This window comes from Aricia agestis, chromosome 13, assembly GCF_905147365.1.
Source record: "Aricia agestis chromosome 13, ilAriAges1.1, whole genome shotgun sequence".
NCBI lineage: Eukaryota > Metazoa > Arthropoda > Insecta > Lepidoptera > Lycaenidae > Aricia > Aricia agestis.
Window position 1 is genome coordinate 7010548 of NC_056418.1, and position 208032 is coordinate 7218579.

A 208032-nucleotide genomic window follows, 5' to 3' on the forward strand; every position below is an offset into this window, starting at 1 on the left:
AGCTCGGTCATCCAGGTACTAATATTCTAAACGAGTATAATATTTACATTTCCATGATCGCGATGGCAGCCGACGAAACGGTCACGATGGATGGACGGATAAGATAGTGTCAACAGCCGAGCTTTATTTGGTACTCCACTGGAATTGTTATTTGTCTAGCCACTTGAAGAAAGCGGCCGGGTTACGCTTGAAACAAATGCCGTTATGCACTTTACTACAAGTAGAAAGATGGACGAGTTTAAAGGTTGAACATTTTTTAAAAACAAAAGCTATTACAATGACATAGTTTTCTCAGATTTTTTCAGCGGTATTTGATGCCCTATAATGTTTGTTATACAATTAATATACACAACATAACCAATTATATTCGAGATATCTAGATGTTATCTTTAAACATTTAATAGGTATAATACATTATCCAGTTACGATCGTACGTACGTACGTCGCTACGTTAAAGGGACGTACTTAGGTTAGGCTTTTGATATTTTCTTTCGTTTTAAGAGTGTACGAAGAACTATCTTTCGCCACTGCTCCTACCGCGTATACTCTTATATTTTGAAGCGCATCTTTAAATGTAAATACAGTATCTTCGACTACCAACTTTACATAAAGCACCATACATGGAAGCATGCCCAGGAATCGCTTAATTAAAATCTGTATTGTTGTGCGCGGAATTCCTATCCAATTTCAAAGCAATAAAGGTCGCTTCCATAAAACAACTCCATTCTTGGCGTTTGACTTCTTTTACTCTTTTATATGCAAATTCACAACAATTTATCAGATTGGACGTTTGAATAGGGCACTTTCTAGCACAGTGGCTGCAGTTCGCACATGATTGTTGCCCGACACGATACACTGGAGATAACACTTTACGCCAGATATGTTTTTATTCACACTTCCGAAGTGAGATGTTCTGAACTTACTTTCTTAGTGTTGGTATATTTATAGTAGTAACTTGTTCCTTCTGGTATAATAACGTTAGAGTAGGTTTATAGTCTATTACTTTAAGTGAACGGGCAGGGCAATGATCAATTATTATTTATGAAGCCTATCTTAATATTCACCGATTGCTTTTAACTATGAAATTATATTCCATGGTCATACTTATAAGTTGTAACTTATAGAGTTTCATAAGGAAGTAATTAGCCTAGGACCTAGGTACTAAACTTTAATTAAAATAACGAAGCATAGAACCTTAATTTGCCATTTGGAAGTCTGGTACTCATCTATTCCCATAGGAGTTAAGGCTGCTTAAGAGTTTGCGATGGATTTCGACCCATGCAAATTAAATGATCTTGTTTGATCTGTAGGCTTCTTATATGTTAGTATATTTTCTTTCTAAGAGATAAGTATAAACTTCATTTACGATGAATCCGAGCATATGATTACAAAGTCGCCAGCCCATAAGGCTCAGCTTATAAAGAAGCTCGAACGTGTGTGGTCAGCATAAAGGAGGTAAAATGATAATGATAAAGTATATGAAGATTTAACGCAATCAATTAAGATTGCGAACACAAGTGAGATAGGTATCTGCGGGACGCGGCAGCGGTGGTCCGGCCGCTATCACCGTGATCGACGCCCTAAGGCCCGCGCCTTATTGTTCGAGGTTGTGGGTACTTCTACCGCACTAATGGAATATGGTGATCATAGCTTTGGGACCATCTATAAAGTGCGTCACATGATTTTCATGATTTTTAGACCTATCCTTGTTAAATCGTGCCGCACTTCGTTGACCACACGGCACACCCTTAGGTGTAACTTACTTTATGGATGAACCCTCGTGAGCTCAAAAACGCATGAGTACTTTAAGTTGGTTTCTAGTTTGGATCGAACTTAAATTATAGTTTGGATCGAACTTAAATTATATTATCGAGCTTTTCTTCTTAGACATTAACAACTATGGACTTTCCTCCCAACTCTGTAGATATCTGCCAGCCAAGTCTTGTTAGGAGTAGGGTCTTGTCGAGGATTCTATAAAGTTTTCATTTATATGGAGATGTAGAATGTAGTGTGTATAAGCAGTGCCGTAAACAGTCTTTTTTGCGCCCTGTGCGAGCTTCTACAACTGCGCCCTTGCTTTTTTAGATATTATAATATTACCCAAAGCAATGTATAGGTCTATTTTACTGTTGGAATCGTGCTCTAGGGGCGCAGCGGGAACTGTTATCGGGACTACAACCGAAAAAATAAAACTCCTGCCTGGTTTGGCCATTTTTGCGCCCCCCTAGAGTCTACGTCCTGTGCCTGGGCACCGGTGGCACCGCCCTATTTACGGCACTGTACATAAGTAGCTTTATTTATTCACATACTATAAATTTAATAACTGAATTTGGTTATGAGACTAATGTTTTATACATTGTATTAAACAAAGAACTAACTTTTCAAACCGAGAAATATTCACAATAGAATTGAAATGTTACAAAGACATATTCTAAACTAAAAAACAACCTCACATTCAATGCAGTCAATGAAAAAATATCGCCAGCGAAACGTGTCTCAATAAGATTAGACTTACCAGAGGTAAAAACGCGTGCGCCAACTAGTTAGACCAGCTCAGATGTTCCGATAAGACCTAGGTTCCCTTTCCGGTTCTAGGGCTATTGAACTTCCTAGCATAAGGGAGTAAAAACCTGCACAATTATACTTGCATAATACCAGCTTTTGAGGGGAATGATGATGTGAGGAATGTCAGCTATTTAAACAGTCCCGTCACGCCAGCGGCCAGGGCATAAAGGTCGAATTATGTAGATCTCCGAGAAGGTACAAACTAGTTTTTACTTAGGGTTGCGTTTGAAATAATAAGAAGAGTTCTGTATATTCGAAGTTGTTTACAGTTTTCGCTTTACGCGAATTTTTTCCGGAACGAATACGTTCCGGAAAAAAATCGCGTATATCGGGGCTTATGATTAAACTAGTCAAAAGTTAATAAAAAAAAGTACGAATCACTTTAATTAATCTTTATAGTTCTAAAGGCACTTTATGCAATACATACAATTAATGATTTTTAGGAAAAATATATGTACTTACATTGTCTTTTGGGAAGCGCTTTTTTACGGTCCTGTAAAATACGACCATATGTAAAATACACCCAACACTGTTTTTATCATCATTGTCTTGTGTCTACACTCTATACAGATGACTACATTTATGTTTATACGCACTTTTTCGAGTAGCGCCATGATATGAGCGGGAAATTTAAATTTCTCGTTATAGTGCCGCGTAAAGCGGGGTATTCTGTACTTACGAAGTTAATTTTAATAAAAGTTATCATTTATGCTACTGCAGCTATCTATTTGCTATCTATTTCATGTGCTGTCGAGTGTCGACATACGTTCGCAGCGCTGTCTGCAATCGTCGCAGTTTCTTTTTTTAAATAATTAGCTTTGCTTAGCCAATATTTTGAAACTGAGCCTATTTTACTCTATATTGTAGTATATTGTACCAAGCAATTCGTTTTGAAGCAGCATCCTGTATAACCAGTAAACATAATGCCTCTACCCAGCAGTAGGCTACGTTCCAGTGTAAGCAGTAAACATTAATGCCTCTATCCAGCAGTAAGTACGCTATAAATCGGTTTTCACAGTCGTGTATACTCGAGTGCGCTTTACGGTTAAAATTAATATTTATAAAGCTTAATGTGAGGTCCACAATACGGCCGAATAATAAGCGCAGCGCTTTGGGCAGACGCACGATTTGAAATACGCTGCCATTGTAAGGCGTATGCTGAATAAATATTTAACTAAGGACACCTATACACTTTTGTCTAGTTTATTCTTACGACTAAAGTTTAAGGTTCGCAGGGGTTTAAATAGTATCCTGGTAATCCTACATTTTCCGGCTATAAAATGTATGCTATGCCTTGTGGTCCTCTCAGTTTGTATGCCAAATTAATTTCATGAAAATCGGTCAAGTAGCTTCGGAGCCTATTTAATGAAAACAAATAAACAAAATTTTTCTCTTTATAAAGAGATAGAGAGAGAGAGAGTGAGTAAGAGAGAGTGAGGGAGAGAGAGAGAGATATCCTGTTAAAGTGTATAAAACAGGATATTCAAATGCAGCTTAACGTATTGACTCATGATGGACTATTACAAGAGATTGCAAGCGTGCAAAAATGGTTCATGTTAATAATTATTGTGATCCATAATATTGATTTACAGACACAATTAGTCGTAAAAATACATGTTAAAATATATTTAATCGAAATTATAATAACTTATTATAATATTATTGTAGAGTACAATATGATTTAAGTCACGTTAGAAGTGTTCTAAGAAATTTTTGGTATAGGTTCATTGTCAATACAGGAGAGTAGTGTGTGCGGACCCTTATCGCCCACCGCGGCTCACACAAAGCTCCGTGATTGATGCTTGAGGAGCACTTATGCACTTATTGCGTTTTATAATTTGAATAATCGATTTAATGGCCAGCCAATTAAACTGAAGCGTATTCGATACTTGTTTGTCTTTATAATTTAATGCCCCCGACTTGGAACCGAATACGTCAAACTTGAAAGCTGGACCGCGGCTTTTTCAGGGTTCAGTGGCTTTTAGTTTGTGAGTCCTTAAGAATTAGCTTAGACCTTCGGTGTAGGCGACTGCAATGTCTGGTTTAATATGATTTTGTTCATGTGTGAAAAAAAGGTAATTAAATGTAAAATAAAATAAAATAAAAATAAAATACTTATAGGAATTCGGATTTCGGAATGTCACTTCTATATTTTTGTTACCTTCAGATTGTATGGCTTATGGTTTTTAGCTAACTACAGCCACAATAGACATAACTACTATTTTGTCTACTCTGCTATTGTGGCTACAGCGTACCCACACAATATATTTTATTCTAAATTCGGTTCCAAGTCGGTGGCATTAAATTATAAAGACAAACAAGTATCGAATACGCTTCAGTTTAATTGGCTGGCCTTTAAATCGATTATTCAAATTATAAAACGCAATAAGACGTGTTCAACATCTGAATCGTCGAATTTAATAAAAAATAGATAGCGCCACCTAGGTTTTTACAAGTGAAACTGATTCATCCTTGAACTTTCCCATCAGCTCGTAACTTACTCTCTCTCTGCATCACAGTCCACAGAGTTACGGACTAAGATAATGATACAACATGGTAATAGATGGCGCTGAGCGAACTTTTAAAATTAAGACGGATTCTACGAGGTACACCTTGAGCAGCTGCTAGATGCTTAGTAAAACTATAAATGCTGATGCTAAGTTGAATATATTGATTGCTAGGAAATGCTAATGCTACGCTAGAGTTACACAGGAACTTAAACCTAAATAATAATATCTATAAAATGAGCGCGCATTTGAAATGGATAAATTGATGACTATTTTGGACTTTGTACGGTTGCTTGCACCGTACACGTTTTAAAAAAAATACTAAAGAAATCTAGAAAAATTACTAAAGATATCTATCTTAAAACCAGGTAGCCCAATCGACCCAAAATTAATAATATACATTTATGCCAACCACATGAGGAGCAACCACATAAGGAGGTAAAACATTACCTCGGATAGGTAAGAGAGTAGAGGAGACTACTCTCAAGTCTCATAGAGGGAGCTTCCGTGGGAGAGCCATGCTTTCCGTGGGAGAGCCATGCTTTCCGTGGGAGAGCCATGCTTTCCGTGGGAGAGCCATGCTTTCCGTGGGAGAGCCATGCTTTCCGTGGGAGAGCCATGCTTCGGCACGAATGGGCCGGCTCGACCGGAAAAATACCACGGGCTCACAGAAAACCGGCGTGAAACAGCGCTTGCGCTGTGTTTCGCCGAGTGAGTGACTTTACCGGAGGCCCAATCCCCTACCCTTTTCCCTTCCCTACCCTCTCCTATTCCTTTCATACCCTCCCCTATTCCCTTTCCTACCACCCCTATTACCCTATTCCCTCTTAAAAGGCCGGCAACGCACCTGCAGCTCTTCTGATGCTGCGAGTGTCCATGGGCGACGGAAGTTGCTTTCCATCAGGTGACCCGTTTGCTCGTTTGCCCCCTTAAAATATAAAAAAAAAACACTCCGAGAAAAACAGCTCTCAAATGTAAGCGAAGCCGCATTGCTTTGTAGCGTTGCGTCGCCGCGGCGCGCCGTTTCGACTTTTACATACATTTTATTGAAATTCAAATTCATTTATTTTTAGCGTATACATGTTACAATAATAGGTCTTATTTTATATCAGGTTCAACATATAGGCCTCTGTGGGCATGCAAAATTAACAATAAAAAAATTATTACGGTCTAAAACAATAATTAATAGGAGAAACAATATAATATTAAGTCATAAGAATTAAAGTCATGAGAATTAAAATTATAAAGCATTAGGATTAAGTATTTGAGTCATAACATTAATAATTAAATTCACCAAGTCATTCATTACACAGTAGTGTGGCCTTAATCTATATAATATTGTGTTAGCGATGCCCGGGCAGCAATCTACACCGTGAATGGGAACGAACGAAGATCGGTTTTACGGTTCGTCATTTTTGTATTCATTCCGTCGAATTCTGTGCCGGCCTGGCATTCATCAGCTTTTGACGTAGGTATATTGAAAAGGAATACTTTGTGTGTTTGACTATTTTTGTTTCCAATGTATCAAAATAATCGTTCAAACTTCAAAGTAAAACGTTAGTTTATCAAGTTCACATAATAATAGCTATTTGAAGTATTTTTGCGGTCTTTTCCTAAAGAAGTGTGGCCAACCACTTGCGTTGGTTGTCTCCAGTTCGAATCTCGGTCAAACAAAGGGTTTTGTTTTTACAGCAAATTCGTCAAGTTTAGGTAGGTACTATCAGAGAATTTGATTCATATAGGCTACGTAAGTTGGTCGGATTATGTAAAGCCCAGCCGACTGGTTATGTTTAACATTGATACGACTTAATCCGACTAAATAACGTAGGCCATCTGCCCATGAATCAATTATTTATCTGTCTTATTATACACCATACCTATAATAAAGTCACCTATACCTATTTCAGGTACATAAACATTAACCATTCGTCCCTCGGACGCGCAGTTTCTCAGCTCACGGTCATTAAAGTCGTGTAAAGCTATTATAGTGAGATATGCCGGGCGGTTCACATCATAATCCATTATATTGATACAAAACGATTAAGGTCCGAAATGGTGAGGATTCATGGGACCGACGGATATTATGCTTTGCACTCTAAAGTTTAAAGTTTTCTTATACTAAGGGAATATCTCTTATGCTAAGTACCTACTCACATATTACGGTTTTGCTGGATCGAGCAATCACGTAGAGTAAAACCACGGCTTTCATCCACATATTCAGCATTGCTCAATAGTTTTACTCCAAATCGAAGGAAATTGGATATATATTTTAATTCCATCGCGCCGGCTCGATGCGAGCCTTCGAGCTCTGAGTTTTGCGATCCACACTATGGTTTTTGCTCGATTTGGAGTAAAACTATCGAGTAAAACCGTATGTGAGTACTTAGCATTATTGAGTTTTGTGATTCGTCTCCTGGTTTGGACTATGCACCAATAGACAATGGACAAAATAAATTCACGATCAGAACTCAATTGCTTAAGGGGCCTTAAATATCTTTTAGTAGCGTAAATCAATCGGAATGTAAGGGAAATAAAAATGAATATGGCTGGTTGTGTTAGTCAGCGCTTTATGGGACCCTAGCACTGCTTGGTTGAAATGTTCTGTAAATCGTTTATGTACTTAATTTTTTATTTTATGATCCAGGAGAAACACAGCAATTAAGGTTTAAATAATGTCTTTAAAGATACTCATTGTGTATTTTCAATTAACTAACTAGAAAACTTCCATTGTTTAACTCTTTAATATTTATTTATTTATATATCATGCCGTAAGAAAGCAAAGTGATAATTTGCTTTCGCGGGATTTAAAGTGTCTCAATTACCTTCATCAAAATTGGTTCAGCATCACATTCTAAATACAAAAGTGCAATATTTATACAAAAGTTGGAAGACATTGTAACAGCTGATGATCATCGTATTTCTACTAATTATTGACATTTTCATACAATGTTTGTGTAATTCTGATAACGCGTGCCGTCGCGCGGAAAATCGTTTGAAGCTCCGCCGGGCTGAGTCAACACAATCACAAACGTCTTGACTCTTGTTATATACTGTGTCTAGATAATATTATATACTTTTTACCCGACTACGTCAAAAGGAGGGATAACAATTTTGACAGTCTATGTTTAATAAAAGCAGTTTTATTTGTAGCTCCGTTATTAATACCTAGTTTTTGCGGTATCCCAAGAGAACGCTACTTTTTCGGGATAAAAAGAAGCCCGTGTGTAATTTACAGCCTAAGCAATAAGCCATGTTAAATTTGATCAAAATCCGTATAGAGGTTGTTGCACGAAGAAGATACCAATATTATTAATTAAGGCGGGGATCAATCTCAATCAAAAACAATAACCTTGCACACAACCAAAGACCAAGCGTATACGCATCGCAATAAGATTCATTTTAGCTTAGCATAAAATTGTAACAACAAGGGCGGATCTTCTCTATTTTTCATGTTTTTTTTAAATATCTTTGGAAATAAATATTAAGAAACAAAATTGTTCAGTTAAAGAAATTTTAATATACATTTACTAACAATTTATTCAAATAAAATGTATAATTATCCTAGTTAATACTTATATTTCGATGAAATATAGTTTTTTCGGAGGTGAGTTTGTAAATTAATTACAGCCAAAGTATTACGTTTTATTAAAATGTTTACGGTTTAAGGTATTTTAAACATTGTGCTTTATATCTCATATTTTTTAACACTTCGTTATTATATTGGAACTAGGTAAACCGGGAGTCACGGAATAACAAATTGGGGTTTATCCTCGCCTTAAGATTTGTATTAAAAATAATAATGAAATTAATAAAATAATTAGATCACTGAGCAATACTTGAAATATTTTTTTAAAATGGTGCAGGTAACATCTAAGGCCTTATAATTGCATTATTATTGCCTAGACGCACTTAAAAAATACCTATAATACCTACCTACCTATACCTGCAATGAAAAAAAATTTATAATGATTTTTAGTTGTCTCTGCAGCTGTAGACTTGAGAACCTTTTCAGAACAAAGGATAACAAAAACATTGAGAAAACTACTCTGGCTACCAAAATCCGTGCATGTGCCCGCAAATATGAATTTAAAGCAGCTCGGTTCAAAAGTGCAATTAATCCTAAAAAATTTGGTACAAGCCAAGTGAAGAAGTATGGTAGAGCTTTAAAGGGCTTACGACAATATCTTTCTGTAGTAATCCTGGCATGTCTGTCGTTATTTTTGAACTTATCTCTTATTAACTAATAGATAATAATTAAAAAGGTTCATAGAATAATATCTTCATTTACTAAATCTAATCATTCGAGATTTCTTCAAAAGCTAAAAAATACAATGAAATAAAAATATACTTCATGTACTACTTCACTTTGATTAGTGCGAGTGCAGGTTATTAGTGCAGGTGATTAGTGATTAGGAGAAAATAAAGGACTTGAACTAATCAGTAGCTGTCCACAGTCCACACCATGAAGTTAATATACCTAGCGGAATATACTTTATGTTCCACACGTACTTTCTCCTGATTACTAATCACCTGCATTTATCACTAATCAAAATGAATATAGGCCTTTAGTTTCGATGGCTGGGTGGATGGGTGTGAAGGAGGTACTCCAAAAAGAAACATTTTTCGTGACTTTATTTTAGTACTTTGTTGGCTACGCTTGCATCCTAATATCACTCTAGCACTAAACGTAACATAGACCGACGGACAAACAAACATAAATGAAGTTATAAAGGATCCAATACAACTGAACCCTAAAATGCCTCGTGTTGTCTAGAGCAAGTTGTCTCCTCAATATTCCACAACTTCCACGAACTTATGAATTATTTAAAGGAGCATCGTCCTTTGTCAGATCTGTATTACCTGCACCTAATTAGTTGGAACCGGGAATACCCCGGAGCATTCCTACGTGGCCACGTATTACGGTGTTGTTCTCCGTACTAGGGATTGTGGCATCCATACTTTCGTACTATTTCGAAAATTATAAATTCGAAAGTGTATTTGTCTGTCTGTCTGTCTGTTACCTCTTCACGTTTAAACCGCTGAACCAATTTTGGTGAACCGTCGCGTTGTGCAGATAATAGATATATTGAGAGACGGCAGAGCTCATAAGATTTTTGTCCCCAAAAATAAAAAATAAATGCGGTTTACGCCACCGCTCCTTTATAATGGCGTAGAGCAAGCAAAACCTCTATATAGCCTAGGTCATAAAGTGTCATTTTATTTGAATTTTTGTCAGTCTTATGCTAAGTACTCACATACGGTTTTGCTCGATCGCGACGGGCGGCCCGCCGCGCCGTCATTCGCGCCTTGGAGAGCGACTGGACTACTGGAGTGCACTTAAAATATTATCGTAAAAAATACAAACACTAAACTTACTGAATGAAGGAACAAAAACAATTTTGACATTCGTTTATTTTCATTTACCTGTCTACCGTATCCTTGTTTGTAGAAAGTTAAAAGCAAGGATTACATGAACACCGATCTACCTAATGCCGCAAATACAGCGAACTTATTGAAAAATCCAAAGAAATCAATGCCGATGCTGATCTATCATTTGTTACAAAGAAGATTGAGTCCATGAGTCCACGACCGAGCTGCAGCCCTCTATCTATTCGACTGACTTGCCTGTTCTGTGTGTGTTCAATAGGGGCAAGCGGCAGACTTGTGCCAGACCGGGCGGCCCGTGGGCAGCCCGGTAGTGAATTCCCTCCGAATCGAAGGAAATTACATATTTGTCATATTTAATTCCATCGAGCCGGCTGGAAGCGAGCCTTCGAGCTGTCAGTTTTGCGGTCCACACGGTGGTTATTGCTCGATTTGGAGTAAAACTATCGAGCAAAACCGTATGTGACTACTTAGCATTAGTCGATTACGGCCAACCATCGAAAATCTACCTTTTGGTCTTATTTCGGGTACGAAAAATAGATATTTTAATACGTGGGAGAGCCATGCTTCGGCACGAATGGGCCGGCTCGACCGGAGAAATACCACGTTCTCACAGAAAACCGGCGTGAAACAGTGCTTGCGCTGTGTTTCGCCGAGTGAGTGAGTTTACCGGAGGCCCAATTCCCTTCCCTATCCTCCCCTTTTCCCTACCCTTCCCATCCCTACCCTCCCCTATTATCCTATTCCCTCTTAAAAGGCCGGCAACGCACCTGCAGCTCTTCTGATGCTGCGAGTGTCCATGGGCGACGGAAGTTGCTTTCCATCAGGTGACCCGTGTGCTCGTTTGCCCCCTTATTTCATTAAAAAAAATATATATATAGGCCATTCTCAAATCTACCGTTTATACAGTATCCGGCACACAATTATTCAAAAGGTTTTAACAAAATCGGTCCAGCCAAGATTTCAATGGAGTTTGGCAAACGATGGAACTGCGTCGTTTTGTATAATATATTTGATACCAATTGTACATATTATGTAGATATACACCGCAAGCAAAACGAGGTTTAATATGAAACATCGTTGCTTTCTTGTTTTATTATTATATCTACTTGATACTGAGTAATTCAGGCCTTCAAAGTATACTAGACGGCTGGGATCACTTATTTCCAGGAATATATCTCAACCGTGCAAACTCATGCCTGATTCGACTTCTAGGAATTTAATCAATTTGTTTTCGTGTTTCGAGTCATTAGGCTACATATTTATTGGGTCATTATCAGCTGTACGGTCCATGACAGATCTGTTGGAGTAGTTTTTTATCTTATTATAATAGCAGTAAGGTCCAAAAGTGCTTAAATGTTTGTGTCCGTATGTACGTAGCTCCAAGCAGTTACAATAGCTCTAACGATCGAGCTGGCGAGCTGCCAGACTTTCCTAGTATATGACTAATAATTGCCATACTCAAAAGACCTTAATCTATTACTTTTGAAACTATTAAATATGTGAAAAATGTAATTTAATCGTAGTTCAGTGTTTTTGGGACAATTTTTAATACTGGGCACTTTAATGTAATGTAATAATAATACTTTAACAATATTCCCGCGGTAACCATGCATTTCATCGCAATAAAAAGAGATTATGTTCTTCTCTGTGTTCGTCTTTTCAAATGTTAATAATTTTCTACGATATGATAAATTGAGAATGTTTTGGATTGTATCGTCATTTATTATCATGTTGGGTCGATACCAAACAGCTGTCTTTCAAGTAACTTTTTAAGATGGTTGCGTTAGTTCAAACCTGGAGCAGGCGCCAAACCATCCTCGCAGCACAACTCACAAGCATAAGGTGGCCCATGATCAGTTGGGAGTCGCATTAGAGCACTCGTAAATAGTTCGCTTAAACATCTAGAGCTATTAGTTCCACGTGTGAAACGTACTTGGAAGCTTAGAAAGCTCCGTATGTAAGCTTCGGATGTTTTATGGAGCTTTGGAATTATGCCTATTTCTTAAGCGAGGTTTCTGCTGTTTTAACACGAAATGAAAATTATTATTGGTAAAATAGCATATTATAGCCACAAACGTTTGCTTTAAATTCTTGCTAAGTTGTAGCATAATACGGCAAGTATTGAAATACAGTAAGGTAACGACTATGACTTCAGGAAGCTACCGTAAGCTAAAATTACCGGAATATCAAAATGCTAACAATACGGCATACACCAGTCTAGGTAAACGAAGGTATAATGTTTGGTTAAACATCAAGCCATTTCACTCGTTCATTCAAAACAAATGTTTTAAATAATATGATTTGTCAAAATTGTGCTGTTTACTAGTTACATGGATATATTAGTTTTGTCTGATTTCTTAGTACTCGCCCATATTATTACCTACGCTAGGCTTTCACCATGCACTTATATCCCTACACTTAATTTTCCGTGAGTTATTAATGTTATAGAAAGGAATAGTTATAAAAATGTTACAAAGTAGACAATTTAACATTTTTAAGAAATGCAGTTTGTAATATAAGTACCGAAACAAAACTTAAAAACTATTACCGACCAAGCAAAATGTAGGTAGACTAATCTAATGAGTAAGAACATTACGCATCCTGAAAGCATATTTTATTAAATTTAGATCAGTAGTACATGGTAGTACCGCGTTATTATAATCATTACCCACCCTTTTCGACTTTAGTGTAGTCGGCTAAAAATATATTGGTATTCATAAAATCAATGAGCAGAGCAGATAAGATGGTGATTAGTCCAGCTGAATATTCATGTATCGGCCATCGCGATACCGCCGGCTGCGGAATGACAGCTAGAATTGGATCTGCGATGTGCCAATTACGGAAAATGGAGCTCAGATATATTATATTTTAATATTTTACAGCCAAATGTGACAGGAATCGAAGAATTTTGAACATTGGAGCTGATAGAATTTTTATTAATAAAACCGGCGGTGATTTTTGCTATCTATTGTAAAAATAAGTCTAACGGCCACAATCAAAGATACATAATAATGATTGAACTTCAATTTAATGAAGAGTTTGACAGGTAGACTAATTAATATTCGTCTCTGAGTGCGTAATTAGAGACATGATTGAACCGAAAATCTATTCATAATCGAAAACAATAATACTTATTTAACAAAATATAATGTCTTACAGTATATTAAAAAGATCCAAAGTTTTTCGCTCGCGTATTAATATATAGATAAACGTACTAAAGACATGAATTTCTCCATTTCAACTATTTATCTTCCGATTGATATAATCGAGAAACGAGAAACGGAGCATCTACAAGTCAAATACTAAACACATTTTCATACAAATAAAACGAAGTCATACAAAAGCGAACAGTATTGTGCGATGTATATTGTTCCGCCTCAACAGCTGAAGTCCTGATAAATATCGCCAGGTCTTCATAGGGGACTGAGGAGTAAAGGCGAGGCCACACTGCTACGCTGCGTTGCGTCGTCGCGTCGTCGTCGGAGTGAAATAACGCAATGCGGCTGCGCTCGGTGGAAATTTCTACCATATCAAAGAGGCCTACAATAGAAAATTTCACATTCCCCTTCCATTATTCCCAAGCCATCTCTGCCCATATCTATGCAATAAGCTGCGTTGCGGCGACGCAAGACACAATACAGGACGGTGGCGTGACAGCGCAACGCGTCTTTTAATTCCTTCTATTTCATCGTCCGTCAAAACACCGCATGTAACGACGCAATGTAGCAATGGGACATGTCATAAAATATGTATGCAAAACGTCGGAGCGACGCTGCTGCGGCAACGCAACGTAACGGACAATATTATGGCTTCGTTTTAAACGAGAGGTATTCGGATCGCAGACAGTTAGTAAACTAAGTAATAACTTAGCGAGCTACATCTGTTTCGGCCGCGTAATCCTAGCACCTTTTAATTTTAAACTTCGAAGATGTGAAGACGAACTTCAACTTTAATGTAATAAAAATATCTTAACTTCTGTCAGTAAGAAGTATTTTTACTCGATGTTAAAATACAGAAAAAATATGTAATAAAAAGAAAATATTTTAACGTTTATTTAGTTTTCTCCTTTACGGAGAAAGCAAAATAAACTTTATATTTCTTTCTTTGGATGATTGCACACTTATTTTATGCAGCCTCTCCATATTTGCCTTTGATAGGCCAACACAAGTTATTACGAACAATCATGGTTATGCATCATGAGTCATGACCGAAAAATCCGTTATATGTGAAGTTTTTTTACACGAAATTAGGGGGCAAACAAGCAAACCGGTCCTGTGATGGAAATCAATACAGTCGTTCATAGGCACTCGCAACATCAGAAGAGTTGCAGGTGCAATGCCGGCCTTTTAAGGTTTGCAGGTCGTATTGGACCAGAAGTACTGCTGGCGGTAGTTAGTTACTGCAGAGTTTTACTGTGCGTGGCAGAAAGTTTCGCGAAAAACGCATGGTGGAAGACTTCCACTCATGAAGGTGATAACTGATAAGTGGGAGTTCAATCATGGAATATGATTGAACTGCCACTTATCAGTTATCCTACCCTAATACAAGTAGGCCAATAAGTCTGGCCAAAAACCAAAATTATATGAAAAAATACTAACAAAATCGTAAAGTATTCCGTCGCAAAGGTATTCACAGCTAATAGAAGTAATAAGGTAGCCATTACAAACTTTGTGTGATTTTCGCCTGGTGTAATTAATTCTGGGTCGCCGGCTCAGCTCGTAGGTTTAATTGACCGTGATCCTACTTAGTTCTGTGGCTTCAACTTTTGTGGGATGTTCTAGAACTAATAAATCGCATATCGAAACTAAAGGTCCCCGTTTTTGGGCTTTTAAATTGTAAAGGAAATCAATTAGAGCCTCCTCTTTATAATATACTAGCTTTTGCCCGCGGCTTCGCTCGCGTGGAATTCGAAAATCGTGTACATAACATACATACGAATATTCTTGCAAATCTCCTTTAGAAACATGATGTTTTTCCAAGACCAAAAGTAGCCTATGTTACTCTCCATCCTTTCAACTAAGTCGATGCCAAAAATCAAGTCAATTGGTTGCTTCGTTAGGCTGCGAAGAAAGGACAAACAAACAAATATACTTTCGCATTTATAATATTAGTATGGATAGCTGTTTCCCGCGACTTCGTAGGCGTTAGCATAGTATAATAACGGAAATGGATAATTCTCTCCTTTTTATGGTCCCTTACTCAAATGGTAAAAAACGGAACCCGATTACAAAGATATAATATCAGCCTGTCCGTCTTATATTATGATGTAAGTTTATTCAAGAAAAAAGTTGAATACAAAATCTGCCCCCTCTTTGATCAAAAGGTGGGGGGGGAAAAATTTTATATACCAGAAATGAATTTGGAAGAAGATAAATATATCTGCGAAAACCATATTCAAATCGGATCAGTAGTTTTCATGTTAAAAAAAAAGTTTGATACAATATTTGACCCCCTCTTCGGCCTCCTTAAAGGGGTGGGGGAAAAATTTTATACACCAGATGTTAAATTGGAAAATTCATTTAATTCCATTCATACAAAGGTAAAAAAAGAAAAAAGTTTGATACAAAATTTGACCCCCTCTTTGGTCCCCTTAGAGGGGTGAGGGGGGAAAATTTATACACCAGATGTTAAGTTGGAAGAAGATAAATATATCTGCGAAAACCGTATTCAAATCGGATCAGTAGTTTTAAAAACTAACCACAGTTTTGGCTTCTATAGCCATGTAGTAACAGCCCCCGCTTATTATTTTTTGGATATCTTTTATGTACAGAATTGTCATTTCTACAGTTTTATTATATGTATAGATATTTCCTCATTTGAGGAAAAATCTATTTATAGCTCTCGGGAAAATTATTCAAACTGTGCCTTAAATTTCGTGAAGTGATTTTTTTAAACGTGAGAAAGTTTGTTTAGGCTCGATTATATATGCGTCCGCCCGAACGCGCGGTTTGGCGGCTACAACGATAGATTACAAGCAATTATTGTTTGTAGTAGAGTATTGTAGACAGAGCGACCGTAAATTGTTATATTAACTTTATATGTTACCGTTAATGTGCGTAAACCAGTTAGACTGCAGATTAACAAGATATTCTGCAGATTACCTGAGTGAATCAGGTAAAGTGAAAATAGTTGATTCTATTCTTACATTAACGAGATAATCTGCAGAATACCTAGGTAATCTGCAGACTAACGACAATGCATACGGTAAATTGCATAAAACAGGTTCTTGTTTGAATAAAGCATGTTATTTAGTTATAGTTGTAATATAAACAAAGGAATAAATTATTAAATTTTAACTAAAATGTGACTCCACTGACATAATAGTTAAAATAAACTAGAAATAAAAGCAACAACAGTCTGACCGTTTACCAAGCTTAAGTCAAAGTTTTTCAGGACTTTTTACGAAGGAAGAGTTTTGCTGGGAATACCATTAAAGAGTGAAGTTATGTTTTATATTATTATGTTGTATTAATTTCCTAAAATTGTGTTATCTGGGTTTTTAATGAGTAATATTGGTAGTTTATTAACGATTATAAATTAGTTATCATACACAAGTGTAAGCAAGTTATACAACTTCCAGAAACATGCCTTTTGTATTCCCTCCTAAACTCCATCAAAAGTTTCGGTAAAACGTCTACCACTTTACTGAATCGACCGACTTACGTCTAGACTTTGACTAGACTTTGGACTTTACAATAACATTGTTTTCCCGCCATTTACTTGTCACTGGCCATGACACACCCTAAAGTATTATCACTTAGTTTTGTTACACGTTGCACACGATTCACTGTGAAATTAGCAGCGCTGAAAGAGCTATAAATTAATTCTGTGATTTGTATGGGCAAGCGTTCCTGCGTCACGAATTTATTCATACAAAGGTAAAAAAAGTTTCTTTTTTAGCGCTGTTACTTTTGCAGTCAACTCTATATAGAAGACTTATACACACCCTAAAGTAGTATCACTTAGTTTTGTTACACCCTCTATAGCCAATATACAGTGTGTAACAAAAATAAGTGATAATACTTTAGGGTGTGTACGTGTTCCTCGTAGAGAATTCACGGTGAAAGTGGCAGCGCTGAAAGACCAATTTTTTTTCACTTTTGTATGGGGAAACTCGTGACACTCGGGCCCTTGCCCATTGCCGAAAGTATTATCACTTATTTTTTTTACACCCTGTACAATGTTACTCCATTGATAAGATATCATAATAGATCAAATCAACGAAACGAGAACAAAGAGGCGCAGTCCTAGTGGAGGAGCGAAACAAAAGTGTTTCGATAACTGTCTTCCGCAATTTAACGATGTACCATTCGTTACTATGCAAACTAACTAGGTAAAGTGCAAATATAAGCTTTTTTGATTTAAATTTCACACTTTAATGGATGGTATCAGGAAATCTGCAGATTACCTAGGTAATGTGCACACTAACATTTCTGAATTCTCATGGTAACATAAACACTTCTTTGTGATTTCGCGGTGTTTGGGCGGATGCGTATTTTAAATCCTGCCTTATAGTTCAATGCCCACTCGAAACAAACGCTGATACAACCCACTTCCAATTATGAAATATCCCGTAATACTCGCCCGTATAAATTGGAATTGTTCAACGAAAAGTAATTTATCTTAAGAAATTCCTATCCCTCGAGTCTTACCTTTGAAAGCTTCAACGAATAGTTAAAGTTAATGAGCGCCAGCGAGAGTACTTTTCATATTGTTTCCGAGGTTAAGAAATGTTTTTTGATTGCTTATGTTTACTAGAATTGTTACTTGGAATAAAGTAATTGAAATAAAATAACTTTCTACGTAAATAACGTCCTTATCTTTGATCGTGAAAAACCTATTGAAGTAACTTTGCTTTTTTAAATAAATTGTGTTTCGTCGTACTTCATAATGTGGCCTTTGTGAAGTATCTTTTGGCTTTTATTCTGGCTCATCTTACGAAAATTGGTTTTTAGGGTTCCATAGTCAACAAGGAACCCTAAAAACCAATTTATAGTTTAGGTCTGTCCGTTCGTCTGTCCGTCTGTCCGTCCGTCTGTCTGTCCGCGGTTTGCTCAGAGACTATAAGACCTACAAAACTGTAATTCAGCATGAATGCACACCTTTATGATGCCGACAAAATGGTAAGTATACTTATAAAATCTTCGAAAAAAAATTTACGGTATACTCACTACGAATAATAAATTTATTATTCGTAGGTAAGGTACCTACACATCAACGCGGGTGTGATTTTTATTTCGCGTCCACTCCACCGTGTGGGGTGTCGTTGGATAGGTTTTTTAAAAATATTCCGAGAACCTATTCAAAGATCATTTTCCAATTTAAGGACCCATTTGTGAAATATGAAGTTTTAAGGCGGAAAAAGTCTTCTCCAGCTGTAAAGTATAAGCTAATGAACAACAGCATGCTCATTGCTCATCTAGAGGATCAGAGAAAATTTAAAGAAAATTATGAGGCTACATGCATGTTTTATGTCTAGTTTTTCACAGAGATCTATCTACTTAACAGCATTGTTGAATACTTATGTTTTGCCTAAACAAAGCTCGTGAAAAGAACCTGTCAAAAATCTTCTGAAAACGGTTTTTGTGACGGCGATGATCATACGATCGCATATTATCAGGGCGAATGCCCTGATAATATGCGATCGTATGATCATCGCCGTGAAGAATGCTCTTATCTGCACAATGGCGTTTGCAATGAATGCGGGCGCGATTGGCTTCCGGGTTTTCGCTGACTGGCGAGTTCTTTTGGTGCCCTTTTTTCGGGAATCTCGTAATTGTCAAGCCGAAGGTCCAATCGTGGAATAATAATTAAAGCTTTCGATATATTTCGGACGTCAAATATTCATGTAACGTTATGGTCTTATTTCTATTTTCCAAGATTTTGGATACTTACTATCAATTGCATAGTTTAAATATACTGTAGTATTTAACAAATTAAGCCATTAAGTTGACTCACGTAAGAAGCACTTTTATGAACCATTATTAAAGACAAGACGTACCTATTACATTAGGAATATTATGAATAGGTTTATGTAGTTTTTTTTCTATTTCAAAGTCATTAGATACAATTTATCGGTACAGCCAAATGAATGTATCGGATTAGGGGGATTCCAATCGGCAATTTAGAAGTGATTGCGGCTCAGCGCCGGCTCAGCGCCAGCTCAGTCGCGGATGTGGTGTAGCAAATTAAATTACTGGTAAGCCGGCGCCTTCATCAAGTAATACTTGTTTTATAGCCGCACTAAAATACTAGATTGGTGTACAACCTAAACTGGGGGTTGTTGGGAAGTAGAAGAGTTTTAAGTTTTTCCAGATTTCAAAATGCCTAACAGATATAATCACTTTATTATCTTACCTAATTTATATAAACATTAGAAACAATAAGCGCAGATTTCTAAGAATTGTATGTGAAGTTGATTTATAAGCAGATGATGGACCGACGTAATTTGGTCGCGTTATGTCAAACCCAAGGCAGATCATGACTAACAGAATTTAACTTGACCGAACCATGTAGCTTCGCCTATAAATCAACTTCTTCGAAGGCACAAAGACAACCTTAGCAAAACTGCAACGACGATGACCATCGAAATACCATTTAAAATGGATGGATGAATGTACCCTCAACGCACACCTTTATTTCTAATTTCGCTTGCGCTCCAAACGGCAAACCAGCCTTGTAGTTCTGTAACGAGTATTTCAATACACTGTCAAGGAATATGACGTGATTATATCGAAATTGCGATGTTTGGTACAATTAGGGCTGCCATCCGGTCCGGGTTTCTCCGGATTTGTCTTAGTTTGAAGGGCGTCCGGCCGGCTGCCCTCCCCCACTAGAAGACAGACTTTCGCATTTATAATGTTTCGTATGGATAAGCCAATTTTACCTAACCAGACCATAGAAACATGCAGCTTAGGTACTTATCTAACCGTCACAGCTTACTTATTACCGCCACTTCCAATTCCAAAACAAAATAAGGACGGAAAATTAAGAAAAAGAAAACGGGCATACAAAATCCCGCAATTCAGCTGGGGTTTTTGAATGAAACGACAGACGCTAAGTTTATTGCGGCTCGGCTAAAATATTTTGTGGCGAAATGACGCGACGCCACGCGCTCACGTGTCGTAAACTGACATTTATTACGTCTGACAGCGGCTAGGTACTATGTAGTGTGGACAGATAGTTGACAAAGTTTTCTGATACTATGTTACAGCAAATATGTAGCTTCAAGCAATTCTTGTATATATATATATATATATATATATATATATATATATATATATATATATATATATATATATATATATATATAATTGGAATCTCGGAATCGGCTCCAACGATTTTCATGAAATTTAGTATATAGGGGGTTTCGGGGGCGATAAATCGATCTAGCTAGGAATCATTTTTAGAAAATGTCATTTTATTCGTGTTTTATCGAATACCGAGCAAAGCTCGGTCAAATAGCTAGTTTAATTGATATGATAAAGATAAAAGAGGAGAAGAAGATATTCAGAAATCTGTCATCATCAAAGTTAATCAAATTTAAGTAGTGCATTATATTTTAGCCATAAAAATGGTTTCTGTGTTGCAACAAGTTGTAGCAATATTACAATATGAATGATATACAGTATACAACTACATACCATATATTATTGAAGTTACGCACATCATAATATCGTGACTTCAGAATTCAGATTACTTTATGTTCCTACTTGCTAATCATATGGTATTACGCGCGCTCGTAAATGTTGCCTGCGATAAGCGAGTTTTTTATAAGGAAACGGTCGAATTACTCTATTGTTTAATAATTATACTGTGGCTATATCATCGGTAGCAGGCGGTGCCGCTTAGTAAATATCCATTACTATCAACCTGGCTTAGTTGCCAAGTTTCAAAGTTGCAACTTACGCCCCCCGGAGTATGAATGCTTAGTTTGAGCACAGTTTAAGTATTAGGTATATACCTTGTGTGGTTTGAGTGACAGAATAACTTGTTGCTAGGCGGTAAGTTATAATTTGTCGCCTAGACTAATACATAATATTTAATAAACATTGAATAGAAAAAATATGTATCCGCATATTAGCAGATGCGGATACATATTTTTTCTTATTGGGGTACAAGGGGCGGTCTGCCAAAAAAATCAACAGTAACTAACTATAATATTAGAAATAAACTTTATTTTATTTAAATTACATTTAAATGTATGCCGGTAGAGTTATGATTTTTTTCCTGAATATCTATGGCCACTATTAGCATGTCCCTATGTTTTCTTTTTTTTTTCATAATGTTATTATTAAAAAAGATAAGAACGTCCAGAAACCCAAAAAAATGGCCAGATTTTCCTCTGTGTTCAAACACGCAGAAAACAAAACTGGCTAAAATATACAAAAAAAAAACAGCTCAAGCCTTGCTTTAATTCTTAATGATAAAAGTACATAAATCGGTTGAGTTTTGTTTTGTTTTCTTTTATTAGAACTTTTGTCGTGTTGTCTCTATCGCGCTCTGCGGTGGGAGACTTGAGATTGATGAGACAGCAAATACTTTTTCAAATACCTATTTTGAATTTCTCTCACCCTTGGTGGTGGTCTTAAGATGAATTATATTATACGCCTTAAAAAAACGCGGTATAAGATACTGAGAAACAGTTGTATTTAGCAGTTATATACTTGTATACTTATATACTACAATACAATATGTTGATGTTTTTATCATAGTATTGTGGTTTTCAATGAGTAGTTTTCGGCGTAAAATCAAAATTCATTCTTACAGAATCTGGCCAAAAGCCATATTACAGACTCGATAACGATTTCTCTTTTCAAGGGAAAGTCAATTTGTAATCTAAAACTCATTCGATCAGATATTGCGTAATATCTTTGATCTATTAAGCTTATCGGATTATAAGGAAGGTATAATATAAATAATTGTATAGAACATGTCTCGTGGGCGGATTATTGAATCGGCAAACGGCTGATTAGCTTTCAATACGTTTATATATTATATTTGTTGTTAGATGAGTGTCATTTAGTTCATAAGTTGATTAATATATTGATTGATCGATATCTTCTTATATATAAAATTCTCATGTTTGTGACATGAGAATTTTCACAATGTTAGGCCGCGTACTCCTCCGAAACGGCTTTACTGATTTTAACCAAATTTTATATGCATATTCAGTGGGTCTGAGAATCGGCTACTGGGTACTTTTTATATTGATAAGTGCATTTGTTGAATAAATAATAGTAAATTATTACTATTATTTATTCAACAAATGCACTTATCATCGAGGACAGCACACCTTGGGAATAGGGTGGCTCCATGCAGGTTACTTTTATTTTTGTTACATAGCTGTAAGCCATAACTTTGTAATTTTCCATTTTTTTAGTAAAAGATGGCCCCGTGCGAGTTTCTTACGCCGGTTCTTCTCGGCGGGTTAGTTCCCGAACCGGTGGTAGGCAACGTAGTTTCTTCGTTCGACTTTCAAAAAGTGTATCATGAATTCATGATACCCATTTTGTATAAAAATATATTTTATTTATTTTATTTTATTTATTTACAACTCGAGAGTCGAGACTGACGGCGACCATTGTTTGTGCAACGGGATAGCGATGGACGTTGCCATGGTGACATACTTATTTAGTCTCTTCAATAAAATACGGGCGAAATACTTTATATGGCAAAGAAACGTTTGCCGGGACAGCTAGTTATAATATATAAACACCTAACCCATGCTCATATTATAAATTCGATAGTGTGTCTGTCTGTCTGTTCACGTTTAAACTGCTGAACTTCGTTGCGCCAAATTCGTTTATCGTGCGGGAACCATAAATTTATCCGGGATAAAGTATCCTATATCCTTTTCCACGCAAAAAGAAAAAAAAACTCCATATCAAATTTCATCAAAATTGGTTCATCGGTTTTCAATCTCTGTCTGTCTACAGACAGACCGACACACAGACATGGGCGTACCGAGAGGGGGGCAGGGGAGGGCAGCTGCCCTTCTATCTAGTACTTTTATATATAAAAATTGCAAAAATTCGTTTTCTTAAAACAAATGTTTGCCATTTGTTTGCAATACAATATTTTTACAACTATAAATTATTAATTTTTTATTCTTTATAAACACCTAGCTTATAAAAAAATCTGATTTGCCCCCGCCCTGGCCCAGAACCTGGGTAATTTGCCTCCCCCGGCCCAGAACCTGGGTACGCCCATGCACACAGACACACGTTCTCATTTATAAATTATTATACTAGTATGGATATGGATGTTTATTTCTCTATTCAGAGTTTGAAAGACGTAATGATTTTAATGAATGAGGTTTCAATAGATTCGTTATAACCCCGGTAACGAAGGCCTTGTAATTCGTAGTCGGCTTTCAAGTTTGGATACTATTAATTACAGAAAACCGCAGCAATATTTTGCACCAAAATATCGTTCTACTGGAATAATGTGGGATGACAAAATAAACTAGACGTTTCAAAGTTTGCCCAACAATGCAGTAAAAAATTGTAAGAAAATTCAACATAATTATAATGAGAACTATGCAACTTGTTGCTGCTACATTAATATGCTTTCTATGCCTATCGATTAGGTCATGGCATGACGTACCATTAATAATATCTCTAAGTTCTGATTTCATAATATTATGATTATGCTCTTTGTTATTTGTTAATAGTAAATTAAGAGCTTCCTATATTTTGTAAAATATATAGTAATTAGGACATACAATATGATGGACAAAATCTAGATAGTAGATTTAAATTATATATTTTAATACTTTGGTTTTTTTTATATAAAATAAGGGGGCAAACGAGCAAGCGGGTCACCTGATGGAAATCAACTACCGTCGCCCACGGACACTCGCCACATTAGAAGAGCTGCAGGTGCATTGCCGGCCTATTGGTATTTTACAAATAATAAGGTCTCGTTTTTACCCTTTAGGAACTCTAAAAACGTTATAGGTGATGATGATGTCTATAAATAGTTTGCACACGGAATCTGTGCGATATTTCTCCGGCTGTACCGCGGGGAATACCCCGTTGTGAAGCGTAACGTCGTTTGTGCGGAGTGCCGCCGCAGGATCCCGCTATTTTCATCCTCCAGGGTCCAGAGGGTTTTAGTAGTCTTGCCGTAGTAAGTGGTCTCATTATTCTCCGTTCAGATCAATAGGATCAATCAAAGAAATGAATCAAGCTTAATGTTACTAAATTAATAATATAAATACTAGATTATGCCCGCAACTTTGTTGCACCAAAATTAATTTGTCGCAGGGACCCTACATTTTTCCGAAATAAAATATTCTATGTCCTTTATTGGGTCTCATGTTTGAGCGTGAAGAGGTAACAGGCAGACAGACTGACACACTTTCGCATTTATAATATTAGTGTGGATGGCATAATACACATACTGGCAAAATTAGCGGAACATAGGTAAAAAGGGCCAAAACTTGAACTCAAGTGGGTCGGGCTGTCTGAAAGCCTTTTTTATAGCTTCTAAGCTCATTCAAGAAATAAAATATTGAACAAAACTGGCAAGTTGACAGGTTTTTATAGCAATTATGCCCTAATAAGTGTTTTTCGATTATTGACGTTGTAAGTGTTCCTGATAAGAATGGCGTTTTAGCGGGGTGCAAGGTGTGCTCAGCTCATTTGATTGTTTGGTTTTTGGAAGAACACATTGCTTAGATACAAAACTAGTGATTTCCCAGCATCTGCGACAACTAGAGTTGTAACCACGATAGAGAAAGGTCACACCTACCGTTCGGTCAGTCAGGCCTTACGTGTGTCGGCTTCCGTGGTTCATCGTAACTTTCAACGCTTCAGAGAGACTGGATCTTACGTTCGGAGACGAGAATAAGGCAGATATCGGGTGACAATGGTTCAGGATGACCATTTTGTAAGGAAACAAAACTTAAGAAATCGACCTCAAACTGCTATGCAGACACGAAACCTGTCGGAACAGGTCCAAGATGAACGTGTAAGTGATTGTACAGTAAGAAGAAGATTCAAAGAAGTTAAATTAAACTCAAAAGTGCCAGCAAGGGCACCAAAACTTGAGACAGGACACCGAAGAGCCAGGCTAAGATTTGCGCGTGAACATCAAAATTAGACAAGCGAGTGAAATCTTGTGCTGTACAGTGATGGGAGCAAATTCTGTGTACATTGTATTGACAGGCGATAAAGAATGTGGATAAATCATAAGGAAAGCTACAGGCCATCAAACTTACCGGAAACAGTGGCCTATGATGCAGGCTTCGTAATGGTTTGGAGTTGCATATGATTTGGAGCCCGCATGGAGCTGATGATTATAGATGATGGTACTTTGACAGTACAGGGCTATAGCACCGACATCCTGGAACTGCATGGTGTGCCTTTTACACAGTTTTAGGTAGTAATTTCAATTTTATGTGCGTCCATAGAGTAAGAAAATCGGGCATTATTACCTAAACGATGCTGGCGTAGCCCAGGTGGAGAGGCCAGCGTGGTCTACGGATATGGATCCGATTGAAAACGTGTGGCACATCAATGGGTGAACGGTACGAGTTAAAACTCCAGCTCCAAAATGTGTCCAGGAGCTCGAGTTGGCGCTACTGGAGGAGTAGGAGAATATCCCACAGGAAATGATTGACAATTAAAATGCAAGCATGGAATGGCGTATCCAGGCCCTCTTGAGATCCATAGAAGGCATTACACGCTTTTAACATGGCATTTCTTTAATAAAAATGGATAATTTATCTTAAAAACTTACTACTGAAATTTCAAAGATTTTCTTAATTTTTTTATTTTTGCTGATTTTTTTCTATTTTTAACGTTTTTATGCCCTAAATTTATATAAAATTTCTTTTTAATAATCAATTAGTAAATAAATAAATAAATATATAAAAATCAGTGAACAATTTAAAAAAAATTAAAAATTTTGTTATGTTCCTCTAATTTTGCCGGTGTGTTTATATTTTATTGTACAGGAAATTCATTTTGTGTAGCATTCATTATTTGTTAAAAAAGCTGGCCACTTTTCTTGGTTCTTGTAAATACTGACAGGAACCAAGAAAAGTGGCCAGCTTTTCTTGGTTCTTGTCAGTATTAGAGTTGTCGTATGTATCAAGCATACGCTTGATACATACGACAGCTCTAAATTCTTTCCTCATTCCTAAAAACAAATCTTTCCAAGATTTCAATAGATTCAGGCAGTAGTATACAGTATACTAGTAATTTGCTCTGTGGATTCTCGCTACCAATTTCTAAGCAGTCTAAGCACACGGAGGCATGTTGACTATCTTAATAGGTAGTCAAACGTATTTCACGGCAGCGCTTAACCTATTAACCAAGATATCGCCTTACATCGGTATGCAGAGCCTGCCGCTGAGAGCTCCTAGACTATAGAATAGTAGGTTATAATATTATGTATTGTAATATAATATATAGGTAACTAGGTTGCTTGTAGGGTTTGGTATATTAACCAAGGATTTATTAGGTTCATCTTTTGCTTAAACCATTTCAATATCTGTAGCATCTATTGGGAAATATCTTGTTCGAAAAAACAATCACCGTATTTTTTTCTTATCTTCCCCATACTCACCATCACATCCCCGTATTCTTATCTTCCCCATACCATAGATAATAATGTTTTTTTCGACTATTATATTACGATTTTTCTACCAAATTGACTTTACAAACGGCAGCGCGGCGTAGTTTTGTAGTTTTTTTGCATTTTTGGCAACGTTTCTTATTGGTAAATAATCTCATTAGTAATTAACTTCAATTTTTTAATAATGTTAAGTTAAACTTTTTTTCTAATGTTACATTAAGGCCCTGTTTCACAACTTTCTGACAAGGCTATCCACCAATTAACTTGACAGATCAAGTATGAAGAATCTGTCAAAAAAGATGTGAGTAGCCTATTAAGCACTTTATCAGAAAGTGGTGAAACAGACCCTAAAAGTTTTTCCCTCTTCCTTGCTCCTGGAAAATTACAGTAAACTATATCAGGTGAAGCGGAAAATCTCTGCACTGATAGTCTGTACTATCTCCAGTAAGCTGGGGGAATCAATTTGGTGTTATTCAAAGTGCAGGCGGGCGGCGAGGGCGGGCGGGCGCTAAACAGATTGGCGCGCCCTCAGGTGTGGCGTATTATTACTCAAGTTTAAGCCATTTAAGCCACAGACGGCTATTCATACTAGCAACCATAGTGCACCGGTTGTTAGTCTCTTAGTTAGGTTAAACCTTTAAAATTTGTGATACGTCTACCGCTACATATAGCTAAAAATATCTCTGCTAAGGAGAGTTTCTAACGTTATTAATTTTATTAGAAAACACAGAATAATTTAAAACTACTTTCAAAACACAGTTTATTTTATTTTAATTTAATGGATAAAAAAAAAATTACCTTTCGAGAAAATAATTTTAAAAAGATAAAACCGACTTCAAAATTGTACGTTATTGAGAAATAAAACTCCTTGTCTCCAAAACCACTGAACCGATTTTGATGAAACTTCCACTATTCCCTAAGTTAAAAATACCTAGTAAAACAAAAAAAAAATACTGAAATCGGAATGCTACTTCCAGAGATATGCGGACACAAACATAAAAACATACATACCTACATACGTACACTTATGAAATTTGGCACTTTTGTTCTGACGCTGATATAGACCAACACATACGAAAATTGGGCAGTTCTGGAAATATTACATACACACGCGTCGAATTGATAACCTTTTTTTGAAGTCGGTTAAAAACGTAATTACAAAAATTTAATCTAGCCTCTCTAGCTTTACTCTCTGCGTAAAACTCTAACTACAAGTTACAACCTAAAGTAGATAACGCTATAAGCAAATATAAGATAAGTTACGGCTACAGGAGTTGAAAGCTTTAGAATAAGTGGGTGACGCGGACGGAGCTTATCGGCTTGCGTCAGAAGTTGCTCCACGCCAGCCGGCCACTAGCCCCAGCCCCCAGCCCCCAGCCAGCCAGCAACTAGTAAGCCCCGATCGACAATGCACTTTTTAATTACATCTGAACTATATATTAAAGGATATATTTTAAACTTAGATAGATAATAATAGACATTACAATTTTTAAATCATTACGTAGTGTAAATAAAAGTGACTTCCCGCTGTATTTTTTTATGTTTAGATCTTTAAGGGTGAAGCCAAAGAGCGTAATTTGTGAGTTGTGAGTAGCAGAATTTCGGCTGGCAGAAATTATGCTGTATTCAGTTTCATACAAAAGTCCTGTTTGATTCACACGAGCGTATTTTTGTAAGTCATGATTTGTATGAAAAGATATTTACGCGACCGAAATTCTGCGACTCACGACTCACAAAATTAGGCTTTACCCTAAGGAAACGCAGCGGTGATACGATTTTTTACTAGATTGAGCGATTTAAGAGTAACTACTCGTAGATGACGTCCGCAACTCCGTTGCGACAAAATTCGGTTATCGCGCGGGAACCGTAATTTTTTCCAGGCTAAAGCTCAGTGGTTTGGGCGTGAAGAGGTAACAGACAGACAGACACATTTTCGCATTTATAATATTAGTATGGATTTTAGAGATCGTAGAGGTCGATTGGGCGAAAGCTACAATATTATGCTAAGCAAGCGGGGATATGTTAACGCTGTGGGACTAAAAATATCAATTTTTTTTTCAAACCATAATAATATTAACTATCTTAAGCTATTGGAAATTATACCGTGCAGTCTTCTTTAACAGCAGTAAGTAAAAAGAAAAGTCGTTCAGTAGCGTTCGTTGTAAAAGAAATGAGAAACATTGTAAAGCTTAAATCGGTGATTAAAGTTTATATTCTGGTGCATGCGCCGCAGTAATTCTTTAGAGTTTTCCGCGGCAACATGTAATTACATTACGCTAGTTAGCCTTTCGTTGTTGCTTTAATTTTAGGATCTTCTCAAACGTAGTTACAGTTTTTACAGAGGACAATTACTAATCAGAAAGGTAACTAGATGACCCGGTTAACTATTAGTAGCCTGGTAAACTTTCTTCCTAATACAATCTCTCTTGAACTTCTGTCTTCCACGAACATTTCAAGACTAAAATTACCCAAATCGGTTCAGCCTTACTCGAGTTTTAGAGAGACTAACAAAATTTAAAATTAATTGTTATTTATATAAAAAGATAACTTGCCTTTATTTACATTCTTGATTCATCTTCATTCATATTTTTATGAAATTTAGGTACTTACTTACATGGTGAAACGCGCAAAAAAATAGAAAATGAAAACGATTCCCGTGGGACATGAGTGAGCACGCTATGCATTTTTCACACCTGTGCTTTTATGAAAAATCGTGATGAAACTAAGTTTTATTTTAGCAATGAATTAAAAAAAAAAAAACGCAAAAATGATGTTTTTAAAGATTAACAACATTTTATTTCTAAGAATCTGGAATAGTAATTTTATATTCGTTTTTTAAACTTATATTATGAGGTACGTACCTCATAATATAAGTTTAGTCGTACGAAATTTTTATATAATACTAGCTGTTGCCCGCGACTTCGTCCGCGTAAACTTTAGTTTATAGTTGTTCCCGTACATCGATTGAGTCGTTTACGCGCAAATCAGAAAAGTACTATATTGTGTGGGAACCGCACATTTTTCCGGGACAAAAAACATTCTTTGTCCCAGATTCAAATTAGTATCTCCAATCTCCATGCCAAATTTCATCAAAATAGATTGAATAGTTTACGCGCAAATCATTAAAGTATCCTATGTTCTTTTTCGGGACTCAAAGTATCTTTATACCAAATTTCAGCAAAATGGGTCCAGCCGTTTACGCGTGATGTCGTGACCACGCGAAATATAACGTTCCGCGCAGCTTCGCTCGCGTAAGTTAGATATTTCACAGACAAATTAGTCCACAAAAAATAGCCTATGATCCTTCACGTGGTCTACTTCTTATCTGTGCCAATTAACAGAAAATTGCTCCAGTAGTTCGTGAGATAAGCCCTTTTAAATAATTTCCCCGGGTTTTTTTCCACATTTTCCTCTATTTCTTCGCTTCTATTAGTCTTAGCGAGATAAGATATAGCCTATAGCCTTCCTCGATAAATGGGCTATCTAACACTGAAAGAATTTTTCAAATCGGACCAATAGTTCCTGAGATTAGCGCGTTCAAATAAGCCCTTTCAAATAATTTCCCCTATTTTTCCACATTTTCCTTTATTTATTCGCTCCCATTAGTTTTAGCGTAATAAAATATAGCCTATAGCCTTCCTCGATAAATGAGCTATCTAACAGTGAAAAAATTTTTCAAATCGGACCAGTGGTTCTTGAGATTAGCGCGTTCAAACAAACAAACAAACAAACTCTTCCCAATTATAATATTAGTATAGATAAATAGACACCATCCTTGCAAAACGAGCAGATATTTCTCTGCATTTGCATTACCAAGCCGCCAAGTGAAGGTGGCACACTTTATGCAGAATTGTCCTCGAATTTGGACACGAACGGGGAACACAATTCGTTTGTGAGTCGCGCGTGCCTAACGAACACACTCAAGGAGATTTTAACGCCTTTTACATCTCGACACTGAAATACTGTGTCAGTAATGTTATTTTAATTCATAGTAATAACTAGCTGGCCCGGCAAATCTTGTTTTGCCGTATAAATTGTTTCTAGGATTTGTAAAATTATTATTAAAGTAGATAAAAACCTATTCTCAGGCCTAACGAATTTACATGCAAAATTTCATTAAAATCGGTTGAGCCGTGTTGGAGGAATTCACGCACAAACACTGTTTTTGAATTTTGAGAATGAATTTTGAGAATTGCACAAACACGAGAATTTTATATATTATTAGAGGATTAGAAGATTATTATAAATGCGAAAGATTGTCTGTATGTTACCTCTTCATAACCAAACCCGTAAAATGATATAGGATACTTTTTATCCTAAAAAATGTACGGTTCCTGTGCGACAAATTAATTTTGGCGCAACGGAGTTGCGGGCGTCACCTAGTGTAACTAATAAATAGTTCTAACTTCCAGGGAGGATATGCAGTTGATTGCTTTCTATTAACCAGAGGTTAGAATAGTAAAGTTAATTGATAGAAGCCTCATTATCAAATAATATTTTCTACTTAAATTATTGCATCAAAGTATGTATCTAGGTCTACCAGGATCTGATGGCAATTTTTGACAGCAGATTTTCAAAAAATATCCTTGATCATTGGATAAATTTTTATACTTATTTGAATGTTTAACACACTTAATCAGCCGCTATATATAAGAATATTATATTTATAAGAAAAAAAAGGATTAAAATGTTTTATTCCAATTACCCCGGTATTGCTAGAGTCAATTTATTTTCTCACTTTCTGCCATCAGATTCTGGTAGAAATTGATTCCTAGGCAATGAGTTTCTAAAATACTAGAATATCATTGTTCCTAGGCAGTTGACAGACCAACGTAATTTGGTCAGATCATGTCAATTCAATGTCGGTTGGTTTTGATATAACGCGACCAAACTACGTAGGTCCCCACTCCCCCATCCGCCTAGGAATCAACTTCCCTGTTAGTACATAAAATATTTTAGCGTCAAATTTTATTATAGCTAAACAAGTAAAAGGATACAAAAACATAATAATATTCGTAGAAACATCTTTGCTAACCTTCGAATATCGTATGCTTCACCTTTAAAAAAAGAAACTATAAATGTTAGATAAATGTATTCTATATTTAAAATTCACTTGTGACTTGTGAGGGAAACCCTTGTCTCCTTCGTGGATATGGCGTATCAGCATTGGAATATTACGATATTATTTATTTGTTATTAGAGATGTAACTATAAGGAAAATGTGCGCGGAGAGGACAATGGAAATCAATATGATATATCATATTGATATACTTATTATGTCATTCAATAAAATACTAAGAAATGATTTTCGGTGAAGTTGGGCTTGCTTATAAAGACTTATACAAATATAATAATAATTAGCTTGATTTTGATATTTTAAATAGCATCTTATTCTTATGGTTTACTAAACAGGCAAGAGTATTTTTTTGGTGATTTGTATGGGCAAGCGCCCCGGCGCCGGCGTCACAAGTTTCCGCATACAAAAGTGAAAAAAATGTTGCTCAGCGCTGCTACTTTTACAGTGAACTCTATACAGTTGACGCATACACATCCTAAAGTATTATCACTTAGTTTTGTTACATTCTGTATAAAACTTTATTTTGACTAGCGAGATATTCTTTCCACCATCGCTCAGTCGGCGAACAGCTCGTACTTTGTAACTTGCATGAATATTATATTAAAGATGGCCGAGGGCTCTCGAGTGTGATGTGACGATGACCGTACGCTAGAACATGAATATATTACTCGTAGTTAGAGTCAGCATAATGTTTGTGTGGAACAACACAAAGTTTGCATTGTAACGCCTCCAGTCCAGTGGCTTAGAGCTCTTGAATTGAAAGCGGATTCGATTTCGCATAGGAAAAAAGTTATTACTTTTGGATAGGACCATGCAGGTTGATTTTCTGATTGTGCGACAAGAAAGATAGTCCGTGTCATGGATGGGTAATGGGTATGGAAAGGTCGGTTATGGTAAAAGGCCACCATCACCAAAACCGGCGTTGAAAGCAATGTTATTAAATATTAAAAAGTGTACAATTGAATTGCATACAGCGTAGATGAACGCGTAGATATATTGTTTTACGTAGCCGTAGAAACCCCGCAATATTTAATAACAGAATGAATTGAAAACTGTAGCGTAGTACCATAAAGTATTGCTTATTAAAAATGCAATTGAAAAAGGCGGCCATTTTCATTTACCAAGTAAAATCGGATTACGTTGGCGTGCGTCCGAGCCGTTTCATGAAAAATTATTGTCTTTTATTTCGGAAAATAAACACTCGAAATACGCCAAAGGAATTAATTATGCTGATAATGACATTGTCGTATATATTATAATAATTATTTTGAAATATATTATTCACAAACTCATTTCATTAAAATATGATAATGTAGTAAGGAGCAATTCTAAACCGTTGAAAGTAAATTCAAAGTCGTACGATAATAATAAAAAACGCAGAAAGTCGGTTTTAGTTGGATATTTCAAGTGTATCTAGGTAATATTCTTGGCTAACGTCTCTCATAACATTCGTCAGTGCTTGCACATGATCGACATCAATTGTGCATGCTGTAGCATGTAAATTGTAGGTACAAATTACAATCAACTGTCGATAGTATGTAGACAGCTTCGCAATAATTATCGTAGCAAAAGTAGGTTAACCATGAACTAATGTGGATATCACTACATAGTATAAAACAAAGTCGCTTTTTCTGTCCCTATGTCCCTATAATCCCTTTCCCTTTAATCTTTAAAACCGTAGTTTTATTAACCGTAGTTTTATCCGTTGCGTACAACGGATTTTCTTGCGGTTTTTTTTTAAATAGATAGAGTGATTAAGGAGGAAGTTTTATAAGTATAATAACATCCATTAAATAGTGGAGAAATACTGTTATTTATGGGTTTCTAATGTGATGTCGTAAATAATTATTTTTTCCGCTTACATCGCAAACGCAGGCCTACGTTTATCAAAATAATGTAATGTACTAAGTATTGTACACAATAAGAAGATCTACAGAAAATTCCGCGATGGTACATGCCTATCTCTTATGGATATCCCACAATAACAGTTTTTTGTCATCTTTTTACGACAATTAATAACAAATTTTCGAAGCAATTTAACCAATACAGCATTAATCCTTATCCAATTAAATATGTACTTTAAATACATTGTTGATTTAATATAGATCTATATAATAGGCCTTTACAGCATATATGATTTACATTAATATTTTCGAAGATATTACAGATTTAAAAATTGCGGGCCATAGCGTTTGCGGCGGTACCGACTACCGACCAATGCGGGCCGCCGGCAGGAATGAATATATAAATCAAAACTGCTGGATCGATTTTAATCATTTTTTCAGTGGCACATAGGCTATACATAATATTTTGTACCAGTGCGAAGCCCGGGGGGGGGGGGGGGGGGGGTCGCGTAGGTACGGTAGTGTAATATAAACATTAAACAGGATGCTGTTTGACCTGCCACGTTACTGTAGCGCCTCAATGTTTGCCGAGGCACATAATATTATAGACAATTTTCATACAATTATTCGTAAGCGATGTGCCTCGCTCTGGTGGCGTGCACGGGACAGGACCAACCAGACTCTTGAGTGTGTGGGGTAGAAGATGAGACCAGAGACTCCCAGTGCAGCCCCCTGCTCCGGTAGCGAGTTTTTTTTAATGACATAAGGGGGCAAACGAGCAAACGGGTCACCTTCCGTGACAACTTCCGTCGCCCATGGACACTCGCAGCATCAGAAGAGCTGTAGGTGCGTTGCCGGCCTTTTAAGAGGGAATAGGGTAATAGGGGAGGGTAGGGAAGGGAATAGGGTAGGGGATTGGGCCTCCGGTAAACTCACTCACTCGGTTTCCATACATATTTAAATTATAATACGTTATGTTGTTTAATAACTTTAATAATCACATTTTCTAGAAAAGGAACCACCGTTTAAGACTCAAATATGGATAGTCTGAATTCTTTGAAATAAATAAGTAATTGGAATTTGAATACATCAAAATGTAATTTGAAAAATTTACATCATTCCTTGAGTTTATTTTTGGAATAACATTTGAATTTGTCTCAGCGAGTCTCCCCATTCTCCGTACTCACGATTGAGATGGTAATGCCTCGCACATAGTAATTACGATGCAAATGTACTACGTTGGAATTCACTTACATATTTGACTTTGTTTATACAATATAGTAAGAACTTTGAAATCATGATACTAGTCATAGTTATCCATCTCTTCAACTCTTGTTAAAAGGCAACAAGAGTTGAAGAGATGGATAACTGTGACTAGTATCATGATTTCAAAGTTCTTGCTATTGATCTGTGGCAAAAATAGACGAATATGTTGACATTGCATAAATTTGTATACTTACCTAATTAAGGTGACGCCGCGTTAAAGTAAAAAACCGTGTTGGATATGTTTTAGATTGTTTGTTTTCTATGAGAGGCCGGCCCGGCCTCTGATAGAAAACAAGCAATGGAACTGCAAAAAATTGAAAGGGCATAAGCGACAAAATGGATTTTGTTGCGTAATTTAAAAACCATAAATACATTTCATATTATAAGCTATTGGCAAATTAAAGTGCATATGCTTGAACCAATTTATGTACAAATTTTGAAAGCTTAAATCACTCTCCTCTGTTGGCAAAATAGGAATCCCTTTTCTACAGAGGTATTTTTGATTGATTATTCTGTGTTATAAAAGTTGACCAATCGTGTTATGCTATGGGTAATTCAAAGACAAAGACACGATAAATACTGACAATGAATTTTAATTTCTTAGCTTTAGTCATTGCTGATTATCTCTACAGCCAAATTATCAAGGCGTCGCCTTAAACTTGAGGTCTTGACCACATAGAAATTCGTTGCACCGAAAATGGCCTATTGCGTGGAAACCGTTTCTCGACCGTTTTCCGTGGTAAAATCCTAAATAATGTCCTTTCCCAAAAATATATGTGTAGCAAATGTAAATATCAGTTAACAGACAAAAAGATAAAGTAACTTTCGCTTTTATAATAAGCATCGATGTATACCTATATATTAAATATTTCTTCTTTGCATAATCTACTAGTAGATTACTTCGCGAAAAAGGGTAATGTGAATAAAACGGACACCTATTCTCCGCGGATTCCATTACCCGGATACGTGATCCGGGACGATTGACAATACGAATATTGACACGATATTGCTACGTCGAGAAACTTCTCGAAATTGCCAATTCAACAACTTTATTCCCCAGTTTGCGAGATGTTCTTTGATATATTTCTGATATTGAAATCCGCAACATTGTTTCGGACAACTTTATAAACTGTGAACTGCAGATTCACCTGTTTAGTATTCCATTGTTTGTGTATATTTGGAGTATGACCTAAATATTAAATTAGAAACATACCTATACATACATTGGTTTTAACATTATAGTTAGGTATATTGCAGAATTTAGACTTTTTATCTCACCGCTTTGACCCAAAGAAGTTAAGGCGACGCGCGACGCCTTGATAATTTGGCTGTAGAGATATCGATTTTTCTCAGCAATGACTAAAGCTGAGAAATTAAAGTTCATTGTCAGTATTCATCATGTCTTTGTCTTTGAATTACCCATAGTGATTAATTAATTACTCTCAAATAAACTTCAAAAGAACTAAACATATTATATTTTTTATGAAAAAAAAACATTAAGCTGTTTTGCAACATGGATTAGTAAGTAGCTATATAAACCAAGAAAAAATAACAAAAATATTTAGGAACATCTTAAGAACTGGAGCTCAATTCAGCACATTTTTGCAAGAAAAAGTTGCATGCTCCATACATAATATCACCATTGTACAGCATGCATATGCATATTTTTTCTTCCAATCCTTTTTTTATAGCCAATCTCTACAGATAACATACGACCAGTAGTGCTAGCACGGCGACCAGCGGAAATGCGAAAGTATGGACAAACTGTGGAAATAAACCTAAGGTGCCGTTCCGATCTTTTTTCGTTCCGAAAAATTCAATTAAAATGCCACTTTATGACAGACTATAGTATATGTCATAATGTAGGATATTATTTGAATTTTTAGAACTATAGTCTGTCATAAAGTGGCTTTTTAATTGAATTATTCGGAACTAAAAAAGATCGGAACGGCACCTTAAGTTTATCTCCACAGTTTGTGACTATAGTCTGTCATAAAGTGGCATTTTAATTGAATTTTTCGGAACGAAAAAAGATCGGAACGGCACCTTAGGTTTATTTCCACAGTTTGTCCATACTTTCGCATTTCCGCTGGTCGCCGTGCTAGAACTACAGGAAGATTTTTACTGGAAGAAAGTGTACGTTGACCTGGGAAAAGATTTTCTGACCAAATGTATGACGAAATATTTTTTTGGTTTTTCCGCAACTTCAGATGTTTGTAAGTTAAAGTCAAGATTAAGTTATGGATGAAATCGGTTTGCTTAGAGTTTTATCCTGATTTTCACAAAAAATATATTTTTTACTAGTTCTTCCAGAATTGACCGAAGTCGGTTTTCGGAAATGTCGACGTCCATTTTTAATTTAAATCCGCAATGAAACAAAGAAAGTAAATTAGAATAGCAGAAAAAGCAATGGTAGTTTCTGTCGCGAAATATGTGCACCAACTATTTGGCAGGGTATCACATGCCCGAACGCAGTTTGCAGGCGTATAACTCAAATGCAGGGTGCCGCGATACTACGATCATGCCACAATCCCATCCCGCACTCCTTTACCTCCAGCTACTCAGAGCAACAACATGTTTCAAGGTCACAAATGAAAAATGCATGCAAATTAGTAACTTGGTGGGTATGGCATAACCTGCCACACTCTCGCCGGGTTAAGCTTCCAAAATTTGTACATAAATTGGTTCAAGCATAAACTTTAATTATTTTTTTCAATTCCAGTTTTTGCTGTTCCGTTGCTTTTTCTATGAGAGGCCAAAACAAGCAATCTAAAACATATCCAACACGGTTTTTTACTTTAACGCGGTGTCACCTTAAATACAAGATAGCCTGCATTTTTACACACTTTTAAGAATTATCTACTTCTTTGGTCAGTTTTACCCTCGTTCTCCAATACCAAGTGTTAGCACAGTTAAAATATTACAACCGTGGTGTTAGCCTGTGGTAAAACAGTCCGTCCAAACGATGAAACAAGTCATAAAACTTAAATTGAAAGCAAAAAAATTCAAAATAAAAATTTTGTGACCGGTTTTTTATCTTCTTTATTATATTAGTTTTCAATATAATAAAGAAGATAAAAAACCGGCCATAATAACTCAAAAATTTATTAAGTCCTATTAGCCGTGATACTTTTCCTATTTTAAATTCAGCATTATATTTCCTACTCCCGTTAATTTTTTCACATTTATATTTTTCCAGAAAGAACCGTTTAGCTGGTAGAAGGGGGGGACACTGGACTCTAACGATTTTTTCCTCTTTAGAACTTAATATTTCACAAATAGATCGCTCAATCAGAAAATGATCTATGAACACCCATAATATTTTAAAAAATCTATCCAACGACACCTCACACGATGGGGTGGGCGTGAAAAAAAAATTCATCCCCGCTTGATGTGTAGGGGAGGTACTTACCATAAAAAAATATTTTTTTTAGATTTTAAGTTCCATTTTGTCAGCATCATTAATATGTGTATTCATGCCAAATAACAGCTTTGTAGGTCCTATAGTCTGTGAGCAAAACCGCGGACAGACAGACAGACAGACGGATAGACGGACAGACTGAAACTATAAAGGTTCCTTGTTGACTACGGAACTGTTATATCGGAAGTCACATGTCAACGTATGTGTAGTAAAAACGCTTAGGTTTTCAGTTGCATTTCCATGAATTGCAATTGCAAACTTTTGCTGTTTCTGTTATTCCATTTTCCGTATTTTTTGATCAGATCGAATTGGACCTTCGTCGGGTGCAGGTTTTCTCTTAAGATAATTATTAAGTTTTTTAAATAAATATTCTAGTTTTAATAAAAGTGATTTTTTTTAAAAAGTCTCTCAAGACCCACCAAGTAACAGTGGTGTCAGAAGTGGGATACCAGCATTAAATCCGTCGTTTCGCTGGTATTCCTTAACGGTTCGCGAAAACTGAACTGAAAAGTGAAAAGAGAACTGAGTGAATAGAAAAACTATGAACCAATTCGTCTCCGGAGTGTGATTGTGTCCTTGTCCACTTCGTAAAACTCAAGTGCACTGTGTCTCGACAATAAGCCTTTCGTCGTAAGCCTGCAGACCAGTCCTGCACTCCTGCACCCCGACATCACGCGCGCGAATCGCGATAAATCCGTAACGCCGCCGTTCCTGCCATCGTTACTGTCATTGTTCCTGCTGCTGTTCTGCCGCCGTCCCGGTCGTCGTGCTGCCCTTCTGCTGTCGCTCTCGTTGTTCCTGACGTGGTTGCGTTTGGAAACGCGCCGCCGCTGCCTGCTGTCGCTCGCCGTGCTGCTATGCCGCTCAAGTTCCTAGTGTTCCTGTCCCTGTGAGTAAAGCATATTATTATTTGTTATTGCTACATTTCAGCTATATTTTTAATCAGTGTCGTTCAATATACTTACCAAATTCCTTACCAATCTCTTATCCATAAAGTAACAATATTATACCTAATTATTTAAAAATTAATCTAGAAAAAAATAATTCTTTAAATTAATTTAAAAATGTCGGTCGATAAAAAGGCAGAAGTCTCAGTAAGCGAACAATTCCCTATTAATGTATTATGTAATTTTATTAGTCCCTATAAAGGAGATCGTGAAACTCTAACTGCTTTTCTATCTAATTGTCAAAACGCCTTAGATTTAGCATCGCCGTCTCAAAAGAATTTATTAAATAAATATATATTATCGCGTCTAGAAGGCAAGGCTCAAATTGCCTGTTCACATAAAGTTTTTGAAGATTTTAATCAATTAAAAAGTTTCCTCAAACAAAATTTCGGCGAAAGAAAACACTATAACCATTTATTACTAGATCTACAGTCATGTAAGCAGCAATTAAATGAACCTGTTGCACAATTTGCTCTGCGTATTGAAAGTTGTCTTACTGATTTACAGTCCGAAATCTATAATTCTGATTCTCTTAAAAAAGATATCTCTGGTCGCATCGCTATGACAGAGGATTTAGCATTATTTTCATTTTCATTAGGGTTACATTCGCGCTCAAGTAATAACGTTAGATGTAGAAGTCCTAAAAATCTAAATGACGCCATCAATATCGCCCTAGAAGAAGAAAAAATACAAAATCTTTTATATAAAACTAATATTTCTAAATCTAGGTGTAAAACCTGTGGAAGGACAGGGCATACGGAATCTGAATGTAATTACAAAGATAGGCGATCTTATCCGCCTCGTGATTTTTCAAAATTTCAAGGTCAGAGATCATTTAATTTAAATAATAATAATCAATCCAGCTCTCAAGCTTTCTGTAGATATTGCAAGAAAGACGGTCATGATATTAAAGATTGTTATAGAAGGAAATTTAATAATGAAAATCGTAATTCTTATAAATACAATCATGAAAATCGTAATTCATATAATAATCATTCTAATAATTACAATAAGTCCGCGAACGCGCATCATATTACATACGAGCCGCCGTCGCCACCGTCACCAACACCTTATGAAATTTCTTGTGAAAATGTCGGCGACAATTCTTTAAACTAAATGATCGGATTACGAAAAAGTGCCGCCGTTTTCCGACTAATTTAGGCACATTGCGAATTCCAACTAAATCTAAAAATAAATTAACTTATTTTAATACAAAATCAATGGACCAAGACACGGGTAACCAGCCCCAAAGTAGTGTCCAAAATCATTTTCCAATGGACCAAGACACGGGTAACCAGCCCCAAAGTAGTGTCCAAAATCAATTTTCAATGGACCAAGACACGGGTAACCAGCCCCAAAGTAGTGTCCAAAATCATATTTTAATGGACAGAGCCACGGGTAACCAGTCCCAAATATGTGTCCAAAATCAAAAATCGATGGACAGAGCCACGGGTAACCAGTCCCAAATATGTGTCCAAAATAAAAAATCGATGGACAGAGCCACGGGTAACCAGTCCCAAATATGTGTCCAAAATCGAAAATCAACGGGCAGAGCCGCGGGTAACCAGTCCCAAATATGTGCCCAATCTCAAAACAAAAATCAAGTTCAATCTGAAACTCCAATTTATGAAATAAAATCATTTATAACTAAAATATCATTGCCTCATATCGAATTAAAAACTGAATTTTCTGTCCGTAATTTACGTTTTCTTATTGATACGGGCGTGTTAAATAATAATAATACGATAAATGCATTTATCTACTAAAACCATATTTTAAAGGTTAGCGGAAATAATATTTAGTTACAAATTTAAATGTAAATGTAAAGAATAATAATTTTAATTAGTTTAATTAAATTTAAATCTAAAGTGACATTATTTCACTAGGCTGGTCATTTTTCTACCAGGTTTTACAAATTGTTTTTTAAATACTTCCGGTATAAAATATTTCCGCTAGTCTGATTAATGTTTTATTAAAGTAAATTATTATTTTAATAATTTATTTTAATATACATAAAATCAGATTATTATTATAAAATATTTTTATATTTTACTGATATATTTACTAGTTTTTATAGTATTGTTAAAAATACTTCCGGAATAAAATATTTCCGGTAGTATACCGGAAATATTTTATTGATTCTGAAATTATTTAATATTAAGACTGTTAACTGTTAATATCCGTTTGGATAGTATAAAAACGAGAGTCAATAGTGAAAAAGTTTAGTTTGTGTCGAGAGACAGGAGCAACCATAGAAATAAGATAAGTATTGTACTTTACTGATATTTTCTATTAATTTAGATACTTGTTGCTGTGTTTTAAGTTTATATAATACTTATAACTTATAATTATAATATATAATATAAGTAAATAAGTAATCGATTTATTTAAATGTTTGATGTTTGATTGTTATATTATTTGTGTACAAAGTTGGAAAGAGTTTAAATTTAATAAAATAATAATTAGGGTAAATTATAAGACTCTTAATGAAATAAATAATGAATTTAAAAAAATAAAAATGTTTCATTTTACTATTTTTTTTTACATTTATATTTTTAATAATTTAATATCAGAAGTGGGATAAATCAAACTTAAAGTATGAAATTTTCGATAGCTAATATATATATTTTTTTTTTGCAGGATGGATGCTGAAACTGTCTCCAATCTCCTCAAAGCATTTCGCGATGTCGTGTCTGCCACACAGCAGAAAAATGATGATGTTGCTCTGCCACTAATCGATCCTGAAACAAGCGACAGTGGTGCAAAGCGTTGGTGTGACAGCATCGAGAGTCTTCGGGTGGATTTCAACTGAAGCAGGATCAAGACAGCAGCTAAAGCCGGTAAGGCCCTGAATGGATCTGGTCAGACGTACTTCGAGTTCTGGGCAGGACTTGGGAGAAATTTCGTACCAACATGAAAAGTGTGTGTGTGTGTGTAGTGAGGCAAAAGAAGACTTTAATTAATTCACTTATCCCCAGCAATACCAGGGAAGTACGGCAGTTTATCATATGGTCCTCACAAGTTATTTCAGAGAGTTTGTTCCAAATTTTGCGCCCCGAACGGCACCAATAACTAAATTCACAAAAAAAAAAAAATAATGGGAGTGGGCACCGAACAGGATTTAGCTAGAAATTACGTCGTAAAACATTTATCATCTAAGCCATTATTAACTATATATGACCCAAAATTATCTACAGAACTTTACACTGACGTAAGTCAGAATACGGAGCTATACTATATAATGTCAAAACTGTCGTTGCCTATTTCAGCAAAAGGACGTCTCCCGCTGAATCAAAGTACATAATATTGTTCTATGAATTACAAACTTTGGCGACATTTAATGCTTTAAAACGTTTTAGTGTATAAATCTAATAGGCACTAAATTACTACCGTTGTATAAAATAGATTTACAATTGTGTTAGTATCGCTATAACTCGATAACGGCTGGACCGATTTGGCTAATTTTAGTCTTAAAATGATCGTGGAAGTTTAGGGAAGGTTTATAAGTGACACGAAGTTCACCGGAACATCTATTCTAGTTATTTATAAAAAGGGTTAATACATAAGACATGTTGTTTTTCTCAGCCGTAATCCAGTAAATGATTCTAATACTGTTAGTGTTAACATAGAAATATCACCTCACGATTTCTCTGAACTGTCATATTCGACAAATCTTATTGAAGAACCTCAGTCTTGGTTAGAAATTGCCCAACAAAACGATTCAAAATTAAGAGTTGAATCCGACGAAATTGATAAAGATCAATGCTATTTACGCAATAAAATTCTCGTGTCACAATGTTAGTTAGGTACCGTCCTCCGAAAGCCTCCGAAACGGTTTTACCGATTTTTTTTTTTTTACCAAATTTTATATACATTTTTAGTAAGCCTGAGAATCGGCTACTGGCTACTTTTTATACTGATAAGTACATTTGTTGAATTAATAAAAGTAAATTATTACAACTTGAGACTGACGGCGACCATTGTTTGGGCGACGGGATAGCGATGGACGTTGCCATGGTGCCACACTTATTTTGTCACTTCAATAAAATATGGGTGAAATACAAGTACAACCTAATGAGCAAAAATTTTATGTACCAAAAGGGTCTAGAATCTAGATACAATCTGCTAAAAACTATTTCATGACGAAAACTGTAATGTGGGTTACAATAAAGTAATTAATGAACTTCGTGAACATTTCTGGTTTCCCCGGATGTCAGCTTTGGTCACAAAATATTTAAAACATTGCCTGATATGTATTGAACGGAAAGGGCATGCTGGTCCTAAAGTAAACAGGGATATTTACACCTAACTGATAACTCTAATACCCTTTCACACTATCTACTTAGATTTGTGATAGGTACATAATATACATTATATTGCTTTTAATTGATGGGCTTTACTAAATTTTCAAATCAATCAAATTGTTTATTCACCGAATGCAGTATATATACAACTGTGTTATCTCATCTAATTGATGCTTCCATTCTAGGATTAAAATAGTGTGTGAAACTTATTAATTGTACATTACTTTAAATTAAATTATCATTAATAATAAGTCAATAATAACATAATAAATCAAAGCAAATAATTCGTTAAAATAATATAATTCATCTATAATATAATAAAACCTTACAATACGTTATAACAATTCATCAACATTAAAATACAAGTTAAAATTCATCGATTCAATATTAATAATAAAAATGGTTAATAATTCAATCAGTCAAAGAATTCATTTAAATACTAAGGAGTCACAATTTAAGTGTATATTTAAATTCCTTTAAAGATAACTCTCGGATATTCTTTGGTACGCTATTATAAATTTTTATGGCCACAAAATTAAATTCGAGTCTGGTTGGATCCCTAGACATGTATTTTCTATCCTCGTTATTTGCCGGAAAGAGGTCTATATATATATTTTTTGGAACCCTATCAACGGTCATAACTGGTAAAGGAACTAATTTTAGTTCTGGCCAACTCCGTAACTTATTTAGAGAGCTAGCAACTGAACATCATAATATTGCCAGGTAGAAAAATACGTTTCCACAGTAATGGATATTATGCTAAATACTTGTTGTAATGGCTCGTCAGATTGGCCGAACGGATTGTGGAAGGTCCAACAATTAATAAATACCACAATAATTCAAAATTTTACAGAATTTACACCCGTCACGTTTACGTATTGGTCGTAATGCTAATTTTCCCCCAATCCAAGCCCAACTAAACGAGGTACGATTAGATTTACCCGAAAATAGATGTTAGATCTGATCGCGAATAGCTTACCAGCGTCTTTGTTAGCAAGCAAACAAATTTAAAACTAGATTCTCAGTGAGACGGGATACGAAGGTATTTGAAGTAGGCAATGTAGTATAATATAATATTATGTAAGGCAAGATCACAGACGACATGAAAAGCTTTATCCTAAGTATAGACTAGTTCCCTATTATTCTTCCTACTCCTCCTATTTTCTTCTGATTAATTTCGTTGCGGGTCCCAAGACAGCTTTAGCATGTCCCTCGGGCTCCCTGAGATCATAATATCAAAGGGTTTTTCGTGGTTGGATGCCGCTGTCGATCCTGGTGACACAGGAGATGCAGTGGTGGGAATGTGTGGTGGGCCAAAGCCCGTTTAAAAAAATATATAGGTCCTTATGAAATAACTGCTCTTCTTCCAAATGATATCTACGCCTTACGGGGAACAGGTAGATTAAGAGCGATAACTGCAGTAGCTAAAGATAAATTGAGATTATGGCCGGGAGAATGGACTGATCATGATAATATTGTGTGAAATAAAAATTATAACTTTTGTAAGAATTTTACGATTTCTTTTGTGTGTTCTTAATGATATAAGACACAGATTGTAAATAAAATGAATGTTATATTATGTGAACTATTTTGATGTAACAATTGAAAATAAGGGTTAATATGGTTAATAACATATAAAAGTGTTATACAATAATTGTTGGTAACTGCTGAAAGTCAGTGCTCTGCTTTAGGCTCGTCTCATGTGCAGCAGGTGTGGAGCCAGGAAATTGAAGTTAGATCACTGACCGTTGCTATGTCCACTTGATGTGAAAAGTAGGACAGTAGCAATGTATGATGTACATATTATACTTAAGTCTCTAGTTGAATCGGAGTTGAGTTGAGGAAATAGAAGTTAGATCACTGATCGTTGCTATGTCCACTTGATGTGAAAAGTAGGACAGTAGCAATGTATGATGTACATATTATACTTAAGTCTCTAGTTATAGAAGTTAGATCATTAGACTGATCGTTGCTATGTCCACTTAATGTGAAAAGTAGGATAGTAGCAATGTATGAAGTACAATGTACATATTATACTTAAGTCTTTAGTTGAATCTAAGTTTAGTAAAAGTTAACACAAAGAATGTACTTCAGAGAACGAAGTACAAGTCAGTATGGCCGTGTTAAATAATAATAATACGATAAATACATTTATCTACTAAAACCATATTTTAAAGGTTAGCGGAAATAATATTTAGTTACAAATTTAAATGTAAATGTAAAGAATAATAATTTTAATTAGTTTAATTAAATTTAAATCTAAAGTGACATTATTTCACTAGGCTGGTCATTTTTCTACCAGGTTTTACAAATTGTTTTTTAAATACTTCCGGTATAAAATATTTCCGCTAGTCTGATTAATGTTTTATTAAAGTAAATTATTATTTTAATAATTTATTTTAATATACATAAAATCAGATTATTATTATAAAATATTTTTATATTTTACTGATATATTTACTAGTTTTTATAGTATTGTTAAAAATACTTCCGGAATAAAATATTTCCGGTAGTATACCGGAAATATTTTATTGATTCTGAAATTATTTAATATTAAGACTGTTAACTGTTAATATCCGTTTGGATAGTATAAAAACGAGAGTCAATAGTGAAAAAGTTTAGTTTGTGTCGAGAGACAGGAGCAACCATAGAAATAAGATAAGTATTGTACTTTACTGATATTTTCTATTAATTTAGATACTTGTTGCTGTGTTTTAAGTTTATATAATACTTATAACTTATAATTATAATATATAATATAAGTAAATAAGTAATCGATTTATTTAAATGTTTGATGTTTGATTGTTATATTATTTGTGTACAAAGTTGGAAAGAGTTTAAATTTAATAAAATAATAATTAGGGTAAATTATAAGACTCTTAATGAAATAAATAATGAATTTAAAAAAATAAAAATGTTTCATTTTACTATTTTTTTTTACATTTATATTTTTAATAATTTAATAGGCGCAAGTATAAGTCTAATTAAAAAATCTAGTTTAAATAATAAATACACTTTGTCTCGCGAAATCATTAAAATAAAAGGAATAAATAATATCGAGCAATGCTCTGAGTCTCTAGGTACATCTCAAATTAATTTCTACTTATCTAATAATATTTATAATTATAAATTTCATATATTTAATGATGATGTAAGTTTAGAATATGACGGTATAATTGGTAGTGATTTTCTCGGTCATTTTAAAGCCAACATTAACTACGATTCTAAAACAATTAATATTTGCGGGAAAACCATGGATATGAACTATGTCCAACCAACTTATATAATTCCAGCTCGTTCCGAAGCCGTCATCGAGTGCGCGGTATCTAATTACACACCTGAGCGTTATCCGAATAATCAAGGTTTATTATTAGACCATACTTTAAAAGATGGTATTTATTTTGCTAATAGTATTGTCACTATAAAATCAAATAAAAGATTTAATGTCTCAATTTTAAATACTACCGACTCAGCTGTCGAAATAAAAGATTATTCCGTAGAATTAAGCCCTTTTGAACAAGAAAATTCTTCGTGTAATATTCCGTCTCAATCCGTAAATTCTATTTCTTATTCTAGTTCTGATAGAGTCCAAAAAGTCCTCGATCTTATTCGCTGCTCACATTTAAATCAAGAAGAAAAAGAAAGTCTTTTGGAATGTTGCTCACACTACACAGATATTTTTCATATGGAAGGTGAACCCCTAACATTTACAAGCGCGATCGAACATAACATAGATTCAGGAGACGCGCCTCCTATTCACGTAAAATCATATCGTTTCCCAGAATGTCATAAGGAAGAGGTAGATTCACAGATTCGTAAAATGCTTGACCAAAATATCATACGTCCTTCTGTTTCACCTTGGAGTGCTCCTGTATGGGTCGTTCCTAAGAAAATGGACGCTTCAGGTAAAAAGAAGTGGCGAATAGTAATAGATTATCGTAAGTTAAATGACGTCACTGTATCAGAAAGTTATCCGCTACCTCTCATCACAGATATTTTAGATCAATTAGGACATTGTAAATATTTCAGCACTCTCGATTTGTCTAGTGGGTTCCACCAGGTTAAAATGAGTTCGAAAGACGCCCCGAAAACAGGATTCACTATAAATACAAATTCGAGTGTCTCTGGACACTACGAATTCACTAGAATGCCTTTTGGGCTAAAAAACGCCCCGGCTACATTTCAGAGACTGATGAATACGGTTCTCTCAGGTCTCCAGGGGTTGCATGCATATATATATTTAGATGATACTATTATTTATAGTCACGACCTTCAGAGTCATATTTCAAAACTAAAATTAGTCTTTGATCGTTTAAGAAAATTTAACTTAACATTACAACCAGATAAGTGTGAGTTTCTCAGGCGCGAAGTTGCTTATTTAGGTCACATAATCATAGACAAAGGTGTCTGTCCAAATCCAGATAAAAATCAAGGCCGTAACTCAATTTCCAACTCCTAAAAATCCAAAGGATATAAAATCCTTCCTAGGCTTAGTCGGATACTATCGACGTTTTATAAATAACTTTTCACAACTCACAAAACCTTTGACATCTCTATTGAAAAAGGATGCAATATTTAATTGGTCTCATCAGCAAGAATTAGATTCTGGTAGACCTATAGTCTTTTTTTTATTAATTTATTTAAGGTCGCTTTTTCTATAGACGAAATACTTCGGGAAAAGGTAGGTAGTGCCGTTGCGCTTCGTTTGGCTCGTCTCGGCGGGTGCACTACTGTGCACCCATATTATGTTATGTAAATATATCATTACGATGTTGCCCGCAACTTCCTTGCGATTTTCTTTTTCGCGCTGTAACCATCAATTAAAAAAATATGTTTCTTGTGGTGCCTTTCCCTGAACTCAGTATCTTCGTACTTAATTGATCAATGGTTTAAGCTTGAAGAGATAATAAATGGCATTAAATAGACAGGCGAACAAGCACAATAATTTTGCTTATTATATAAAAGTATTGTTGGTAGGTGGCTAGTAAATATATATATATATATATATATATATATATATATATATATATATATATATATATATATATATATATATATATATATATATATATATATATATATATATATATATATATATATATATATATATATATATATATATATATATATATATATATATATATATATATACAGTGTGTAACAAAAATAAGTGATAATACTTTAGGGCCTATACGTGTTCCTTGTAGAGAGTTCACTGTGAAAGTTGCAGCTATGAAAGACGAAAAAAATTTTTCACTTTTGTATGGGCAAGGGCCCGAGCGTCACGAGTTTCCCCATACAAAAGTGAAAAAAAATTTTGGTCTTTCAGCTCTGCTACTTTCACAGTGAACTCTCTACAAGGAACACGTACACACCCTAAAGTATTATCACTTATTTTTGTTACACCCTGTATATATATACTTATATATATATTATTTCCTGCGACAGATTGAAACATGTTCTTAATACAAACACGATACGAGTTTTTCTGGAGACTGGAACGGAAATTAATATGATGTGATATAATAGAGGGTGTGATGAGCCTCACGTCACGTTGTGTTATACGTCACGTTGTTGGGACTATTTCATTAGGTACCTAAATTATATTGTTTATATGAATCGAAATAAACCTATTTACTAGCCACCTACCAACAATACTTTTATATAATAAGCAAAATTATTGTGCTTGTTCGCCTGTCTATTTAATGCCATTTATTATCTCTTCAAGCTTAAACCATTGATCAATTAAGTACGAAGATACTGAGTTCAGGGAAAGGCACCACAAGAAACATATTTTTTTAATTGATGGTTACAGCGCGAAAAAGAAAATCGCAAGGAAGTTGCGGGCAACATCGTAATGATATATTTACATAACATAATATGGGTGCACAGTAGTGCACCCGCCGAGACGAGCCAAACGAAGCGCAACGGCACTACCTACCTTTTCCCGAAGTATTTCGTCTATAGAAAAAGCGACCTTAAATAAATTAATAAAAAAAAGACTATAGGTCTACCAGAATCTGATGGCAAAAAGTGAGAAAAGAAATTGACTCTAGCAATACAGGGGTAGTTAGAATAAAACATTTTGATCCTTTTTTTTTCCTTATATAGCGCCTGATTCTGAGTGCGAAACATGTAAGTATAAAAAATTATCCAAAGATCAAGGATATTTTTTGAAAATCTGTCATCCAAATTTGCCACCTGGTAGACCTATAATTAAACATACAATGTCTCAATAGAATAGTTTAAATACTTTAGATTTTATTGATATCTAAAATGCACCAATTTTGTCACTGACACACTGATGATCATCAAAATGTTTGGCTACTTCCTGAAGTGCTAGAAAGCTGAAATTTGGTATGTAAATTGTAATCTAAGTTTAGTATACAACCAACAAAAAAATTTAGAAACTTTCGACCCCCATCCCCTAAAATCGGAGGGTGGAGGTTTATATGAGAATATTATATTTTACCAATTTTTTGAATTACGACATAAGAACTAAAAAACCTATTAATAAGTACTTACAAGAACCAACTCACGGTAAGGTTTAACCTTGTGAAAAAGATATTATGAGATCTCATGTAGAGTAAGCTTCTGAATCTACACAACCTAACTCTACTTACCCTAACTTAAACAAATTCTACATAACAGTAAATATTATGCGTGGCTCGACTGTTTCGATACTATAACTTCAGATCAGAAACTAAATATTCGCATCACCTCCGCGACTGTCATAGTGAAACGGCGAAGCCGTAATACAAGATGTTAGTGTAAACACCGTTATCCTTGAAACCATCAAATGAGCCCGTCAAAATGAACATCTTTTTCTATGAGAACAATGAGAATGAATTGCCGATCCGGGAATCCGTATAAAGTCGGCATTTTTTTTAGTACCCAGCATTGTTCTCATAGAAAAAGTTGTTCATTTTTACGGGCTCATTTGATGGTTTTAATGATAACGGTATTTACACAACACACTATATATTTTACTGGTATGTAATTTTTTTTAAGTAAGGGTCAGTAGAGCTAGGCCTTGTAGATTCCGAAGCTTGACTCTATCTTTTTCACAGCCTAAGCCTTGTGTAATCGTCTCGGCAACATTTTACAAGAAATGTTTTTGGCGTTATACTAATTATTATGCTTGAAAGATAATAATAATATAGTAATATAGTATTTTATCGTAACATATTTTTAGAATAGGATTTAGTGTAAGATTGTTCCTAGGTAATTAAGATGTATGATAAGCCTAATTTAATTTCTAGTTCTGTCTTATTCCAACTCAAGCTGCACTGTGTTGTAATTTGTCTCCATGCGCCAGAGGTTGCTTGGAAGAAATCGCTTTACAGCGATAAAGCCGCCTTTGTGCTCATGCCGTGTTATTGTGAATTTCCTTTATTTCATGTTTTGTATAATATTTTGAGCACAATAAAGCATATTCATTCATTCATTCAATAATTATTATCGTTATTATTATAATTACAACCAGATGGATGTTATTATTGGATTAATTGGATATTTTATGACTCGTTGCTTAGAAACTTCATGTTCAAAAACATAAATCCATTGTTTTGTTATACAATAATCATATAATATTATAGTTGAAATGCCATTTTAAAACATTAACAGCTCTAATAAACATGGGTTTTATGTTTATACTGCCATTAAACTATTCGAGTGAATGACACTTACTTGTTTAGGGTTGGCAAAGTTAACTATTTTCACAAGTTGTGGTATTTGTGGTTTACTAAAATTTAATTGAAATTCAAATTAGATAATCGTTTTGGAAGTCTGAGATTGTGGCGTTTTATAGAAACCACTCCAGACAGACCAAATGTACAGAGCTATTTTAAGAGAATCCACTGGGCGACCGACACGAGATCGGGACGGAACATCTTTTTATATGCCTATCCGACGCATAGATTTTTCTTTCAGTCAGACAATTAGGTTACAAGTGTGCCTAAGCTTTGTAGTTATGCTTTTCTAACAAAGGAATCGAACCCACAACTTCCGAATCAAACCACGCTCAAAACCACTGAACCACAGAGGCGTTTGAACTAATCATCACACATATTCTATCATACATTAGCTTTGTCCACACTGGGCCTTTTTTTGTTCATCAAGGGCATGCGTTATAGCGCAGTCACCAGCGAACGTGAGGCATGCCCGTGACGCGCGTTGAAATCGTAGCGCTTGCTATGACACTTTTCTTTCAACGCATTCTGGATTTTGACGCATTCAATTATTGAATATGCCAAACGAAAGTTGAATAAAAAGAAGATGACGAAAATTGAAGATGAAATTGCATAATGTGGACATAGCTATTAAGCTAATTAGACAACCCTACGAACGTTTATAAGAACAAGTTGGAGCTACATTTCATCCCCTCGTAGACCAGCTTAGCTCACGATTAGAAGGCCTAACGACATTAATTAAATCCTCTTTGAAAGCGAAATGTCTGTTCCTGTCTAGGTACCAACGTCTAGCTCGGAATAGTAAATGTAATATTCTAAGACGATTATATACAACTATTTGTTAGTATAATAGGTTAGAGTCTGTAACTTAGTAATGAATTATGAATATGATCAATGAATGTAGGTCTAACTTCTAAGTCCTAACTATTACTGAGAGGTATAGCTATTATAAAATACTCTGGGTAACGGTAAAAAGTATGTCACGATGAAGCCAAATGAAACACATTCATTTTTACATAAGTTTTATTTTATCAAGGTCAAAATATAAAATTTTTTGGTAACTCAAAATTATCACATTGAAACAAATTAAAGTATTTGGTCTAAACTAAAATTACGTAACGAAACAAATGAAAACTGAGAAAAACAAAGTAACATTGAATAGTGTCAAGCTCGTTCAATATTTTGCTAAGTTTTATATCAAAATCGTGTGAGTACATAATATCACAGTATCAGCATTGTACAGCGATGTTAAAAGTTACCATAATATTTCAAAAAACATTCAAAATATTATAAATTACCTGTAAAATATTTCAGCAATTAAAGGGAAGTATATTTTAGTAATATATCAGTCGGATTAATTTTTCTAATCGTTATAATCTTGATATGCTGTTGGATATTACGTAAATATATTGTAAAAATTGATAATTTAATGAACCAAAGGATAATATAGCGATTTGGGCTCTAATCGGAATTTTTATTCCGTCCTGCATGCTTGTGTAAGAGCATTTAAAAAAAAAGAGAAGAATAATAAAAATAGAGTTTTTAATTTCGTATCTATTACTGCCGAACTCGGAGACAAATAGTAATTACTTAACTGTTTAAAGGTGGCCATACACGGGATAATTATCGTACCGATTTATCTCCTCGATGTTAAAATCGAACGACAAATTGTACGTGTGTAGCAATATCGCAAACGATTTTACGTCAAAAGATCGATTGGACGATTTTCTTGACGATCAATCGAAACGACAAATTGTCCCGTGTATGGGCACCTTAAAAAAGAAGTTTTTGACGTAAGTCTTAGACATTATATCTGTCAAACAAACATTAAATTGAAGTTAAATCGTCAATAAATTTCTCTAAATGCGGCAGTTACAGTTAGTAAACATTATCATAAATAAGTTTTATTGATAGTTCAAATATTTCCTTGTCCGTACTTTTCTAGACTACAGCTGCTACTATTAACATTTTTGTTGCGTTTTCTGATTAGTGGGTATTTGAATGACTTATTATATGCCTACTAGAAACTTTAATCCATTTAACTTCATTAAATTATCAATATTAGATGATATTCTAAAATATAATGTATGTTTTCTAATTTTAAATGAGATACAACCTTCTTTAAGACAACTCGCTGATGCTGGTTAAAGAAGAAAGGCAAAGAGTTTATGTTCTAAGTTTTAGACACAGGAAAAATAATTCTAAAACTATCTAATATTGTGTGAAACCATAAAACCCAGTAGAAGGTATAATATTATTATTAAATATACTTAGCTACTGTATGGTCCAAGTGACGATCGACAAGCGATTCATTTCCTGTGGCGCGGGCGTCGTGAACTTTTAATCCCTTTGACTTTCAAATTTATCCGGCATAGGAAGAATTTTCAAATTACGAGGAATCTATTATATCATTATTGTGTTCCATTCCACACAGAATAATCTTATTTAGCTACATAAATAAAATAATTCCTTACGGCAAATTACAATATTATCTAATACATCGATTGGTCTGAAGTTAGCTGTACAACTTCAAATGTTCGAAATTCGAATAAGCTCCTTTTTACAGCTACCTTCTGACTACTAATAAAATACGATTCTGTATTTAATTCTCTTAGTTTACACATATTACAGACATTTAACTCTTAGTAAAAATATGGATTTTGGGAAACGTCTCATGCAGAAAGAATACATTCATATAAAATTATTGTAGTAGACATAATTCGATTAAGTTTGCGGGCTGCTCCATTTTAAAACAATAGTCGATTATGGTTTTCGATTAATGCTTTAGATAAAAGCCCTCAAAAGTAAAAAATATTGTATAACAAATTACTATACTAAGTTGTCTTCTTGAGAGTAATTAAAAGTGGAATGTAAAAAATGGGCGTATAAAATCGTAAGTTTCAAAACGGAACAGTAACGCTGTATCTTTACACTTGTCCCAGCCCCCAAACGTTATCTATAAAATACTCGCAGATAAATCTAAACAAAGCGGCTGTCACTCACAACCGTAATTCCAATTTCAGAGGCTCTCAAAGTGTCGTAATATTTCACAAGTGTCAAAACTGTGGCTGTCAAACTTTGTTCTCAGAGCACTGAAGAGATGACGACTGCCCTTAGTCCAAATACTGAATATGCTCACAGAATTTTCGTTTTCCTCATAACGATGGCATCGTTACGTCGAGGATATGCCAAGCTATTGAGCAATGCATTGGCACGCTCGTACTATCGAATGACTTGAATTTAATTGAATTGCAGATTTGAATACTATTCGTAATACGAATGTTAATCGCGGAATAAGTTAAAAATGAGCGTACACCAGCGCACGTTGTGCGTCAATTATATCTGTAATCTGACACATTGCAAATTAACCGGGCATCACCATCTTTATAGGCTATGTCTTTGGTGGGGTCACAATTTCCGACTTGAAAACTTACCACACATTATTTTATTGCTACGTGTTGAACAACTTCACTTTTACGTTACGTTGAAAGTTTCCGAATAAGAGTCGAACGGGAATTGTGAATACCCCACCTGCTCTAAGGCCTCTGCATCGAATCATGCGTACAGCGGGGACGATTTTATATACTCATGAACCCGTTGTAAATCGCGGCAGAGGAGTGGGACCTTGATGCCCCCGGATTAGGAGGCTTGTGACAGCAATACAACAGACTTTTTTTCGTAATACACTGACAGACAGCCGAAAAACGCCTACTGCGTTGCTTTCGGAAGATACGTAGCTGCCCCGCTCTCAGTGTCATTTAAGGCAGCAGTCTTACCCTATAGTTTGTGGTTTTAACCGAGCTCTTGGTGGAGACGTCAAACCCTCCGCTATCGCTCAGAGCAGAGTGTGAGCGGAGCGTTCGACGGATCGATGTAGCGGTTTTGAATGCAAAATATTTATTTATCTGTAGTTTATGCCGAGCTTTTAGCGGAGGCGTTTATCGCTCCGCTGTCCGCAAAATTCGAGGCAGCGGTCTTACAATCCCTAATGTTTATTTATCTGTGTTCTACACCGAGCTCTTGGCAGAGGCGTTGATGTCACCAATGCTCTTGACTCGTCGGTGTCGACGCCTGCCCACCGCCTCCTCTGTCTTGACCGGCAGCGGGGAACTCACGCGGTGCGCCTGGTCAGCCTTTTGACCGTATCTACAATAAAGTTAACTAATGTATATATACATTTAGGCTGTGATCCAATAAAATCGCTGCGCTTAGCGAGGCTAGGCAAACGAAGCGATTCTATTGGTTTTGAAAACATATTCCTCATATTTCATCTCAAAGGAGATCTGATGGAAACGCACCCTAACCTAACAGTTTATAATAAATATTTGTCCAGTGTTTATATTTCATGTATGTGTTTATTGTTATGTTTACAAGATATACTTATAAGTTATAAGAGAGTGCCGTTTGTAGGATCACAGACTGACAGGGGGCCACGGAAGATCAGGCACCACGGCTTGCCGCGGTCGATGCCTGAGTGGATTACCCCTTTAAACATGTGGTGTGTGCACTGTGCATTGCACAGCTATAACCGAGTTTAATTTTAAGTAGGTACTTAAATGTTGTATGCGTCATGTCAATTTACTTGAATTCCTTGTTTTATTGTTATTTAGCTCTGGCTGTGTTCTGTCCCTTTCACATGTTTAATAAAGTTATTTTTATTTATTTATTTATAGTGGTGTCTAATAAGACATTTTCATAACATATCAGACAAGCACAAAACATAATCTAATAACAATAATGTTTATAGAATTTTTTAATAGTAAAAAGTTAATCGTATGTCCTCTGTTTCTCTTCTTTTGTGGATAAAATTTGAGAAATTGAATAAATAAATTGAACCCAACTAGTGTTAGCACGTAAGTGCGTAAGTGCTTTATATTTTTAAGCTTAACATTTTATTTGATAAATTACTATCATTTTGTTTTGATAGTGCTTATTTCAAGTATAAAGTATATAGCTAATGCTAAAAGGAAACGAAGATATATGCGTAGTATTCTAGTATCGCAAACAGTGCAGGCTTCACGGTGTATTAACTCCAGACGGTTTGATCTCCGGCCTATCGGACGTTCCCTTTATGTAGGGACTAGAATAACGCAGACTAGACGGCAAAATGACCGAGTAAATTAACTTCGTATATCGATGTTTGTGTAGGTAGGAAAATTTGATTTTATAGGCCTTTTAGTACTCGTGTGCTTGCGATATTTTTCAAAATAACATAATAAATATCTGGTTTCTGAGGTAAATTTCATGGAAGGCTACCTATAAATTCAATAGTGCCTTTAATGCTGTTGCAAGTTTGAATTCGCGCTTTAGAACCACTATTGATACACTACCAAATAAATTAATGCTATTTTCCTATTAATTTCATTAAAATGCTAATTTTGATGTCACAGCATGGTACATGTTATTGCTTTGCTATTTGCTAAAAACGTGGCATCGTGAATTAGTGTCTAAACACACTAGGCCGAAGTTACGCGGCGGAAATTCCGCATGATTACGCCCGCAATGTATTTTAAATTACCGATGACACATTATTCTGTCGCGTTCCGTCCGTATATTGTATGTGTGACTTCGGCCTAGTGTGTTTATTTAGACACAACGGTCCGAATCGCACCGCTCGCGTCGAGTATTATTTCGAATCGAGTGAAAAATTGCAATTCCAGTAATAGCGCCGCGGTGTGTAACAGCGCGGACGTAATTTTTTTCATGATCGCAGACTATTGCTGCGCACCTACCTGTGCGTGATGCCCGTCTCGTGTATATCGTTGAGTCTCGTCCCGCTATCTCTCGTCGACTGCGTTGAGTGCGAGTACAGACTCAGTGGTGTGTATATCGGCTCGTACTCTACTGGCGGCGCGTACGTCACGCTCATGGCGGACAGCGTACGCGCACCAATGGGAGGTGAGTACGCGTAGTGCGAGTGAGTCGGGAAGCTCAGCACGCTCGAACTGTCGCTTGAGCTCGGGGAGGAGCGCTCGTGCTTCGACTTGAGAGCGCCCAGAGCGCGGCTTATCGAACCCTGTTGGAGAGAGTAGATTGTTACACTATGCAACGAAAAAGTTTGACAAATTTGTTCACTGGCTCTTCTCTATGTAGTAATTATATTTTAAAGCATATAATTTATAAGCCATGAGTAGTATTATAATTATAATAGGTAGATACACATTTGTGTCTATAAGATTTTCTATTGGAAATCTTACGTCAATCCTCTTATCTAGGGGTTGCCGAAAAATGAGGAGCTCGGAGCTCATTCGAAAATCATTCATATTCATACACCGGCACACAATAGCCTTTGAAGTTTCTTTAACATAATAAAAGTGCTCACCCTTAAGCTGTGCCGGCGAGAGTCCGCGCTAAAGTCGATGCCGGGCAGGCCTGTCGCCACAGATTTCGAAAATGGCCGACCCAACATCCTTATTTGGTGTCCGAACATATTCCTGAAAATTGATACTCGGATAACATTCGCCACTTTCCCTTCAATTTCAACATAGAGTTAGCAGACAGCCTCTTGTGAAGACCTAAACTATTAATCCACTAACACAAAAAGCACATGCATCGTCTATCGTCGTACACTGCTCAAAATCCGTTTTCTTTTTTTGTGGTACATTAAAAACTGAAGGAAAATAATTGGCATAGACACCAAAAGCATGATGCAAAATACCGATCATGCCTCGTGATGTGTCGGCGCATGTGTGAGGGCTCCACAGAAACAAAGACATAAAGTTATCGTTGCTAGCGTAAAATGAATCGAAATAAAATAGACAAGCATGTTTGAAAAACTTTCATATCGACGCTGGAAAGGCGATCCGATGGAACGGGGTATTTTCGTAGTAATGAAATTAGGGTGGTGTGTTTGTATTGAGTTATGTTAATTAAATTGTCCGAGATGGCCGTTATGTATGTAGGTACATTGTACAACAATCGATTGTCCGTAATTAATAGTAAATTAAGTTACGATGTATGTGATAGTATCACGTTACATTAGTTCAATAATAGTTATTTTACTGAGGATTTCCCCGAACAAATTGAGTAGGAGTCAAAATAAAACCTAAACTTTGCTCTCGTGTATGCAAAACTTCCTCTTTTGTCAAAAAATAGTCGACATTTTTGAAGAGGCGAGGTCGGTATTGAAATTGTGGTGTACCGAAACTGTGAAGTCTTTGCAGCGTCGCTATTAGTGAAAAATAATCACTGAATGGAAGAAAGAAAGGGATGGATAGAGTGGATAAAGCCCGAGTGGTGCGGTCTAATGATGATGACAGAGAGGCATTCATGACGAATCCAGAAAGTAATTTACCGTTCTCTCTCGCCGTGCGCCGTGTATGGGGGCAAAGGAAATACCTCGATTCGTTCGATTTAATTCTTTAAGGATTTATTCACATTTATAATTCAATCGATATTACATCTAGTAAACATAGTTCTCAACTTTACAATAAGAATGTATACAAGTCAAAAACATAGTTATTTTACAATATTACATCAATAAATGCTATTTATTGTTATTACCCTAAAGCTATTGTGAATGGTTCTTTTAATATAGAGACATTTAATAAAATCGTTTACCGATACTCGAGGAAATAAAAGTATTCGTTTTTAAAAATGGGATGCGAGTAAAATCTTACAATTATTATGACTTAAAGCATTTTATGCTTCCGCCGATATTATCTACTCGTACATTGACTAAGGTCGAATTGATCGATCGAATGACATAGTGACGACTACAACTCTACACACCGACTTGAGACTCGGGGGCCACAGCGTGGAGGGAATGTCGATATAAACCTACGCACCGACGGTCAAACACTACACTTTACAAAGTAGTTCAAAATTAAGAAAATAGTGCCAGTAGATAGTAAAAAAATTGAAAAAGTTACTCAGCGTCTGAAACAGTTGCATCTGATACATTTATAGTTAAACTTAGATGTTTAGGCCAATTTTGAGGCACAGCATAAGTAAAATTACGTTTAATTGACCGTCGGCGACAACTAGAATGGAAGAGGCGAATGTGGTACGCGAAATGGTAATGCCGATCGCTCGCTAACAACCCATGATTCCTACAACATATCAGTCTTCACCGCGTAATTAGAAGGAACGGATCCTAAGGATAAGCAAAAGAATCTCTCGTGTAAAAATAGCACTTTTACAATATCTATTTGGATAGGTCGACACCGAGGCTACTTTCCGAAGGAGAGCTTGTGTTTTTTGGATTTATCTCTGTTTCGACAACACGGATGCCCGGGCAGCCTCCACTTGCAGTTCTTCCACCTGGCAAAATATCGTATACCTGCAGGATTGTACCACCATTATAATCGTCTACAGGTTGCGCCTACGTGACACATGCGGTGCGTTCACTTCTAGAATATGAGTGAACCTATTTGAATTTTTAACCGACTTCAAAAAAGGAGGTTATCAATTCGACCCGTATGTATGTAAAATAAGTCCAGAACTGCCCAGTTTTCGTATAATATGTTAGTCTATATCAGCGCCTGAACATAATATGTGCCAAATTTCAAAAGTGCATGTATGAATGTGTGTCAATTGTCATATTGTATGTTTTTATATATTTTGTGTTCGCATATCTTCAGAGCTACAAGTCCGATTTAAGTGATTCTTGTGAGTTTTTGTGATAGGGATTTTTTATTCATATAATAACGTACAATTTTGAAGTCGGTTTTATATTTTTAATTTTCATTTCAATTAAGAGTGTGTGTGGTGTATTTACCTGGCGGGGATGATGAGGGCGTCGAATTCGGCGACGAGGTGCCTCCTGATGATGGTCTTAGAGGGCGGTATGCCGAGCGCGGTGGCCATCGTTTCCCCAGTGAACGATGGCTCCAGGACAACTAGGCCGCCGTGCACGCCGCTGTCTGTTACCACAATTACCGATTTAATTTAAAAAAAAGTGGGCCCGTCATTTTGATGGCCGCAAGGTCACCATACTCGTAGAATACCTTTAATCATACATCGGATAGAGGTCACTCTAATTTTGAAATTTTTATATTTCTTAATTCTTACAACGAAACTTAAATTAATCAAAATGTTTACGGCTGGAATATAAGAAGACATTCAGAAATTAATTTAAATTAATTAAATAAGCGCAGTCGAGTTAAGAAATTGTTGGCTTTTAAAAAAGCACCGGTTTTATAAACGACGGGCGATCGAACGACATTGGCTACAACCAACAATTTGCAATTAATTTCCATAATTTTTTTATAAATTCATAGAAGCCCAAGAAAATCGCATATAAAATATTATTTCAACAATTTAATTAAAAAGCAAGAATTAAATATGTCTCAATAATATGAAATATGTTTACTACTGTCTTGTAGAAGTTCTTATAAGTACCTACTCGTTCAACCACTGCAATTTATGAATTATGATAGAGCATTTTTTATATTGTCTAGAAAAAACCGCTTAAAGTTATAAAACTTTTAATATTATCAAATTTCTATTTCAATGATTTTGTTATGATAGTTTTCGTATTTTTGACGAACAAAGTAAATTATTATATACTTATCAAAATAAACAATCCGTAAAGAAAAACAAAGTTTATTTGATCTATAATTAATAGCAATAATTTATCAATCTATCCAATTCATCTAACTTACTAAATAAGGAACTTAATGGACGAGATTAAGGAACTCTTCAATTGATTAAAGAAAATTCTCAACTGTTGACAAAGTGCTGGAATGACACATATTTATACTTCCCAAAAGGCTTATCATACTTAACGAAAATCGCGAAAATTAATTCAGGTGTTCGTGGAAATTGTACGTTAAAATATTTCAGTAACAAATTATTCTACGAAATTAAGAGATGTATGCTGTTTGTATTTGTCTTCTTTAAAAACATAATTTAAACTGGAAATGTTAATATAAGTTTCTCATTAGTATTCCCTCTTTATTTATTTTAAACCAGTATTCGACATAATGTGATCAATAATGATTAATGACAAAGACAGGTAAATATAATTGTAATCTACCAGTCCTTTCAATAACGAAGATCTTGTGATTATCGCATTATGTGAACACGCTCTTACTCTCGACACACTAAGGCTTCTTACAGACGAACAGCACTTGTCGACGGCACGCATCGAATGCAGTCGACGGCAGCCGTCGCACTTGTCCAGCCGTTCGTCTGTAAGAGCGCTAAAGGAGTTTCACTCACCTTTGAGATTATCAGCGAACTCAGCGAGGTCGATGCTGTGGGCCCAGCGAATGAACCGCTGGTTGGTCCACACCAGCGGGTCCGCGTCCACGTTCTCGCACTGGTGTCGTCGCACTGATAGGGCCTACGAAAAAAAAAGTATCAGAAAAGACTGGCGTAAATAAAACTTGTTGCTGCTAATTTTAAGGTCCTTCCGTAAAAAGTACTTGGAATTTTCGAGGCGATCGCTAGATGATTGACGGACTGCAGGCTTCAAATTGTAGTGGAAATGCGAAAGAGAATTTATTAACTTTTTCAAAATTTAGTTTGTTATTATTTTTAGCAATATTCCGCGAAAACCACTTCCACCTTTAAGTAAATGAGTGAGTGTACGCATAGGCATGCGTACAGCACCTCCCTCCTCTATATTGCTAAAAATAATAACAAACTAAATTTTAAACTATGGATTTCCGCAAAGTAACGCCTGATTCCATTAACTATTAACTTTTTCATTATAAACCGAAGAAGATAATGTATAATTAATATAACTAAGTACATAATATTAATTACTAGCTTAAATCCGAGATTTGTGAGGGCTCGCGTCGTCACACCTTAACTGACTGATGATAATATATCTACATATAAATAAAAACTAGCTGTTAGACCGAGCTTTGCTCGGTATTCGATAAAACATGAATAAAATGACATTTTCTAAAAATGATTTCTAGCTAGATCGATTTATCGCCCTCGAAACCCCCTATATACTAAATTTCATGAAAATCGTTGGAGCCGATTCCGAGATTCCAATTATATATATATATATATATATATATATATATATATATATATATATATATATATATATATATATATATATATATATATATATATATATATATATACAAGAATTGCTCGTTTAAATATAGAAGATTACTATGTTAAAGCACAAATCAATTAGGCGTGATAGGTTTTCCATAAAGTACACCACAAAATGTACTGGTTATTATGTTGTCGGATTAACGAATAACGTAGAAAAAAACGTGAACGAACCCAATTACATTTTCAATTAAGGCGGTAATTCATTAGCTTTGTAGAGGAATTAATTAATTTTGTACGATCAAAAGAAATAATTAATCGATTGTATTTTTTGTTACTATTTAACGCATTTTAATATAACCGTGTTTACAGTCTATTGACCGAGAGGGGACTGTTAAATTACTTTTTTAATTTCGTACATGTTTACGGGAAAGGATAAAAACACAGTAGTATATTATCTTTGCCTTGTAAAAGATTTTTCCTATTTCGGAGTATAAAACGCCTGAAAAAAATCCTGATAAATAAAAAAACAACTAGTCTATAATGCGATAAAGTCCACATTAGAACGTCCTAAAATTGGACTCCAAATCGATGTATCTTAGCAAACAACAATCTTTTAGCATTTTTTTAGCGCTCTCTCAATGCTATGTTTTCTGAAATCTTGTTACACTTGTATAGGCAACAAAATTAAAATGTGTGTCTGTTTCACGCCACAACTACAGGCATTTCATACCACTTACATACAACCAATTCATTAAGACCGGTTTCCTAAAGACAAAGACGAATTCAGCAAACAATGTTTTATCGTCAAAATACTCTTGAGTTCGCCAAGGAGGCACATTGTCACCAGAATATTATATTTATAGTGTTTGTGGGCGTCGACAAATTCAATTCAGAATTCAGTATCTGCTTTGAGCCGAACCTTGTGTGGTTTACTCGAACCCAAATTCTATATTCAGCAGTGGTTTACGTAGGTATACCACAAAGAGAAAATAATTTTAGTGTATAATTTTACGAAAGCCCTGCTAAGTTACTTGTAAGAACACTTACTACGGTCTTGTTTTGTTACAACTTTAGACTTAACATTATACCTACCAAGACTAGTCTTTGTAGATGTGCGGATAGCTAGAGGTAGGTACTAAATTTCTGCTCCAAAACTTATGAATCTTATAATACCTTACTAACAAAAAAATCTCACATCATAGAGCTTCACTTCACATCATTCTTCAAATCGATAAGTATTTATTTACTCACGAAATAAACAAATACGTATTCGAAATTTTTTCCTCCAAACATAATATAAATCGTATTTACCGGTCTCTCAAGTAAACGTGTTGAGACTTGAGACGCCCGTTGCGAACTTTGTAATTGAATTACGAGTTTTTCCTTGATTCGTCCTTGTTTGATATGACATTATAAATTATTGTTTGTTTTGGGGACCGCGGGCTCTACGCGACAAACTGCGGAGCGTGAATAAGGGATGATTAATGGGTTTAGAAAAAAACATTTTATAATTCTGTACCGCTGAAAAGAGGTTGGCCTTGAAATTAAACAAGTACACTGAAAAAAATAATGGTTTTTTCCGCTTTCGTCACACTTATGGTATCTAGCAGACGTATGTTCAGCAAGTACGTAACTAACCAGTCAATCATGCACGATGGATTTCTCTAGCTACGCAGAAGTTGAGAAGGTTTGCACAAGCTTAGAAGGAGAAGGCGCATTATTGGATTTTTAACGGCCGTGTACATGCTACTGACAAATAGTAGCTATTGTTGGATCGCGATTAGACCGCCAAAAGTTATTGATTGATATTGTACGTTATAGGTAGATAATAAAAGATATGCACAAACGCGCCTACTGTCTCTTAAAGTAGGCTCTGTCTTAAAATTTTACGCGGCCTATACAAGTTACAACTTTCTGTTGTAACTTGTATCATAGCTTGTATACAGTCTGTTGTCCAACAGACGTATGTCCAGCATGTACGTGACTTACCTGTCTATCGTACTTCATTATCCTGAGCAGATGTATGCCGTGCACGATGGACGCCTGGTGAAACTTGCGCGTCACGCCCAGGTACTTCTCCAGCTCCTTCTTGCTGATGGTGTCCAGCATGCGTGCGTCCACCAGGTTCGACAGGAACGACTCCGCGTACTGGGGGAGAAATGCATGTTGTGACGTATGCAGGACGAATGGTCATCAAATACGAGATCTAGGATGTATGTATGATCGTATAAAAAACTTTGACGGTGATCATGGCACTTTACTTCAGAAGCGTGTCCAAATAATTTTATCAAAATTTTTAGTTAAAATACACAGACTAAAATTAATTTCATACAAAACATACTGTAATTATCTTCACCAGAAAACCTCTCTCGAACTCTCCATGCATTAATGTGGCTTTTAATAGACCTCACCTGGTCCTTTATACAAAATTTACAGTCTAATTAAAATTTTCGCAAAGGCTAAAACCCAAAAAGACGAAAAACAAACAGAGCTGAAATTAAAAATTCAAATGTTGAACCTCGGTCATAATTTTCTCGTCAGAAAGTCGAGAAACCCCAGAGATAAAAACACAGTTTTTTTTCACTTAATATTTCTGTTTTAATTATATTTCTATATTTGGTTTGAAATGAATATAAATAACATGAAATTAAAACTAGATACTTCTTATTTTATGTTTGTTACTCGGTACTTTAACCTCTGACTACCTGGTTTCTTCGTGTGCAAAACTTACAGTAGCATACGCTACGTGAATGGTATCCTTTACAACATCACAATTCACAGTAGTTATGATAAGAATTCTATTTTTATTATATTATTTGAACCTCGGTCATAATTTTCTCGTCAGAAAGTCGAGAAACCCCAGAGATAAAAACACAGTTTTTTTTCACTTAATATTTCTGTTTTAATTATATTTCTATCTTTGGTTTGAAATGAATATAAATAACATGAAATTAAAACTAGATACTTCTTATTTTATGTTTGTTACTCGGTACTTTAACCTCTGACTACCTGGTTTCTTCGTGTGCAAAACTTACAGTAGCATACGCTACGTGAATGGTATCCTTTACAACATCACAATTCACAGGAGTTATGATAAGAATTCTATTTTTATTATATTATTTGACTTTTTAACGTAGAGTTTCAAGTTATTGTCACAGTCTGTGGTTGTGGTGTGGTAATATTTTATGAAAATACAATGCTTATACAGTATATCGATAATGTATAAGTTTATTCAGCAGAACATCGATAGAAGAAGACAAATAACTACAAAATCAATTGAAAACTCACCTGCGACAGCCCTAGATCCGGCAGCCACTCAGCGGCCACCCACGCGTGCGTCAGCTGACCGATACTAGGGTTGCGCACGAGGTCCGGCCGCCGGCGCTCCTCGATGGCCAGCCGGAGCTTCTTGCGGTGCATCGGCTGCGAGATGCCCAGCCCTACCTCCAGGTCCGCGTCCGTCAGCTCGAGCAGAACCTGCCCATTCAAACGGATCTAGAAACAACCAGAACACAATATTTGACGCTTACATCGCGTCACTTACATATACTACATATAAGGCTAGGGTTGTACAAACGAAACAAAAAAATTATGCAGTACAAACAAAAAGTAATAAAGAAACAAACGCAAATTATATTATTATCACGTTATACCTATTAGCGAAATAATATAAGCAAAAACAAGCAAGATATATCTAAGCGAAAAATAAACTGTCTAAAACGAGGAAAATATAAATAACAAAGTAAAGGAAGATTGATTGTGATACAGTACAAGTTGTTCCTGTAACGATCCATCATCAAGTCATTATTCATTATCCTCCAAGAAATTAATAATACCATGAATACAAGGTGGTCAATATTATGCTAAGTGTTTTCCAGATTTATTTGTGAATAAAGTTATGAATAGAATATTAATATACGTTAATATACAGGTAGAATTAAAAAAGGGTTTGTTTATTTTTATCAAGACTTAGTAGGATTTGCACCTCATTTGCAACACAATGTGAAAAATGTGTACAAAATCTGCTAAATCGAATGATGTAGTCTAAAGTCTTAATCTTTAGAATAGAGAGCCATTTCCATTTCGTTCACGGTTTTAGACCGGAATAGATATCGTGCGCGAGTAAAAGATATAAGTATAATAATAATAAAATATAATATTATCTTTTTTACTCGCGTATAAGTGTATAATATAATATATAATACTAGTTGTCCCGGGCAAACGTTGTTTTTGTCAGTCAACTTGTTACAGACTTACTGTCAGCAACTACAAAGGTATGATCACTAAAATAATAATAATATAGAACTTCGTTGACTACAATGCTCAGTTTGCTACCGTCAAATAAGGCGGTGTGTACATTGTAAGGGTTCGATATCGCTATATCATTAGTTCATGTATGTGTGTATGAAAATGGCGCTGAACCAAGTGTTTACATTCATGAATCAGACGCAAAGTTTAGTACAACCAAACAAAATTCGCTATTAGTTTCGAGAAAAGCACCGATGGTATTTTGTTTTAAATAAAGGGATTCTATTTTAGTCTTGTTTAAAGGTTGAGAGAGTTTGATTTTAAGGCTGCTATAATATTTTATACTGTGATATACATAATATATCAGATTAGACGAACTATATTAGCGCGGTCTTATTCATGAGACTTATTTTTCAATATTGTATTTCGAAGGCTTATAGATTTTTATGTATGAACTCACCTTCCCACTTTTCACGTTTTCAGCGACAGCAGCAGCGTACTGCGGCATCCCGAGCGCCAGGTCCAGCCAGGCCATGATGGCGGGCGCGCGCCATCGCGACAGCGGCAGTGATGCTGCCTCGCGCAGTGCTGCCTGGCTGCCTAGCGGCGACCAGGCGCGACCGCCGCCCGTGCTCGCGTATACTGGCTCTGAGGGTTTATGATTATGTTAATTTTGATTATTAATAGAAAAAAGAATAGGAGAGAAATAAAAAATCCAACTCCTCTCTTAAGGGCGAGAATAGTTCTGAGTTAGGAGACAGTAATCATGATAGCTTTTTTTTTTTTTATGAAATAAGGGGGCAAACGAGCAACTTCCGTCGCCCATGGACACTTGCAGCATCAGAAGAGCTGCAAGTGCGTTGCCGGCCTTTTAAGAGGGAATAGGGTAATAGGGGAGGGTAGGGAAGGGAAGGGAATAGGGTAGGGGTTAGGGGATTGGGCCTCCGGTAATTTACTCACTCGGTGAAACACAGCGCAAGCGCTGTTTCACGCCGGTTTTCTGTGAGAACGTGGTATTTATCCGGTCGAGCCGGCCCATTCGTGCCGAAGCATGGCTCTCCCACGTATAAATATATAGCTATAATGTCAAATCCATATGGACTTATAATTTTATAAAAGCCCCGTTCATAACAGCATGAATACGCAAATGGCATTGTTTCCTGCAAGAATAAGCCCTAAAAGGATCAAGGGCGTACTAGAGACCACTGTTTCACTCTTACAGCCTCCTGTTAATTATCTAAGTAACATTAAACATGTTAAAAAAATAAGAAAAATAATGATAATAATGTAAATGACAGTTATGGCAAATCCCCTCTCTCTTGTAAGATCCTTGCAGCATTCTTGCAGCATCCACATGGCGATTCACGATTCCCGTTCGACACGGATTCGGAAACTTTACCGTGCGGTCATTGGTCGATGCCAAGCGCGGCGAGCGTTTATTGGCTGTCGCGCGATGAGGTTTCCGAATCCGAGTCGAATTGCGCATTGTGAATCAGAGGGCCCAGACTCACCGCTCTCGTGTCCGCTGGTAGCACTGCCGGACTTGGTGCGGTGTCGGCTGCGGGCGAACACGCGCGAGATGGAGCCCCACGCGGAGCCCCGGCCGCGGCCCTTCGCCCCCGAGCGGGGCCGCATGCCCAGCAGCGCCGTCTCGCACTCCCCGGGACTCGATAGCTGCTCCACGGATCTGGTGGAAGAGAGAGATTGGAAGAAGTGGAATCCCTCTTCGCTTAAGAAGTGGATCCATGGTAGCGACAAACGTTTAACGCAACCTTGTTGGAAGTCGAAAGAAATTGCACATAAATAATGCATTTTTTTGTTAATTTTTAAGAGTTGTAATTTTTTATAGCAGCGGTGGCCCCAACTTTATTAGACCTTAGATCTACTGTTTACTAACGAAACCCCGTGCGAATTGCGATCTACCAAGTTCATACTTCTTGAAATCTTAAATGAAACAACATTGCTTAGCTTATTGGTCTGGTAGTCTAATTATTTATATTTTTCGTCTGGCCACGATCGACTGAACTAACATTTGCGATTGACCGATTAGCCATCCCTGTTCTATAGCAACAAATGTATATTTAATGAATAAATTAAAACACATGCAAGGGCTGTTTTATTTCATTAACAATTAAATCTATAATATTATCTTTTGTAGCATTCAAAGGACCAATCTTTATGTCGAATTACCGACAAATAAATCGATTGAGTTTAAATACGCACTTTCATATTCTCAATAGTATGGATATGGATTCTGAACTTGTTTATTAATGTAGGTAGGCAACAATAATATTATGTGTGTCCACCTACGCTTTGATAAATTTTAGATCCCATCATATTATTATTATGCTTATGAATATACATTAATTCCATACTATCCATACTTCCACACTAATATTATAAACGAGAAAGTGTGTCTGTCTGTCTGTCTGTTACCTCTCCACGCCCAAACTTATACTTTGAGTCCCGGGAAAGGACACAGGCTACTTTTTATCCCGGAAAAATGTACGGTTCCCGCGCGATAAACGAGTTTTAGTGCAATGAAGTTGAATCATCTAGTAAAACATCTATATCTTCTTATATATAAAAATGGATTTTCAAATGTGTTAGTCGCGCTAAAACTCGGAAACGGCTGGACGGATTGGGCTGATTTTAGTCCTAACATATTCGTAGAAGTCCAGGGAAGGTTTTAAAGTGACACGAAGTTCACCGGGACAGCTAGTAAAGCTATAAAATTATAATCCAAAAGAGTACAATATTTTTGATCAGAGTGGTTGTTAAGGAAAAAAGTATACCATAATAGCAGTAGGTAGGCTGGAAAAGCTAAAAGCCAATGACCGAAGCCAAAAGTTTAACAATGCCGATTGATTGATGTAGTCCGCGCATTCAAACTTGTCCCCTCGATAGAGAATATTCGACTTGAGGTTTGGAGTATGTGGAAATTTGTGATGAAGTTACCAACAAATTCAGAGGTTTAATAAAGTCATTGTTATTTAAAAAGTTTCCCGATTGTTATAGATAATATATCTACTAATTAATACTAAAATATGTCAATCTGTTTTTTATACTCGGTACGTAAAATGTGCGGTTTTTGCGTGAAACGATTTAATTGCGAATAAAGTCGAGTGCATCATCTAGTATACTATATTCTGAAGCTTCGAAAATGAATTTTACCAATAAATCGTTCAACAATACTCTAACCGCCGTACTCAGGGATATTTAATTATAATTAACCTTCAATTAAATGAAGAATTTGACAGATAATGTATGGAGCTTTTGTCAAAATTTTATTAAATTTGAGTAATTAATATTACACTCTGAGCGCGGCAGTAAGGCCGTGTTCACACCAAACCGACTGTGAGCCGCCGAATGTAAGCGAACGTTACGCAGTTTATTATATTTCCATACATACTAGAGATCGCCCAATGGTCGAAATTCGACCTTAGTTTCAACGACATTAGGACTACTACCTATATTTTGTAAAAAATATTGACTTTATCTTTTTTTTTTTCAACTCTTGTCTCTGGGACTTAGCTGATCTCAGACTGGCCGTGTAAGCATTGTCTAATAGTATCTTAGATTCAATAAAAAAAAAAAACTATAATCCATTTTCAATTTGTCAACTTGTTGTCAACAGACTTCAACCATAAATAAAAGAGTATAATTCGTATGTATAGGCTTGTCACTCAAAAATCTGTCATTTCTCATCTGTGTGTGTTGTAGTGTGTGTAATGTTCTATTTGTTAAAAAAATGTATGATAAAAGCATAATTTCAAAATAATATTAGTTCGATGCACTCCTTCACCATATAAACTATAACTGTGCAAAATTTCATTCACCTACGTTTCCCCATTTTTCGTAAAAAGGGTTACAAAGTTTTTCGTTCACGTATTAATATTATGATGATGATTCACTTTTTCGTTCACACCTAACCGACAATACGCCATTACGCTAGGCGTAGGCGCGGACATTCGATACCGTATATTTTCACGTTCACACTGGGGCTCACAGTGAGCCTGCTCACATTCAGCGGCGTATAGTCAGTTTGGTCTGAACACGCGCTTGGGCCGGCTCGACCGGAGAAATACCACGTTGTCACAGAAAACCGGCGTGAAACAGCGCTTGCGCTGTGTTTCACCGAGTGAGTGAGTTTACCGGAGGCCTAATCCCCTACCCTATTCCCTTCCCTACCCTCCCCTATTCCCTTCCCTTCCCTACCCTCCCCTATTACCTTATTCCCTCTTAAAAGGCCGGCAACGCGCCTGCAGCTCTTCTGATGCTGCGAGTGTCCATGGGCGACGGAAGTTGCTTTGCTCGTTTGCCCCCTTATTTCATTTAAAAAAAAAGGCTATTAAAAACTGGAACAGAATAGTCAAATACGTAGCGTTGATTACGTAGCACCGCTACGCCCACGTATCGCTACGTGATACCGTAGCACGTAGGCGTAGCACCGACCACGTAGGCGGTACATCCAATACATTATGTTGTTCTAACACAATTTGATATTCTCTCCTTTGACTGTCATGAATTAATCTTTACGGAGATATGAAAAAAGATTTTCAGTTCAAAGGCATTTTATTTGCAATCTACCTTTTCATGTTCGTATTTGTATAAGCGAATTGTGTTTTATTTGATTGTTTTATTGTTACATATGCCAAGAAATGTATGTACAGACGGCGGATCTGATCTACGTTACTTGGTCTATTTTAGTCATGGTCGAATTGGGCTTGATATAACCCAACTAAAATACGAGCTAGATACCACGTATTTTAGTCAAGTTAGAGTATACCTACTCAGATACTTTTTACGTGGGAGAGCCATACTTCGGCACGAATGGGCCGGCTCGACCGGATAAATACCACGTTCTCACAGAAAACCGGCGTGAAACAGCGCTTGCGCTGTGTTTCGCCGAGTGAGTGAGTTTACCGGAGGCCCAATCCCCTAACCCCTACCCTATTCCCTTCCCTACCCTCAACTATTCCCTTCCCTACCCTCCCCTATTACCCTATTCCCTCTTAAAAGGCCGGCAACGCACTTGCAGCTCTTCTGATGCTGCGAGTGTCCATGGGCGACGGAAGTTGCTTTCCATCAGGTGACGCGTTTGCTCGTTTGCCCCCTTATAACATAAAAAAAAAAAACATAAGTATAAATTTTCCTGAAAAGAACGTTTGTTTTTATGTGTCCATAACTTATACTCGTACTCTACGAATAATAAAAACTAAGGAAAAGTAACTCCGTCAAAAAACATGCTCCACAATACTTGTCAAAAAAGTGTACCGGTACACATTTCAATACATTTGCAATATTTAGGTGACCTTGAGCGGTACTAGGCCGACGTTACATGACAGATCAAAAGGAACCTTTAAAACGGTAATAGTATGGGAGTTACGATTCCTTAGTTTTTATTATTCGTAGCTTATACCACAGTTCTTAAGTAGAAGTACTAACTTAGTACTAAGTGCAGTAAAATAATTATGGGTACTAACTGCGATAGTAATGGCAACTTTAAATCTGTAGTCTATATACTAAGAACCTAGATCGTACCTGGCACTACCTTGTGGCTTGTCACGACATCACTTTTGCAAAATATAGAACTTTCTAGACGCATATAAACATACAATAATGGCGAGAAATTAGGTGTACAGTAATAAAGACAATAATAATTGTTCTAGACTTATTAGGTTTAATTTTAGCACTCCAACTGCACTCAGAGACCAAATATTAATTACTTGACTATAATTATACGTGGGAGAGCCATGCTTCGGCACGAATGGGCCGGCTCGACCGGATAAATACCACATTCTCACAGAAAACCGGCGTGAAACAGCGCTTGCGCTGTGTTTCGCCGAGTGAGTGATTTTACCGGAGGCCTAATCCCCTAACCCCTACCCTATGCCCTTCCCTACCCTTAACTATTCCCTTCCCTTCCCTTCCTTTCCCTACCCTCCTCTATTACCCTATTCCCTCTTAAAAGGCCGGCAACGCACTTGCAGCTCTTCTGATGCTGCGAGTGTCCATGGGCGACGGAAGTTGCTTCCCATCAGGTGACCCGTTTGCTCGTTTGCCCCCTTATTTCATAAAAAAAAATCAAGATTATGTCATAAATTCTATTCATTAATTTATATCTGTCAAATTCTTCACTACATAAGTGCCTGTAAGTGCCACAGTAAGGCCCAAGTGTGATTGTGATTATACTTGAAAAGGCAATGCGATGTGTTGCATTTTTAAATGAGCCATTAAAACTGAATATTATTTACTAACTACATAATATGCAGTTAGTAAATAATATTCAGTTGTAATTTCATATTATGAAATTACATAATATTTATATTGAATAGACAGACATGCCGTCCGCGGAGTTGAGCTGCGTTTTCCAATTGAGAATTTTGTCGCGTCGCAATGTAAACTGCCCTTGACTCGCGTTGTAAAAATATGTTTTAAATAAAATATATTTTTATTCAAAATAGGTACCACCGAAGAAATTGATTTATAGGCAGATAAAGAACCTACGTCATTTGGTCGAATTATGTCAATTCAATGGTTCAATGGTGATCTGTCGGCTGGTTTTGACATAATCAGACCAAATTACGTTCGCCCACCGTCTGCCTAAGAATCTTCCCTGATACTATACACTTTGTGAACGTCAAAAAACGGGAACTAGTGAGATTATTTAAATTGATACAGTAGCCTATGCCAGAAGGCAGTATCACTAGATTCAGTTTTAGCTTCTAACATGCTAACATACGGTTCTTATCCAGTGTTGGCACCTCTATATCAATGTAAATTATATTATTTCGCTTAATAAGTTTATCGCGATATCCAAACACGATATTCAATAAATTAATATTACTGGCGGATATTTGTGTTATTAATTAAGCGTGATGCCCGATGGGAGGAGCCAGGGAGGGCGAACACAAATGAGGACATGAGTGGATGAATTGGGTAAGTAACAATTTGAAAACCGTCGTTTTATTGCATGAATGGAGGCTTTAGGACAAATGAATAATAATTGACTAATAATAATTGTCTTTAGGACAAATGAAAAATAATAATAAAAAGGACGGGAAAATGAATAATAATATCATAACAATATCTATAATAATAATATCTATGCGCGCTTCACCATGTCAGTCTGGCCCAGTGGTAAGTACCTGAAGGACTTGTGTTACGGGTACCAGACAACGGAAATATATTTAATACTTTTATACTATACATTTAGGTAAGATTTTTATTATATGATACACTTATTTAATACACATCCATGACCCAGGATCTTTGAAAACTTTTTGTTCCGTCGGCGGGATTCGAATTCGAACCCCTACCAACGCGCTCACCACCGAGGTCCACCACCACCACCACCACCACCAGCCACAGAGGTCGTCAAACGTATTACCTCCTCCTTTTCGGAAGTGGTTTTATTGTATAAATGGAGGCTTTAGGACTGGGAAAATCAATGTGGATGCTATGTAAATCTAGACAATGAAGGAGGTAAGTTACAAGGTTTGTTAAAATTATTAAAAAAGGGAAAAATGAGCAATTGCTTTAGTTGTAAAATGTTAGTTACCCAGTTTATCTATAAATGAGGGGCAATTAGTCGAGCCTTATCGCCAAATATTTGGTCTCAGCTAATCTTGAACCCGCCACAAATATTGTCTCCTACACTATTTACCTCGATTCATCGTTGACTATCTTCTATACCAATTTAGTGTAGATTGAGTAATTAATAGTTTAGTCGTGTTATTATGAAGCGCTAACGGCCGTTTACTTGATTCAATTGAATTTTGGTAAGGATTTCCGACTTTATTATAAAGCGCTAATTTTGGCTGTTCAGTTAATTCAATTATTTTCAGAAAATCTCATTTTATTCGTGTTTTATCGAATACCGAACAAAGCTCGGTCAAATAGCTAGTTATTACTCAGTCGTGATATGACTCGTGATCTGTTGGCTAAGTTTGACATAACGCAACCAAATTACATTGGCCCGCCATCTACATAATATGAATCAACTTCTCTGATAGTACATGGGATGATATTAAAAAGAAATAGCCCATATTTCTCTCCTTCAGTCTTTTTTTAGAGATTATAGAAGCTGTACGAGTTGTAAAAAGCCTTAAGCTTATTAATATTACTTTAATTAGTCCCTTAATTAAAATAGGCTGTAAAAGTGTAATTAAAAATATCCCCGCGGATTTTGAGGCCGACGCGAAATTATTTAAAGCCTTTAGAAACGTAATTAAGGCGGTCGAGTCTCCACAATCTAATCGTAATTCACAAACTCGTTAAAACGTATTCAATATAAATTATTTTGATGAAATATGTTTCAATAAGTTATTATGCGCATTCTCTACGTTGGTCCCTGATTACAAAATAATGAACGTGTAGAAGCGCATAATATTTTTGTCATTAATTACCCGTTATTAATTTTGCGAGAAACGCACGGTGGAAGACTGCCACAGCTCATTAAGGTGATGAGGATGGTATGTTTTTCGCGTGGGACGATGGCGAAAAGTTGCAGGTGGTATGATTCCGAACAATTCCTCAGAGCACTCCCCGTGATACAACCGATATACTAAGTACTCACATACGGTTTTACTCGATCGAGCAATAACATCAGGCAAAACCCGCGGCTCGGGATTTCGCCCACACATTCAAAATTGCTCGATAGTTTTATTCATAATCGATATATTTAATTCCATCGAGCCGGCTCGATGCGAGCCTTCGAGCTGTGAGTTTTGCGGTCCACACAGTATTACTCGATTTGGAGTAAAACTATCGAGCAAAACCGCAAGTGAGTACTGAGTAATAGAGGATACAGAGTGAAGCTACATCTCGGTGTAATTCCAAGGGGTCCAAGCTGTTTGAAACGTTTTGTGTGAAACGTAAGTAGGCTTCATTAGCTCAATAACATTTTGTAATAATGCATTGTCAATGCAATAGCATAGAACCAATGAACTGCGTACCTTTCCCTCGCGTTTGGCTGTTGGCAGTCACGTTCAGTGTTGCAAAAGTGATAATACAAAAATCGGCAAACTTCCATGTAATTATCGGTAGAAAACGGGAGATTTTTTTTCCAAATAAAACAACAATATTTTACGCTATTAATTAAAGTATATTATTAAAAACATGTAAGATAGGTACATTGAAAATAGCAAATCATTTATTTTCAACATACAATGTAAAAATCAGGAGATAGGACAGTTGAATCGCGATATCGGGAGGGAGACGCCAAAATCAGTAGATCTCCCGATTAATCGGGAACTTTTGCAACACTGGTCACGTTTAGTTGGTGAGAACACAGCTTTAGGTTATAGTGAAGTATATGGTTATAGTGAAGTAAGGTTACCTGGAGAGTGACCCAGCGTCGATAGACCGTGTGAAGGGTGAAGCGCTGTTGTGCGGCGACAGAGTGGGGCTGCAGTCCCGCGGTGTGCTCACTGAAACAGATTTTAAGTGATAATATGATGGTATCGTAGTAACATGTAAAACTTACAGACTCGCACGCGTGTGGGCTTAAGTTAACTGTGGATAAATATTTTTGTATTTAACAGCCTTTTTGATAAACGATCAGTAACAAGCTGAATCGAAAGTGGACGTATTACAATAAGATGCTTTTCCACATAATAGAAGTATTCCACAATTTTGTTTGCATTATCATCTGTTCTGAATGTGGGGGAATATGTAGGGGTCATATTGGACATTACCACTATAAAATAGTACATAATATTATTAAATAGTAAAAGTAACATTATAAAGCAAACCTTGCCTAAGACCTACTCTCCAATCATAGCTTAAATATTGCCAAATCATTACTTAAATATTCTCGTTGTAAAATTTTTAATCTACAGTTAATTATCGATGGAGTAGCGCGGAATTTAATATACATTTATTACGTGCTTAATACGGAGCGTGAGCTGCAGAGTTTAATATGAAACGACAGTCGCTAATGGCATCACCGACGTCGTAATTGTGGAGCGTTAATGCCGACGTCACTGTAACTTACTATCTGGAATCATTTGCAATCCGGCTACCTTATCACGTAAAAATAGCGATCAACAATCCACTAGCAATAATCGCGTGAGCGATTGCTGGTTGTCAAAAAGCAAAAACAATGGTGTCATGTAAGCGATCGATTGCGATCGTATTGTTTTGGCTGTTACGTGATACGAAATTGCAATTTTGGAGCAATTATCGCGCAATAATTTTGCAGCACACTACCTTAACTCCGCTTATTAACTGAATGCATACCAGAAAAACTAATGCTGATCAAAAAAAAAAAACAATTGATTAACTGAACATGTCCTTCAAAAAAACTTAAACATCATACAAAACGAGACGACCTTTATAACCGAATTCACACCAAAAATATGGTTCATTCATCGGATATATTATTTGTAAAACTAAAATTTAAATTGTTTATCAAAAATACTAACTTGCACTCTAAATAGGACAATCTTACAACGGAATTTCTAAAAACGATATCGAAATACACCACAATAAAATCAATTTCTATTATCAAAACAAGTCTACAAATTGACAAATCGTGCAACTAAAATATTTTTGGCCTAACTTTATTTTCTTTTTGTTTCTCTGTTTTACTGAAAAACATGTTTGCGCTCGCTCTTTACTCTTTAACGACCACAGGTATATCTTGATCTATTTCTGTGTTAGCGACAAAGATTTTTGGTAATTATGATGAGATATGGTGAAAGATTTTATCATTCCAAAACGATATAATTCAAGGTTTCTTGATAAAAATTAATAAAAATTATCAAAATTTACTACTGTATTGTAATTGTATGGGTTAATAAATCGATTAATGATTCTTAAATAATTAATAGCAATGTTGGCCCAATACGACTTGATTGCGTTAGGTTAGATGGCTTAGCCATCGTGGTTATTTTTTGTGAACCACCCAGAAGTAGGAGCCCCGCGTAGCGTTTTTTTCTTTAGTAGCTTGTCAGCCCCTAGTGTGCAATTTCTAAGCCGGAGGCTTAATTATTTTGCAATATATCGGCACAGAATATATATTAGTAGTACCAAATATCGGTAAGGAACCCTTTGTGCGCGAATCCGACTCGCTCTTTGCCGATTGTTTATTATTATTGTTTATAAACTGAGTTACCATTCACTGTGCCAAAGTTTAGTCCATGTTAAGTTAGCACTTGATGATTTTTATGTGTTCTTAATTATATGAACATAACACATTAAATTGGGTTTTATTTAGAATAAATGATGTTCCTAAAGTAATTTAGGTGATGGTTTTCCATTAAAAAGTTGTAGTATGTTTGTTGAACTAAGGAATTGTTAGATATACAATTTTAATAATAGTTATTCGTTCAGTAAAACAGTTTTGCAAATAACTTTAAAAAGTATGCTGAATTCGCATTATTTAGGGTGCATAATTAGTCTGCAAGTCAGTATTTTTGGTGAAACTTTCAAATATTTTGATCGAGAAAAGGGAATATACAGATATTGATTTAAATACATGCCTTTCTATAATAGCTGTGGCTGACTTTTTTCTTACAATTTGGCCAGATAAAAGTATTTTTATCACCTCCAGGCGGAGAACGTCAACTTTCTTCCCACTGCGCTTACCGATGTTGCCGTTTTCCGCCTCCGTCGATGAGAAAAATAGTTACATACGCACCATGGGCAGTAAATAAGAAAGCCTCAGATTACATGTTTGTTGACCTCGGCTTCGCCTCGGCCAACAGTTACATGATCTGAGACATTTCTTATTTTCCTGCCCTAGGTGCGTAATGTACTATTACAATATTTTTTCCTAGTAAAATAATTTTACTGGATCTAAAGACGTGGTAGACATGGTTTGAGTCTATGTTATAGTGTATGTTATAGTGTTATAGTAACAGGCAATTCACAACCGACAAGATGAGTTATTGTTACTGACAGTAATTCAACACCTGTTTCGTACCGTTGTAGTTTCCGCTTTGTAATTTTTATGTTAGAGTCAGTTTCTATTTGCGAGCTTGTCAGCACTTTGTTTTACTGTAATAGTTTTGTACTGTGTAGGGGCCAGGCCACAACAGTGTGTTGCGGCGTCGCATCACAAAAATCTACGACGTCGCAGAACGCATCGCGGACGATGCGTCAGCGACATTTCCGATGAATTTTTTGCGTTGTAACAACGCATCGCATTTCTGTGCGATGTTGTTTTTGCGATACAACGCACAGTGGAAAATTTGGGTCCGTATCGGATCAAAAATCTGTAACTTCAAGGTTTTTCATCGTATTGAATTGAGATTTGGCACATGTATACAGTGATATACAAAGATTTAAAAAATAATCAATTTTTGTATTTTTTCCGATGTATACATATTTATTTCAGGTTAAAAAAAAAAGAGAAAAAAAGTAATATGAGTAGTTATATTATATTTATTTTTTATAAATAAGTACTAATATGAGTAAAATTAAGAAAACTTAAACAATTACTTATCACACAAGCATAATAAAATACATAAAATTATAAAATCGTATAAATATATCTATACTTCACACCAAACTAATTGATCTCAGATTAGACAAATCTTATAATATTATTGGTTTTATGTAACTAGGTTTTAGTTACTTATAATGTTGTATCTAATTGTTACTATTCTCACTATTCCTAACTAAAATTACTTCCGGTGTAAATGTAGGATCACCTTCAGGTACCACCTTCAAAAGACTTTGTGCCTCTTCATCAAGATCCTTCACATTTCTCACATAAGGGTTTATTAAACTTGAAAGGTATAGATCTGTAGTATATAGAAGTGTTTTTAAATACGTCTTCATTTGTAGCTATACGGGAACATTTTCTGGCATGGTGCAGGCGCATATTTCTGTAGTCTTTATTGCGCGACTACTGTACACCTTCCGACATTTCTCCGTGTATAAGTATTTTGTGCACGGAGGATGGCATGTAGTACCAATCATAGTTACTAACATAAATTCGCGCAGTTTCTAAGGCATAAACTCCAAATTTTTCGGGATCGATCATCATTCCAGAAGATAGAGCTTGTAAAATAATATACAAGCGTTTAATCAATGTTTCATCAACACATGTTATGTTCGCCGAGCAAGTGTAATAATTGTAAAAGAACCTTCGTGCTGTATTTCTATCACTTGAGTTTCCACTTATCTTCTTCGTTCACCAGAAGTTGATGGCAGTGAATGTGCTTTAGACTCCGGAAACTGTACTGAATATCCCGACTCCAGTCAGCTTGTATTATTCCGAATAAATTTGTCCTTTTTCCGTGATGCTTGAGCCCAGCGCTTATTAAAAGAAGGCAGAATATGTCTTTGAATGTCACCAATTACAAAACACGAGTTGTTTTCAGAAACATTTAATGTTTGCTGTAGAACTATGGACAACGATTCCAAGGTTCTGCCACGCTCCATATAGGGAATGATGAAATCGCCCTTAGTACAGTTGAAAGTTGACATTTTAATGGAAATAACCAATTTAAATAAGTGTCACTTAATATGGAATACACGCTGAAGTGTGCAATTTGAAGATATTTGCTTCCCCTTATATACTGTTTTTTTAGATATGAAATACGCACTAATATCAATGTTATGCTTATTTACTCACGCAGGACGAGTGCAAAATAGAAAATAATAAGCTATTGCTATCAAAATATTGTGATTAATATTGATTTTGCAAACTATGTCAGCAGTAACCGCAAAAGATACCGAACTATCCACTCCGACCTCTATCACATTTTTCCCCATAACTTCCAGGACCGCAAACTTCCGCAGCTAATTTTTTTAATTTTTCATTTATGAATAGTTAGGCTATCAAATAACACATAAAGTTGCGCGTGGGGAGACGTGGGTAAATGTGAAAACCTTCGACGAAAAAAAAGAAAAGTGAAAAATAGGGTATGTCAATTTTTAAGTACTTACTGAAAAATAAAAAGCATATTAAAAAAAGTTAATAGCTCATTATTAAGAACATAAAATATCCTTTTTAAAAATGTATAAAACCGCATGCATGTACTAAATACTTTTTTCACAATATTCATTTGAATTATGTGTATGCAAACATTTGAATGAGCCATCCGCTACTTCAACTTACTTCAACCTATGAAAAAAATATATTTATGCAGTTTTAGTACAAAAAAATGTCTGATTAGGATTAATTTTTAGAGTATCGAATGCAATAAATATTTCGTTCAAATTGTGATATTTTTAAAAACCATTTATGATATGCTCTAGTTCTACCATTTTCCATAGTGCGACGCCGCAACGCAGTGTTGTGGCCTGGCCCTATCTCTTACACTATACTCAGTCAACATACAATCTGATACACTTACAAATAGTAAATGGTGATTTTTTTTTAATTCACATATCACAAACGTTCTTATTCTTATTCATGATTTTACGTTAATTATAAAAATCATCAATGTAGAAAAATAATATACAATCAAAAATAACTTTTTTAAAATAACGTACCGTAAAGAAACATTAATGCACCGAATATTATGTTAATCCCATCTCTGTCAGCTTATGTGCAATTTAAAAAGCAAAAATCAAATTTTATTTTCAACGAAATTCCCAGAAATGGAGCGTCGAAAGCATCATTGTTAATTTGCGAGTCGAATTTTAATTTTTTATTTAGTTGTTATTGAGTGAAAAATATTTAAGATACATTTTTTAAAAGCTTTTATTATGGAATTGTGCATATTAATTAGGCCGAAATATTTGATTGTTAACTTTTAATTTTAAAATAAAAAAAGACGGGTTGCACTCCGCGAGTGCCGGCAGAAGTGAAAACTTGATTTTTAACGTTGTGCATTATTTTTTTAACCCATTTTTTAAATTAATCGAAACCCTAACAATAAATTAAATTTTTAATCCATTTTTTATGAAAACCGATTTTTAAAAATCGATTTTTTAATTAATCGAAACCCTTAATCGATTAAAAAATATCGACAATCGAAAAAAAAACAATCGATTGTTCGATTAATCGATTTCGATGTTACAACACATCTCTCCAACCGTCTTACGGTTTTTCGATCAGCACGAGAATCTGACGCGAGTGTCACAGTTTTTACCCATCCCAAAAAAGTGCTCAACGCCGCTAAAGAAGATTTCACTTTAAAAAAATAACAACTACTCGTAGTGCTGTAACTTTTCTATAATTCAAAAACTAAGATGTCATAATATTTGAAAAGGCTGAGTGTAAACTGAAATACCATTTGTGGATTAAGTTTTCATTGACTGAAGTGAGTAAACAGCTTATTATTGGCACTTTAAAATCACTTACTTGCCCAAAGTTTCCGACTCAAGTGCCAATAAATGGCAAAGCGCCAGCGGGGTGTTTTGTCTTATAATAGGTACTAGGTGAAGTTACGAGTTTGCTAAGGATCAATACTATTGATATTATAACTGCAGACTACGTTATACCCACTATATTATAACATAATTATTACTACCTAATAAGTAGCAGAAATAAAATACAAACAATTGTAAATATCTGGCCCATTGTGGAGATGGCTAAAGATTAAAGAATTAAATCTATTAGCTAATTGGCTATGTCCGCACTCTGCACTTTCATCTTCAACTTTCGTCATCATCTTTCATATTGACACATTCAATAATTGAATGCGTCAAGGAACGTAACGCCAATATTGTCATTTTTGAAGTTTTGGATACGTCGCGGGCATGCCTCACGTTCGCTGTTCGCTGACTGCGCTATAACGCATGCCTTTGACGAACAGAAAAAGGCACAGTGTGGACAAAGCCATTGACATTGATATTGATGATAATAAGTATAGCAATGTTGATGATGCTAATGTTGATGGTGATGATGAAGATAATCATAATAATGTATATGATAGTGGTATTAATAATGATAGTACTATTAATGTCCGTGTCATAGCGGTCCATGTTGGCGGGCGCTGAGGTGGAGTTGGACAGGTTGCTAGCGCACTTGACTTAATTGATAATGACGAGGGTGATGAATTGATACAGTGATATAGCGGATGCGCAGAAGATACGAGGCTGGTGGCGACATAAGCCGTGTCATGAGGATCGATGTTGGCATGCTCTGTGGTTGAGTCGGACAGGTTGCCGACGCACATGATTTCATCCATAATGATGATGATAATGATAATGAGGATAATGATTTTGCTGACGATGATAACAATGATGAAAATCACAATGTACTTACAGTGATACAGCGGGTGCGCGGAGGAGACGAGGCTGGCAGCGTCCGTGTCATATGGGTCCAGGTTGGCGGGCTCCGTCGTTGAGTCTGACAGGTTGCCGCCGCACACCGACGTCGCGCCGCCGTCACTGCTACCTGTCACTGACAAGTGTCACTCAGTACCAACTAATCCTGGTTACTTCTACTAATGTTACCTATCATTGACAGCTCCCACTTAGTACCAACTAATCCTAAACAATTACCAAGCTATATGTACTCGTAGAAATCTGCACATTGACATTGCTCGCTTGTCTCTCACACGAAAATATTGCTACACAACACAACTGAGCTTCCGCAGAGTGCATACTTTTAGTCGACCCATAATTTCAACTTAAGGCCCAATTTGGTCAAACTGTTTGGCCGACTAAAATTTATAGTTTGTGGCGGCTCCAATGCACAAAAATATTGCCAGTGCTATCTTATGCCCGAGAAAACGCGATGACATGTTTAGTTGAACGAATTCATAGTACGAATTTCTACACTTCGCTGCTGCTCTACATGTTATTGCTGCCAAGCTACAGAATAGCTAGGTGGACCACTGCGCTAGTCTGTAGCGAAATTCCAGGCTGTTACTGGAATACCCATTAGAAGCGACTAAATACGAGCTACCTATTTTCTCCAAGTATGTTAGATTACTACCTATTACCTAAACCTAATACGACTTTGCTGCCTTAAGAGTTTTACATAATTTAAACATCTTTACACATTCAATCCCATGACGTGATTATTCTTTAGTATCAAGTAATCGATACAGCTTTTAAAAGCAGGTGGTTGTACACATGTAGAAATAATTTGTGGCGGCCCTAATAAAAATGATTTATAGCTTCTAGTAGCCGGTAATGGCGGTAGTTAAACATCGCATGTACTGTCCCACCTTAATAAATGTCCGGACACTCATTAAGACGTCCGCAATTAAGCTTCTTACATAGTTATCTGGCTTCAAATTAGCCTTTTTACGGCTAAAACATGCATAAAACCTTATGAAAATTATTTACAAGGCTGCGTAATAACCGTGTAGGCGGTGGAGCAGATATTTTATTGTTATATGGCTGTCAAATGTGTCCCTAGACCCTAAATGGCTCTTTGTTAAAATGTAGATATATGATGTATTTCTATAGTCGGCCTGATACCAATATAATACCTTTTCCTTTAGGAAAAAGCCAAACCTTTTACGGATAAATTACTGTATGCTATAAAGGTTTGCATTATTAAAAGTGAACAAGTAGATATTTATATTACAAATATAGTGTAGAAATATCATGATTGAATCAAAAGATTTGCAGTCTCAAGCACTGGTGAGGTTTGCACAAATATTGGTGATTTAATTATAAGCACAAAGAGAGGTACGCGGGCTCGAGAGCCCTCGGCAATCGCTACAGAGTACAGACCAATTACCTAAGTACTGACCAGATCCACTTCTAGTGCTTTGTAGATTTCAAAACATTCAAGCGATACTCGTTTAATAAAACTCTTAATCTACGTTAATTTTAATCTTAACATGCACAATACCACACCTAAAACCTTTACATTTATTTTAAAGCAGATTATGTATTAATAAGATCTGGATTGAGTCATCTCTTTAAATCAAGTTTTGAAAACTAATTGTGCATTTGTTGATAATTAATACAATTTTAGTAGGTACCATATTACGCTATCTATCAATAAAATTGCGGCAAATAGATATTATGTGTAAAGGTTGGACCGCAATAGTAACTACACTGCAGCGGAGCAATTTGAGTGCTTAAGAGTGTAGTACGATTTGGCTCTATTTCATAAGTGAATAGATATTTTCTCGCAACGTGACGCGTTACTCCGCTGCAGCGTAGTGGGATGCCACCCTAAAACTATAAATTATATATTCCATATTATATAATATTAACTGCAGTGGCGTATCTACCGCCGTATATGCCGTATCAATTATACGGGACCCCCGGGCCACAAAGGCCCCCAAAGTGCGTTAGCAAAAATTAATAGAAATTTTCCATTTCTTTCATTAAATTCACAAAATATGAGAAAAGTATAAAAGGCAACCTTTCCTAAGGGCCCCCAAACAAATTTTATGTGGGACCCCGCTAACGCTACGCTTCTGGTAATAAGCTAATAAGCTAGTAATAGCTGCGTACCTCTGACTCCGGAGTCGGCACTGCAGCTGCCGCGGTCGCCGAGCAGTCCCGTCGGCCCGCCTAGAATCATGGGAGGACCGATTCCAAGGGAAGCAACGCTCTCACCTTCAGACAGGCATCCGGCCGCTTGGAGTTGTCTTCGAGCCTGAAACGATGAGATAATAGAGAAAAAGCACTACGACTTACGGCCATGCCACACGAGGCGGTGCGGCACCGCTCCGGTGTCCGACTCACCGGACTACCGGCCACACGGTAAGTGCGGCACCGCAACGTTTTTGCAGTACTGTAGCAGCGACGGACTCGAGCTCTCCGCGTCTCCGCCTCATCTCGATCCCGGTGCGTGTGCGGTGAAGCGCCGGAGCGGCACCGGACGCGCCGTGTGCCATACCATCCGTTTTTATATTATGTAGGACACCGGAGCGGCACCGGTCAGGCGCCGTACCGCCGCCGCACCGCATCGTGTGGCATGGTCTTTACGAGGGACATATTCATAGGCATTCGTGGCTACGTATTAGTGGCATCAAGCGCAGGCGACTAACGACTGTTATATTGAATTGACATAGTCCGATCTTTACATTGCATTGGTCCGTGATATTTCTATAAATAAATTATTTTTAGTAGTAATTATTCTAAAAATTTGAAAAACGCAATAGTCGAGTTTTTATTTCAATTTGCAGCTTACAGCTTAAATATCAATAGGGTTTCAAAAGAATTATAACTTTACTAAATAGTGCCTATGTTAATAATAAACTGTTAAACTTATATTGAAGTCTATTAATAAAACTATTCTTTTGTGATTCAAATCTATTATACGTCTTGCTTCATTGATTGATGTCTTAATTTTTATATTCATCCTACCTTACTAACATTTTCTAGAAAATAGTCAAGCAACTTTACTATTTAATTGATCTACCCAATACCCATTTATATATAAGTATAATTCCGAGGTATATTAAATAAAGGAACTAACTCAAATGTCATAAAATATACAGTATTAACATTAAGATACCAGATTGCCTTTAAATATTCAGAGCTAGGCCGCGTTCATTTCAGTTTACAATGTTACCTCGACATTTTTACTTTTTTTCATTTTACTAGAATCTAGATACACGCATACAAAGCTGATCTGTAGATTCCAGATCTATAACACAGTTGATCTAGATTCTAGATCTGAATCTTCTAGAAATAAAATTAACACCATCAATTTCCAGAATCTTTCAGAACTATTAACCATAAAGCAAGTATTTAAATATTTCTTTCATTAAAAACTCTTCAAGTTATTAACAATTTTCGCTACATTTTTATTTGGTTTATTGCTTGCTGAAATAAACTATTGAAGTGGTTTCGATATTTAAATTACATCAAAACATTCAATGGAAATTATTGGATGAAGCGGCGTGGAAAACGTAATAAATAAACAGTTTTGATGAAAAGCCGCACTTGATAGACCATCATTTCGTAATTACCATTGCAAACTCTTTGGTAATTAAGTTGATAGCGGAATCATTTTTTTTTCAAATGATTAAAAAGTTCAATACATATTGAGGAAGTTAATGAGGTCGCAAGAGACTTGTTAAAAAGTTTGATACTACGAGATACATGGCTACGTAAAAGCCTGTCTACGTGGTCATGATGGATAACATGATTGCGAAGCTAATTAAAGCATGCACAATCGACGAAGATCATGGGCTATCATAGACGAATATACCCCTCTTCTCGTTTATGATCCCTTGTATTGGGTACCAAGTGGGCCAGGTTGAGAGGCCGCATATTATATTTACAAATTAAAAAACAATTTATTACAACACTTTTTAGGTTCTTTAAAATACATCGTCTACGTAAATTAATTACCAGTTCCAATCATGTTTTATTATACTAGCAATATAAATTCGAATAGCACTGAAAACAACTTTATTTTTCTACAACTCACTTGTAAAGGTTGAAATAAAATCGCGAGAACCGTGTGCCAGTTTACGCCACCTCATGTTTCATAAACTCCACCTAATTATACGGTGTTAAGTCGTACACGGTCAATACGAGCAGACAAAGGTCGCTGGATTTAGGTCAACTGCATTTGCACTGAGGCCCAGTTGCGCCAGACCGGGTTTAAGGTAATCCTTGTTAATGTTATCTCGCTCTTCGTATCATTGAAGGAAGGAGGCTTGCACAGGATTAGCAGTCGGAGATATCACGTTGCTCCCTTGCGTTTCACAGCGTTTTAACAACGTAACGAAATAATGTGTATTATGCCAAAATCTGCATTGAGGCGACGCGCGTCAACACAATACAGCATATCGCGTCTAATTTCATCTACTATTCGTCGTTCCGTCGAAACACCTAGTCCGATTGCACAACGCATCAATATGGCAATCATAATTATCAACAATAAAAAATCATTTGTGAATATATCTATAATAATTAAAACCTTATGGATGCTACAATGCCATGGACAAACACACACATACAGACAGATACGTCAAACTTGTAACGTCCATTCTCTTTGGTCGGGGGTTAAAAATATAAACGTAAAACGGCGGAGTCATGTCGCCGTGTCACGGCGTCATCGCACGGCAACGTAACGAAGCAAATGTCGCTTCGCACTAACCCAGATTGGCGGTAGTGAGCCTCGTTCACAACTCCGACTTCCTAGATGCTTCATTATGAAATATAGATACAGCTTCCCCAAACTTTTAAGTGGGTTAATTTTGTTTGTTCTCTGTTAGTTTACTAACAGTTTGTGTATTTTATTGTGCTCAAAATTTTGCGAGAATTTGCATGTTAATGAAACTCTAAATTAATTATTTATGCTAAAACACTATCTGTATAATACAGCTCATTATAATGGCCTAGGTACATTATAATACGTGTAACTAGTAACACTTTGCTGCCCTTCCTATAGTCTACTTGTAGAGGTCTACGGTGTAAATCTAGAGGTCTACGCCGTAGGGTTTCATATAACGTACAAATTGAAGGCTGGTCTATTCAAGTATTATGTGTGTGTGAATGAAAATTTTGTGGCAATATTGTAACACCGATATTTGCCACGACGTGGTTGTAGCAAGTGAGTCAGGAAGACATCTAGGGACTCAGGAAATGTAGTGACAGAGATGTGTGCCAATGTCCGATTAAGTTTACCTCAAACAGCTGTTCCCTTGCATGTCTCAGCTGCGTGTCCCTTGCGCTGAGCGCCGCCGCCAGCTGCAGCGAGCGTTCGGCCTCATCGCGCGCGTGACGCAGCAACGCCGCGCGTTCGCGTTCGCGCTCCGCCCGCTCGGCGCCGAGCGCGGACGACGCGCCGCCTCGGGAGCGCATCTAGAAATATATATCAATGGTTAAAAGGAGATCGGTCAGTTTGGACCCAATTGAAAAAATGCCCAACAAAAAAAAAAAACAATATTTTTTGTTATACCAACGTATGTCTCTTCTATAACACTTAAAACTCATGAGATAATATTATGTATTATGTATAAAGTGTAAAATAACTTTGTGGCCAATTTTTATGGCTCATTGAACATGCAATATTTGTCGATCTCAAGGGGCACGAAGATTTATCACCGCTCTTCAAATAATGCTCGGCTCGGTTGCCCATCTCACCGCTCCAGTTTAGTCCATTCCTCCTTCCACGTCCAGGCTATCTTACTTTGGAACGCTCTACCTCCGGAAATCAGGTTAAGCCCAACCAGAGATACGTTTAAACGTAGAGTCCGACTCCTATATTTTAAAAAATCGGCAGAATTATAAGTATTAAATTAAGTATTTTATTACAGTATTTTATATATGTCTGTATGAATGTACTTATATATAAGTATAAAAATATTAATATGTATATGTATAAGTTATATATTATATTATGACAATATATATTGTAGAATTATAGTATATGTAAGGTCTAGTATTTATTATCATATTTATAAGTGTATAAAGTATATTTTATCATGTTTTATCTGAATGTTTTCATTTTTTTTCTACACAGAAAGCACCTGTGATGTTGGTTTTGTCTCTGTTACCACCCAATGGTTGACTGGTAGAAAATGCCATATGGCATTAAGTCCGCCATTGTACAATGTGCAAGAAGTGTAATAAATAAAAAAAAAAAAAAAAATTATAATCATTGCTGTCTCATAAAGTATGCCTCATTTTTGTGGGTCACACGAAGGTGAAGAAGCTCAATCAATCTCATTGAAATGGTCCTCACCCCCCATTCCTGAATTATGTAAGAAACTCTATAAGTTGTACAGGCTTACTATTACATTATTATTTTTAATATAATTGTAAAATGTCATTTACGTCGAGTCAATTACGAGGGCTGCTATTTATGTATCCGGAATTAAAAAAAGAAGCAAACATATATCATTTAATATGGTTTTATTGCTTTTCAAAATATTCGCCGCGATGATCGACACACTTTTGCATACGCTGGAACCAATTTTCATAGCACTTTTTCCATTCTGATTGAGGTATCTCCAAAACGTGCATTTTGAACGCATCAACAGCCTCTTCGCGGCTCGAAAAACGTTGACCACGTAATTTGTTCTTCGCGTATGGAAATAAAAAGAAATCGTTAGGTGCCAAATCAGGGCTGTACGGCGGATGACCAGTCAATTCGATCTTTTGACCCTCCAAAAACTGAGTTGTTTCAGCTGAGGTGTGACAGCTAGCATTGTCGTGATGTAATATGATTCTGCGTTGTCGGTTGTCCTTTCTTATTTCTTCAAAGACTTCTGGTAAACAAATGGTCGTATACCATTCAGAATTAACCTTTTTACGATTCTCTAATGGCACTGTAGCCACATGTCCATTAATTCCAAAAAAACAGGCGACCATTTGCTTCAAAGTACTTTTTGCACGAGTAACTTTTGTTGGTTTCGGCTCATCTTGGAACACCCACACCGTTGACTGTTGTTTAGTTTCGGGGTCATATGCATAGATCCAAGATTCATCACCTGTGTAGATATTATTAACGGCTTTTGACGTACCACGGTTGTATTTTTTTATCATTTTTTTGCACCAATCGACACGAGCCCGTTTTTGATCGATTGTCAAGTTGTGCGGAATCCAACGCAAACATATTTTTTTTACAGCCAAATGTTCGTGTAATATCTTATGTATGCTCGTCATACTTATGCCGGACGCCTTTATCTCGCGATATGTAACATGACGATCACGCATTATTAGTTCCCGCACAGCATCTATATTTTGTGGGACAACAGCTGTTTTTGGGCGACCTTCTTTATTTTCATCCGTGAGCATAGACCGCCCACGATTAAACTCACTGTACCAGTGATAAACAGTGGTTTTTGATGGTGCTTCATCTCCAAAAGTTGCGGTGAGTTGAATAAAGCACTGTTGTTGATTTAGCCCACGCCGAAAATCGTAGTAAATCATTGCACGAAAATGTTCACGCGTTAAATCCATGGCAAATGAAGACACGCAATTTTCAAAATGACGCCACAATGGAAAAATAATTGACAGTCACATGAAACAAAATGTATTCTTCAACCAAAGAGTTCTATTTTCAAATGTTGTAATTACTTTTTAAATATTGTTCTTGTAAGTGGCCAGTTCCGGATACATAAATAGCAGCCCTCGTATAAAAAAAAAACATAAAAATCACATTTTATGCAATTTAATAAAATATGTATGTTTTTTGATTTGACTAACCGTTATTACTTTGACGAATGTTTGTTGCTTTTATTATAACATATTTTGTAACCATTTTTTCATTATTTTTATTATTTTACATTCCTATGTTATAAATTATAATGTCCTTACTTTTTTGTGACTGTATGACATATTATGTTATTTTTACGTTTTCTTGTTGTATTTAAATTGATTGGCCAAAACTGTTTACATATTAATTAATTATGACTGTAACATTTATTTATTTATTTAACATTGGCAGAAATGGGTGTGAAAATTACTCCAGTTAAAGTTATCCAAGTATCATTTTGCCTGTTGACGAATCATGAATTATTATTATGAAGTTTAGCATTCAAACATTACACATCCAAATAGGCAAAAAAAAAAAACAAATCTACTTGGCTCTTCATGTAATATGTTAAATAAGATAATTTTCATTTGAATGCGAGCACATTTCATATAACGTACATCCTCTACACATTTAACTTACTGTTAGCATAACAAAGGACACAACTACGAGTAGGTACATACCTTACATGTTACAACTTAAACAGAATATTATATTTTCACGATGATATGAAAATATGATTCCGCAATATTATGCGTTTCGTTACATCGTCGGAACATGACGTGTACACTGTACAGCCTGCGTTTTAGTGAATAAAATGTATGTAGTTGTAAACGCGCGTTGAACGCTCATTACAATTTACTAAAGTTCCTTCCCTCAAAACTCTATATTCGACGTGGAGTGGTATGTGGTCATAAAATATATTTGTCAGAACAATGAAGCGAGCACTGCATCACAATTTGGCTCCACCATAAGCATCATTAGCTATGCCCACACTATGTGCTTTCGTCTTCAATTTTCGTCATCTTCTTTCATTCAACTGTCATCTTTAATAGCAAAGCGAAAGTTTTGGATACGGTCAGAGAGCATGTGTCGCGGGCATGCTTCACGTTCGCTGTTGACTGCGCTATAACGCATGCCCTTGACGAACAGAAAAAGGCACAGTGTGGACAAAGCTATTGGACCATTTCGAAAGTCGCTGTTATGAGTACAATCTTAAGGCCCAATTTCACCAACGTCTGTTAGTGTTAACAAGAGCTTGTTAAAATGTCATAATGATATCTTCTCTTTTATTAATATGAAAAACGAAAGGGGTAACGTGGTACTAAATCGAGCATTAACTTTAATAGTCCTTGGTGAAATTGAGCCTAAAGGAAACATAATCTAAGAACACCAAGGAGCGTAATGAAAATTTGTACCTGCTCATAATTCCTTATGAAGTCCCTGAGCTCCTTCTCCTTGTCCTCGAGCGTGGCGTACAGCTGCTTCATTTGGTTCAGTAAATCAAATTTCTCCGCCTTCAGCCTTTTCTTGTCCGCCTTCAGAGCTGCGAAAAACAACGGCCTCATGAGATACACTCGTAAATTATACGAAAAGGATCTGTTTATAAATATACCGTAATATGAATGGCATTCAAGTTATGGAGGTCGAAAAGGGATGTAATTCAAAAGAATACTGTATGGAAGTATAAAAAGTGGTCACTTTTTCATACTTCCATCATATTATTGTCATAACAATATTATGTTGTTGAAACCATAGTTTCATATTTTTATTTCACAGACCCAACTGAGTTTTACATAGTACTTATTGGCCTGCTCATTATAAAATATTCTACTGGATTAGATTTTTTTCCATACCTAATAATGAACGAGGACCTATAAAAATTCGTATAAATAGGAATATTGCAGTAATCATATAAACATTAAACGTGCATAATTGACATTATTATTCGTAGTTGACACCATAAAAGACATTTGATACAATGCCTTGAATAAAATCAGCTAAACCATGCTAAATATACACTCTATTAGAAAGACAGATTTTCCAAATCCTATTTTAAATCCCGAGCGACTTGGCAAATTTAAAAGCTCGTTTTCGTGTCTTTTGCCGACCTCCGGAGTAATGCCTTTAGAGATACTTACTGCTTGAATAAACTCGTGTCCGATCTGACAACATTTTAAGAATTTCATACGATCTTCGAGATGTTCAAATACTTTTCCTCTAATCGAATCCTCCGTAACTCGAAGACGAAAATAAATTCCATTTTTATTTACTCTTCTTGCGCTCTCGATATTTTATACTTGAGTAATACTCATTCTACTGTAAACAGTTTAAAGAAGATATTTTATTGGAGAATTATTCTCACATAACTCTAAATAAGAGTAAGAAAAAAAAAAAAAGATTTTTGCGTCAATTTAAAAGATATACATGATGGAATAACATTTTAATGTCGTGAAAATTTACTATCTATATGTCTTCCTTTAATCAACATTTCCAATAAACTTTCCAAACGAGTCCCTACTAATCTTACAGGGCCTTATCCTTAGAATATAACATCTTGGATAATATAATTTTGACCCTACGTCACTTGGGCGTATGTGGGGAACATTTAGAGGATATGAGCGACTGGAGTAGTGTGATGGGGCTCACATCATAGCTGACAGGTAATAACGCCCTTACGATTTGGGTGTAGAGGGTAAAACTTGCCGAATTCAGGAAAATTATACTTATGTTACGATAAAAGACATGTTCGTAGAATATTGATGAAAAAGGAAATTATTTAGTGAAAATCATAATACCCATACGTATATCCAGAGTAAAGACTTAAAACATAGAGCGCTAAATAGGCTTGATGACTATTTTTTTTCTTATTGGTAATTGAAAGACCCTTAAAAAGAAACATCGCTGAAAGAATGACTCTGATAGCTTAAAAATTCACCAAGATATGACAATTCAAACATCTCATAAAATAGACCTGCCCGAAACGCTCCATACAAAGTGCTACGAAAAACTGACGTCACTCTTTCGTAGTTTGTACGCATCGGGAGAGAACTTTGTTCGATAGGTATATTAAATATTGCGTTTATGAAAGTGGTTTCATAACAAAAGTTGCTTTTATTTGCATAAGTTATCGATTGGTATACAAATATTAAGAAATTTAATTGAAAAGAAAAATCGATTTGATTATCTAACTTTGAAGGCGCATAACAAAAAAAAGATGCTATCGAGCTGTAACTTTGGGAACACTTATTTTTCATTATTTTATTAACAAAATTCGCTAATCTTTGACCTTGTCATCATCCCTATTGTATCGGCAGATATAATAATGTGGAGTTTAAAACTTTGGATTATGTATGACAATGCAGATCTTAAGTTATTGGTGGAATATAGCAAAAGTAATTTCGGACACAAAAATGGAACATAACCCTAAAGTCAAAATTGTCCAAACCATTTGTACACAGCCCGCTGTACACATTGCCAACGCATTGAGGCAGCACATTGTAGTTGACCAACGTGTAGAGTACGGAATGTCGCTCCTAACTTAAAGCCAAGGCTATAAGCAAGCTAATATTAGGCCAACGTGTAGGCCTCTACACGTTGGCCTAATGCGCTGGCTTTATACTCTGGTTAACAAGTGCCATTTTCGTCAAAACCAGATCTCACGCACCGAAAATTATGATTTTGGTCTCATTCGATTCGGAATACCATCTAGAACATTCTATCAAAATTACAAGAGGGGCTGAAAAAAATGCAAAAGTTATAAACATTTAAGTAAACATAAAAAGAAGGGTTTGGTTTTTTTAATATTTCGAAAACTATTTGAGATAATCAAAATTTGAAAATAGAATCCTATTTATGGTTTTTTTTAATATTTCGAAAACTGTTTGAGATAATCAAAATTTGAAAATAGGATCCTATTTATGGTTTTTCTACTACTACTAAACCCTTCTTTTTATGTTTACTTAATTGTTTATAACTTTTGCCTTTTTTTTCAGCCCCTCTTATCATTTTGATAAATGGTATTCCAAATCGAATGAGATCAAAATCATAGTTTTCGGTGCATGAGATCAGGTTTTGACGAAAATGGCACTTGTTAATCAGAGTATTATGCGTTGGCCCAATGTCTACTACGGGCTTAACATTTAACAAACTTTGTCGTATAACGATGGCAACGCCATTACTTCACCGCCACATAAGATATTGGTATCGATGTAAAACTCCAACGCCACATCAATACATTACAGTATTGGCATAAAATGCTACAGAAATCACCCAGCAAGTTGACACTATACAAGCAGGAATAGCAAACATGAAGCGTATTGTACAGACCATTCGCAGTGATTCTACCTCGGAGTTACACGAAAATGAGCCTTATGTGAATAGCATAAAAGAGGTTTTGAGTAGAGTGTGTCGTTATGTCTACAGGACTGGCCACGACGTTGTTCCGGCGACCTACTTCCTTCTAATGCAGTTTATCATTTTGTCAGCCTTTTTAAACTTAAAAGTTAAAAGCATCGTCAACATACAAGTATATTAGGTATGCTCTAAGCCGGGTAATGGATTTGTTATGCATATGCGGCAGATTGAAAACATAATTTATGCATGGTTTTTAGAGATTATCTTATTACTGTGATGATAACACAATGTTATTTTACACAGATAATATGTTAATAGAAGATCGGTTATTTGTTTTGAACAAATATTACGTGAGAGTGACAGATTATAGCAGCACAGCATTAAATTGGATTGACATTGGCAAAACCCATGAGAATGAAAGAGGATATACTTGGCTTTTTCTTTTTAGGGTTCCGGACCCAAAAGGTAAAAACAGGACCCTATTACTGAGACTTCGATGTCTGTCTGTCTGTCCGTCGCTATGCTAGTTTTAGAGACCCAAATTAATAAAGAGATAATTAATATAAAACTCAAAGGTGACTGACTGACATGGTGATCTATCAACGCACAGCCCAAACCACTGGACCGATCGGGCTGAAATTTGGCATGCAGGTAGATGATATGACGTAGGCATCCGCTAAAAAAGGATTTTGATCAATTCTACCTCCAAGTGGTTAAAATAGGGGATGAAAGTTTGTATATAATAATACTTTATAACGCGAGCGAAGCCGCCGGCAAATGCTCGTTATTATTATAAGACTTACTACGAGTATAATTCGATAAAATAATAATTCTAACGTCGTAAAACTAGACTTCAGGTTCATATTATTATATATTCCATATTATATATTATATAGTCCATAGTAATTATTATATCTGAGGATACAACGACATTTTAGCACGGTCTCTATCCTATAACACTTATTCTGAGATCAGTATACTCTTATGGTCGTCTTTCCAAATACCATGTTCTCAAACGTTCATTAACCTATCTCTGTACTATACCCGTTTTTAACCTAAAATTCAACCCAAAACGTTATTCAATATTTGATCCGTACTATCGCTCTCAATACGTCATTATGTGAGAGCTCGGGAGGTCGAATTTCAGCTAGGATTGGAACAATAGCCTTCGCCGACGAGGCCACATTCGGAATTGCCTGCCGGAGATACCGCCATATTGTTTTCAGCGTACACATTCAATACGGTCATTTTAGATTTCTATACACATTTTCAGTTATTTAATTGAAAAGCCTGACGAAATGTTCTTATTCAGTATTGTGCATTCTTCGAAATTTAAGACAGGGAAAAATATCATTAACAAAGTCCCTCTTGACTAGTTTTAACTTTACTTTTGCAACGACCGCTGATGTTATGGAACTACTTGTTTATAAAGTTTTAGTGTGAGGAAGCAAGCGAATTCGATACTTTGTAGTACCTACATAGTAATAATATCTATAAAGTATAAACTTTTGTCAGAGTAGACAGAATGATAGAGTATGCCGACTTAGAACTGATGTTGAAATTTTTAAATTTGACGTATTATGACGAAAATCGTCGCTAGGGTTGTTAGCTTGTTACCTACGAATTTAAAACTGTGACATATTCGCTGGACGTGTTCCTCTTTGGTCGTATTGTTGTTTGTGTTTTGGCACATGCGATTAAAATTGTCAGAATCCAATTTTGAAATCTTTATTTTAAATATTTAAAAATAAATTATATCAGCCAGCGCGAGGCACATTCCGTTCATAATCCTAGTGAAACCCGACGAATTTGACAGATATTGAAACATGTCCGTCTCTTTGCAGTCGAACTACTGGTCGTTATGTCTATTGCGCTTTTGTCGTCTAAAAAGTCGTTTAAATACTCTACTGTAAAATATAAATTAACCAATAATTACTATATTATTATATTAAGTGTACTTAATATTAACAGCTTCCTTCCGGGCGGGTAATGCAGTATACAATATAGCTAATGTGGCAACATATTAACGTGGTACACTCACGTCAATTTCCCTCAGGAATAAGACGCGGAGATGTTTAGTACCCGCGATCCTGGCACGACTCTATATTGACCTATATTTTATAATATTAATCTATATATTGTACGATTAAGTATAACAATAGATAACTCCCGCAACTCTGTTTATCGCGCGGAATCGTATTTTTTTTTCAGGATAGTTATGTTAGGCCGCGTACTCCTCCGAAACGGCTTTACTGATTTTAACCAAATTTTATATGCATATTCAGTGGGTCTGAGAAACGGCTACTGGGTACTTTTTATATTGATAAGTGCATTTGTTGAATAAATAATAGTAAATTATTACAACTCGAGACTGACTGTGACCATTGTTTGCGCGACGGGATAGCGACGTAGACGTTGCCATGGTGACATACTTATTTAGTCACTTCAATAAAATAATACGGGCGAAATACGTTATATGGCAAAGAAACGTTTGCCGGGACAGCTAGTAGTATTATATTTCCTTTTCCGGGACTCAAAGTATCTTCATGCCATTTATTTCAGCAAAAATCCGTTCAGTGGTTTGGGCGTGAAGAGACAGATAAACAGACAGACTGACACACTTTCGCATTTATAATATTAGTATGGTTGAATTTGACAATGCGTCAAATTCATGTCATTATACTTAACGAAGTGTCATGGCACGATGCCTTATCAAATCAAATATATATGGACAGTGCATTCCAGTGCCCATTTACACATAAGATTGGAATAATGTACATAATATCTCAGTTGAAAGTATCAAAAGCAGGTTGTAGAGTGTTTAAACACTTTGGTAGCGGAAACTTTATCTTACGTACGGGTAGCTTTAGAATTCACTGATACGGTAGAAACTTGCCATTTACTTAAAAAAAAGTTTCCTTTTTTTTTAAGTAAATGCGGGCGGGCTTAATGCCTTTAGGCATTTTCTTCCAGCCAACCTTTGGGTGATGTTGAGACAAGATAAGGTAGATGCAAAGTACAATTTTATCAACAGTAATAAATACATACTATAATAATTACTATTACATACTATACAGATATTATGAATGGGAAAATGTGTCTTAGGTCCACTTGCGCAGATCCAGGTTAAAGTTAATACCGGGTCAAATAGTGTGTTGTCTCTTACATTCTTCATATATTTTACGAAAGAGATAACGTTTAATCCGGGGTTAACTTTAACCCAGATCTGCGCAGGTGGGCCTAATGTCTTTAATGTCTGTCTGCCTATTACCTTTTCACGCTCAAAACGCTGAACCGATTTTGCTTAAATTTAGTATGGAAATACTCTGGTATGGAACTTGGAAGTCCCGGGAAGGAGATAGGATAATTTTTATCCCAACAATGTACGGTTCTTCGGGATAAATGAATTTTGGCGCAACGGAGCGAGCATCAACTAGTAGTAAATAAATACTTTTAGATGGATACTCTCCCTTGTGGCTTGTACCTAGAAACTTATCTCACCAGCATTACAATCTATAATTCTATACGGATTATACCGCAGGCTAGGTAATATCAATACCTAATCTCTTGCAGATTATACGCTTACACTGTTACCTAGTTCAGCCAATTATAGGTCTCTATCTAGTTAAATTATCTCCTATATCCGAAATTACCTATTCTATATTTGAAGTTCCGTCTTCATATCTATCTAAATTATACTAATTACAAAGAGAACAAGCTTTCGGCTAAGATCTCCTAAGTCCTAACAGTTTGCGAGTATATTGATTTAACTCAATTTTCCAAAATAAAAATGAGTATCTCAACTCGACAATTCCCCAAAAAAATCACTGTCACAAACTTCTTAAACATTGCCTCATTTAAACTTATATTTCCATCAACGTTTGTGTATTACTTTAGGCAGCATCTTCGTAAGTAGATTGGCGTTGTTCGGGAAATAAAAGGCGGGAGTATTTATAGGTAACAATTTTCTTTGGGCCTGGTGTTTAAGGAAGTGGAGTTGGGGAGAGGACGTGCCCGGCGAGCTAATTTTCACCGCCCCGTATACTTCGGTAAACATTATGGCGGTCACAGATCAAACAAACCTAGACGTGGCGAATTTGTTTTACAAAAACGCTTAAGAGGAGTCCACACCGCCCTTTTTTCCATACAAACGTTGTCTTCTGTTTCCTCCCTGGATAATGCTAGTAGAGTTATAATTTTTTTCCTGAATATCTACGGCCACTAATACAATGTCCCTGTATTTTCTTTTTTTTCATAATTTAATTATTAAATAAGATATGAACGTTCAAAAACCCAAAAAAATGGCCAGATTTTCCGCTGTGTTCAAACATCCAAAAAACAGATTTGGCTAGATTATACAAAAAAAAAGGAAAAAATAGGAACACAGCTCAAGTCTTTCTTTAATCTTTAATGAAAAAAGTACTTAAATCGGTTAAGTTTTGGAGAAGGAATCAGGGGACAACGAATCGTTGATTTTCTGCAGTTGTCTCTATCGCGTTCTGCAATATAGGCTTGAGGTAAGGGGGATAGCTATAGATATTACACGTACTTTTTTCTCATTTCTCTAGCCCCTGGTGTATCCTCTTAAGGGCCGCGCTACATCGGAATGGCAGCGGCGAGGTGGCCACGGGCGGCCGTAGATTTTTCAAGCGATACTATGTATTACAATAATGAAGATAAAGTTTAAAATCATATGACACTGAAAGTGCTCGCCTCGCCGCTGCCAATTCGGTGTAGCGCGGCCCTAAAGGCCTCAAGGACAAAGTTCCATGATGTATAAAATATAAACATGATTGCTGTCTTTGAATTGCATAACGTCGATCATATGAAGTCATACAATAATTGAAAACTTATGAAACAGTTAAAATTTCCGTTTCTTGGGCATAAATGGAGACTTTAGGGAAAAAAAATGGTTTTTTAATAAAACCTGAGGATTGATGGATGGATTGGATGTATAGCCAGAGAGATATTAGCTAGATGATGAAGTAGGTAAGTTATAAGGTTGTTTAAATTATTTGGGAAAAATTGAGTATATTACAAAATGTTATTTATCGTGTTCCTCCACTCACGTCTTTAATTATGTCCATCTATATTCTATACGTTCGTAATCGTTTTTATTGGATTATCATGAACCAACGGCGAGAGATCGCATCGGACTAATAAAAAAGACAGATTTAAAAAAAAACTGAAGCTACACACTACGTAAACTTGACTGACTCGATTAGGCGTAGTTTCGATGAATGTGTGTGCGTAATACTTTGTAATTTAACGCGGGTTCATACGAGTTTATTACGCCAGTACCGAGGCACTCCTAACCGATGGTAGATTCGGCGGAAAAATTGGTACAATACTAATGTATAAGTAACTAGATGACGCATGCAACTCCGTTGCACCAAAATTCGTTTATCGCGCGAGAATCGTACATTTTTTTGTCACGAAAAAGTATCATATGTCTTTTCCTAGGAAGTGGGACTCTAAGTATCTCCATACCAAATTTCAGCAAAATGGGTTCAGCGGTTTGGACGCGAAGAGGCAACAGACAGTCAGACATACTTTCACATTTATAATATTAGTATGGATAACGTATAGAGTTATTGTAAGGCGTAATTATTAGGAAATTTCTTCATGTTTCATTTGGTCTGTGGTCCTTACCTAAAGACATTATGACATTTATTTCAGTACATTCTTATTATATTAAAGTCGCCATGTCTCGTATTTCCCGAGCTGTGGCTGTATTTAATTTGGCTGTCGTGTCATATATCATTGGTGTTTTATGATTACTTTGCTCGCGTGCGGTTTTAGTGGCTTAATCATCCTCTAAATTGGCATTGTTCATAATCTTGCAATTTAGCGGCTATAATCTTTCATATTTTGAAAAGATTCGTTTTTTTCTTGTGGATTAGGTTCAATTTTTAAAAATGAGTTTTGTTCTATGCTCACACTACAGTTTCCTAAGCAAATTATTATACTATTCGTTACGATAGATTAATCGATGCTTTTTGATTGAATAAAATTCTTTGTCTTTAATTCTTCGATCGTGGAATCTTGGAAATCTATTGTTATTCTATTGTGTCTCGCTCACTAGTGAGCTTATGGGGCTTGATGGGTGTTTAGAACCAGTCCTAAAAGGAGTCTTAAAAGATTCTAAACAATGGGTTAATTACAAACGACAAATAAAAAATAAATTAGTTTACGAAGCCTAAAATATTGAATGTTTTTACAAACTTAAATGAAAGTTTCTAAAGCCCAGACGGAGGGCTCGGATCGAGTGACCTTTTTTGTTTGTCTTAGGATTAAGTAAATAAACTCCCTAAAACTCCTTACTTTAATACTGTCACAGAAATGTCTTCGAATCACCACTAATTACTCCGCTGAATTTAGTTCTATATCCAAAGTTTTTAAGTACAAGAAGAACGTATTATTCAATCAGATTATAAAAAATAATTCTATTGTATTATAAATACTTATAACAGAAACAAAATACGTCTCGGAAAATCCAATGTAACTTACTTAATAAATAATAACAAAGAAAAGAAAAGGAAAAAACACAAAGAGAAAATCAGATACTCATACAAATTAAATGAAGATTTCATGAAAAAAACTTCAGAAATCACTCTTTGGTCCCAATCCTTATCCTTTGTGCTATTCAAGTCGAAACTAAATGATAAACTGGAAGCAGAGAATAAACGTATTTTCTTAACAATTCACCGACCAGAGGAAACTGTGTCGGACTTGAAAAGGATGCCTCGTGTATCTATTTTAGATTATTTCTCACGACACGACAGAACTTCAACGGTTGTTACATAATATCGTTTTATAATGGAATTCTATTAAATAGCAGCATTTCTAAGCCAGCGACATAGATATGATATAGCTATTTCCTTTGTGAATAATAATATTGTATGTCTCCGAGTATGTGTGAATCTAAGGTTAACTTCGCTAACTAGCGTCCTGAATATTGCAAGTTACACCCCAAAAATATTACAAATCTGATATTCATTTAACATACGTCATATAGTCGCAACAATAACACATATTATTCTAAAAAAGACTTACTAATGTCTTATTATCACGGCTTTTGCCTTTCAAAAATGTAAAAATCAGCCAAGTACGAGTTGTACTCGCGCACGAAGGGTTTCGTACCACTGCTGAGCAAAAATAGGCTAAAAATTGTATTTTTTGTATGGGAGCTCCCTTAATTATATAATTTACTTAAATTTTATTCTTAATTATTAAAGTACAAATACAATTAAGTATTTGTTGCCATTATTGATTAAGAGCAAAAAATAACAAAAAAAATCACGTTGGTTGCATGGGAGCCCCCCTTAAATATTTAATTTATTTTGTTTTTAGTATTTGTTGTTATAGCGCTGTTGCCGCTATAACAACAAATACTAAAAACAAAATATATACTCAATCTGTAAAAATTTCAGAAGTCTAGCTATAGTGGTTCTTGAGTTACAGCCTGGTGACAGATAGACGGACCAACATCGAAGTCTTAGTAATAGGGTCCCGTTTTTACCCTTTGGGTACGAAACCCTAAAAACTAAGCGGAGCTTAATTTTGCAAAGGATAAGTCATAGACAATTAAAGAGATGAAGAGTGTTAAAAATTACTCTATATCTGACAGTAACCATATTATGCTAATGGCTTAAGGATATTCTAAGGGGACTGTTAGAATCTCCTTCTATTATAAGTATTCTACTCACAATTGACAGCTTCTCTGGCCAGCAGCAGCTCCCGTTCCATCTGTTGGGGGTCGAGCGCTGTCTCCTGCCCCTCCCCTTGGGCTCGTTCCAGCAGTGCGTTGCCGACTTCCCCCCGCTCAGCCGCCGCCACCAGCAGTCTTCGGACTCGGGTCAGCTCCGCCTGGGTAACAATGAAAAATTTGTGACTGCAGTGTAGAAGGGTTTATGTATGTGCGTAAGTTTGGGCTTGAGAGGTATTGGCACTGCTTAGCCATGAGAGCGACACAGGATACTTATCAGGCTAATACTATGGGGTTAATGCGTCGGATGGGCATGTAAAAAGTCGGCCCTGCGCCTGATCTCTCGCCAGTCGTGTCAGTCGTTTGTCCAACTGGGTTATGAGCGTGAAAGGAATAGAGAGTGCTCTTGTGTACTGCACATAAACTTGGGCACTATAAAATTACTCCTGCGTAACTGACCTGGTTTCAATAAAACCGGCCACCGTCACCGAAACCGGTGTGGGAGTTATTATTATTATTATAAGGTTTAGGTTTTATTATCTCTTCATAAGGATATACCCCATTTCAGCTAATTTGAGCATTAAATATGGCAACGATAACGCTATCAGCTAGCAAGATGTACTCTTAAGGCCTAGGCGTATACGTTTTTCTTACACAGTATAATTCTGACAAGTAGACATAATGTATAGGTTTCAATATTACACGTTAGACGTTAGATTGTAATTGCTATCTCCGTACATCAATAAAAGATAGGATAACCAGAAAAAGAGTGATATAAGCGATTACTCTGTTCGTGGAAATTCTACAGATCTCCTGGGAACCAACCGTTACCGGGATAAAAATGGCAGCGCTGTGAAACGTTTACAGCGTGTGGAATCACACTTGTTCGCTAGATATCGCTGTTTTTATACAATACCTGGAACGGAGACCTGTAAATAGCTGCAACACCTGAGGAATACGTGTGCGTTGCCTGATGCATGGAATAAGCGAACGTTAGATACCTACTTTTAGTTGGACTTTTAATTCTATTATTGTAAATCTATTAGCATTTATAATTTTTTGTAACTCTAAGGTGCCAATAATAGGTTCACAAACCAAAGATGGCTGGGTAGTTTGTCCTAATTCAAAAATATTAAATTTATCTTACTGTCACAAAACATTAATTGGATTATCATTATTATAATCACCAAAAATGTTAGAGCTAATAGTGTGTTGTATGAAATCGGCCTTATCATTATTATATGTAGCTGACCGCGTTTATCGGCGCTTTATAGCAATTCATTAGCTAATTAACTTGCCCGACGTATTTTTGTAGCGTTATCTTATCTGTTTGCGCCTGTTTTCAATTTCTAAACATAGTGGTGTGTGGGGGATAGAAATGAGCGTATGATACTTAAAAGTTGCGTAATCGCAATTTTTTTAATCTTAAATATTGGGAGCCACTAATATAATTTTGATAACACTACGATTGAACAGCGTATAATATTCACTTCACTGATTTTGTTTTGGAATGCAATTTTTTATAACTGTAAAAACATTTTTTTCGCACAACGGAAGGCATGTTAATAACTTTAAAAAGTAAAGTAAGACATTCTGCTACCTAATAGTGGCAACGAACGTATAATGTTACATAACTACGTGTAATCCATAAGCCCAGGTATAATCCGTATTATAAGTCCAACCACTTGGCCGTGCGCTCGACTGGAAACTGAGGCTATAGAATTACATAATTCTATAACGCGAACGCTTTTACAGTAATTTGTGTGAAAACAGTCTGTATACGATATTGTACAATATTATTTCGTTTTAAACACACCGATTTTTTCACGGAACAATTTTCTCATTTCTGACATTTTGGCTACTTTTCAACTGCCGCTAGCCGTGGTGACGGCTAGCGGCAGATGACGGACTGAGGTGACAGTTGTCGAAATCGCTAAAGTAATTTCGAACTACCCGAAAATTCATTTATTATATTTTGTGTTCCGATCTATGCAGAACGCATTTGCAGTATCTTGGGGTCGTGTTATTTATAAAATAATAAGTAATATATTTTTTTAGTTAATTTAAAATATGTAAGTAACGTTATGAATATTGGCGTAAACCTCACAACTCATTCTCCAATATAGTTTGATAGAGCTCTTATAGCACTTACTATTGTTTTTATTTTATTTATTTTATTAGGGCTGTCACTTCCTTGACGACAGTCAGCTTAAAAGTTAAAACGTTGTAATTTGATTTGTTTTGTTTGTGTCGTGCAACTTTAGGCTAGGTTCACACGGCACAATCCTGCACGTTTCCTGCACGTTGATTTTGCAGTATACGTCTTAACGAATAAACTTTAAAGAACCATTCACACGTCGATTGTACTGCACGATTTGCTGCAGTACAATCGATGTATGAATGTTAAGGCGAGGATAAACCCCAATTTGTTATTCCGCGACTTCCGGTTTACCTAGTTCCAATATAATAACGAAGTGTTAAAAAATATGAGATATAAAGCACAATATTTAAAATACCTTAAACCATAAACATTTTAATAAAACGTAATACTTTGGCTGTAATTAATTTACAAACTCACCTCTGAAAAAACTCTATTTCGTCGAAATATAAGTATTAACTAGGATAATTATACATTTTATTTGAATAAATTGTTAGTAAATCTATATTAAAACTTCTTTAACCGAACAATTTTGTTTCTTAATATTTATTTCCAAAGATATTTAAAAAAAAACATGAAAAATAGCGAAGATCCGCCAGAGTTGTTACAGTTTTATGCTAAGCTAAAATGAATCTTATTGCGATGCGTATACGCTTGGTCTTTGGTTGTGTGCAAGGTTATCGTTTTTGATTGAGATTAATCCCTGCCTTAAGACGTAATATGTACTGCAAAAAAACGTGCCGGTTTGTGCCGTGTGAACCAAGTCTTACGATTTCTGCGCGATAAACAAATTCCTGCACAAAGAAGTTACAGGCAACGTAATAAATTAGAAGACGAATTTTATACACAGTTTTTGGTAAATAAAATAGAGTGGAGGGTGTAAAGCGAGTCACGGCGCGGTGATAGATGGTAGCGTGACGCGTGACAGGTGAAATATTTATAATCGATAGTCCATAACGATTCGACACCTTTGTTTTAGCGGGACATTGAACAAACACGCACCTCGGTCACGTAGGGGAATATTTTAAGATTTTTGTTCTATACAAGAATTTAAGTATTATAATATTTAATATATGCTTTGTAATATCCTAAGATCCGACCGAAAAATTCTGCAGGAATCGTTTTTTTCGATCAAATATATTTTAAAATAATCTTTAGAACGTATAGAATGGATCAATGTTGGGTTGCCTTGTTAAAAGTAGCCGCTAGTACCTCTAATTGAGCAAAATGAAATTCAATAGAAAAGTAAGAACTAAGAAGGAATGACATTGAGGAATGGCAGGACACTACGCATAAAAATAAAAACGCCTGTTAAATAAAAATAGCAATCCTGCGGGTTCTCGAAGTCCTCAAATCCAGCTAGGCATAATAATTGTAGGCCTGAACATTTGTCATATACAAAAGTGATGACAACCACAGTTTGCGGCTATCGTGCAACTGACAACCATGGATATTCATGTACAAAATGCGTAAAACTTTAATTTTGTACCAAAATTATAAAAAAAATGATGCGATGCTTCAATTTTGATGAAGAACTATGTCTGTTTACGGGCAACCCTAGGTTGCGGCCGACTTAGAGCTGGAAACCATTTATACCTTATTTTGTCATTTTATTTTCTTTTAAATGATGTGAAATTTACTGAAAAAAAAGATAGATGCAAATTTATGCATTTATCTCATGAACATTAAACTTAATTAAAGGTACTTGCGGCTACTTTTGACAAGGCAACCCAATATGAATCTATTCTATACGTTCTAAAGATTATTTTAAAATATATTTGATCGAAAAAAACGATTTCTGCAGGATTTTACGGTCGGATCCAATACTATAAGCTTAGACTAGATTAATAAACTAAGTCTGTCTTTAAGTCGCTACAGCTATAATGAAAATAACATTTTTTTTTATTATTATTATCAGTCAGTGAAATGTGTTGGCCATATTTTGCCCGTAGCATTTCAACCATAATTGGAAATCCTGTGTAGCCAAAACCTATAGTGGTAAGTGGTAAGCAACCATAAAAACCTTTTAATCTTATCTCAGGGGATACCCGCAACGACATTTATCAGACGTGTGTAAATAGAAAATAAAACTGGAACCAAGGCACATCGCTCACAAGCTGCGTGGCGGACAACATGCCCGGCAAAGCCGGCAGCTCCTCCTGCCGCGACCCCCCCGACCGCCCGCTCGGAGACCCTGATCCTGGCACATCGCTCACCTGGAGCCGCTCGTTCTCTATGCGCAGGCGGCGCGCGAGCTGCGTGGCGGACAGCATGCCCGGCGACGCCGGCAGCTCCTCCTGCCGCGACCCCCCCGACCGCCCGCTCGGAGACCCTGATCCTGGCACATCGCTCACCTGGAGCCGCTCGTTCTCTATGCGCAGGCGGCGCGCGAGCTGCGTGGCGGACAGCATGCCCGGCGACGCCGGCAGCTCCTCCTGCCGCGACCCCCCCGACCGCCCGCTCGGAGACCCTGATCCTGGCACATCGCTCACCTGGAGCCGCTCGTTCTCTATGCGCAGGCGGCGCGCGAGCTGCGTGGCGGACAGCATGCCCGGCGACGCCGGCAGCTCCTCCTGCCGCGACCCCCCCGACCGCCCGCTCGGAGACCCTGACCCTGGCACATCGCTCACCTGGAGCCGCTCGTTCTCCATGCGCAGGCGGCGTGCGAGCTGCGTGGCGGACAGCATGCCCGGCGACGCCGGCAGCTCCTCCTGCCGCGACCCCCCCGACCGCCCGCTCGGAGACCCTGACCCTGGCACATCGCTCACCTGGAGCCGCTCGTTCTCCATGCGCAGGCGGCGTGCGAGCTGCGTGGCGGACAGCATGCCCGGCGACGCCGGCAGCTCCTCCTGCCGCGACACCCCCGACCCTGACCCTGGCACATCGCTCACCTGGAGCCGCTCGTTCTCCATGCGCAGGCGGCGTGCGAGCTGCGTGGCGGACAGCATGCCCGGCGACGCCGGCAGCTCCTCCTGCCGCGACACCCCCGACCGCCCGCTCGGAAACCCTGACCCTGGCACATCGCTCACCTGGAGCCGCTCGTTCTCCATGCGCAGGCGGCGTGCGAGCTGCGTGGCGGACAGCATGCCCGGCGACGCCGGCAGCTCCTCCTGCCGCGACACCCCCGACCGCCCGCTCGGAGACCCTGACCCTGGCACATCGCTCACCTGGAGCCGCTCGTTCTCCATGCGCAGGCGGCGCGCGAGCTGCGTGGCGGACAGCATGCCCGGCGACGCCGGCAGCTCCTCCTGCCGCGACCCCCCCGACCGCCCGCTCGGAGACCCCGACCCTGGGACAGATAACAATTACTGGATAACATTGCAAATAAGTGTGGTAAAACATGTCCGAAGTCAAATCTGTAAGGACAATGATCACTGTAGATTGTAGTCACAAAACCACCTGTCAGTAAGTCTGGTAGTCACCAAGTCTTTGTCCTTTTCAATACTCATACAGTCGTCTGCTATCAGTATGACTGATGGTAGGGGGAAAAATCAGAGAATTAATGTGTAGAGTACAATGCATGTGGACCACCACTAATTGCACAGTAACCACAGTGTCTACTGTCTACACAGTGACCACACTGGTCACAAAGTTCGTAGAATTTCGTGGACTGACTAGACCACTCTCTAATGTCACACAAATATAAATTATACTAGCTGTTACCCGCGACTTCGTCCGCGTCAACAAAATGTAAAATACATAGGTAAAAAATAAAAAAGTAAAAAAATATCCTCCTTCTTTTTGGAAGTCGGTTAAAAAGTAGCCTAAGTTACTCCTTATTACATCAGCTATCTGCCGTAGTAATAAAAGTCCCGTCAAAATCGGTCCAGCCATTTCGGAGATTAGCCGGAACAAACAGACAGACATACAGACAGACAAAAAATCTAAAAAATGTTATTTTGGTGTAAGTACCGTCTAAATATTCATATGCATGTAATAAAAAACGGTTATTTTAATATTACAAACAGACACTCCAATTTTATTTATATGTATAGATGTATAGATAATGTGATATACAGTGATTGAATGAGACCATGTCTCCACTAATATTATGTTTGCTATTACTCTTGTATCTTGTACCTGTGTAAACATGATATAGCTTTATTATCAATTTGTGAATTTGTGAAAGACACGTAGCAACCTTCTTTACAGTCTTTTTGATTAAGAACGGTACTTACATATAAATTAACTAGATGATGCCCGCAACTCCGTTGCGCCAAAATTAGTTTATCGTGCGAGAACCGTACATTTTCCCGATATAAAAAGTATCCTATGTCCTTTCCCGGGACTCAAGGTACCTCCATGCGAAATTCCAGCAAAAAAAAAATTGGTGTCAAAAGCTTTTATAAAAAAACCCCTTACCCCTTAAATCAAAACAGCTGTGCAGTGTGTACATAATATTTAATTTTTTTTAATTAAACTTTATATTTTATGCCAAATTTTAAAGCCTATTTAGCCCCCCAATCACACAACTTTACCCATAAACTATTTATATTATTGATAGGTTTAACTTTTAAGGTTACGTCACTGCATAGATAAAGTACTGAGTTATTTAATAACGTAAAAAAGAAACAACAATCGAAAAAAAATCGAAACCCGTATGTAAGATGATACCACCTCTTATAGAAAGACGTCTGAGCAAGCGTCAGCGCGATGTAGGAGACGCACGGCGCCATCTATTATGAATTTGTGGAACTAACTTAATTTGAACAAATTTACGCATTTTCACTCCCTTACAACCCTTTTTTCCAGTAAAAAAGTACCGTGTGTCTAGGTCTCAGGCTTTAGACTATCTGTATACAAAATTTCATTACAATCGGTTCGGTAGTTTTGGCGTGAAAGCGAGACAGACAGACATACAGACAGACAGAGATACATTCGCATTTATAATATTAGTATATATTATATATCATAGTATGGATATACATTGAGGTTAAAGAATTCAACATACTTTATTTAAAATGGTATTTCTTGTGTATTATCTTTGTATGAACCGAATGTTCCACGGACATATAAAAAATAAATATTCAATTTTACGTATTCCGCTTCGCTGGAAATTATTACAGAAAATTTACCGGCCTTTCACATGATTACTACGTGCCCACTGCCCGCTACTGTGAGCTGCCTCGTAGAATAAAATGTTATTTTATATTCTGAATTGCATATTCAAGTATATCCTCAATTTTCGTTTTTTTTGTTTCCATTCCGGTGAATTTTGGCATGATCATCATACCAATTTCACAGCAGTTAAGGTCTGTATGAATTCATGACTTACTTTCGGTCCAACGAATAATACAATTATAGTTCCCACGGTATTTAACCCTATATTTATACCCAACTACGTCAAAGCTAAATGAAAGAGTAAGGTTTTCAGGCTATGTATGTATCTATGTGCCTTCGTACTGTACTGGTCCAACTTCTACAAATAATGTGTCAATAGATTACTTAATAAATATGATATTTCGACGGTCCCTACGTATAAAAGGTCATGTCCAAAATAGCAAAAATTTTTATTGCATCATGCACTTCCATATAATGAGACGCATATTCCTACATTAATATTTTTTTTCTATCACAAGTAATTCCAAAGATAAAAAGACGTAAATGACGACAAGTTGGGAGTTTTATTAGATTTTACTGTGGTAGATGCGGACATCTATACAACTCGGGCGAGTTAACTTGACACCTGGCTTAAATTTTACCCCTCCCTCGCTTCCCCGCGCAGCACCCCGCTCTCGTCGTACGCGTCCAGTAGCGTTAGCATATTATATCTGTTAGCGTTACACGTGTGTTATTGAGTTTGCGTTTCGAAGTTATTTGTTAGTAGTTAATGGTTATTGTTTTTGGATTTTTGTTGAGTTTTGTTGTGTTATTTGTTAGTTGTTACATTTGAACGTTAAATTTGTTAAGTTTTTGTTATTCGTATTAACGTTTGAACATTGCCGTGCGTCTGTGGTATGAATTAGCTACTCACGGAATATATTAATATGAAGCTAGATACAAATTATCGGACGCATCTATAAACCTCGTATTCCTGCTGGGGAACCCTTGGGCGAGTCCAACTCGTACTTGGTTAATACTGTGGTTAGTGTAGCCCTATAAAAATAACTAGTTCCGGTAACGTAATTTTTTTTTTGAAATAACTTAAAATAAAAAACTTTTTTTGCACTCAGTACTTAAGAGAAACGTCAATTGAACCAGGTGTCATGTTAATTCGCCCGAGTTGTACTTACCGTCTTGTACCGCGTTGGAAATTACGCACCGTCCCGCGACATGTCGTACATGTCCGTTTCTACCTCTAAGGTAGAGAATTATTTATAGACTTGTTATCATTTACGTTCAGTTATTATGAGATTTTTGTTTGTTTTCAGTGGGACTAGTGCCACACATTCAATCAAATTTTAACCAATATGAATATTTAAGTGTTATAAATAATCAGTGACGTGAAATAATGGCTGCAACGGAGGCTGAGGCTTCTTTTCATGATGAACAACCGTCAGGGCCTTACCGGTATGGATATGGAGCAAAAAAATCTCGTTTGTTGTTCGAGGCCCCACAATAATCATTAATTTTATTTTGATTTTAATATATTTCTTAAAGCGCCAACAAAAAAACGTAATTTGGTGAACATTTCTACTATTGCGGTTCTTGAGATGAACCTCGGCGATAGACGGACGGACCACATATAGAAAGCGAATTCTGATAGGTTCTCATTTTTAATTATTAAGCACGGAAACCTAAAAGCTTAAAAATATTATATTAAGTTACTTTATTTAAAAAAATTAAATATCTTTATTTTTGCGGCTTTGCAAGAACATTGAGTATGAGTTTCGACTGCATATTTGTTTTGCGAACAAAAGGCGTTAAATTGTTTATGTATTGAATGAAATGTTATTTATTTTATTTAAAACAGTTAATATATAATGTAACATTAATTAAAAACTATAAAGAACACTCCTTGTTCGCTCGATAGACAAACTAACGACGGTAAATAAGCCCTTTTAAATAATCTTCCCCGTTTTTTCCATTTTCTTCTGTCTCTTTGCTCGTATTTATTTTAGCATGATAATTTATAGCCTTTAACCTTCCTTGATAAATGAGCTATCTAACACTAAAAGAATTTTCAAAATCGGACTAGTAATTCCTGCGATTAGGGCGTTCAAACAAACAAACTCTTTAGCTTAATTATAATATTAGAATAGATAAGATGTTCTGTGGTCAATTTGGTAGTCGAAAATTGGAATGAAACACTATTTTGTTCCTGTGAGGAACGTGTAAGATGGTTATATCGATGCAGCTCTGTATTCAATGGTAATGCTCAAAATTACGACCTTCATAATTATATTCTTAAGAGTCAGTAAAAGCTGAATATAATAATCGACTCAGAATTATATTTTACCGTCCAGACTTGTCCACTGTAGAAGTTATAACGAAGCCTCAAAGAATTTATTCATGTAAGATGCAATAAAAGTCTAAGGTCGTCAATGGTCACCTAGGGAAGGGAAAATGGAAAAGAAATTGACCTTGCTCAAGACGTATCCGAAAAGACCAAGAAGAAGAAATGATGTTTTTGTTTTACCCTTTAGTGAAAACAGAATTAGTTAATACATTAATACTAAAATTTGTAGACTTTTGAAATCTATACAGTTTAACTTATCAAATAGTAACATTTCATTAGAATTTTTCATTATAGACCTATAGTTATTGATGACATGTCCTTTTATTCGTTCATTATAACATAGAAAAAACTTCTTAAATTAGCAGCGTATAAAAAGATATGTCTGTATTTTTAGTTTTTCTTACTGAAGAGCCAGAATTTATATTACTCATACATTATAAACTTATAAATTATGACAATAAGAATCATTTTATAAAGTGCTGAATGAATTTAGGACCTAATATAATATTTTTAGTCTTTCAACGTAAAAACGGATATGTACGACTTAACCGTTTTTAAGCAGACAATTCAAGACTGAATTTGTCTTGAATTTTCAGCGTAAAAACGGTCATCTTGTAATTTTGGCGAAAATATTGAAAATATTTAAAATTCTGTTATATCATTAGAAACGGCCTATATTAAGCTTTACAAATCAACCAAAAACATTGTGTTAATGTTTTATGATAATCTACAGTAACAGTTTGAATCTTAAAAACGCTCTCCTGAAAACCACTACTTTTGACATGTCGCTTTATACGTAGGGACCGTCGATTTCGGTTGACGTATTCTGAGGACATTTTTTCAAAGTTTTGGGTTTTAGTTTTTAAAATTCACTTAATAGGTAGTATATTAGTCATTGTTGTTGTCATGACAGTGACAGTGACAGACACAGACAGTGGTAATGGTGCAATAAGTGGTGTTGTTTGAGGGACTATCGTGTGCACGACAGCACACGATAGTCCCTCGTCCAGACGAATCGATTATTCGTTATGTGGGCGGACGCAGGTGTGTTGCTGCCTGCTGGGCTTAGAGTGGCGACACATCTGAAACGCAATGAAAGCAATTTTCCCGCAATAAATTAAAAAAAATGTTTTTTTAGTAAAATTAAAAAAAAATGTGCCTTTCAATATTAGAGCGCATTTATAAGCCAAATAGGCTAAAGAAATGCGCATCTTTAAAGCTCTTTGCTATTCATTATAATTGCTTAGACGTGAAGTTTGCGCTTTACGCCGTAATTTATAGCTAGAGTTTATACCTTGATATTTTATTGTGCCATAAAGGTGGAAGCAGAAAATATAAGACGAGCCATGCAAAATATTATTTTATTTTCTACTTCCTACTTATCGGCTTTATAACTTTTTTAATCGTAAGTTCTGTATGCACATATTCAGTGATTTCAGAAGATCAAAAGAGTCAAATGATCAAAACGCGCGTTTTTGACGAATGTGAAGCCACCCTTATCGTCCCCGGCAAAGGCGATAAACAAAAAAGTCAACTCCAATTGCGAATAGCATTTAACGTGCATGCATTTACCGTATTGGATGGATGGATAAATGAAATAACGTGTGAAGGGACTTTTGTAAATAGTTAGGCACCTAATCCAGCAAATGTAAAATATTACCAACCTATTAAATGCGTCATAGGTTTTCCTTTTAAATTAAATGTATTTTTAATTGAGTAGATTTGATTACCTTTTTTTTTATAAATTTTATAATATTTTATTGAAAAATACGACAAACGAGCAAATTTATCGCCTCAGGGACACCGATTATTGTTGCTCATGAACCTTAATACTTATATTACCAGAGGAGCAGCAAGTGCGTCTTATGAAAACTCACAACTAATAAATCTATATATATATATAAAACTCAAAGGTGACTGACTGACATGGTGATCTATCAACGCACAGCTCAAACCACTGGCCGGATCGGGATGAAATTTTGCATGCAGGTAGATGTTATGACGAAGGCATCCGCTAAGAAAGGATTTTGATAAACTCCAACCCCAAGAGGTTAAAATAAGGGATGAAAGTTTGTATATAATAATACATCTTAACGCGAGCGAAGCCGCGGGCAAAAGCTTATAAAAACGTACCTAATTGTTTCTGAGCGTAAAAATGAAACCAACCCATTATAAGAAAGATTGGACGCGATCTAATTAAGACGTGATAATGAAAAAGATGGCGAAAATTAAATGACAAATTGCAATATCGGGGAGAAAGTTTTCTTGAAAAGTTCCGCTGCAAATGAGTCGGAGCCGGGGCAGCTCATTAGCAAAGGAAAACAACAAAATGTTCTACCTCTCTCTCCCCGCGTTCCATTTGATGTTAAAAACGATCAAAACGCTCAAAATAGGAGGCATTTTGAGCGTTTTGATCGTTTTTAACATCAAATGGAACGCGAGGTCTGTAATTCGATTCAGGTGTTGCCATTTTATAAGGATCTACTGCAAAAATGGCAAGTTTCAACCCGTGAGTAACTTGGTAGTTAGTTATTGTAGCAAGCTTTTTAGCTCATAAACTTTCGAGTAAAGTGACAAGTTTCGAGGCGCTACTTCTTTTAAGAGGACTCATATTTCATCGGTAAGTATTGAGTGGGAAATCAAATTTTATAGTATTAAGTATGCTAGTTGCTACAGTAACCTTTTTGTAGATTATTCAAGAACAAATAGTTTATTTCATTTTTACTTAAGAAACGGTTTTAATGAATCAACCAAACATTGAATCTAACATTTAAATCGATAAATTTGTAAGTCAGAAATAATAGTTACATTTACTTTGTTAAACCTTTGTTCTATTGTTTCGATTTGGCCAAACAACACAACGGAACGATTAATTTAACATCATTATTTACATTGCGTTGTTAATCTCAATTTATTAGTCGTTGTTAATTTGTCTTTTGATACAATATAAAGTAGAGTCAACAATGCTCGAACAACGAAGAATTTGTAACTAAGCTCAGAAGTTAGTTCATCAACACATGTCGTGCTCGCCAACTATTATCCGTAGGATATACGCCAACAAACACCATGTTAACTTTACTTACGTGCTGTTCAACTTCTATTATGTGTTGCTACATACTATACGAATTATAAATTCGTATATATAGTATGTTAAAGTAGGTATATTTTACTGTTGTTATGTCAAATAAACACGCGTTAACTGAAAACTATATCAATTAACCTTACAAGAAGCATGGAATATTTACTAATGAAACAAAATTAATATGCTACAAAGAATAATATTGTAGCAGACGAAAAGGTTAGCTAAAAAGCTAAAGGTTATAGATCAATTGAGATCGACAATATGTTACTATGATTGATGATTCCGTACAAGACAAGCCATCAATTTTGTCGATAAAAGACTCGTCCTTATCGACGACCTACCTCATATTATAATGGACATCATTTAACTACCTAAAGGTACAATTCCGTGCATCGCGATTGATCGCGCCGCGCGCGGCCTACGACTGTCGTCGGCCGCTCGCGACAATAGGTGTATGAAAATGTATGGCACCACTTCCGAGGCCCGCGACAGGCCGACTGTCGTGACTCGTGAGCCGCGCGTGGCCGTGTCTTGAACTATACAGACACGTACTTCAACACGGCCGCGCGCGATAGTCGTCAGCCGCGCGCATCTGTCGCGGGCCTCGGAAGCGGTGCCATACATATTTATCATACTCTGACTATTGTCGCGAGCGGCCGACGACAGTCGTAGGCCGCGCGCGGCCGCGATCGATCGCGATGCACGGAATTGTACCTTTAGCGAGTTGCTGAAATTATGTACAACTTACGGCCTAGTTCTGAAATGATTAATTATTAAAGTACGAGGTCCTCGCAGGCTAGTCTCTGCTTACCAGAAAAAAAAACACGTAACATATGAGTACCTCAAATTAATTAAGAAAAAGCTCCATTACTTTCCGTGCAATGTAATCATGACATTTAATTAACAAAATAGGCATATTTATTCCTTAAGGGACCACTGACGCACTGAATTAAAGTTCTAAAGTTAACTCTATAAATATTGTTATCACTTTATTTTTTCGTAATAATAGAAGAGATAAACAATCAGACCCATGCAAGTGGTGTAAAAATATCTTAATTCTTACCTCCATCCAAAGTAGCAGTGATGTCCGCTTTAGGCTCAGGTCCGTCACTACTCCTTCCAGGGGAGGTGGCCTCAGGCAGGGCCACCTCATCTTCGGAACTGTCTGCTGGATCCAGCACATTCCTGTCGCTGGCAGCATTGCCGATCTCAGCGTAGGTGCCGCTATCGCTGCCATTTTGTGCCCACTTGATGGGCGAGTCGAGTTTACCGTTCGTCTGATTCTCCTTATTGTCGTCATCTGGGGAGGACACTGTTTTGGAGTTATTAGGACATACGTTCTACTGACAACTGCTTTAACGTAGTCGTACTGGATGGATATCATATTGGATTTGAGTTATGAGTAGGATGGGTAATATATTATAACTTATAAGCATAATATCCAATACGGATGTTATAGGTGTAATATCTGTTGTTATGTGAATTCTATTGAGCATAAAAATATTAAATTCTAAAACATGAGTAAACTGTACAAACATAATACTATTCTTTCAAAAACACAATCCAACATAATGTTTATACGAGCTTACTGTACATGATAATATTATACCTAAATAGCCATTAATTATTATTAATTCAAGAAGCAATATCAGTATTCAATAGAATACTATCATTTTAGTGGTAAGCTTGTGGATGAATGAATGGATATGCGAGTTACTGTTCCCCGTATAATAACAGTAAACGGATTTGAATGGTCACTACGACAGATTTCAGTGGAATTTATGGTTCTAGCGGTTTAGATTTTCGTTTCACCCAAAGGCAACAAGTGCTGGTAATTTATGTGTCCGACTAAAGTTTGAATCAAAATATGTAAAAGTCTTTATAATTTATACATTTAAGGATAATTTTCGTTTCAAATTCGGCTTTAATATTACATGTAAACTGTACAATGTACTATCAGAGAAGTTGATTCCTAGGCAGATGGAGAAGCTAAGTAATTTAGTCGCGTTAATTCAAACTCATCCGACGGATCACCATTCACAGCTAACATTGAATTGACATAAGTCGACCACATGACGTAGGTCCGTCAACTGCCTAGGAATCAATTTCCTCGATGGTACATCTAAAATTTATAACTTTGAAATACAAATGTGTATTTGATATTATGTTAATTACAATTGCGCCGTCCGGCCCAAATTTATTCGTGTTCAGCAATATGTGGCAAATGGGAAATTACAAACGTCATCAAACGATATTCAAGAATATCAAATAAACATTTAGTTGCATAATATTAATACAGTTGCATGCTTATAGGTAGAAAATTAAATACAAATTTTAATATAACCTATATATAATATAATCAGCCTTTAAGTATATTATAATATAATGATAAAACTAAATTTGGTAGACACATTAGTTACATGTGAGTGGAAACAAGAGGTCATGTCCTCCTGGCCTGTTCTGTGACCTATGTTTCCATGCGCATGGGCAAGATTTCATCAGGAATATATAATGTTGATCAGGGTAATTTCATATGCAAGGTATAATTTAAGTATTTTGTCATCCGTGTCACATCACAGTGCGCATAACAAAATAGCATAACAAACAGTATTTACCCTGAAACTTAGATAAGTTTAGAATATACAGGGTAATTGTATTGCAACGTATCGCCCTTGTACCTGAACTTACCCAAGTTCAGTTACAGGGTAACCAGATTTACCCTAAGAAAATGTGATAACAACTAACCAATAAAAGGATTCTCCTTGCCGTTCCTAATTGACAGTCTCGTCCTGTTCAGCGTCGCCTCCTTGTCTACTCCGTTCCTCTTGTCCAGGGTGGTGATAAGGAGGCGGCGCTCCGGCGGCGGCGGCCGGAGGTCGGTGTCGGCCAGCGCAGAGCAGGCCGGGGTGATGAGGGGATCCGCCGGCTCCGGCTCATCTGACTCCACCCGCGTCGACACCTGCTCGTCTACCATCTTGCGGAGTTTCGCCTGCAGAAAGAGTAGGTTTTAGAATGATGGCGGATATGAGCAGACGTTAAAAAATTGATTTCAAATTCATTCAACACGATCTATTTAGTGTTTGTGATTTATAATCTAATATATAAAATTCTCGTGTCACAATGTTAGATAGCGTACTCCTCCGAAACGGCTTTACTGATTTTAACCAAATTTTATATGCATATTCAGTGGGTCTGAGAATCGACTACTAATTTAATACTTTTTATTTTGATAAGTGCATTTGTTGAATAAATAATAGTCAATTATTATAACTCGAGACTGACGGCGACCATTGTTTGTGCGACGGGATAGCGATGGACATTGCCATGGTGACATACTTATTTAGTCACTGCAATAAAATAATACGGGCGAAATACTTTATATGGCAAAGAAACGTTTGCCGGGAGTTATACCATTAGCTTATATTTATTCGCACCCGGCTGCCATACAATTTATCCGGAACCATCCGTCACCCTGACCGGAATCGTTGTGGGAGCTATTATTTAGACTTTGACTTATTCACGACTTTCGGGAGGATCGTTTAATTAATAAAATTATTTTACCATAGACCTATATTACTACGAACTAGCCTCCATAAATTAATTACAGTTTGAATGGGAAAACAGGACGATAAACTTTTTATGTAAGTATTTAAGTAAGCCTTTTTTATCAACGATATTATTTATTTATTCTCTTTATGTACAAAATTTAGACATATATTTTATAAAAGTGACAATATAACATTGCCGTATTCTTTATCTCTTTAAGAGATCTCTTCTAGCAAGTCATAAATAGTAGTAGATATAAAACGGTGAGAAAACAGGGCAATGTACACTAAAGAGACAACATTTAAACTATATATTATTAGATTTTAAATATTCTATTCTATAACATTTGTTGTCTGTCAATCGTAGTGTCTGTTATTAAACAAATGCTAATTAATAAAAATACAAAGGTCACACGTGTATGCATACATTCAAAATTATCTCACTGTATCTAGTTTTAATGATATCGTATTATTGCCATGTTGAGGTAAAATCGTAATTCCAACTTTACCCAACAAAACTAATTAGATTGCAGTTGGATTTAAAGCTTAATTATAATATTAGTGGTGAGGGTCTGATTGGATTGACGCTCGAAATCGGTTCTAACACTTCAATTAAATTTCGAGTCAAGTGCAATACAATTATTGTTTATTGCCAATTTGGACGTAGCCCTAACAGCCTCCCACTATTATTTCAATACCAATATTAATTTATACCTCCACTTAGGGTCTCTCTATTATATTGTAATACTGATATCTGAATAGATAATATGATAGAAGGTGTCCAAATGGATACCGTCATAATCATTATATCCATACTAATATTATAAAGCCGATAGTATGTGAGTTTGTTTGTTACTTCTTTACGCTTCCAATTCAAAATCAATCCAAGTATCTGGATCGATTTCGACAAATTTTATGAAACTCAATTATTATCTATACATTTTTACGTAAAGTCCATTTTTTCTGCTAATTCTACACTAGTGATTGAGTAATCAAAATTTATCACAGTTCAACACTGTAAGAAAAGAAGTAACGTTAAATAAAACGTAGCGACTAGTGCTACGTCGTAGCACCTGTAGCGTCTAACCTAGTACGGGCGTGCTACGACCGTACTACGTCGTAGAGCTACGTCTACGCGTTTGTTTTACTGAGCTGGGATACTTTATACTTTTACGTTGTCTAAGCCCTCATAGCTTTTACATTGTACGCTTTATTCCTTTGAAATTAAAAACAAACTTATGGAGTAACAACGGATTTAATACAAAATGTATGAAGTTTAGTTTTCTGCGACATCGTGTATGTGAATAAAATTACATGGGAACCGTATATTTTTGTGACAAAAAATTAGTATATTCTGTGAGAATTTTATCAAGATCTTCACTCACACTCACACTTTTCGATGTTATTCAATGAAAACGGACATATAAACTTATAGAAAGCTATTGATTTATAAAATGATAACTAGTGTTAGCGGATGTCAATGGACAAGCTACATGATATTATATTTATTTATTTAAATCAGTATATTATGTTAGTAACTATATATAATTTTAATAAGTGATTATTATATTTTAAATATTAATAAGTAAGGTACTTGATTTTGACAATTAGTTAGTTATAAATGGGCGGGAGCATTATTTACTTCCGTTATAACTTCCTCTTCTCATATTATCTAAAATATGAGAAGTACATTAATTAATATTTAGAATTATGTACTTAACTTATTCTTAGCCATTCTTAATTTTAATGTATTTCTTTATGATTTTGCTATATTTGAATTGTCAACGGAAGTTCGTTTCTTTTGTGTCAAATGGTATAAAAGCCAGCCATATTGCATTGATTGATTCATTCTGTAATTAACTTTGAGACATGTAAGGTAAAACTCTGCTCCAATAAATATCGCTCAATGTATAATTCAAGACTTTTACTATTCTCTAACACTAGATTTTCCTTCATCCCATACTTTTCTTAAACGCAATTTATAAGATGATAATATTATTATTTCATATCTTAATATTCATCTTTATTATAAAGTGCATTATAAAACTCATTTGTCAAAGGGCGATAAGGTAATGGAAGCTGATACGTCAAATATCCAGGGGCGTAGAAATCACAATTTATGAGATGGGCGCTTGCACTCTTGCCCCAATGTCGTTAAACATTATATCGATCACGATTGTCTATTTAAATAAATAAAGAAGTCTTTTTACATTTATGATTATTAATTTTCTATAAGAAAAATCCTTGGATAGCTCGTCAAATAATTGAACTGAAGATTTTACTAGTCAATTAGTCAATTTGAACTTTAAAACCTACTACTTGATAGGTATTTTTGATGATGTACTGCCAACGAATTTGTCTTTCTTAAATGTTATTATACTTTTTTGCGAATATTTTTATGTTGTTTTATTGTTTCCGTGAACTGTATCAAACATGGCACAAAGCTGCAATAATGCTGCATAATATGGTAGACTTGAGAAACTGCTCCCATTATAATAAAATGAAAAATATTATTACCTGGGCGTCGCCTAGTATCCGGCGCACTAGCGCCATCAGGCCGCCGTGGCTACTGTGATCATGCTATCCCCCGCCGCCCCGCATCGTGCCTGGGGCCCGCCACCTGACTACGCCACTGATGCCTGCTTGTTAGACCTGAAACAATGGACAAACATGTTAAAACAAACATTAATAACTTGTTATTTCGTATGGTATAATTGTGTTGATTCTTCGTTTTGGTCGCTTTCGGTAAATAATGTTATTTCCTGTTAGGTTAAATTAAACAAGGATGCTTTGGCGCTTGGACGAAACATTCTTTAAACTATGTACATCTTGTTTTCTTTGAGCGAGCAATGTTTAAAATGTAATGGAAATAACTTCACAGAAAGGAAATCTAAATGCACATGCACATGTTTCGCCTCGGGCTGCATGCGGGTCGTCTTTGACAGCGTTCAACGCGGTTATGAAATGAAAATTTAAAAAAAAAGCAGAAAATTCGTCTGGAAACGTTCTTGAACGTTTGGCCAAGCAAGGCCAAATTTGTAGCGGTGCGTTGCGGTAAATTTCGTCGTTGGAAAGGAATCAAACATTATGAAATAGCTCTAACAAAATATTATGGATGTCAACACACAAATCGTTATTGTGTAAGTGTCAAATCACGTGGGAACATTGCGAGGCGTTGCGTTGCACTCATTTTTGGAACAGACATCTGACGGGCTACAGGCAATTAAAATTTGACGACCTCTGTGGCTTAGTGGTGAGCGCGTTGGTAGCTCAAGCCGGGGGTCGCGGGTTCGAATCCCGCCGACGGAACAAAAAGTTTTCAATGTTCCCGGGTCTGGATGTGTATTAAATATGTACCTGTAACACAAGTCCTTTAGGTACTTAGCACGGGGCCAGACTGACGTGGTGTGAAGCGTCAAATAGATATTATTATTATTATTATTATTATTATTAAAATATGCGTCGCATTACGATTCGAAAGACTCTTTGTAGAATGACCATTACGCGTCATCTACTCTTATTCTCCTGGCCGTCGTTTTGACAAGCCACCGTTCCAATAACATATCAATGTGGGATAAAAAAAAATGAAACTCGGCGTTGCGACGTCGCACCGCAACGCAAAGTAGTAAGTGGCTTCTCCCTAAGTAGAACTGGCTGTTTGCTTAACGTACCCCAAGTAAAGCGGTCGAAACGTGCTTCGTAATTCAAGTGGGCTGTTATGCAAATCCGAAAACGGATTCTGCCTTTTTAATTTGAGACTTATCCTGACGACTGTACTGGAGACAATGTGGTTATTCGAAAAGTTCGCTTCGTCGGAAATGTCAAGCTGATTGAAACGTACAACGAATCAATCATGATCACTATTTGCGATTGGAAGTAAGTAACAAATGTTTTTTTTATATATTATTTTCATATATTTTTTTTTTTCATAGGCATGGCATGTCGAGGTAAAAAAATTGTTCAAATGAATGGCGACTTCTAGGTTATTTGGGTCCATATTAACATTTCTGTGGGTGGCATAACTTTTCTGCAAGAGGACTCGAAAACATAACCGCAGTTTATTGGTCGACGCTCTGCTCGGCGCGCGTTTATTGGCTGCTACATGGAAGTTGTCGAATCCGATTCGAATTGCGTGAATCAGACCCCAAATCCAATTCAAATTAATTCAAAGCCTGCCCTAAATCATTAATTTGAAAGATACGCCTTCGACTCGATAAGTAAATCATGTAGGTCACACATAAAAAAGGTTAGATAACATTGAAATGAATGCGAGTAAATTTTTACAGCCGGGTCAATTGAATCTGTACGTGATTTCATATTACGTACGTGACAGGCATCTCTGTGTTGATGACCATGTTGATACTAAAAAGGCTATTATTATAAGCCTACACAAAATTTCCCGGTGGAATTGTATCCTTTTAGACGTTTGGGGCCAATTCTTCGTCCATACTGTACTTAATCATATTTATTATAAGGTATATTATAATATAATATACCTTATAATAAATATGATTAAGTACAGTATTAATCATATTATGATTAATACTTCGATCACAGTTTCCAGGAAATGCTATTGTATTCTATTGTCTGCTCTAAAATCTGTTGACTGCTCTAATACTAACGGATGCGCGAACGCAGCAAGTGTTTTGGACAAGTGAGCGACGTACGTATTTAAATTTGAAAATAGGACAACAATATATGAGTTGCTTTCAATGTTTTAATTATGTGTATCAAATAAACCACTATATTTAGGTACTACTAATTACTGAATATTATATAAAACATTGTATTAACTTTTATTTTGATTGTTTTCGGTTGGTCAAAGAACAGGTGTATGCAAAAATTCGCCAAATTTGGTTGTAAATACCCGAAAAACTAGAGGAAATATGTAATCAGATTTGAACTTAACACTCGAAAATCAATTTGAATCACTTAATAAGCTTTTTGCTCCCGGACTTTTTTTTTGCCGACCAGTGTAACACTACGACCAGTGTACCTGTTACTTTAATAATAAAATATTGTTGTTGTGTTCATTATGTTTCTTAATCTAATCTGAGGTTTATTAGGGTGTAGTTTTATAAGCCATTTACAATCCGAAATATTATAACACTACTAGGAGAAAATATGCCCTTCTAAAATAAGGTCATAATATTATGGCTATAAATATCATATTACTTTAAGATTCGTCCGTTAAAGAATTAGTCAAATAGGGACTAAAATGGGCCTAAACAATGAACCAATTCATACAACCTGCAGGTAACAGCCGCAAAATATCAATGGTATGATAATTACGGCTTAAAAAGAGAATTTGATAAAATGTCGGAGCCGAAATTAGTTCAGCACGGCCTCGGCTCTGAAACCTTTTTATGTAAATTGGGAAGGATGTGTCCCGATTTTTAACGACACCCGGCTTTGATGAATACATCAGTAACATTGGGATCCGTGTCAACCGTATTGATCTTATACCACCGATCCCAAGCGAATACGTTTCATGATGGTTTTTTTATATTATTAGATTTTTATATATTTTAGATTAGATTAGTTTTTTTATAGAGAGGAAAAAATTGTAATTAAGTGAAATGAAATATTGAACTGTCTCGTTAAGAATATAGTGAATCATCCGCACTATCAATAATAATAATTATGTACTATCAGAGAAGGTGATTCCTAGGCATATGGGAGTACCTACGTACTGAATTGACATGATCCGACCAAATGACGTGGTGACAAACTACCTAGGAATCAATTTCCTCGATGGTACAAATATTACAGACTCTAAGCAGGCAATGTTAATAAATTGTAGAAAATACTGAGACCATCGCGGGAATAGTATTTTTTTACATTTTGTTTACAACATCACTATTTTCAAGGCCTCTGTGTTGGACCCATAAAGTAAATATACCTAGCGGAATAGAGAAACAAAGGCCTGAGCACTGCGTGGTAAAAAGAGACGTGTGATACATAACAGCAGCACTCTTTTTTTGACGTCCAGTCAAGTCAGTTGACAATTTAATCTCATAGAATTCATGTTCAATCATGCTTGTGTAAGTGTATACGTACACATATTTTTCACACAGATGAAAACCAATTTGGGTTTCGTTTGACAGCTCGAGAGTGTTCCTCTATTCCGCTAGGTATATTAACTTTATGGTTGGACCATGAAGGATAAACATGACTGTTAACAGTTGTCTACAACATGCAAAATCGACTTTCATCATAGGTAATCAAAGTCAAATATGCCTCTACATTCTACACGTTTGTATTTTATTAAAGATAGAAAATGATTTTAAGTAACAGAAAAGGAATTATGACGTAAGAATTGTGAGGTAAGGAATATAATAGAAGTTATAGAGTTAATCAACGGAATGTACGAGCCACGAGGAATTGTGTTATTTTGTGTCGTTTTACGATCGAATATCGGAAATGGTGTACATAAACCCACAAACACTTTTAGTTGATATGTTCGCCCACAGACCGAGTTACTTAGCAATAGATCCACTATGATGAAAGTAACGAAAATATACTAGACGTTCCGGGCGGCTTCGCCCGCGTAACTTAGGAATTTCACGGAAACCATATATTTTCCGCAAATAAATAGCTTGTCTTACGTGATCTACTTTACATCAATTCTGTGCCAAATAACCATGGAGTAAATATTCGTCTATGCAAATAATATAAAAATTGCTCCTCCAGTAGTTTGTGAGATATATTTTTCCCCATTTTTATATAGCATTCCTCGATAAATGCAGGGCTATCAAACACTGAAAGATTTTTTCAAATCGGACCAGTACTTTCTGAGTTAAGCGCGTTCAAGCAAACAAACAAACAAACTTTTCAGCTCTATAAAATTATATATAGAGAGATATATAGTATAGATATAGATTAACTTACTTCTGAATAGAAATGTGAGAAAGAATAATATCTTATACCTTTTGCTTTAAGAGTAATCCATTATTCTTTTATTGCCTGCTTTTGGATTTCTTACTACTACATGCTGAAACCGCTAAACATATATTTGTTTTTAATTTTTGCGGGATAAAAACAATTTTATGTCATTTCCTAAGTCTAAAAGTATCATAGGTACTTGAAAATATAACAGACACGCAAATTATTATCATTGATATAATTTATATTTACATGATACATAACATTAACCCTCTACTAATAAAATAGTGGTTACCTACAAAATGGTACGTCTTTACCTTACCTACGCCATACAATATTTTTTGATTGTCCACCAATTGCCATTCCCAATGCACCAGACAAGGACCAAACAATTAAATAATTTTATGAGAAAGGTGTTAAAAGTCTACATTATAATATTTAGTGCGTAAAATGTAAATTAACCGTAACAAACAAAGCACGAAAAGCCTTTCGCAACCAAAAACGCGTAAAGGGTATTAAAATTGCGGACAAAAGGTTTACGATGATCCGAAAGCCTTTATGATTCTACTCATAAAGATAAAACACATAAAGGGAATTCGTTCCGAATAATATTTGTTTTCCGTTAAACGCAATTAGGATTACGTTAACTCCAGTAAGCTGATTAAACTTAGTTTAACGCTTAGTTTATGGTGTATTGAAACTCGCGTGGAACTTTCGGAGCTGTTGACAGTTCGCCCCAGGAGAATATGGCACAACTTGCAGGTGCTTATGTTATGTTGCTATGCAATATCGGAAAGAAGATAATATGTAACATAATATTATTATCAGAACTACAAGCTATTTATTATATGTGGGAGAGCCATGCTTCGGCACGAATGGGCCGGATCGACCGGAGAAATACCACGTTCTCACAGAAAACCGGCGTGAAACAGCGCTTGCGCTGTGTTTCGTCGAGTGAGTGAGTTTACCGGAGGCCTAATCCCCTACCCTATTCCCTTTCCTACCCTCCCCTATTTCCTTCCCTTTCCATCCCTACTCTCCCCTATTACCCTATTCCCTCTTAAAAGGCCGGCAACGCACCTGAAGCTCTTCTGAAGCTGTCATGCATGTCCATGGGCGACGGAAGTTGCTTTCCATCAGGTGACCCGTTTGCTCGTTTGCCCCCTTATTTCATTAAAAAAAATTAACAAAACATTAAAAGCTAATAAGAGTGAAAGGTATATCTTTGTCTGAACGCTTTTTTCTAAGGTTGAAAAATTGAAAGAAATTTTTGACTGTTCACTTTATTCTAAGGTTGTCCCAGTTGTCAATAATGAGTGAATGTTAGAGTCCAATTTTAAAGTCCAGTAAAGACTCTTAGATAAGGACGGTCTTCATGCAACAATCCTTACTTTGAGCGACCTACATCAAAAAACTTTCTAGTAATGTATATTTCATATAGGCTGTAAATTCCAAATTCCATTTTGAAACTCGTTATGAAAGTGACGCTTGGGACGTGCTTCATTTTCATACGGGCAAATGAACGTGCAACCTACATTATTGGCGTTTTTGTTTTGTAGCGATGGATTTGTTGGTTTTTAATACTTTTTGATTGTGTAAATGTGTTTTTATGACGATTTTAATGTAGGTTGAACATGCACCAGCTACAATAAAAATTAAAGCGTCATAAAAAGTTTACAATTCCAGTTTACGTAATCTACGCTATGTAGATTAAAAAGACTGGCAAAATTATTATTAATACTTTTGTACTAATATACTACCTATTATAAATACATATAACATATAGGTAATATTATAGTCACTACTATAATAATAATATGTACTAGTATATAAAAGAAGGCGATTCTATATTTGCATGTAGATTTTTAGACTGTAGTCTTTTTTATGTTTTATCTTGTAAACTGTGGGTGGGAGGTAAAATAGGAGGTGGCACATGTCCTCACATGGGTGGCACACCGGAACGCTGACTTTGCGAACGGGAAGTATTTGATTGCATCGCGTCGTCGGTATTTTCGGTCAGTTTGGTCCGGCGGCCGCTGTAATCGGTTTGCGCGGCCTCTCGATCTACATACATGATTTCCGAATCGAAATGCAAAATACAATGTTACCCTTCATGCATTTACAAGAGAGTTCTCTAGGTGTCGTAAGTTTTATATTGATCCAAATTTACACAATTATAACACTTGATAAAATTAGTGTGCGATTAAATATATTATGTTAGTTAGGAGCTTTATAGACTGTACTACACATTCGTTTTGGTCAAAATTAATTGAAACGGAATTATAGTAGGCTTAATTAGGAAAAACACATTTCTCCCAGCTGCACCATCTACAATATTATATTAGGTCTGCTAAACTAGTCTGTACTAGTATTCCTAAATCCCACTACATTGTTTGAGGAAAAAACGGCTTATTATAAGTATTCAAAAGAACAGACGGTTTCGTAGTATTTGCGCAAAAGAATCACAAAATATATTATGTCTTATAATCTGTAAACGTATTATTAAAACGTGTGAGAAATAAAAAAAAATGTAAAATCAGTCTAAACAGCTTTGTGAGGTAAGGGACTAAAATATATTTAATTGCCAACAATCTGGAATAATATTCCAGAGAACTTTGTAGGTACTTAGGTATTCAATACGTGTTATATCCTTCGTTATACTGCGTATTTCCGTCATCCTCCACCGTAGAATTGCCCAGAGACTTAAATAAATAATTGGAAAGCTCGCAGTTGATTATTGCGTTGCAAATGAAACGGTCTTTCGTGCGAATATAAATACACGGGCTGAAAACGTAAACTGAAAATTTGTTTTACAAATTGAATTTCAAAATGGAAGGTATTTTACAGTTACATTCATTATGCACTTGGTGAGTGCTTTGACTTTCGCCGAAGGCTACCGTGTAACTTAAACGAGAAATAAGTTATTGCTTTAGTCCCTACCAAATACATACTTGGTAGTTACAGGCTTTTAATAGTTTTATTTTATTAACAAACTAGCTTTTGCCCGCGGCTTCGCTCGCGCGGATTCGAAAATCGTGTACAATACGAATATTCTTGCAAATCTCCATTAGAAACATGATGTTTTTCCAAGACCAAAAGTAGCCTATGTTACTCTCCATAAGGGGCATTCAAATCGGATCAGTAGTTTTTGTGTGATGCTGGAACAAACATACAGACAGACAGACAGACAGACAGACAAAAAACTAACCACAGTTTTGGCTTCTATAGCGATGTAGTAACAGCCCCCGCTTATTATTTTTTGGATATCTTTAATGTACAGAATTGTCATTTCTACAGTTTTTTTTATATGTATAGATTATATGTATAGATAGCAATCATAGACCATAGAATATGCCCCTCTACATGTCCATATTATAAGTCCATTATGGCTTGCGTGGTGTAGAGACTTTAGATTTATATCGTATCTGGAAAAGTATATATCGCTGCTTATTATATACTGCATATAAGCCAAACATTTCAAGGCGCGTCTATATATTTGTTTTGTTGTTTTCCTTTTTTTTTTCCAAAATAATATAGCTGCTGTCTTTAACTATTATAATAGACTATGAATATGGCCGGAGACAATAAGCCCGGGAGGTTTATATTCATTTCGTCGTCACAAAACACCGTCTAGTATGAATATTACCGGATCTCTCTGGTTTTAATTAAGGTATAAAGTATTCAAAGGCAAATTTTATATACACGCGGCTCCTACTACACTTGTACACAGAAAATTCCTTTGATATTATTGTTTGTACAAAGAAAATATGTTGTAGAAATGAAAATAATGTTTCCTTAGTTAACCTGAGCTCTCGATTTTCACGTTTTTCACATACCTTATTAAACAAGACGTATTCTTACTGTCTTTAACTTGCTATCTGTTCTGTAAAATTGCATTTATATCTCTTTTGAACAATATTATAAAATACTAGCTGTCCCGGCAAACGTTGTTTTGCCATATACAGGGTGTAACAAAAATAAGTGATAATACTTTAGGGTGTGTACGTGTTCCTTGTAGAGAGTTCACTGTGAAAGTAGCAGCTGAAAGACCAACATTTTTTTTTCACTTTTGTATGGGAAAACTCGTGACGCTCGGGCCCTTGCCTATACAAAAGTGAAAAAAATTATTCGTCTTTCAGCGCTGCTACTTTCACAGTGAACTCTCTACAAGGAACACGTACACACCCTAAAGTATTATAACTTATTGACGTACGTACGAGACCAAGAATTGAGTATTCTGGAATTAAGGATAGGAAGTAGTTCTATTATCCTTCCTCCTTCCCCCCTCTACTCTCTACCCACCTAAGAAGATAAGGTTACTTACTACGTGGCCTATTCTAAAATTGACAAAAAAATACTAATAAAAAAAAAAAAAAACAGGCGTTCAATATTAAAACTTTGTTAGGAAAGAAAATACAAAATGTTTGGTGTTTTAATTAAAATATCTTCATTAGATACTGCGAATATATCGCTGCACCTGAGCCCGTATATTATTCCTGTGTTGTACACTGCTGCATGGATTTAGCATCCCCTCGGCTCCACAGTCTTTGTCTGCCAAATAAACAAGCAATGGATTTGATAAATAGGCTTTAGTTCACCTTTTATGATTGTACATTGCCCATGTTACCTTAGCCGTTTTTTAAAACCAAAATACAGCACATAAAGATTATATTATGTTTACTAAGTGTAACATAATTTATCTTGTGAAAACTGTACAATTTTCCGTACTAAAAATTACCGGTTATTATTTCCTAGAATTTCAACTATCAACACATTTCTTTAAATAGTTTTAAGGTAACATACAAACTTATTCTGCATTAATTTAAGTATGCATTAGCTATTATATTATAATATAACTGGCTGTACCGGCAAACGTTTCTTTGCCATATAAAATATTTCGCCCGTATTATTTTATTGAAGTAGTCACTTAAAGTAGTAATTTAGTCAAATAAGCATGTCACCATGGCAACGTTCATCGCCATCCCGTTGCACAATGGTCGCCATCAGTCTCGAGTTGTAATAATTTACTATTATTTATTCAATAAATACACTTATCATTGATATAAAAAGTACCAGTAGCCGATTCTCAGACCCACTGAATATGCATATCTAACATTGTCACACGAGAATTTTATATATTAGATACTCTGACAATAAGCGAAACTTTACTAAAACTCAAATACTTTCTTGAAGAGGGCTGACTGCTGAGCAACATCTAACTTTAATAAAGCGTCGCTAGAGACGGATTGTTATTTGCTGACCTCTCCGCTCTACTCAAATTCACGACACAGAAAATCCTTTTCAATAAAGTCCAAAAACAATTAAACACATGAATGGCTGTAGCGGGTAACTACCAATTTGAAAACTGCCGTTTTTAGGGTTTCGTACCCAAAAGGTACGGGACCTTATTACTAAGGCTTCGTTGTCTATCTGTCTATCTCCAGACTATATACTATAATATAATATTATATATACATGATATCACACTTTTACAGTTTATATGGCGGTAGATATTTTCATTTCAATAACATGATGAAATTAATGACATTACTTAAATTCAATTTTATTTAACTTTGACTAATTTATTGACATTTTTTTACTTTACGCTATTATCATTATTATTAACTAGACTAATTTATTAAAAATTTTACTTTATGCTATTATTATTATTATATACCTTCATCAATTTTTTTCTCCTTTATGACATTACTTTCATTATATTGTGTACTTGACAATACTATTATTTCTGACAAATTATAAACTTTGACCTATGTGTTTTGTCGTCCCTCCAATGTATTTTATTTTTTATTCAGCTATAATAATGCCTAAGACTTGTATATTCATTAGTGTATAATGTATGTCATAATGAATTTAATTCAATATGTTAATTTATGTTTTTGACCTAAATATTTAATGTTAAGTACTATTTAGTTTACAGCTTTATATCTTATTTGACTTTGTATTAATAAATCATATTCCTGAAACTATTTTGCACGCCACTGACAAGGCAGAATGTTGGATCTGATAATATGTAAACCCTTAATGTTGTAAGACCTTTGTAAACCACAATTCATTCAATAAATGATATTCTATTTTATTCTATTCTATACTAGTATCTCAAGAACCGTTATGGCTAGACTTCTGATTTTTTACAGATGATGTATTTCTGTTGCCGCTATAACATATTATTATAAAATATGGATTTAATGAGTAGCTGGATTATGAAGTAGGCAAGGTTTGTTCTAATTTTATGGGAAAAAAATTAGTATTTGCTCTTATGTTGTAAAATCTTAGTTACCCACTTCATCCACTCACGATTTAAATTTGAAGCGGACGGTTTTATTAATTTCAACTGGGGCGATCCTTTTACCTTTTAATTGTGTTAAATCATTCCAAAAGGGCACATAAAATATAATTTACTTTCATTATTACCGGTTCGGCCGGACTTCCCTCCGAGGACCGTATTTATAACCCGATTCGTTATCGAACACACTAAACACCAATAAATAAAGAAAAACATAAAAAACCCATGCGAGGCAATCTGAAAAATTTGGTGTTTTTTAACCTTTTAAATATTATGTTTGTATACGTGCACAAAGGTTGTTAACTGTATGAACAGAAATTAATTCAATATTTAAAAGGTTTATAGGGAACGTGCTGATACTGTAGGTGGCAGCAGATTATGTCGAGTAAATATAGGATGTAGGGTGCTTACAAATTTTGGTTTGGTAACACCCATACGTAGTACTACCACAGTACTAAGTAGGTAGTCCGCACGTTCTATTATTATAAGTATTTAAGTTTTTTTTTTTATGAAATAAGGGGGCAAACGAGCAAACGGGTCACCTGATGGAAAGCAACTTCCGTCGCCCATGGACACTCGCAGCATCAGAAGAGCTGCAGGTGCGTTGCCGGCATGTTGCCGGCCTTTTAAGAATAAAAGAAAAAAAAAAAAGGGAATAGGGTAATAGGGGAGGGTAGGGATGGAAAGGGAAGGGAATAGGGGAGGATAGGGAAGGGAATTGGGCCTCCGGTAAACTCACTTACTTGGCGAAACACAGCGCAAGCGCTGTTTCACGCCGGTTTTCTGTGAGAACGTGGTATTTCTCCCACGCTCTCCCACGTATAATTCTTTTACTATCTAATATCTAAGTAGTACTTAACCTGAATCTGAGCCTGAATATTTAATCACCGTCATATTACGGACTGTACTTACGCAGGAACTTCCTTCCAATTACAAAAGTTTTAAGAATTTCCTGAGCATATAAGTTTTCCCGAGAAATTTTCAAGTTAATATGTTGACGAGAAATTCGCTCACGTACTACGTCTTTACGTTTAGTATGTAATAAATTATAACATAGTTATGTAGTTAAGTAAGACTTGCAATATTTTAAAGCGATTTGTATTTAATTTTGTTCCAAAATTTGCAGATGCAGGCTAAAATATACTTTGTATTATTAGCCTTGAGCATTATATCGTACAACATAATTTACTACATAATCTGCAATTCAATTTTAGTAATTTTCAAGTAACGTGCGAAAGTTTATCGTACGTCTGTTTGTAACCTCTCCGTGCTGACTAAATTGATTGAAAGGTAAGGAGATACTCTGGGCACCAGAATTGGACAAAGGTTGTGTTTAAGCTATTCCATAGCTTTTATGGCGGGATTGGAACGTGGCGACCGTTGATTCGGTCGCCACGTAAAGAAAAAAGCTAATACCCCCCAATCCGATCGGTCGGTGCGGCCTTGGTAAACTTCGGCACGGTGTTTGTGTGCGTAGACGAATTCAAATTCAAATTGCATAAGGTTATAAAAAATTGCATAAGGTTATAAAAAATGCTACGAAATAGCTTTACCGCGGCAGTCCCCGAGTGACACACGTTTTTTATTTATAACAAACAAAAAACGTTTGCGCGATAACGAATCTCATCACAACGATGTATCCGGCAGCTAGTGTTAAATATCTTGCACTGGCGCACCGAGAACGAAATTCCATTAAAGACTTTAAATCCGCCGGTGCCAAATAGCGCGCCCGAACTTTCTAGATACTTTCACAATTTGTTTAAAGTGGCGAACCGTCTCCGGCGTTAGATACAAACAGTCTCAACAGCTATCGACTGCCAGCGTCAGCCACTAAGCTGTTTAAACTCCGAGAGCTTCAGCGCTCGCCGATACTTGCTGCGTAATTGTTTTAGTTACTTTTATGTCGGCCATTTTGTTTTTGACGTTGTATACTCTTCATCGTCTTATCTGAGTGCAGGCAAGTCTTCTGGTAGAGCCAGCTAATATGCTTCTTGAACTGAACGTTTATGATACTTGCTGCGTAATTGTTTAGTTTCTTTTATGTCGGCCATTTTGTATTTGACGTTGCATACACTCTTCATCTTGTCTGAGTGCAGGCTAGTCTTCGAGTAGAGCTAGCAACCAAGCTTCTTAACTCGGCGCTCACCAATACTCGCTAATAATTGTTTTAGTTACTTAATGCCTGCGGCTGCCAATTTGTTTACACTCTTCATGGTCTTGTCTAAGTGCGGACTACAGTCTATCGAGCTCTAATCCTCTAGCTATTTAATTCCTTGGAGTGTAATTGTTTTTTGTTCAGTCTGCTTCTGACGTCATTTCATTCTTAAAAATCTAGTCACGACTGATGGAACTGTGAGAGATGACATGAAAAACAAATGTGACAAATGCATAATGTGACAAAGTTCAGAATAATTTTTACTCCGTGTTTGATATTGATTTGAATTGGCCCAAGAATGCAACAGTAGAGATAGTTAACATTACACAATTTCTCACTGTCTAGGATAAACTTTACAAATAGTAATAATAATTATAGAACTTTGCAAATAGCAATAATTATTATAGACCACGATAATCCCTAATGCGGGGTTTACACACGGGTGACTATCGCCGCACGATTTATCCCGCGCGGCGAAAATCGACTGTCTAAATGGCAATTCGGCTACGCCGCATGCAGCTCAAGCCAAATTATCCCTCATCCCAAAAGTAGACTGCCAACCGACTTTTGCCGCGCGGGCATTGGCCGCATACGGCTGGTGATTTAAAATCGACCGTGCAAACGCTCAGTCGCAAGCGATCGCTTGCTGCGAATACATAGTTTGTCTGCACTGTAGTCTCACCTTAGTACCTACCTTTTTCTTCATTTTTAATAATTTCTCAAATAAGGGATTGTCGAACGATTTCAATGCCCCTACGCAATGCGACTGTTTTACGCGATATTTTCACGCAGGATGAATTACTAGTCACAAGCGATTTTTGTAGAACTAAAATCGACCCGTGTAAATCCACCATAATATGCCGCAAGCGACCACGACTGACAAAAATTCAAATAAAATGCCGCTTTATGATTGGTCATAGGCTTCATTTTGCTCTACGCCACTACAAAGCAGCGGCGGCATGGTTGGTACCAATGTCGGTAGAAAATAAAACCTGTAGCGTAGGTCTGGAGGTACCTATTTTACTTGATTTTTTGTCGGTCGTGGTCGCTTGTCGTGTTGATCGGAACGGTATCTACCGCTATATGCCAGTTCCATAATATCTTACCCAAGGCAGTTGCATGCAATGCATATTTACGACCGGGCCCTGAAGCGAAACTCCAGTGTTTACTTCATGAAAATGTATTGGCCGCCTTAACACGTACCACCCATAATTACCATTTCGTATGAAGACCTCACTTTCATCATCAACAGGCAGGTGCATGCTATGTTTAATACATTAAGCTACTTTTGATGTCATCTGGTGTAAACACTTTGAGTCCTGGGAAAGGTAGTACGGAGTAATTTACGGTGTCGTATTTAAAATTAGTTCAGCAGTTTGAGCCTGAAGAGGTTACAGACACATTCACACTTATAATATTAGTAAAACTTATTTGATATTTCTACTACGGTCTTGGTAGGGTATCAAAATCAAAGTCAAAATTGTTTTATTTCTGAATAAATTTAAAATAAATATTTTCAAAAGGTCCATGGTACTACCACCGGCACCGGTCCGGGAGGCGGGAACTAACCAACCAAAAAAAAAGCGCTACTAAGATAAAATTGTTACTTTACTTTCTTATAATATTTTTAATTTTTCATTTCACTATATACCGTAATAATTACCGTTGGACAATAATATACATATTATTTTAAATGCAAATAACAATGTTCGATCATGTTATACATGAGTTAAAGGAAATGAACACAAAATAATATTTTACTAGCAAAAGATATTCTCGAATGATTTCGAATATCTATATTTCTTCTTAGTATGCCTATAACTTGCCTAGCCGCGTAATTCACTCAGGATCCATGATTCATTTATTTAAAGGGAAATTTGGTTAAAATTAAGTACCTAATTTTATTACATAATTATACTGAGAATCGAGTACCGAGTACACTCCTTAAGTATTGCAAATGTCTCACCAGTCACCACTCATGCAGTATAATAGTATGTACACCAGACGACGCTTGCAATTCCGTTGCGCCAAATTCCAATTACATATTATTCACTTACAATTTTTCGCAACGAAAACTATTCGATGTTATTTCGGGGGGCTCAAAGTGCCTGCATACCAAATCTCATCAAAATCGGTTCATCCGTTTAAGCGTGAAGAGGTAACAAACAGACAGACACACTTGCGCATTCATATTAATATTTTTACTTTATTTAACTAGATATTAGTAATTATAATAGGTCAGAGCACTAATTGGTTGTGTATGTAAATTGTAAATAAATATGTAACTATAATATCTGTTGATCCGTAGGTTGATCCGAATAACCTTAGTTGAATATTTTTTGTTACACTATAGTCTATTTTAAGGATATCAATCGAGTTGACCAAAAAAAATTGCAATTATAGTGATGGGCACAAAACTTCATATTCCATGATAAGACTGGTATAAAATTATCTCCCTTGTTATTTTGATCTCGGCGTCGCCTCGGCTGTGCCTTGGCCAACAATTACGGATTGTGTTTTTTTTTATGAAATAAGGGGGCAAACGAGCAAACGGGGCACCTGATGGAAAGCAACTTCCGTCGCCCATGGACACTCGCAGCATCAGGAGAGCTGCAGGTGCGTTGCCGACCTTTTAAGAGGGAATAGAGTAATAGGGGAGGGTAGGGAAGGGATAGGGAATTGGGCCTCCGGTAAACTCACTCACTCGGCGAAACACAGCGCAAGGACTGTTTCACACCGGTTTTCTGTGAGAACGTGCTATTTCTCCGGTCGAGCCGGCCCATTCGTGCCGAAGCATGGCTCTCCCACGTATAAATCCACGATCTGAGACATTTCTTATTTTCGTGCCGTAGGTGCGTAATTGAACCATTTATTTTTCGTTTTCTTTTCAAAATATTTCGCACAAAACTTGCAGATGACACCGTAGATTTATGTCAAAATGTTAACTCAAATATTAAGGAACATTTAAATCTGTCCTTCAAGTTAAAATCTTCCGATCGAATTTGATTACTATGTCTTGGTCCGGAACGGTTGGAAATGTCCAAATAACTTCGCTTTTGACAAATTAAACTTGGGACGTTTTGATTAACGACCTAAAAGGGTAGTTAGGTTATAAATGATTCCACCAAATCTTTTACACTTCGAATAAAATATACCTAAAGCAAACACGTTTTAGTATTTTATTTTCATGCTTTAATCTATAGTACCTGGATGACCGAGCTTTGCTCGGTATAGCAAACACTCATTGACTTCGTGTTACTTAATAACGCCATCTGCTGGTCGTTAAAACAATTAGTTGCTCACATAATAGTATTATTATTCGCCAATAGATAGAGGAAGAGTCATATTTTTCAGTTTATCGATAAAACACGAATTTTCTGAGAATTATTTAGGAATCATTCTCAGAAAATCGCTAAAAAAGAAAAGCTAGATCGATTTATCGCCCCCGAAACCCCCTATATACTAAATTTCACGAAAATCGTTGGAGCCGATTCCGAGATTCCAATTATATATATATACAAGAATTGCTCGTTTAAAGATATAAGATATATAAAACTCAAAGGTGACTGACTGACATAGTGATCTATCAACGCACAGCCCAAACCACTGGACGGATCGGGCTGAAATTTGGCATGCGGGTAGATGTTATGACGTAGGCATCCGCTAAGAAAGGATTTTGATAAATTCCAACTCTAAGGGGTTCAAATAGGGGATGAAAGTTTGTATATAATAATACTTATTAACGCGAGCGAAGCCGCGGGCAAAAGCTCGTTAAAATATAAAGGTCAAATGCTGTTTACAGCTGTAATTGCAAAATTGTAATGAACATTTTAGTTTTTGAAAAATTATAATACTATGCAAGTAAATGAAATATTAAACCATTTTCTATAAGATCCTTAATTCTACCAGAGTAGACAGAATAGAGTCTGCTATTGTGATTCTACCTGTCACCTCTGTCTATTTAGTAAATTAGATAATATTGTCTTTCATAATCACTACCATTTCATTCTTTTTTTATGTCAACAACTGCAATAAACCAGAAATAATATACCAGATACGAATACAAAACAATTAAAAAAATTAATTGCAATAACTCTCTCCCTTTTGGTACGTACTCGTAATTAAAGAGGCAACATAGGGCCAACTGTAACACTTACTGTGAGTGCCCTTCAGGGAGCCGCCCGGGGCCAGAGGGAAAACCCGTAGACGAAAAAAGGAGTATAATAAGAATAAACATGGCCGAAAATATGACTATTTTGTAATCAGACACTGTGAGAACCTAAATAACTCAAGATTTATTTAGTATTATTTCTAAAGAACAATCATTATACTATTAATAATATTATAGTCTCATTGATAACATTTTTGTATCATTAGACAATATTCTAAATGATATATTAGTTATGCAAATAACTTTGACACGGAATACAAAATCGTATAAAAGATTTATACACATTAAAAGCAATCACTATTTTATGCGGTGAATTGAATAAGTTAGTGTCGGAATTTTGATTAATGGTCTCGTAAAAACCATTACAGAGGGACATAAACATTATTGACTATAAAGATGCAATAATAAAACAAAGAAATAAAAACGCCATGACGTAGGTAATGCTCATTATTTCAGTAACAGCTTTCCGAACATCTAAGGCTTTATTTTATAATAGCACGAAAACGTTGAAGTTTTATTTACCTGTTAACAGATCAAAGGCTACTACAGTATTTAATACAGAATAGAAGTGGGACTTGAAATACGACATGGCTTTATGTCTCGCTTTTGTTAGAGCGATTATACCAATTTTTGTCTTTTTCTTTTTTATGTTACTTTAAAACAAACAACATGAGTCAGTTATCTGTTTCAGCTCGTAAAATATAAGCCAAATTCAAAGGGCGAACTAGAAATGTGGGTCCAGATCTCTCTTCCATAGATTTCCATATTTCTTACAAGGAACCCAAAAAATAAACATTCCAAAATTGAATTTTGATGTGTCCAGTGAACCGCTTCGTTGGGACGATGTTATGAGCTCAGCGGCTGACAGATATGATATTTCTTTGAGGAATGCGATCCCCGTCTTACCCTACTCCGACATAAACCAACAATCAATAGCTAACTCATATCAAGTTTATAATACAAAACATATTTTCTTAGGCAAAGAACAAACAAGCGTATTTGAAAACCGAACTTTACCTGGGGCTTCCCAAGGTTTTGATGCGTTTTGATGCCCTGTGAGAATAAGAATAAAAACATTTTTATTTTGTCACCACACAACACAATATGTAAAACACAATACATACGGCGGTACTGTGGCTTAAGGGTTATCGCTAAGCCTCCTAGGAGGTCTCTAAAGTGACTCTAACTTTAGTCCCAAACCCAATATTAGCACCCAAGGCTGGTTGCTTAAGCCCTTAAGGTAAGTATCGTATGTAAAAAAAAGCGTTCACTTGACAAGGATAATAATAAGAATTTACTTTTTTCTTTATTTCAAACCTCTTTCAGCTAAGAATAAACACCTCATCAAAATGCATATAAAACACATGAGGTCTTCGAATCTAGAAAACTGGCGCTCAGCGTTCGACCTGAAAAGAACACTTTGCATATAATCACGCATGATAAAATTTAGGTCGAAAGAGATGAGCTACGTAATAGGCCGATTAAGTAATACACCACGTCTCACATATCGTTTAAAATCCTAACTATTTTACGGGAAACTATAAAAATTCGTATGCGGTCTATATATTATTATGCGGTATTAAATATGCCTCCTGTAGTTTATATTCAAGCGTATCGTTTATCCGTAAAGGCTAAAATATGAAACAAAGATTTCTAATCATATTTTTTACTGCTCGAAGATAATTCTATAAGCAGCAAGAGCTGAAAAAGAGAAATAGAAAATTTCGATGAGGATTTTAATATTTAGAAAGCAATCGAAACATAGCTGTTAACTTAGCAGTTAGCACAAAATATGCAGTTAACAAAATAACCTATACCTTATGTGATCATGTGATGTATCATGCTAAAGTATTACCTATAAAATACTTAATCACGATCCCCACCAAATTTACATTTCAATGTTTGAGCGCGAAAATGTTGCCAACTGTGAAATATAAATTGAAAAATACCAACCTAACAAAAACGGTGGCGAATGGCGAATGGCGATTGTATCGGCCATTTTCATTTTGATAACGTTAAAGATTTAATTTGTTCATTATTCTCAATTACCTCATTTTAATACAAATTACTGTTGTTTTAAATAGGAGTTTAATTAATTTTGTAACCACAAATGGGTTTTGTTAACAGTATTTTTTGTACTGTTCTTTCGCTTCTTGAAAGACGAAACGAGTGGAAACTTTGATCTAGAGAAAGAATAAAAGAAAATATAAATATAGGAGCTGACCCGGGCAATGCCTAGCACATTATTTCGAGTATAAAATGACCGAAAGTGTTTCTAGCTATAGCTCATAATAGTCATTGGCCCGCCCAGAGTTATGAATATTTGGGTTTATCTACCTACTTCTGTACGCAACTTATTTAATATTATTAACCGACTTCAAAAAAAGGAAGTTATCAATTCGACGCGTGTGTATATAATATTTCCAGAACTGCCCAATTTTCGTATATGTTAGTCTATATCAGCGTCTGAACAAATGTGCCAAATTTCAAAAGTGTATATACCTATGTATGTATGTATGTTTTTATGTTTGTGTTCGGATATATCTGGAATTACCATTCCGATTTCAGTAATTCTTTTTTATTGTACTAGGTATTGTTTAACTTAGGGAATAGTACAAGTTTCATCAAAATCGGTCAGTAGTTTTGAAGATATGGAGTTTTAATTCTCAATAACGTACAATTTTGAAGTCGGTTTCATCATCTTAAAATACAGTTATTATTGGAATTTGGAATCGGAGGTTATTTTTAAATTTCTAATTAACCATTTAAATTATATTCCTAGGTTACACGTACTTCACCAAATGTATCTCGGTCTGACCTGATTCCCGCTGTGCAAACATTCTTACAGGAACAATTTAATTAAGATTTCACGTCACAATAATTGTTAGCGATTTAATTAAATTGTACACTAAATAACATCTTGTTTATTCGCCTCGTCAAATTGACAAATTACAACAATTTGTTGTTAATGAAAACCATTACTGTAACTAAATTATATTCGTTATTTCCCCGCTTTATAACCGAAGGATACAGAAATAAATGGCCAAGTGCGAGTTGGACTCGCGCACGAAGGGTTCCGTACCATTAAAGAGCAAAATAGTAAAAAAAAATGTATTTTGTATGGGATCCCTCTTAATTATTTATTATATTTAAATTTTAATATTAATTATTAAAGTATAAATACAGCTAAGTATTTTGTGTACATTTCAAGTACCTACCTATTGTCATCATTGATACCGAGCAAAAAATGTTTGAAAAATGACGTTTATTGTATGGGAGCCCCCCTTAAATATTTAATTTATTTTGTTTTTAGTATTTGTTGTTATAGCGGCAACAGAAATACATAATCTGTGAAAAATTTAATTCTCTAGCTATTACCGTTCTTAGTTACAGCCTGGAGACAGACGGACAGACATCGAAGTCTCAGCAATAGGGTCCCGTTTTTACCCTTTGGGTACGGAACCCTAAAAAAGTGCTTTCGGTTTTACCTTATTCATTATATTTCACTTTAATGTATGTACTATGCTAAGGACCTAGGCAGTAGTCACGTCATTGCAAACTTTTTAGGGTTTGTTTTTACAGACATTTTACTAAGGCATCATCATACTCTGCAAAAGTATGATGCATATTGTTTTATTTCGCCTTAAAAAGTAATATATCTTACTTAGCTGTTACTCGTTATGACCTAGAAGCTGAAAGCTGTTACCTTCAACTATACAAGGTCAGAGCTGAGCACAATGCCACGCTACAACGAGTCTAGTGCCTCTGAAAATATTTACGTTAAAAATCTCAGAAAAACGGTGGCAAATTTGCAGCTTATTTTTTTAATTTAGGTCGTTTTTAAGCCACGAATTATGGAATTAATAAAAATACTGATGTCGCATATAATTATACTTGTTTTGTACGTATGTATAGTTCCTATGGATTAATTTCTGTTCGTAGTTTTTACAAAGTTGGTAAGGCTATTATAATTGTAGTATATTGATAAATAAAGATGGCCGCTCTACCAGAGTGGGGACTTGGAGAAGATGGCCGCCAGACGTGAGAGCTGTCGCCCACTTCTTTACCAGCCACCACCGAGAGTAGAGCGTTCAGTGATATAGTATTCTGTGTTTAATTTATTCCTCTAACGACAATGTACAAATTGTACAATAATTATTGACATACAAATGGCAAAGGCCAGTAGTACTAGTGAGACAGCATTGGCTCTTTAGAAAAACCTAGATTATGTCATATGAGCTGTTGAGAGCACATCTTTGCTAAGGCAACATAATAATTATCTATATATATAAAAGAAAGTCGTGTTATAACTCGAGAACGGCTGGACCGATTGCCATGGTTTTTGATTTGTTGGATTTGTTTCCGTCCCGAATAGCAGAATACATCTTAAAAACAATGAAAACTCGATATGTGTAATGATTAATGAATACTTTATCATTTCAATAGATGCTGATTTGTTTATTACATGTCAAACATTTGTTGTCCAATCCTGTCAAATAGTGTAACAACTATTTTTTTTTGGAGCTTATGGCCTGGTTGCTGAGACCTTTAGCCCGGCCGCACATTGTCCGAAATTTCTGATACGAAACATTTGAACGTCGGCCGGACCGCCACACCGCACACTACGTCGGAAGCTGGCTGAACCGGCAAGACTAGACGATAAAGTACGAGACGTCATCTTGCAGGAGTCAAAGGGCGAAGAAGGTTATGACAAATTTACCGGCGAAAATTACCAGCAGAGTCACCGGGAATTTTTATAATTTTGTAATTTAGAAGACAAGACTTATTTTATTACTTATTGATTATGTTTATTTTTATGAAGCATTTTTAAAATAGGTTTTGATGATTATTGCGCACATGTTGCCTCCCCCGGGAGTGTATTTATTTTTTGTAAAATGTCTACAAAGTTCAGGTACTGTTATATTTGTTTGTTTTAGACATTAATTTTCGAAAATTTTTTATTAACCGAAAATAATACCTAAGATTGCCATTATTGGTTCCACCACCAGAGCCATTGTGCTCCCTGCTTTATGGCGAAACACTAGAATCACGACATTTTCCTTCGGTTTTCCTTCCTGGCACTATAACTCCAGAACGCACGAACCGATTTCCACGGTTTTGCATTCGTTGGAAAAGTCTCGGGCTCCGTGAGGTCTATAGAAAAAAAATAAGAAAAACCTTCAAGAGAAAAACAGGAAAATAGGGAAAATAATTTTATGGCAAAACAACGTTTGCCGGGACAGCTAGTTGTTTCATATAAAAATACCTACACAACTAAATTTTTACCTACACAAATAAATAATAAAGTACTTACTTTTTAATTTTTAAGTATAAGTACTTGTACTAATATACATTATTCTGTTGTCACGTAAGTGCAGAAGTACTATCAGAGAAGTTGATTCCTATGCAAATCGGGGACCTAAGTAGTTTGGTCGCATTACGTCAAACCCAGCTGACAGATCACAATTAACATCGATTTGACATATTCGACCAAATAACGTTGGTCTGTCAATTGTATAGGAATCAACTTCCTCGATGGTACATTATTATCAGAATTTTCTTAATGAAAAATTATTATTAGTAGGAAACTTTTGTTCGTCGCATTCTTCAGAAGTTTCTCGCTGCTTATAAAAGCTTATCGTTCATTACAAAAGTAATTGGAAAATCGTTTATAAAGTTGAAATTAAATAACGTAACAGTAAATCTAACTTTGATAATTTATTAGGTTATTGCTTACAAAGGACACATCTCGAATTATAATTAGAGAAAGTCGTAGAAAAGATCTAAAATGTATGGCGGTCACTCGGATCGAAACCTGTGGCCGTAAATAAAGTATGCTGTAAGCTGGTTTTATAAAAAGCAAAATATAACCTTTGAGAAACCAGCGGGGCTAAAATGGTCGCTTTGGAGAATCATAATATCGATGGTGGAAATGTCAAAGGGCTTAAAGGACAAATCATGATTTTTCAGGAGAGCCGAAAATTTTTTTTTATAGAAAAACTCATATAACTTTGTGGTTTTTTGAGCTACAGTTTTGGTTTAAAGACCATTTTTTATATTTTTTGCGCTGAACTGGATCCAATCGTTTAATTTGGTCTAGCTAGCGTAGTTAACGAGATGAGTGTCCTTTAAGTTCTGTGATTTTTGGTAAGTGTCCTTTAAATCCAAATCAGAAAATACAAAATAAAATCGTTAGAGCCTAAATAAATTTTTAACAATGACGTTAGGCCTTAAAAGACAACTACATTCTGGATATCCAAAAATTTGTCCTTTAAACTGTAATTGGCAACTGGTTATCTCATGTAATATTTTTGAAAATAAAGCTTAAAAAGCATTGGCTCATTAATATTATTAATCAATATTAATATTATTATATTAAAACAGAATGTAGGTACGTTAAAACTTAAATTGTTTTTAATTTTAAATTTTTTAACACTTTTGTCAATCAGATTTAGCCTGTCTCAGTGTTTATTATTTATATTGCTTCTCTTCCTTTAAGTTTCGGTGCTTAATTTTGATTGTTATGAAATAAATTGTATATAGGTATTACATTGCCCTTATAATATAGGTACTATTATCTAAAAAAACATTAAAATAACTAAAAATTACTTAGTCGCATCTAAATCAAAAATTAAGCTGAAATTAGACAGTGATTACAAGGCCAATTATTGAGGAGAAAAAAATATAATTATATTAAGTACGTACCTAAGTTTCTTGACCTTTTAAATAACGGAAATGAAAGTAAGGATAAGAGTTGCACAGAAAAGTTGTACACTTAACGTACATAATATAATAAATAAGTATTAATATTCTTCAAAGAAACGATCTACAATAGACATACTGTGTTATCTATTCCTTACACTGAAAACCTCCTTAAATTATTCCTATAATAAATAAGGCATTTTTGCTTAATTCTTATTCATATCTAAGTAACAATAAGAAAGTTTTAATTTATAGTTAAATATTTAAGTAATTATTATGAATCTATCAAAAATATGAACCATCTTTGAGTAGTCACAATCGAATCGTAAAGTGAGGATAATTAAGTTAACTATTTAAAAATATGGAAGATACATGAGGTAATCGTAAATTTTGAGCTTCATGAAATATTTAATCCAAAGAAGTCAATGTAGGCCGTAATTAAATACAATACAATATTCAAATACAATTTTAAAATGAGCATAAAGGGTGTTAAATTTCATATTAATAACCAAAGCCCGTGTAAATAGCCAACTTTAAAACTTAAGAGCAAAGAGAATATTAACTACAAGCGTAACAAGAGTCGGACTTGAAAGACAAAAATACAATTCGATCTAATATCGACTGTGATTGGTAAATTTTTAAGCAAGATCGATTGTGTTTAGCTAATTTTAAAGAAAGAACCACGGCGATTGCCTGAAAACGGACAAATAAAAGTTTAATCTGTGTTTTTTTAACTTAAACTTCAATAACCGACGTAATTTTTTTTCTAGGTTCAACCTCTTATATCCTCTTTTTACTGTCTTTCTTATATTCTCTTTGTTCTTAAATACCAAGAGCAGACTAATAATACAACCTTAGTGTCCTTTAAGCCAAATAAGAATGATTTTAAGTTGGTGATCGGAGGTCTTAAATGCCTATTTTTACTTTTTTTTTACTTTTTGGGCCTTTAAGACCAAAAAAAAAACATTTTTTTGTTTTGGCAATTCTAGCGTCATTATACGTCGTAGCAAACTTTTAATTATACCAATCGATAGCCCTTAAAAAACTGAACATAACTGCATCAAAAACTCAAAATCGCCAAAATGTCCTGTAAGCCCTTTGACATTTCCACCATCGATATGATTCATTCTTTTTAATCGCAAAATGATCACTCTGCTTGCAATTCATGTCTAGTTAAGTAATTCACGATAATTTGACATTCGTCAGTTTGACAGTTTTGACAAATCATTAATGAATTGATTGAGAGGAATTGCGAAATGTGACCATTTTAGCCCCGCAGTTCGGTCCAGCTTTTTCGTCATAACAATTAACAAACGATCAATCGCAAATGTAGATCGCCAATGTGGTCGAAAACGTGTATCCAACCTGCAAAGATATTTTAAGTAGAACCTTTTCCATAAATAAATTTTAATCTCATCCACCACAACCGGGCCTCTGATGAGATTTTCGTGAGTTTTAATCACCGTCTAATAAATCTAAACAACCACCTGATAACTCAGTATAATATAACCGCAAGCGTTAAGGGTATAATCCCGAAGCGAAATCAATTTATGGTTGCTATATTATTTCTACAAGAAGATAATCGAGTTTCAAAATTTTAATTAAAGACAAGGCAAAGTATGCTGGGAAATTTCGTTACAATTTAAAAAAAGTATCAGTTTAAATGATTACTGAGAATTTGCAAGTTGGTTCATAAAAAACAACTTTACTCCTAGAGGTTAAAATACTCGGAATTACATCGCCAAACACCAATACGTTCTTAATAGCAATAAACTTTTAGTTCCCAAGTTTCCAGTACAAAGGAGGTTACATAAGAATTTTTAAGCACTTTTGCATATTACAACGTTCATAAAGTTTAAACTGTTGATATTAGGCGGGCCGCCCGCCCCGGCCCGCCCCGCGGCCGACAGTAATAAAAGTGCCGTAAGCAAGCTTCGTCTCCTGCATAATACATACACTTTGTGCATTTATTCTTTTATCCTCTCAAAAGTAGATCATGAAATAGTTGCTTTTTGCTGGTAATGCCTCGCAATTTTCGAGTTGTGAAAATTTTAAACTTCCACTTTACTGAATAATGAATCAGTCTTTTTTCAATTTGTTTCTTCAAGTTTCTTCGCATGAAATAAATGAATATTGTAGGTACACTTTACGGTGGAGTTGAATGAAAATGAAAATCTATTGTATTTTTATTTGTCAATAAAAAAGAACGTAGCGCAGAAAGGCATTTAATCTCTCAAATATTAGAAAAAAATAGAAAACACGTCATATTTTCTGCGACTAAAGACGTGGGAGAGCCATGCTTTGGCACGAATGGGCCGGCTCGGCCGGAGAAATACCACGTCCTCACAGAAAATCGGCGTGAAACAGCGCTTGCGCTGTGTTTCGCCGAGTGAGTGAGTTTACCGAAGGCCCAATTCCTTTCCCTACCCTATTCCTTTCCCTACCCTTTTACCCTATTCCCTCTTAAAAGGCCGGCTACGCACCTGCAGCTCTTCTGATGCTGCGAGTGTCCATGGGCGACGGAAGTTGCTTTCCATCAGGTGACCCGTTTGCTAGTTTGCCCCCTTATTTAATAAAAAAAAGACTTAAATAATAAATAGCTTTAAAAAATAACAGCATGATATTTAACCGTACATTGTACAAACCATCTTTTGTTAATTACCGCAGCTATTCAAAGTATCTCATAGACAAGCACACTTTTGTATTTACAGCTCGACTAAGGAACTCGAGAAAGGAGATCTGTCAAAAATTACAAAAACGTCATTTTTGACAGATCTCCTTTACCAGCAGCGCTCCCGCCCACGTTCATATAACGTCTTGTCGCACTTTATAGGTAACGCAAATATAAATAGGTAACGCAAATTGTTACGTTCAATATTGCTATGACGCTAGTATGTATTCTAGGTCACAGTTTGAACACATTCCGGCAATATTGCGATGCGATACATCCGTCATACGCCGCGATACAAACTCAAATTAATGTTCTAGACTTAGTCTAGGATGCAGATCGTGTGTGCCAGACTGCATATGAATAATTTACTCCGTCCGAAATAGATTGCTATGGAGTATATACTTAGTGATTGGGTGTGTATTGGGAGTGTAATTTTTCCTACAGTGCCGTAAACAGTCTTTTTTGCGCCCTGTGCGAGCTTCTACAACTGCGCCCTTGCTTTTTTTTTAGATATTATATTACCCAAAGCAATGTATAGTATTTTACTGTTGGAATCGTGCTCTAGGGGCTCAGCGAGAACTATTATCGGGAGCAAACCGAAAAAATAATCCTCCTGCCTGGTTTGGCCATTTTTGCGAGTCTACGCCCTGTGCCTGGGCACTGGTGGCACCGCCCTTTTTACGGCACTGTTTTCCTATACAATATTCTATTATTTGCAGCGTTCAAGTTCACTGTACGCAAAAAACTGAGCAAAAGGCAGTTAGTCTTCTTATATCATACGAGCTTTTGCCCGCGGCTTCGCTCGCGTTAAGAAGTATTATTATATACAAACTTTCATCCCCTATTTTAACCCCTTGGAGATAGAATTGATCAGAATCCTTTCTTAGCGGATGCCTGCGTCATATCATTTACCTGCATGCCTAATTTCAGCCCGATCGGTCCAGTGGTTTGGGCTGTGCGTTGATCACCATGTCAGTCAGTCAACCTTTGAGTTTTATATATATAGATATATGCGAAAAATTATTTTAATAACTACCTAAATAAAACCAATAAAATTCTACTGGTGCCTCATTTAAATATTTAGTTTCAACATGCAAACTTCGAGATTTTCGAATAAATATTTGAAAGACATTTTACGTAAAGAATAGTACGATTTTTATACCTCTCTCCTTATCTCAGGTTTTTCTTTTCCGCCTTAAAAGAAAATGAAAAAGTGTGTATGAGAATCGGACCCATAAGCCGATGAAATTGTGTTACAAAAAAGTCGCAACTTTTATCTAACATCTGGCAACAATTGGTAGAAACGGCGAAACAAACTTCTCAATAAACTTCCTAGAAGCGGGTAACTAGTTCGCTGAGACGTGTGGCGCGAAACTTATCATAAGTTTCAGCCGAAATAAAGTGATGTAACACATCATGACTTCGAATTTCACGATAGTACACTATATCTGCTTGGAACGAGATAAGAGAGAACGAGATCTTAAGGCCTGTATTCACTTTGATTCGTGATAAGTGCAGGTGATTAGCGATTATAATAACTAATAGCTTCCACACCGGCTTCGGTGACAGTGGCCGGTTTCATTGAAACCAGGCCAGTACGCAGGAGTGATTTTTATAGAGCCCAAGTGTGTGCGCAGTACACAAGAGCACTCTCTATTCCTTTACTCTCATAACCCAGTGGTACGGAAGACCGACACGACTGGCGAAAGATCAGGCGCAGGACCGACTTTTTACATGCCCGTCCGACGCATGGATCGTCTTACTTGTCAGACAATCAGGTGATCAGCCTGCATTGTCCTAACCAAACTTGGAAATAACATGTTTCCAGCGCGGGAATCGAGCCTACGCTTTAAACCACTGGACCTCGGAGGCACTCGACGCTTAGCGATTATAGGTTGCCCGCTGTAAAGTTGACCCTCGTACTCGTAGCATACTAAAAGTATGCTACGAGGGTCGACTTAGCTTAAGAGGAGTCCACACCGCCGTTTTTCCATACAAACGCTGTTCCCTATTTCCTCCCTGGATAATGCCGGTAGAGGTATGATTTTTTTCCTGAATATCTATGGCCACTATTAGCATGTCCCTATGTTTTCTTTTTTTTCATAATTTTATTATTAAAAAAGATAGAACGTCCAAAAACCCAAAAAATGCCAAGATTTTCCTCTGTGTTCAAACACCCAGAAAACAAAACTGGCTAAAATATACAAAAAAAATAAAACAGGGATATAGCTCAAGCCTTGCTTTAACTCTTAATGAAAAAAGTACTTAAGTCGGTTAAGTTTTGGAGAAGGAATCAGCGGACAACGAATCGAAGATTTTCTGTTCTTTTATTAGAACTTTTGTCGTGTTGTCTCTATCGCAGTCTGCGGTGGGAGACTTGAGATTGGTGAGACAGCAATACATTTTCAAATACCTATTTTCAATTTCTCTCGCCCCTGGTGTATCCTCTTAACTAAGCATACTCGTAGCATACTAAATGTATGCTACGAGTATGCTACGAGGGTCGATTTTACTGCGGTCAAGCTATAGGAGAATGTAAGTGTGGACAACGTTTGATTAGTGCAAGTCTTTACTTCCTTCTAATCACTAATCACCTGCACTTGCACTAATTAAAGTGAATACAGGCCTTTACTTATGGTATATAATCGGTTCCTTAGCAACGGGTGTATTTTCATGGTATTTAGTGTGTAGGCCTGTAGAGTGTAGAGGCTTTCAAAGAACATTGTAAAAACACGGAGTATTTCCTTACGATTGGGAGCGCTCTAAAATACTGTTAAAACCTGTTTCCTGACAGCAAATAATATATCATAGACCTTCTCAACTTGTGTTTAAAATTAGCCCACCAAAGAGACAAGGCAAAAATTCAGTAAATTTAATTTTTTAAGCATCCATAACTACTAAAACAGAAAATATACTGACAAAAAATTAGATACAGTTTCATTAAATCAATATCCTGCCTGTTAGGCAGGCACTCTAGAATCTAGGTTTCCACATTTCGTACCACTTCAAGACCTCGTGGTCAATATTAATTTAGGATCAATCACGGGGTAATTTCTGGTCCCCTGTCAGAGCAGGTCAGCCGGAACGAATTTATGGAGTGCTCCAGGGAACTGTAATGACCCTCCCCGTCTTGTTATTATACAATTCAGACATTATATAAGTTTGTCGTAAACAAAAATATAATAGTACGCGCTATGGTACGCGTTATGATGAAATACGCTAGAAAGGTGCTGTTTGTTTTTAAAAAAAAAACTTTTACGGAAGCCCTCCGAAGCGTAAGTGCTCTAAAAAGACCGGAAGCGCACTTGCAACTCTTCTGATGTTGCAAGTGTCCATGGGTGACGGCACTTTCAATCAGGTGACACGTTTGCTTGTTTGCCCCCTAATTTTATAAAAAAAAGAAGGCATAAGAACAGATAATATTTAATGTTTTGTACCTATCTACATTTTCTTATAAAATAGTACCTAAGTAAGAAGAATTAAAAGTAATGAAGGCTAAATAGTAAATTTGAATCTGTACCATAAAGATAATATACCTAGCGGAATAGAGAAACAAAGGCCTGTGGGGCTAAAATGGACGCTTTGAAGAATCATGACATGAATCATAATATGATTCATTTTTCTAAAATCGCAAAATGCAACTCTGCTTGCAATTCATTTCTGTATTTTTGTACTGATTTGACATTTGTCAGTTTGACAGTTTTGACAATTCATTTACTGAATTGATTGAGAGGAATTGCTAAATGTGACCATTTTAGCCCCGCTGATCAAGCGAGATATCACTATCAGTAATACTGCGTGGTAAAAAGAGACGTGTGATACATGACAGCAGACCTCTTTTTTTGACGTCCAGTCGGCACTTATAGGCACGTTGACAATTTAATCTCATAGAATTCCTTGTGTAATCATGCTTGTGTAAGTATATACGATATAAGTACGTACACATATTTTTACACACAGATGTAAATAATTGTAAAGCAATTTCGGTTTCGTTTGACAGCTCGAGATTGTTGCTCTATTCCGCTAGATATATTAACTTTATGATCTACGAATAATAAGTATACACAGTCGTAGTATGCACATACATTTATGTACGAGTATGCATTCACTTAGTTAACAACAGTTTATTTTAGTAATATATGATCAAGAAGCTTTCAACGTGTCTAGAAAGTTTGAGAATATGCATCAGAAGACGTAAGTCTTGAGTCTAGCCTTCAGTTTTACATTGGAGACTAACTCACTCCGCTTTCATTTGACCGCAGGGAACCATATTCCTTTTTATAGTCCTTTTCATACCATAAAATTATAACACCGAAGTGCCCTAACTATTATTTATATTCTACGAACTTTTATAAATGTACATAACTTATTTCATAGCGGTATTATATTATTATATCTATACAAGATACGAAACTAGATACGAAAAGCTGTCTGTCTATTCGTGTTCTGGTACTATAATAACACTTTGTAACCAGGAATTATTTTTATTGTAAAAGGAGGCTCATCCGCGATAAACGAATTGACACTGAACTAAGGGCTGGTTTACACGTATTAAGTAGATAAGTGGTAACTAAATTTGAACTTAATTTGAAGTGCCTACCGGAAATGTGTCAAGTGACAAGCCCCGCCTGCCAACCTTACTGAAAATAGTCAAAATTCTAATTTCCTTGTTTAGTACTTAACTAAATTTTAACTTACTACTTGCTACTAAATTTTGTGTTTACATGCAATAAATAACTTAAAATTTAGTTAAAATTTAGTAAAATACTTATCTACTTAATACGTGTAAACCAGCCATAAGTAACACAATCTTCTTGGACTATTTCACTTAAATCGACAATAAATATGAAAGTGTGTCCGTCTGTTTGTCTGTCTGTTACCTCTTCACGCCCAAACCGATTTTGCTAAAAGGCATGGAGATACCTTGAGTCCCGGGAAAGAACACTTTTTATCCTGGAAAAATGTACTATTCTGCGCGATACACGATTTTTGGTGCAATGGAGTTACGGGCGTCATCTAGTTAATATTGATGTATAAGAAGGAGCAGGGCCCCAGTAAGGGCTACTGGCGCCTGTGTGCAAAAAAAAAAAAGATTTTGGCGCCCCTTTAGGCAAATTTTTTGGTTCCTTCGTTTTGGCGCCCCTAAAGATGGCGATTTAGGTGCCCCTAGAGGATGGCGCCCGTGTGCATTGCACACATTGCACATATGGTAGCGGGGGCCCTGAGAAGGAGACTGTGTTTTTTTATGTGTTATCAGTTATCATTCATTCCACCACATTAATAATATATTATATTATTTTCCAGCAGCCTAGGCTTACAGCGAACTATTGAAAAGGTTTTCTTCACATTGAAAAGTATTTACAATTCTTGAACTATAGAAGTGTAATCTTTAGCAGATCTCCAGGTCTTTGTTAGGTCTCAGATAACAAAGGTTTCTTTGTATCGAGGTAAAAAAGATTATTTTAAGTTTCGCAGAGCGCAACGATTATTCTTACAAACGTTTTAGATTTTATCTTAAGTAACAGCTCAGGGATGAATTTTCACTTTGTCACTATAAGGGTGAAGCCAAACGAGCGTAATTTGTTAGTTGTGAGTCGCAGAATTTCGGCTGGCAGAAATTCTGCTGCATTCAGTTTAATACAAAAGTCCTGTTTGATTCACACGAGCGTAATTTTGTGAGTCATGACTTGTATGAAAAGATATTTAGGTACGCGGCAGAAATTCTGCGACTCACGAGTCACGACTCACAAAATTATGCTCATTTGGCTTCACCCTAACAATATACAATGATAAATTCTAAATAGTTTTTCGCCCCAAAAATTTTCAAGAATTTCACAAAATTATTTTTTAACAAAAAATTAAAACCGACATCCAAGGTAAAAACAAAAGTAATATTCTTAAAAATAATCTAAAAAAAAATCAAATAATTCTTATTTCTTATGATAGTGCCGTCTTCAGATTTTGCCTAAACCTCAACTATTTCTGTACTCAACCTTCGTACTTTTGAAGTCGCTACCAGCCCAGAAAAGTTCTGAGATCCTTGACATAGAACTAAGGTAAGCTGGTGGTGACATGGAACTTACGCTAACTTACGCTAACTTAATTATGTAATTACTTGTATTGATACACTTACAAGATTTCTCGATAGACGATAAGTAATATTTCTACTAACTAACTTTAACTAAGTTTAATAAACTGTATGACATTCGTCATACAGTTTATTAAACTTAAGAGTACATGAAGGTCATGTATTCTGAAAGAATAACATTACTTAAAGCAGCGAAATGGTTCTTAAAATAGAAAAGCAAAATGTGCTTCGTACACATTTTTATAAGACTCGGTAAAGAAGTATGCCTTTATACAACACGCGAGCTCTATTTATATTCAGAACAGAGGAGTGCGTTTTGCTGGCGATGTATTCTAAAACTATCCAACTTTATCCTTTCTATGCAATACTTGTAGAACTTTCGGATAATGGAATTTCTTTGGAATGCCAATATTTCTGTACCCAACTAAATATCATATTCGTACGTGTCCTTCCAATGCGATGTTTACAAACTTGTCCTGCGCATTTTATTAAACTTTGAAGTGACAGCGTCATTGTTTCAACTTTGTTCATTCGATCTATACCCGTATAGATGTGAATAACTAAGAATAACTTTTTAAATTGAAGATGACGTAAAATTTCATCTTTGTGGAATTGAAATCTGGGATAGAAACCCTGAGGGTTGAACGAGGAATTAACGGCACTGCCTTCTTCATGTCCTTGTTAAGTAACTTATAGGCAAGAATGTTTTCGGTCATCGATGACATGGACCGTAGGTACAGACCGTAGATTCATAGCGGCTACACACTTTTTAGTTTTTTTTTATTTATTAACCAAAATAATATAAAAGATACATTTTAATTTACAGCAACAAAAATCGGGCGTTAGATGACGCCCGTTTTTTTTTTGTTGTTATAGTTTGTATTCAAAGGTACTAGATTACACCAGATACATCTAGCACAAACCATAAAGATATAAGTACTAATAACTTGTATAGGCTTGTATAATGTATTCCTAAGCATATAGCAATTTATAGGAGGTCATCGACACGGGGAGTATAGATTATGCAAATAAAGCGCTTAACGAAGCGGTCAGGCCTAGCCGTGCCGCGTGACGCGGTATTGTTCGACAGATAGTCTGCATGTCATCCAATTGACTATTCAACGATTTGTCTAAACAGGGATGCTCTTGTGTACATAAAAACTAATACTGAAATGGTTATAGATTCAAATATATCAATATAGGTATCATCATCAATTCGCGAAGAAAAAGTTTAAGCTCGACTAATTATTAATTATAGACTAATTATTAATTAAATTATTAATTATATATATATATATATATATATATATATATATATATATATATATATATATATATATATATATATATATATATATATATATATATATATATATATATATATATAATATTACTTGGTGCGCTGAAACTGATATGATTTTACACAATTTTACAAAATCAAAATAAATTGGAACGTACCTATTATTTGTTTGCTATTCCACTAACGACATGTTTCACTGACTAGGCCTTTCACAGAATACCTGCTCAAAATTTTGTTGGTCCCCATCTAGAATCCCTCTTCTACCTATTTAAGCCATATTAATATTCTAACCTCATTTTAAAGGTGGTGTAACATTTGAATTTCAATGTAACATTTAAAACGTGTAATTCATGTCCAGCTTACCTTAAGCCGTATCTCCCACAATAGCAGACACGACACAGCTTGTAATCCCTTACATTACGTGATGTGCTTACATTGTATTTTTAAATCGCTGAGTGAGCTTACAGTAAACGTCAATTCACATTGCAACGACGCGCGGCGTTGCGGCATCTTCATAATATGAGCATTCATTGCTTAAAATTAATTATTTCAAGAGTTTGAGAAATAAGGGGTCTTTTATCGAAATCATTATTGAACTGAAGTTAAATAATCAAAGACACACCCCGTAAATAGAATTTTCCACGCCTAAATCTGAATGTTGTGTTTATATCGACAGGCGGTAAACTCCGCCATCGATCTGAACGGACGGGCACGCGATATCGCACTTTGCCTACGTACAATTGTTTAACTTTAAAACTAAAATAAAACCACTAGCACGTGTCTGGGTAAAATATATTATGTTATCTCTCCAGTTTTTCATACAGATGAACGGGAATACAAGATATTTATCTACAATACAATAAGTGTAGATTTGCACAAGCAGCCGCAAAAAAAATCTTGCTTTTGTCATTGAAATGAAAGTATTATTTTTTTATAAAATCAGGGGGAAACGAGCAAATGGATCACCTGTCCGAAAGCAACTACCGTCGCCCACTCATGACATCAAAAGAGTTGCAGGTACGTTCTTGAAGCTTTGTAAGTCTGGGTTAAAGTTAGGGTGAAACCAAACGAGCGTAATTTTGTGAGCCGTGAGTCGCAGAATTTCGGTTGACAGAAATGCGGGTCCAAGTTGGATGCGAATAGCAAAAGATCGAGCATCTTGGCGTTCATTGAGGAAGATCTGGGTCCAGCAGTGGACTTACTATTCCACTGCTGGACAGGCTGATTAGAAGTATTTATAGGGGTTCCCAGTGCGCCGTGGCGCCCGTGTACCGTGGAAAGGCAAGAGAAGCGCTGCGCCGTGAGTCGATCCACCATCATTATCCAAAACCACAAAATATAATATAATATCTATTATAAAATTAAATCATAATGTTAATTATATTAAGTCAGTAATTAATATTTGTTTATTACTATTTACCAGTTTAACCTAACTATTATACCTAATTATTAAAGGTGTTTATTTATGCATATTTTTGCAATAGCTAGGTAGAGTAAGGCGCCATGACAAAATATTGTGACGTGTAACTGCAACGCAAGCTGAAAAAGATTGGGAACCCCTGGTCTATACACTGCGTAATAAAAAATGAAGTGTAAGTACATATTATCAAGATGTGTTAAAGCTTCAAGATTAGGTGCTCCTTAGAGGAAACCTACGTTGAGCAAACGGTGCTGATGCTTATACAAGGGAAGACTATTCTTATTTAAAATTGCCTACCTCTATAATCTCTTTTCTCCGAGCACAGTAACGATTATTACGGAGGCTCGTTATCACATTTTAAACGCTAGACGCTTGCTAACTATACAAGTTGAGCAGTTAGTGCGGGCTATAACGTTAACGTGACGACCTCACGTCGGCATTTAACTTTTCATTTCATACTTTAAGTGATATTTTGCGACTTTTTAGTTCTGTAACTGCCGCACTCAGAGTGGAACATTAATTACTTAATTGTAATTAATTCAAAATTTTGACATAACATACATTATCTGTCAAAGTCTTCATTAAATTGAAGGTTAATCATAATTAAATGTCTCTGAGTTTGGCGGTAAGAGCAGGTACACATTGGGCGTTTTGAAGCGCGCTTGCATGTGCACCAACGCTTCAATAGAATCCGGGGTTCTCAAAACGCGCGTTAGATAAGCGCGTGCGTTAAAAACGCCCAATGTGTACCCGCTCTAAGACGCAAAAATTACAAGGTATAAATGGTTAATGGGTGGTTGGTAAGAAATAAAGTTTTTTTTAACATAATGGTAAAACATTACAAATTTTAATCGGCCATTCCATTCTTCTGTCTGTATCCTCTTCACGCTCAAACCGATGAATCGATTTACTGAAAGGTATGGGGATAATTTGAGTCCCGGGAAAGGACATAGGATACTTTTAATCCCGAAAAATTTACGGTTCCCGTGCGCTTAACGAATTTTGGCGCAAGAAATTTGCGGGCATCATCTAGTAGAGAATACGTTTTAAATTCCATTTAAATATCCCGCTTCTTTCATATGCCCAATTATACTTCTAGAACAAAGTACGTTAGTTTAAAAACTGCTGCTGCTATCGTCGAACTGAGTGAAGTTTTCCTGAAAACTTGTGGAAACTTCAGCAAGATTCGAGTTTTCAGAATACGCGGAGTAAACTTCGATTATCTTTATTACGTCTTTTGGAGATGTTTGTCTCCGAAACTACGTTTAAATTATACGTCATGAGCATGTATACTTTTCTACTCTCAAAAATACAGTAATAACAATAATAATTGTTCGTGTGTAATGATGAAAATTGAAATAGAAACGCTATTTAAAGAACGCACCGTACTAACTATAAAACTGCCAAATTCAATCGTAGGAAGTCTAGTTTACCAAAAAATAGAGACATCAATCTACATTTTAGCTATTAACGGGAATTTATTTTCACTTACAACTCAGAGCCCCAGGGCGAAGCGAAATGAAGGTGCTAACTTTAATATTTATCGGGAGCATTATGAAATTACTTCCTGTAGAAAATTCACGCAACCGAAAGTTTGGGAAGCGAGTAAATGTGGCAGCCCATTTAAGTTCGGAACAACCTTGTATATGTTTAATACCCGTCGTTAGGATAATATAATACAGCTCGGCGCTCAGCTTAGGTAATTACAAACGAACTCATACAACTTTTTGTATTTGCTTTATAACAAATTAACAAGCACCTCCCTGTTTTTCGTTACGATATTATTACGTTCTCGTTACAAAATATTCATGTATCATCAGAGGAATTGATTCGAATTGCAAACCTACTTCATTTGGTTGGATTTTGTCACATCAGTGTTGGCGAATTATGTCGTCCTACATCTGTTTATGAATCTTCAGATGGCACATACCAACAAAATATGTGTTGAGAATACATGTAAAATATAGCATTTTTCATAAAAAGTAAAAATATAATATCATGCACACTATCCTATAAAATAAATTTAAAACGCGGAAAACTTCTTATTAAACTCAGTATTCACGATTCAACGAATTTTAATATAAAAATCTTTTATTACGTTTTCTAAGATTCAAACAAAAGATATTAGACATTGAAATTAAATTTCATACCTTAATATCTTCCTCTGGTTAAAATTTTAGACGCGCAGGGGCGGTGTCTATAAAATGTAATGGAAAATTCTTTGGCGCGAATTTCCCAGATTTACATTTTGAGATATATTAAATGATAACAATTCATTAATTCTTTTACGGCTAATGCTCTATCATAAATTGAATGAAAACATTTTGATTTAGGTTCAATTTTTATATTTTATTCAGTTGTTTTGGGTGACTGAGTTATGTAGAGATAAAAAAATCAAACGTCCAGTTACCAGTATGTAGTTAATGAAATTGTCGATCTATAATTGTCGTGTGTTTCAAATAAACATCATTTGTAAATACTAGGGAGATACTGAATGTATGCTTGAATTTAAATAAATTGGTATTACTTTGGAAGCTGATATCATGAGTATAATAAACAAAAATAGGAAATTAATAACAGAGAAAAGAATGTTCATATTATGCAGAAGATTATTGCTGTATTTTTATTATAATTTTGTACCTTTCAAATTATGAGTTGCCGTAAGAGTTTTAGTTAAGTTTTAGACTATTATTACCTACATTATTACTCTAAAAACGGTAAATTACGGCATCTCCGTAGGGGGGGCGTCTTAAGCCATAAGCTGACAATACATTTAGAATTAATAAGCTAGCTGTACAGTGTACAAGTCCCCTGCAGTATGTACTCTAGAATTTGCATCGAGAACAAAACGTGTTCACAATGTCGGAGTGTTTTTAAAAATTTTGCACCGAAAAGTTGGGATTCAATTAACATTTTCAACTAAAGCGACGAACAAACATAAACTCGCGGGCGTGGATTATTTAGGAACTGAATTAGAGAGTGGCTCCAAGGCATGCCATTCAATTGTTTCGCATTTCTCTGAGGAATATTCGCAGTTTTTTGTTTATTCCTCAGAGAAATGGAGGATGGAAATGGTGAGTTATACCACGAATTATGAATGCGTTTTGCTGAAAAACATTCCCAAACTAGTGATTCCCAAATATTCCCAAGTAACAAAATAATGGGGCACATTTTAAAATTACAATATCAGCTTTCAAACAAAAATCTAGATCAAAATCTGTCCAACATACAGACGGAAAGACACACAGCAGACATATCACATATACATCAAACGTACGCCTCTCTTTGTTGGAAGTTAAAAACCGGCCACGCGCAATATAGGGTTCCGTAGTAGGTTAATACCACTACATTTTATTTTTTTATTTTGTATGGTCAATGAATGTACATTTATAACGTATTTTACACTACTAACACCGTCATCTCAGTTACTTTCAAAGAATTTTAAACGAAAAGTTCCTTTATACTTCGACGAATACATTTTTTTTAGTTGATCGACTATTACTCAATAACGCGATTTAATTAAATTGTACACTAAATAACGTATTGTTTATTCGCCTCGTCAAATTGACAAATTACAACAATTTGTTGTTAATGAAAACCATTACTGTAACTAAATTACATTCGTTATTTCCCCGCTTTATACCTGAAGGAAGCAGAAAAATCACTCAAGTGCGTGTCGGGCCACGCGCAATATAGGGTTCCGTAGTACCGCTAGTTTTTAAAAATGTTTGTATGGTCAATGAATGTACATTTACAACGTGTTTTACACTACTAACAACATCACCTCAGTTACTTTCAAAGGAATTTGAACGAAAAGTTCATTTATACTTCGCCGAATACATTTTTTTAGTTGATCGACTATTACTCAATAACTTGTAAATTCTTCTTAGCCGTGATAGTATTCCTTTTAAATTCAGCATATTTCCTACTAACGTGAATTCTTTCACAGAAGCAACCGTTTAGCTGGTAGAAGGGGGGGACACTGGACTCTAACGATTTTTTCCACTTTAAAACTTAAAATTTCACAAACGGATCCCTAAATCGGAAAATAATCAATGAATACTCATAGTATTTTTAAAAAACCTATCCAACGACACCCCACACGATGGGGTGGACGCGAAAAAAAATACATCACCGCTTGATGTGTAGGTAAGGTAAAGTGTATCATAAAAAATATATTTTTTAAGATTTCATGTACCATTTTGTCGGCATCATGTGCATTCATGCCAAATTACAGCTTTGTAGGTCCTATAGTCTCTGAGCAAAACAGACAGACAGACAGACGGACAGGCCGAAACTATAAGGGTTCTTTGTTGACTACGGAACCCTAAAGTTGCTTAACTTAAATTTGCTACTACGAATAATAATTACTATTATGTACTAGTGTTACCTGTTTCATCTTCGCTTCCACAGTTTCTATTTCAAGATGATCATTATTTACCTGCAAAATAAAATCATTTCGTAAATGATTAAGGAAGAAACAAATTACTATTGTATTAATAAAGGTACACCCTTAGGTACACCCACGCAAGAAAACCCTTGTTTTATCTTTCATCTTAATTTACCCAATTAATTAAATTAGATAAAAGGGCTTTTGAACATTTTTTTTCCTTTTAATACACTTCCGGTTTTAATAATAATAATAATTTATACTTTATTGAAAATTCAAATTACGAGTATAAACGCTGTTAAATCTATTCAATTTATTATTTATGCTTAATTACTAATATTATAAATGCGAAAGTGTGTATGTCTGTCTGTGTCCGGACCGATTTTACTGAAAGGTATGGATATACTATTGTGTCCCGAAAAAGGACATAGGATATACTTTTTATCCCAGAAAAATGTACGGTTCGTCATCTAGTATTTCTATAAAACTTTATTAATAATATTTTATACGAAAAATAGTTTGGTGTTATGCTACAATTATTTATAATGATGGCTATAAGATAATATAATATTTTAATTAGCAGAAGTATTAACGTGCGTAAAAGTATTCCTAACCCTCAAACGCCTATAAATTTTGACCCTAAGTAAAGAAGTAAATCCTCAACTCTATTTTTTAATAAAATGAAGAAAGCAATCATATTAAGCAATCACGCTTCGGGTACGTGCTTCGAAATGATAAACGCAGATACAGTACAATACAGATATTTAATCTCAGATCTGCGCCATGCGGCGCCTGATTAAATATTATTCCTCTGGCCTATAGCGGTATTGCTATGGCCCCATATGCTTCTGTATTACTTTCCTTATAAAGAAAATATTGGTTATTGGGTTACATTTCATTTTCGTCTAAAATCACTATCAGTGACACAACAACATTATTATTTCCGAGGTTCCGGGGGAGACTCCGGAGCGAAGCGCGTCACGTATCCGCCAACACGTGACAAAGTGCTGTTTTAAGTAAGTATATATTAATAACTAGCTGTTGCCCGCGACTTCGTCCGCGTTAGCATAGTAGATCGCATCCCAAGTATTATTTATTGTACAAAAATATTCAATGTACAGAATTGACTTTCCTACGATTTTATTATATAAGTATAGATGTTCCGCGCGGCTTTGCTTGCGTAATTATGGAATTTCACGCAACCGTACATTTTTCCGCAAACAATAGCCTTTGTTCCTTCACGTAGTCTATTCTTCATGTTTGCCAAATAACATAAAAATTGCTCCAGTAGTTCTTAAGATAATAAGCAATTTCAAATAATTTTCCTCCGTTTTTTCCACATTTTCCTCTATCTCTTTGCTCCTATTAGTCTTAGCTTGATAAAATATAGCCTATAGCCTTTCTCGATAGATGGGCTATCTAACACTGACATAATTTTTCAAATCGGACTAATAGTTCCTGAGATTAGCGCGTTCAAATAAGCCCTTTATATAATTTCCCCCGTTTTTTCCACATTTTCCTCTATTTCTTCGCTCCTATTAGTCTTAGCGTGATAAAATGTAGCCTATAGCCTTCCTCAGTCAATGGACTATCCAAGAGTAAAATAATTTTTCAAATCGGACCAGTAGTTCCTGAGATTAACGCGTTCAACCTGAGATTAGCGCTTTCAAACAAACAAACAAACTCTGCAGAATTATAATCAGCCTCGACGATTCTGCATTGCCAACCGAGCTGTTTCACGGGCTGCTTCACTTTGCTCTCGTGATTGAGAAGCACGAAGTCGAGCCATACTATTGCGGCGCTGTTCACGTGCAATTTCTTGTTCTTCTTCAGTCCTTTCATTTGCAGTATTTTGTATTCTTCTTGCATTACGGCTTTGTCGGGAAAGATTCGATCGTCTTGGTCGCGGCATTATTAATTAAACTTCACTTCACTTCAATCCACTTGTTAATTATTTATTTAATAGAAATAGTTTTAATATTGATTTCTTACAAATATCAAATTGTCATCCATACGTCATTAGTCATTACATAGCTGTCATTTTACGTCAATTACATAGCTGTCATTTTCGTTTTGTTATTCCAAGTCTGATTCTTTTTTGTTATACCTACCACGTTTTATAGTGACTGACGTTTCATGTCAAGTCACACAGGAACGCTGTCGAACGGGATAAAAAGTATCCTATGTCCGTCTCCTGGCTCTAAGCTACCTCCCTACCAATTTTCAGCCAAATCTGTTCTGCCGTTCTTGAGTTATAAGTGGTGTAACTAACACGACTTTCTTTTATATATATAGATAATATGTATGTTAGTCCTTAAGGTATGTATTATAATATGAATATTGAATATGTATGTTAGTCTGTAAGGTATTTGTGTTATGGGCCTAGATGCCTGCAATAAATGGTCAAACCAAACAAAACAAATTATCAAGATTGATTTTGAAAACAAACGGAATGCTGACAAAAGATGAAGAAATTAATATAATTAATGTCTTCAAAGTGTGCTCCACGGAGCCCTAGGGCTCCGCAAAGGCCTTGTAGGGGATCCGCGAGCGACACAAATTGTTTTTATAAATGTCATCAGATACCAGTATGGATTATGCAGACATCCACAGACATATCAAGATAGATACCGCATGTCCCTCCACTTGTATGAAAACGAGCGTGCCACTTTTTTGTTACCTATTGTGATGTACCGATGATAAGAAACGTGTCCATTATCCATTATCAACGTTTTTATTCGAATTTCTACAGCGCAATAAGGCATTTAGCCTTTTTAAAAATTTCGATTGACGTCCAATTCCGATAGCAGACTAAAGAACAGACTTTCGAAAGACGAGCATTGCTCGTCGTTTGGGAACACCATATGACGCGCACGCGAAGATACACAACTACACATGCGATATCTATCTTGATCTATGTCTGTGGAGACATCCATACTTTACTCAAAGACAAAACGAAGATACATACTTTTTTCCGGGGTCCGTCAAAAATGTCTCTTAAAAGGGTTTCGTCACCAAAAAAAATTTGAGAACCGCTGGTCTATGGTAATTCATAAAGTAATAATTAGTCTTTGTCAAGCACTTTCCTCGCTTTCAGAAAGCTATGAGGAATGTCAGTTAACGTTCATACCTATTCCTATGATGTAATAAAAATCAATATCCCCAGACCTCGATAGAATTTCATTGCCTCGTATGAAAACCTCAAACATAACAGACACAACGTTTGAATAAAATTTAACTGCCGCTCGACATACGGGGTATTTCAATTATTTATCAAACGACCGCAGGTACCGCAAAAATCGATGTCGGCCGTCGAGGGGCACTGCATTTGATGAACTTTAATTACTCATATTCAAAGGCCGGTTTCGCCGATAACATCAATTTGAACAATGACGTCTGCTGATAGAATTTGCTCACAAAGATTGGAAGTATTAATGGCCGGCTTCTGGGGGTTTTGACTGGAGTTTATCTATTCAACAGCGTTGTTAATTGGACAATGATTTGACGTTAGCCAATCAAAGAGCTGGCGAATTCTGTCAAAAAGCTGAGGAACCGGGCATGTATTTAAATGGGCAATGGGGATTTTAAAGGTGCTAAGTCCATAATATTTTGTTTCAATTCACGGGCGTATATATAGCTTTGATAAGGGACCGCCCTAACGTAAAAAGCGGCCTAGTGCGAGTTGGAATCGCCCATGAAGGGTTCCGCAGCATCAAATAGGCAACGTGTTTAGGAAATCAAAAATATTTTTTTTATACATGTACCGCACCGATTTTAATCGGCGAGGTACATATTGTTGTCGCAATTGGACAAGTAAGATGGATAGTAATGGGGGGGGGGGGTCCGGACCCCCAGGACACCCCACTTATATACGCCCATGTTTCAATTAATACCTTATTAATATCCATACTAATAGTATTACAAATGCGAGACTTTTTTTCTGTTACCTCTTCACGCCCAAACCGCTGATCTGATTATGCTGAAATTTGGTATGGAAATACTTTGAGTCCCGGAAAAAGACATAAGAAATTAATTAAAAAAAGAAAATGAAATAAAAATACAAAAAAAAAATACGTCTTACGAAAGGATATTATGGATAAACCAAAATCCAAATTCCAAATTAAAATACTCCTGTCTCTGTGAACAATTTTTGCGCTCACTCAACCTCGAACTGGTGACATTAGCTGGGAATTAGATTTAACCTGACAGAGGTTAACCCCCCGTGTCCTTTACCCCCAGGCCATATTCTGTTAGCCACAGTAAAAAACACATTTTGAGTCGGCAATGGATTTTTAATGAAAAAGACATAAAAGAATAGACTCAACTGCCGTACTCAGTGACGAAAATTCAAAATTATTATTGTATTATAACAACAGTATTTATTAAATTAAGTGTTTAATAATAATAATAATAAATATTTATTTTTCTCACCACAAAATTACACCAATATTAAAGATTCTACATAAATCACAGGTTTTGTGGGAGACTGGTGCCTAAACTAGGCGTTGCCTGTATTTCAGGACACCAGGGACTCCGGACCATCTTGCATATTACAATACAGAAGAACACTAGTTATTATTGCGACATTAATAATTACATTTTATAGTGAAGGTCATGTTAGTATTTTGAGTGTTTGTGAGGGTGTTAGTTGGTGTGTGTGTGTGTGTGTGTGTGTGTGTTTGTGTTTTTAATAATTATTTACCCAGGAACAATTATGAGTTCTTCAGTCTCTACATAATTTAAAGTTTGCAGCCATTCATTCAGTTTAATTTTACAAACTGATTTTGTTGCAGGATAAATATTTAATATTTTATTGACCTTTTTGTAGATGTAGCCTCCAATAAAACTAAAGAATCGATTAGCAAAACAGGTGTGGAAAATATGACTAGGTGTGTTGGGATTAATGCGTCTTTTGCACAGGATGGATGGTGGAGTGTAAGTAAGAATTGCATGGTGTTTTAGGACTGCTTGGGATATAAATAATTGACGTACGGTCAGGAGTTTATGTTTTCTAAAGAGGTCTTGGGTTGGGAATCGAAATGGAAGGTTATTAGATACTTTTAATATAGCTCGTTGTGCACGCTCTAGTTGCAGCATAATGTTTTTGTAAGCGCCTCCCCACGTTGTAATACAGTAGCTGAGCACTGATTGACACAACGATAAGTATACTTCACTGGCCACTTTTCTTAGATTCTTGAAGATGGGTATTAATTTCCTTATTCGTGCAGTGTTTCAATGTGTGGGCGGAAACTGAGGAAAGAGTTTAAAATGACACCTGAATATTTAGTTGTTATATAATACTATATACAGATATAATACTATACAGGTTGGTTAAAACCCTAATTTAGTAAATGAAAACGCCAAAATTAAGTCCCTATAAAAAATGTGCAATTTAACTTAAATACAACTTTAATATTTGAAAATATGTCGAAGCATATTAAGTTAAATATAAAATATGTATTTTTTTACGGAACTACATAAAACCTTATTAGTCAAAACTTTCTCCATTTCTATTTCGTAACAAAAACACGTACAATCGTGATACCAAAGTTTTTCCTACCGAATACTTTGAGGGTGTTTAATCTGAGATTAGGTTGATCTAAGATTACATTTATCTAAGATGCTTCCATACGTACGGTTATACGGTTGGCGACAGGGGATGAAATGTACTGGCAAGATGGAGATGTTATCAGTTCAGAGCGTTAGGGTAGCGCCGCGTCGGGTTGACAGATTCCAAATCCCTTCAGGGGTCTTCATTATTTTCTTTTTTTTTTGAATATAATAATATAGTAATAATATCTATGGACGCTTCACACCACGTCAGTCTGGCCCCGTGCTAAGTACTATCAGAGAAGTTGATTCCTATACAAATCGGGGACCTAAGTAGTTTGGTTGCGTTACGTCAAACCCAGCTGACAGATCACTATTGACATTGAATTGACATATTCGACCAAATAACGTTGGTCTGTCAATTGCATAGGAATCAACTTCCTCGATGGTACCTAAAGGACTTGTGTTACAGGTACCAGACAACGGAAATATATTAAATACTTTTATACTATACATATATTTAAGATTTTTATTATATCATACACATCCAGACCCGGGAACATTGAAAACTTTTTGTTCCGTCGGCGGGAACCCGCGAACCCGGCTTGAGCTACCGACGCGCTCACCGCTGAGCCACAGAGGTCGTCAAAATATGTTACTTTAGTTTGATTTTAGCAGTCAGGCATGGAATTATACTTAATACTAGGGATCTATATCTACTTTTTTGCACAAAATTGAAAATACATAATAATAAAAGCCTTTATTAACAATCTTATACATATTTACATGGTTAAAAAACAATGTTTTTTTTTTTTTTTATTAGACACCGGTTTCTTGACTGTCTTGCTCTTTGGCATAGGCCTCCCCAAGTGTTCTCCAAAGCTCTCTATCCCTTGCTATCCTCATCCAGCATGGTCCTGCTACCTCCTTGATATCATCCTCCCATCTTCGATGTTGTCTGCCTTTACTTCTCTTTTTGTATCTAGGGCACCATTCCGTTACTTCGTTGGTCCAACGACCAACGACCAACGAAAATACATAATATACCACTAAATCTTGCGATGGATCTGCATCTGCATAGTAATTTTATATTACTTAGCTTCGTAATCAATTAGGTACTGCAACTTTTATTTTCCCAATTATTAACAGACAAATAACTCTAGCTTTTATGCCTCTAGCTGATAAATCAGTAAAGTACACACACTGGCAAAATTAGCGGAACATAGGTAAAAAGGGCCAAAACTTGAACTCAAGTGGGTCGGGCTGTCTGAAAGCCTTTTTTATAGCTTCTAAGCTCATTCAAGAAATAAAATATTGAACAAAACTGGCAAGTTGACAGGTTTTTATAGCAATTATGCCCTAATAAGTGTTTTTCGATTATTGACGTTGTAAGTGTTCCTGATAAGAATGGCGTTTTAGCGGGGTGAAAGGTATGCTTAGCTCATTTGATTGTTTGGTTTTTGGAAGAACACATTGCTTAGATACAAAATTAGTGATTTCCCAGCATCTGCGACAGCTAGAGCTGTAACCACGATAGAAAAAGGTCACACCTACCATTCGGTCAGTCAGGCCTTAGGTGTGTCGGCTTTCGTGGTTCATCGTAACTTTCAACGCTTCAGAGAGACTGGATCTTACGTTCGGAGACGATAACAAGGCATATATCGGGTGACAATGGTTCAGGATGACCATTTTGTAAGGAAACAAAACTTAAGAAATCGACCTCAAACTGCTATGCAGACACGAAACCTGTCGGAACAGGTCCAAGATGAACGTGTAAGTGATTGTACAGTAAGAAGAAGACTCAAAGAAGTTAAATTAAACTCAAAAGTGCCAGCAAGGGCAACAAAACTTGAGACAGGACACCGAAGAGCCAGGCTAAGATTTGCGCGTGAACATCAAAATTAGACAAGTGAGTGAAATCTTGTGCTGTACAGTGATGGGAGCAAATTCTGTGTACATTGTATTGACAGGCGATAAAGAATGTGGATAAATCATAAGGAAAGCTACAGGCCATCAAACTTACCGGAAACAGTGGCCTATGATGCAGGCTTCGTAATGGTTTGGAGTTGCATATGATTTGGAGCCCGCATGGAGCTGATGATTATAGATGATGGTACTTTGACAGTATAGTGCTATAGCACCGACATCCTGGAACTGCATGGTGTGCCTTTTACACAGTTTTAGGTAGTAATTTCAATTTTATGTGCGTCTATAGAGTAAGAAAATCGTGCATTATTACCTAAACGATGCTGGCGTAGCCCAGGTGGAGAGGCCAGCGTGGTCTACGGATGTGGATCCGATTGAAGACGTGTGGCACATCAATGGGTGAACGGTACGAGTTAAAACTCCAGCTCCAAAATGTGTCCAGGAGCTCGAGTTGGCGCTACTGGAGGAGTAGGAGAATATCCCACAGGAATGATTGACAATTAAAATGCAAGCATGGAATGGCGTATCCAGGCCCTCTTGAGATCCATAGAAGGCATTACACGCTTTTAACATGGCATTTCTTTAATAAAAATGGAGAATTTATCTTAAAAACTTACTACTGAAATTTCAAAGATTTTCTTAATTTTTTGATTTTTGCTGATTTTTTTCTATTTTTCACGTTTTTATGCCCTAAATTTATATAAAATTTATTTTTTAATAATCAATTAGTAAATAAATAAATAAATATATAAAAATCAGTGAACAATTTAAAAAATATTGAAAATTTTGTTATGTTCCTCTAATTTTGCCGGTGTGTTTATATTATAATCCTAAAAGATTTTCTGTTTTTTTTATATAAAATAAGGGGGCAAACGAGCAAACGGATCACCTGATGGAAAGCAACTTCCATCGCCCATGGACACTCGCAGAAGAGCTGCAGGTGCGTTGCCGGCCTTTTAAGAGGGAATAGAGTAACAGGAGAGGGTACGGATGGAAAGGGCAGGGAATATAGGAGGGTAGGGAAGGGAATAGGGTAGGGGATTGGGCCTCCGGTATACAACAGCGCAAGCGCGCTGTTTCACGCCGGTTTTCGTGAATAAAATGGCACTGATGATGATGAACTACGTCACTAGCGTGTTTGATTTTAATAATTTGCATGTTGTTTGTACGAGTGCTCTCTGTACATACTAATCTCAATGAATTGTTAACTACCATACGAATATGTGAACCGAACGACCGTTCTGATTTAAATTCAAATTAGTAAATCACCATATATTTCGTCAAAAGAATAATTAATCAGTAGTTAATTAAAGTTCATAGCGGGTAGGTACGGTTCCCTTTGTTTTATTATTTTATTCAATAATTGATTATATGTAAATTGGAAAATAATAATTTCGGTATTGTTTTATGACTTAAAACATGTTATTTTGACATTACATTAGTGGCAATAGGTAAAGATAACTATGAAAATGTGTTTTGAAGAAAATGCTTTAAATAATAACTCCGATTTTTTTTGAGTTAAGGACATACAACCCTTTAATGAAAAAACTCCTTCATAATAATGCTATTTAAAACCGATTCAAAATCAACAGTCAACTTCAAATGATAACAAAATATGTTAAATAACATTTTCGCAGTAAGTGTAGGTGTGAGGCGGAACTTTTATCTAAATCCTTACGAGCTTTAGATTAAAAACGCGACATACACAATATAACAACCACTAAACAGAGACCATTTAGCTGGTTTTTAGGAGTTCTAATTCCTCTTTTTCCAGTAATAACTTTATCTGAATGCCACCTACGGTTTTGTACAATTTGTTTTACAAATTACAGATATGGCGGAGTATTTTTATTTACTTTGATTCACATTTTGTTTACATACAATTTAATTTATTACTATATTGATTTTGCTATTAATTAATGTTCACTTATTAAATAAATAATTGTTTGTATAGGTAATTCCAAATCAAACAGAAATGATTGCAAAATTACTCAAAAATATTTTCTATTTTAACTCGTAGAAAAATAAATATTAATAAATATCAATTAGATGAGTTCATATTGATCTAAATGTTTAAAGCTTAGAACAAACCTACGCGTCAGTGACAGGGGACGCGGTACGCGATACGGGAGCGTCTGCAACGCGAAACTGGCCTTGCACACCTGCGCGACTACGGCGCGAACCGTCAAACTTAATTTGTTAATGAACAGTCACTGAAGACGCGCGACTTTATCTGGTGTATGCTAACTGTTGTGGTAATGACATCCTCATACTTATTATCAGAGTCCGATGCGTCGGACGGACGGACATGAGGGTTGCGAGATGCTAAGCTTGCTTTTGATTTGGAAGGTGCAGAGGAATAAAACACATGGTCCACAATGGTCAAGTTGAATTAATTTAGGCGCCTACCACACGTGCATGCTTGACTATAGATTTGCTTGCGCATGCCGGCTTGAACACTGAACATTGTGCGTGTAGTTGGTAAAACTGTAGTACGCGCAAGCTCCAAAGTTTGTCTTGTTGTTTTTTAAACTTGCTTGAAATTCAGGCATGCCTTCGTGTAGACTTGTCTGCGCGTGTGGTTGGAAGTTCAGTGTTCAAGCCGCTCTTTGTCAGTCAAAATATGGTGTTAAAATGCGCGCACGCTGCTATAAAATGGCAGATTTACGTACATAATATTATAAACGTCAGTTTGCAACTGAATTCATTGAATTATAAAAATCTCTGCTCGCTCTGTGAAAGAACAAATCGAAAGATTATTCTGACAGGAATAAAAAAAAATACGCATATGAAAAAAAAAAATATGCATTATCAGTTTTGTCACTAGCAAACACTGGAAAAATTAAAGCAGAAGAAATAGTTCTTCATTGAGAAACATTGTTTATAAGCCGACGATCTCGGCAAGAATGTGGCTTGCGCATGCATGTGGTAGATAAGTCAGTCTTACATCTTTTCATGTGAGAAGCATGCGCTAGCAAAACTGTGTTCAAGCATGCACATGTGGTAGGTGCCTTAATATCATGACACAATCTATCAAAACGTAAACAAATCAAAAAATCAGAAACTAAAGAGTTGTACTGTGTACAAAATAATATAAAAAAGGTTTTAAAAAAGAAGTCTAGTAATGTACACTTCAAAACACGCGTCTGACAACTTGACTCGCGTCGCGGTCGCGTAGGTGTGCACGGCGCGGCGCGGCGCCATAAGATTACATGGGCAGCGTCCGTCGCGCGGTAGACGCTATCGCTTCGCAGTCGCTTTGGTCGCGTAGGTTTGGCCTAAGCTTTAATTAATATGTCATTGTTTTTCTTATATTACTACCATTATAATATTAAGGTGACGCCGCGTTAAAGTAAAAAATCGTTTTGGATATGTTTTAGATCGCTTGTTTTCTATAAGAGGCCGGACTGGCAAGTAAAACAAGAAATGAAACAGCAAGAAATGGAAAGGGCGTAAGCGACAAAATGGTGTTTGTCGCGTAATTCAAAAATCATAAATATATTTCATATAAGCTATGGGCAAATTTTAGTGTATGCTGGAACTAATCTTTGTACAAATTTTGGAAGCTTAAATCACTCTCCACTGTTGGCAAAATTAGAATCCCTTTTTTATAGAGGTCTTTTTGATTAATTATTCTGTGTTATAAAAGTTGACCAATCGTGTTATGCTATGGATAATTCAAAGATAAAGACGTGATGAGTACTGACAATGAACTTTAATTTCTTATCTTTAGTCATTGTTGAGAAAAATCGATATCGCTGCAGCCAAATTATCAAGGCGTCACCTTAATAGCGCAGTGAATAAAAGACAGTTAATACGGCAGCATTATAATATAAAATACTCAGTTCATCAGCTCCAGTTCATACTGAGTCTACGTTTAGATCAAAGTAAGATAATGCCCGCAACTCTGTTGCTCCAAAATTATTTTACAGCGCGGGAACCGAACATTTTTCCTGGATCAAAAGTATCCTAGGTCCATCCCTGGGACTGAAAGCATTTCCGCACCAAATTTTAGCAAAATCGCTTCAGTGGCTTCAGTTCGAACACACAGACACACTTTTGCATTTGTAATATCAAACTAATATAACAAAATAAAATATAAATAATAAAACAAAACAAAAAAAATGTTTGGGGGCAAACGAGCAAACGGGTCACCTGATGGAAAGCAACTTCCGTCGCCCATGGACACTCGCAGCATCAGAAGAACTGCAGGTGCGTTGCCGGCCTTTTAAGAGGGAATAGGGTAATGGGGGAGGGTAGGGAAGGGAAGGGAATAGGGGAGGGTAGGGAAGGGGATAGGGTAGGGGATTGGGCCTCCGGTAAACTCACTCACTCGGCGAAACACAGCGCAAGCGCTGTTTCACGCCGGTTTTCTGTGAGAACGTGGTATTTCTCCGGTCGAGCCGGCCCAGTCATGCCGAAGCATGGCTCTCCCACGTATAATTTAATCGGAGTAAGTATAGAAAACTTTAACGCCTATAGAAATGTTCACGCTCTAACTTGGGTCGTTTAGGCAGCATTGTTTAAGTGCTTCAGTGAAGGGTTGACCCCGCAACCCCACTCCCCCCGCTCCCCCGCCCTTAGATCACACTTCACTTACGTTGTAAGACACTTCACAAAGGAATTAAGATTTATAGATTTTACTGTCACCTCCGTCGTAATTCTTGCCGTTTATAGGTTTAGTTTGTCTTACAAAGTTTTAAGTAATTACATCTGGTACAATCTAAATACACACCTAATATAGGATCTTTTGTCCTTATTGACATAATGACATAATATTATAGTCTCAATGCACAAACTAAATAACTGATCGATGTGTCGATCGATCGATCGGGATGTAATGGCGGGTCTTAAAATTTGTATCTATAAAAGGCAGGGAAGCCTACCTACTTGTCTTACCTTGACACGACAATTTTAAGAGAAATTTCAAGACGAGAATGGATTTTCGAAACTCGATTCCCAAAGAGAGGGGTAAAAATTATAAACCTCTTAAATCTAGTATTTCATACGTAAAAGCACTTGCAGAATTGGGTAATATATTAGGTATGTAAAGAACAAAAAAATCTAACTCAACACGTTGCATTTAGCACTTCAAATACACTAAGTAGTAAAAAGGACCTGTAAAATGAGTGAAGCTTAGCGCTAGAATTAAACAGCTTTCACCTTGTACAATAAGGATTTCACACTCATTTAATTTCACGGTTCGAGGGACAAAATCCGAGACTAATGGAGCTTACGTAAAGCCGCCATGTTGGAAATTTGCCTGAAATATTACCAAAAAATTAACTGACCCACTTTCAGACTTTCTGTTCTTGTAGATGGATGTGGACATTAGCGTTTTATAAAATGCAGTCCCGGCCACTATATGTGACCAAATATGATGGATATATAGTATGTACTATCAAAGAAAAGTTGATATTATGTACTATTAGAAAAATTGTTTTATTAGCAGATTGCGGATGTATATTATACCTAGATGCAATATGGACATTGGACGGGTTATGTCAAGCCTAGCCCACTGACCGCGACTAGCTGCATTTGACATGACTCTGACCAAATAACGTAGGTCCGGAATCTGCTTAACAATCCATTTATCTTATGGTACATACACCACAATATTAATATGGTGACTTGACTACTTCTCACTACATTGATTGTTATTTACAGTGTTTAAACCAATAATTAACTACCCAAATGGCGCAAAGTTAGTAATATACATTTGTCAAAAAAAATACGTGTGGCACTCAGGGACTGCTGCAGTAAAGCTATTGCAAAGCATTTTTTATGAACTTATGCAATTATTATTCGCATACCCTGCGTTTAGTCGCACGCACAGAAACACCGTGCTGAAATCACGGCAACGCAGCACCGCTGTGCTGGTCTGAGTGGGAGTGTTAGGTTTATTTTCGTCACGGAACTTACGGAATTTCTTGATTCGGTCACCACGCTCAAAGCTTGCAATAAAACCTATGCAATAGCTTAAATACTTCTGCATCTTACGAGATCTATGATTTTGTTTTATCGTAGTTTAAGCAAAATGTAGCCGACAAAAAATAATTAAGCAACTCATAAATTCAGAATTTAGCTTTACAGCGCTGCTCAAGTATCTTTATACTTTCGTTCCTTTAAACGAAATAAGTATTGATATATATCGGTATATTAGTCTCGAGTGGAATCGGGAAAGCTGAAGGGAATACACCAGTTTTCAATTACCACAGCTACGGCGATTAATCGATTTTATTGTCAGATGGGGCATAGTCTATGGGGAGTGGGCACTGAGATATAAATATATTTCAATATAATAATATAAAATCCTTTTTTTTTTGTTTAACATGATCAAATGAAATTCAAATATGATGAAAACATACGTTATAGGGCTCGCGCTCACTTGAGACGATGCAGTCTCAAAACAAACTAACTATTGCTTTACAAAACACAGGAAGATGCACACACGGAACAAACAAATATTTTGAATTGCAATAGTCAGTCTTAAAATTGTCGCTTCTTAAGTAGGAGCTCCTTAAATAATTTTGACTACTGGCTAGGACAAACCAAAGATTTCTCAGTTATGTACCTCTTACAAAGTTTCTACCTTGAAATTGACTAGATGACGCCTGCAACCAAAATTCGTTTAACGTGAAGGAACCGTACGTTTTTCCGGGATAAACACTATCCTTTATCTTGTCTCGGGACTCAAAGTATCTCCATACCCAAATTCAGCTAAATCGGTTTAGAGGTTTGGGCGTGATTAGTTACAGACTAACAGACACACGGACATACTTTCACATTTATAATATTAGTATATACTACATAGTACATATTACTATATTATATTAAATAGCTATTTATATACTTATCTTAATATATATATTTCTTGTGTGCGTGTGTATGTGACTGAACTCCTCCTAAACGACTGGACCAATTTTGATGAAATTTTTTGTGTGTGTTCGTGGAGATTCGAGAATGGTTTAGATTTACAGTTTGGTCTACTGGAAAATGTTTTTTCAATTAATTTCTTATTTATAAGGAGTTGTTGATTTTGGAATGTTTTACATTAGATCCGGCGGACGGCGCTATCATCGCATTCAATATTATTCTATTTCAATTTTAGTTTGTCCTGACAGATGGTGCTACGATTAATTTGAAAAAAATTTTGTTATTCAATTCATGTGCTGATTAAAATATTAAATAAATAACACATAGGCTACAATTTTAACCGACTTTCAAAATGGGGGAGGTGTTTTGTTCGTTTTCTTATATTCAACGATTACTCCGCCGTTTGTTAACCGATTTTCAAAATTTTTCTTTTGGTATACAGGGTATCATCCCAATTTGGTATTATATTCAGAAAAGTGGTGATCTGATGAAGGATCCATAAGTAATCGAGGGAACTCCTCAAAACTTATAGGGAAACATATGGTGACTTCGGTTTCGTGAGAAGTATTCTAAGCATATGCTACCAACAAGTAAGATTTTGCACCGAGATATACTTGGTATACCGTGGTTCGGAAGGTGCTGAGAGAATTCCTGATTCTTTATAGATACAAGTTTGGGAGTTTCGGCGTTGTTTTAAGAACAGAAAGCATATGCTACTATGCAAATTACATTCTTCATCATCATCATCATCATCATCACTACCATATTATACCATTTCATAGTCTTTTAGATCGAGACTCGAGTTTGTCAAGCGATAATTAAAAAAAATCTATATCTACCTAATATTATAAACCTGAAGAGTATGTTTGCTTGAACGCGTCAATCTCAGAAACTACAGGTCCGATTTAAAAACTTATCTCAGTGTTAGATCATTTATCGAGTAAGACTCATCATTTATCGAGAAGGTTATATTATATTATTACTCTAAGACTAATACGACAGAAGAAACTCAGGAAAATGTGGGAAAAACGGGGGAAATATTTTTTATGGGAAAATGTACCTACGGATTCTGTAAAATTTCTAATTTACGCGGGCGAAGCCGCGCGGGACATCTAGTATACTAATATTTTATTATATGGTAGTATTAGTAAGTTCAGTACTAAAACTGTACAGATCCGTCAGTGGTATATTTTCAATTACAGCGCAGGTTTCAAGGTTCCGGGACAATTTATTCACCTGCTGCCACATGTCTATGTTGACAAGGGTACAGCGGTCCGCCATTGCGACCCTCGTGTGTAATGACATATGAATATCGGAAAACTTTACCTATTGACTACTTGGAGTAGGTCTTACTAGTATTGGTCCGTATAGCATTAAATTTTACCAGGACTAATCGCTCGGGAACCGTACATTTTTCCGGGATAAAAAGTATCCTATGTCCGTTCCTTGGACTCAAGGTATCTCCATGCCAAATTTCAGCAAAATCGGTTCAGGTGGTCAAGTAAGAGACTTTTTTGTTTCAACTAAAAGGGCACACTTTAAAATATACCAAGCGGCGCGGGCGTCACGCTACTGGCCACTTTCTGTTTCCGAATCGCCTAGTCACGTCTCGTTACTGTCTACTGACCCTTATCTTAGTGTTTTTTCATACATACATAAATAAACATAGTTTTGTAACAAAACAGTACAACAAACTAGCGAAAGTCTCCTGAGGATACAACGCTGAAATATTATCATTGCTGCAAACGGAGCCAGGAAAATAGTAATGTAACATGTTTAATGTTTATTATTACATCTCAAAGGAGAGCCATCAACTAAACTGTTGTGTTAACTAATTGCTTTCTGGAAATGTTCTAGAATTCTCTAGACTTTAGAGTGAATGTTAATTAAACTTTATTATTTCACTGTAGATCAAGAGAAAGGGTTTACGTCAAATTTGGTGGGCCCTTGTAAGGTTGAGAGAGCTTTTGTATTGCTATTTTTATATTTAAATTAGATTGACTGGACAAATTTTCACAAAATTCGTACAAATGTAGAGAAGATGGCGGACGTAAATCGAACATAGCCCATAGGCCACTTGTATAATAAATATGGCAGCAAAATATACCTTAACTAGTTAGATATTTTCTTTAACCTGACTACGGCAAATCCAGAAAGAAGTGTATTATTTTAAGTGTGTAGTGGGTAATATCTCTTACGACTTACGAGGATAGACATAAGGGATAAATAATTTTAAAGTACATAATCATTTAGCAAACATTTTTATGTGTTATGTGATGCAACAGATCATTCAATCTTACCTTTTAAATTGTATTAGCTAAACCACAAAGATTTTATCTTTCATAAAACAAAACTTTTTAAATCAGAATAGCAGTTTTTCATAAAAATATTTCTATGAAGTAAATTCTATTATTTAATTTTAGTCTACAGTAGCGAAGCAATGAATCCCTTATAATATTATCTACTAATAACATAAAGTGAAAGTATGGAAGGTGCCTGGCTCTTTATCTGTATGTTTTCACGTTTAAACCACCGAACCGTTTGTGATGTTTGGTATGAACATCCTTGAATCCCGCGTAAGAACACATAGTATTATGACACTTTTTAACCCGGAAAAGTGTACGGTTACCGCGAGATAAACGAATTTTGGCGGAACGGAGTTGCGGTTATTATCTAGCGAGTTCTTAATAATTTTAATAGAAACCACTCCATAACTCTATTATAAACATAGTTTTGATGTTGACGTTTAAGTAAAACGGGTAGGTCTATTGTTGGGTTAGATTAGATTCTGGCCTGAGTCCTGACAGGCCCAGGCCACAATGCCCAGATGATAATAACCTCTGCCGCGAGTACCGACTATAATGGCCGACTTGATAACTAAAGTTCAGGCTATGATATAAATTAAAATGATTAGGGAATGGCGATACTGAGTTTTGTGTAATTTTATAATTATGATCTTTACCTTATTTTCCTCTTCTGAGATCTTTACGGTATATTAATTTTATTCATATTATGTATTTATGTCGTAGCCGACTGGTTTAAATAGCCGTTCAATCAAACAGCTAGCCCTTTGACTGAACAACGCCATTCAATCACACGTCTAGCTTTTATACTGAATATTTTAGTCGCTCAAAACGTTTAACACTACAGCTGATTCAAAAGCCGCCGTCTAATTGAAGTAGTTCAGCGCGCACCGCTGCGGCGCTAGGTGCGTTTGATTTATAATATGGCGTCAACTAGCAGGTGTTTGTTGGTGTTTGTGGTTGTTTTTCGGAAAGAAAGTAGTTAATAAAAGTTACAAGTGTTATTAAAGAGACAAAAATTGTGGAGGCAAATACGAGTGAATTAAAATTTCAACAAATATTCGAGGAGAAATTACGGGATTATGAAATGGATGGACGCAGCCTTCCGCGAAAGGGGGGTTCGGGGGGCACAGCCCCCCGTCAAAACAAAAACAAACACAATCCAGAAAGTCCAAAAGTTGGTTAGGTTATGTTAGAACTTAGACCACAACACAGAGGGAGCCGAGCGAGCGCAGCGAGCGTGCTGCGGCAGCAGCCGGCGACCGCCGTCAAATAAAAGGGGGGCTCGGCGGGCGCAGCCCCCCGCCAAAACAAAAACAAACCATTTGGCTAAGCGTCGTCTAGCTGTAGTATTGAACGTTGTAGTCAACAAGTCGGCTAAACGACGTATAGTCGTGTGATTGAATGGCGTTGTTCAGTCAAAGGGCTAGAGCTGTTTGATTGAACGGCTATTTAAACCAATCGGCTGCGACATTTATACCGTGATTGATGGTTAATGCGCAACGCACAAGCCAAACATGGTCTTACCACAAAAAACTAAACATCTGTTGAACAGTTGTTTTGAGACCATTTTGTATTTAATTTTTCTCCAATCAACTGTTCAACAGGTGTTTAACGGCCATTCCCAATATTTGATCTATCTCTCGTTTTGCCCTACTAGAGATAGGAATAGCTCACATTAGACATAAATTATGTCAATTGTGAGCTATTCCTATCTCTAGTAGGGCAAAACCAGAAATCTAAGATCAAATATTGGGAACGGCCGTAAATCTTTTGTAGTAAGACCGATAGTGTCTAAACACACTATGCCGAATTTCCGCGGCGGAAGTTCGGCTTGATTCCGCCTGCAATGTATTTTAAATTACCGATTACACACCATGCCGAAATTCCGTCGCGTTATATTGTATGCCTTTGACATTGCTGACGTAATCATGCGGAATTTCCGCCGCAGAACTTCGGCATAGTGTGTTTAGACATAGACCTAGGAACTTTAATTAATGTAGCTTCGCTTTTCTCTTACGATAAGGTATTCACATAAAATTATTATTTTTTAATTTACCCTCTTACTCTTACTTATTTTCCTCAGCCTCCTCGCCTGCGACGCCACAAGTAAAAGCTTTTTCTCAAGGAAAACACATTAAGTATAAAGTTTGAATAAAGTACAAGGTAAGGTACATCTAGCTAGTAGCTAGTAGGATTGATATCCAAAATGCTGCGAGTGTCTGTCGTAAACTGGTAACGGATCCATAAATTTGCCAGCTGTTACCCGTCTTACGGTGTTTAAAACTTGTGTAAAATATTGCCAGCCATTTAAAATATACGCCCTTAAAAGTTTGTTACATTATCTGTATATAATGTAGTTACATTTAGCTTAAAATAATATGATTATCATTGTTCAATATCTGTATACAGGGTATAACAGAACTAAGTGTAATGCTGCGTCTCTATGCTTGCCAAGGCTTGACCAGCGTCCACAAGCACAAGCGTGTAAACTGTAAATAGAGTATCTGGCTTGGCTTGCGTGAACTTCCGGGCGCTTGTATCCGATCCGGCGTACAGTGTAGTGTCCGTTTTTGGACACAGATCAAAGGGCGATTGCTTGGATCATGGATGTACGTAATACACTGATGCATTCACAAGCGTGTAAACGACTTCCAAATGCCAAAAGAGATTTGTGGACGCTTGTTTCTTGTGGAAGCTTGCCAAGCCTTGGCGAGCATAGAAACCCAGCATAATACTTTAGGATGTGTAATGTGTATGTGTCCTTTGTCCAGAACTTTGAAAACGACGAATTCATAAACATAGAAAGTCAACACATACCCCCTTACTAATAAACGCTGTATATGCTTTGAATAGTTATACAGTGTTTTGTCTTCTTCAATCCAATTTAAAATGTCACTTGTGTGACAGGAACAAAACACTGTATAACTATTCAAAGTTTATACAACGTTTATTAGTAAGGGGGTAAATCTTTAAGTGCTGCTACTCTTACAGTGAACTCTTTATATGTATTAAAGGACCCACCCCTAGTATTATCACTTTGCTTAGTTACAACCTGTATAAAACGTGTAGCTAAATTGACTTAAATTTAATTCTCATCTTTCAGCAGAAAACAATGAATTCGATTCTAGAATCCTTGCTCTAGGGCCTAAACGGCCAAGTAATGAACCAAAACAAATAAACAACAAAGGGTTATGATTCAGAAAAGAACGGTTAACCCAACGGAGCCTGAGCGTCAAAGTACCGCAGTTACAGCTCGCTTCAGTTACTATACCTTATTGCTTCCCTCTTATTGACCTGTCTTTATGTGTTAGGGTTACTTCGAAATTATTTGGAACATTCCCGAAACAGTGTTTCAGGAATGCTTCACTAGTAGGAACAACCGACTCCTATGTTCCTAATGTTAAAGATTTTTTTCTTACTTATATAAAATACTAGCGTCGCGGCGTCGCACGGGTATAAAATAATAAATATAGCCACTTTCACGTGGTCTACTTCTTATCTGTGCCAAATAAAGCTCCAGTAGTTCGCGAGATAAGCCCTTTCAAATAATTTCTCCCGTTTTTTCCACATTCTCCTATTAGTCTTAGCGTGATAAAATATAGCCTATTATAGCCTTTCTCAATAAATGGGCTATCTAACACTGAAAGAATTTTTCAAATCGAACCAGTAGTTCCTGAGATTAGCGCGTTCAAGTTAGCCCTTTCAAGTAATTTTCCCCGTTTTTTCCACATTTTCCTCTATTTCTTCGCTCCTATTAGTCTTAACGTGATAAAATATAGCCTATAGCCTTCCTCGATAAATGGGCTATCTAACACTGAAAGAATCATCAAAATCCGTCGTGTAGTTTTAAATATTAAAGGAAACAAAGGGACATGAGGGAAAAAAAACAACTTTGATTTATAATATGTCATAGAAGATGCAACGTTTTTGTTTTTGTCTCATACGTTACAAAGTAGCTTGACACTTGAATCTTTATAGACAAGAACAGAACATTGAATTACTAATGTCTGTCTATTACTCTATTTACACCATGTAGATCTTGTTATTATTTTTAGTAGAAAATAGATAGAGATATTTTGAGAACTCTCATATATTTCCAGCCTACCTAGCATACGCCAACGAGATATCTCACTCTACATGTTTTCTCGATGTTTGATGGTTTGTCTCTTCATCTCTATTCACCCTAGCATAACAAACATTTTTTCTCGCGTAGATCTATCATCGAAATAACACATTTTTATAGAGTTTGGTCGAGATAATGTCGAGATTACTCGTCTCATAATGTCAAAATTTAATTATCTCGAGAGTGAGATATCTCGTTGGCGTATGCTAGGTAGGCAGACAAAATATCATCTACATCAGTTCAACCATTCAGGCGTAAAAAGGTTACAAACAGACAGTCACACACAAATGTTAGGTATTTTATATAAAACTAAATAAGTTTGAAATGTCCGTGAAACGTTATTGAAATTCTCCTATCCTAGTGTCCGTAATAGTGTTGAATGCAATATGAGACCGGGCATTAAGCATTATCAGCGCGGAACAAGTGGCAGATAATGCACTTACAAAGGCTTTGTCGTGGACGGTATTCACACTAGCAGTATTGTCCACAGCTGCGGTCCACAGAACTTGCATACGTGTACTAATATTAAATGTATGTTTGTTACTTCTTATTATAATATATACCGGTGCACCAATTTTGATGAAATTTTATGAAGCTACTGACGAAAAATTAGATTGATAGTTATCAAAAAAAATTGTTCTAGGGCTCCCTGACAAGAATAGTTTTAGGACGAAAAATATGTATTACGATTTACATCATTTTCAACATTATATTTCTAAGTGAACATTAAGTTACGGGCAACATCAAGCATTTCTGTAAAACATTTTCATCTGACGAATTTAGAAAATATATTTTGATTTTTAACTGATTCCCTTGAAATAATGTATTCTGAAGTTAGTTACAGAAAAACAGCTGATACACTTTTGCATTAATAATAATACTATGAATTCGTCTTGATGTTTTCCAGAAAATTTTGGGGCGTGTATTTATTGGTAGGGGTCTGTACAGAGCAATTTTCATGCACGTCGATCCCCTCTTAATATTTTATTGGGGTTGTGTGTTTGTTTGAAATTTTCGTGGTTGACATAGGTCTGTGCCTTGAGGCACTCCTAAATTTCACCCAAACCCTTTCTATAACCACACAATTCATTTCTTTCAAACGACAAAAACCTAACAATAAAGTGTTAAAGGTTTGAATATTGTGCATGTTTAAAAAGTATACGGTCTACTTTTATTTCGTTTCTAATTTGCAAGTAAGTATATCATGGATTTCGCAACTTTAATTATAATTTACTATTAGTTACTACCTACCTTTTAGAATATTTATCGTTAGTAACCAAAATGTATGACCTAGACAATTTTCATTAACTTAAAATCTTATCAACTTTAAAAACGCACGAATGCGGGTAGTTTGCAATAAAACGGTGAATTCCTGCGATGTCGCCAACACCAACATCGAGCCGTGAAATACATTTACTGCCGTCTAGACTTATATCCGTTTCCGTCCGGGCGGAATTAGATTTTTCGAATTTCGAATGTTTCGAAGGTCTCGACTCTCGACCATGAATATTCATATTATATTTATGCAAAAATTTGCAATCGTAAATGAAATTTATAGTTCACGGAGTGGTGGTTTTATTTTTAAAATAATTAGAAATTATATGTTTAAAACTGTTAGGTTTTAAACATAAATCACGGCAAACTTACGGTATTTAATTAAGTTATAATTTCTTTAAAAATAAATAAAGAAAACTAAAAGGAATTTTTGCTTTCCAATATCTACGCAAAAATTAATATAAAATGTATTAAAGAAAAATGATTATACTTCACAATACACAAGCTTTCATTTGCAAAATATGCAATATAATAACATTATTAAAATAGCCTAGCAAATTAAAATATCCTTAAAAAAAATAAAAAATACCTCTTCACTAGCGCTGATACTCTTCATTCCCGATATAGATCGAGGATATCATTTTAATAATAGCAAGGTGCAACGTACTCGTATATTTACCATAGACCTAGTTTTTTCCGACCCTCCCCTGACTGTCAGGGGTGCTGCACGCGTGCAGGGGTGCGTATCGATTGGCGCACCCCCGGTGCTGCACTTCTGACACCCTTTCATTAAGTTAAAGTTTGCTTTGGATGTGCGTCGATAGTTTTAGTGTATTGCTGGGGAATTCTAAGACGATACTTGGATGGAGTGTATTATTATTTTAGTGGAAGGTATACTGCAGCGTCAATGTTATAGTTTAAGCGTATTGCTAAAGTATCCTAAGAAAATACTTGTCTACAAGGTATAACAGAGATAATTATTGTGATTTGTATGGACTATGGTCAAGCGCCCAGGTGGCCCAGCGCATGAATTATATCCGTACAAAAGTAAAAAAGAGTGATTCTTTCAGCACTGCTACGTTCACTACGAACTATGTATCGGGGACCCATACACATCCTAAAGTATTATTACTTACTTTTGTTACATCCTGTAGAGTTTTCGTTTTAGTAGCTTCTTAAAAACACTATTAATATCTTAGATAAATTATTGGTCTCGCGCGCGCACTCAACTAGATACCGCGCTGTATAGAAAACACAGATTCCCGAATGCCGCACCTCAATATTGTAGTGTGTGTAAAACAATGCACAAATATTGTTGTGTGCGTAGATAATCGGGTTGCCAGATACATGACTGGTGCCCAATCAATGGAGAAAAATTTGTTGCTGTGGTCTTGTAATTTATTATTATTGTATAGTAAGTGCTGATTTTTCAATCACTAGATAAACTTTACCATTGGAATAAAGTCCATTCGAAAAGAATGCGATAAAATAACAACGTTGTTTAGGTCAACGAAATATAATGGGTACAATATTGATGAGAAAACAATACAAAAACAATGGTAGGAAGTTTAACGAAAGTTAAGAATGAGTCATAAAAAAGCAAATGTTAAATTTGTTTTCTAATTTGTTACTGTATTGTGTACTTACATAAAATATAAACTGTATTTAAGATTTTTACTATAATATGATACTCATAATTCATATTTATTAATACACATTCATGATCCAGGAACTTTGAAAACTTTTTGTTCCGTTGGCGGGATTCGAACCAGCTACCCTAGCTAGAGATTTTAATGCGCTCATCCAATCATCCACTATATATATATAAAAAAATAAGATATAATAAATAAATAAATAAAAATCACAATCTCAGAAAAATTTGGGAATTTTTAGTTTATGGTAATTGGCAACACTGAACATCAAGCGTTACTCCGATCCGAATTTTCAGGTTTATATTATTTTTCTGTGTTTATGACGATTTATATAACATTTACTGATGGCATGTGATGCCAGTACCTTTCTTGTTTCTTGTAGTGTTATTATTGCATAGTCTCACTACGGCTACTAGGCATTTTGCTACGGACGTAACTTAAAATTTTGAAAATTATCGACACATCTACCTCACCCGAAGCTTGCGGCGCGACTGGCGCGGTTACGCCCGATGTGGCGTATGTTTTGTTGCCGCATTTTTCAAGTACTCCGACGGTATCTAGTCGTAGCGCGAGCGCGAGACCAATCATTCATCTAAGATTAAAATATTATTCTTAAATAATATTTTAATCTTAGATGAATTTTGTTGCGGTTGCTTTACTTGTGCAAAATAAACCTTAGTTTATTTTGCACAAGTAAAGCAACCGTATTCAAACTGTTAACACTTTTTTTACTAAGAAATATAATATAATTATAATTTCTTATTTAAAGGATAATAAGAAGATTATTCATATAAAATTGTACCCAGCATATTATAATTCGCTTAACACGTACGTAGTACGTAATTTAGTTGAAATATTGAAGACAAACAGACAAACACAACCTGTAGGTGTGCATTTCGACGTTCGGATTGTTTGGATTCGATCGATCTATGTGCACAGAACTCCGCATATTATATTAGTATGATGGATGGTGACGAGTTAGTATTGCATCAGTTGATGATCAACAAACAGACAGAGCATGATTGATTTTGACTTTAGTATTGCATCGTAAAGGTGACTTTCTGATCTTTGCCGCAAGAGATCGCGACTGAAAAAAATTAAAATTAAATACCACTTTGTTACAGGATTAATTTTTTACCGACATTGGTCTAGCGATGAATGATTGAATGATGAATCCATGACGCCGCTGCTTTGTAGTGGCGTAAAGCAAAATTAAACTTATAGCCCTTGTTATAAGGTGGCATTTTATTGGAATTTTTTTGACCGGAACGGTACCTTATGGTACGGTTACGGTACCCTATTATATGTAACGTTTTCGCACTTGTTTCTTTATTACTCTGTAACACAGAGTTTCAGTAGAGTACAGATAAACTTTAAGTACAGCAATTACAATAATATTATTAGCACACATTAAACTTAGAAAGAATTTCCAGTACAATACAATCTTCCATTTAAGCTGGATAATACTTTAAAACAACCTTAAACAAAAGCGCAACGACAAACGCGCCATTTTGACACAGATGGATCTTAAGCAAACATAAGCTCGCTCGAATAATCTTCATACTAATGCAGAACCTTATTCTCCCAAATAGAGTCCTCTGTCTCGACGAGATCAGACGAGGAAATACGACGAAACGGCGCTTTTAAAAGCACTGCCATTTCGCTACGGATAAGTAAGAAAATCACTCACGGAAGAGAATTTTCTTGTGCATTTATCTTGATTGTTGGGTCATGGACTTCGAGCGAAGAACGATATCGTAATGCGGTTCAGTTTTTCTTTGGTAAATAACTTCTAAAATAAGGCTTAAACCTTAACGGTCTTACTACTAGAGATAGGAATAGCTCACAATTGACATAAAATATATGTCTCTAATGTCTAATGTGAGCTATTCCTATCTCTAGTAGGGCAAAACCAGAGATAGATCAAATATTGGGAATGGCCGTTAAACACCTGTTGAACAGTTGATTAGAGAAAAAATCAGTACAAAATTTTCCCAAAACAACTGTTCACTAAATGTTTACTCTTTTGTGGTAAGACCGTAAGTGTGGCACTCGGGAACTGCCGCGATAAAGCTCTAGCAGTTAACAGATACTCTACACGCATACATCTAGTCGCACGCACACAAACACCGTGTCTTCCGAACTGAAATGACGTTAGATGATGCAGCTTTCAACGCCGCAACGCTGTGCTAGTCAGAGTCGGGGGTGTTACTTGTAAAGTTTATTTTTATTAAAAACTTTATGCACATACAAGTACAAAGGTGGACTTAATGCCTTAAGGCATTATCTAACAGTCAACCTTTGGGCGATACAAGAACAAAATTGTATAGGTGCCAGTCAAGTTACAAAAATAAGAAAAAAGAACTAAAGTTTTCTTTAATTTCTTTTTGGATTTTCTTGATTCGGTCGCCGTGCTTAAAGCTCGCGATAAAAGCTATGCAATAGCTTAAAAAAACTTCTTAAGATTGTCTATAACCACAGACTAATAAATCTGTAGGGGTTGTCCCCTACAGATGATGGATGTTGAATGCTGGATGATAGTGCTGCTGACGCTGGTAATGATGCTGATGCTGATAGTGGAGTCAAATGATACACTCTTGATGCTTATTAATGATCTGCTTTTATTCTGATATGATTGCTTAAATTTATATAAATATTATTGATGATACGGCACAATGTGCAAGTTCATCGACACGCTGAACCGTACAAAATCGAAACGTCTATTATTTTTAACGAAAAAATTAAAACCGACTTTCAAGGTAAAAACAATAATAACATCCTTATAATATGAACTAAAAAGTATTAAATAATTTTTCCTATCTAATAGTGCCTTTTTCCGAATTCGGCTAAACCTCAACTATTTCTGTACTCAATCTTCATCATTTTGAAGTCAGTACCAGATAGCTGAATCTTTAGTTCTCTGACAGAATATTTGAAACTTTTGGAACTGACACCGACTTAGTCCCCCGTTTAGGGGGGGCTGCGCCCCCCCGTCCTCCCCCCTTCGGTATCCGTGGCTGAGTAGTTAAGTAAGACCCACTCATCACAGCCTTGAGATGCCTTAAAAATACTTCGTAAACATCAGAAAACAGATGATCTTATCTGAAGATTACGAAAATCTCAAATGCGAATGTCTTCTAAACGGAGAGTTTACTGGCGGTGGAAACGGTAAGTAGGAGTTTTTCTCACCCAAAACAATCCTCCTTAACCCATGTCACCAACATTTAATTGACGTAGGTTCCTAAACCTTAGCCAAATTCACCATATGTTTCCATATAAATTTTGAGGAGTTCCCTCGATTACTCATGGATCCCATCATCAGATCACCACTTTTGTGAAAATGGGATCAAATTGAAGTGAAACCTAATATAACAAAACAAAAATTTTGAAAATCGGTTCACAAACGGCGGAGTAGTGGTCGAACATACAAAAAAAATATATATATCCACAGCCGAATATATAACCTCCTCGTTTTTTGGAAGTCGGTTAAAAACAATCTGTCGCTCCAGTCTTGATGAGTGGCAGTCTTCCACAGTGCGTTTTTCGCGTAACTTTCTGCCGCGCGCTGTAAAACTCTGGAACGAACTGTCACCAGCAGTATTTCCGGACCTATACGACCTGCAAACCTTCAAGAAAAGAGCGTATTCCCTCTTAAAAGGTCGGCAACGCACCTGCAGCTCTTCTAATGTTGCGAGTGTCCATGGGCGACGGTAGTTGCTACCATCAGGTGACCCGTTTGCTCGTTTGCCCCCTTATTTAATAAAAAAAAATATCTATCATCGACTTTTGTTAGGTATCATACAAAAACAATTGTGCGACAGTCGCACTGTCGTCCGTATACACAATGTTGTTCTTATTATTATTAGTAACAAAATATTTGTTTTAACTCCTTTATCATTAATGTCTGCAGGATACCAGTACAAAGCGCTGTATCATCTAACAATCTTCCTAACAGGCTGCGCATTATATATTAACGTTCTAAAAATACTCTCGCCTCCATGAATACATTATGTACACAGCGAGCACACAATCGACAAATCTAATTTGCTTTGTAAGGCTTACTACTCACATACGACAAAATACTCGTTAGTTATCACAATGTATAATAATAATAATAATAATAGCTCCCACACCGGTTTCGGTGACGGTGGCCGGTTTCATTGAAACCAGGCCAGCTACGCAGGAGTAATTTTATAGTGCCCAACTGTGTGCGCAGTACACAAGAGCACTCTCTATTCCTTTACTCTCATAACCCAGTGGGACGGCAGACCGACACGACTGGCGAGAGATCAGGTGCAGGACCGACTTGTTACATGCCCATCCGACGCATGGATCATCTTACTTGTCAGACAATCAGGTGATCAGCCTGAATTATCCTAACCAAACTTAGAAATAACATGTTTCCAACGCGGGAATCGAACCCACAACCTCCGAGTCAAGAGCCGAGCTCTGAACCACTGGACTACGGAGGCGTTAATAATGTGTACAACTATTAAGCTGCACACACTCTAAACAAAAACGTCTCATAGACTGGCCTCATTGATTTAAAACTGGGTACCTACAAGTCTAATGCTTGTCGACAGTTCCAAGTCAGTAAAAGCTCTTGCTTACTTGAGACACAAATAGTTTTAAGACACTAGAGTGTCCCTTATTTCATAAAAAAAATTTATATATTTTTGGGTTTGTGCATCTCGCACACACCCAAAAATATATAATTTTTTTTTATGAAATAAGGGGACAAACGAGCAAACGGGTCACCTGATGGAAAGCAACTTTTTTTTTTTTACGAAATAAGGGGCAAGCAAGCAAACGGGTCTCCTGATGGAAAGCAACTTTCGTCACCCATGGACACTCGCAGCATCAGAAGAGCTGTAGGTGCGTTGCCGGCCTTTTAAAAGGGAATAGGGGAGGGTAGGGAAGGGAAAAGGGTAGGGGGTTGTGCCTCCGGTAAACTCACTCACTCGGCGAAACACAGCGCAAGCGCTGTTTCACGCCGGTTTTCTGTGAGCCCGTGGTATTTCTCCGGTCGAGCCGGCCCATTCGTGCCGAAGCATGGCTCTCTCACGTAACTTTGTATTGCAAGCCTGTCTTAAGAATATGATATTATCTGTCTCCAGTCTCAAGCTATAGTAGAGCGAGAGTCCTTGTTAGACTGAGTTGTCTCACTTATTTAAGTCTACTAAATATTATCGTGTCGTAGGTGAGCGGTAAGCCTAAATAACACAATACCGTGTTCAATAATGCGTATTATTGGCTAACATCTAAGATACGAGCGCAGGATATCGTAGCTAATTTGAGTAAACATATCAATTCTGTGTAACACATACCCTCGTCTGTTGTTGATTGATATTATAATATGATTGATTAAGTGTTTGAAAATTAAATCCAATGTAAACATTAAAGTTGTTTAGTAGCTTAGTTGTCCAAATGCTTGTGATAATTCTTGCGATGGATCAATTTAAGCGATTGCAAGCAGATGAGCATATTCGTCTAGGGTTGTTTAATGTTCAGGTTCGATTGAATTGGCATGACAATCATGGTTTATCCATCATGGTTTAACTTGAAGAAGTGCCTATAGCCAACACGTTCGTAATTTCTTGCCTTCTTCCATCACGTACCAACATAGGTCGCATAAAGTATATCTGAAAAAATTTCTTTGTTTGAATTTTAAGATTGGCTAAGAAAAAAGGTATAGTTAAATTAATATAACTTATGCTTGTGACAAATCTGTGACCCAAAAATCGTTGTTTCTTTGATATTTTAAAGGGTTCAGCACTTGTAGTTTTCATTCCAAACATACGGGCGCCGAGGAGCGTTTAATGAACAAAAGGTATGCCAATTGAGGAGAAGTGCCGGCTTCCGTGTGGGACTATACGACGTATTGTCGACAAGAATAGCAACATGTTGCCTTTTGCGTACTCAAATATAGATTTTAGTCCCAGGTCGAGTATCGCTTATCAGGTTAAAGACTATATATTTGTAGTTTTTACCAGATTGCAGTGAAGCTAAAAGAAAGGACAATATAACAAAATAAAGATTTTCGCAATCTATATATTATTATACTAGCTGTCCCGGCAAACATTGTTTTGCCATAAAATGATTTTCCCTGTTTAAAAAAATTTGAAAAAACTTCAAGAGAAAAGCATTTCTCTTGAAGTTTTTTCAATTTTTTTTTCTATAGACCTCACGGAGCTTGAGTCCTTTCCGACGAATGCAAAACCGTGGAAATCGGTTCGTGCGTTCTGGAGTTGTAGCGTCAGAAAGGAAAACCTGACTTATTTTTATAAATTACATTGTGTATGTATGTCAGTATTTCCCTTGTATTCGCTAAATTACTGGTTAATACATTTTTTTCAATATTTTGAACTTATTACGTAGTCGGGTTATAATTTTTTAACTTCGTTTTTAAACCTTTTACTTGTTGGAACAAAATTTTGGTATTTTTTGTCAAATCCATAAAAATGACTCCTAATTTTTTATACGTGGGAGAGCCATGCTTCGGCACGAATGGGCCGGCTCGGCCGGATAAATACCACGTTCTCACAGAAAACCGACGTGAAACAGCGCTTGCGCTGTGTTTCGCCGAGTGAGTGAGTTTACCGGAGGCCCAATCCCCTAACCCCTACCCTATTCCCTTCCTTACCCTCAACTATTCCCTTCCCTTCCCTTCCCTACCCTCCCCTGTTATCCTATTCCCTCTTAAAAGGCCGGCAACGCACTTGCAACTCTTCTGATGCTGCGAGTGTCCATGGGCGACGGAAGTTGCTTTCCATCAGGTGACCCGTTTGCTCGTTTGCCCCCTTATTTCATAAAAAATAAAAAAAGTAAAAAATATTTTAGGAAGGCTAATGACTAGAAAGCTGTAGAGTTGTGACTCGTAACTCGTAACACTTTTGTAACACATGTGATATTAAAATGCTTAACTTATATACAATGTAACGTTAAACCAAACATTTCATGAGGTAAATTATACAATAGCTAAGTTCGTTATTCGTATACAATGTTGAATGTATGTTCTCTACGCGGAGTAAATATGTCTAATCAGGCGAATATCGCCCGTATTTGACAGTAACAAAGAGATTGCTCTAATTACTCAAATAAAGCGGAGATGAACTCCAAATATCAAATATACTGGGAAGCACGGCTTGATGGATCAATTTCTCCGCTTAATTTACCTTATGTATTATAGACGTCAATTTAATGCTGTACAATGTACCATCGAGGAAATGAATTCCTAGGCCGTTGACAGACCAACGTCATTTGGTTGAATCATGTCAATTCAATGTTAATTGTGATCTGTCAGCTGGGTTCGACGTAACGCGACCAAACTATGTGCAGAGTAGACAGAGTAGTTATGTCTATTGTGCTATGTGGGTCCCCCATCTGCCTAGGAATCAACTTCTCTGATAGAACATGCAAACTGATATTGTTTGCACTGTTTGTAAGTAAAGTTATAGTTTTAGTTTGTATAGGTATTAAATCTAAATGTTTAACAGCCGTTTAGATTTTCAGTAATAACCGAGATTTCTTATTTTTTCTCTTCGTAAGTCTTCATCATCATAAGTCATAAGAATGGCCAGTTGCAATGTGAACTAGCCCTAAGAAATAAAAGAAGAATGGCAATGGAGCTATAGGAACTGCACCTCACTCATCACTGGCGTACGGAAACATACAAAAAATAAAATGTTAGGTTTTTTACTCGGAGAGATCACATTTGAATGTTAAAGAACCTTTCCACGCTGATAAGTAAATGTTACCCTTGTCTCTGCGAATTATGGAACAAGGGGAGGGGGCATAAGCCCAATTTCGTGAGCCCCTTGAATGGGATAACAAAAATGAATGAGCGAAAAATTTTCATAACACGCTAATATTAAATTTCTTACGCATTTTTTGTTAGCTGTGTTGCAAGTTTAAGCGCTATAAAATAATATTAGAATCGGTGAAAAATTACATATTGCTTGTTTGAAGGACCCCGATTCAACTATAGTCTATATTAATACAATATTAATACAAATATTCGATCATTTCGGAACCTATCAAACTATAAATTATAAAATAAAATATTCTAGGGCTCCCGTATTAATATTCTTCAAATATAGATTTTTGGAACTTCTGACCAAACATTTTCATTGGTCAGGAGTTCGAAAACGTTTGACATTGACAGAATCGACGATTATTTTGGGTACAGTTATTTCTAAAGGTAAGTAAAATTTCATCGTTCTTCTATATCATGCCATATAAAGTATTATAAAGTATCGTTGGTTGTTTGAAACTAAGAGTAGTAATCTGAGCGGCCCAGTTACATAGTATTAGCCATTATTAAGTTCTCAAGCGCCGGCACGCGGCACGCTGCCAACCTGCCCAAATTTTGATTGCTTTTCCATTCAATATTTTGTAAGCTGCATTAATTTTTCGAATATTTCGAAGTAGAATATTCCGTGTGTTGGTAGTTTTGTTAACTTTGGCAATCGACATAACAAATTAATTACGTAGGTATGGCAGTAATGTAAAGTAACACACTGTGAGGTCTGTGACGTCAAAAATTGTCTTTCTAAAAAGGGGCAGTAGTTTATTTCTGTGGGCAGTAGGTAATGTATAGTGACCATAAAGTTAATATACCTAGCGGAATAGAGAAACAAAGGCCTGAGCAAGAGAGATATCACTATCAGTAACACTGCGTGGTAAAAAGAGACGTGTGATATATGACAGCAGCACTCTTTTTTTGACGTCCAGTCGGCACGTGCCACACGTTGACAATTTAATCTCATAGAATTCATGTTCAATCATGCTTGTGTAAGTGTATACGGACACATATTTTTCACACAGATGAAAACTAATTTTGGTTTCGTTTGACAGCTCGAGATTGTTGCTCTATGCCGCTATATTAACTTTATAATAGTAACTCACTGTGACGTCAAAAATTGTGTTGCTAGAAAGGGATAGGAGATAACTTAAATTTGCTCGTAATTATTGATCTCGTTAACCTAAATAAGTATTCCCTTTATTTGTATGTATTTTATACAACTACTACCTGACGTTGCAAACGTTGTTTTGCTATATAAATTATTATTATTATCAATATAAAAAGTAGATAAAAACCTACTCTCAGGCCTAACGAAAATTTCATTAAAATCGGTTGGGCCGTTTTGGAGGAGTTCGCGCACAAACTCTGTGACACGAGACAATTTATAACGTTCTCACAGAAAACCGGCGTGAAACAGCCCTTGCGCTGTGCTTCGCCGAGTGAGTGAGTTTACCGGAGGCCCAATCCCCTAACCCCTACCCTTTTCCCTTCCCTACCCTCAACTATTCCCTTCCCTGCCCTACCCTCAACTATTCCCTTCCCTGCCCTACCCTCCCCTATTACCCTATTCCCTCTTAAAAGGCCGGCAACGCACTTGCAGCTCTTCTGATTCTGCGAGTGTCCATGGGCGACGGAAGTTGCTTTCCATCAGGTGACCCGTTTGCTCGTTTGCCCCCTTATTTAATTTAAAAAAAAAACTCCCCATTACAAATAATTGACGACGATAAAATAATATTTGATATGTTCTGAAATATATACGAATTGTTTTTGCTATATTTTTTATTATTTTTATTTACTTTGATAGCGTAAACATTAACATCGAATGTCCATTATGTATTAAAACAATACACGTCAAAAATTTACGTATATCAAAATGTAAAAACAAAGCAATGGATAACTTTGTTTTTACAATAGCTTGATGGTATCGATACTATTTTTTGTATTTAAAAACTACTATAACAACAATTGTTACCAAACAAAACACACACACTAATACTAGTACAATGTTAAAATTATTCATGATAATAGAGATTGTTCAATATTTCTATTCTAAATATTCGGATTCAAAGTACTAGCATTTAGACTATATTTCAGTTAAAATCATATTATAAAATTATAATAATAATATAATACCACAGCTAAATTAAATAAACTTTAAATTATTGTAATTAAACATTTCAAACTTCGATTGAAATCGACGTTAGTATTCTAAGATATTTTGTGTAACATTAAGAAAACAAATACTAAAATAATTAAAGGTGAATGCCCAAAAATGTATGGACCAAAAACCCGTAATCGATTGAAACCATTTATATGTGGCATAGTAGACTACTTATATTGTATCCCAAATACAATGTCCTTTTTGGATTAAACAATCACCGAGTACTTTAAAAAGGCATGTATTTAAATCAATATCTGTATATCCCCTTTTCTCGATCAAAATATTTGAAAGTGTCACCAAAAATACTGACTTGCACACTAATTATGCACCCTAAATAATGCGAATTCAGCATACTATTTAAAGTTATTTGCAAAACTGTTTTACTGAACGAATAACTATTATTAAAATAGTCTAACAATTCTTTAGTTCAACAAACATACTACAACTTTTTAAACTTTTAGGAACATCATATTTTATTCTAAATAAAACCCAATTTAATCTGTTATGTTCATATAATTAAGAACACATAAAAATCATCAAGTGCTAATTTAACATGGACTAAACTTTGGCATAGTGAATGGTAACTCAGTTTATAAACAATAATAATAAACAATCGGCAAAGAGCGAGTCGGATTCGCGCACAAAGGGCTCCTTACCGATATTTTGCAAAATAATTAAGCCTCCGGCTTAGGAATTGCACTCTAGGGGTAGACAAGCTACTAAAGAAAAAAAAAGAAAAAAACAACTGCCTTCAATTATGAGTCGACGGAGCCCCGCTACGCGGGGCTCCTACATCTGGGCGGTTCACAAAAAATAACCACGATGGCTAAGGCGGGAGCTACGCTGCGCTACGCTGCGCTACGCTCCCGCCTTAGCCATCTAACCTAACCCAATCAAGTCGTATTGGGCCAACATTGCTATCATCAATAAATTTATTAACCCATACAATTACAATACAGTAGTGAATTTTGATAATTTTTCTTAATTTGTCGCTAACACAGAAATAGATTAAGATAGATGAGGTCGCTAAAGAATAAAGAGCGAGCGCAAAGGAGTGAGTGCGGCATTAGATGAGGAGGCCCCAACATGTTTTTCAGTAAAACAGAGAAACAAAAATAAAATAAAGTTAGGTTAAAAATATTTTAGTTGCACGATTTATCAATTTGTAGACTTGTTTTGATAATAGAAATTGATTTTATTGTGGTGCACCTTTCGATATCGTTTTCAGAAATTCCGTTGTAAGATTGTCCAATTTAGAGTGCAAGTTAGTATTTTTGATAAACAATTTAAATTTTAGTTTTACAAATAATATATCCGATGTATGAACCATATTTTTGGTGTGAATTCAGTTATAAAGGTCGTCTCGTTTTGTATGATGTTTAAGTTTTTTTTTAAAGACATGTTCAGTTAATCAATTGTTTTTCCCCTTTAAAAACGATCGTAACTAATTGACTTTTCTTATAGGAATCTATATGATATTGGGACGACGCGATGCTACAAACGAAAGTTTGGCGATTAGTACGTAGTAAAAACATTTTTAATACAGATGTACAGTGTTATAATTATGTATTTATGAATTTAATGTTTAAATATTTATCACTTTTATATCTGACAGTATAGAATGTTAGTTTGGTATAGAAAATAATCTGTATACAAAATGTACTGTGTTTTTAGGATTATTAAGTACACGATATCGGTTATATGATCGTTTTTTTTATAAAATAAGGGGGCAAACGAGCAAACGGGTCACCTGATGGAAAGCAACTATACTGTCGCCCATGGACACTAGCAACATTTGAAGAGCTGCAAGTACGTTGCCGGCCTTTGAAGGTTTGCAGGTCGTATTGAAAATATAGTGACAGTTTATTTCAGAGTTTTACAGTGCGCAGCAGAAAGTTACGCAAAAAACGCACGGTGGAAGACTGCCACTCATCAAAGGAGGAGGTGGAGGAATGAGGATGATATATTTTTTGCGTGGAGCGATGGCGAATTAATAATATTTGACATACTTTTTTAGGGTTCCGTACCCAAAGGGTAAAAACGGGACACTATAACTGAGACTTCGATGTCTGTCAGTCTGTCTGTCTCCAGGCTCTTACTCAAGAACCGCTATAGCTAGACTTCTCAAATCTACACAGATAGTGTATATCTGATGCCGCTGTAACAACAGATACTAAAAACTAAATAAAATTAAGATTCAAGGGAGGCTCCGATACAACAAACGTGATTTTTTGCCCTTTTTGGCCCCTAGTCTATAACGGCTATATTATGTAGACACATGATTTTTCTACGAAATCCTCAATTATGTGTGTACTTTAATATTTAATCGCAAAATTAAAATAAAATAAATAATTAAGGGGGGCTCCCATACAAAATACAATTTTTCCCTACTTTCGCTCTATAACGGTACGGAACCCTTCGTGCGTGAGTCCGACTCGCACTTGGCCGATTTTTTTTTCTATTTAATTGTACATTATTGTCTATCAACATCGCTTTCACGAGAAAGATCATAAAAACAAAGGAAATAACTAGTTGATTCGAAGTAGAAACCATACTGTGTATCTCAGATTTATTTTTTCAAATTATCGGTTTCGGTTATGGTTTAGAAAAAAATTAATTGCATATTTTCAATCTACTATTTATGCTCTACTTTGCTGTACATACATTATTTTAATCGACTATGGGTTTTTTTGGGCATAGTCCTTTGTAAAGTGTTTTGTGGGCAGCCGAGTCAAAATTTCTCGGTTTCTTGATTACAAGTAGTATAGGACGCTTAGGGTCTGTTCATACTGCGCGCGACGGCGACAGTAAAAATTTAAATAAAAATATATTTTCTTTACAGGATACTACGGGGGCCGGGGCTCCAAAATCTTGTACAACAGGTACCTACTCTATTAAACTTTATTTACTAAACCAGAATATATTATATTCTGGTTTAGTAAATAATGTTTAATATTATTTCTATCACAATTTGTGAACAGACCTTTAAGTTCTGTGTAAAAGTGAGCTGCAGTAGGATATTATATTACTGCAATGTTTTCACGCTAGAAGCCGGCACGGGTACAGAGAGTAAAGAAAAAGTTTTGTCCGACGTTTGACAACGTTTCTGTCAATAGTCTGATATGACGTGTGCAACTTCGAATTGTTGGGATTATTTACTGTATGTGAGGATGTGCTAGTAGCGCCTTTTACTCCTTCCTATTGTGTAATATTTTAAATTACCTATTGTTAAACGAGGCTAAAAATGTTTCATTTCGACTTGACGGCAGTTTTGGGGACAATACTTAAGTATTGTATAAACTGCCTACTCAGTTGTGTATCCCCAAAAAGTCTCGACGCCCTATTCAATAAATCTTAATGCATTAAAGTGTAGATTTATGCCATCTTTGGTTAAAACGATAACTTTGATAGAAAAGTAAAAGGGACATTATTCTTTTCGAGTTTTTGAATTTAGAACTGTTACTTATTTTTTAAATTTACTTACCACCGTACTCAGAGATATTATTTAATTATGATTAACCTTCAATATGAAAAGTTTGACAGTTAATGTAAGGGGATTATGTCAAAATTTTTAATTATTTAGGTACATATTTTAAGTACCGTAATTAATGTTCCACTCTGAGTGCGGCAGCTGCTTGATAGAAAAAGTAAAATGGACCAATAGCCTGCGACGGCCAGACCTTCCTCAGTTTCGTAAAGCTGAAAGTTTACTGTTTGTAGCCTTTACAGAGGTAAGATCGACCAGCAGCTATGGAGTTTCGGTCGCGGTTACTTTAGGAGGTATCCACTCTTTCCAGCTCTGAAGGTCTACCTGGACTTCGAGAAAGAGTAAAGCTCAATTTCATAGCTTATATTCTTCGCGGTAAGGGGAGGAATTTCGTCTTCCAGTGCCGGACATTTTTGACAGTTGCTAGACACCCTCAAAGTCTAATAGTTTAAGTGCCTTATCACATTGGCGATTAGCGATCGATTTGAAAGCGACGCGACTGCGCAGCGCACACGCCGCGACTGCGCGGCGTGCACGTCGCGACAGCGCAGCGTCGTCACGGCGTGGCGTGGACGCTCGTACACTCGTCTACACAGATTATTATTATATATAGTAGACTCGTCTAGGGAGTGACATCAGAATCCATTTTGCTGCTGAGTGTCCAAAACGCCGAAAGCAAGCTGCGTGCACGCCGCGCAATCGCAGCGTCATCGCGGCGAGTGCGCTGCGCAGTCGCGTCGCTTTCAAATCGCTCGCTAATCGCCAGTGTGATAAGGGCCTAAGGAAGTTTATGGGTGTGGCAGCCGTCAAAAATGTCCGGCACTGGAAGACGAGATTCCTCCACTTATCTACCGTAAATAATTTAAGGTATGAAATTGAGCTTTACTCTTTCTGGAAGGTCAGGTTAAATGGAAATAACTATGTGTGTTTTGTCTTCTTCAATGTGTCAGAAAAGTGGCATGACAAAAAGGCGAAACATTTGCAGATACAATACAAAGCAAATAGATAAGCTACTTTTTCTCCCACCACTTCATACGTACCTAACTTTCCACTATAGATTTTCACTTAGTTGCATACGTAAATACTTTCAGTGCATACATTTCCCAAAGTTCTACACGAAACGGGTGTATAAATTCACTTTTAACTTTAGACACTGAATGCAAAATAATTTGAATTTATTGATTTTGTTAAACATACCATTTTGTTGTTGCTTAATATGTTTAATTTGAATGCAGCTTTTGTAGCAATCTACACTCCAGACCATGAGACAAGTCACAAAACTATGTAATATTAGAGTGATTCATGAAATGTTGTAGTTACTTCTTGGTTTCGACCAAAATTGAATTAATGTAGAGGTGCAGGGGATTAATGGTTGAAGTAAGTACGTGAAGAGCTATGCAAAATTCGTTATTGAAAAATAATTATTATACTGTGATTATCAAAGTACAATAATTATTTTTGTTTAATTAAATTAGTAATAATTACCTCAGAGTGTGATATAATATTATGATAAATAATACGGACATTTCAACGCCTATACAGAGATGACAAAGTGAAGAATTCGTAGCTATCAATCGTTCCAGCTTAACTCTTAGTTATTCCAAACTATGAAAGCATAACAAAGTAAAACAACTTGCAACAATAACATCAACACAATGTGCGGTTGAGCTTAGTTCTCAAGTCTAGAAAAGATGTGGTTAACAGACCCTAATTCTACTGAGTACATATTTTAATGCACCATTAATAGAGCTTCGTTAGTATGTTGTAGTCAAGTAGCAAAATAATATTCTCATCGTAAAACAAATGTGAAATATTAGATTTTTCATAGATTTCAAATAAAATTACGCGTTGACTTTAGCGATTTATAAGAAAACGCTTTGGATCAAATACGGAACGCAGATGTAATGTTGTATTTAAGTAGAATCGAGATAGTGGTTACAGTGGCCTTTCTCAGTGAATGCAGCTAGGCTACACGGGATTTGATTATCATGCCTAAGTGAACGGGACGCAGGTGCAGGTCTTGCCTCACTCTCGTAATCATGGAATGGATGAGTAGCTTCACAATATAAATTTATATATAGCTCATTCAGACAAGTTTAGCGACATACTGCATATAGTTTTGTTATGATTTATCTGTAAATATTAAATAATAAGTAAGAAATGAGTTTCATTTTTTTTTTTGGCTGGATAGGAAACGGGCTGGATCGAATTAAAACGAAGTTGCAGCAGCATTAATGATGCAATTAAAAATCATAGAATCAGAGTTCTAACATCACATTAAAAATATGTGCTGCGATTTGGGAAAAGACTATTGTATTTTAAGGAAGGAATTAATAATAACGCGAAATTGTGTCTGTATGTTACCCCAGAACTCATAAAATCACTTAACTCGGTATAAATATCCTAGTATATAGGATAGTTTTTATCAGGAAAAAATTTAGGTTTCATTAAAATTGCTATGCAACGAGATTGCAGGCAACAACAAGTATTTGGTTTCAAAAATTGCAAGTCACAACTGTCTCCCCTATACGTAATTATCGTCAGAGTATTTAAATAATTTACGACCAACAGATATTAAACCATCAAATTGATATATTCGAGACCTAGACGCGCGTTGGGGGAAGGGAAATAGTAATAAGATGAGAAGACAATTTTCGCAGTCCCTTACTAGCCCTAAGGTGAAATTCTGTAAGACGTAACTCAATTTTTCTGTAGCGCTTTTCTATGTGTTATTTATTTTACCTATATTATATATTAATCGTGTAAGATGAATTTAAAATGTCGCAAATCTCTACTTGTAAGCCAATTTTGTAATATTATGCACCAGCTCTTGACAAAAGTTATGTGGAATTTCAAAAATCAGTCCTTCCCTCACCAACACCAACTCAGCGGCATTCTATCTAGATCCATACTAATATTACAAATGCGAAAGTGTGTCTGTCTGTCTATCTGTCTGTTTTTCTGTCTGTTACCTCTTGACGCTCAAACCGCTGAACTGATTTTGCTGAAATTTGGTATGGAGATACTTTAAGTCACGGGAAAAGACATAGGATACTTCTTATCCCGGAAAAATGTACGGTTTTCACGATAAACGATTTTTGTCGCAACGGAGTTGTGGGCGTCATCTAGTATTTTATATTTCCAAAACTATATCTATCTGTCTGATAGTAACCGTTACTCAATTTTTCAGTTTTTTCACAAGTTAATGTATGTAGGTACGGTTCTTGAGCAAAGTTTCGATCTACGTCTAGTTAACAGAACTTGATTATTTCTCCTTCCTAACATTTCGTATACGTAGACTTCATAAAACGCACAAAGCAAGCTCATTATCTGTGAGTAATCAGGTAAACTCGAGTGATTTACTCGTCGGCGTCACTTGAGGCCGTTTTGGCCGACCCTTTATTTGCTACCTTGCGTCGGCCCCTAGGGCTGCCAAACAAACCTGAGTATACCTTTTTGGATAAACAAACCTTCTTTCAACCCGTACCTATATTCTACCTACACCTTGGACCAAACAAAACCAAAACATTTAGCATTTATGACGATAATTGCAGTGTGTGTTGTGGACGATAATTAATTATTGCAGTGGTGTCAAATTCAATTAATTTAAAATTTACCCTCTTAATTTTTAAAAAGTTTATATTCTTTTTATATGCCATAAAATATAATACAGTTGACTTTCAGTCAAGGATACATAAATAATAATAAAACGTGTTTTTGCAAGAATTAATTACAATATTAATGTACCCTTTCTAAAATAATTAAAATCCAAATATTTTTATTACCACCAATATTATGCAGGAAAAAAAACTTCAGTTATCAAATAAAATCAAAATAAAGATTATACTCATAAGTAGGTATAATAATATCATATTTTTTAAGGTTGGTAACCCTACATACCCCTTGCGTATGTAAAGCAAGATAAATGGAAGTTATACTCGGAGTAAAAAGGTAACCGTTTGCCGCCTTTAAAGCAGCAAATTAAATTGTACAATACTCAATGGTTCCTATTCTCATAGTGACTATACAGGTTGTACCAAAAATAAGTGATAATACTTTAGGGTGCAGTGTACATGTTCCTTGTAGAGAGTTCACTGTGAGAGTAGCAGCGCTGAAAGACCAAAATTTTTTTTCACTTTTGTATGGGTAACTCGTGACGCTCGGGCCCTTGCCCATACAAAAGTGAAAAAATTTTTTCGTCTTTCAGCGCTGTTACTTTCACAGTAAACTCTCTACAAGGAACACGTACACATCCTAAAGTATTATCACTTATTTCTGTTACACACTGTAGAATGCGATGTATTTTCTATCAATAGTTTGCTTTTAGTACGACCTTATTTTGAAGGTATATGAGGCGTACATTGGGTTCTAACTTCTTTTTAAATAACAGGCTGTACTTTTCAAACGTAGGCTCTTTAACTTAAGTAGAAACATCGCTTAACTTCGAAATCGTAACTTTTCTTTAAAAATCTCCAACCCATCTCAAAAACCGAATCAACCGTAACAGATTTCATTCCAGTAAAACATTTCTCTTACAACCTCTATCTCAATAAAAATAATAAATGTAATCCCTTTGTAAAAATCGAGAACTCTCAATTTCTTTTGTAGAGAGGGTATTACAAATATCTGTAATATTTAAAAGAGGAGCTTTTACGTTATTCGTACTATAAAGGATTAAAGCATAAACAATTCAGTTCTTTGTTGTTTCACGACGTTCGCCGGAATTTGTTTAACAATTCTTTATCTTCGGAAAATTTCGTATTATGAGAAAACAAAGAGTGAACATTCTCCGTGTATTGATTTTAGTAACAGATCATAGGGGTTGTTATAGTTGTTATGAAATAGTATTAGATGAGAAAATTCTTGTCTACTTTGTGTACAGTCAGGAAAATTATTTGAGAGCTATCGGAAACTCCTTTGTATAACAATTATGTAATGCCATGTCATAATATTTACTATGTGTATTGCAGAGCATAAAGTATACATTTTAACGATTCAATATTATGATTGGTATAGCTTTTTCTTTTATATGCCGAAGTAATTTTCTGCGATCAAAAGCCGCCTATATTTATGGAACATTCTTACAAACATTTGCATTTATTATTATATTAAATGAGTTCTTAAAAGTTCGTAGTTAGATAAATATTCATATTTCATATACAGGCTGTAACAAAAATAAGTGATAATACTTTAGGGTGTGTACGTGTTCCTTGTAGAAAGTTCACCAAAAAATTTTTTTACTTTTGTATGGGGAGACTCGTGACGCTCGGGCCCTTGCCCATACAAAAGTGAAAAAAAAATTCGTCTTTCAGCGCTGCTACTTTCACAGTGAACTCTCTACAAGGAACACGTAGACACCTTAAAGTATTATCACTTATTTTTGTTACACACTGTATACAGCCGAATGTAAAAACTACTCCTTTGAAAGTCGGTTAGAAAGCTAGCGTCACGGTTACATAAGCATAAGCATGTAATTGATGACCTTCCACTAGTCAGGACAAGATTAGCATACTCGTTCCGCAGGTGTATGTCCCCTCTTCCTGGATCTGATACGAGGTGTTCAACATAATGAACACCCATTAACTGAGTACAGTGTGCAAAATTATAAACACAGTATTTCAATAAAAGATTATGATATTGTGAAATAAAGTTATTTCAAAAATGTAGATGCAGAATGGATCTAACTGTACAACATCTGTCAGTCGTCAGAAGAATGTCATGATTACGATGATATTAAAATAGCTTGTAATTTACCGAATAATATGAAAGATTGTTTAAGTGACAAAGGATACATACAGACGATTAATTTTGTTAAAAATTTAAATATGTATGAAAGTATATAAATGTAAACATTACTGTAGTCGCTAATGACCTTATCTGTTAAAAAGCGACTTAAAATAAAGAAATAAATAAAATAAAAAAGTTATTTCTGTTATTATCTTAGATTATTAAATAATCCTAAGGTCAACTCTTTGAAGCTGTTTCCATCTGACAGCACAGCTAGAACTAAGATTCTTTCCATGTATTTTTAGATGTTCCATCGTAGCGCCTGTACTATTCATACGATTTTTGCTTAGGTGTCAACAGATTTGCAAAACTATCACGAGCTTTATTACGAAGGATAAATAAGCAAATGAAGGAAGTGAATACTTTCGTCCATGAACACCTGCAACGCCGAAGAAGTACGTTACCAAACTTTTTATTAATCTGAAAAGCCTCTTTAGGCGATAATATAATTATTATTGATCATCATTTTTTTTCATTTCAGGGACAATGTTTTTATACTACTGGCCACACCAGGGTTGTTTGCCGACAGTACTTCCGCGTCTGACACCCCTGTACCAATATTAGACGGTGTTTCCCTTATCCTGCAATCAATACATTTCTTTATTTCCCAACTTCCCGTACTTTGGCGTATTGCCAAACTTAGATTGTGCTACCTCAATTTTATTATACGTAATGATATGATTAGGCTGAGCTCGGCGCTTGCCAACTTATTTTACTACGTAGTACCTGGGAGACCGACATTCGCTTGATGTTTCAAGAAGGAAAACATTAATAGTTAAAAAAATGTTTTCCAGGGATAACACCTATCTAAATTAATTATATTTTAAGGCTTAATCGATTTATACACTCCCAAAACCATCTACATACTAAATTTCATAAAAATTTCTTACAGCCGTTGACGAAAAACTAGTATCATACAAATATACACGATTGTACCCAAGATATTCCCAAATTAATTGAAAGAATATCACCTTCAGTACATTTTTCAATTCCATTAATCCTCGAGAAAATGGCCTCCAGATACGTGAAAAGAAACATAAAAGGAGAATATGAAAATTAGATGTTTTTGTAATATCATTCTTAGATAAATTAAATCTGTCCTTCTCGACACAACTGATTTAAAAGGAAAGATAAAGCATGCTTGAAATAAGTTACAACAGAATTTTAAAAAGTTCAATACTATAATACAATATACAAATAGCATATAATGCATATATTTCAAATGCTAAAGGAAAGCAAAAAAGTATAAAAAGAAAACATGAAAATATGACACATTGTGCTGCTTTTTGAAAATCAGTAAAAAGGCTACAAAAATGTATTTCTTACTAGCATCTACGAGTTACATCGCTGAAATTACTCATAATTGATGCCCGCGTAAGCAACATGTAGCGTAAATGCCTTTAGTGTCTCAGTGGAAGAACATGTCTTTGGGTTAGTGAGACAAAGGACAAGGTCGAGCTAATGAGCCGAGAGGATCCCACAACATCCTACTGCCCTTTGTGCCCTTGTAATGGAGACGTAGTATATAAATTGTACAACTACTTATGTACGAAATGTACTGTCTTTTGAGTTTTCGCTTTAAAAGTTCTTTACTTAAGTCACTTGTTACATATAAAATCTTTTAAGTTTTCGCCTATTAAGTTCTTCACATAATAAATATATAAAAGAGATAATAATAAAAGTCATAATCAAAGAAGTATATCAAGGAATAATTGATGTTTCAATATATTGCGACGCTTAAGAAACTGTTGAAATGTTAGTTTCCTTTTACGTTATTGCCTGTACTAAGTTGTTAATCATATTGCGTATTATTATAACCTTTCTAAAAAATACAGTCTCCTGTACCAGTCTCTTTCAAATAATAGTCCTGCACCTGTATACCAGTCTTTTTAAGATATTATGTATATTGCACGTACTAGCGGCAGTAGCCTGGAATCTTTCTAGTAAGCATCTTTTACACAGTTATTGTCAAGCGATAACAATATTTTAAAAGCTTATAACGCAAGATTCAACTCCCTTCTATTTACCAATATGATACGGAGTATCAAACTATCCACGTATACTAACAAAACATATTTCCACGCAATAAAAACCTAGCATGTTCCTTATTTAAACGCGGTCGATCCTTTCCACCCACCTTATAAACAGCACAATACACTGCACTAACACTTGTCAGTTCTGGCAGATGCTAAGGTCACAGTCACAATGCGCGTAGAGGTGCTACAGCGTAGCGCTCGTAGCGTGCCGGCGTAGCACTCGCGAGTGACTGCCAGCCCCGCTGCCGCCGCGGACACGGATTGCGGTGCGCAGTATAACGCAAATTGACAGAGAAATCAGGATTTTTGCGAGGACTGTCAAATGCTTTGAAATCTTTGAAATAGACTACGTATGTTTCAAATTATTGTTTATTGCTGTATAGGGACACTTTATTTACTTTTATAGGTCTACCAGAATCTGATGGCAAAAGTGAGAAATTAAATTGACTAGCAATTCCGGGGTAGTTGGAATAAAACATTATAACGACTTATTATGTGTGTGAAACATGCAGATATAAAAATTTATCCAATGATCAAGGATATTTTTTGAAAATCTGCCGTCAAAATTTGCCATGAGATTCTGGTAGACCTATAATTATATATTGTCATAATGCCACAAAAATCTATTGTGCAATTGTAATGGTTTTGTTTTTCTAAATTGCAAAAACTAATCCTTGCACCTTGTATATTTTAGAGCTATTGATATGGTGAATGGTGATGCTGTGCAAAGTAAATAATATAACGCAAGAAAAATATCAATGCTTACGAGAATGTTAAACATTTCATAAAACGGCAACTTACGAACATTTAAAGACAACAATTACTGTTTCTTAGTAAACTATTCTGTTATTTTCTCTTAGTAGTAAGAAAAGTCTAATGTCACCTCGTAATTAAAATTAAAAAAACGTCATCTCTGTAACTGTGCATTATACTATACGCTAAGGAGTCGCAATTTGCGCATGTGCGGTGTGACGTCAGCGCGTCTCGCCCCTCCGATCACAGAGCTCGGGGCACGCGGGGCACTCGGGGCACACGCCGCGGCCCCGCGGGCCCCGCCAAACGTAAATCATCGATGAGATTTATGAAATACGCCCATGTCACGTGCCCCACTTTCATTGTTTTTAATAAGCTCATTGATGCGTTAACATTTTTTTTTATATTGGCACACAATAACCTCTTTGATGATCCGTCGTTTTATAAATTGACGTTGATAACCACAAAAGTACGGGTATTATTTTTCAGTATATGGTATCACAGTTGTTAAGATAATATTAGAGCTGATTTAATTTTTATTTCTCATGAGTCGCCTATTTTATTTAATAATACTACTACTGGTACTCCACTCTTGAAACCTTACGACTAATAACCAAATTTAGTATTTATAACAAAATGCACGAATCCTGTTTGAGACAATATATTTTCAAAATTAGTTAGCTCATAATTAAAATTTTAATTTCTTTCATAGTTAATGAAAATCAGTGGAGAGAAAAGTGAATTCCGACACCTTAATTAATTAATTTTAGCGTCGCTCGTTATACAGTACAGTGTACGGCGTACGTCATTACAAAAAAACATAGGGTGAAAATACTGCAATGTGTATTTTGGCTCTTGTGTTTCATAATAAATAATAATATTACCTCCGCTCCGCTACAGAACTGAAAGTACAAGTAAAGAAGATATTCTTATACCAATCAAATAAAACATAGATAAAAAGGTGAAAATATAATATTATAAATAGAAAAGGTTTGTTTGTTCATATTTCGGAAGTATTAGCGATACGTTGATAAAAAGCACAGTTTTAAAATCCGCGGAGTTGGACCGAGATCATTTTCTAAAGCAGAAAAATGTTAACTACGGGAAGTTGTTTTACCCGTACGGTACACTGAAGAAAACCCATATTAAATAGTATTATTTTAAATAAATTATTAATTCTTAGGAAGATGGTACTGATTCATTCCTTCCAGCGTCAAGCGATCTAACCATTGAACCATTGAGTATTATTCATCATTATGTTTAGAGGTTAAAATCATTAATTATAATATAATGCCAGTGTCAATGAAAATGAATTTTAATGATGTGCCAAATGA

General features: G+C 35.9%; 1 protein-coding gene and 2 long non-coding RNA genes across 15 annotated transcripts; 1 reads left to right on the forward strand and 2 right to left on the reverse strand.

The window, feature by feature from the left end:
• Positions 1-42273: 42273 nt before the first annotated feature.
• Positions 42274-206163, reverse strand: LOC121733020 (kazrin). Of its 13 annotated transcripts, none has more exons than XM_042123097.1 (20): positions 206047-206163; positions 121394-121528; positions 118077-118320; positions 116395-116643; positions 108018-108139; positions 102694-102853; positions 92047-92174; positions 88276-88452; positions 85141-85285; positions 82982-83119; positions 76151-76241; positions 68319-68494; positions 67268-67455; positions 65848-66054; positions 64549-64707; positions 61762-61885; positions 60317-60461; positions 57920-58031; positions 57330-57613; positions 42274-42343 (listed from the first exon to the last, which is right to left on the reverse strand). In XM_042123097.1, exons 2-20 carry the CDS (start codon positions 121427-121429, stop codon positions 42334-42336), a joined length of 2895 nt encoding a protein of 964 aa, XP_041979031.1. In that variant the 5' UTR covers positions 121430-121528; positions 206047-206163; the 3' UTR covers positions 42274-42333. The 13 variants fall into 13 exon arrangements, with proteins under 13 accessions (XP_041979031.1, XP_041979030.1, XP_041979027.1 ...); XM_042123096.1 differs by lacking the exon at positions 42274-42343 and adding an exon at positions 54947-55743 and having other exon boundaries at positions 65848-66036; positions 82982-83113; positions 116395-116631; XM_042123093.1 differs by lacking the exon at positions 42274-42343 and adding an exon at positions 54947-55743 and having other exon boundaries at positions 82982-83113; positions 116395-116631.
• Positions 70140-70872, reverse strand: LOC121733022. Its single transcript, XR_006036479.1, has 3 exons — positions 70722-70872; positions 70302-70306; positions 70140-70218 (listed from the first exon to the last, which is right to left on the reverse strand). It is a non-coding gene; the product is annotated as an uncharacterized LOC121733022 (long non-coding RNA).
• On the forward strand, positions 77384-89220 carry LOC121733023. Its single transcript, XR_006036480.1, has 3 exons — positions 77384-77396; positions 88246-88251; positions 89114-89220. It is a non-coding gene; the product is annotated as an uncharacterized LOC121733023 (long non-coding RNA).
• Positions 206164-208032: the final 1869 nt, after the last annotated feature.

What these genes read in the sequence shown, in the direction of transcription:
- LOC121733020 (XM_042123090.1), bottom strand. Translation starts at nt 121,429, where the DNA reads ATGGCGCTAGTGCGCCGGATACTAGGCGACGCCCAG. An exon ending in CAAGGAGAATCCTTTTATTG is followed by an intron (nt 116,644 to 118,076) that starts GTTAGTTGTTAT and finishes ACTCCAAAACAG; the next exon opens with TGTCCTCCCCAGATGACGAC. An exon ending in CTCGCCGGCACAGCTTAAGG is followed by an intron (nt 57,614 to 57,919) that starts GTGAGCACTTTT and finishes TCTCTCCAACAG; the next exon opens with GGTTCGATAAGCCGCGCTCT.